This window comes from Ixodes scapularis, unplaced genomic scaffold (assembly GCF_016920785.2).
Source record: "Ixodes scapularis isolate PalLabHiFi unplaced genomic scaffold, ASM1692078v2 PGA_scaffold6__148_contigs__length_123643588, whole genome shotgun sequence".
In the NCBI taxonomy this organism is placed as follows: Eukaryota; Metazoa; Arthropoda; class Arachnida; order Ixodida; family Ixodidae; genus Ixodes; species Ixodes scapularis.
In genome coordinates, this window is record NW_024609881.1 from 68,744,828 (window position 1) to 68,984,823 (window position 239,996).

General features: G+C 44.1%; 2 protein-coding genes and 1 non-coding gene across 6 annotated transcripts; 1 reads left to right on the plus strand and 2 right to left on the minus strand.

Moving 5' to 3' along the window:
• Positions 1-35,532: 35,532 nt before the first annotated feature.
• Positions 35,533-149,174, plus strand: LOC8030321 (voltage-dependent calcium channel gamma-7 subunit). The gene is made up of 4 exons (XM_029977610.4): positions 35,533-35,740; positions 129,271-129,363; positions 141,848-141,988; positions 148,404-149,174. Exons 1-4 carry the CDS (start codon positions 35,533-35,535, stop codon positions 149,075-149,077), a joined length of 1,116 nt encoding a protein of 371 aa, XP_029833470.1. The 3' UTR covers positions 149,078-149,174.
• Trnak-uuu lies at positions 80,611-80,683 on the minus strand. The gene has a single exon. It is a non-coding gene; the product is annotated as a tRNA-Lys (tRNA).
• Positions 149,175-157,679: 8,505 nt separating the features above from the next.
• Positions 157,680-180,646, minus strand: LOC8030324. Of its 4 annotated transcripts, none has more exons than XM_040218509.3 (5): positions 180,543-180,645; positions 179,533-179,873; positions 177,989-178,066; positions 161,261-161,398; positions 157,680-160,239 (listed from the first exon to the last, which is right to left on the minus strand). In XM_040218509.3, the coding sequence occupies exons 2-5, from the start codon at positions 179,870-179,872 to the stop codon at positions 160,001-160,003; spliced, it is 795 nt and encodes a 264-aa protein (XP_040074443.1). In that variant the 5' UTR covers position 179,873; positions 180,543-180,645; the 3' UTR covers positions 157,680-160,000. The 4 variants fall into 4 exon arrangements, with proteins under 4 accessions (XP_040074443.1, XP_040074442.1, XP_040074441.1 ...); XM_040218508.3 differs by having other exon boundaries at positions 179,533-179,894; XM_040218507.3 differs by having other exon boundaries at positions 179,533-179,921.
• Between the last annotated feature and the right edge of the window lie 59,350 nt (positions 180,647-239,996).

The window sequence follows — 239,996 nt, forward strand, 5'->3', positions numbered from 1 at the left end:
ATTACGATTCTACCGTTTTGATGGCAGCGACAGATGCGCGCAAACACAGCAAGGTGTTTTTCTATTTTGTTGTTATTTCCGTTAAAAATAAAAAACGGCGGCCTTATTGACGTACCGTTTCGGTTTCTTATTAGAACTTGACCCAGTGTTGCGGTCAGGCCTGTACCTGCCTTGTCATTAACTTCATTCAGATGAATTAGAACAGGCGCGGCAAGCTTCCAGCAGCCGGTAACCTGAGTTCAAGGAGTGTATGCGACAGCGCAGCTGTGCGCGAAAAGACAATTTAAACAATAATGCATCCTCATCTTTGTCCGAATAACCCTGATTTTGAAAAGCCAGCGAAACCATAAAGAAAAAAAGTATTTATCTCGAGGCGGATGTTACAGTCGACGCTGTCTTGCACTTGCAAGACGCACTTCGCAAACGACAAATATTCCTATGCCTGGATTATTTCCTCCACCCCGGAAACCTGAAACACAGGCAACCTTTCTTTGCGGAGGTTCGGCTCCCTAAAAAATGATCAGTTTTTTAACGGACAGAAAGCTTCAACGTGGTGCCCGCCATTGCAACTGGCAGGGCGATGGGACGAGCGAACGGCTAAGTAGGGCGAATTTGGGCCACGGCGCGGCGCCACTGGTACCGCTCCAGCGCGCCCCCTGGCCCAGCCGAATGGCCCCATTGTCGGGCCTGGTTCGGGCCAATATGAGCGCCCGGTTCGGGCTCGGATCGGGTTCGGTCCTATTTATTTGGTCCTGCGTCGGGCTCGGGTCGTGCCGGGGTTGGGGGTCTCTGGACCCGAACACTGGACCTTGACATATCTTGAAATTCGATGTTAGGAACTGCGGTATGCTACCTCATAACATTTTTGAACATACAGAAAGTAGCGAAGGGTGCAAGTTACAACGTAGAAAATGCCGACACAGTTTGATGTTGGTGGCATGTAAATGCCGCCTGCTTGCTTGTCGCGAGCCGGTTTTTGATTTTCTATTTCGTATAAGTCCTGTTCTGGGTTTCATTTGCGGGAATTACCAAGTTATGTCCATTAAACTCTCCTGCATTTACATATTTCCCTTTTCCTAAAAAATTCACTTATAAGTAAAATAAATTACTCGGTGTCGTTTTACTCACGTGAATAACAAGGGAAGTTTCGGCCCGTCTTTTGCTCTAAAAACGATCATTGCAGATACGACTCCTGAGCGCCAATAAAGCATGGCTTGCCGTTGACATTTTTGTTAAAACGGGGTATTATTCTGGCGCGGAAGGAAATTTGGTTTGCTGTGAAGCGTGGCATATAAAAATAAGTTAAAACTTAATCGAACATTTGTAGACGAATGAACACTACTGATCAAATGAAAGAAAATCGCAAACTACCCAGCAATTGTGTGGCTATGTGAAACGTTGTCGGTTTAGCGCTCGTGGAGCTAAACCACTAGCGCCAAAACCAAGTGTTTAGTGGAGTTAGTGGTTAATCAGTGTTAGAATTAGTTAGAGTTACCTAAAGCTACTTAGAGTTAGAGTTAGTTAGAGTTAAAGCTAGAGTTAATTGGAGTTACAGTTAAAGTTATTTAGAGTTAGGGTTAGTCAGAGTAAGAATTAGAGTTAGTTAAAGATAGTATAGTTAGTGGTGCTAGCTCCACTAACTCGCGGTTACGCTTTTTATGGCTCCACTTGATCAGAAAACCTAGACTAAAAACGTTTTACGTGAATAATCGTTACGAAGCCGTCGAAAGTCAAAACCGTTTTGGCGGCGCCAGGATTCAAACTACGGCTCTCCTAATAAGCGGTCGCGTGTACTAACCACTGGACCACACACACACACACACACACAAAAAAAAGGTTGGTCAATCTTATCCCGCACTATTGTGCCTAAGGTATATGTACTGACGCAGATAATGTCTTGGATCTTCAAACGTCAGCCGAAGACCTTTGGCGCCATCTGGTGGTTCAAATAGGAACTATTGGTATGTCCCTGGCGCTCCATTTCCGCCGGCGAGCCAGTATATATCTGAACATAGATACAGGTTCCTTTTGGAGTGATCGTTTTCCAGGTTTCCGTAAGGAGCCCACCCGTTATAACTGAAATAGAACAATTGATGAGTTTCACTTTCGGGTATGTTTTGAACGAACGTAACCGAAACGAAACTGCATTCCTACCTCTCGCTCTGGAAATCCTTTGGGAATGGAAGAACGATCAGTTCTTTGACCAGCCGGAATTCTTGCACCATTTCGCCGCGCAATATAGGCATCTTTTTTCGAGAACACCCGAGTGCGCGACGTCAAATTTCTGCTCGCCGGCCAAACAGCACTTTCCGCAGTTTTCAAGATGACTCCGAGCAGACAAACGCGCACATCGCCGACCTCGGCGACCGTTGAACCAATTGCCACTCTGCGATACCATTTGGGCCTGAATAAACTTCAATTGCAGCAGCTAAGGCGCTTCTTGAAGGTCACAAAGATCACAGCAAAATGTGATTCCCGGAAGATTAATAAAAAATACAGCACCCTGTTCTGACTTTTTACTCTAACATACCAGCTCGCAGATCTAGTCAAGTATCTTCTAATGTAATTCAATTACTTTTTTAAAGTATCTGTACCCTACTAAAGATAGTTTGTACTAAAATTAGCTTGAATACTACACTAAATACATTTTCAAGTGAGTATTTAGCATCTTATCTTAGATTTGTTGAGTATTTAGCACAACACTGATTCCTTCGCATCATTCGTCACCTCGTTGGCTTCGAATCGCCTTTACCTTGATGCGGTAAGTACTTCACTTGTCTATGTCTTCATCGGGCTCCAGTAGCTGTTGATTCATCCTAAGATTGGCGGAAGTACGGCACGTGTCCAGGATGACCCAGGTTTATTTTTACTGACACTGTTTCCGACACAAGAGAATACAAGGCGATATAGAGACGTGCATTGGTTTCAGAACACTCATATCTTTTTTTGCTTGTGACCCTCTGTCGTTGCAATAAATCAGCAAAAATTTCAAAATGTAATGACGTATACTGTGTCACAAATGTTTTATTACTTGTTTTTGTACAAAACCCAGGTGTACTAACCATACCGGGCGTCATGTTTATTACTAGTAAGGAACGCTTTTCTTAAAAATTAGAAAACAACTGTAAATACTTATGGTCTACAAACAAAAGACATTGTCGAATTAAGTTATCCTGTCCTATTCCTTTATTTATTCATTGACAAGCATTTTTAGAGTCCCCAGGGGCATTACAAAAAGGATTGATGATGAGTGCGAGGCAAAACTTAATGTTATCGGTGATGAATGGCGATGTCATCGGGTAGGCCATTCCAGTCTATTATGGAATCGAGTGGAAGTGAAGGCCGATAGGCTGTTAATCTTCTCTTGGGTCGGGCGATCTTGCGTGAGTGGTCCAGTTTTGAAGGAACATAGGTGAGTGGGCTAAGGAGAGACTGTCTTAGAAATGGAGAGTAATATCTCATTCACACAGTCAGCATAGAGGTAACTTGAACACAACGGTCCCTTAGCTAGAAGGACGGTTATGATTGTGTGAATGGGGTATAATGTGCCCCATTCACACAATCCCCACACACACAATTCACACAATTCCTGTTTATGCAGGAGGCAAACCCTAGACGTTTTACAACATAAGAAAAGATCGAAGAGGAGCTTTCGTTGCAGTAACCCTTGAGAAACGGGAGGAATCGGAAAGGATGAAGCGAGCTGCACGATTTTGGACGGCTTCAATTACGTTACAGATAACAGCTTGGTGAGGGTGCCAGATAGATGAAGCGTACTCCAGTTTAGTTCGAACATGAGTGATGTAAAGAAGCCTTTTGAGGTTGGAAGGTGCCGCTTCGAAATTGCGACGAGTATAAGCGAGAGAACGGTTAGCTGAGGATATTAATTTGTTGATGTGAACATTCAAAGATAGATTATTAGTTAATATATGTACTCGTTAGTGGTATGAAGAGTGTCGCCGTTAAGCATTAAAAACGTTGTTACTGGGAGGGAGGGGGAGCCTGTGAAACATTGGGGCATGCACTTGTCGATATTCAAAGACATCTGCCTGGTACAGCACCAGTGAGCAATTTTGTCAATGCCATAATAGAGGGAGAGGTTGTCACTGGGAGACTTTAATATTTGCTGAACAACACAGTTTTTCGCGAAAAGAGGAACTGGAGGTGAAATATCGAGTAAAAGGTTGTTTATACGGATTTAAAGAAGTAGAGGTTCAAGTACCGTTCCTTGCGGAACAACGAAAGAGACGGAAGCTAGATATGAGACTGCGCCTTTAACAAAAACAAAATTGTGAGCGAAGACTATGAAAATATTAAATCAATTCTAAAACAAGGATGTCTAGTTTTAATGAATAGAGTTTAATGAGTACACGATTGTGTAGCATGCTTGTTGAAAGCCTCGGCGAAATCGAGTCATAAACAGAATCGATAGGAAAGCCAGAGGGTCAAGATGTTGGGACAAGTCGTATGCAAGAAAAAGAAGCTGCAGGCAGTACTGGCTTTAGGGGTGGGCGACCTCCATGGCCGCATAGGGCACTGTCAACAAGGAGGTGCCCCCCCCCCTTTTTTTTAATGCATTTCTTTTTTTTTTTTTAGGTTTTTTGTACACAGCGCTTGACACGACGTTATTTGCTCGATCGCCGTTCCTTTTTGAAATGCGTCTTTCGACGACAAAACACTCATGATGAACCCCTTCTTAGATGTTTATTAACAAGGTGATGCCGTACTCAGAGATGGGCAAAATACATACAAATATGTATCGAAATACAAATACAAAATGCTTCGTCAAAAATGTATTTAATTACAAATCTAGTCACATTTCAAAAAAAGCATTTAAATACAAGACACAAATACAACCAAATGTATTTGGTTTCCTCCAAATACTTTCCAAATCCATTCCTCAAAATTTGCGTCAGCGACTTCAGGGCCCCTGCAACGGGTTTTTGGGTATCTCATTTTTTTGCATCGCACACTCGGGAGTTAGTGTGCGAGGCTCTAGTAACGTAATAGAAATATAATCACAAAAAAAAAAAGTAATATGCTTGGACGTAATAGGTGAAAAAAGTACAGAGCTTCAAGTAGCTTTTTTTTGTCGATTACATTTTGGTATAAAACAACAAAGAACCGAGACGACCAAGACGCGCAGTACTAGCTAGAGAATTTTTTATTGTTGCAACTCGCACCAGTTACGAAAATCTGGACGACCCGCGCATTTAGAATGTTTTAGGCGAAAATATGGATGGAAATAAGGCTGGAAAACATCACAGTTGTCACAGGCACTTATTTAGCCAGTCTGCCTGCGAACGTCGATTTCGTCACTACTCTTACCCTGGACTAGCACCGTACTCACAAAGTCATAAACGCTTCTGCTTGATTGAGAGACACTGCATTCGGTGCAGAACGTAGTTTTCTTCCTGCTCTGGACAGTGCCCTTAAAATAAAGCCGGAGAAGGATAAGAAAAAAAGCCCTATGGCCGAATAAAGGATGGAGACTATATCTTACAACCGCATCCATAAAAACAAGATGTATTTTCGCCCCCAAAATTGTATTTAATTACAATTGTATTTGAAATACCCTCATTTTTGTATTTAAATACACACGTAAAATACATTACCTAATTTGTAATTAAATACAAATGTAGAATACACAATGTATTTGAAATACATATTTCAAATACTTGTATTTGAAATACTGCCCATCCCTGGTCGTACCTATACTCGTTTTCCACCTCAAGAACCGCAGTAAAAAAAGATTCCGGCTCCACGCGGAGCGTTAAACGTTTTCCTCTTTATTTGGTCAATTAAGATATATTTAGGTGCATTTGAGATGATATACTAGATGTAGGATTTCCGTGTTTTCGAAGTTTATTTTTATCCGAAAATTGGAAGTTGACCGGAGTTTATTTTTCTTCGATAACCAATTCTCCGAAACGCGGAGCCGAACTTGGCAGTGTTTTCTTTTTATAAAAAAAGAAAAATAATATCCGGGTGTAAACGTGTGCTAGATTCAAAAGAACGAGCTTGTATCAATTAATATTCCTTCGGCTGGATTTGGCGTTGGCGCCATTGACATTGGCAATACTAATTTGTCACATGACAAAAGCTGCAAACAAGTGTTGCTTTGATAAACGTCGAAACCTCAAAGTCAATAAACTTCTGGATGTAGTCGCTAGGAACCTCGTATTCATCCTATATCATACTTATTACCCTACCCTGCGGCTGCGTTGGGTAGAGTGTTAAAGGGTGTAACATATCTCAACTGCCGCCCCCTCTTCCCCCTTTTATAAAACCTCTATGATTCACGACTTTCACTGTTACAAAAACACAATTCCTCCTTCTTCTAAGAAGCGCATCTAGCGTAGCCCAAACTTTAATGACTTCGGATTTTCTTTTGACGTGCTAATGCTGACCGAGACGTGGTTTATGCAAGAATCAGATGTTTTGAACTTTGATAATTATTCGACATTTTATTTAAATCGCTGCTCAAGGCGCGGTGGCGGAATAGCCATGTATGTAAGAAAAGATACTCAGTGCAGTCTCATGACAGACATTACTTCTATGACTAAAAATTACGAATCCCTATGTGTGAAACTCGGAAACACTCTACTTGCAGTATTGTATAGACCTACAAATGGTGATTCATCTGCTTTTTGGAGATTTCTTGAAAGAGTATTTCAGTTAGTTGGTGAAAACGGTTACAGTTTAATTTTGGGTGGTGATTTTAATATAGATATGAGTTGTGCTACCGCTTGTCAAGTTGAGTTTTCTTCTTTGTTTCAATCTTACGGTTTTTCTAATGTGATCACGCATCCTACTCGAGTGGCGTCACGCAGTGAAACGGTTCTTGACATATTTATTACAAACATACCTCTGACCCGGATTACCGCGGGTGTTGTGTGCTCTGATGTCAGTGATCATTTTCCAATTTATATTTTTTCTGATTTCGAAAACCTAGAAAAACCGTGTCATAATAGTGCATTTTTTTCTCCGGTTGTTAACGCGGAATCGCTAAGTATGTTTAGACACCGTGTGGAATCTCAAAACTGGGACGGGATACTCTCAATGGATTCGGCCGATGAAGCGTATGATTGGTTTATTAATACATTTTGTCTATTATATAAAGAATGTTTTAAACTTCGAAAAATAACGCCACACAAAAAGTCTAGAAAACCGTGGATTACCAGAGATATACTAAAAATGATAACAAATAAAAACAAGCTTTATGAGCGTTTCGTGCGGACGAAAGACCTGGATGTGCTTAAAATGTTTAAAAAGTGTCGGAATGAAGTAACTAGTACGTTAAGAAAAGCAAAAAGTGCATATTACTATAAAATGTTTTATAATGAAAATAGAAGTGACGTTATCTGGAAAAAAGTTAATAATATCCTAAATCGTAACGGTAAAGCAAACGCTATCAAAGAACTTGTAATAAATGGTAAAACGTTCAGTGGAGTAGAGTTAGCAAATAAATTTAATGACTATCTTACGAATCTATTTTCCCCTATTCAGTTAAAAAGTGGTGATGTTTGTTTCACCCAACGCATAGCAGAAACCTGCTTCTTATTTCCTACTGATGAGTGTGAAGTACGTTCGGTGTTTTTAAACCTCAAAAACAGTAAATGTGTTGATTTTAATGGTATACAGGTGCAGCCGGTAAAATATGTGATTGACATCATTACGCCGTACCTCACACATATTTTTAATTTGTCGCTCTCGACTGGCGTTTTTCCAAAGGGTATGCAGATTGCGAAGGTGTCTGTTTTATATAAGTTTGGGGATAGAAATGACATGTCCAATTACAGACCAATTTCAGCCTTACCCGTTTTTTCTAAGGGCTTAGAGAAGATTATACACGCTAGACTTAACAACTTTTGTGAAAAAAATTCGATATTTACTGATTTTCAATATGGCTTTCGGAAAGGTCGCTCTACTGAACTAGCTCTTCTACAGCAAAAAGAAATTATTCTAAATAATATAGAAAACAAACTCTTAACGTTGGGGATATTTATCGATTTTTCAAAAGCTTTTGACCGGATAAATCATAAAATTCTATTTAAAAAATTAAATTTTTATGGCATTCGAGGGCATTCTCTTGTTTTAATTGAAAGTTGCTTCAGCGGTCGGATGCAAACAGTTGAAATTAATGGTTTTTGTTCTATGCTGAAAACAGTCCGAACAGGGGTACCTCAAGGTAGTGTCTTGGGGCCACTGCTTTTTAATTTATTTATAAATGATGTAGTCGCTATTGCAAGTAACGCCTCATTTGTCATGTATGCCGACGATACTAGTATGTTTTTTCCAGGGAACAATATTGATATAATGATAGCCGATGCAAACACATGTCTGCAAAAGCTTAGTTCATGGACTGTCTCAAATTCCCTAAAAATAAATGAAACCAAAACAAAATCCGTTATCTTTAAATCAAAAGGTAGAGTGTGCAATCCTAATGTAAAGTTAATGTTGAATTCTTCGGAAATTGAATTTGCAAGCACTGTTAAAACTTTAGGCATAATTTTTCATGAACATATGTTATGGGACTCCTATATTCAAAATCTTACACTTAAGCTTTCAAATATCGTAGGAATTCTATATAAGCATCGCCATACATTACCATCTAGTATTAAGGCCACGGTCCCACTGAATGTGGCAGTTTATGTACTTTTTGGCAAATCATTACTCATCTCCTTTTAAATACTGTTATGTGGGATTAATGTCATTCGAAAGGCAATGCAATCCTCTTTCATTTGATATTATGTATGTGTTGGTTTTTACTGTTCATGCGTGTTTGTAGCGTTGCGAATATGATGGCGCTGACCCTCACTTGCTCCGCTAGTTCATGTTTTATGAACAATCCATTAAAGATAGCACGGTTCCAATATAGCAGTTTTGTTAAGATGATGTCGGAGCAGAATGTAACGATACACTTTTTTGGTATTTGCAGTACTTTGTTTTTTTCATCCCTCCAAATATTGCCCTAAAATGGACGTTTTTCAGCACAAATATGTTTTCAATGACAAGCGCTAGGGCAATTAAATTAGCTACAGATGTAGTGCCTATAACTGGTAATATGCAGAAAAAAATTTAATGCTGTGTAAAATTTTTTTGTTTAGATATTTTATATCAAACGTAGCACTTTTTGTGCTTCGAGTCATGGTACTTCAAATGCCGCTGAGGAAATAATTAAGCTATGATCAAATCTTTTATAACATTTAGAGCTACAATGGTTGCCCAAGAGGTGGACGATGGCTTTTTTTAATTTTCAAAGTCATAACGCTCCAGGAGCCCTTCAAACTTACCTGTTTTTGATGCATATCTTTTTTGGACATCAAACAGATTTATTGGCATCTAATAGCAGTATTGTTAGGAATATATATACATTGCGATGTATTTAATTTTCACAATGATCTTGCTTTGGTTTCTTAATAGGTGTAGAACTTAGCTAATATTAAAAAAAATAAAAACTGTTTGGGTGTTTTGTTGCGCTACCTGGCGGATGGCAGACAAACTGCTGATTTCTAATGTTCAAAAAATTTCCGAGGGTGGCGTTGGCGTCTGTATCATCATCAATCTCCGTGTCTTTTTACCTTTACATTTAAAAAATATATTGGAAGATTTACTATCGATAAATGAGTGGTTTAAGTACTGGGTCCGATTAATAAATCTAAGACAAATAATTACACACGTGTAGCGTGATATAATGTGTTCATTATTCGATATGATTGAAATCAATAAACAATAAAGACGAAGACGAAAATAATACACCCGAGTTCACTTAATGTCTAGAGTAACTAAATGAGCTTTAAAGTATCGGCATTCCGTTCCCCAAAATTGATTTGGGCGCCGCCATTTTGGGTCTTGTTCAGAGCAAACGCAACTGCCGATCGTCAGGATCCAAAAGTACGACTTCCTCAGCATTAGATACGGTGCTAGGAAGCTGATGCAATATTGAAATGCACTGTCGCGGGTTGTTTAAACATTTGTGGGGTACGGGAAAGCGTTTCCTGTGATTTTAGATAAAGCTTCAGGTAACTGGCAACCATGATTTTAAGCCACAATATGGCCAAGTGTCGTTGCTATGAACCGTAGCTAATTTATACCCCTGTTACACGAGCACCCTTAACCGTGGTTAACTCAGCTTTAACTGCTTTTACGTGGCACCACAGTTATTGCACTATACTCTCGAACTGCTATTTCAGAAGAAGTGGAGAGCGCTCGTGCACTGCTTCGATGTGTGCTCAAGACGCTCAAGCGCACGTTCGCCCATAGCTTTGACGGTATAGCCGGAGTATGTTGTCGGCCAGTATTGTGCGCTAACTGTGGCTTAGCGTAACTGAAGTTAAGTGCGCCCGTGTAACAAGGGTATTACTGGCACAAGTGGGAACAATGAGGAAGAGGCAGGTGTCAAAAGGTATTGGCTTGTGGAATCCACGGGGCTTACGTCATGGCCCCTCCAGGTATTACAAGCCTCTTGAACAAGAGCATGAATAGTGTCATTAAATAAGGTACGCGTCAGAGTAGCGACACTTGGCCATATTGTGGCTTAAAATCATGTTTGCCAGTTATTTGAAGCTTTATCTGAAATCACAAGAAACGCTTTTCCGTCCTCAACTTTAAACAGTGTGCGACAAAGCAAAGCAACATTACATGAGCTTCCTAACACCAAATCTAATGCTGAGGATGTCGCACTTTTAAATCATGACGATCGGCAGTGCCTGCTCTGCACAAGCACCAGAATGGCGGCGTTCGCAACACTGACGGGGAAGAGAGTGCTGCTACTCCAAGCGCAGCTCATTTATTTGCTCTAGTTCCCGCAAAACTCCTTCTCCCTGACTGAAACTGAAAGTAAATATGAATAATACACTATTATTATAGCTTATTTAGTTATAACCAACTACACATAATGATAGGAGGAAGCGGCCGGGTAGGAGAAACGCGGGTTTTATGTGCGACCGTTATAACCGTCTCAAATGAGAGAACGCGCGAGCTTGCGCTGGTTTAAAAAGAGGAATCCAAAGAAAGAGGCGGCACGCTGTGCTCTTTGTTATTATGCGTCTAATTGCAAATTGTTGTGTGTATGTTAATACAGTTAGTCCGCCTTAGTGGGCGTCTGACTCTCAGCTGTAGATGAGCGATTTAGCCAGTGCGGTACAACCGCAAACCTGGGGTCTTTAAGGTGCACCACGCAGTAGCGATACACACGACCGCACGTCGGTACGCTGCTCTTCCAAATCGAAACGGGCAGGGGCGGGGTGGCTTCTGCAGCGCAAGCTTTCGTTCCAAGTGCTTCGAGCTGGTGTGCGCTAGACCATGCACTCGGCCACCGACCCTCCCCCCCCCCCCCCCCCCCCCCCTTGTGCGTCTAATTTATATACGGGTATAAGTATTTGAAGATCGACGATGGACGTCGATCGTCTCAAGGTATTGTAACGTAACAACATTATATAAATAATAAACTTGTTGAAGGACTGAACAACTCAATTTTTCAATTCTTGGATTGTAATATGGCGATAGCCTATTGTATAGTGCTAATCAGACTTGTCTATAACGCGCGAGCGTGCGGCTTTCTCCGGGGAGCGCTAGACTGGTGGTATTCGCGGCAACCAAGCTAGTCATGTGGCGCAACATGGAACGGCCCGCTTGAGGGGTGTCCTGCCCACTCTATCAACTGGCGGCGAACGCAGAAGGCTGCTCGCAGGCTTTTTACAAACACCATTGCTCGAACAATAAACAAACTAAAGCACGAAGACGTATCAACGCTGTCGTCATAAAAAAACAACAATATATCATAAAGCACTTTACTTTTATCGCTTATAAAGCTGACAGAGTGGGCAGGACACCCCTCGAGCGGGCCGTTCCACGTTGCGCCACGTGACTAGCTTAGTTTCTTCGAATGCCACCAGTCTAGCGCTCCCCGGAGAAAGCCGCACGCTCGCGCGTTATAGACAAATGTGATTAGCACTGTACTTCCTGTTGATGAAGAGCAATATGAGGTGACGATGTAATGATTAAATGATGAGGCTCTATAAGGACGACGACATTAGTGGGTGTCGAACCACAACGTACAGTGCCAGGCTTGTTCCAAGTATTGTGTACCTAAAGACTTTCTTCACTCGCACCAGAATATGGTAGAATCAATGAGCATGCTGCTTTACAACTGTACGTGGAACAGGAAAACTGCACTGTGCAGAAGTGCGGCTTATTCGTTAAAAGGAGCGACGGATTTCTAGTAGAATATCCTGATTGACTACTTGGAACAAATGGCCTCGTTGACGTAAAGTGTCCCCGTTCCAAAAGATTCTTGAAGCATACTTAAACCGCAAAGGAGTATGAGGCGAAAAATAAGAAAAAGGAGCCTAGTGCGAAAGGTACAAATCACCACCATAGCTTCTACTATCAAAAACAAGGGCAGCTACACAATACAAAAAGAGAGTTTTGTGATTTAGTTATATTTACACTCAAGGGCATTGATATCCAACGTATTCAGAGAGATGACACCTTCTGGTCAACCAACATAGAGCCTTTTCTACTCAAGTTTTACATGGAAGGCCCGACTTCCGCTGAAATTCCTTACGTAAACGAGTTGTCCGACCGAGTAAACTGCAATTACTCCCCGATCTGGGAATCTTTCGATCTTCGTTCGTAAGCCATGGTATCATGAGATCGAGGGGTGTGGCTCTTCGTCCGCTGAATATTGCTTCGGCGGGTGTTTTTACCGTGTAAGATGAGACCGTCGCGTGCTGCTGGAACAACAACCTGGCGATTCTTCACTGAACTGCTTCTTCCGTAAACTTCAAAAGGGCTTTTTTTTTTTTTTTTGTTTCGCACACCATCTGTTCTGCATGCCCGTTAGTTGCAGGATGGTATGGTGCACTAATGTGATGCCTGATGCCGTTTTTTTTTTTCTTCAAAAACTTGTTTATTTTGTTTGAAGCAAGATTTGGCGCGTTATCAGAGAAAAGTATTTTCGGTAAAGCAAAAGTAGGTAAAAGAGACCGTAGAACGTCAATGACGTGTTTGGACGTCGTGGCAGGCATCGTGTACTTCCAGCCACTTAGAGTACGCAACGTCCATGACTCCGCAGATGCGGATACGTTTCGCCGCCCACCGATTGAATAGTGGATTGTTGTCAGTTACTGTTCATGATGGCGTTGACTCAAGGAAGACTTCGAGTCTTTCCACAAAGTTAGCCCAGGTGCCAGGACTTTTGTCGAAAGCGGTAAGTGTTCGAAACGTCGACAACGTCGGTAGCCACGTGTTGTGCTTGACACTGGACACTTACCATTCGCTGAGAAGAAACTTGCTTGTTCGTCTGCCACGAGTCGTCCGATATCAGGTCATCACCGCAACACCATCTCCCGACAAAAACGCATGTCCATAGTTAGCAATCACGTGAACTTATAAATTCCCGAACGCTCATAACTTGCAGTCGCTAAACGCCGTTCATTCATAGCGTCATCATTGCAAATAAACGTCTTCCTATTTCTTCTGATGGTTTTCATCATATTCCTCCTAAGCTGTACTTACAACATTATGTGTGTCGGTACTTCCGAAAATATTGCAACGGCGTTTGTTTTCCGGGAACTATAATGTAACAACCTTCACAACATCTTCCGGACCCCGTGAAACACAATATTTCGTGACATTATTTTAGTCGTCATTAAAATGGTGAGGTAAGTACCGTAAATCGCGAAGCCGTTTACTTGACGTCCGCTTCCACTGGAGTCTTGGAAGATTGAGTCTACTGAGCGTGCATTCCTGCAGAAGAAATTTTCATTGATAGAATATTAACACGTCAATCAACATTTGATTCCTTCTTGGTAAGATTTGTTGTGAAAGCCCGTTACAACCGCCGAACCGCATCTCCGCATACATCCGTTTGCTGGGCCACGCCACTTGAGCTAGCTGAGCACAGCTGGCAGCGGCGCGAGCAAGGCCACGAGGGGAACGTGATGGTGCTCGAGCCATCCCACTGTGAACAAATGTATCGGCCACCCCACGGGTGAGTGTCGCCATCTATTGGTTGAACTAACGCCTTGTTCAAGATGGCTGCCGTGGGACCGCAGCCTTAAACTCTTAATTTATAATGCATTGTTCAATTCTCGTATATCCTACTGTAACCTGGTGTGGGCAACCACGAGCAGTACAAACCTTAATAAACTTTTTTTATTGCAGAAGAGAGCAATTCGAGTCGGAGCCAATGCGTCGTATTACGCACACACCGATCCACGTTTCTGTAAGCATAAAGTAATAAAAATACAAGAATATTACAAATATAAGCTTGCGACAGTATACGCGGCATCCCTTAAGTATTTTAACCACCCATTACTGCGGTTTTCTAGACTAAGTGTTAAAAATACGGTATACGGAGTACGTAGCGCCGGGTCCCTGAGAGTACCTCGTCCTAGAACAAATTATGGGCTTCAAATGTTACAGCATACATTGCCAACATTACTGAACTTTTTAAGAGACCACCATGTCTGTCTTGATGCACTAAATAAGAAAACAATGCGCACAATATTTCACTTCTAACTTTTAAACTTTTTTCTCCTGCATAGAACTGCCTGTTTTGTTTTTTCGCCTTTAAAATGTTTCTGTTAACGTTTCCTGTCTGCCGATCTGCCGATAGGGGGCAGGGGCTTTGTCAAGCTGCACATTTTGCAGCTTTTGTCCCTGTCTCCGTCACCCATATGTACAAATGGGAGTAAATAAAAAATGAATTGAATTGAAATCGAGACAGTGACGTTTGTCGTGACTCGAAAGACCTGTTGTCCCGACGAACCTTGACCAGATAGCGTTAGGATTCCTTTTCTCAAGAGTCTGAGATTTGAAAGAAACGGTGGCATTTTCTCAAGACCATTGCCCCTGTGTGCTGTTCAAACTTAATCGTAAACTACCGTCTTTTTTGTCTTGCTTTTTTTTATTGGTCGAAATTCGTGGTTTATCGGATGAATACGAATTGATGAAAACATTTTCGCGTTTTTATAAATTTGTATTTATCCGATAAACCTTTTGGGCCTTTTGGTGTTTGATTTTTCAAACGCCAAAAGCATTGCCTCTTCCTTCGACAACAAACCTTGTAGGAACTACTTCTCGCGGCGCATGACCACTTTCTCAAAACTCGCTGCTCTCTTGAGGTGAAAACGAGTAAAGAAGGTATGGGCGTATAAAAAGCGAAAGCGGGAGAGGGGGGGTGGGGGGGGGGGGGGGGGGCGGCCCTCGGACATAGTTTGCCCAGGGCGCTTGATGGCGAAAGGCCAGCCCTGACTGCAGGTCCCACATGAAAGGTCTTTGCGGAAGCCGTGCTGTGCGTTATTGAAGAAGTTGCAGGAGTCCAGGAAATTGATGAGCTGTTTGTAGATGACGTGCTCGAGAATTTTGTAGAAAATGCATATGAGTTTGATTGGCCGGTAGTTAAATGGGGAGGATTTACTGCCAGACTTGTGGACCGGAATGTCCTATTCCAATTTTCTAACTGCTGAAAAAAGTTTGTCATAAAAAGTCTTGATGATAATTCAGTGTTGACTAGAAGGTTGGCGTCAATGTTGTGAATTCCACAGGAAGAGGACATTTTCATAGAGTCAATAGTGAAACGGGTTCCGCTTACCAGCTGTATATCAGCCGGACAAGACGTCCGGTTTCTTTGCTGGCTTGCTTCGAACTGCTTGCCCGAGCGCTCGCATCGCGCGACCTCTGGCCGCGTTCTTCTTTTCATCGCTACATTATCCCCCCTTCCATTTTTTTGTCCTCTCCTTGTAGTGAGAATTAACGAAGTCCTTCGCATGGTGATAGCCGGTCACGGTGACCCACGAGCAGACGTGATCAATCATTGCGACGTATGCGATATACCACGTCGTTGAGCCGTTCGACGATCGTAAAGGGTCCTTGCCAATGGCGCTGAAGCTTCGGAGACAGTCCTCTTTTACGGATGGGGTCGTAAAGCCATACCATATCACCTGCTGAGAACGGGCGTGTTTCGACATGTGCGTCGTACTGAGTTTTCATACGAGCGAGCCCACTTGCCAAACGTTGTCGGGCAAATGCATGCATCCGTTCTAGGTTCGTTCTCAGGTCGCTTACGTGAAACACATGGTCTTTGGCCGATTTTGATGCTCGTGGGATGGCAATTTCACAGGGCACACGAAGATCCCAGCCAAATAGCATCGTGGCGGGCGTATAGCTGGTGACCTCATGAGCAGCTGTACGGTATGCATACAGAAACAGAGGCACGATGTTATCCCAGTCGTCTTGGCGGTCATTTACAAACACCGATAGATGTTGTAAAATGGTGCGGTTCATACTCTCCACCAGGCCGTTCGACTGCGGGTGGAGGGGCGTCGTTCTCGTCTTTGTGATATTGAAGATCTCGCAAACCTCTTGGAAGACTCGCGATTCAAAGCTCCTTCATTGGTCTGAGTGGATGCTCAGTGGTGCTCAGTACTTGGTAATCCAATTCTTTACGAGAGCGTCGGCGATCTCGGAGGCGGTCTGACTTTGAACGGGAATAACTTCGGGCCACTTGGTGAAATAGTCTACAATTACGAGCAGGAACCTGTCTCCAGACTTAGACCGAAGAAACAGCCCCAGTGCGTCGATGCCGATACGCTCAAAGGGTGCCCCCGTCACATTTTCTTGTAGTGGTGACCGTTGTTTTATGTGGGGTCCTTTACGCGATGCACACATGCCGCACTGACGGCACCCCTGCTTTACGTCATTGTGGAATTGCAGCCAGTAGAACCATTGACGAATCTTTTTGATCGTGCGATTCACACCAAAGTGTCCTCCTTCTGGGCTACTGTGCAGTTGTTGAAATACCTGGGAGCAGAGCTTGCGTGGCAACAGCAGCTGCCAGACGACAGAACAGCCAGCAGCTGACTCCCAGCGTTGGTAAAGAAGGTTGTCGTGCAGAAACAGAGAGTCCCATTGAACCAAGTAACTCTTGATGGCAGGAGACAAACCGGACACTTCTTTAGATCGAGGTCTGTCGTTCTTTTTCTCCTATTGGACCAGGGGGCCGATATCTGGATCGTCAAGTTGAGCGTCACGAAGGTTTTCCAATGTCCACGCTTCGTTAGTGCAAGGCAGGTTCTGCAGTGAGTTGATTGACATGAAGCTGCGTTTTGCAACGCTTAAACACTGTTTGCACTTGTCATTGCACGGTCGTCGTGAAAGACTGTCGGCATTTGTGTGAAGCGCGCCAGCACGATGTTGAATCTCGAAGTCGTATTGGTGAAGACGCTCCAGCCATCGGGCGACCTGTCCGTAAGGGGTCTTGAAGCTTAGCATCCAGGTTAAGAATGCGTGGTCGGTACGAATAATGAATTTCCGGCCCAATAAATAATGATGAAATTGAGTTACGGCCTTGATGATAGCCAACAGTTCGCGTCGGGTGGCACAGTAATTTCTCTCAGGCTTGGTGAACACTTTGCTATTAAGCGATGACTCGGTCATGCCCATCCTGTTCTTGCGATGAGACTGCGCCAACTGCCAAAGCATTAGCAGCGGTGTCGAGTATAAACGCTGTGGTGCCTTTTGGGTAGGCAAGCGTTGGTGGAGACGTGAGTGCTGTTTTTAATGTCTCAAATGCGTGCTGACATTCTGGAGACCAGAGAAAGTTGGCTTTTTTTCTGTCAATGCATACAACGGTTTGGCAAGGTGAGCGAAATTACTGACATTTGGTGTCAGAAGTGGAGCTGCGCTTAGGTCAACGCCTTCCCCGGATCATGGAACCTGCTTCTTACCTTCAGCGGGACCACACGACCAATACTACCGCCAAAAATACGGCCCTCTCGGACCCGCAAGCTTCTCAACTCACGAGTTTAATCACGAACCACTTGGAGCGACTCGAGGCCTTCTACGCCGCGCGAGAGAGCAACCTTCTGCAGAGCTCAACGTCAGTGCTTCAGGAAATGACCGCCTCCCTCACCGACCGTCTGGAGCGCTTAGAAGCCCGGCTCCCCGCACTCGAGGAACCTCATACCGGTATCGCTCCAGCCCAGGCCCTCGTCGGACTCCCAAGCATGAGACTAAAACCGTCAACATACGACGGTACCACTCCTTGGGGACCTTACAAAACACAATTCATCCTCATCGCTGATGCGAACAATTGGGCTGAGGCTCAAAAGGCTCAAGCCTTGGCCGCTCATCTTGCCGGACCAGCGTTGAGTATACTGTATCACCTGCCATCTGAAGCTCGCCAATCCTATTAGGTCTTGGTCGCAGCATCGGACGAACGTTTCGGGGACGGGCCGCTATCTCCACCATGCGCAGCTCCGCAACCGCCGGCAGTCAACGGTTGAAACGATCTCTCAACTCGCCGATGACATCGAACGTCTAGCGCGTCTTGCCTTCCCCGGCTGCCCAGAGGACACAACTCAAGCAGTCACCACCATGTCATTCATCGATGCTATCTCGTCTGTCGACGTGCAAGACGCCGTTCGCTCAGCACGCCCCCAGACTCTGCAGGTCGCACACACTTGTGCCCTGGAAGTAGAAGCTGCTCGACAGGCTTCTTGATCCACGTCACTGCGGCCCTTTATGCAACCGCAGACACCGGCTATGAAAATGCAGGCGACTCCAGCTCTCGTGGGCTGGAACTGCTACGAGCCAGGTCACACGCGGGCACAATGTCCTAAGAATGACCTTCATATTGCTAGCCGGACCCCAACAATGCCAACACAAAGGCGAATAACATCAAATCGTGCCTTGGCCTCCATCCGTGGCATCTATCTACCGCCAGGGTGTCGTCGACGGTGTGCCCGTGCGCGCACTTGTCGATACTGGGGCAACAACATCTGTCATCCGCCCCCAAGTTCTCCTGAAGGCGAACCGACTGGTCCCACCAAACCCCGAAAAATACGCTTTGCAAACCGCCACAGGAGAGATGGTAACTGTACTGAACTGCACAACCGTGCCTTTTAGCGTTGGGAGCCTCCAAGTTACGCTGCCTGTTGTCGTCGCGGCTGTCGATGAGCAATGCATCCTCGGCGTCGATTTTCTTAACGCACACAAGTGTGTACTCGACTTCAAGGCTGGGCTACTGCATTTGGGAACTGATTCCTTTCCCTTGGGTGCTGCCACGGTAACGGTGCTCTGTGACAGCGGGATGCCAATAAATCCCACTTCTGACACCAAATGAAACGGGTTCCGCTTGCCAGCTGTTTATTAGCCGGACAAGACGTCCGGTTTCTTTGCTGGCTTGCTTCGAACTGCTTGCCTATTCACTATTCTATTAAAATTTATAGCCGTAAAGTCAACTGAAAGAACAAATGTTGGAACGAGGGGATTAAACGTATGAGTTGGGATACAGTAAAGGAATAAAAAATACATTGTTTAAGACATTGGAACATTTATTTAATATATGGTCCCCAAGACTACTCACAACATTAATGTCTGAAGATGGCTTGTCATTAAAAGCACTCCACAATTGAAGAGAAATCTTTAGTATCATGATTGGTAGAGTGGAATCACGCATCCTGAATTGAAGCACCCTTGGACACGGGGAAACAACGAATAACAGGTTGTTAGATTTCTAAAAAGGTAAAGAGTACTGTTTACAAACCTGTAACAGGTTAAACATTGTTGTATCAGCCTTGACGGTCGTGAGCGTGCTCCCGTATCCACTGCCCCGACATAGGCGGACGCCGTGGTTTTGTACGCAGGAAGAAGGGTCCGGTGACCGTGCGGGATTGTAGACAGCTTGCCCAACTCTCTGATGGCAAAAATGGTGCTTGTAGATGACTTCCAGTGCTCGAGATGCCAATGTAACAGTCCGTGACATTGCGCACTGCACTCGACGGCGAAGCAAATCCGAGGAAGACGCACGCAAGCGGGAGCTGTAAAAGGGTAAACATTGTTGTGCCAATCGTTACAGTCGTGACCGTGCTCCCGCGCCCACCCTTGCCCACTCTCGTATATTACAAACAACCTGCAGTTTTGATGAACATGCACGATGCCTGTGATTACCTTATAAAGAGTGCCTCTGTCATGGATTAAGCGCCCAGTAAATTATTCGGCTATATATACTGCACTGTTCGATTAAACGGTAGGGCAATTGTATACTTTCTAGGGTTATGTTCCCACTCCCCAGTTCCCTGTCTCCGGATGGGCGTGACAGAGGAACGAATACCTCTCGGTAAAAACGTTTATTGCATTCACATTCTGCTTAGAGGTTTCGGGATCGGAAAGGGGTAATAGGGAAGCCTAAAGGGAAGGGAAGGTGGGGAGCGTAGCCACTGCAGCTACCGATTGTCTCAGTGGTGGTAGACCTCACCGCATCATGGGGACGTCGCCGTTGCAGGTCGGGTCTGGGGTGAAGTCCAGACAGTCCCTTGGCGTTTGCGCGACATTGTGGTCGCTACCACCCACACGTCCGTCATCACCGGGTTCACGCGCAAAAGTAATTTCCCAATGTTCCGTCTCCGGTCCCCCCAGTTTTTCCGCATCATTGTTACTGTGGCCACCACGCGCCAGAAGGCGTAGACTCTCTTCTCAACGTGGGCGATCTGCCCCGGAGCTCGCCGTCCGGATCCGCCGCTGCACGTGCAGGCCCTCGGGCGCTGAGGCTATTGGGAAGGGGGGAAGGAACGGGGGTCCAAGATGTCTACCGTCAACGTCACCAATGTCCTCCAGATAAGTCTTGTCGAGGCACTCAGACACCAAAGGCGCCGACAGCTCGCCTTCGTTGTGGAGGCGGGTGACAAGATCACAGGCGCCTGTGTCAGGTCGTCGACCGGACGGTGGCCAACGACACCCCACGAATTCCTCGGCCTTCTTTCAGAGCAATTCTGAATGTTGAAACAGAAAAAAATCGCCCGAATACTGAAACGCTGTCCTTTCAACTTTTATAGCTGAGTTTTATCGGGGCTACACGAACAACCACCCTACCCTTTCCGAACAGCAAACCCGGTGGCAACACGTGAGTAACAAGACAGCAGCGGCAGCAGGACAAGGACAGCAGCATGGCAGCAACAGCAACCAAGATGCAGCCGTCCCACTTTGCCCAAATTTCTTCCGACTGCAATTTGTTCCACGCCCTCCACTCCGTGTTTGCCTTATGCCACGTCACGTCCCGTTCGAGATTGCGCGCCCATCCAATATTTAGGCCTAACGCAACGGCAAAAGGCAACATAGAATCTCGCCGCCTTCCCGGACGCATTCTTCTTCGGCGTCGTGTATCGCGCATCTGAAACCGAAACAACGCTGAGAACCTTCTCTTTTGCATTCAGATTTTGGCCTTTACTTTTTTTTTTGTTTTGTTTTTTGTTTGCATGCTATAAAACGAATGTGCGCCGAAGAATAAAATCCGAAATATTTTGCGAGGCTTTATTCTGTTCTAGGTTTGCTGTTTCGCTCTTTACCGGATCTTGGGATGCCGACGTTTGGCACTCCGGAGTTCATTTGCGGCAGACGCATTCCTCGGGTTCCATTTCGCTACTACCGTCTTCTACAGCTTTTTTTTTTTTTTCTCTTCGCTTGTTCAATTTCCGCCCCCACGACTTTACGATCTCTCTCTTTCTCTCTCTCTCACTCGTTTTCCTAAGAGGACTTATCGATTGTCAAAAAGGCATACCGTGTCGTCACCGTAAGTTCGTAGCTACCGGTGTATATCCCTACGCGACAGGTCTCGACACACAAAGATTGTGCTTACACAGCTAATAAGTCGCTACATACAAAGGCACTTTAAAGCGAGTGGATTACTGAAAAAAAAAAAAGAAAAAAAGCTTAAATTAAATCCGAGAACCGACCTCAATATTGACAGAGATTTATATGTTTTTTTCACTCCACTCTAGGACATATGTCCGAGTTAACCTGTCTATGGTTCTACCATCGACACATACCAATCACTAAAAATGCTTTAGGCCACGGTTACACCGCTAGTACCTCGTACAAAAAACATTCTGCACACACCGCCTGAGGCACGTTTCTTGTATGACGCTCATGTGACGTCAGTCATAGAAAACTGTATTTAAAAACATGTTCGAAGCACAGATATGTACCAAACAATATTGCTGTCGTACATGGTCGATGAGTATTCGCCAATTATTCTGTCGTCCTGTCCGCAGAACGTGTATTTTTGCATGTGACGCGCGAGCAGCTCGACTATGCGTCTTTAGATGTTGGCAGACGTGTTCCCGTTATTAATAAAAAGGCAATTAATTACAATTACGACTACTTACCTAAAATTTAACGGACTACCGCTACGAAGTTACTGGCCGCAAAAAATTAATCGATTAATCACTTTGTTACTTAACTCCATTGCTTTTGCGTTACTCCAAACTCTAAAAAAAAAAAATGCAATGTTTACCGCATGTTTACGGTGCGGAATGTATTGCGTCGTCTGGAATCCAACGCGAATAAAATGCGCTCAATGAAATTTGTCGCATAATTTTAGGTCGATAACTTTAAAAGGTCGAATCTATAAAAAAATAAAAAAAAAACTTAAACTTCTGTTCGAGATTAATGAGTCCCGCGCTGTTCGACTGAGGCAGGGTTGGATCGTATAATGATACGCGACCAAACGCGCGCACCATTCGAAATAATCCTAGTTCAGCATCAGCGAACTGCAGAACACTGTTTCCTCTTGCTCGCACTGGTTGCTGCATGTTGCTAAAGGTCTGCGTTTGCTCATTAAAACGAACTTGTAGCGAAAAAAAACATTATCTGCTTGTGTTCGGATACGTTGAAGACTGCGGCTAGATGATGGCTGGCATCCAACCGAATGAATAACTTGATCTTCTTTCTTAATCACTAAATTGAAATGTTAATTAATCTACAGGTGACTCGAGAATGCCTTAAAAGTCATCAAAAAGTAATCATCATATTAATCAGTAATCAACACGCGTCCTCGTCTCTCAAGCGCTTACAGCCGTTCTCACCTCTCTCAACTCAAATGTTCACGTAAGGCACTGCTTATTCCCAGAAAAGTCGAAGCGTCTTCCCTTCCCCTAGTGTTTTGGTCTAGCGTCTCGTACTCACTGGCTTTAACTACAACTTTCTCGAATATTCTCATTCTTAAGAATGCGGCTTCGAAGTCTGAAGCCACTTCGGCAGCGTTCCCCTGCCAGCTCATGGCCTGCTGTCGAAAGTGACGAGGGGCTTGCGGCCGATCTCCGTTTGAGCTTACAGCAGCAGAATTCATAATACGTTTTTGCTGTTACATTAAGCTGGCAGCGTCACATTGCTCACGCCACAGGGGTTTCCCCAGGAATTCAAATCAGGAGGGGGCGTCTAAATTTTTATGGGGGGGGGGGGGGGGGGGGTCATCGAGAATAGAGGTGTCGTTGCGAATTAAATGGGTACCTTCAGAAAAAAAAGGGGGAAGGGAGTGTACACCGGCCCTAATGGGTGTGTAGGAAATCACTGCTCACGCATCTTCTGCTTACACGAACCCGCTAGTGGAAGTCACGTGGCGCAAAGTGCATAGCTGGTTGGCCCGCTACATTTAGCTTTTCGCAACAGGGGCCAGACCCCACGCTGTCTTTTTGTGTTTTCGCAGATTGGGTGCGCCCATAGGCGGAAACACCAGCAAACAAGCAACAACAAAAACAAAACCCAGATTTCTATTTGGAGCCAAAGGCGGAGGAGGTATGGGGAAGGAATGTATGCACCATGCAGGGTTATCGAGTCCTGGGGCCAACCTATAGCTTTATGAGTTATTATTTTTCTGGCCTTTTAGGAGTCGGCGCTCGAAGTATAGTCTAAGCGCTTCTTCAAATAAACTCAAGGCCTGTTGCTTTCACAAAATGAGTCCAACCCTCCTGCCCTGACTGATCCTACAAGTGAGCTCAGAGAGAGGTACACTGGCGCCCTTTCCTTTCCCTGGCTAGCACACCCTTCGCCGCGGACCCGCGTCTTGTGGGACCGTGTTAAAAGCGACGATATGACGAGTAATTGTGAGTGATTCGTTACTCAGAAAGTAATGGAATTACTTCACTAATTTCCTTTAGAAATGTTCATAAATTAATTATTAAATTGCAAGTAAAAGTAGCTGATTGCCGTTGTTTCAATTACTTGCGCAGGATTATTTCTATGTCTGGACTTTAGACGCTGACGGGCTCCCGATCAGCGATCCATCCTACTACAATAGAGATCAGTGGTTCGACAAGTTCTTGTTTTTTTTTTTTTTGCATTGTTTGCGACGCCGTTGTCTTGTTTGTTCAGGGCTCGTGCTGCTTAATCCGAGCAGTCCTGGCATGGCACCGCAGTGGCGGTCAGCAATGTTTCTGGCAGGTGTGGGAACAAAGCGAAAACAAAACCAAAACCAAAAAATAAAGATACTTTTGGGCGGAACATAAACGTAATCGAAACGTGCTTTAATATTTTGTTGCGGAACAAAACCGAAAAAAAGTTTCACAGCAGCTTTCAGCTCAAGAAGAACGTTCAGATATTTCAGTATCATCTTGGCTCCCAAGGGAACCAGAAAATGCCTTTCAATTGTTCCTCAAGAAAAAAGAAGGTGAGGCTGGCGCGCACCTTCATTTGACAAGTGAGCTAGGCCAACTGCACATAGCTCAAAATGCTGGATAAGGAGCCACGCCTTCGAATAGCCATGAATCTATTGAAATTTTGGGAAGAACCATAGCCTCCTCTATACTGACAAAGCCTGGCAGGTCGCCACGAGAAGCGGCCGCCGAAATGGAAAAGGTAGAGCGGCAGGCGACGGCCGGATGAGATTAGAGCACTGTATAGTTCCTACGGAGCAGAGTAGCGCGATCCTTTGATCCGCGTGTTTCGCCGATAGCATGGCCTAGCAGAGCAGCTCGGCTCGAGTCACGTGGTACTCAGGGTTCCAAGAGGCGGCCCGCCCTATGGAAGAATACATAAATATCGGCGCAACGCGGCTGATTAAAAAATGAACGGCGAGTTCACACTTTTCGAAACTAGTCTGTCGTGAAGTTGGTAAAGCACTAAACACTTTATCAAAGTTCTAATAATATCGGATGCGTGTGAAAAGTTTAAGAGGCAATTTCCAAGGCGATGGCGTTTGAAGCAGACGATTTTTGCACGCAGCGGAGATGGGCTTTTTGGGTTGGCCGGAGTGGGTCACGTGAACACTGTGACGTCGCCGCGTCGTCTGCTGCATGATGCCGCTCATGCAATTTTTTTTTTTAAATTACGTCCTTACTTGGCACACAACTCAGCGCAAATTATTCAAAAATGTTCCTTTATTATGTCAAAAACTATTGTCGTTCCGTGCATCTCCAGAATATTCAAGAAACAACGATTTTCTCACGTTCCCCATGCATTTTTGACCGGAGTTGGAACCTCCGGGTGTTCGCCGCTAGTCGCTGAGAGATGGCGTTCTAGATTGCGCTACTCTGCTCCGAAGGAGCTATATATAGTGCTCTAGATGAAAGGAGAGCCACGTGACTGGCGCCCCGCTGCGGCGAGACGTCTAAACACACTTCTCCCGAGCGAACAAGTGTGTTTCAGGTCCTCACCGCTGCAAAAAGCAGTGCGCTGACGTCCAGATTCTCCGAGAAATGGCTCTTTGATGCTCTGTGCTACCAGATCCTCACACTCCAAATCTGCGACCGGGCACTCTATGGCTCCGTCGTCGAACTGCCAGGCTTTGTGAGCATAGAGGAGGCTATGGAAGAACCAAAGGCACGCCAATAGGATATTTACACTTTAGCGCGGTCAGCGTTGAGCAGTCATATTCTCGGCGCTCAAGTTTATTTTATGGGAAGAGATCTGGTCTCGCATTCAATCGAGTACACTTGAGTATATGTTGCTTCTGAGATCATGCTCAGTGCTTCGGGCCGTTCTTTCTCGCGGTGCCTTTTACCCGATTCTTTCATTTTCTATCGTTTGAAAAACAACGCATCTGTTATAACTTTTTAATAACCCACTTTCTGATAAAAAGATGCGTTTTTTTACATTTTGGTTTAAAGTTTTTTTTTTGTTTACGCGAACACCTTTTTTTGTTACGGAGCGGAGTATGAAGTGACTTTTTTCTATAAACAAAACTAAAACCAGAACAACAAAAAAATTTGTTTTTGTTCTGGCACTGGTTTGTAGTGGTCGTTAAAGGGGTACTCCGCCGATTTTTTCATGGTCCCCGATTTGCTTGAAATTTTGCTAAACTCGCCAAGCAACATCGCCAAAATAGTATCCCAAATATTAGGTCAAAATAATTTTTTTTTCACAAAGTTATTGAATTTACAATTTTGGTCCTCACCGTGTTTTTCAAACTGAAAGTCTCTACTGGCAACAATGAAAACGTGACGTCATTGGAAGGGCAGGGGTTCACTTTTTGGACTGTAGAATTTGTTCCCAGCTGATTCGAAGCAGTTTCATGGTGTCAAATGAATGCTTTGGAAGCTCGCTCCAGTCCCCGCGCTCCAGCACGGAACAAATGATTGGCATATTCTATTTTTTAGACTGCTCGCCCGACTGGCAAGCTAACCTTCCACTGACGTCACGGCCCTGAAAAGGGCGCGTATATTTGAATGTTTGTTTTTGCATCATTTTCATTTGCCGATTTCGCAATAACTCTTATGAATTTCACGATACTAAATAGCATACCAGAAAGGGCAAAGGCCGGGGAGTCAGAAAATATAGTTAGTTGAGGTAGCTCAAACCCCTCGGCGAATGTTTATGTTGTCTGCCAGACGATTAGGGACAGAAGTTTGTGACGTGACACCAGTCAGGTTTAAAGTGACTGGCCTTTTCTGGACAGAGGTAAAGAAGGGGCGAATGTTTATGTTGTCTGCCAGACGATTAGGGACAGAAGTTTGTGACGTGACACCAGTCAGGTTTAAAGTGACTGGCCTTTTCTGGACAGAGGTAAAGAAGGGGCGAATGTTTATGTTGTCTGCCAGACGATTAGGGACAGAAGTTTGTGACGTGACACCAGTCAGGTTTAAAGTGACTGGCCTTTTCTGGACAGAGGTAAAGAAGGGGCGAATGTTTATGTTGTCTGCCAGACGATTAGGGACAGAAGTTTGTGACGTGACACCAGTCAGGTTTAAAGTGACTGGCCTTTTCTGGACAGAGGTAAAGAAGGGGCGAATGTTTATGTTGTCTGCCAGACGATTAGGGACAGAAGTTTGTGACGTGACACCAGTCAGGTTTAAAGTGACTGGCCTTTTCTGGACAGAGGTAAAGAAGGTGAACGTCTACAAAATCCGAAGATCTGCGAAAAAAAGAGTTCGATTCTCTGTATGGACTGGAGTGCTTTACCGGGCGTCAATGAGGCCCTAATCCATAACTTTGTACAAATATTTAGATGTGCACAGTTTGTAACGGCTAATGTCTGCTAAATAAATTCCTTCACCATCTGCAATCTTTCCTATTTGTCTCCGTCTCCCGCTTTATTGTTGGCACCACGAAAAGAAACCTGTCTTCTGTCATACTCGGATAATTTCAAGCGCATGGAGAATTCTCAAGTAAAAATATTTTAGATGTTTATTGAGAATACGTTTTTTTAATATTCACTAAAGAATTGAGAAAAGCTACGTATATGTTTTGTTTATGTTTTGAAAGTGACTTTTGTATATATCGGTTTGACTGCGCATGTTTTTGTGAACACCTGTACGAATACGCATGCTTTCGTAAACGTGTGTATGATAGCTAATGCTTTCACGCGTATGTGTACAAAGGTAAATGTTCGGCAGCTCTCTGCCTGGTCAAGAAGCGACATAAACGGCAATCCAGAACACTAATAATACATTTAACGAACAAAATCCGGACGACTATAGCACCGCCCTGGTCTCGCAGAAGGAATGGAGAAAATATATCTTCGGGAGTCATATGGTTTATCCAACGCGCAAATGGGAAATGAACCTTTCTTCGGGTACATTTCCCAGCAACAATGCGTCGGGGCTGCGTGACGTCACGAAAGCTCCGTACATCTCTGTGTGTATATAAACGAGGCGGGTCCATACAAGGACCCAATTGTGTAAACCGACCTGATTCCGATTCGTTAGTGTTCATGGTTAGAGTTCGTAATTGCCGCAAACGTGTGCACGAAAACACGCAGTGAGTTCCAAAATGCCCCGCAAGTAGCATTACGACTGTTTTGTAAAGCTGGAAAAATCTAACTTGTGTGAGGCGTGGCAGCAACGGTCAACTCATGCACACCGCTTTGCGCGGAAACCGGCAAACGATAAAATAAAGCCTGCACGAAGCGCTTCAGTGTCCAGGAGCTGGAAGAAGTGAGTGGGAAAATTCAGCATTCAAAAGATCCTGCCGGGATGTTGCTGAACTGAAGGAATAATGAGAGCGCAGTCGAATCGCAAACGCAACTAAATTCCCATATCAAGAAAACGCTGTATACACTCATTGAAAGACCCTTACTATAAACACCGCGTGTCAGCGATTTGTTTTAATTATTTGTTTTGTTTTCCTATTGGTAATGCGTTTTAGTTCTGGTTGCGCACGGCTGAATTTATTATTTGTTTACGCACCCTGGTGCCATAGAAGAAAATATGACCACAATCAGCGCTCGAAGTCACTTCTATTGACGCATCAGCAATTTGCTGAGCACTCAGTTGCGGTATCATCTGCTCCGTGGTCGAACGTGGAAATAAAATAAAATTTCGGTGCGTTATCTAATAAAAATTACATGACACAAATAAGGCTGGTTTTGTTTATAAATGATGTGCTTTAACAGTCAAGCCACATCTTCTTTGGCTTTTTGGCTCTCCTTACATCATATATTTTGGCTAATATGAAATAAAATTTGATTATATTTGACCTGGAGGTATGATCTTTGCGGGAAGGAAATACATTCCGTGGAGCTTTGGGGCGCAGGGCAATCTAAACCTCTGCTGGTATTACGACAACATTTCGGTTTCCACGCATCCAGCCCAAACCCACGAAATGTAGAGGGGAACGCACAGCGATCGCCATTGGTGGCGTTCAGATTGCCGATAAGACTTTAATAAACCCAAATGGGTAACAAACCATAACTTGCATGGTCGTTGCTTAACTTATTCTTGCTTCATTGCGCGAGAAAACGCCGGCGGCACGCAATGTATAAAAAGGTAAACAATCAGTGGCGGAAAAATGAACAGGCCTAACCTTGCTTCTGCATCCCTCGAATTTTCTGTCGTTCTTTTTCTGGTTCTTCCTTTCACGATCACAGATGTCAGCGCTTGCGATTTGCCGCGCTCCAGTCCCGGATTTGCATCCCTGATCTACACGAGGTAGAAGCGTTCGAGTCGTCATAATCCCGCGTAAACAACCGGACGTATCCGAACAGATCGAACTCGACGGCCCGGCCGGTCCGGCGACCTCCCCGCGCATGCGCACCGCCGAGTTAAAGGAAATGACGTAGCGTGCTTCTGTCAACTTCCGCCAAGCTCCCTGAAATCCCACGAATCAAGTTCGGCGGGGTTAGAGTCGCGTCTTCGCGGGGCGGGCGCTGCCGCAAATCTACGAGTGGAAGACGACCAACTTGAGCCGGATCTTCCAGCGAAACATGCTCGCTCCAAAAGGGACACTTTTGGAGCGCTCGAAATGCGCGAGCGGAGTTCACCATTAATCAAGTTGGCCTTTCTTGCCTTCCTCTAAGCCACCCTTCCTGCCCTACCCCATAAGTTCGTTCCCCGACCCAGAGGACTCAAGTTGAAATGGCTTGGTGTAACTTTCCGTACTAGACGTGCATCATATTTATTCCTGAAAAAAAGGAATCCACGCAAGGATGTTCCATTTCACTTACGCGTAACACACAAAATACAAAAGAGAGTTCCATTTCTGCTTTCATAGTAGTGGTCCAGGTACCCTCGTTCGCGCCGTCATTACTCGCAAGCAGCGTTGGCTGTAGCGCGTAATTACTTTTGAAAGCATGAATTGCTTTTAACGCCACCCTCCAATTCCAATATTTTTTACGCCCGTCCGTCCGTCCGTGCATTTTCCGCTAAATTTAGCAGGAAAATTGGCGTCACGTCAAGTCGCGTGACGTCCCATGAATTATATATGCGTTGGGAAAATCGACATCCCGTGACCTATATCATCCACAGTAATCCTGAGACGTAGGAACAATAAAAAACGGGTTCTGTCCGTTTTTTATTGTTGCGACGTCTCAGGATAACTCTGGATGTCATTCACCAGCTCGCCTGCGTTTTTTTACCTTTCTACACGTGACCTAGAGACCTTTCCATCTCAGTAGTTACCTGACCGGTGGACAGGACGCTTACACACGCGGAGCCATAAGGTGGCTTCAATTTGGTTGGTTTAGGTTTCAGCGGGCTGGCTTGCTGTGTTGGTGTGTTATGTCGTTTTTGCTTAGTTCTGTGAAATAAATGTATTCCTTGTGTACAGAACCAATCGCACAGCGGAAATGGGCCATCTTGAGAGCTACGACCAACGTTACTAGAACCACTCAGTTGGGTAACTGCCCTTCAGCCTGCTCTGAGAAAGTGGCACCGATCCTTATCCCAGTACCGAGCTAATGGCGATCAAAACGCTGCCATTTCTTCTGCAGCGGCCACTCCGTGAACTGCACGGCTGCACTTACTGGTTCCGTCGAGTCACGGAAGGGCCGGTGGCGCCATCTCGCAGGGCCATCTTGCAGTCGTCATATAAAACAAATTTCATGTTTTAACTCGTCGCTAAAGGGTGGCGCTGTTATCGCATTTAGCTCGGTCTCGGTGGACGCCAGCGGCCTGGGTTTCTAGGGCGAGTTTCCCAACTGAGTGTTTTAGTAACATTGGCCACGACGTAGTTACGAGCCCAAATTGTGGACGTTTCTACGAACACCTTCACCTGATCATTTTCTTTCTTCGGCCAGGTTTGGCGGCGGAACGACTGAAAGGATGCCGGGGGAGGATTACGGATGTCTACGGCTGTACTGAACGTGCCCGCTGATACTAGTTTCCATAAAAATGAACTAATTAAGAGACTAATACATGGAGGCACAGTCAAAAAGCAGGTCGACGACCTGATTAACAATATGCTGAATTTCAGAGAAAAGATGAACTCGCAAGCTTAGTGCTCACTGTTCGGTTTTCCGGGGCACCAATGTTTTTTTAAGAATTAGCGACCGGGAAATCCTCCTGTAATGACGACGGAGTGAAAGAAAGAAGCGATATTGTCTCCCTCTGTTTTTTTTAAAGAAACGAAGTACTTGAGCGATGCTTTAATGATTATTCCTAGGCCCAGTAGGAAATATTTTCGACTGTCAGCCCCGGTAAAGTAAATGCTGATTCATGTGAACTATTCGTTGTACGGACATTTTATTAAAACGGATGGCGAATATCAGATAAGAGACAGACTCGTTAATTGACGTCTGACGTCTCTTTTCCGTATAATTAGCGAAATAAAATTAAATGGCGCAAGAGAATTGACGTCCAGCAGGCTTGGATCGAGTAGACAGATCTTTATTGGTTTGAACAGGCGCGCTTTTTACTTTCAGCGGCGTCGAGAGTAAATCCGCCATCGACAGCGCTGCACTCGAGTGATTTCCCTGCAGACGGCTTCTTTTCGGCGACACATATTGCGTGCCGCAGGCGCTTTTGTCACGCACTCACAAGCTCTCTTTGACACATTTCTCACCAGGGGAGCCCTACCATTTGTGTATGATCTGTAATGGTCTGAAATGAATGACGTGGAAGCTCGCTGTAGCACTCGACAACAGCACGAAAACACCAAATAGCATGCCGGAAAGAGTAACTCCTGTTCATTCATAATCTAGTTTGTTTGGGCAGCTAAAAAACAACAGGGTCTCTTATGTTATCCCCAAGATGACTTGAAGGTGAAAGCCCAAGCTCCGACGCACTAAAGACAGACACATCATTTATGGACGTGACGGTACCGATACTGCGTCGGACTACTGAAGAAATGTCGCTGGTTCGACGCCAGCCGAGGGACAGGAGCGAAACGTAGCGCCATCTCGTGGTCCAGCCCCGAACTGTAGGTTATCGTGCCTTTCGTGTGACCGGTTTTTGTACCTTTCGTGTTGCTGTCGAGTTTTCGCACAAGGACTTTGAAGGTCGACAGAACGATGAGACATATAAGGCTTTCGCCTTATTAATCACGGTAAAACACAATGAAAAAAATACACCTTCGCTAAGGCACGAAGGGGAGAGAGGAGCGACAATTTGAAGCCGCCTTATGGCGGCCGCGTCACGTAATTCTAAGATGGCAGAGCCATCTTGGATATTTGTAATTAATATATTTATAAATAAAAAAATAGACCAATTCAGTTACCCGCTAAATTTAGCGAGAAAATTCACGTCCTGTGACTTGGACACCAATTCATATTTCCCTGCTAAATGTAGTGGCGAAAATCGACGTCACGTGGCTTGACGTCAAATGCAAAAAAGAACCAAACACCTGGAGAAAAAAAACTTCAGCCCTTTTTCCCTCTGCTCTTCTCTCTCTCTCTCTTTCTTGCACGCTTCCACGGGGGAAGCCCGGAGCGCGCTCGTTTCATGAGGCAGTGCGCCGCTGTATGTCGGAACATATGATGTTTTAGCCATGCCGCAGGGAGTAACACGGAGGCATTCGAGGAAGAGGTTTGGCTGGCACTGGTTCCCAATCAGTGAGTAGACGACCGCCGCGTCTGCGTTCGGGTGGCAGTCGGCCTGTCGACTTCCGTCCCTGCCACCTAACCGAATATAGTTAGGTGCCAGCGATATGACACATTATGGGTTTAAAGTAACGCAACAGTAACCTGCGTTACTTTTGATCGGTAAAGGTAGTAAGAACACGTTCCTTTTTGGGGGATTACCGTAGATTGGCAACGCGTTTTTTTTTTTTTGGGGGGGGGGGGGGCGGGGGGGGGGGAAGGAACGACTAACGTATTTCGTTACTTTTTCTTTTTTTGGTAACATTTCCAAGTCACGTTTTTCAAAGTCAAGAAGTGAACGGAGTATCACGTGCGCTTTCCGTCCCACAGCGCACCAATCTGGCTTTCCCGACTCGGACTCTGGTCATCCCTACTCTCTTCGTGTTCCACGCTCCCCGTTGTCCGTGCTGTCCGTACTTTTGCTCTTTGAAATTTCCGTTTTTCCAGGTCGATGCACGAACCCGAACATGAGGTGTTGTCGTCTTCCCGGCGGCGCACCGGTGGGGGCCTCCATACTTCTGAATCACCGTGATCCTCGGTTGTCGCTCCTCACGGTATTCTCCGTCATACTTGTTATTTCTGCTCTCGCTCCTCGGTTCCCAACCTTCAGCTCTTTCAGCTCGATCCGGGAGATCGCAGCACCACGTGATCCCTTCATTTTTCCCTTCCTCCCCCCCCCTCCCACTCGGCGCTCCACCAATGATGCTCTCCCTACTCACGTCCTCCCGCGATTCCCGGTTATCCCTGCTCTGGCTTTTCTCCGTGATACTCCCGTTGTCCGGTGCTCTCTCTCTCTCTACGGAACCTACCATTGAGGTCGATCTGGGGAATTGGAGCACCACGTGACTTCTCTTCATCGTCTCGCCTCCGGTGCACCTCCAATGCCGGTCTCCCTACATCGTCCTCACGCGATCCCCAGTTGTCCCTACTCTCAGTTTGCTAACAGGGATTTAGACTCACATGCACTGGCACCGTGGGAGTTTTCTCCCGAATGCATCGCACTCACGGAGTGCCGCACGGAGAACTGGCCCCGAACGAACTTGCCAAATGCACAGATTGCAGACTGATGCTGTCGCCATCTATGTTGTAGTAAGAGTACTGACCTCAACCGAAACTAGTGCCTTTCTGTTCGACTTGACGAGTGGGAATGCGAGAGTGAAGTCGTTGCCAAAGTTTACCAGCAAGCGTTGGTCACTGTAGCGTGTAGTTTAGATTTGCGATGTCTTCAGGCAATTCGGCTGTCGTAGATATATTTGCAGACGGCGAAAGTTTACACAACCAGGTGACCATACAAAACAGTTGGTTCCGATCTTTAAATATTCGTAATCGTTTACACTGGTGAAAACGGATGATACTGTCAACGAAGAAGCTTGATGTGTTTAAGCATAGTATTATCCGTGAACCACCGAAACGCCGTGGTTTAAAGCTGGTCTGTTGGAATAACCGACAGTTCGTTTCGTGGGACTTTTGATTTAGATCGCCTTATATGGGTGGATCAGATTTTAACCCTTTTGAGGTCGACGAAGACTAGTGCTTTCTCAAACAAAATACGGGGAGAGGGAGGGGGGGGGGGGTAAGTCAGTTGACGTAGGTAAATGTTAGACATGATGATTTTGCCCAAGCCCCGGTAAAGTCATCATGTTCAGCTTTCCCGGATGCTGACTGGACGCGTCACAGGTTTCTGCTGGGGGAACTTTGTCGACAAATGTTAAACTTTTCACCCGCACACCAATGGTGAGAGAGATCTCCCAGCCATTGACATATTTCTCCTGAGCCTTTTTTTACACAGATTTCGGCGCCTGTACGGCAACGGAGCGATTTAAAACTGGCAAATAAAGCACGGGTTGGCGATTGCTTTCTTGGTGAAATAGCTGACTCTCACAATTCTAGCTCGCGTTTGATTCCGTTGCCTGCGTGACGCGATTTCTAACAGCAAATCTACATGTTTTCTTTCGGTTCCGCTGTGCGGATGACACATCATAGCAGACGAACTCTTGTCGTTCGCTCTCGCTTCTCGCCTGAGCGAGGCATGACGGGATTGAATTTTGGCGCACGCTCGATTTTCTCATTGCAGCGTGTGCATGCACGCGTGGAGTGTCGCCACCGAAACGAACTCGGAAAGTGCAGCCACTCATGGAGTCCCGGCCGAAACCAACCCCCACCATGCTGCGAGTGGGCACGCGTGGGCACGAGTGCAGTAAAATGAACTCGCTATAATAAGCCTTGCCCTCGCTGCTCTCGTTTTTCGGAACCAACCCTTCTGGTCGATCCGGGAAAGCGGAGCACCACGTGGTCTCTCCACCCAGGTGTATCCCCTGGAAATTAAATTAGGGGGGGGGGGTCTAAATTTTTAGGGGGAGGGGGTTGGGAGGGGGGCATTGAGAATAGAGGAGTTGTTGTGAATTCAGAAAAACAAGTGGGGTGTACACCCCCCCCCCCCTCCCAACCCTCCACCCTATGGGGTGTCTAGGAAAATCACAGACTCCACGAATCCGGCACCCCCTATTCGCTGCCTCCTTTTATTCCCGGTTGTCCCTACTCTCTCTTTACTCCATGACCCTTGTTGTCACTACTCCTGCTGTTTCGATACTTCAGGCCGATCTGCGACGGCGAGATCCGTGCATCACGTGATCTCTCCACCAATCCCACTCTCCCGACTCCCTACTGCCCGCTCCCGAGGTTGTCCCTACCCTCGCGGCGCCTCTCCGCGCACTCGGGGGCCCCGGGTGCGCTCTCCGCGGAGGCGGCACGGCGCGGCTGGCGGGCCAGTGTGTGGCCTCCGGGGCAGGCTCGCTGGTGCGGTGGATGTGCGGAGGAGCAGCGTCTGCAACGCCGGTGTCCCGGCGTTGTCCGGGCGCGGCCGGTGGCGACGCGGTAGCAGCGGCACGAGCCCCTCGGCGCCCGTGCTGGGCTCTCCCGTGGCCGAGCCCCAGTTCCCGTGGGGTCTCGCCCGGGGGGCCGCCAGGGGCCCCGCCCATGGGCTGGAGCAAGCCCGGACCCCCGGCGCAAGGGCCGCCATGTCGAGGCTCAGCGTGCGCGCGCTGCGGGTGTTGACGCCCGCGTCCGCCGTCGCCTCGCTGGTCGCCAACGCCATCGCCCTGTGTTCCAACAGCTGGCTCCACAGCACCGAGCTCATGCCTAACCCGTACTACAACGGGTCCGGGGACCGGGAGCAGCTCGCCAAGAACACCGTGTCGGGACTCTGGAAGATGTGCTTCAACGAACGTGAGTGGCCGCGTTCTCTCGACATCCCTCCTCCTCTCTCCCCTTTGGGGAGGCGCTCTCGGGCTTCCCGCGTTTCCCTACTCCCCCGCTCTTTGGATTCACCTCGCATCTCGACGACCTGGTCCTGCTCTCGGGGCGGCAGCCACTGATGAGTTGGTGCATCGGGGGCCGCGGGGAACAGCCGAGTGTATGCTTGAATCGTAGAGGCTAAGGCAGACTGCTGCAGGAGGCAGAGAGATACGCAGAAAACGGAAAGGTGTTCCGGTTGACCGTATCTACCGAAAAAAATGTTGCAATCCACGTCTCGAAGGTCAGTCTTCTATGGAAGAGTCTCCCTACAGTTTACCCCTCAGTCCATAGGGGTGATGCCTTGTGCCGAAGAAAACATCCGATTTTAGCGTGTCTAGGCAGCAATTAGCATACCTGCTTCCTTTGTGCTTTTGTGCACTGAATCGACATTTCTCGTTCAAATTCGGCTAAACTAAAGATGCACCTTCGCACTTTTAGCATTTTTCTCGAGATAATTTGGTGTGTTTGTTTTAGACAAGAAATTCCCATGTTAGTCATTAAATCCATTAGCTCTAATGTATTATCAAGCAACCCCAAGATCACCACAGTTTATGGTGAGGCCAGGAAAAAATAGTATGTCGCGGAAACACTATACTTCAGCCGTATTTCAACTTCAACCTGGTAATTCGTTTTGGTCTTTATCGGTTTGCTCGCGTTGATGACAGTTTCTTTTTTTTTTTCAAATTCCCTGTACAATACTGAACTAGGGGAGCAAACAATAAGCGTTCGTGAAAAATATGTGAACCAATGTCGTTTGCAACTTTTGTTCCCGCCCGCAAAGTGGCCACAGAAGGAAGTGCTTTCCTACGTAAAGTACCGCAGAAGGTTGAGCTTTCTTAAAGGTTTTGGTGGGAATGGTTAGCTACCGGTATTCCTAATTAGACTCAGTCATTAAATTTCGCCTGTGACGATCACGAATATTTTTTTGATCTCTTGTCTACGTGTGGGTCATTTTAAGCTCATTATCGTACTAAAAAAAGTAAGAGATAGAACCGTAACTCATAAGCTACTCAAAACGTTTGCATTTCTGATTTCCTTACTCACCGTTTTGAACCGGTTTTCGAAAGCTACATTTCATCTTTCTCTCCGAGTTATTGTAGTGTCGAACTTTAATTGCATACAGTCTTGGACAATGTTAGCCGAAACCGACCAATGCCTGTTTGGAGCCCGTATGCACGCCATATTCATGAGCTTTGCGTAGTCATATGGAACATGTAAGTCTGTTTAGTCAGTGTACATTGTTTTTCAGTAAAGCAAGAACAGTTAGGTTTATGCAGGTATAAGGTGGAAGATCAACAATTACAAGAAAAAATAGTTTTTATTTTGCAACTTCATAACTATAGAACTTAGGACGCCTGATTTTTGTTTTATTTATGTTAACGGAAAAGTATGCTAAAGCCCACCTTGAGATATATTAATAATAAAAATAAACTTGTTTCAGTTATTCAGCACCAGAAAATGTTTTTGTTTCATGACTTATTCTTAAAAGCAGGAGCTACTAGAGATAAGTTTATTTTTTGTTTCTTTGTGAACGTTGTAATTAAACAAATTAAAATTATGCAGAAAAAGAGTACAGTGAGAAGATGTTTGCAAGAGAGAATAATTCAGCGACAAAGCCGTAAACTTGCGGTGTCCAATTATGAAGGTAGCTGACTGTTATTCTCTATAAATTTACTCTTTAAAATCGAAGTGTAATGCTTGCGCTGAGCCGGAATAACCTAGCTTGTAGGTACTATATATATGCTGTATTTATTTTAGTTATAAAACCTCTTCCTCTCCATCGAGATAGATAACTAATTTATATATTTTTTTTCACAGCCGAAGTTCCAGCTAACGATTTCGTTAAGTTCCGCTGCTGCGATGTTTATTACGACGCTTTACGTGACCTTGGGAATATCCTTGGAGGTGGACAGTTAAAAAGGTAAACCAAACGGACTTTGGAGGGTTTACCCCATTTCTCCATGGCGTTATCAGTCGATCTTACACATCCCTCAGTTCATGCACCGCCATATCGCTACAGCTGCGATGATCTACATTAACATCGCTCTTTAACAATGGGATGTTCCCGCGTAGTGATTGGCATTGTTAGTTGTTTTGAGACCGGCACATAGTACCCACGGCGCGCCCTTGGGTCAACTCGACAGTCATGTTCTTGCTTCTGCATGTAATCGTGTTTCAGAGAGGGAAGACGGCACCAATGGGCCTTCTTCGAGTAATGAGTGTTTGCGAACTACAAATGAGGGTCGGCCAAACGTTTCTCAGCTCGTGTGGACACATTGGCATGGTGGCCTTCTATCCGTTTTTATTTATTTTTATGTCCCATGCTACCGATACTGAAAAGGGAATCGACGAAAAAGACCAAACATGCCCGAAGATGTGTGCTGACAATATTAGTCGTGTGGGACGGAGCCCACCGAAAAGGGCTACAGTGGGAAGCAAAGCCGCGAAGACGCTTACTGGGGAAAAGGGTCACTGTACGAAATTTGAGGCTATCCAGTGAGGACCTTCTGCCATTTGGTAGCTATAAACGGCGAAATTTCGTGTCGCCCCGGCGTGGAAAGCAATTCCTCAAGTTATGGTAATCCAAAATGCGTTCTTGGAGACATGAATGCGAATCAGGCATCAAACTTGTCTAGTACCTCATATTATAAATATCACTCACATACGTGAGATCGGGTGTTCTTCGAATAATTGTCGGCCGTGTAGCGAAGTACAGAAGGTCACAAAAAAAAGATACGTTTTTTGTTCGTTTTTTTTTTTTTTTTACTGCAAAAATAAACTAGGCATCGCCGGACGCTCATTCTCCGCCAAAAAGTAGCACTAAAGGTCACAACCAGGTGCCAAAGTTTCAGCCCAATCCGATAGCTCATTCAAAAGTTATAAGCCATTTTCTGAAAAGTTCAATGGGAAAATGGCGGCCGGCGGAGTTTTCGAATGCATGGGGCTCTATGGGCACCAGAAACCGAAAACGGACAAAAATGGGCTCCAGTTTCCCATTGAAAGTTTCAGAAAATCACTTATAACTTTTGAATAAAGTGTGCGTTCGGGCGGAAATTTTGGCATCTGGTTGTGACCTCTAGCGCTACCTTTGGGCGGAGAATAAGCGTAAGGGGATGCGTAGTTTATTTTTGCGGTAAAAAAAAAAAAAAAGAAACCTGAAATTTTTTTTTGTGACACCCTGCATACTATAGTGCTGAACCAGGGGACTGTCTGTGTAATCCCCTCCAGTGCCTTGCAATGGGCGGATCTTGCAACCGCGTAAGATTGGGAATAGACCCGAATGAATGGATGTATTGATCGACGCATGGCGGCTGTTTCCTTTGAATCGAGTGGTGACTTGCGTCACCTACATCTTTGGCAAAGTTTGCGCCATCTAGCGGAGACTTTTCAAGACAATTTCCGGGGTACCTTGTGGCATGCAATGACTTTAATACTCACTAAAGCAAAGCGGACTTATAAAATGTCGTGGTTACTCAGTTTTTTTTTTAATGTGGCATAATTTTTTTTTGTTTTTTATTCCCTACACTACAAAATGGGACAAGAAACGTGTGTTATACATGACCTTTGACTTTTAATTTTTGGCTTTACATAGAGGTGCAAAGTATTCCTATCAAGTTTAGTGATAAAACTTACCAAGTACGTATTTTACGTAGAATTGAATTTGTGGTTAAAACCATGATGGCTTTATAGATTTCTTTTTGTGCGTCACTGAAAACGAGCTCTGAAGTGCGAATTCTGTAGCAACCGGTGTGCGAATGCTGCCGCAACGACACCCTTTCAACTTGCTTGTAAACGCGTGTTCGTAACTTTATGCATGATGTGCTGCAACCCATGACAAGCCCATATATAATGATAGCAGCGCAAGCCTGATTTTGTGGAAAGGAGTGTGGCTTTTCCCTCTTTCCGCGCACCGCCTTGCTTCCAAGAAAAATCCGGTTCTGCGCATGTAAAAAAGAGACTGCCACAAAAACGTGACGAAGGCTCAAATGTCACTATTACAAAACTGACGAAGTTGAGATTCCACGATATAGAAGCCTTATTCAAACACACTACGCCACGCACAGTAATTGATAGTTATCGACGAATTGCCAACCTTTTACAAATTTTCTAAAATATAGATAAAATGAATAAAACTAAAATGTGTCTCTCTACCTACACCACCCAACCGTGCAACAACTTTAAACCAATTAAAAATAAATAATTATAGCCTAATATGACCAGAAAGAAAATATTCATTTATGGCCAATCCGCCAAGAAAAAATAGGGGATACCACGAAGTCACAGGTATTGGAATGGACCTGAAACGAATCAGTGCGGGCGTTCACTTATAAAAAAAGAAAAATATTTGTATGTATCAATACCTAGGTTTGGGGGGGGGGGGGGGGTGAGAGCAAAAGAGGCTTCGTGCTTCCTAGCTGGTGGACGGCGGCGACAGAGGTTTGTGTTCAAGACGTTTATTCTGAAGAGAGGAATATTGCATATAAATTATTATTTAGTGTGTTATGGCTTTCCTATGATATGTAGTGAAGAATTTACTTGTATTCAACTAATATATATATATTTTTTTTTACTTTGGAGTGTCGGGGGAGGAGAATGGGGTATATAATATTAACCGAGATATGTATTGCCAACAGTGAAGAATTGACAAACGTCGCCATTTTGAGCGATCTCGGGTAGCTTTCAGCATGAATTATATAGCTACATAGATGTTTAAGGTCCCTCGTCTTCCGGTCAAATAGTACTCGTGTCATTTGGTCGATCGTGAAGTTATCAGTAACTGCAGCCGAACTCCTGTTGTTTAGCTGTACATCGGCAGCAGCCTCCCTCGCACTCGCTACTGGGACGGCCGCCAAATCAATGGCGGCGCTGTCGTCAATCAGAGTCGCGTCATGTAGTTTTCAATATTGTTAAACGCAACGGCCTACGATGACCAACAGCCATTCTTGCAGATGGCCCATATCCACTGCGTAGTGCGCGTTAAAAATGTTGGATCAGCAGTCGCAATGTATTGGCCGAATTTCTTCATTTTGCACTGAAGACACCAGGCGATATTTTTTGGGAAAACAAGGTACTTGTGACCCCTCCTCTCAGTGAATGGAACTTTTCGACATTTACGTCTGTTTTGTTTACTAATCGTAAATATATCTTCTTCTTTTACGGCACTCACCAAGTCATAGGGCACGGACGTTCAACTTCTGCAATTTTTCGTTTGCGATTTTGTGTTTCCGTTCTTCGTAGCTACTAAAAACCACAAAACCTATTAAAAAAAACTTTCTAATGCTTTATTTTTTGGAAAAGGGGGTTAATACTTAAATAGAAGGAAGGTCATCGGCGTACAGTTTCGTTTAAATATATTAATAATCCACCAAGAACAGAAAACGCTTTTATAAGGCAGCCTAAAATAACAGCCGATATTACTGAAGGACGTCAAATATGTACAGTCGACTCTAATTAATTCAAACTTGGGGATAATTCAAACTAACACGCAGCTCCCATCCCATGCGTCTCTATTTGAGGAAACTCCCGCTAATTCAAACTTTGCTTTATTCAAACAAATTTTCGGTCCCCCTCGAGTCTGAATTAACGAGATTCGACTGTATTTTAGTTATGTGCGCAGCGAAGATACAAGTGACAAAAGTTTATTGAAATGCAGTATATTCCGGGGAATTCAAGTTCTGAGGTCTCCTGCTTCTTTTTCCTAATTAGTGAACGAGCAGATGGCATGTAAACATCTTAAAATATGCGAACAACTATGTCCGGTGACAATTTTCAATTTTGATGAAAAAAATATTTTGCTGGCTTCATGGCCAGGGAAATAAAACCAATCCTTGTTTTGGCTAGAAAAGAAAAAAAAACAAAAAAAAAACAATTTGTCTGCGAAAACAATTTGGAAGCACCCGCCCGTTTTGCGTACCTCGCGATGTTGACATTTCGGGCGGCTTCTTAAAAAAAACTGTTCTGGCTACAGGTCTAGAAATATTCATGGACAAATTAGGCATAGGAAGGATTGATAAAAAAGTATTAATCACCGAGTATTAGGGTCGTTATTTTGAGAAGCGAAATCTCTAATACGGCACATTGTACAATAAAGCTATGGATTAAAGATTTGTTTTCTCCGTGTCTATAAAATCTAAGGTCTTTAAACTTTGCCAGTGTGTTTCCCTGTATATAGTTCATCTTTGCTTAAAATGTTCTACAGGTTAGCGGGAAAAATTTACAAGAATCGCTCACACATGGGCATTTAACTCAATATACATTATTTTGAAAATCATCTAAACAAAAGGCCACCTTTAATACTATTTAAACCCTCCGAAATTAACGTTTATAATATGTACTAACAGAATCTGCAAAAACATAATGCAATATTTATGTGTCTTGCATTATGCAGAACGGGTATCTTCTTGTGGAGAACATAACCGTTCTTTACCATTTCATTATTATTAAAAAGCGCAAAACTGCTACGTGGTGGTCAGGAAAAAAAATTGACAGCACAGAGTTGGGCGGTAGTTTTTAAGGTAAAATTCCTTATGCATTTTCGTACAACCGACGCAAAAATGCCCATGGGGCGGAGCGATCGCGAGGCGCCACCCTGTAACAGGCTTCGCGGTGCCTGTTTCAACAGCCGGCGTGGGATGTAAAGGAATCAACTGGAGCGACTTTGCTAGCACATCAGCGTACAACCTTGGCTGTAACATGATATAGGAGGTAGGACGCGGCAGAACCTGAACCTGCGTCGCCAGTGAGCGCCAATATATCCGCCGCCGTGGAGGGCCGCACAACGCGAAGAAAATAAATATACTTAAAAAAAAAAAGAATTCCGATTGACTGAGATTGTCTGTATTGGGCGTTTTCACATAGGATCGAACGACCATGTCCCGTCGACATTTTTTTTTTTTTTTTTTTTTTACCAAAAGATATGTTTTACCTGAGCAACCACAAAAACATTTGTGAACTTTTTTTGCGGAAAATAAAATTTCTCTTGAGGAACAAAAATCTCAAATCGCTGTCGATATACGTGCACGTTTTTGCGACTTGCGTCAAACCGTCCCTTTGGATATTTATAAAAGAAAAACTGTTGTCGCCTTAGGTTTAATATTTTGTTGTGCAGAGACTGTATATGAAATAAAAGGAGGTAAACATGTATTTTCGATTACTAGGCAATTCAGAGCTTTATGGATTCGGATCTTTAAAGAATGGAATTTTTTTTACATGATTGGGACGCGTTTGTTTAATATTAGCATCAATCGTCATTAAAATTGAAAACTATGACCTTTCTAAAAAAAATGCACTGAAATATAGACAGGTCACCGATTGTGCAATAACTGGAAAATCAGTTTAAAATAAAGGCCATCGTAATTTTTCTTCTACTTTTCACAAATCAAGGCTCATATTTTGTCCTGTCAGGCCCTTCAAACATGCTTTGCAATATTTTTGTATTTTTGAATTTGCAGAGCGCTAAATATAAAGAATTGCCGGAACGGGAGTAGAAAAAATAGGACGTTGACGATTTCAAGCAAGGACAAGGAAGTGATAAAAAATGTAGGAAGTATGTGAAGAGAAATCACTGTGACAGGACTTTGTGAAAAATAAGAATTCATACAGAAGATAACAGGAGAGTTTGAAGCACAAGCCAACAATTTAAATGCAGATTTCCCGGATCAGTGAACTTCGGAGCCTAACCTTCGGAGGGAGGCTGGGTTGCTGACGACCAGGTTTAAATAGTGATAAGGAAGAACACATGTTTAGAGTGGTACAATTGAATCAAGATCCTGTGCGCACATTCGGCGCTTGTCGCGTGCATTTGTTTTTTCTGCCGGACGGTAACCTGAGTCGGTAACGGCACTCTCCTGGCACTCCGAGGAGGAAAATTTTTTTTTTTCCATTTTGCCTGTAGCGATCACTGTCTGTTTCATCTCAGTGGCAAAGCAAGCTCGCGACATTGATGTGCTTTTCGCAGCCACAGGAGACTTTACTTTCAAAGATATATATTTTCTGCGTCTGCTGTTCTTGCTAAAACATGCTGTGGTTGCGAAGTGTGGGAACTCGTACACTACAACAAGTGACATGACTTAATTCCATGCACAACAGAAACAAAGTCCCACTCCTTTGCTTTCATCTCCCTGAACGCTCTGACGTCAGCTTTCGGGAGGTGGATTAGTTTCACGTTCGGCAGTTTAGTGTTCAGTGGGGCAACCATTTCTGACGTCGACTTGATCACCGATGTGGTGGGGCGTCGAAGGTTGTACAACATTGCCCGGTGGTTGACACGACCACCGATTTCATCGCAGGCGCTCTTGCCATGTCAAGTGACGGAAAATATCCACTTCGCTGACGTGTACTTGTTGCTCTGCAGCTCGTGTATTTAGTATTTGTTCTTGAAGAGGCTTGCTGCACTATCACCAACGGAGGTCACATGAGCATATCCGAATTGGATTTCACGATTCTCCAAACCGTTGACATAAATTAAGTGGCAGACAATCTTCTTCAATCGCAAACTTTTTTTCTTTCCAACATTTTTTTTTTTTCGTTGTGCAATTTTCCATGGCGGCGGTTCTATTGGCGCTTACATGCGGCGCAGGTTCAGGTTCTGCCCTATCCTACCTCCTATAACATGTTACGGCCAAGTTTGTAGGCTGATATGTTTGGAAAGTCGCTCCGGTTGCTTCCTTTACGTCGCGCAGACGGAGACGCTACACGCCGGCTGTCGAAACCATAGAGTTATTACAATAAACGCTAGAGGCTCAGCTGGCGCTAGTGTCTACGGGACTTCCGGTTGCAAATTGAAGCAGACAGCATGCAGTCTACTTTTCCAGTCTTCCTGTGTATTCCTATGGGAAAACGCGCGTGAATTTTGTCTCGTCGCCGGAAAATAACATTAATAACTTTTGTTATTTCGGTTGTACCGGATAGTATGTACCTTTATTAATATTCTAAAAGTGTAATTGCTTTAGTTACAGCCTTTTTCCTTTACTACTGAACGATGTTAAACTTCGCTAAATTTCAGGCCCAAACCTCTGTTTCATGGCAGGTATGTAGAAACGAGCGACGATTCCAAGCAAAATAACGATCGAAAGGAATGTAGAGTGTGTTAAAAGTTCGCCAGCATTCCGTTGGTGCTTATATATTGGTAATATGCCTGTCCTAGCTTACTATATGAAAATGTCCCCGTCGTGCATCTTTACGAGTGGTTAAAAAAACGTTCGAAACGTAAAGAATAAAGTACGTGGGCTGCGAAAGGTGTGTTTTCCTATTATTTACTATGTTGGGCAGTTTCTATCGCGCCCCTCTCTGGCTTCCCCCTATTTGCAAAGATTTAGAGCGTGCGGGTGATGATTTGAACACAGAACAAGCATCTTCGCATGTATTCATGAGCAGAAAAAATAAAGCAGTACTTATTTATTGCAAATCGGACTATATTATGTGATTTTCGATATATTTTGATCGTCTGCAAGTACAAGGAGTTACTTATCCAGTGTTATTGCGTAATTCTTACCGTCTCTCTTGATTTTCCACATGTCCTTCGTTCGTTTGGCACATATACCCCCATGCTGGAAAGCGCCGGCGCCGTGTTCGCGCTAACAGTGTCCGACAGTGCACATAAATACATGTACGAAGCGGTTTTAGCACCGTTTTTCATGCCACGATTTTGAAATAAAAACGCCGTAACTGACCAATTATTTCATCTGCGTGTCTGGGAAATGTTCCAATGTGCCTAGTAGGTACGAATTATTCGTGATATTTGCTCTTATAATCGAGCGCAGGGAGAAAATGCACTCGCTTTTTTCCGTAGAAATGCATTACCGGAAGTCAATTTCGGACTGCTTGCTGTCTGCTTCAATTTGCAACAGCACACCAGCGCCAGCTGAGCCTCTAGCGTTTATTGTAATAACTCTATGGTTGAAACAGGCGCCGCGAAGCATGTTACGGAGAGGCGCCTATTGATTGTTCCGGCACATGGGCATTTTTGGGTCGGTTGTACGAAATTGTATTAGGAATTTTCCCTTCAAAACTACCGTTCACCTCTTTACTGTCAGTTTGTATATTCTTTACCATCCCGTAGAATTTTACGCTTTTTAATAATAATGAAATTGTGAAGAATGGGGGCATGTGCACGCACCATATATGGAAACCGCGTTAGCGTCAATTTGGCCATATTTCTCGCTTTATAACTTCAAAGCCACACAAATATCGCTTTATGTTTTTTTTTGGAGATTCTGTGAGTACACATTCTAACTATGAACTCCGGAGAGTTTAAAGAATATTAAAGACGGCCTTTTTGTTTTTAAATGATGTTCAAAATAATGCATATTTAGTTAAATGCCCCCGTGTGAGCAATTCTTGTAAATTTCTCCCGCTAACCAGGACAACAATATTTCACACACAAATGAACTATATACAAAGAAGCACGGTGGAAAAGTGTGAAGGCCTTATTTTTTGATAGATACGGAGAAAAAATTCTTTAATCCAGAGCGCAATTGCGCAATGTGCCATATTTGCGATGTTGTTTCTCAAAATAACGATCCTAATACTCGGTGATTAATACTTTTTGTCGATCCTTCCTATGCGTAATTTGTCAGTGAATATTTCTAGACCCCTTAGTCACACCGTTTTTTTTTTTTTGGGTAGGCCGGGCAAAATGCCAACATTGCGCGGCACGCAAAACGCGCACGTGACTTGTTTGTTTGTTTGTTTATTTTATTTTTGACACAACTGTCAGGGAAATTGGGACAAAAGGCGAAAACGAATCACCTGACTAGGTCCCCAACCCCCGTACAGCACTCAGCAGCAGGGCACAGGAAATGAATCAAAAACAGCATAAATAAAAATAAATCAATATCCGAGAAGATAAAAATATGACACTCAAAAAATGTATAATCTATATTGATGTGAACTATACTAGGAATACACACTAGGCACATTGAAGTATACCGTAAGGTATTTTTTGAAAAGAAACACGGACGCTATTGTCTGGGCTAATTCGAATACACAATAATTTCTGTTAAGAAGATCGGGTATCTGGTAGGATATTTTTTGTGTACCGTAATTAGTTCTTATTTTAGGTTCTGAAAACTGCTGGTGTCTCAAATTGTAATTTGTTTGCTGAAATAAATATGTTTCGTAAAATATTGCGGGATTCGTGTTTATTTGAGTATGAACTGAAATTGCGACCTTTAGGCAAAAAAGATTGTCTAACGTTAATATTCCATGTTTAATAAAGCTAGGGGAAGTCGATTCAGTCCAAGGTAAATTATCGATTGACCTAACTGCGCGTTTTTGCAATGTAAATAATTGCTTAATATTACTTGCTGTAGTCGTCCCCCAGACCAATAAACAGTAATGCAGCCTCGAGTGAATCAGAGATATATACAGTTGTTTTTTTAACCAGGCTGGAAGAAGGTATTTTAGCTTACAAATTAAATCAATTGATCTAGAAATATCCCTTCGGAGTTCGTTCACTCGACAAGTCCAGTATAGATTTTCGTGAAAACGAACACCAAGAAATTTAAAGGATTCCAGGCGTTCAATATACGAGTTTTGAAAAGATATACTAATTTCGCTAGTTATAGGCTTATTTTTTGCTCTAAAAATAATGTACTTAGTCTTTGCCGTATTCAGCTCTAACTGGTTTGAGCCTAACCATAAATGAAGTTGCTCCAGCCAATTATTTGTTTCTCTTTCTATGCTATCCAAACAGCTACCAGTAAAGAATACATTCGTATTATCTGCATATAAAATTATGTTAGGCGTTTGTGGGATGTTTACTATATCATTGATGTAAAGAAGGAAAAGTAATGGCCCGAGAATCGACCCCTGCGGCACACCGTATCGAATTTTTGCTAAAGGAGAGCGCATATCATTGAGGACGGTATATTGAAAACGTGAGGTCATGTAACTGCTTATCAAGTTTAGCGCACTGCCTCTTATTCCATACAGCGGTAACTTTCGGAGTAGGATGTCGTGTTTTATAGAATCGAAAGCCTTCCTAAAATCTAAAAAAAAAACAAAAAAAAAACACTTAGAGTATAGCACTGATTTTCAATATTGTCTATGATTTTGTTTTTGATATTTAGCAGTGCCATTTCAGTTGATTTACCTTTTTGGAAACCATACTGGTTGTTTGTAATAATATTATGTTTATTACAGAAATCACTTAAACGTTTGTAAATAACGCGTTCCACTACTTTAGAAAAGACTGAAAGTACTGATATTGGTCTATAGTTATTCATATTATTCTTGGGACCACCTTTATGGATCACACAGACTTTCGCTATTTTCATTTTTTCTGGAAAGATACCAGTACTTAAAATAAGGTTGCAGATATGCGAGAGCAGAGTATATATGAAAGAGGAAACTGCTTTGATTGGCTTAGAACATAGCCCATCTTCTCCACAGGCACCGCTATTCCCTAAGGATTTAATGATAGTAGTTATTTCTAGTTCAGTGGTAGGTGCCAGAAATACTGAGTTATGTAAAGGGTATCCAACATAAGACTCACATGTAGGCGTTCTCGCTGAGGGCATAGTAGAAGAACCGGATTCTAGAAAGTGGGAATTAAATTTATCTACAAGAGACTGACCCGAGTAAGTAACCCGCTCGATTGTAAGTTCTTTTGGAGCATGTGCACGAGGCCTAGAAGAAAGTTCATTTACGGCTTGCCAGACTTTCCGCGGATTGTTATATATTGCATTAAACTTATTTTTGTGGTATTGAGCTTTAGCTTTCTTGATATCAGCATTGAGTTTGTTCCTCACTTTCCTAAATTCCTGTAATATTGAGATATCTCTTGTCTTGACGAACTTATCATATAATTTATTGCGCTCTTTTATACGCTTATATAACTGACTTGAGATCCAAGGTTTTTTTGGACTTTTTATATTTTTTAAACTCTTGCCATGGAAATGACTCCTCATAACACTTTTGTAGGAGGTCCAAAAATATACCATATGATTTATTTGGTTCCCTTTCAGCTACTACCGACTCCCAGTTTATATTCGATACCTTAGAATGAAACAGCTCAATTGAACTATTATCAATTCTTCTAAATGTCTCAGCCGCATTATTAGAGCTCAATTTTAAATTTACTGGACCGACAATAAAACTAAATATCGGAAAATGGTCACTTAAATCAGGGTGCTTACATTTTTTTTTCCAAAACAAGGATTGGGGTCATTGTTTTCTGCATGGAACCAGCAAACTATTTTTTTTACGTCAAAATTCAAAATGCTTACCGGACAATCGTTGTTCGATCTTATCTGAAAACGCCCAGCAACATTGTTATTAACCCATCTAACAATTTTGTGGCACCTTGTTTTACCAATGTTTCGGACAATTAAAAATAAAAATGTTTACCTTAGGAGAGTGGTGCGTTATTATATTTTTTTTTCTGAAAATGCATTAGATCACGCAGTTTTGTCGCGCGACAACGTCGTGAATGATTGTTTCGTTTTATCAATAGTCGCAATGAACGAACGATGGATGCCATTTTTCAATCTCGAAACCAAACTCCAGTTGAAACAACGGGAGCACTGCGACCCACCGCCACAGAAGTTTCGCTCTGGCGCCAGTGCGGAGGAGATGGTGATGACCATGTGGCAAAGAGCATGACAGTTAGAGTTGCACCATACAGGAAAGCTACATAGAAGAGATTCATTCTCGTTTTGAAGAAAAACGACCAGAAAAGACAGCCTTAAAAGCTTCCAAAGTGTGGAACAAAATCCTTGTCTTTTCTACTGAGCGATTATTTTGATCGCAATATGGATCTGATGCAACTATCAAACGGCAGTATATAGCCGTGTCGTCTGTTTTGTCCTCTTGTGTGTTTCTTTCGTTTTAAGTCCATTTAGATCACTAGCACGCTCCAGTCTTTAATAATCTGACCTTGTTTGCACTTTCAATGCGAATTCCATTTCCGTATCTTTATCAGAGCATGTATAAGAGAAACGTTGCATGAATGCCAGATGCAGGCTTGCTGTTTATGTATTTTCTGAACATGTCACACTTTTGTACTCCAAAAATCGTACTCCGTCGTAGGTATGGAAAAAAAAAAGCTGAATTTCTGCAGCTTTTTTTCCGGCCTCTCTTTCACCATTTCCCCACCTGTATTTGTGGTGAGAATAAAATTAGAAAGTTAGAAAGTTCAACGAGCGACACATCTTCACACTTTCCTTCACGAAAACAACTCTAAACTTGTTCTTCGCGCACCCTATTCCCCTGACCTTGCGCCCAGCCTTTTTTGGTTCTTTCTAACTACGAAGAACACCCTCTGTGATCGGGTGTTTTCGAGACGCTCCGCTGGTGCGTCGGCGACATCCCAGTGGTTTTGACGGACACTCAAAGAAACCTTGGCGTCGGCCATCCAACCGTGGCATCAACGTTGCAAGAAATGTGCAGAACCACACAGGAACTATGCAAAAAAGTGACGAAGTTTCTAATTTCACTCTACGCACGCTTTGTTATAAACAAATTAGGAAAATTGAGAACTTTAATGCCCCTCATCATACTTCACGATAATTTCTAACCACGGTGTCCCAGTCGGTTTGTGCTCCAAGGTATCATCGTGTAAATTGGTTATTCTACGTATACGTCTACATAGCCTTGCCTGTATTCGTAAGAATGGTTTCATATTTTATTTCGTTTTTGCAGAGCACAAGACCGACACGGGCAAACAAAAAGTTTTGTTTAGCGTCTCCGTATTAGCAACTTCTAGCGATGAGGCTCACGACACTGCGACGGTCGCGTTCCCGACCCATGGAAATCCAAGCTATTCAGAAATAGTGCGCCTCCTTTATGACCACCCAGCATGAGTAGAAATAATTGAGTCGTTATGTCCCCCGTAAATGACGTCATAAACAATGGGCATTCCGGCGTCCGCCCGATAAGTGCAGTCATGGCACGAAGTCGTGTATAGCTTACGCAGCTTGTTATTCTTACAATCAGCAGGCCGGCTGCAGAGCGAGGCACTTTGGAAAACAGGCATCCGCCATGTCCACCTTGTCTTGTGTACCACCACCGGAATCGCGGCGATTTCCACTATACCCTGATTCGTGACATCAGGGGGAACTGAAAAGGACGAAATTCAGCAGCATTTTAATAAATGGGAATTACAGGTTGAAGGCACCGTACGCAAATGCAGTAAGCGTTTCATTTGCACCGTTTAGATTCGTTTTGGGCACGGATCGAATCGGTGTCATGGATTCGGTTTTATTTTACCAAGGGACAAGACCCGCGTAATTTTATTACCTGTCCCCGCTCCGCGCACAGGCGATTGAACAACGGTTTATATATATTAAATAATTGCGTAAGCAAACGCTAGAGCGACAGCCAAGTATGCATCCTGCAAATGCGAATGAAAAAAGATCAATGACGAATTCAATAAGACGTCTAGTTTTCTTCTCTTAATCGCTCGAGTCTCTCCGTAATAATCCTCTCAAAATTTGTGACTGACAACGAACAATATGAACGTAAATATCATATCTGCAGCGTGAAAAGAAACATTCAATAAAAATAAATGTTAAGCCCCGAAAACTCTAGCAGTCTTTTTTCATGTTTTTGTCAATTTTTCTAATTTTGGTTTGGTGAGGTGTCCTTTTTTATAGCATATTCGAACCTATTCTGCAACCGCATGTATATTGATGAGTCGATTCAAACGCATATATGCGTGCAAGCTATTTATAGTTTTTGTGAGATAATATCTTAGGGTCCGCTTTAGAAGGCGGCGCCAAAGCTACCTTTTTTTTTTCTTCCGAATTTGCATTAGAATAGCGAGACGTAATAGCTTGTTCTGAGGTTCCGCTCCATCGGCAGAGGCGTTCAATTTCTGATAGACACAGAATAATACCGTGTTTTGTCGCCTATAGACCGACACGTTGTTTACAAACGAGTCGGCGTTTGCAGAAGCTAGATTCGTGAGGGGTGAAGCGTCTACTGCGCATGCGCCGGGCCGACAGCAGCGCCACCGCAACGGTGTGACGTGAGAGCCCCGTGTTAGTCTGCGAGTCGCACCTTTGTGTAAGTTACAACCCACTATAAACGGCCGTTTTCAGAAAAAAAAGTTGGTGTATAAGTCACACCTACGTACTATTTGTAAGATCGGCGCCGCGACACTGCATCGAAAAGCCTGCGTATGTGTATTACGACCGCAAAACATGCGCAAGCTAGAGCAAGTTTTAACGTTGCCGCGAACGAGTAGACTGTGAAACATGATTTTTGTGGGCGAATCTCCGCAGTTGAGATGCACACTGAAAGAAATAAAACGAAATAATCATATTATAATTCTTTTCGTCTTAAGTCCAGACAAAAGCCGACGTGACGAGCTCATGGGATCGATCAAGTAGCGTCAGAAGCGCGATTTATGTTTATGATTGATACAGTAACAATAGAGCACGCACAGAAACATGCGGGACACCATGATGGCGCGATTTTGACGATGTCCGAACGGTGCCATCCGCTCGCAGCGTCGATTGCGTCTGGACTTATAGGGGCGGTGCAACGATATTGGGTGGGGATATTTCTCACTTTACACCAGCTTATTGGCACTAGTGGGACCCGAGAATACTCGAACGCAACGCCACTGATGAAGAAGCGTCTTAGTTTCGTTGCGCGAATACCACACGGACAAGAGGGAGGAACACACAGGACGAGGCGCTGACTATCAACTATCTATTCAGAACACATACATAGAAATTCACGCGAGGACGGCTTCTTCTTTTTTCTCTTCCACCAGTCATTCACCATTAAGCACGCAACATTGTAAATCATATCATTTTAAAACACACCAGTACTTTAAAGCACACCAGCACAGCTATCGAGGGAGGTAGTAGAAGCTTATCATATAGCAAAACGAAAACCCGGGTGCATGAGCCGACCATCCATGAGCCTAGTGGACAGTGAGGTAATTTTTTTGGACATGGGCTGGCCTGAGAATTGAAGATCGAGATTGAAGATCGAAGAAAGAAGAAAGGAGGAGGAAGACGCAATGACTTATATCTGTGCTGGTGTGCTTTCATGTACTGGTGTGTTTTAAAATGATATGATTTACAATGTTGCGTGCTTAGTGGCGAATGACTGGTGGAAGAGGAAAAAGGAGAGGCCGACCTCGCGTGAATTTTTATGTATGTGTTCTGAATAGACAGTTGATAGTCAGCGCCTCGTCCTGTGTGTTCCTCCTTCTTGTCCGTGCGGTATTCGCGCTGTTTTTCAAAATGAATTCATACCAACTCGCCCAACTTTCTATTCCAGTATGTTAAAAACATTAACGGCACCCTATTGAAAATTCCATCAAGCTACGTAATTTGGGACACTGACTGCCAGTCAGTAGCCTTGGTGGAACGCGATGGACCATCAGACGTCATCTGATAGTCCATCAGATGACGTCTGACTGCCACTGCCAAGGGAATTTGATCAACAAGGGCAGCATTTATATAAGAGTAAAGCTATACGCACTCATAAATATCGCCAAATGCCTCGATAAAACAAAATGTCAGAGAAAACAAAAAAAGAAAAAAAAAAAAGCAGGACCACCGCGGATCGAACCCGCGACCACTTCCGTACAAATCGGATACCGTAACCGCTATGCTACGCCGTTTCTTAGAGAACTAGATTTCACCATCCGTTTTGTACGAGATGCTTCGGTTGCAAATGCAGTTAAGCCGTCAGCATGTCATGCAAAGCACTCGTACATCACTCGCCGTACTTCAGTTCTACTCACCTGCCATGTAGAGTACTTTCGCGTCGTAGAACGATCCTTTTGTTCGCGCGTCACCGGCCCAGTAGACCTGGTACACCTCGTCGTCTTCAACTACACCGCTGAAGTCCCTTACATCGTCGGAACTCACAACAGGCTGGGTCTTGTCGAGTAGAAATTCTACTAAAACATAAGACATTGTAGAGCCCGGGCAGGATCGACAGGTTGGAGCAAGCGGGCGAACAAAACGAGTCGAGAGCGATCGTTCATGAAAGCTCGGCGAAGCCTCTATGGGCGAAGCGAAGTGTCGTGTTCGGCCTGTTCGGCGCTTCGGCGGGCTTCTGATCAAGGTTGTCGGTCGGTTGCGTGTCATATCTCTAACGTCAGCGGTTTTATGGGCTCACGCCCCGAAGTCGTTTTCTCGTGCATAGATTACTTTTCGTATTCATAGATTTGACAAAATAGTGGTATCCGAACGAACTTTACGTCCTTTGACCGTACGTCTGTCTGCACGTCAAAGCTTTTTGACGTACAGTCAGAGACAATCGATGTACAGTCAGAATCGCCACCAAGACATCCTGATGGCATTTCGCGGCGGCCGACTGCCACCAGGAAACCATCAGAAAGCCGACAAGTGGAGTCTGACTGGAGTTTGACTGTCGGTCAGAGTAACTTGTTGGCCAATCAGACATGCTTGACGTACAGTCAGGCACAGTCGGCGGTCCACTAGAAAACATTGACTGCCAAACAGGGTTACATTGATGGATTTTTCCTTCGGGCATTTAATCAACTCCAAATCACGAGGCCGCTTGTTAACTGCTAGTTGAAGGCGGAAGCGGTGTTCGTTTTTCTCGGATTTCCTTCTGCGACTGCCAATTCGTGAACAAACAACGACAACAACGCGTGTTTTATAAGCCATAAATTTTAAGAACCATTTCTAAAGAAATTTGTTTAAAAAAAAATCGCGATTTATATACCGGAAATAAAGGCATATGGCAGGAAATCCAAGACCACAGGCTCTGTGGAAACGTGACTTTGGGGATCCAGGAAACCTAATATAAGCCATTCTATGGGCCACATGAAACTAATGTTTATGAACATCTTGTTTGGGATAATTACATGGTATTCTCACTACGCTTGATAAGCCTATCTCAATAGAAAAGATACACAGGGAGTTTCCGAAAAAAAAAGAACTGTCTTTTTCGGCCCGGGTTAAAATACTATGCATCGCCGAAAGCCCGAACTCCGTGACAATGTGACTCTAGCGGTTTGGATAGAACACAAAAGTTCGACAACATGACGTGACCTAGATCAAAAAGTAATTAAAAAAGCAACACAAAATTTTTCTATGGGCCGACGTCCGCCTAAGCCTAATATTGTCAAAACGAGACAGGTCATTCTGGGATTCCAGTGAAAAGCCCGTGTCAACAAGAAAAAAGAAAATATCCTCCTTCTTGCTGACAAGGGTTTTCGACTGATATAAAGACGACAAGCGTCCACAATGTCGAGTTTTGTTTTGACGATATTAGGCTTAGGAGAACGTTGGCTCATACAGAAATTTCATTTTTCTAAATTATCTTTTGATCCAGTTAACGTCATGTTCTCAAATTTTCGCGTTCTAATCTAACAACCGCTAGCGTCACGTTCTCGCGGATTTCAAGCTTTTTACGATGCATAGTTTATTTAACCTGGCCGAAAAACACTGTTCTTGGCTCTAAAAAAATCCCCTGCACTATATTTATATATAAAACAACAATGATATTTTATTATTGCGGCTGTGCCGCTCAGATTGTGAGCACTGAATTGCAAGAAAATCATATTCCTAATATTAAATCTCTAGTATAATACCGTCACTGCTGTACATTTGTTGGACAACAGGGACGACCCTTCTGTACCGCGTCCCAAGCTGTCCTATATTTCTTTCGTGTTCCTGCGGAGACACGAAACAATCAATCAGGGCGATAAACAGAATAATCCAAACCAAGGACAATGTTCGTTCGATGTGCGTAGGAACAATAATACGCGCAATGTTTCAGTTGCTTGTGTTGCGAAGTACTAATTGAGTTATAGTCACTAAACCGTTTCGGAAACGGATTGCGTAACTCATTATACGCTGACGTTTTATCTTTTTTTTTTGTAATTTGTTTTGCGTTTTTATCAGCGAATGAAGCAATCGCGTGGGTCGTGAAACGACAGTATAGAGGCTCAGCATTTGCCACCTTGTGCCTTTCTTAACTCTCTGACGCCACGCAAATGTGGTGGCGCTGTTGTTGGCACTGCGCATGCGCAGATATTTCATCTCAAACGAAACCGGTTCCTGCTTCTGCGCAGCGCCCATACCCGGTGTGGTAAAACGCTGGCTTGAATGTAAAGTTGTAAACAGTGTATTGGTGTAGTTTTTTTAATTGTTTTTCTAACATGCCACATGTCAAATTAAAAAATTTAACATGTGACAAAAATATCGGGTGTCTCAAATAGCGGCCAGGCTCTTTAAATCGACCGCGAAATTAAAATTCTGAACTATATCGCGCTACGATTTTCTGCAGCGTCGACCACAGGTGGTGCATTTTTTTTTCTATAAACTTTGCAAAGAGCGAAATTACCTGAGAAAAAAAGTAAAGAAAGAAAAAGCCTTAACTCCTATGGAAACCCAGCGAAGCCACCGGTGTGCAATCAATAGGACGCCCTATTGTTTGAAGACGGGTGAATTCGCTGCGTTTCCATAGAAGTTAAGACCTTTTCTTTTTTTACTTTTTCCTCGGGGAAGTTTGGGCTTTTAAAATTTTATATAAAAAATGCCCCACCTGCGGGAAACGCTGCAGAAAATTGTAGCGCGATAGGTTAAGAAACCGAATTTTGCGGTCGATTTAAGGAGCCTGGCCGCTACATGAGACACCCGGTACTTACAAGTGAATAACTGTAAGGAATGAAGCGATTTTCGTGATGTTTCACGCGATAACGTTCTGAAAGTTAACGCAGCGCAGCTAATCGAGTATATACTTACGTAAAAACTATGCTACATCGCGTTGTGGTTAACGTGCTGTTAAATCACGAAACGTACTATTGCACGGTAGTATAGTTACATATTTGAGTTAGTTGGTTTCGCGTCTCAAATAAAAACAGCGAGTAAAAAAAGCGAAAGATGAGTCAAAATTGGAACGACAATGCTTGATGTGTCCAGTTTCTTTGCTCCCTCTTTTGATTTTCTTCGCGCTGCTTCTTTTTGATTTAGCAGGTTAGATTGCTATGTTATAAACTATAACATACAGCTTGTTTTAGCATTGATGAGGTATAACGCGTTGCATTGCCGTGGTCTTTTCAAAAAGGGCGTACTGACAGCCTAAACTAAAACTACTTTATTAAAAAAAAAATGAAGCCTAGGAATGTACTTAACTTTTTGGGGTTTTGTAGGCCATAACTTGCGAAGGACTGAGGAATACCTTAGACCGCCTTGGGATCGTTTGTCATGCAACCGAAATCACAGATGCACGACGCCTTTCCGGCAATGAGTTTCCTACAGGTAGCGGGTGCCTCGACCTGGATTCGAACCCTGCACTTGGTGATCAGTAGGCCGGCTCTTCGCAGAGGCGGCTGGGTATGAAATGAGATTCTTTTTTTTCTGACTGCTGACGTTCTGAACTAAATACGTGTAAGGTATAAACGCTGTTTGTGCAAATTGTTTGTAATAACTTGTCGTTGTACGAGGCATCCGCGAACAAAGTGACCTGATCTCCCAAGCCGGAACCGTGTTACGTCACGGGTGACCATCCTAATGAATAGAAAAAAATTATGTGATGGGCTGTATTTTTAGCACCCTCTGTAGAGAAGCTGAACATTTTTTTTCCTGAATATTAAACATTCAACAATTAAATCGATCGATGTACAGTCCGCTATTAGCGTGGCTTTCCGTAATCATTGTGAAATTGATTTTTGCTAAAAAACAAACTTCTAGCATATTAGATGCGTACAAATTGCTTTCTGATGATTTTCTTGGACAATATCGTTGGGCCATGAACGTCTCATTGCAGTAACTGTGACGCGCGCAACGTTAAAAAAATGTGTACAATGTAAATTTCTTATATGCCCGATAATTCTTAACTTCATGGTGTCATGTGACTTTTCGCCTTTTTGAACCTCGGTTTAGAATTTTTTTTTTTTTTTTTGCGCTACAACAGTACACTTACTTAGTCGTCGTAAAACTAAATTCATCAACAAAACATTCACAAAAGAGGAAGTAAAACTCTGGATTTTGGTTGGAACAACGAGTAGCTTTAGAAATCTATATCCGTGCAAAGTGCACATAACCGTCACGATCATTCTGTTATGATTAATCGCAGAAACTTTCAGGGCCTTCTCCAGGGTTGCCTTCTCCGCTAAAATCACCTTCTGCTTTACTTGGATTCTTAACATCCTTTCTGTAAAAAACAAACGGAGAAAAAGTCGCCATGATAAACAATGTGTGAAAGTAATTGGAAAAAATTTGCTCGTAGAAAAAAACAACGAAGAAAGAATGCATCATTACGTAAGCCATCTCGCATAAAACTATAAAATGAATGGCATCATGATTACGCTCTCGATGATGGATGGCGTATGTCGAAATTGTCGAGGAGCGCTCGACTATTGACCGCCAAGCTAAAATGAGACTGTCGAGGAAGCCCCAACGCCTTACAACAGCGGGAACATTTCTTTGTAATTTAGCACATCCGACAGATGACCTCAATGGGTTAAGTAAGCATATTCTTTAGCTAAATTTGCTTAACCTTACAGAGAGATACAAACCTTACAGAAGATACAATATGTGCGTTTCTACGAAACCAGATCTTGCTCGTTTGTTAGGGTTTGAAAACTAGCGTGCTTTGATGTTTCCCTTCTGAGCTGTTTACCTCCCTTTTTGACGCTATGCATTTGGCACCGAAACGCACGTACGAAATGTCTCCAACCAACTGGAGATCATATCGAGAGTTTCATACTTAACATAAAGCCATAATGTAAATAAAATTGCCTTTCAGTGTTCCCGTATGCCTACAGATGAAGCGTACTGAATTCAAACGATAGTTCATTTTACGTCGAAAGGGATCAGAAGCGCCGCTGCCGAGTTTCGACGTTTGATCGATGCTCACGAAGACGAGCAAAGTTGCAAACAGTTTTGCCAAACAACCGAGTCAGTCGGGCTTTCCACCATCGGTGGAAAGCCGGAATACATTCGGGCGCCTCTTTGAAAGAGCCTGCCCTCGTTTCGACGCAAATCAATTCCGACAGCCAGGTTTGTCCCCAGCGACTGCGCTCATTAAAAGTCCCCGTGAACCTGCATCATACTCTCCGCGGAGTTAGAGGAGAAGCCCGAGCAAATTCAGTTACTTGGGTGGGAACTTCGAACGCCGCCAGCTTCATTCATCGGCAGAAAAAAAAGGGGAGGCAGAAAAAAAGGGCTTCTGGAGCCTCGTTTCAAAGGAATGCGCAATACAAAGGAACATATGAAAAATAAATTGTTTGAATAAAAAAGAGAACACCCGTTCAATAAACAACAACTAACAATTCTTTTTTCTCTCTTTACAAATTGTATTGTTCCGTCTCGAGAGCTAATAAGAGACCCCGCTGAAACAGCTTTCCTCTGAGCGAATGTGTATTCACTGGCGGTCATAGCTGTGCGCTTTGCGCTTAAAGCGCTTGCTCGCATAAAGCTTTCGCCGGATTCATTTTGCACCGTAGACTCGCTGTTCGTGGCATGCGATGCGTTGCTTTACTCAGGCTCGTGCTGCTGACAGCATGGGAATTCCTCGTACTGGCGACGTGCGAGACCGGAAGTGTCCTGTGGTCTGCCTTCCGCGATTGGCCATAAGCTCACAATGATGTCATGAGTATGATGAAGTTTACTTTTGTTAACGACAAATAAGAGAATTGTCAACCCGCCAACTTTGACGGGATTGGTTTAGACACGCTATGACTACAAGGTCCCAACGTGCTTTTTTTCTTTTAATCACACAATTAGAATTGTCGCTGGCCTTCGATAATCGTGGTCGCGACGTCGCAGATAGGGGACACAAGAGGAAGTCACCGAGCATCTCGTCACCCAAAGACGTGTTTACTAATAAAAAAAAAACAAAAAACAACGAACAACAAAGTGGAAAAAAGATTGTATTCTGAAAAAAAGAAAAAAAAGACCACTTGGCAACAACCCAGGTAATGGCACTCCGACTTCGTCTTCTCGTGCAATCCCTTCCGCGAAGTGTGCCGCTGCGCCTGTGCGAGCTCACTAATATCAAAATGTTACGTCACAGGGGCCGACGCGTAAAGGCTAGGCTTGGTCGCGATCCTGCGGCAGGTAAAATGATTTAGTTTAGGGTTTTTCGTGTATGTACGTCGCATCTAAAGCTTCAAGATTTTCAGTGTTGGGAAGTACCTTAAGTACATTGTATTTAATGTACTACTTCAAGTGGGTTTTAGGAAACTTGTACTTTACTTGAAGTACGTTATCTGAGTATGTACTTGTACTTTACTTAAAGTATTTTTTGTGGTACTTTCGGAGGAAAGTACATTTACCGACTTCAAAGTACATTCTCTGAGTATGTACTTGTAGTTTACTTAAAGTATTTTTTTTCTGGTACTTTCCGAGGAAAGTACAATTCCCGACTTCAAGGTACATTCCCGAAATTTGGTTTTGTTAAATTTGTATCACGAAATGATGCTTTGTCAACTCCGAAGAAATACTGGGAGGGATATTCTACTTTTGCCAGAAACGTGAGCAGACGCCTCATCGCTCCGATTGTTCTGGTAGCGGCTTTCCCGTAGCTTTTTGAACTCTCGCTACTTCTCGGTCGGTGAGCGCAAGCGAGGAGGTTTAAAATATTAGGAGAGCAAAATTAATCATAATCTAGTACCTGAGACTGTGGTGCGGAAAAATTGAATTTTCAGGTCGAAATAAAAGACAGTAGAGGAGAACGTCACAATGTTTTGAGACATTCTCTTTTGTCCTTTCCTGCTATTTGAAACCTCCTTAATATTTTTGCACCCCAATCTCAGGTGTCGCATTATGATTAATTATCACCAGCGCGCTAGCTCACTCGCTGTTTTTCTTTTTCATTAAGGAGAGGACACTCCTCCATGAGAAGATTGCTTGCGGAAGCTACGGAGCTGACGTCAAGCTCTCTCCTAGTACATTTAGCCTCCTTGAGTGCAACAATTCAGTGCAAGGGGCGCCAATTCAGAAGAGGATTTCTGAATTTGACTCTATTTGTGAAAATAACTAACATGTGGCCACTTGACTTTATCAAATATTCGCCGCTGTTTTTGAAAATAGGTCATGCCCTCCTGATTACCCCTGGGCAATGCATACCAGTTAAAAATCACTGTATAGGGGAATGAAAGGGCATCATGAAAGATTGTGTTAAAATACTCGCACTTTACTTTAGAAGTACATTGTATTTATAGTGCTTTACTTCAAGTATGTTGCACCCAGTGTACTTAATACTTTACTTAAAGTACATCACGTCTCATTTACTTGGTACTTTACTTGAAGTACCTTTTAGATGTACTTAGATGTACCCGACACTGAAGATTTTGAAGATAATTTTTTTCTAGAAGAATGCCTCGTGCAATTGAAAAAGTAAGTTCCGAGCTTTTTGAACCTCATGACAAGTAATTAAACCTAAATAAAAAAGCGCAAGGCAAACAATCTTCATAGTTCGTTTAAGTGACGCGTCAGCTTCTCCACTGACTCGATAAACATTGGAGGACTTGTTGCCCGACATTCTGTTGTGGGAAATTCTCTTGTTAGATTCGGAGTGGTTTTGAAGCGGTTTATTATTTGTATCTTCTTCCGTGCTCGTGCAAGCACGCTCTAGCATTTACCGCCCCGAAGACGCGAACAGGGAACGCTTTGGGATTTCTCCAAGGCCACCGAGGGAAATCCCCATTAGAACGATATTGCCGCGTGCGGTGTAGACTCTGCAGCGCACTGGACTTCCACGCTGCGGCACGGTGTTCAAACCCCGCCGGTGCTGTCCTTCCTTTTGCCAATCGGTGCTCTTCTGGAAAGTTCCAGGTCATTCTCGGCTGTTATCGTGCATTCCGGTTTAGAACCTTCCTAAATGAAGCGCGAGTACACAGACAGAAGTAGCGCGCTACCTTGAGTCGATCGCCATCCCGCCGCTGTCGTGGTGCGTAACGTGTGTCCCTTGTTTACTTGTAGGCAAGGTTGGCCTTATTAAACCTTTATCTTCAGTTATACACACGCTATTTTAATTTCGTTACAATATAATTTCTAAATAAACATTTTAGAAAAATGAAAAAAAAAACCCTAAAGCTATGCCTCATTGTAAACTCTCAGGTAAAACTTTTCCTGTTGTGATTATATAGTGTAATTTTAATACGTGGTATCGCACTCTAGTCTAAGTTGTCCCCTCACGTCCCTTCTCTTTTTTTTCTTCATCTCCATTTTGCCTTGGGGTCCCTATGTGTCCCCCCATTCCCTCTCCCTAGAATTCCCTAAGCCTATTCCCGAAATTGGAAGGCGCCAGAGAACAGGGAAAGAGGGAAGGAAAGGAATGGGACGGCCAACTTCTTTACCCAGTGCCAGGAGGAGGCACGGCACACGGTTGACAGACGCAAGTCAGATCGGATTCATTCAGAGCCGGCCTCTCTCCTGGCTTTGGATTGAGCTTGTCTCCCGGCCTGCTCGCTGGCTGAGTTCACGGAGGAAGGAGAGGAGGTTAGTTTCGGATCGTCCGGAAGAGAAAACTCGGTCGGCGGATCGATACAGAGCGCTACGTTCCTCGGAAGGACTACTTCTTTCTTTTCTTATTCTTCGTTCATCATGATCTTTTTTTTTTTTTTCTTGTGTTCACCTTTATTATTGTATTATGTCGCTTTGAGGGCTGAGTATCTTTTTATGTGTTTCATCGTCGACATTGGCCAATTTTTTGTTTTTTGTTGTCCAACCGTTTATTAGTTGGGCTCGAAGCTACACGTCCGATTCTCAGACGTAGCTTTCTCTGAGTATGTATGGTGCTACCGGAGCGGAGTTTTCCTAACTCTGTTTTTTTTTTTTTTTTTTTTTCATCTATTAAGGATCAAAGCAGTTTCGTTTATCTAGTTGTATTGTCTGAGTTTTGTGTGCAGACTAGGGTTAGGGCTAGATGCTGAGCTGTGATATAGGTACGAATATATTTAAGTTTTCTCCCCCTCTCAGATGGAGGGGGTTTAAAGAAAGCTCTGGAATGAGTGCGTGATTGGTACTTCCGGTGTTCTATTTTACCAAGATGTGAGAGTGGTAGCATTAGTGTTTGGAAATAAGCAGCCAAATATAAACAAACACATCAATACACGGGGGGCCGTGCTCCAAAATTTACTCAATCTTACTCCAGGGTAAGGATTTTGTACCTTGGCGTTCCAAAACCTACCGGTGTCCAGCGTTTTTCAATCTGTGATGTCACGTGACACGATGCGCCGGAGTAACTCGGAACCATTTGGGTAGGATTTGGAAATACAGCCGGGGTTTCGAAATTTATTTCGAAGATGCTTGTTAAAAATAAAAAGAAGGAAAAAGCAGCGAAAGGTACACTCATGCGGTCTGTGCAGGTCTGTTATACAGCCAGGGGCACATAATGTAAGAGGCTACTCCTAACGATACCACGAATAATAAACTAAAATTTGTTACTTTACTTTTCAATGAGTGAAAATCAACGTATGGCTTCCTTGTTGGGAACTTCCGGAGCGTCACCTGGAACTACGAAATCATTCAATTTTAGAGACAGTTCACGCGCATGGGAAGCATGGCGGTACACTACAGCTACAACTCCTGCAACAGGATGAAGGCTGGTGGTGCAATAACAAGGATAGTGATCTTTTTCGTTCGCGTTTCGGCACCTCCAGCCTAACGTCCGTTGCAGGAGTTGTGACTTTCGCCCACCTTCCCCCCCCTCCTTCCCCCCTCCCCCCCCTCCCCCCCTCCCCCCCCCCCCCTTCCGTGTCTGAAAAGTTTTTTGTCTCTAAATTTGACTGATTGAGTAGTTATGGACGACGCTCAGCAGGTGTCTAATTGGAACCATGTGTTTATTTGCACTACGTAACAAGTAATTAAAGCAATTTTGAGTTAGTTATTCGCCTTGTCTTGACGATTAGCCCCTCTTTTATGTTTCTTTGTCGAATAACTTACCTGCCGAGACCGCTGTAATGTACCTTTTTAGGCTTTTTTTAAAGGAGTACACTTGTTTCAATTAAAGTCAAACACCCCGCATTAATGAATTAATGAATAACTACGGATTTATTATTCATCGGTCTATGCATATATGTGCTTGTCTTTGCATCCGCGCCTACTTACGTACGTTTTGATTTGCGTCTGTATGAGAGGGTGTGTGAATGTTTGTGTGTTCGTGTGTGCGCGCGTACGTGCGTGCTGTTTCGGTATATTTTTGTCATGCTTTAAAAGTATCCAGGGTCAAAAAGTACATTATCGGGACAGTAATTATAAAGGGCACAATTTCAAATAGTACGTAGAAATAAAAAAATTAATAAACACGGAGATGATATACCTATCTTATAACCTTTCTAAAAGGATTTTTAAGATATCCGCAAAAGTTGGATTCCTCAACTTATTTTTCTCCGAGTTCTGGCAGTGAATTTCACTCTCAAAGTGCAGGAGAAATAACATCATTCCTATTTATCTACTGCCGAGGAAATAAGTGCCGATTGTCTTATTTATTTGTTATTTTTAACTCGGTGATCTTTTTAACAAAACAAACAATGGCAAGTATTTTTTTTTTCTGGAATATGTTGGGAAGGCGAATTTAGACTATACTATACTTCGTTTCACCATTACGTCCAGAGGCATCCTATGAACTAAAGGAATCAGTCAGACAGCAACATGGTGTTCGTTATGTCTCTGTACGCGTTAGCGGCGGAAAAACGAAAGAAAAACAATGATGTCATCCACGCGCTAGCAGTGCCGTAGACATAGTCTCCTAGTCCTAGTCACAGTATCCTAGCGATCGTAGCCTCGGCTACATCTGGACTTAAGGTGAAATGAAGTATAGTAACCACGGGTCCAGCTAAGCGTTTCTGGAAGCATGAGTTTTTTTTGTTTTTTTCTGGCATCGGCCACGTCATGAGAACAAAAGTTGACATGTCAGGAGTCCTTTGCAAGGGTGGCGAAGGGCAGTGCCGACCATTGGTTCGTGTAGGCGTCTAGTGCCTTCGTCCAGGTTTAAAGCAATCGGTCGAACACGTGCGCGATGGTGAGGAGGCCAGAGCTCTCAAAACCCCGCGCCCGGGCGAAAGAGGGAGATAGTTTTGGCGGTGATCTTGATCTCGTAACGGGTCGGACGAAAAATCCCCTATTTTGTCCATTTCTTGGTTGTCTCAAGAGTTTGTGTAGATATAGTGTCAACAAACAGTTTTGCACCGTACCATCGCGAAGACTCCGTCGCACTTCTTTGAACCCTGATCACCGAAGGAGACCTCATCGACCATCGCGGTCCCGCATCAACAGCCGTGTGGGTCCCGACCATCAACATCGTAGAAACGAACCCATCTTTACAGTTGCATTGGCTTTATGAATATCTTGACATTGTTCTTTCAGCCAAACGAAAAATAAGATGACTTCTTCCGCTGTACGGAGTCAGTTTCGCCAGCTCAGCGCGGCCGCTTACCTGCGGTCTTTGACGTACATCAGCAATAATGATTACACAAAGGCAGGTAGTAAATCTAAATACAGGCACGCAAATAACGTGAAAAAGAAATCTTGCATCAAGGATCAGAGAGTTTATCGGACATGATGTTACGTATCTCTATAACGGTGATTTCGATCTCCCGCTTCTAGAGCGGACCTCATTAAGATGATTCGTCTTAACGAATGATTACACGTAATAATTCGATATAAAAATTTGTTATTTCTTTGGCACTTCCCCAAGGCGTTCTAATTTCCTAGCATCTATCTTCGCGCTTTTCGCTTGACGTCCGCAGTGAGGAAGACACTCAGGGGCACATTCGAGGGTTTTGTGAACGTACAAAGGGTGACGACACGTGACGTGACAATGTGAGGGTACGTTATTATGTGATGTGACGTCACGATGTCACATTACGCTGTGACGTCATTGAGGCTACGTGCCACGGACACAAAACGTCCGAGACTGGCACTATAGACACTATAGGTCTAGTAATATAATGAGGAGGTACAATAAGTTGCGTTCCATTTCGGATGAAAACTAATTTATTTTCGTGCACATGCAACCGGAGATCGGAGTGATGACGTCACCGCATGCTCTCGTCTTTCCCTCTCCTTCAGTTTCTGCCCGCATATATAGTGGCATGTAAGGAAGAGCAGGATTTGAAAAAAAAAATATTCCTCTAGATCTAGAAAAGTAGTGTCTAGGTCTCTAGCATGAAATTGTATGCATCGCCCCATAAGAAAGTCTCAAGATGCGTGCCCCATTTGACAGCTTAAGAACGGCGCTGAGCCTCTCGTGCTGTGATATTTATCCCTGCAAGTTAATAATGCTAATGACCGTTTATTTCGGTACAAAAATGATAAACCCATAAGACATGGCCGGTTCGTCAAAACCGGCAAGGGCTTGTGGGATTGAAATATATATATATATTTTTTATTGGTAACGGGACAAGTCATTGAAGAAAATCAAATATAACACAAAACTCGAGACGACGAAAATATACGTTCAGTTGAGTTTTGACCGTAAGAACAATAAAGCTAAAAAGAATTGACCGCACAAAAAAAAAAAACTAATAATAAGTTAACGTTTCACCATGAACGTGCATTCTTCTCCGCCTCACACAAAAAAAAAAAAATTGTTTTCTGCACGTACGCGAGAACCGCGCGATTCATACCTGTACAAAAATGCTACACAACAGGAGCACACGCAACACCTCCAATAAACCTAATCCAAGATCATTATGCATAAGCCTGAATTTGATAATGGTATTCTGCTGAAATTTATCTAGGCATTTTCATACGGCAGAAAAATGTCGAACGAATCTCGCGAAACAAGAGCGATCCCAAATCGACAACAAAAATTTAATAAATACGTTTATGTGAACGCTTCTAATCTATTGTTCATTCAGTATGTTTCAATAGGTTTAGGGCCGACAGAAATGAAAATTCTTGGCTAAATGGGCCCCTTAGGAACATTTAGTTTTATATATTTACTTGCACCGTAATGTATATGATGGAAATACTAGTTCGATATTTCAAGAGTTACTTTTCTTTAGTCTTTTAGTGTTCTGGAAGCGGATCAAGCTATCTAGTTTGAAATATTCAAAAAGAAATGTAAGAAACGGTGCAATTAGAGCATCTGTTTTTTTTTATATTTGAATGATAAGAAATTATCTAATCGTTTCCTTCTATAGAGCCCGAGACTTAGAGAGAATTGGTATTATCAACTCGGGCTTGTTTAAGTCTTCACTGGCGTGTAATCGGACTGAGAGCATTCCCGCCATCAGCCTAACTAATTAATGAACGTTAAAGACCTCTAGTAACCAGTAGTTTGGTACTAAAAAAATAATTAAAGGCACACTGACTTTCGACAGCATTTAGAATTGCTGCATTCAATGCCAAATTACGTTATTTGAGTGAGCTTTATGCCATAAGTGGTTACTGAAGGTTACGGCGTAGTAACTCATAAAGATACACACATTTAGAGCTTCGCAGTTAGGCCTCTATACGCGCTTAAAGTGTAGCAAAATGTGCGTATTTTGTGAAGGAGAACCTGAGCCAAAACTCTCGGCACGTAATAAATGCCAAGATGGGATGTATCATAGCCTCCCATTTACCTACAAAGCCTGGCAGATCACCACGAGAAGCGGCCGACGAAATGGAAAAGGTGAAGCGGCATACAACGGATGAGAGGAGAGCCGCGTGACTGGCGCCCTGCTGCGGCCAGACGCCGAAACACACTTCTCCCGAGCGAACAAGTGTGTTTCGGGTCCTCGCCGCCGAAAAGCTGTGTGTTGACGTCCAGGTTCCCCCAAAAATGGCTCTTGCATGCTTTGTGCTACCAGATTCTCGCGCTCCAAATCTTCGACCGGGCACTCTATGGCTCCGCCATCGAACTGCCAGGCTTTGTGAGTATAAAGGAGGCTATCGACGTACTAAACAACGCGCTCGGAGGCCGAGCGCGTTAACGCAACGCAGTGCGAAAACCGCGTGGCAAAAGCTCCCGCTGCAGAACCAAGGGAACCCTGGGTTCAAACCCCATTTCTTCCCGTTTCGATCTGGTTGAGCATCGTATCGGCGTGCGGTCGTGTTTCTTTCAACACCGCGTGATGCGCGTTAAAGACCCCAGGCTGGCAGTCATACTGCGCTGGCTAAATGTTCTCGTCTACAGCGTAAACCAGTGCCGCCATACCTTGAAGGTAGAGGACGGTCCCCACGCTGTGTAAATACGAACGTCAAATTTGACAAATTTGATACTTTTGAGGGCAACTTAGAATCCCTGCAGAAAACGCATACTATGAGGCAGCTATGCCTGCATCCCCATTGGTGGAGACAGAGGGTAAAAGCAAAGCGTGCGTGAGAAAAGGTTGGGGGAACAAACGCACGAGGGGCGCGGACGAAATTTCAGGCAGTGTACAAAATACGTATCTTATCAATATGGTCGTAAGGTGGGCTTTTCCGCAGATAGAGTAATATAGCGGTGCTGCACGCTTTACAGGAAACTCCACTGAGTTCAGAGCTTTAGGGCTCGAAATGGACTGAGAGAATTGATATTACGTAATTCATTGCTAAAGAAAGGATTCCCAAGGCTCTTATGACCCGAGAAACATAAAACTGGTAAAGTGTAGTTTTACAGCCAAGCTGTATACCTCTACCCCGTCATGGTTTCTTTCGTGTCGTTGTCTACAAAAAACTTCAAGGCCAAACATCATAGAGCGCAGTATTTGTTTCAATAAAGAAAGAAAACAGAAATCACAAGCAAGCATCAAAACCGCATTATGAATGATAAGGGGCCTGTGAACAATGCACAGCATGAGCATACGTTTCTCGGTACAGATTGCAGTTGCGTCTGCTCTCAAAAGCTGTTTACGTCATTCGAAGCCCCCGTGTGAGTCGTTATGCCAAGTGACTGGATACACCGGAATAGTCTGTCCGAAGCGAGACAACAACTGTGCGTTAGGCGTCGAAATCTACGCAAGGGATAAAGCTTGTTTCCAGCCTTATTAACTCCAATATGACTAAGTCAACTGCGGGGATGTGTGTTCCGTGAAAACTAGCGATGGAATCGTAATTTTCACGGTCTACATCTCACTGATTACACCCAAATCTGACATGAAGTGCTTCATGCGAACGCATCTCTCCTCACTGTCAATGAACCAAGCCACACCAGTAATCATTGTCGGGACTTTATTCTGAACATTTGGAAACTGCAAAACGAGTGGTTCATACAGTTCGTCTTGGAAGTGTTTCAACTCATGTGCTTCACCGATGTAACTCAACCAACTACCATTCATAGATCATGCATTGATCTAACTTTAGCTAAGAGTCTCTCTCCAGTGAGAACGGAAAATCTTAGCGCGTATCACTCTCATCAAGCAATTGTGAATGTCGTTTCAACGTAAATGAATAGTGTGCACCACGTCGCATTGGGTAAATCGTTGTAGGGGTCGTGACAGCTTCGCTTGCGAACCACCTTCACAAAGTGTAATGACTGTACAATTTTCTTTTTGTGCGCTAGCTTCACGCTGCTCTTTTTCTTTTTTCTCCCACAGTCTGAGTTAGTATTTTAATTTCGTTCGTGTTCCACCCCTCTCATGCTAGTCATAGTAGCAATAGGGTACAAATATAATTACTCGGGCACAGAAACATTCGTGAATAGGTTATAAAGTTACAATACTAAAATTTAATAAAAGAAAATGACGTGGGAAATTGGTGTATATTTTTCACGATTAGTACAGCCAGGGTGTAAGTTGGTCAGTTCTTGTGTTGCGTATTTAAGCTCAGAGGACTTCGCACACCCCGGCACAGAAATTCATAATCCAAAATCTACTTGGCATAACGCCAAAAAACTTTTGGGTTGAGTTCTAAAGTAAATATTCCTAAATATCTGTTGTGACAGCCTAAACATGAGATTTAAGTTAGAAAATAACCAGGGAAAAAAAATAATTTCATTTTGTTGCTTTTTTTCTCAAAATATCGAATTTATTTTGTGATAACTCTGATAAAAGTTACGAAACAATATCGCTACAGAAAGAAGGTTTGAACCAGTGTCGCTATTTGTCAACGACCGCCCGAACACTCGTTCTGAACGCAGATAGAATGTTTCATTTATCGATTTTATCATTTTATCAATACGTTTCGCGCCGATCAAATTTCACTACATCAGGCAACTAAAAAAGCCAAAATGAAAGAAAGTGAAACAAAATCTTGAATTTTGTTTATAGTAGGCGGGAACGTACGTGGTAGTCTAGATGGATCTATAGTTCTAGCTTTACGAACTAACTATAACTGGTTTATTTTTTGCCTCAATGAAAAACTGAATTTTTCCCACGTGAAGTATATATGTTGTATAAACGAGGATTTTTATTAAAATACTTTGAATTGCGAGTCGCCAGCCAACAGAACCCCTTAAAGCCACAATAACACGTGTAGAGGGCAGCGCTAGCGTGCAAAAACAAGTAGCGATTAAAAAAAACACACCAGAAATTTTATAATTAAAGAGAATTTATCTATGGGACCTCATAAAGTGACAGTATTTACTAACGTCGTCTGTGTAATTATCGCGGCTTCTGGACGCGCGAAGCACTGGTGCGAATATACCTTCAAAAACGTGACGACGTAGTTATCATTATTATCATGAATACAATAACTATCATTACCATACTTGTAATCTGTAGGCCCTTGATCCTGTGTCTCTACACGTCCAATGACCTAATTGTAAATCAGATAAAAGGGAGGCAGTTACCACGTACGTGTCAAAACGATACCATCAAACAGTCTCATGTCAGGTAAACTTGCCATGGACTTTTTTTTTTAAGTTAGCATAGCCGGTAGTGGAGCGCCTCTGCAAGGTAGATTAGTATATGTATCACATATAAGATTAGCATTATATATAAAGACACATGGAAACTAATCCATGTGCTTATATCTAAACGATGCGGATAAATATGTAAATGTATACACGAGGACACGTCGCACACTGTTCGATGCGTAAAGATTCAGATTAAATATGCGTATTGAATAGTGGCCGCATGCGGGCCTTTATTTGTTGAATCGCATTGTTATGCTGATATTTCGTTACAGTCACAAAAGGCGGTTTCATTTCATTTTCATATATTTATACATCTAAGTGTTGTACATCCTCAAAAAAAAAAAAAGTGTCAAACTACTTTAGCAATTGGCTCTTATGTCTCTCGCGCACCAGTGAACCATTTCACCGTGTCAATTATAACGACTTTTTCAATTATAACGACCACTTTTTGAACGGATTATGCATTCGAATCGACAGGCAGGGAAGATCGTAACTTCCGCACGAGTATTATGACGTCAGAGGCAGACGACGTGCAGGCGCGGAGAGAGAGCCAATGGTGGCGAGGTCTTTTTCGCGGTTCTGCCCGCTTCTTTCCCTTAATGAACCTTTTTAATAGTGGATGGGCGTACTGGCCGGTAATGAGTGGTGCTTTAGTGGCTTCAAGAGATTTGCATGGCAAAACTACCGTTGCGCCGCTCTCGCCCGCCCCCCCTTTCTCTTCCCTCTCCCCCAAAAGCACGTCCTGTCATGTTCCCCCAGTTGCAGCTTTGGCTATGTTTACTCTTATTATTATCACTGTTATTGTTGTTTTTATTGTTTCTGCCGTAGTCGGCGCTGGCGCTGTCGTTTCGGTTAGGTCATTAACCCGCTTCTCGCCATTTATACTACCCTTCCCTTTCCCCTCAACTCCCTCTCCATCTTCACCACTTTGGTTTGGGCCTGATTCAAAGGGATGGCTTAGTTGGTGTTGTTGTTTTAAGCTAGTCATCCTTAAATCCTTTGAGACGAAAACAAAGCCCTTGTTTGCGAGGAACACGAGGGGAGAGGCAGGGGGGGGGGGGGGCAATAACAGTTTGTTTTACGAGTAGCGACACAAAGGATGCCGTGAGGTCTTACTCGAAGTGTTCGCACGCTTGGTCAAGGCTCGACGAATGGCCACGGTGCTTTTTGGGAGCACAATGGTCGTTAGCTCTTGTGAGATTTATGTATTTTTCTTTTAAAAATATGGTTTTTAGACACTGCTGAAAACTTTCTGGGTAGTAGCGGCTTTTCTAATACGCCATTGCCGGATATTTAAATACGTGCTGCTAGATGTAGTCTACTTAACTGAATACCATGACACTATACTCGGCTTTTGATAATAATTTAAAACCATAATTTGTGGTCATATGTTGTTTTATGGGTTTAATGATAGCACCCGGAGCTTATTACCTACAAGAAAAAGGTATTTAGGTGATTGAATTCTGTATTTTCCGTTTCTTGTTGGAAGTAACTAAAGTAATTAGTTTATACTTATCACTTTGACCAACTGACTGGTTTAAGCCCTCAATGTTTTGAAAGATGATCTCGCCAGTTCAGTTATTCATATAAGTATAATATTAAGCAAGTACTTTTCTAACTTGATATGCCTGTTATCAGACTATAAACTATGATGAATGAGTTTGATCTCCAAGTTTGCATATGCTTTCAGCTACTTTGGCGCATTTAAGGTTATTGTGAGTTGCGCAGTATAGGATTTGAATAATTGTTTTACAATTTATAGTATAATATATCTTATTTTTCTGATTTTCGCTTGGTCTTTTTCGGGTACTAGATTTCTGGGAATGTTCCTGACCACATTATATTTATGATAAATATAATATTCGTTACAATAGGGAATTATTCTAGAGAAGGTACTCGACCAGGGACAAAGTAATGCAGAACAGATATTACTGCCGCGTGTATGACCGAGAAGGAAGACTTCTTTGTACTTCTAGAAGATTCGAGTTTCCTCTTACCTGAGTATAAAAGAAAACGAGGCCAACATGACCTTGCCGAATCAGTATCTCCCTAGCTCACTCCCGAACATTATAAGTCGAACATTCGATCGAGATATCGAGTTTAGTAGATAAAGAGCTTGGCGTGGCCTTGTCGACGCACTCTCCCATCGAGGATGCACTCGCTCACTCCCGGGCTCGCCGGCTGTTGCGCCGACGCTTCGACGCACGCTGCTGGTTTCTCGACGCTCATTCTTTTTTGCTTGTTTCTGACCGAAGTTCGCTGATTAAACCTTCATTTTCAGTTTTACGCTCGTCGATCCTTTTCTATCCGCAACAATATGAACAAGGATATATGTTGAACTAATTAGATTTATATGCCAATAGAGCAGAGAATAGGAACAACGTAATTGCCGGAATATGACATTTATCGTTCAAACCATTTGGCGTCTATTAACTGCGGCAGCGTGATTTTGAGAGGACGTACAGAACATTAGTATAGTTTAAGTAAAATATTGGGGTAAAAAGTGTTAGATAAGATTATAATGTGTTGTTTGCTTGCTACTTTTAGTATGTTGCCTGGAACGCGTCTCCAACTGGTGTGTTTACCGGTCCAAAAACGTGGTCCCTTGAATTCCGCCTGACGACGTCATAGAAGTGTCACGCTCTGGCCGATCGCGATCCTGCCGGCGTCCCAACAGCTGTGCTGTATGTAGCAGACGCCTATTTTGCTGCATGTCGCTTTCCACTGCGACAGTCCACGGAAGATACAGCAGCCGGAAGTTGGGACGCCTGGAACGCAGTGACAACAGCGACACTCGCGTTCGCTGGTGCTTTTCGCCAGCATTTCTGCGGCCAACCGTCAGGATCGCGACAGGCAACAGCATGACACTCCGGCTTCTGTGACGTCATTTTTTGCCACTTGGGGACCACTTTTGTTGCATGGACGGGATAGGACGCTAAACACACCAGTCGGAGACGCGATCCAGGCACCGTACTTTTAGTGCGTCAGCATTAGTACCAACATGACAGACAAAGGCTGACGGCGTTCTTCTGTGGACAAAACAATGGGAGGGGTGCGCGCTGCGTAGAGAGAAGCAGAATAGCGAAGGACAAAGGCGAGGGGGAGGCGACGTCACAAGGCGGAAGCCAATGAGTGCGCGGATGCTGGGGCGAGTCTCAACCTGCAAATGTGCGGAGCGCGTATGCCTTGGTCTGTGCTACTAAATGTAGTGTGAACTAAGTACTAGCGCTGGTCCAAGTAGGCGTCGAAAAACATTAAAGGAAGATACACCGGTGGATCCTTAGGGAATTCGTCAGCATTACATTCAAGAAACACCACTCACGCCACCTTTCGGGAAACGCTAACACTGACCCCGTAGCAAAGCCAAAAAGGGGCAGCAGAAAAAAGCGGAAGCAAAAGAAAATCCAAAAAATCCAAAAGAGAAAGCCAAACCCGAAAAGTGAAGGGGTCAGCGTTAGAATTTCCCAAAAGTAAAGGTTGATGCTAACGCATTTCCTAAATATTCACCAATTGATATTCCTTTAATGTTTCTAACTCTTTTGCCTCGTGGACCGGGGATTGTATTTTGAGGCGTAAATGCTCGTCACATTCTTAGTTCGTTCCGGAGAAGTGAGGAAGTTATAGTAAGATGGTCGAGAGTTCCGAAATTCAAGGCAGTTTAAGTGTAAATTGTTTTTTATTTGCCTGGAATTTTTGTTAGGCATAATACTTTTCTCTTATTAGTGTGTGCCAGGTTACCTCAAGCAAAGTCGTGCATTCATATCCGCCTACAGGAAGACCGATGATACAGCTGAGTCCACAAGCAACATTTTCTAAACAATAATGTGGAAGTCAACGACAGCGACACCATTGTCTTTGCACACATGCAGCATTAAAATCTTTTATAGCATTTTGGGTTAGCTCAGCCTTTCCCTAAACCTCTCATCCTCCCTCTTTTTTCTTTATTCGACAGGGAGTTAAAGAGCCCTATTCGGTCGTAAAAAATGCACCTATAATTAGCCAATGAACGCCGTGCAATTAAACTTTGGACAAACTTGATTTTAGGTGGTGCATGTAACATACTAGAATTTTGCGGGTATAGGTTTTTGGGAGAAATTCTAAGGAAATAAAAACAATGCGCGGGGGGAAGAAAGAAGCAAACCAACTGGTTGGCGTTGCCACTCACAGATGGCGCCACACACGCTCGGATCTGCAGTATCTGCTTTACGGTATTAATCTCTAAGAAGCTTTCAATTTTTTCTACCACCTGGTTTAAACTGTGAAGTAGCAGCGTTAGCAGCGAAATCCCGGGGGTTTGCTTTTTTTTCCTCCTACGCATAGGAAAAATAAGGTTGCATTTTTTTTCCCCAATAATTTTATCACAAACTTACGCTCCCACAATTTGAGTATGACGGATTCGTTACTCTTACTTTTATTATCCGCGAAGACTTTAATGATAAGAATAGTAGCCGCATTGTCGTATCGCCCGCCTTCTGTCTACTGCAGGAGTGGAAACATTGCGCACCTTCAAGCTCCAATCGTGATTTAGGTCGTCCTAGAATTGACTAAATTATGCTGAGCGCAAGCTTTGTCTGCTTCCTGAACAGAAGTTGCGATGATGTCAGAACGCCGAGCTCTTATTGGCTGATTGAGGAAACTAGTGGGTAGACTTTAAGTCATCTAGAGTGTAAGTCTACCCACTTTCCTTCCACTCAAAGCCAGACAGAACTCGGCGTCGTTCTGACGTCACCGCAGCTCCTGCGCAAGAAGCTGACATCAATGGGTTTTGATTACGTCCAGAATGTTTCCAATTAAAACCACATCTTTATTTTTTTCCTAATGAAAACTTTATTTACTAAGTATCAGTGCATTTTTTATATAATTAGGATGTTTTTTTTTTTTTGCTTTTTTTCAATCGCGCATTTCCGCCGTGACTGGAGATTTCTTCTCGGAAAGAGTTTTTTTAATCGTTCTTTTTCACCCAGCCTATTGTGTATGAATATTTGAGTCTTCGTTAAAACAACCAGTATAGAGGCCCCGCTATATTCGTTAGAGTCATCGATCTCTCTTTTTTCGACATGCTGAGCTGAGGGCCTAAAGGTTTTTTCACACGTGTGCGACCGACTACGACTGACTCTGACAAAACCAGTTTTTAAGCCTCTTGCGACTGCTTAAAGGCCGACGTACAACCTCGGTTTTCTGGAGGGAAGATAATCCTCTTAGCGCCCCCCTCTCCTAAGCTGCCAGGGGAGTCTAGTTGGGGCAAGGTTAAAAAGTGGAGAGGATATAGGAAAGGAGGAGGCGGGAAAAATTGGAAAGCGCTAAGTGTACGCCGGCCTTTAAGATAGGGCAGCGCAGCAGCGATGACTTTCGTGAGCGGCTTAAAAACTGGTTGTCTCGGAACTGGTAGTAGTCGGTCGCCAAAGTGAGAACCAGCCTTTAAGAAAGGCATTCAAGTTTGAAAGGAATTAATTCTGGTCCTACTTTGAAATATTGAGCGTGTACCCTATTCGTAGCATGTTTGTAGCAGTGTCGTTGCAAATATCCTTGTTATAAACTGATACCGCATTGTTACTTTTCGTTTTGATATTCCTATTGATCTACATGCCGCGTTCTGTAAAGGCGAAAGTATATGAAAGCTCTCTCAGTAACACGATTACACAAAACAAAATGTATAGAATTCTCCAGATTTGTCACAACGTCCTCTTGTTATTCTTCTCCCTTTGTTAGCCTGACGCGCACACCGAGGCCGGTTGTGGAAAATATAACAAAATTGTTCATAGGCGTCTAGACTGATTCTATGTGTGAAAGTCACGAAGTTACATCTGATTTAGGTTGTATGTTGAAGTGTTGAACACCCGGTAAGCCTTCCGTCAAATTCCTTTAAAATGCTGGAATTGTAGGCAGCTTGATGCCTAGAGCATAGTAAGAAATATAATTCGGAATAGTTAGTATCGTTCAAATGTATCTTTGATACCGTAAAGTCTCGAAATATCCTAAATTGTGTATATTGGGTAGTGTAGCTGGTGAGCGGTACAAGTCTTACGCCCAGGTGGCCGCAAGAACTGGCACCCTCCCCGTGACCCATATTTCCCATCGCGGTTGCTTAACCACCGTCTCCTTCTCCCACGCGTCCACCTTTCCTCCTTGCCCAAATTTCTCCCCGACACGCTTTCTACCCCACTTTGCCGTGGAATTCAATCGACCCGAAGCGTTTCCGCTTCGCCCGTCGGCCGCCAGACGCCGTCACGGTCGCCTTTCCCCATTTCCGTTTCGTCACGACTGTGACGTCATTTCCGCACCTGCGCTCTCCGCGTCTGCCGCTAACCTGCGCGAGGAGGCAACCAGAGCGGAGGCTGCGGTGCAGGAGAGGGAGAAAGCGTCGTGTTGCCCGACTTAGCAGATTGTAGCTGCTGCATTTAGCGGAGCGGACCGAGGTCGATCCAAAAGGTAGGAGTAAGGAAAAAAAAAAAAAATAAGAGTGTTGATGCGGCCTGGTTTGTTCGGCGATGTGTGCAAAACAGTTCCGCGCTGGCTTGCTTTGCATGTCGAGAGTACTGCGTTTCGTTAAGGCTAGTTGGCCCTGGAACGACGCCCAATTACCTCTCTTACAAAAAGCCGTGTTCGGATTTCGCTAGGAAGGTTCCTGCTTGGCACGACCGTAAAAGACGGATTGTTCAATTCTTATTGTTGTCGGAGGGTAAATTTTTATAGTCTACTGTACCGCTTCGAAATTTAAGGTTAAGGTGATACTGTATAATTTCGGGTGGCAGTAGGAAAAAACAATCTAGTTTTCTCTTTTTTTAATAGGACGTTTTTTTTTATTATTTTACAAGCCCGAGATGTGCGATCTTTATAACCGTAATAACACTGACATAAAATTGAGGGTAACGCTAACGAAATATTAGGTGTTTTACGATGATATTTCTACAGAGTCCCAGGTAACCTCACGCTATTTTAAATTTTGTATAACAGTTTCCTACGCCACTAATTGAATAAGCTGCTTTCATTTTTGGTAGTAACCCTGCAAATTTTTAATGGGGTCGATAACTCGTTCGTAATATCGTAGTCTGTTTTATTTTTTAGAAGTATTATAGCACTGACAGTCTAATATCTATGAAGTCTAGTTTTTTCTTGCCCGCTCCTAGCTATCTTTTCACCCTTGCTTGTATTATAACGGTTACCATTGTCAGCCCGCACAACGTGATTTTATTTCAATGCCTATTTTTGAAAATGCGCTTGTTGGCAATCAACGTGAAGATGGACTCACTCTTTGTCACACGAAGTTCTTTTTATATTCGTTCATCCCGCGTGCATCAAACGTCTGGTACAAGCTCCTCGCAGATACCGTACCTGTATTATTTTCTTTTCAGTAATCATGGTTCATGTTCGACATGCATTTTTTTCTTTCATTTTACTTTCTTTCCAACACGTAATAATCATACAGCATTTTTTTTTTATTTACTTATTTGTTTAAAAAATGCCGTGAACGTAACACTGATGTGGTCTGTGCAGGTTTGTTATGCGACCAGGAGGACATAATGTTGGGGGATAATCGACGCGATAAGTCGGATAATTTATCAAGTTGTGAAAACTAACTTTATCATTACCACATTCACGAAATAAATTGCGACTGCTCATGCACAACGTTATAATGCGAAGATAAAGTAAAGATCTAGGAGTGCACATTGCCAGCTATCTTAAATGTATAATTAGTACCATGGTAGGTCTTTAAAAAGAAAATAGTAAAAGCAGACATTCATCACATTGAGGATCTTATTCCACGTTCAGTACTTAGAGTTGGGTATGACTCATTAAAAAGATCAGCGCTACAATACGGTGTAATATTTTATGGACTGTTGCCAAAACGTCTTCTACGAATAGAATCTCTTCAGAAAAGGATGATAAGAATTATTGGCTAGAAGACTAGAAGTGTGGACAGACTGGTATTGCAAAATACACACAAAAAAACTTGGAATGCGTCTGTTTAGAGACTAAAGAAAATATAGCGTAATCGAAGGACATGAAAAAAACTAACATAAATCTTAAATTATCCAGGAAAACGTATTTGGACCAAATAGAAGCTACTTTGAACCCTTTATAAATACAAAATACGGGGAGGCGACAAAAACATTACGGGCTAAAATATTCAATAAGTTTCTCGAAGAGATCCGTCAAATATCAATATTTTCAAAAACCCTAAAAATATTGACGAAAAACTAACAAAAAGAAGGAGTAAAAAAACGTACTAAGAAAAAAAAAGTTACCTCAAGGAAACTTTACTAAATTATATTTCTTAGCGGATCAATTCAGCATTGATACAAACCGATATGCTTCCACAATTTTTTTAGTATGCTCAAGTATTGGTATCATCACTCGTTCCCTTGCTTTAGTCGCTGCGAAAACTGGCAGCCATATTAAATATTAATAATAAGCACTGTTTGTTTCGTTTATATCGTTGAGCATCCAAAATGTGTTCTCGACATATTACTTTTCCCCCCTCTACCGCTTCGGCCGCCTCCTACGCACAAGCCTTCTTTCTGGGCTTGAAATTAAGCTGAAAAAACGTGACACAAAGACATCTTAAATTCTGTTTTGTTTTACCGTAAAACTTAGTAAAAATAAACATGTGGTGGCAAGTAGAAACCTGGTGAGCGTCATCGTATACCACTATATAAGTAAATCTGTACAAACAAAATTGGAGCTCGGTGGTGCGCTAAAGTTACGACCTGTGCTACTGGTACCAGGCTGGTGGTGCAAAAATCCGGGTGATATTCTTATCCTTCGCGTTTTCGAACGGCTAGCCCTGAGCCTGCTGCACGACTGGTTACTTTAGCCCACCGCCACGCTTCCCACGGGCTTCAAATCGTTTTCTAAAGTTTACTGATTTGGAAGTTTCCGATGACGTTCGGCAAGTCTCTAATTGTAACCATATGTTTACTGCTTCGTAAATAAAGCTTTCATAAAGAAAGAGATTTAGCCTATTCTTCGACTGGTCATGACACTTAGCACCCTAAATTATGTCCCCATGGCTGTATAACTAGCTTGCACAGACCGCATTAATGTAGATTTACGTTTTTTTTTTAATCTTTAAACTCTAGAAAAAAGCAGATTGTTTGACTAAATGTACAGCTTGTGCATGCACTTTTAGCAGTTATGCACAAACAACGACAAAGGTAACCGGAAGTATAGATGATGCGAGTATGTTCGAGGCACTTCGTCTTGGGTAAGTGTTGGCAGAATTGGCGTTTGTTTGAGTCGGGTCTGACGAGCGGGCGTGCGTAGCCGAGATGTTTTTTGGCTGTCCAGTCAGAACTATAGTCGTCAAACAAATTTGCTGCTGTATTGCAAACAAAAAAAAAAAAGGATCAGAGGGAGAGAATGTTCACCGCTTTAGATGTTTCGGAGTAGACGCTAACTGCAACGAAAAGCTTTGAGATTGCTACCAGGCAAAGAAACGTGTGATCACAAGCGGTTTTTTTTTTTTTTTTTTTTTTTTTTTCGATGTTAATTTTTTGTTACTTTTGCGGTAAAGAACTTCCATTCAAGTTTCTCGGGCATCTTGTTTGTCACGATCGAACTTTGGCCGGGAGTAGACCTATCCCGCTGAAGCGAACATGTTAAATCGAAACAACGTCGGACAAGCGCCAATTGTGCCGATACTTACCTGAAGCGAAGTGCCTAGAACCCACTTGATTTGTCGAGACCTTCGTCGAAGGTTTCACTGTTGATGTGATCGCGAGCGAGTCATTCGCGTTCCCTAGTCACGAAGCGCGACCGGTCATTTTCGCACTCGCCCATTCGAAACCTCAAAATATGCAAAAAAAACAAACAAAAACAAAACAAAAAGGAGTTCTAGATTAAGGTTTAATCAAGAGCTTTCGCCGCGTTTGAAGAAAGCCTTGATCTAGAGTCTCAAATCGAAATCAAGGCTTTTGTTTCTCTCGTGTTTCTCTGCTGACTAATCTAATCAAGCGCTACGAAAGCGTCACGGCTTCCCTTAGTTTGTGTGTTTTTATTTGTGCTAAAATCGTTATGGGCTCTTCCTGACTTGGGATGAAACTGAGGGTAAAAAAAAAGTTGATTTTGCTGTTGAAATTTCTCTTGTCGTTTAAATAGATGTTCCTCTATGAAAAATATTTATACGTTCGAGAGTTAAAAAAAGCAGCCCGAACAGGGACTCGAACCCTGGACCGTTAGGTTAAAAGCCTAACGCTCTACCGACTGAGCTATCCGGGCTTCTTGCAATGTATACTGCTTACTGCGAAGTAAACCGAACCGCTTAATTAGGTGTTTGAGCGTTAAATCCACGAATAGAATACTGTACGCTAGAGTGGGGGTCTCAAAATTAATCTACCTTCCAGGGATATTTTAGTGTCGATGAAAACCACAGTAGCACTGCGCCGTCTCCGAATGTTTTTTTTTTTTTTTGTAATAAAAAAAGGTTTATTTTTACTTTTAAAATGAGGTTACTGTTTCATGAATATTTAAAGAACATTTAATGACATTATTGTTGATACACTATGAAAGCAGGTATTTACTATAAACAAGAGCAAATGCAAAGCGTAAAAAAACGTAAAATGTGCAGCGAGGAAAATAACGCTAAATAAGTGAAGACAAACATTAATGCACATAAATATACACCGCATCATTCCAACGAAATACATGCATCCGTTTAATTTCGCTGTGACCGCAACATAATCAGTAGCAGTAAGAGTAGCAATAACACGGCAATTTGCGTTACTGTAATTTTAATGATGCGCGAAGATTTGAATTGCTGACGTCGAATCTATCAAAGAGATGAACTGCTGCCGCGAATATATCAAGTTTTTCAAAAAGATCATTGTGTCTTAGTTGCATGTGGATGACAGGATTTACCACATTTGCCGTGGGTGGCTAAAATGCGCTACTAGATACAGTGCTGTAGCGAGGCACAAGCAACGAGATGAGGGTGAAACGCATCACGAGAATTAATCCCGCTATGGAAACATTTGTAGAGAAACTAAATGTCATCAGAGACCCCGCTACGACGGAGATTATGTGCTGTAGTAGATAGATATGCTGAAAAAACTGCATGGCTCGTTATATAAGTATTGAAAGCTATGTATATAGACAATTTTTTTAACGCTCTCAAATAAAGCTCTATTAGATCTCACCAACCCGTTCCAAACCACAGATGTATATTCCAAGTCGGATTGACACAGACTTTTATGGAGTGTAACAAATACAAAAGGCTGTAAGAATTCACTCGTTATACGGCTGACCACTCCTGGTGTTTTCATAGCAGCAACGAATATTGTTGTTTCTACATGCCAATGAAAGCTTAGATTTTAATCGTAATGAACACCCAAATATTGAATTATTCCAGCCCGCGCGATTTTCTAGCTTATTTTACTACTGCTACTACTACTACTAATAATAATAATAACAATAACTATTATTATTATTACCAAACAAATCGCGAGGTTATGTTTGGACATGTCTTAGAAATATCCGTAGAAATATTAGACACATACAAGAAACACGTTTAATTATGTCCGACACAATAATGGAGTCAGGTTCCGTACCCATCAAATTTAAAACTGCCATATTTGAACCTCTCTTGAAGGGAAGTCAACTTGGTCAGATAGAAAACTATCCACCATTATCTGTTTTACCATGCCTTGCTAAAATATTAGAATAATTTATTTACATCTTTGTCTTATTTCGTAGGCAAATATAACAAACTATCATCACCCCCAATACGATATCGTGCCGGAACGTGGGACACAACCCCTTCTTGAAGCACTGCTAGAAATTAGGTTTGGAACATAACCTGTTTATTTGTGCCCGCTTTCTTTACGTCAAAAAAGCGTCCGACACTGTGAGTCATTCCATTTTGTTACGAAATTAACATCTTGGAAAGGAACAAACTTCCCAAGATGTTCATTTCGTAACATTTCAGTTAATCAACCTTGGATGGACATACAGACAGAGTGACAAGAGAAATAATCGAGGCTTTTTTACTTTATCTCCGAACTTGGCGGGAGATGCGTCAACAAGCCGCCAGTTGCTTCATCTGAAAAAAAAAAAAAATATCGGGTGGCTTTGATCAACTATGAAAGGCATTACGTAGCCACTCATATAACCTCTCTTGACAAAAAGAAATGCTGCTTGGTAGGCACGTGTGTGGTGTCTACTTTTTCTGATTAAGATGCTTCTTGTTTTCTTCCTTCCCTTTTTGTGTATTACAAAAACAGCTTTTAGTTCAGCGCCGTCCTGTTGTGTTTGTTTCTCTTCCATAGTCCAAGTTTCTTGCCGCTGTTCCCTTTCAAGATGTTCACTTCAAACCAACTAGCTGAATACGTCACATTACTGTTACAAAATTTTCCTGTTGTTGGTTTCCGCTTTTTTTTCTCTTAACTTTGCTAACTAATCTTCTTCAAGATCGGTCACAACTGCTTTCAATCAACGAGATGCATAGCACCAAAGTTTCTTTAAAAGCTGGTGTGCCCCAGGGCTAGGTTCTTTAACCCTCATTATATATATATATATATATATAAATATATATATATATATATATATATCAATGACCTGTCTACTTTAGTTTCAAAGTGCGCCCTTTATCAATACGCAGCTGTATGATGACACCCTTGTGATAAGGAGTTATTCCTCGTATTCATGGGCAATCGGAATTGTCAAGGAAAGTTCCCTAAAATTAATAAACTGGTTCACTAACAATCTTGTCGATATCAATATTAAAAAAGCAAGTTCGAATGTTTTCAAATTTCCCTTAAAGTTGTGGACATAAATATTAATATTTACCTTCACATGTCACATTGTGTCGCCTGCCATCAGGCACGTAGCCAGGATTTTGGTTCGGGGGGGGGGGGGGGGGGGGGGGAAGCCCGCCCATGACAAAATGCTGTATGAGGGGGGTGGGGAGAGGAGGTCCCAGCAAAATGAAAGATTTCGGGGGGGGGGGGGGGGCAGGCCCCATGGGCCTCCCCCCTGGCTACGTGCCTGCTTGCCATTGAACTCTAATCTTTTTCTCAGACACAGTGAAGTATCTAGGTATTATTTTCGATTCTGAACTTTCCTGGAGCTCACACCTTACAATACTGTGCCCTAAGTTAAGGAGCGTTTCTTGTTTAAAAAATATCAAGACATTTGTGCCCTTAAACCTGTGAAAACTTATAGTTCACTCATATGCATATACGGTACTCCCCGCTATGGCATAATTAAAAAAAATACTCTGAATTATGCAGGTCAGAAGTGAACACCACCTTTATAGGAATGCTGCACAATGTTTATCACAATTCTGCTACTTCTTATCAGATATGTTTACATATTATCTGTGCCATTTCCCATCTATGTCTGTTGAAACGGTAGTTTTTGGCAATTACTGAAAAGCCACCATTAAAACACTTTGTCCGAACATGCAAATACTACGACCGGTTTCATGATTCTGTGTCCCTGCATGTTACACCGGTTGTGGCAAGAATCGGCGGTCATTCTACGTTCCTAAAATTTTTAATTCCTTACCTTATCATTTTCTTGATTTCACTTCCAAACAAAAAACTTAAGAAAGCGCTTCGCCATCTCTTATCCACCGATGTATTCCTCTAAAGTCAGGAAAACTTTTTTTGCTTTGCGTGGTCAGTGTTGACACTACATGTATGCCTTAAAACATGTGTTTTTTTTTGGTGACATTATCCGAAGGTGATAGTGTCAAATGCCGCGTTCTATTTCTCCTGCAAGTGTGATTTTTAAATTTCTTTTAACATTGAGAATCTTAGACTGCACCTGGAAATTCCTTACGACGTGTAACTTTTGAAGAAACATTTCAGTGGTGTTAAATGTCATAATTTTTTTGCTATTTATCTAATTTAGTGCTGATTTTTGTTTTCATGGAACATTAAGGTTTTTTTTAGAACTGCTGTAAAGACTGTTCAAGTTTAGAATTTTTTAATCGAACTTCTTTCTTCTTTTTAGATACTTATATCGTCATATAACTTCAAGTTTAGTTTAGTCACATAAACCCTTGAAAGCTTTGACGAACCTGCGTTTTGCCGTGGAAACGCTGCTACTTCACAGATTATTGTTACTATTATTATTGTTATTATTATCAGGATGTCAAACCGGAACCGAACCGAACCAAAAATCGGAATCGAACCGGCATTTTTCCGGAACCGAACCCGAACCCGAACCGTTATATTGTTAGCGCGATGAACCCGAACCGGAACTGAACCGGAAAAAAAATAACGGTTACCGGCTCATGTCAGAACGGTTCGGCCACGCGCTTTTGACAATGAATGTGCTATCAATGCCATTTGTTTTTTAAGTGCTGTCAACTGACACACACCTCGCTTACATATTTTTCTTCTCCACTCAGTCTTAGGAATATAAACGCTGCATCCATAAATCTTGACAAACGCTGCATCCTTGAATCTTGACATAGGAACGAGTATTGCGCTGGTCGCGGCTTGCACGGAAAAAAGAGAAATGAAAGGCTGTGCAAAAAAAAAAAAAAAATCGCGTCACGGGATTTCATTTTTCTACAATCTCGTTAATCCTAAATGCTGCTGTGTGCTCATTTCATAACACGTTTCTAGAACGCGCGAGTTCTTGAAGCTTGCTTCCATCGGAATGAGAAAAGAAAAGGCTGTGGAGTTTGATAATAATGCATCCGGTTTCGTATAGGCACTTAGAAGCTAACATATTTGTGAGACAGCGAACTCTTCTATTTTAATATTTATCCTATTACGTCCTTCTGGCGTTGCGTTCGGTGAAGTGATTTTCATATTCCGTATCTTGTTTAATGAAAACTTCTTTAAGGGTCTAATTTGAGTTACCGAAGGCTAGTTCAAATAAAGAAAGCTGTATTTTCTCCCCAGTGTTCCTTCAATTGCTTACACGCCGAGGTGGCGGGATAGTTAGCGAGTTCTACTTGTAAGTGGGTTTGTAAGGAGGTCGCGGATTTTACAGCTACTGCGTCGGACCCAATTAGATGAAGTCCGAATACGTAAACGTCGGTGAGGTAACCTTTGAGTGCACATAAAGAAACCATTCCTGGTTGAAATCCCTGAGCCTTACACTACGATGTATCCCGTTTCGTATGTGCTGATTTCAAATGTTTTATTTGTAATTTATTTTGATGTTGCAATTTGTCATTTATAATTTCCGAACCGGTTCGCGAACCGGTTCGCGGATCGAATTAATCGAACCGGAACTGAACCGGAACAAAATAAATTTACCTGAACCTAAACCGTAACCGAACCCGTATTTTTTTCGGTTCGACACACTGATTATTATTATTGTTATTATTAATTTGATGCCTTGTTGGCCTTAAAACCCACCGTTGAGTTGCTGCGGACAACCGTCCAAGAGGTCCAGGATTCCGTTGTCTTCCTGAGTGCTCAGTACGACTCGGTTCTCACTGAAATCACTGAGCAAAAAAAAGTAACCAAAGACCTTGGGGCGGAAGTCCAGTCACTCCAAAACACAGTAAAGGAGCAGGCAAATGCTATTCACCTGCTGCAAGCAGAACTGAATGACGCCGAGCAACAACATCGCCTGCCTAACATGGAAATTCAGGGCATGCCTTCCACGCCAAAAGAAAACTTGAACATGGTTCTCTGTGACTTAGCCTCTAACATCGGCCTGTCACAGTTTACGCCATCGGATGTTCTGTCCGTCCACCGTCTACCTCCGACGATGGCAGACAAACCAAACACTGCTCCATTAGTACTGGTCAGGTTTGCGTCCGTTTCCCTCAAGGAGCAATGGATCAGATGCCGTGGACGACTAAGAGAGCTCAGCAACGTTGGCAGTCAGCCCAAGCTATTCTTTAATGACAATCTCACTCGTTCCAACCGTGAGCTTTTCTGGATGGCGAGGAACAAGGGAAAAGAAAGTCATTACAAGTATATCTGGGTAAAACATGCAAACATCTATGCAAGAAAGAGTGAAGGCTCGCCTCTCCTACGGATCAACTCCGTAGGAGATATTGCAAAAATCGTTTAAGCTATGAGAGCCACCTTTTCCCAATATAATAATTTTTCGTCTTTTCAAACCTTGCTAGATAAACCAAAAGGTGCGACTTTTACATGTTTGCATGTTAATATCCGGAGCCTTCGAAAATATTGGGATCATTTTCTTATAATGGTACAAAATATTATGTTTCATGTCGATGCATTTATACTTACGGAAATTAATGTCTCGGACTCTATGCTTTATCAATCCACTCTCAAAGACTACAACAACTTTTGTTTCACGCGTTCAAACCGTAGTGGCGGAGGCATAGCGGTTTTTGTACATCAAATGTGGCAAGTTTCTCCCCTCAATCTAGATTTTTATCACGTCGAAAATGTATCTATCAAACTTGACAACTCCACCTTCTCACTTGCTCTGTTATGTTTCTACAGGCCTCCTTCAGAAAATGTTCGAATGTTTTTGAATGAGCTGCAGGCAACTCTCTCCACATTATCTTCTATACAGCAACTTTGTTTGGTGGGCGACTTTAATATAGACACAATGAACGCAGCCAATTCCGTCGTATGCGACTATCTTAACATTTTGTCGAACTTTGGCTTAGAATGCGTTGTTGATGCTCCAACCCGAGAAGAAATTTTAGGGACAAAGTTAGTCACTTCCTGCATTGACCATATTTTAATACGAGCACCAGGTGTCTCTGTGGAATCTGCTGTAATTCAGGAAAAACTAGCAGATCACTACTTCGTGGGGTGTCAACTAACACACACAATGGAGTCAAACTCTAAATGCGAAAGCTAAAGACAAGGCCAAATTATTGACAATGTTTTTTTCGACAAGTCAGTTGCCTCTCATGACTGGCAGGCCTTTTTAGGTACAGTTAATAACGATGACTTATACTCAAGTTTTGTTCAAGTTTTTCGTTCGCTTACTGCCGCTGCCAGTAGAACTGTTACTTTGAAAAAGCGGCTTCCTCATCATCAATGGCTAGACAGTAATATACTTAAGATTATTAAAGAGAAAGAGGTCCTCTGGAGTCGGTGTCGCCGATCTCCAAACAACAAAGATTTACAAAATGAATTCAAGCAGTTAAGAAATAAAGTAAACGCTGTCATTCGTTCTGCAAAGAGACAGTTTTTTAAATCACAATTCGAAAAATTCAGATTTAGTTCAGCCAAAACATGGTCACTGATTAATCAATTCCGAAGAACTGGTTCTGGAAATTGTATTGACCAAACCGGCGAACGAAATTTCGGGTCACTTACCTCAGAATTAGCAGACGACTTTAACGACTTCTTTGCTAAATACTCTGGCGTGCAAAGAACGCCTCCTGTGAACTCATGCACACTAAAGAATGAATTTTTGGCGTCAGCTTTCCTTCCTTGCTTGGACGAGAAGGATCTGCGCTCCCTTTTATTTAGTTTTAAAGCCAGCAAATCTCCCGGTATTGATGGTATTCGAGCTTATGATCTTCGAAGAAATTTCACATATATTAAGAGCGTTCTGATCACTATGCTGAACGGCTTCATTACGTCTGGCAGCATACCTGATGAGCTCAAGGCTGCTATTGTGCGGCCACTTTTCAAAGGAGGAGAACGATCCAATGTTGCGAATTATCGCCCCATTTCGATTCTACCTATTTTAGGACAAATTCTGCAGAAACACCTCTTTCTGACGATGAACAGTTTTTTAGATAAGAACGAAATATTTTGATCTACTCAGTACGGATTCACTACTGGGAAAGGCACGATACCGGCCCTTGATGATTTTTCTGATTACACATATTCAACATTCGAAAGTAATATGTTTGCATGTGCTCTTTTTCTTGATGTGTCCAAGGCTTTCGATACTGTCCGCCATCAGTTGCTCCTAGCAAAATTATATCGCCTTGGTTTTCGTGGCCCGTTTTATTCTTTACTGGAAAACTTTCTATCTAAAAGGTCCCAGTTTGTCCTAATTGGAAACTTTAAGAGTTCTCCGCTTTCATTACTGACGGGAGTGCCTCAGGGTTCTGTTCTTTCTCCTCTACTTTTCAATATTTTTGTGAACGACATGGCCCAGGTTATCAACGGGTGTAAAATTTACCAATATGCCGATGACACTCTCCTTGTGTTACGTCATATTAATTTCTCTGACTCACTCCGCACACTCGAAATAAACGCCTCTCATATAATGAATTGGTTCGGCGATAATCTCCTAGACATAAACCGTTCTAAAACAAAGCTGGTGTGTTTTCACAACCCTCTTAAAAGACGCCAGGCTCAAGTAAAGTTTTTGCTTCACCCTTCCAGTTGTGCTCAATGCAATTGTGTTTCAATCCAGTCTGTCGATCACGTAAAATACTTGGGTGTACATTCCGATTTTGATATGTCTTGGAACACACATATGTCATATATTTGTAGCAAATTACGGATTGTGTCTTGTATGCTTTATAATACTAAATTCTTTATGCCAGTCGGTATCAGAATAATAATCGTCCATGCTCTTGCTTACAGTATCCTTCGATACGGTGTTACGGTGTTTGGCAACTGTTCGGGTCGTTGGCAGTCCAAAGTTAATTCTTTATTGAAAGCATTCCTGACAAGCGTTGCATACAATTCGAATTTTTCCAGCAACAGTGATATTTCTCGAAGTCTTCAATTGCCTAATTTGCGTTCTCTTTTTATACAAACGGTAGTGCTCCGTAGCTTTTGGAGAAATGAGTTTAAAACACCATTTCAGTCTCCCCGAATACTTCGTCGCGTTCCTCGTTTTGTAGTGCCAGTTTGTTCGACCAGGTACGGTAAATGCACTCGGGATTACTACGTTCCGTGTTTGTTCAACGCCCTCCCTGACACTTTCATTGACATTACATCACTGAAACAACTGAAGAAAGAACTCAAGTGCACCAACTTTGATTTCATCTAGTATCTCTTTGCTGTGTCTGCAAGCTTCGAGCTTGAACTGTAATTAGCTCAGTTAATTTTAACTTAGTTTCGCCTTTTGTTTATTTTTTCCCCCTTTACTTTGTTTTCGCTTAACACTTTTCGTGTTTTTTTTTCTAAGTGCTTTTTTCTTCTTCTTCCGTGCTTTCTTTTTTTTTTTTAACGCTTTTCGCTTTTTTTTTCTTCTTCTTCTTCATGCTTTTTTTTGTTATTTATAGTTCGACTTTCTGTCTTACATTGTGGAATCATGATAATCGTATTTTGAATTTTTTTATGGGCGTCATCATACAAGCCCTCTGCAGGCTTTGATATGCCCGTATCTAGTACATGAATTCCAATTTGTGTGAAATAAATATATTATTATTATTATTATTATTATTATAAGTATTAGTATTATGATTGATACTATTACTATTATTATTAGTACGCGATGTCAACAAAAAGAAAAGCATTTTTCATGCTGTTATTTACGTAACACTTTTCTTTTAAATTAGCTTTAATTAACTTTTTATACAGAGTGGGGAAAGTTATACAATTAAAAGAACACACGTGTATTACATTTTTCAATCTGAAGCTCGTTTTTCAACGGTCACATATGAGCCTTTTCAGAACTGAAGTGTTCTGAAATATACAAAGCTTAGCATCATTAACACGAACTCTGTACACTACACAATCGTTTGCATATAAACTAATGTAAGGCTGAACGCTGTGACAGATATTGTTAATAAACATAAAACGTAAGAAAAATATCAAATAAAAGTCAATTCATTCTTGCACATAATAAAGGATCCAGCACACTTCCTCGTGATACCGCTGACGCCCGAAACACTGAAGATCTCTGACAATTCAGTAAGGAACATTGTCTGCGACCGAAAGATATTCAACAATCCAATCAATAATTTTATCATTAATGCCCAGAGATGAACATTCCTTCAACAACAAACGATCTAGCAGGGTATTACAATTTCTAGGGGGAAACATACATAATCCACACGTTGTTTGTAGCGTGTAGCATTTGAAACGAAATTGGTAAATTCAGGCAGCAGTGATTTACATCAGTAACTTCACTGAGAGGAAAAAATAAAAATTACTAATTGGCTAAAACTAAATATTGAGCTACGTTAAAGGGACGCTGGAGCACTTTTCAAGAAATTTGAATTAGCGTATTCTATAGATCGTTGTCCCGTGAATTCAGTTATCGCACTTATATCTTGGGCAGAAGCAAACGTAAACTACATTTATGCGGCGATGCTCTCTGCCGCCTGCTATATGTCCGGAGTATCGTGACGTCATCGACGGCATTTCAGAGCCAGTTTAGTGGCGAGTAAGGGTCTTCTGACTCCGCTGGGGACCTCACTTTTGCTAGTTTTTCTGTCCTCTCTCGCGCTTACCTACCTCGGGGTCTACGCCGAAATTTTAATTGGCTATTACTCTAGTAAAAAAGCCATTTTTATGAGAAATGTCTTGTCTCCAATAAACAGATATGAATAATACAAGATATATAAGAACATATAAGAACCCTAAAAGAATCTTATAAAAAAACTTCTAACAGGTTTCTTATATGTTTTAATATGTTCTTACTTATTATATATCTTATATAGTTCTTCTGTAGTTCTTATATGGTCTTATATGTTCCTATATATTTTGTATGGTTCATGTGTTTATTGGACACAAATATTTCTGTTATAAATGTGATTTTTCAATAGGGTACGAGATTGAAAGAAAACTGAAGACGCATATTTATTAAGATGTTTAGATTACTACTTTTAATGTTTGTTCGAAATTAAAGACCTCTTCAGCTTCCCTTTAATATTTCTTGCAAGTGATTAATGTACTTGACACTGGGCGGCAGTTTTAAACTAGTGTTTTGAATGCACGTGCAAACGTGCAAATAGAGTTTATATTTGCTTTTTTTTTCACCCGAAATTATGGTAACTAAGTTAATGCGGCATATGCACCGTTCTAACAACCTAATAAATTTGTTATAAAATTGTTTCTGCTAAGTTCAACTTTTCTAAACTTTTACAATCCCATATTTGTACTAACGCAGCCGTACTTAGAAATTAAGTTATCATCGCACCTTCTAAACAAAAGGAATGAGTGCAGGGTTGTTATAAATCCTCCAGCTAACTTCATAAACATGCTTGCTCTCACAAGACATCGTGAGCTCTAAAAAAAATATATACTTCTCTCTCTTGTGACAACCAGATGTGCCACTTATGTGTTATCTCTTTGGTGCCGCTGGTTATTACTTTGGGCATTTTAGTCGTATTAAATATCTGCTTATCCCGTTATCGAGAAGCATACGAGATATATGCATAATTTAAAAAAAAAATACAAAAGCATTGGCTAACTCTATGATGACATTTATATTTTTACGTGACCAATAACAAAGGCTCAAATCGCTTCACAAGCACGTGCTCCATTTGTGTCTCAATGCACCTTGAGCATGACATGCTGAATTTCTATTTTCCATAAGAAAGTTTTTGTTTACTGTGTTTCTTGGAGTCTTCGAACAAAAAACTCATGCTAAAGCTATCCGATATATAAGCAAGCTAGGATGCTTACCGTTTGTTTAGTGTTTGGTCAGAAATCTGACACGTGAATTGATACGGCCAGTTCCGTGTTTGCTATAAATTGTTCAAAAGTCTTACTGCTTAAATTCAGGTTTTTTTTTTTCAATTTTAAAGCACTGGCCGTCTGGTGACAAGTTTAGAATGCAGCATATGTCAGTTCCTCTGCTGCGTATTGGCGTGGACGGCCACGTTCCACTACTGCCGAGGTAGCGGCCGACAACCAAGCTCGCTCTCGGAAAGTGGCCGCGCCGCACTTTGTTCGGCTGTGCAGCCTCTCCGGAGTTTGCCCGTGCGGGCTCTGCGGCCAGGCCAGCACCTCTTACCGGCGGTCGGGCCACTGCGTGCGCTGCGCCGCCATGCAGAGGGCTTCCCTGGTGGCGTTCCTCGGAACTACGCCGCGCGAGAGCCAATGGCAGGAGCCTCATTCCTTGAAACTATGACGCGCGCCAGCCAATGGGGGCCTATCCATCAGATCGCTGCTACAGATGACAGGCTTCACTCCACTGACACAGAGGAAGATGTCGTTTGGCGCGGCTTCAATAGCTGATGACGTCGGTTGGCTCCATGGTACAGTTAGTGCTTTCGCATTAAAAAGCAGCCGTGAAACACTAAGCTTTTTATTTAATTAAGAGCGTTAATTACAAAAATTTAGGGCCAGATACATGTGATGCACTTTGAATGTACAGTTAAATTATTTTTTTAGCAAACTACGAATAGGTTAAATATGCGTAGTTTCGTGAATGTGATAAATAAATATTCTAACCCGAAAGCCAATTTTTGCTTCGCCTTCGGTACAGTAGAAGTAAATGTCCCACATGCTTGAATTTACAAATATTTCCAGCTTTCTGATTCAGACTAGGTGATAATATTATGTGTTAGCAGTTTTATATGATCAAGTAACGCTCCGAAGAAAATAAAAAGTATTGTATCTGTTGTTGTTTTTTTATTTTTTTTTTCTTGACAAACGAAATCATGCAAACCTTTGGCCTAATAAGTACAAATATCAAGGAATCAAGTAAATTTTTTTTTTATTTCATTCACGTAAACAAATAGTATGACAGTTCAGAAAGCATATTTCTAAAATCCAGCGCAATTGATTCATAGTTTATGGAAGCTTAGAATGATTAGAAAAGAAATCTCCTCCTTTTGAAACATTTATTTTTTGTTTTATATTCATTTTGAACTTCGTAGCGTTACAATAACCCTGAAACAGTCATCCTCTTCCAACTTTATTGTTTTACGGTGGCAGTACGCCAATTTGTTGAAAGACTATCATAAATTGCTAGTTTCAGATAAAATAATTTGATAAAAATATTTTACGAATCCAAAACAGAACACTCTGAATACATAACGCTCTTTTTCTCCCACAACTTTACAAGAAACCAACCGTAAGCCATTAGGTCATAGCAAATTTACCGATACATTCAAGATACAAACAAGAAGTTGCCTTTAACTCAATCCAAAATTCACCTGAAACTATGAAGCAAGGCGACAAACATAACACACAAATAGAAAACATTATTTTGTCTAAGGACCTTTACAACACAATCTACATTTCGACAAGTGAACTTTGGGACAATAAAATATTTTAAGTATAAGTATATTGCGAAATAATAAACGAAAGGGATACGTCTTGCGTTCGATTTATATATAATGTTTATTTGTGCATTTTGTTAACTCATTTCTGTGCTTCCTTTTTATTACCTTATTCCTTGCCTCTCTAGCAGAAGGTTTTTAATTAACTTTAGAACAAAAGTTGGGTTATTTCTTCCTATCGGCGAAAATAGGACGATATTTTATCTTCGTAGCTAGTAGAATGACCTATCCATAAAGGTCAACTAAGAATTACAATTAAAATTATCGAAAGAACGTGTTATACCTGATTGGTTGAACATTAACTTGCTTCGGAACAGCAGAAAAAATATTATTTTTATTATGACATATAAAACAATAACTACCATAATTCACGATTTGGATTATATAAAGTCCAAGATAATTCGGTAGAAATAAAACGGTGCGATTTTATACTTCTTAGTTCCTCTCTGATTTTTGTGTTAGTTAAGCAAGATGAGATTCATGGCGATTTCACGCCTTGCTTCGCAGTGTTTTGTCTTAATGATAGAGTATGTCAATATAAAGCGGCAGCAGAGTTAAAATAATAGAAAGCCCCAGTATTAATGCGATTTTGTAAACAATTAACGAGACATCATGTCGCACGTGTACAATCTCTGACAGACAGATCTGAGTTTTAAAAAATAATTGAGACGTATTGACAATAACTTACGGTTATTAGAGATGAAGAGGCCATAATCAGATTCTATATATGGAATGTTTGGTTGTTGAGAACAACAGTGGGGCTGTTCTGAGTACGAGGATGCCATTCTCTTCAAGTGCGCGCTCATCAACGAGAGTTTTAGTTTACATGAATTGTTGTGGCGTCAGTTAAAACCGAGGACGACAGTCAAACATAACCTTAAATATACCGAAAATCTCTATCATTAGACCATGTATACACGAGGTGACAATTCTGTCTGTGTACTACCCTTTTACTACTTGTATGGCCTTTGCGATGACTATAATAATTATTTAGAACTTAAACGCTCCCTGTGACAAGGTGGCTGGATTAAATTGTCAACTTTCATATGCTTTAAGACCGCGCTAGTTAGTCCCAGAAAATATTGCCCCTCGGTCTCGTAGACGAAACTGAAGCTCATAAAAAGTACTTAACATTAAGTGGGCAAAAAAGCGTGCTTGTGAAAGTGAGATTATTATAAATAACAAACTGTGTTGCCATTGCAAATAAAATAAGCACGTTACGTGCGTGCAGGCGTCAACTTCCCGTATCGGAACAACTGCCTCTTTCCCCTTCGTCCTGCAACATTAATTTCGTCAAGTCCCGCGTAAGTCACCTCAGCTGCAACTTTCCGCTCGCACCCTTCCCCCCCCCCCCTCTTTCATGCCACCTTCTTTCCCATAACACTCTCTCCACCCGAAAACTCACAAACACCCCAGAGCAGCGCACCCCACACCACGAACAAACAAACGAAACGATACAACCCGACCGATTCCAAGCGGTGAGGGGGGGAAGGCGAGCGGAGTTTGGAAGGCCATAATTCGGCGACGGGGAGCGAGAATCTACAGGATAGGTAATAACCTGCCTAGTCTTGGTCGGGGCATCCAATTTCATATCGACTGGCGGAGGCGCTGCAGGCGACCGCCCAAGCAAACTCCTCCACCGCCCTCCCTCCCCTCTAATGACTCTCCGAGCGGGCGACGAGAAAGAGAGATCGAGGGAGAGAAGGAAAAAGGAGCCAAGCGGAGTCAGCCAGCCAGCCAGCCAACCAGACTTCCTCACTCTCGAACTCCCCCCCCCCCCCCCGCCCCCCCCCCCTCCCCCTCCCAGTTTCGTATTTACGATCGGCGGGGATCCCACCGCCTACGACGAGTATGGACCGCACGAGTTTCAGGATGTTGGTGCGGAGAAAACCGGGACTGGTGTTTCTAGAATGGGGTTCACGTCCCATGCTCCTGGGGTGGGCCGTCAGTGCTGTTACGTTTATGGAGAGGAGGAAAGAAGCCACGGCTGGATGTAGTTAGGTGCACGCGAACTCTTTTTCTTTTTCTAACCCGGACTGCTACTGCCAGATCCGTGCGTGCCTGGAGCTTGGGTTGTGCGAAGGGAAAAGAGGGAAGTAGGGAAGATAGCTACTTTGGGGGGAAGGGGGTATGTCGTGTGTTTGTTGCTTGCGTTGCTGTTGTTGTTGGTCAAGGCGTGTCGGTGGTTGGTTGCCGGTTTTTGCGGGGTTATTAAAGGTCGGGCGGGTTGATGGGAGACAGTTGCGTGCGGGAGACAGGTCCCCAAGCCTGGGGCACAGCAACCATAGTAGTTCCGAGCAAGGAAAACAAAAAGGAAAAAAAAAAAAAAAAAAACGAAGAAGGCGGTGATCACATTCGAAGTGTCTTGCTCTCGCTGCTCATGACTTGAGGGTACACTTATTATTTAAACGCCACGTAGAATAATTCTACGGAGAACATGGCGTGAGTGACAGCTATTAGTGTCAAGATCTCACCACCCAGTTCTTGCTTCGTCTGTCATCACGTTCCCACTCCCCATTTCCCTCACTTTCCACTTCGACATTCCTTACGACTCCACCGAACGGCACCAATGTTTTAGACATTTTGGTCTTCCTATTGATGATCTCTTTTATTTTCTGTCTGGGTGTTTTTGGTGTGTTTTTACGATTTTTGTGCAGACATAAAAGGCTTCACTTGATCCTGAATTTTAATAGTCAAATGGAAGGTTGCATCAATCAATCAATCGTTTACTTGGAGTGACCAGAATTAAGCTTAACAACTTAAATAATTTTTTATTACTTATTTATGATTAGGAAATATCGAAAAACACAAATATTTTTGCAATAAATAAGATGTGGAGTGCACGCTTCGTTTCGTAGTTGCTTTGAAAATAAAATTTGGAAGCTCCTCGAGCGCTTTCGTTTCGTACCATTCCCATCTCCTTGGCGCAGATCTCACGTTTTTGCTGCGACGTAGATGCAGAAAATGTATTGAATGATGGCACTTGACGATTGATGACTTGATATGCGTCGAGGACTATCAGGTTACTTAAGAAGTTACGTTTTTAGAGGTTAATGACACTAAAATGTTACACGAGTACCGGTAAAAGCAAAGCGTGACTTTACTAAAAATATAATGGCAAGAATCACTTTGTACAGTAGATACTCTTCGAAACTTATAAAAACTTTGCCACCAAGCAACCGAATTACGCGAGGCAATACCGGAAGCGTTGTCACTTTCAACATATTACACATAGTAATAATAATGGCCAGTAGCCCTGAATATCTGCTGTAGATGGATAGCAGTCTAGTCGTTCGGCTCGACCAGAGACGCATATACAGAGTTTGGCCATAAATTGGGAAGTATAGGAGTCAAATGAGGAGACGCCATTGACCGAGAGCGTGCTGGGCGTGTTCCAACCTCCAGGGCGTTTTCACAAATTCGAATGCGGCCAACCAGAAGCCGGAAGTAATACCCTGGTGGTGGTCGCGAGAAACGAAATTAATAAGTGCGTCGGAGTAACCCTCGGTGACTAAAAATATGGTGCACGAGATGTTTCAATCACGGTCGTCAAATATCATGTTGGAAGAGCGCGACTAGAGGAACGATCGACATAATCCGTACGCCAGGAGCCGAGGGCCGGGAATCGGCCGTCCGAGTGGTCCACACTCTGTTGGTGCAAAACAAAGTTCGAGCGGCACGTTCGTTTCTTGCAGCTTTTTGACTGTCGAAACATCACGTGTACCCTATTTTCAACCATGAAGGGTTACTACATTTAACCCTTACGCGCCTATTAAAACCACATAATCTTTGATTAACACTCTTTCTCGCTACCACCGCTATGGGATTCTTTTCGGTTTCTGGTTGGCCAGGAGAGCATGTCAAGCCCTCTTTCTGTGGCTGGTGCACGCCCTGGCTCTGTCCACTCCTTCCATTGACCAAGCTCTCTCTATCCACTGCTCCGGGCTCGACGTAGGAGGGGGGGGGGGGGGGGAGGGGGGGGAGCGAGAGCGGGAACAGGAGCGAAGAGAAAATGCCTTCAAAATGTTCAAATCTGACTACAACTTAAAAATGACTTTCCGAACCTATGACCGCGTGGTAATCGCACTCCGGCCCTTCCGACTCCCGTCGTTGGAGACGCGGTTGAACGCCCGTAGTCTTTGACGGTATGGAAAAAAAACTAGTAGAAAGTTAAGTTGTCGCACCTCCAGCGCGAGTTTCGTATGCGGAGCTAAAGTTTGTCTGCTTCTTGCACAGGGGTTCCGATAGTGTCAGAACGCCGAGCTCTTATTGGCTGATTGAAAAAAAAAAAGTGAAAGCCGTTTACAACTCCCTGTAACGCCGAATTGGAGCGCAGCTCTTGAGGAGAAGGAGGGAAGGGTACTGAGGGGAGGGTAGACCCCTCCTCCTACTCCTCCCCTCATTCTTTAATATGCTCCGGGGGGGTCACCTAACCTCGGGGGGAGGGGGCGAGGGGGGGTCACGTGACGTCGGGGAGGGGGGCCACGTGACCTGGGGGCAATGTGATCTCGGGGGTCACGTGACCTCAGGGGGTCACGTGACCTTGGGGTGACCTTGGTTACGCCGACGGCGACGCCGACGCCGCTCAAGCCGGAAACGGGCCCCTAAGAGCTGCGCTCTAAAAAAAATAGTGGGTAAACCTCAAGGCATCTAGCATTGAGTTCTACCCACTACTCTTTCAATCAAAGCCAATCAGAGCTCGACGTCGTTCTGACGTCATCGCAACTCCTGCGCAAAAAGCAGACGACGTACTCTCCGCATGCTTCCACAATGCTTTGACCTCTCGTGCACCTCAAAAAAAAAACAAAATAAAAAACGCGCGCACAGCCAAAACATGGCGGAAGACGGGGAGCGCAAGTTGGAGGCCGGGGATTCGAAAGACAGGCCGTTCGTTTTCTTTCTGTCAGCGAGTATAGTGGAATTGATCGGTTTTAAACTCTCGGAGCACATTACTCTAGACGAATGCGATTGAAAAAAAAAAATCATGAGCCATTCCACCCTGAGAAGGAGGATGACCATCGAAGCTGTTTAGCACATGTCCCAGACGTAACACAGAATTTTGAACAAATGTACGAACTATCGCTGCCTCGAGGAACCGGAGGAAACTAGACACGCGCGACGGGACCGGCACCCGCGGCGGAAAGTAGACACTCTAACGCCCCTCATCGAAAAAGGTAGCGCCATCTTCTCTCTCCTCTTCTGACGCGCACACCTTTTATTTTATGTTTTGCTTTTTTACACCCGCGCATCGACTGCCGCCTGGATCAAGGCAAGATAGCAGACGGCCTTCCCATACTTGAGTCAGAGCGCAGTCAGAGGCTGAAAGACACGCGCAGATACATGCACACAGGCTAAAAGCGCACCGTCACGGTCTACCAGCCTGGAAGGATGGGCTCGAAGAAAGACGATGAAAGCCGTGACGTTGCACAGTCGGCGTTATTTGATTGGCAGCATGAGCTCATAGCATGCACTGCACTCCGACAGCACAGGCATTCCCTCTTCCTCTGGCGCGCACACCTTTTATCTTCATGTTTTGTTTTTTTACACTCGCGCATCGACTGTAGTGCCGCCTGGATCGGGCCAAGATAGCAGGCGGCATTCTTCAAAGGATGGCGCTACTTTTCCGTATAAAGGGGCTTTAAAGGGAAGCTGAAGCGGTTTTAAATACGAGAAAAAACAGCTGAGCCTAGTTAATGAAACCTCAGCCATCACGAATATCGTATTCGTTTGGTCATTTTCTGCGCGGATTAACCGGAACAGCGCTTTCAAAGTAGCGCCGAAGCCACGCCTCTCCGAAGCAGAGCGAAAGGGGAGAGAGGAGGAAGCCCGTCAGCCGGCGTCACAAAAGGACCGGCTGGGGGACCCCGCCGCGGCTGGCCGCGCTTTCCACGTAGGCTGTAGTGTCTTTTCGAGCCGTCGTTGTTCTGCCGCTGCATAGCGCTTGCTTTTATCCGTTGACCGGTCATGCTATGGACTCGATCGCTTTACGTGCTAATTGTTCTCTTGTTTGTTCACGTATTCGCAGAATTTTCGTGGCACCGAACCAACTGGCTACACGAGCACGGCACGGTGCCGTACTCGTGTAGCCGCCAGCTTTCATGAACAACGCTCGTCGCAGTTGTTCTACCCGCTTACCGTCTTTTCCACTTCGTCAGCGAGATTTTAAGGGGGTAGGTTGGTTTGAGCAAGCACACCGTTTTTTGTTCGAAACGGGTTTCGGACGGCGCATATGAAAACTATGTACGTATGGGTTTGGGTCGGAAGAAGGTTCGCTTGAACCCGACGCTCTGCCAACCATTTTTGAAAGTAAGAAGTAAAAGTCACAAGCAAAGTGGAAACGTAACTGGGTAGAAATTGTAGGTCGACTGTTCTAGAAAAAAGCTGTTACGTTATTAGAATTGTGCAGTGTGCTAGAAAAGCCGCGATCATTTAGCCGAACAGCGGGTTTCTACTGGCTCTCTTGTGTTAACCGCCTTATTAGTGTGTTAGTGTTGGTTTCTTATATTGTTGAAGTGACCATATTTTCCGGATCGACTCCGGTCGGGGAAGTCTGGGAAACAAAAAAAAAACAAAAAAAACAATTTTGGGTAGCCCAAGATTATTTTCTTTTGCTTTTATTCTACTCGGCTACCCAGTCACTTGGGAGAGGAGGGCTTGCTCTAATAAGTAGTCATGCAATTCATAATGCGACTTTCACGGTGCAACTTGTTTTAACATCAACTTTTTTTTTTACTGTTGCTGACATTATTTGAGGCCACATATTTTTTAAACGTAAACATAAATTTGGTTAAATTTTCCTTCCAAAAGTTCATATACTTTTCAGGAGAGCTTTGTGGAAATACAAAGCATGTGACCTTCTGTTCTGAATTGAGTTCTTTTTTTACAAGTTACGCAGTGTTTTCCGTATAAAGTTTGTGTAATGCAACAATTCTTTGTGCCGTAGAAATGCGATCGGACGATGATAATGCCTGGTGGCGGTGTGATGCAGTAAAAAAAAGCTTGGTAGAAGTATGCGAATGTAGAGACCCAGGAAGCTTTCATGAATTCGACATCAAATTAAGGGGTGCCGGGCACACATCTCCGCTTTTTCTAAAGCTACAATGGCGCAATAGTTTGTGGCAAACAAACTAAACGCAGCAGAGGGTACCGCTGTCACAAGGATGCAACTTCTGCGCAGTTATTCGCATAGTGCGCAAGGACATGGAGGTGGCAGAACGGCGACCCTATCTTATCACCCGTCTCATCTCAGGGGAAGCTCTCCCGTCGCCCTTCAAACAACTTCAGCCTTGATAAACAATGCAGCCTGCACGCTCACGCGTCCAGCAGCTGGCAAGGACGAAGGCCGATGTGTGCAGAATTCTTGTCCTCTGACGACCGTTTTGGGGAGGGTCACGCTAATCCGGCTTTAGGTGTCCCGTCAATAGCACTCCGTTTATTGTCAACATTTTAGGTTACAATAAGTAGCAGTAAGTACGTTCCTGAAGGTACAAAGCCAGCCATCTCGCGTCCGCGCAAGCGGCTCGTCGTCTGTGTTTATTACTGCGGGGGTCATTTTCCTACCTTGCCAACGGCTGAAACGCGTACTCTGTCACGTCGAGGGTCGTCTGGACACATTCCTCTTTCGGATCCACCGAAAGATTTCGAAAAATCAGAAGCCGAACCCGATTTACAAGAGCAGAAGACCCGGCGCCCGGCTACTTCCGCAAGCGACGGAGCAAGCGAGAATCGAGATGGTCCTTTTATGACGTAGCGGCGCGTCACGCGTGGCTAGCCAATGGCGTGCCGCTGCGGCGATCGCTTCTGATTTCTTCGCTTTTTTTCGCGTTCAGGGATTATTTTGGGTCAAATGGTTGTGATATTTGGACTCAGCAGGCACAAACACGTCAGAATCAACCATTAACTCTTTTTTTTCGAAAAGCTCTTCAGCTTCCCTTTAAGACACGCGCGGCGGGACCGCCACCCTGGGAGAGCGGAAGGAAACTAGGCACGAAAGCGCTTGGAACGACGACAAAGAGAGGGCGCTCGAGTTTTGGTGGACGCACGGCTCTGGGTGGACGCGTATGAAAAATCCGCGGAACCTCAGACATAAATAACGTCGGTGTAAAAAAAAAAAAAAAATGGTTTTCAGGTTGCATTTGGTTACTGCTCGCAGCAGTAAATATCAATTCAAACTTGGACCATTAAGTCTACTTCAACCCTTGTACAATAGACCGATCTCACTAAGCGTTCCACGCAAGCGTGACGCCGCCATAACTGTAGTTCATAGGATGCAGACGCCAGTTCACGAGACAGCTCATGCCGCCTCGTGCTCTGCTCGTGCAGACCTCCGGCGGGGGTTGTCGCACGTGCAGAAAGACTACAGCTCCCACGATGCATGGCGGCAGCGATGGCGTACTCGAACTAGCTGGTGAGATCGGTCTATTGTACAGTGAAAGCGGATACTTTTAGGTACGACACGTCGATGAGCCTACATCGCACGTGCTCGTACCCTGAAAAACTCGCGGTTCGGTATGCTTGGCTCAAAGTGAACCGATTCGAGAGTTTGGCCACTATCACCTTGGTCTGAAGTATATGGGCTCGAAAGAATGCGGATTCGTTTTGTCTTTTTTCCGCTGTCCAAGAAGAGCAATGAAAAAACAACTTTGTCTGACCAAAGGTCACACAAAGCAGCTTTCTCCCCTGCTCTTCTTGCAGCTTTCTGCAAGCAGCTTTCTTCAAAATATAAACTCAGGGTGCAGTTGAGGTGCCTCTTGACAGATGGCGCTCTTAATGCCCAGCAATTTCCGACCAAAAGTGTGAAAAATGGTCGTTCCTATTCAAATATGGAAGGAATAACTGTTAGCTTATCTCGGTCACACCAACTCACAAAGAGCAAATGTTTCCCCCCAAAAGAAAATCGCCCATTCTACCTGTTTCTTTTATTAAACAGTATAATACTTAGTGAAGCAGTATACTCCGTTCGCCCATGAGCTGGCAGTGAGGGCGGAGCTACAAGCTCGCCGGACCAATCAACCGCCTCCCTTTGATCACCTGACCTATGTCCCATGGCGTGGGCGGAAGAGTTATCACATGGCATTATACGCATGACTGATCCAACGAGCACGTTGCTTCCACCGCAGTGTCAGTTTAAGTGTGAACTGAATCGCAATTGATGGCACGACGAAATTCTCTACATACAGAGCTAACAGAGTGATACCTGTGCACCTTTCGGCTAGTACCCAACATCTAATATTTCTTAAGGGGCGGTAAGTCTCATCCTACGATGGACCAAAGCCACGAGCCGCCAGGTCCAGTCACGTTCCACGCTGAACTACGACATGCTTAACATTGATTAGGGGTGGGCGAATAATGTTCGGAATCCAAAAAAGCTGCATCATTTCTATAGCTTCGACACGGCAAAAACCTGTGTGTCGTAGCTTTCTTTGTATGCAGAGTTGTTGAGTCACTCAGTACTATTCGATTCCAACCACTGTCCGCCTATCCCCATCCGTGATTCGAAACACGGGCACCGATACGTGCATCGAAGCGAAATACCACACAATTTTTAAGTGGCCGGTGATTGTATCTGACGGTCCGTAGCTTTTGCCTTTAGTCCATCGTGGGGTGAGACGAAGTATAGCATGTTGAAGATAGATAAGGGAAGCGGAGAGAATAAGTAAAGAAATTGGCAGAAGGCAACCGTTGTAATTATATAAAGCAGAACGAATTGAAAAAAAAAAAAATCTCTTAGGACTTGAAGAAATGAAACCCTGTTTTGTCAAAACGTGTCTCAGGTACTGGATTTCGCTGGGTTTTTGTTAACGCGCCTTTAGAAATATCAAATGCCCGCTGCTGGTTGAAAATGCACACACGTTGTCCTGTTCTTTCGTCTGTTAAGTTCTCATCATACCCCAACTGCTCCACACTCTCTTCGTGTGAGTTATTACAATTGAAAATATTTGTACCATTTTCTAAGAAGTGCGATACTGAAATCCTACTGTTGAGGTTCCTGTAGCAGTATACACAATTATAAGTTAAAAAGTCATACACGTGATACAAGCAGAATGGTGTCGTATATTGCGCAACTTGACTCAGCGTCTTGCAAGTTTAAAACGTGTCAACAGACAAGTTTTCTACTTTTTCCTGTTAATGTTAAAGACGAATCAACTATTCTAAATGTGTAACTCAAGTTTAATAAGGCACTCGTCAAATATATATTTTGCATTCTTGGTCAATTTCTGGGTTTCAACTTTATTTATCAACGCCAGAGCAAAGTAAACTTCTCCAAAGTACTGGTATCTTAATATATATATATATATATATATATATATATATATATATATATATATATATATATATATTGTGTCTGTTAGTGCTGTGACGGGATGTTGATTCAGACTCCTTGAATAAAACGAAATTCCCACCCTGAGCTCAAGTTTGTTAGATTAATGTATATTAGTGACCAATCCTTGTCTTTTTAAGTATCAAATATTAGTCAGATAGCTGGTCATTATTTTATAATTAAGCGGACGTCGTTTGAATTGCACCACGTACTGATTTCCGCAAACGTCCTTTTCCCCGGAACAAAGCCGAGCCAACAAAGTGATAAAGAATGTAATCGGAAAGTTAAAAATATAAGAAACAAACAAAACAAACACCAGAGAAGAGATGTAACGGCAGCGAGCGTCTTGCTTCTGATTGGAATCGATTGCTGAGGAAACAATTTACGCGAAGAATCGAAACAAGGGATTGTACAAAACGACGGCCACCGCAGCATCAGCACCAGTCCACAACTGTATTTTTTAGATTTCTTTTGACTAGACTTCCAAATTGATTAGAGATAAGCGGTTGGAAAGAATCTTAGTGTCCATTACTTTATTTCGTTTTCTTTTTTTTTATAAGGATTTTATGTGAATAGAAAAACGTTCATTTCGTACAAAAGCTATTTCCTTCTTTTATTTTTTGTTTCCTCTTGTACGAAGTTTTATGTGGGTTCGTTGGACCATCTTTGATGTGAGTACACGAAATTATTGCGCGGTGGGATCCGAACTGCAGTCGTTTGAAACTAGATAAAACGGACGGCAGATATTTACGAGAATTTTAATGAGCCACCTTCGGGGAGACCCAAGTTTGCACTGCCCAAATCGTGCAATGCAAATTTCACGAGCGAATTATTAGGTTGACATTGGCACAGCTTAGTCGTAAGAGATATGCTGTAAGCCGGCCAAGCATATTTTATGTAAAGCAGCAAGGTTTATATGTGGGTAGAGGCAAACGTTCAGTTTCGTTATATAGTTTTTAAGCTAGTCGCCGAAGCTGCATCAACTTACAGATGTACAAATATGTGCGAGTTCGTGTTACTATAAACGAGTGGTGAAAAGCACATACCCCGCAGGTTTTCTACCTCAACTTCTCTCAGACATGCTCTTGAAAGTTCACGTCATTCTAAACTGCATGATAGTAGCCGAAGTGGAATTTATATTAAAATTGCGAGCAATTTCTATTATATGATATATAATAACTCCATGGTGGTTGTATGTTTTTTCGTGTATAATTCTAAATTATGACGTGAATGTTCTGAGCGGGAGCGAGCACGCGATTATTACTTTATTATGAGGTTATCAGTTTCTGAGTTTTTTTTAATCAATTTTGGCATAATTATTACTTGAAAATATGCCTGTCCTAACGGCCAAACATAGTTCGCTATAAATTGATTTTACTTTGATCTTTATTGCTACTGTGAATTGCTAATTTTTTTACAGCTTATCTAATAAGGGGTAGATGATGTAGCTGAATATTTTATACTATATTATTATATGCTATGAGTTCTCGTACATATTGATATCTGGTGCAAATTTTAATATATGGTATGAGCCTTCAGAAATACAGGGGTATTTCTGAAGGTTCTGTGCTTTTATTTTTAGATAAAAGCGCTTCAACGCTTGGTCATATTCACAATAATGTTAGTGTCGAATGGCCAATAATAATCACTCCCTCAATAACAAAATTTGGTGGTAATCGTTACAAAAATTACTAACTGGCAAGTTAACAATGCGGTTGAAAAAAGTTTATGTTCCCTGCGTGCCTAAGGTGCGCGGTTAAAAAAAATACTGGAAATCTGTTCTTAAAGTGAAAATAAAGACGATTTTGAACCTTTTTTTTTTAGAAGAGGGTGTTTTTAACTTTCTAGGGACCGGGAAATATGCGCCTTCTTTTTATACAGCTTTATTGAACTTAATATTTCGAGCGAAATAAATCAACGAAACCGAAACTTACGTTCAGCATTCCCGCGATACAACCTTTCTTTAAAACGGAGATGACGTCAACAGTGAACGGTAGCTTTCCGTAGAATTTATTAGAGAGTTTTAGGGAACCGTTTTTGCACATCCAAGGAGGCTCGGCGTTAAAGCAACGGAGTTTTGGGCTCGCGCAGGGGCGCTGGACGATGTCCTCGTTCCAGCATATTCGCGCGCAACACTTCAGTACGCCACGGCGCAAAGGATTTCGTTGGATGAAAGACTGGATGGGTGAGTATCGCAAAGATCGCGGTGTGCTATAGACGAGGTCTGTCAGACGCGTTTTGACATGGACCCGGAGGAGTACAGGAACCCGCCGCGCGTCAGCCTGGAATCGTTTCTGCAGCTCCCTTCGCGCGAGTAAACGAAAGCCCCTCGACGTGTTTGCGTTGAGTGTAACCAAGAATCGCCCAACGAAACGAACAAATCACGATAATGCACCATTTCTATCGCTCTCGTGAAAAAAAAAAGAAATCTCTTGTTGTTGACACACTAAAGGCTTTTCATTTTCGTCCGCAACCAATATTCACGAGTGAAAAGCACCCGGCTATTTGAATCCACCCGTCAGCGGTCTAAAATAGTTTTCGTTGTTGTTGCATTAAAAAAAATCGAAGGTTTTTAACAACTCGAAAACGAAGACGAGTGGAATCGGTTCACTTTTGTCAATTGTCGCCTCACGAGCTTCAATTGATGTTAAGGTCCACGTGACTTGAAACCTGAATTTTTCTCGCATTCTCGGGCGTCGCTGTCATCGGTCCCGGCGTGACTATTGCTATATCTGTTGTATTGATTTGTTGGGCGCGCAAGCGCAATTTCGAGGTAAACCTTCGCCAACAGTAAACACCTAACATCTACTTGCATCGTTGAACTGGACTTCCCAATCGTGTTCATTGTCCCTTTCAGCAAAACAGATAGTGAAATTGTATGTTCCGTTAGAACACTGGATGTAATATTTGCTAATAATGTGTCATGGGACCATTACATACAGTACGTCGACTCTAGGTTACCTTGCATCGTCAGGTTGGTACAAACGTACCATTTATGTTCCGCTTATTTCTTTGAAATTACTCATCTACATTTTTCTTTTTTACTTATACAGAAGTTACTGCCACGTTGTCTGGGGCACGGCCACGTACGCAAATCATGAATGAGATGCTGATGCTTAAAATAATTACCTGCAATGTTTTTTGACTTCCACAGAGCAGGTTTCTTCAAACCAATTTCAATTATAAACACATAAAATGTATGTAACCAAAGCGTGAGAGCTAGCTCAAAATCGAGAAAAAGGTAACTTCTGTGTTTTTGGCTGGTATTGCATTGTTTCAGTCTTGTGCCTATCTAAATACTCTACTCAAGATACAGTATCTTAAATACTTTCTGAAGTATCTTGGTATCTTGCAAAATACCTTTGATCAAGAGTATTTGATACTCTATTTTAATTACGATTCCGAGTATCTTGTATTCATTATCTTAAATATATTTTTGACATTCCGCCATTTTCCAAGTTTTTCGGTATGAAGTGGCATGGGCGTGGCACGATCAAACGTGAACATTCTTTTGAGCAACTAAATCCTGTTGCTAGCTCCGATTAGCTACGGTGACTTTGAATGAGCTCGTGAAAACATCGCTTTTTTGCCAATTCTGACTTATATTTCCGCCCAAAGTTCGTACAACGAAGGTTCTCCCCCTCGCTTTCCCGAAGGCACTTTTTGTTTCTATAGAGTTTCCCCCCAAAAAAAATCCTCAAACAAAAGGTGTGGTTTTATGGAAGTAAAGATGCCACCCTAAAGCGCAACGCAGACCGAGAAACGACCGTCGACAACAATGCAGACTTGAGTGTCAAGAAAATAACAAATAGAAGAAAATGAGAAGTGGACACACACAAAAAAGTAGACATTTTTGTTTTGATTTTTGTACGTTTGACCCCGCCAAGGCAAAACGTCGAAGTTTTTTTGTTTTTTTTTGCACTTATTGCTTTTACGATTGCTGTCTCTAAGAGAACATTGATAAGCAGAGAACAGTACAGGAAACGAACTGCGAGCTGGACGACCTCTCAAAATTCCAACAAATTGTCCCCCAACGCTAAGTGCCTTTCTGAACGCAACCTACTTGAAGAAGGTGCGACCACTGCCGTGGCTATTATGTGGGTTCTCTTTGTTATCCATTCACTCATATCCGTGTCCCAAGTTCGCTTACAGTGAACTCCCCATATGAATTGTAGTTAAACGATGCGTCTAAAGTGCGCCGCAGGACGTGATATTCAGCGATGTCACTATCGGCGAAGCGCTCTGACCCGTTTGTCACCCCACACCTCGGTGTTTACCCAACACAAGGGCTGCGCACATGCCCACAGGCCTTGTGGGAACGCTCATGTCATCGCTTTTAATAGAGCGCGAGGGACAGTGTAATGAAAAAATACCAAGAATTAGTGAAGTGACGTTTAGTGCCGGATCTCTCTTGAAAGTAGTCGTCAGAGGATGCGAGCTTGACCCACTTAAGCTTTTGTTATGAGCTGGGCAGGGTGCATGCTGCATTGTTCATGCAAGCCGGAGTGGTAAAAAAAGAATTCCTCCGCCCCCTCACCAGAGAACACGAACTCCAGCCGAACGCTGACGCCGCGTTCGGTTATGTCGGCCGAGCGCTGAACCATTGTATTTGTTGTCCCCATCCATCTAGTTCTAAAGTTAACCGCTTGGCCGCCACGGTTTGATCTCCTCCCCACAAAGCGACCTTTTTCTTTGTTGTAAAAAAAATGTTTTGTAACATCTAGCAGTGGTATTTCCACGCGCGTTGCCGAGCGAGCGCGTGGCCGAATGATTGCCACGCTTGGCTCTCGCGCGGAGGCTCTGGGTTCGATACCAGGGAGCGGACTCCTCTTTTATTTATTCTTTCAACTTGACATTCTCGTAAGTTTGAGAACCTTGTCGTCTGATCGAGTTACAAATGTTCTACGCCGAATGCTCCAGATACACACGCGGGTACAAAAGGTGCTCCGAGTGGCGGCCCGGAGTCAGTCTTGACCCAGCGGTCGTTCCTGCTGTTTCGCCGACATCGGCGCCAGCCTTTGTCTATTTTGTTTTGGGCACAAGTTTGCTCCATTGAACTTTTAGTTTGTTCAGTTATTCGCCGCCTCATCATTTTTCATTCGTGACAATATTTTGCTCCTTATAGTCGGACTGCATAAAATAGCCCTACGATACTTTTTTTTCCGTTTTGTGTTGTTGCGTGCTAATCAGCCATTCTAGTAACCCAGATTTGCGCAGCTGTATAATTGTCGTTGTCACTGACGTGGATACAAATTAAGCGATGCGGAAGTATCTTCAAAACTAATTGAATTACATCTCTAAGTATTTGTACTCTACTCAAGATATTTTACAGTGAAAGTAACTTGAGTAGTATTTTAAATACTTTAAGAAGCAGGTATTTAGTAACTTATATACTTTTATCGAGTATTTTGTCCAACACTGCATGATTGTTTACGACAAAACGTTGAAGCCTACCCAACTCGTCATGTTGAAAAATCGGAGATGGTCTTTCATATAACAAATTACGGCAAGTAAATGTTAAAATGGGTCCTGTCACCTGTGTTTATTTAACAATTTTACAGTTCAAAATTTTAGCGTAGAATCTGTGACCTTTGTTAGTGGTGGGTCCCCCCAGTTTGAACTTACAGAAACAAACTTACATAACAGCTCTTTTGTCTTGTCCCGTCCTTTCTACTTCAGGATGTGCCAGCTAGCTCAACTAAAGCCTGTAACTAATCTCCCACCTACTGCCAAACCAACTACAATGGTTATATGCAGATTGTTGTTGATACTTGTTTATGAATAAATGTATAAAACACGAAAAGTATTTTAATGTGTTTTTCAATCTGCTGTTTGTTTGTCATTGTACCGATCCTAGGACCCGCCAGCTGTTAAGCACTTTCTTTTAGCAAGTTTCCTTTCCCCTTGAGTAATTTGTTAAGAAAATAAGAGTCAATAGTTTTGTCGCATTACATTGTTGGTGAACAAAACTATATATATATATCACAAATACAGTCGCCAATTAAAGTTTTTTTCTTTAATCTATTTCGTTGGTTTTATGTGCATAAGGTTCCGCGTCCTCGAATGGAATTTTACTATTGTTGTCTAGCCAGTATTACAATTAAAATATAAGACTATATTTTAAGCATTTTAAGGAAAGGATCAAGTGAGTGTTGAACTAAAAAAAAACATTAAAATGAAATAATAGGTTTATATTGATCACCATCATGACGAATTTCTTTTTCTACGATGCATTCCTGGATATTTCGCTTCATTAGTAGTAAGTTTAAAAATTTGTAGCATTAAAAAGTTTTCATAATTCTGGTTTGCTAAGAATTGCGAATTTAGCGGAGACGAGCTTCTATAAACGTTGAATTTGTGTTACAAAACAAACTAAATTACAAGGAACACTCATTGAATTTAACCAAGATATGCTCCAAAAACACTACGGTCACTGTTGCTCTTTTATGTCAACCAAACAAAAGAAAGCACATTGTCCATGTCCGTGCGGTCACTTGCTATTATTCACCGCTGTTTTCCTTTTGAGGTTAGATTTAGAGCAAATCCTTGTGCTGGGAGTTGGAATCACGCAAAATAGACGCCAATAGGAAGCCAAGAAATACCTTGTATGCCCACATCAATCATAACAATTATCACGTGGATTTACATCAAATAAACTTACTGGAGTTGCATTCACGCAAAATAAACAACTAGAAACATTGAAAGCACCAAAAAATGAAAGGCGTTTACAACTCCCTGTAACGCCGAATTAGAGCGCAGCTCTTGAGGAGGAGGAGGGAAGGGTACTCAGGGTCACGTGACCCCCGGGTCACGTGACGCCCCCGAGAAGTTTTTCCACTAGATTTAGCGTGGAAATTTTCCCGCTAGATTTAGCGGGGAAATTTTTCCGTAATTTTAGCGGGGTAATTTACCCATAATGCACCGTGCGGTTACGCCGACGGCGACGGCGACGCCGACGGCGACGCCGCTCAAGCCGGAAACGGGCGCCTAAGAGCTGCGCTCTAAAAAAACATAAGCCTGTTTGATACACACAAAATGCAATAAAAACCATATTGGCTAAACATTTATAATGCATTAATAAGGACTGAATCGCGTTTTAATGCCCGTGATATTATTAGTCAATATGGTCGTTTTAGCTATCCTGTGTGCATGTCTTGTTACAAGATCACAGATTATCCTAATGTTCCATAAACATACCTGTTAGTGTCGTAGATGAGTTGTTCTCTTATACCCACTTTTTCTCTTAATATTTTGTTACACTAACTGTACATGCTCTTTTCTGTTTTACATTCATGTCTCAATGCTTGTACCTGCCAATAGGTGCAACCTACTGTAGGCACACATGCTATATAGGAGCACCGTGAAAATTATTTAAATAAATAAACATGTCCACATTAATCATACTAATCAGCCAAAGATTTAAACCAAATCTACGCGCTGGAGTACTTTCACTCGAAATAGACACCGATAAACACCCGAAGCCCCCCAGAAACCGCTTATATCCCCGCATCAATCATATCTGGAATACTTTTTCTTCCCGCGCTCAGGTGACGCGGCGTGGGAAGGGTAATTTGGTCGGCAGGACAGCAAGGGCCGCGATACCCTTGCTTTTGCTCCTGCTTCCCTTCACGTTTTCCCGCTGGTTTTAACTTAGTCCCCTATCGAGAAGGACGTGGGGACCACGCCGCCACAGCCAACTTTACCCAACAACAAGACGTCCGAAACATAAGCGAAAGCCGGCAACTTTTTTTCCTTCCTATCTCCCGTTTTCTTCTCCCTTGCCCAAAAGATGGCGCACCCACCTTCACCCTCGGTACCCAGATGTCCGACTCACTTCAACCTTCTCTTGGGCTGCTCTCGGTCGATTGGGGAAGGACTGGGGAGCTCCTGCGAGGGCAGGGATAACCTGCGAGAAAGGGAGAAAGCAAAAAAAAAGGAGGACACCAACGAAAGAAACAGGAAAAAAGGGAGAGAGAGACACTAGGTGAAAAGGGAACAGGAAGAAGCAAGGTTAGAGACACGTGACCGCCGTCGCGGCGTTTTCATTGGACGGGGGAACCGGGAGAAAGGGGAAAGAGGGGTAAGCTAAGTCTGAAAAAAGCCTTAGCGACAACCGGGTCTGCTTGGCATTGATTTTCGGCAGTCTGCGTGGGGAAAGGGGAAAAACGCAACTCCCCGCTCCTTCTGCTCGCTGTTCTCTTCTTTCTCCGCTCTTGGCGGGAAACGCGTCGGAGCGTCACTTTACTTACTTGGGGGTCTAATCGTTATTACCGTCTTTATTATGCTGATTAGGAAGAGTGTTGGCGGCTGAGGTGTGGTGGAGAGGCGGCGTGGTCGGTCTCCAGTGGGGAGTTAGGGAGATTGCGGGAGAGGATGAAAGGTTCTACCTAAACGCCTTCTAGGGATACAGAGAATGTTTCCGAGGATATTTAGGAGTGGAAATCGACCTTGACCTCGGCTGAAATTATTATTTACTATTCTTGGTTCATTTACACCAGTTGCAGTGTAAACGATTCCAATTATTAATTGTCGGGAAAAGGCCGCAACTGTCTCCTATCTTGTCAGTGCGAGGGTTATGGAATAATCACGACGATCTAGGAATCAGACCGGTCAACAACGAACTTGCCATTATGGTAGAAAGTTTATTTTGCGTTCTCACTGCCCCCAAAAGATGTCATATTTATGCTCCTGTGTCAAGTCATTAAAGTTGAATGTCCCATCGGGTATCAGACCGGTGCTTTGTGAGCATTGCAACATCTGGACGGTTTTGCACAACATAAAAATCAAAGCAGAGGGTCACAGGTCAGCGCGACCTGCGATTGCGTTGGTGCTCTGGACAGAATAGCAAAACTCCTAGACGGCGGAACGTCCAGAATGCACAGGACAGAAATGGTTTTAACCTGAGCTTCGACATTAATTGTCCACCATCCTGTTTTCAATGAACACTGGTCGACCTCAAGGTTAGATCGGCCCACCCGACTCTCAGCCGACATCCCAAGTTCGACCCCTGAATAGACTCCGTACAATCGGCACGGAATGAAACCCGAACGCCGGAACGCGTGGCCGTTGATACAGGCTGCTCCACCTAGAGGTCCCCTGAGAACTAGTGAAAATGCAACGGGGTGCGAGGGTGCGGGTCCTACGAAGGTGAGCTCGACCCTCGCGCAACGCGTCTGGGAGTTCCGCGTTTCGCCGGTGGCGCGCTGTAAGCGCCGTCACATCCGATACAAAAAGCACTGTCACTCGCTTTGTGTATTGAATTCCCAGCGATATCTCTTCAGAGCTGCCACTCATTATCGCTTTGTGTATCGCAAAGCGAAATGAAAGGTGAAACATTTCGTGCACGGAAGACCCGTAGTGCTTGATGACGTGTTACCGGAACATCGTGCCACGCGCGGTTTCTGAGAAATTGTGAAACGTCATAAACGCGAAATAAAATTCGTTTGTTCGCATGACCATACTCTTTATGAAAAAAAAAATACTACAACAGACTGACGCGGATGTTTCGGTTTTTATGAGCAATGCGCATGTTTTCGTGCGAGGTTATCAGTCGATTCTTAAAAAGCGAGGAATTGCTTGTTGACACTCTCTTCGGTAACCACCGATATGCCGGGCATATCCATTCCGGAGCGGAATAAATTCACCACCCTGTCTGGGCAGGACCTATCGCAAAGAGCTATAGCCAGGTTAAGCGGCCGCCCAGTGTCGAACGGGCGACATGGGGCGACAGTGCGGCGACACGAAAACACTCTGAGTGACGGCGCTCACAGCGCGCCACCGGCGAAACGCGGAAGTCCCAGAAGCGAAGCGCGAATGTCGAGCACATTTTAGCAGGACCCGCTCCCTCGAACCCCGGGCGCATTTTCATTAGTTCTCAGGGGCCCACCAGTTGGAGCAGCCTGTCTCAATGGCCACGCGTTCCGGCGTTCGGGTTTCATTCGTGCCGATTGTACACATACAGATCCATTCATTCAACCAACCAGTGGATTTCGCACTACCTGGTCCCCATGTCCCGTAATTGCGACCACAGGCTCAACGTGAACCCTTACCTAAATACCACGCACACATCAAACAATCTCACAGAGCTTTCATGCTGCGGGAAGCTCGATGAAAATCGTAAACTTTCACAAAGCTTACCAGCTGTTCTTTTTGTTTCCCCTTATACTCCACGAATACCATTCCTATGTCTCCACACCCCTTCGAATTTACTCAAGATTTGTAACTAATTTTTGACGTCTCAACAGATGTTTCCGGCGTGGCAGGTTAAAGGCCGACGTACAACCTTGGTTTTCTGCAGGGAAGATAATCCTTTTAGCGCTCCCCTCTCCTAAGCTGCGCGGGGGAGTCAGGTTGGGGCAAGGTACAACGTGGAGAGGATATAGAAAAGGAGGTGGCGCAAAGTGTACGTCGGCCTTTAACATGATACAGCCTGGAAAGGGTAAAAATTATTCCGTCGAGTGTTTGACATATTTTCATAAAGAATGATGGTACCTAAACTTTGTGCAATCCAACTATTTGCACATTTTACTGAGAACTATGGGTCAGGTATTTCTTGCTTTTTGCAATTCAACCATTGATTCGCAGGAACACTATAAGAAGTACTTCCCAAATCGTATGTTTATGCAGTCTTGCCTGACATGGGATGTAGAAATGAATCTTTCATAAGAAAATGTATCCGTCCTTGCGGGCATCAGGAAATACAAGTGTCATTAACATAAATGAATGAAACATTTCGTCTTATCTGCCACATTTCAGTAGCAGTTAAATAGTCATTCGTCAAAACACTTCCCGTCTCTTGGGAATATCCCAAAGACGCTCAGAACGCAAATGATATTTAGATTACCTTTGACGCCATGGTGTGACATGACCTTACGTTACGTGCTTACGTGACGCCATAACGTTAGAGTCACATGACCTTGCGTCACGTGACGTCACCTTGTTACGTGACGTCCTGGCTTCACATGCCCACGTGATATAACCTGACGTAAGTTCATGTGACCAGGTTTCTTTCTGATTGCCAAGAATATAACTCTGTATATGACTTTCATGCTGCCAAACTCTTCAAAACCTTCATTTGTGTTTTCTTTCTTTGTACCTATCATGCCATTGCTTTTTATGTTTAGCTGGTGCACAACTCGAATGATGGATGGTGACCGTTTTCGGTCGTTGAAGTTGTTTAATTGTAAATACGAGGGTGATTCAATAAATAAGGTGAATTTTTTTTTGTATAAGGACTTCTAATACAGAGAGAAGCTTACTTTTTAGTTATTTTTATTGTTTTACTACTTTTCCACGTGGATTTAATTTCTTATGCAGATTACAAACAACACTGTGAGAATTTAACCGAGTAACAAAGATGGCTGACCAAGAAGCATGCTCCAGGATTGAACAGCGGTCAGTTATCAAGTTTTTGGTTGCTGAAGGGTGCAAACCCGTTGAAATTCATAGGAGAATTTCAACTGTGCATGGTGCCACATGTTTCAGCCAGAAAAATGTCTACAAGTGGGCTAAATTGTTTAAAGAAGGACGGAGCAGTGTCGAGGATGAAGACAGGCCTGGGAGGCCTACGGAAGTGAGATCTCCTGAGGTGATCGAATCAGTCAATGACCTCATTCAGTCTGACAGAAGGGTGACAGTGGATGGCATTGCAAGGACTTTGAGCTTATCTGTGGGGACAGCACACAAAATTGTCCATGATGACCTTGGCTACTCGAAGGTCAGCAGCAGGTGGGTGCCAAAGATGCTTACTGCGGAGCACAAACAGAGGAGGGTCGAGTTGTCCCAGCAGTGTTTTTCCCGCTATGAGAAAAATGGTGATGAGTTTCTGCAGAAGGTGGTCACATCTGACGAGACATGGGTTTGGCACTATGAGCCTGAGTCTAAACGACAGTCCATGGAGTGGAAGCACGCAGGCTCTCCAGTGAAGAAGTTCAAGTCCCAGCGGTCCACTAGGAAGGTGATGCTCACCGTTTTTTGGGATATGCAAGGCCCAATCACCATTTCATTCCTTGAAAAAGGAAGCATTGTGAACAGTGCCAACTACTGTGAACTGCTGAGGCAGGTCAAGAAAGACATGAAGAACAAACGCAGAGGTCATCAGTCAAAAGGAGTCATCTTGCATCATGACAACGCAAGGCCTCACACAGCAGCCTTAACGGTGCAGACCATCAACGAGCTCGGCTGGGAACTGCTCCCTCATCCCCCTTATAGCCCAGACTTTGCCCCTTCGGACTTTCACCTGTTTGGTCCCTTGAAAGCGTTCACGAGAGGCACGAAGTTTGAAAGTGACGATGAAGTCAAAAGTGTTGTGAGCGACTGACTGAGACATCAGTCTAAAGATTTTTACGCTGAGGGAATAAGGAAGCTTGTGCACAGATGGGAAAAGTGTGTGACAGTGCTGGGAGACTACGTAGAAAAATAAAAAAGTAAGCTTCTATCTGTATTAGAAGTCCTTATACAAAAATATTCACCTTATTTATTGAATCATTCTCGTATTAGGAACTTTATATTTTCGCACAAATTAATTGACCAGGCCGAGCCATGTATGCTATTGTCCCGTGTTTCGTCTATATGATTCATTATCATAGTTTGCTAACTTAAAGGGACAGCGTTATATTTAACATTCTTGGAAGGATGGAATTTTTGTTTTTACATTTTTCGCCAAAAGGGCACATATTGGGTGCCCCCTCCCTTCCCAAATCCCATAAAAGAATTAAATGTTTTTTTTTTCATTACAAAAAATAAATTACACATTTCCCAACGCTCCTTCTGCAACCAAATGAAGAGCTGTTGGCCCGAACCAGATACTGAAACTCTAGAACTAACCGTTCCCTTATTAAAACGATACGTTATTTTCTGAAGTTTTCAATGGGAAAATGGTGGTCGTCCAAGTTTTCGAATACATGGTGCTGAAAGGCGTCATTTAGTAAGATACGACCTCATTATCCCACTGAGATGTTTAAAAAAAAATCGCTCATAACTTTCGATTAAGATAACTGTTCGGACTGCTAGTTCTGCATTTGTGCGCAACATAAGCGTTTAACACTGTGTAAGGTTGTTTTCTTTTTGTTGTTGTTGTTGTAGAGGAATATGTGAAGTGGGACACCCTGCTGAATATAGTTTATTAGGATCGGACTACATATATGGCGACGTTAAAGCATTTCCGTGAGCCTTTTATTTACCACAATAAACAACGCTTATTATTGCAACATAACTCATGGCACGCGTTTTTTTTAATCTATATTGAGATAGTCTTAGTGGGATTTCAATTACCGACGGATTCAACGCATTAGATATATATAATAATAAGCTTAATTCTCGTCAAAGACTACAGCAACGCTTTTCATTTTGAGCTAGTGAACCGTGGAACAGAAAGCCGACCGGGAAAATAGAAGGCGCGATGGACGAAGAGTGCTTACCTTTGATTTTCCACGAAGTTTGTATTGACCATTTTTCTTAATTTTAAAGGAGCTTCCTTACGAAACCTCTCTGCGTGAAGACAGAATTACCGAACGAACGCAGGTCTGGGAAGGAGTTTCGCAACGGGACAAATCACGTGACCGCACTAAGTCTCCCCCCCCCCCCCCCCTTTTTTTTTTTCTCCTTCTTCCCGTGGCTCCCCACGTGTACTAAATAATTCCGCTTGAAACGAAGCGCACTTGTAAAAAGAAGTGTTACACGTTTATTCTTCGTAAGAAAAAAAAAATAAGTATAAACGGTGTTTAAGATCCGCGACCACGGAATGATGATTCCGGGGAATAATTAAAGAGGACCAATTAATTCTGGGTTTGTTGTTGCGAAAGAAAACAAGCCGAGACAGTCCTTCTGCGGCGCTCGCAATTGAATTCCTTCTTCCCCACTCTTTCTCTCTTTCTTTCTTTCTTCTCTTTCCATTTCTTTCTCAGCAACAGCAGCACAAACACGATGGCCTCCGGACGAGTTGTTTCTGCCGCATTACGAACCGGTACTGTGGGAAAGCACTCCCTCCTTTCCCCCGCCTCGGGCAATCCGATTCCACTTTCTCGAGTATCATTTTTTCCGATTTCGAAATCGTTGACCTCTCTGCTTTTTTATATTTTTTTTTTATTTCTAGTTAATATTTTTGTATCGTCTTTTGATAAGAGCGCCTGTCTTCGTCGCAATTTTACGTGGTCAGCAATTAAAACATGCGCTGTTTATCGCGCCGCGATGCCGCTGTTATCGTCTTCGCGTGGACGCGGAGATGCACTAATTGAGGGGCCTACGCGAGGGGCTGCGCGACGTGTAGTGGGATACGTGTTTCTCCGCGTTCCCTTATTTACATTCTTGTGCGCGCGAGCCAGCGCGTGTGTGTTTGTGCGTGTGTGTTTGTGCGAGCCTGCGTGCGTGCATGTGAAGGTGTGTCCGTGTGCGTCTGTGTGAAAGTCTGTGTGTGCGTGCGTGTGTAAGTGTGCGCTCGCGTTCGTGTATGTGATGGTGTGTGCGTGCGCGTGAAGGCGTGTGCATGTCTGTGAACATGCGTGCGTGTGTATGTATGTGAAGGTGTGTATGTGCGCGCGAGTGTATGTGCATGCGCACGTGTGTGTGTGTGTGTGTGGGCGAGTGTATATGTTTAAAAATACTGCCTGCAATGAAGAATTAAACCGATCTTAGCACTCAATATATTAGTTTGTCGGCGGTAATAACGGCCGTGATGGATAAGACGAAACAACTTTGACGAGAAAACATTGGACTAAGTGAGGGTTTGCGAGAGTGAAATGTGTACTAATTAAGGCCCTTGATTCGCGAGCTCCGTTGTCTGCCTCCTGAGAGCACAGATTGGACAGGAATGCTGCGTCCGGTTGGGATTACCGTGATAGCCCACCTAAGATCTATACCAAATTGGATGAAAAAGAGAAATAAGGGGCGGGATAACTTTCGGTGTGCCATCAAAGAAGAAGCTAAGAAAATGCTAGTTCTATATTTTCTAATCCTCGAAACTTGTCACCGCAGGAAGGCGCGGCGAACCAAGATGACGGTCCTTCCCAGTCGACAATGTTCGCTGATCTGCCGCCGTGGTTAAGTAACACCGTTTTTGTTGAAGTCACCATTGGCCAGGGCCCTGCAATTATCGGAAGTGGGATATCTTTTGGTGTTTCTAAAAAAAATAGTTAATCATGCAAAATATAGAGGTGGGCTATCTTTCGGGGGGGGGGGGGATATTACGGTCTCGGGATATTACGGTAATGTCCTCAGTGATTATACATCACAGCCCAGATGCAGAACTTGTATTACAATATGTTAACCGCGCTGGCAGATATTGGGCGGCACATATCGGTAGAAAATTCAGAACTGAGGCCACGTTATATAGCACGTGTCGCAAAGGTTCGGCCGGCCACTCTGCTTTTAAGGCTCGCCAAAACTGGTACTGGCGTTAATAAAGACATTTAAGAACCGTTACCGTGTTCCGCGTGCCCCACTGCCGGAGCTTTTGAAGCATGCTTTTAAGCGCGCGCTTAAACGTAGTGATGGGACGAACTTTTTTTTTTGAACCGAGATTCTGACCCGAGTCTGGAGATTCGGAAAAGTTCGAATAATTGACCTTCGGAAAGGTTCGAATCTCCAGATTCGAACCTTTCGAATCTGGAGATTCGGAAAGGTTCAAATAATTGACCGTATCTTCTAGCGATTCCGGCGGTTCGGATAGATTCGGAACGTTGCCAGACCACACCTCACCCTTCGAAAGAAGAGATGAATCTTTTGCTTACTCAAAGATATTTATTACACGTGTATCATAGACGACAGACTAGGCTTCGATATTACGTTCGAAATTTGTATCAAACGAAAGGTTGAAGTGAATGAAATAAGTACTCACTGAATCCTAATTTCTAAGAAGAATGTCGGGGCGTTAGATAAGCCTTACTCGTATGTGTCCCCGAAGCACGAAGTCCCCAAGAATAGCGCTCGACGCCAACAGCGGAGATTAAAGCTTGTAGGTACGCACCATAGGCATGAACCAAAACGACGGGTTATCAGTTTCTCTTCAGTAATGCCGTAAATAAACCAAAACGAATTTATGTTTGCGAAGAATGCAAGATCGACGACGAGTGACGACCGAACCTCCGAATCATCCGAATATTCGTCCTGAAAAGTTCGGAAACTTTCGAATCAGCTCGAATCCGAATCTCCAGTGATTCGCCACACCAGTACATAAAAGCACGCTGCGTAGACTGCTGTAGCGCCGTACGTGGAAACGGTTTGCTAAAAGTTCATAATAACAAAAATGCTCGCATTTAAACCTCTACGAAACTATCAGAAGAGATTCACCAGTATGGTTCTAGTACTCTTCCTGTATACAGAAGGTGGGCTGGATATAACACGCTATATATCTGATGGCGCTAGATGGGTGAATACAAGAGCATTTAATCTTAGAATTTTAAGCGTTACTTTTAACGTGCCAACCTTTTACCCGAACGGGTGTATGTACGGAAAATCATTCAAAATAAATATGTCTCACCAAGGGCGGACCCACATGACGCACTTCCGGCTCAAAATTTCGAACCCCAACTGAACGAGCCACCCGTGGATTGCGGTGACATACTATTGCACTCGCAGCGTTACTCGTTAATGTAAGCGTCTTCGTCTATGTACACTCAATATACTACTCAAAAGCCCTCACGAGCAACTACCTAAAAATTATTATAATTCTCATTTTTTTTTCATTTTTTTCTTTTCGTCGTGGAACGTCTTTCGTCTTAGTTATGAACGATATAACCGATTCCGGAGACAGTGCAATACCCGTCGGTCGGCGCCAGGGAAGTTAAGACGGAAGCAGAACGCGGCAAATCCTGAGCTCTAACATCGGTGGTCTCGATAGAAAGAACGAGAAAAGGCAAGACGGAAGACCGAAAAAAGAAAACAGACGAAACCTTAGGCTTGTTCGTTTTGCCGCGACGGGTTGAATTCGCTCGAGCACTTGTCAACTTTATTTATTTTCATACAGTACACGATTGTGGTGTTTTCCTGCAATGTAAGCTACAAAAAAAAAATAGTTACAGACCTTACCGGTGACGTTTTGCTGCTTCTTTCTGCATATTAACGGGCCTCAGGGAAACGCCCGCTGTCCGCCATTGGCCCCCCGAAAAGTGCGACCCACGTATAGACCTTCGCAAAAGTAGCTCTATGGCCGCCGCCGTTTTGCGACTCGGGCGACCACTATGAGCCACGAAATTCTCCCATCCGCATGGGCTGTTAAAACCCGGTCAGGGCGACTCCCAACCTGCTTTGTGCATTCGGAGTTCGCCGGCTTTTCCTTAAATGTTTTACTTTATTTGCCTGTTTAGGATGCTTACCTTTTCTGTGTTATCTTACACTCTGAGAACCAGGGAATACCAGGCCTCGTAGCCAGCTCGGCCTTCGCAGGAAACAAACGAAGAGAGCGAACGTCAAGCATCATGCGACGCGGGCCGTTCGACGTCTTCGAGGATTATTTCCGTCGAGGTAATCTCCGAAAATTTTGCCCGGCTACGTTCCCGGTCTTCGATAAAAATTGCTAACAGGGTTGGAGCATGGGGATGGAATGGACGCGTTCGTTTATTTGCTTTGATGTAGTGCAAAAAAAAAAAAAAAAAGCAGCTCTCTTCAAAATGTGCCCCATAAACAAGCCGGATTCTGTCCGATCGTTGTGAAGTGATTCGTCGACACTGAATATGAAATATACTGTGTAATTTGATATTCTTCTCAAATAAATCCGGTTTGGATAACGCTGCACAGTGGGGTACGTACAATATGTTGTTTGATTGATGAGACTCGATGAATTTCATGTCGTGAGCGGGAAATACCCATGCATTTCGGCTATCCTATGCGGTAAAATATTTTCGACAGTTAAGATCGCTGTAGATTATCGGGCTGAGCGTATGGCGTAGTAAAAAATCAACATAAAATAAAACAAACATTCTAATTGCATTTGTTCGTCGCGCACAGACTCGGAAAAAATAGCTTTCTTTTCTTTCTTTTTTGTTTCCAAAAATAGCGCAATGCTTTCTTAAAAACTGCGATAAATTCTGCTCGCCATAGAACACAAGAGAAACAATGAAATCTGGCAGTGTAGACACCACTAGCGTCCGGAGTTGCGCCTACGCAGGCTGCCAGAGCCCACTGGCAAGAAAACCCACAGCCAAGCACAGTCGGGCAACAATGACGTACACTCTCAAAACCAGGGACGCGCGCTGTAAATCGCTTCGTTCGAGACTGCCGCTGGAAAGGTCCATACGCCAACTCATGTTTGGACGGATGAATGTGACTGAACCCTTTGAATTGGGCGCCGGCGTGCACCACCTAGCCAGTGTTTTTTTTTTTTTTTAACATTTACAAGCAAACAGGACCGCCCAAAGTGGTACGCCACCGCTGCCGCGCATGCGCGATGGGGTGCGGGCAAGAAGTGCTGCACCCCGCGTCAAGAAACCATTGACTGTGATGTTTTCAGCGTCGGTGTGAGTTCCCGTGCTCTTTTTCGCGTCGCAATTATTGATTGTACGTCTTGCTAGGAATGCCTTACTGCTTTAGTGGCTTGAGCGAAATTAACGAAGCTTGTTACGCCGCAAAACGTCGTGTAAAAAATGTGACGTACCACGATTCATTCCGCGTGAACGCTACAGAATCGGTGCTAACCCTGATTCAAAGAGATTCTGCTCGCTATTTTCAGTCGCGACCTCGCTCGGGCTGCAAAAGCGTGAACGAATGGTCGACGTCGATACTGAAAATCGCAAGCAGAATCGAACCAGGTAAATCAGGCATAACAAGTCGGTGATGGCCGCTGGTACCAATGATCAGCATCTCCTTGTATCTACTACTTACAATGAGCCTACTCACCCCAAAAACCCTTCGAGCTAAAACGTATTTTGAGGTCTGCACTTACTTCTTATCGCAACGTTTCGTCTACTGGCCACTGTCGCTTGAAAGAGGAGACGATAGTTTGAACAAGTTTGAAAGAGTAGACAAGAGTTTGAACGATTAGACGGCCGTTTGAACTTGAAGACGCGAAAGTGGACGATTTTTCTGCTCCCCTTCCTCCGTCTCCCGAACACTTCCGACGCCCCTGGTTCCATTCTTTAAAAGCGGCGATGTGGTTTGAACTGACACTTAAGTGCTTAAGGGAAGGAAGTTGCCCTCACGATCTTGTTTCCATGGGGTGCTGGTTTGTTAAGAGTCGATGGGATTCTTGATTGGTATCCAAGCTTGCTAAGGCACAGAGAGGCAGCACTTCAGCGTGCCAAAGCATATCTTTTGTCCTCGCCGCCTGACCGCGAGATTTGCCTTCGACGAGTTGTGGCTTTTTCCTGCGGCGCTGCGCTTCCGGGAAACCTTCCACGGGTTCTCAAAGGCGGCTACGACCCTTTACACAAGGGTTTAGATATATTTTCTTACGAATTACGGCGAACGAGCGGAAAACATGTCTTTCAGCACTCAGCAGCCGAGCCCCTGCAACGCTTCACCCGGTAGATTCACCCAGGCCCAAGATTGCCCATTCTAAACTTCCGGTTTCCGCACTTCCGCTGCAGCGACCAAACAGGATAGCCCGATACAGCAAATTGTCACAGATAACAGTCTTCACACCAGTTCCCACCATAAACAAATCAAGAAAGAATTATGAGGCGAATTTGCATGTGCCATTGACGTGCCAAATTAACAGTGCCCGATGAAATACAGGTTCGTGATTGCCATTAGTCTTTCCATAGTTAAACTGCTTTTTGTGGCATCCAGATGGCACTGCATTATGAAGAGGGTCTATAGCGCAACAAGTCGGGACTAGTGAAAAAAGTCAACCAAAGTAGTTGCGTGCGCGAAAAAACAAACAAAAAAAAACGTCTCTGTGGTTGGTTTTGGACGATAACTCGCGCGCAACTTTATGTGGCTATACATTCAAAGAGATAAAAATAACTTAAAGAATATAAGGTATATATAAATGCAAACCAAACGAGATCAACTATAAAAGAGACGAAGAAAAAAGAAAGAGCAAAATCGTTCTACCACAGACTAAAGAAACTTTTTTTTTTTTTTTTTATTTCTTAAAACGGTCTTTGCTAGTTAGCGCTTGTTCCGCCCACTTCTGGTGGTCAATGGCGCGATTTGAATTTCGCTAGGTCTACTTTACTAGCCCCGCAATTTACTTTCGGAAATTAATAATACTTGGAATTTGTCGCACTCAGCTGGTATCAACATATAACTGAACGAAGTAAGCACCATCTTGGTCCCTGGAGGATGCTCCTAGAATGCATTCGCAAAGAAACTGCAGGGACTCCAGATTGCCGTTGCAAAAGTTGACTTGTCGTTTATAATTCCGTATAAAAAACAAACACACTCGGAGCAGACACGTTTTCACCGAGGCTGTGCATTAGACAGAACGGCAGCGTAAACTAAACTAAGTCATTTTTACGTGGTATTTTTATTGATTCGCCAAAACTTCAAGAGCAGATCTCGATCAGGGCCCGGACGTAATCGAACACCTTCATTTTGCTTTTCCCCCCTTCTGCTTTCATATTTTTTTTCTTCTCGCTGGAGAATCCACGCGAGTGAACGGCTCTACAAAAGAAACAAATAAAAAAAAAAGACGAGTGTCGCATTTCAGTCATCTCTTTTTTTTAACCGGCTTTCTCAGCCTAGCTGTCTGAAGAAAGGAAATCTAAAAGTGCTAAAGAACATAACATAGCAGCACCGAGCTTCCAAACTTCTCATCGGAAACGAGCGCGCGATGCTGGCGCCCCCTTGGGATCGGCTCGGCTCTACTGACTCCCCCTGAGTTGCTCGATGTCCTAGAGCACCGGCGACACTGCACTCGCTAACACCAGTAGCGCCCGCAGCGCCGCCTCGTCAAGCAGCGGTAGTCCCGAACGTAATTCCCATGGGGAAAACGGGAGGGACGGTTCCGCTCTCGTTCCGCTAGTTCTTCTCGCCTCCGCGTCGCCGTCCTCGAATATCGGAGGAAGACGGCCGGTGGCGGCCAGCGTTCCCTGCGCATGCGCCCCACGACCGGGTCATTTGGTGGGCGCTGAGAGGTGAGCGAGAGGAGGGCTAACGGTGAGGAGAGAGGAGAAAAGCGGTTGCTGCACCTGATCGTGAAGTTTCATTAATAAGAGCGGCACTCTCGCGCCTGCTGCCAGACGACGAGAGCAAGGAGCCGACGCATTTCGAAAGGTATTGCTGCGGTGCCCGGCATAGGCGGACGTGTCCCCTAGTGCAAGGGGAAGGGTGTTCCTGTGACGTCACGTGACGGCCATGTTGGTGATCTGCTGACAGTTGGTGCCTGCGAGCTATGTTCGCGTCACAGTAATGTTCACACCATGATTAATCTAAAAAGGGGTGGCCGAAGTGTTCCTCATCGGTATTTCGCGTAGAACGTCTTGACCAGGTTTAATATTTACAATATGAATTAGCAATACCTTGTCATTTTGTGTTTTGCCCGGACCAATGCCAGTGTCTGACGTACCGCGGCAGTGGTGGTGCATGCTCAGGTGGTTGGCTTCTTGTAAAGGTGTATCCTGCAGGCGCGCCTTCCGCGCATCTTTAATCTTATTAGACGATCGTAAAAGACAGAATCAAAATAGTCTTCATTTCCTTGCGGTTCATGTTTCCTCGCTCTCCGTTTTATTTAGAAGGCAGTTATCACTTCAATCCCAGAAAAACGTCATGCTTCTCTTGTATGGACGGAAATGAAACTGCGAGGAAACCAGCGTATTGGTGTCACACATTCCGCGAAGGATTGCAGACAGGCTAGTGCGAACTATACGAAGCCCTTTTTTAATGCATGAAGAAACCAAACAGTAATACCCAGACATGAACAGGGTAGATTGTTTTACAAAAGAAATTGCGAACTTGAAACCACAAATGTCCCGTATGGCCGTTGCGTTTTCTACTTGAGTTTTATCGATCTTACGATCTCTGCGAGGCAGTGTTTCAACTTGACCCAGTAGCAAATTCGTTAAGCGATTACTGTTCAAGTTTATAATTAAGCAAACGTTGCGTCGGCGTTTTTCACGTATCCCGCTACATTATTGAAGGTTCTACTGCATTTTTCCTTGCCTTTTCTATTGAAGATAACATCATTTCAGCTTGTGTTATTTTGTGGGACCCTTTCAGCTCTTCAAACCCTTCGGCCCTTCAAACCCTTTCAGCCGTTCGAATCTCTTCCGCCCTTTGACCCTTCAGCCTTTCAGACCCCCTCAGCCCTTCAACCTTTTAGACGCCCGAATGACTCTGAACAATAAGCGAAAATGCAGTTTAAAACATTATTGGAAATGTATTTCGGACATTGCAATTTGCATGCATGTTGTAACTGAAAAGGCTAGAAGACCTAACTTTTACTCAACCCCGGACGCAAGCAGCTGTATACAAAAGCCATCAGACTAAATAGAGTCAACCGAGTTTTTTGTCGCAAAAATATCTTTCGAGGTACTCACAATGCCGCTGGGTAAATACATGAGATGTACGATAGTTTAACTAATAAGACCGCGTAGATGCTTCGCATGCACAGATACGCAGGTTTAGCGAAAACCACGATACCGCAATCAACATCCTCCGCCGTTGATAAATCCTGAGCACAGTTTCAGTGTCGTCCCTGGGGCCGTAGTGGTGGCGTTTGCAACGTCTTTTTCGCTCGCCGGATGCATCTGAAGTCGAACGGACGAAAAGGCGCATGAAACAGGGCATTGAGATACCTTCTTGATCCGACCACCCAGCTGCTCTAGAGGATAGGTCCCACGCATGGGACGGGAAGCCGACACTGATCGTTCGCTCATTGTTGCGCATTCAGTTTGCGCTCGTTGACGAAAAAAGAAATAGAAAACAGGGCGACCAAGTTCTGACAAAGGCTGTATTTCGACTGGCTAAAACAGGTTATCTTCACACAAACAGCAAAAAGTTCTCCCATTTCCCACGTTCCCTCTCTCCCTCGTGAGTGAAGACTTGACGTCCTTGGGCGTCCCAGGTCCAGCCCGTGAAACGCATACAAAAACACGCGGACACAGCAATGGTAACGCGTTAACCATGGACACGACGGGATAGGGACGGGGGAACTCCTAATCAATTTCCGATACTCGTTGCGGCCGCCCGCTACAAAATGTTCAAGCAACTTCCCCAACGCATCGTTTCTGAAGGGTCTCGGGATCTCTCCCACAGACCCGTTAAAACAATTTTGATGAGTACTGTAGTTTCACAGAAAGGTTTGGGACAGACTCCACAGGCCTCTAAAAAAACTAGGACGGGTCGCTTACACCCTTTAGACATTTTTGAAAGGTACGCAGGCCCCTCAGAAAACTTCGACTAACATCTTAAACCCCTCAAACATTTCTGTAGGGTACGTCAAACATTTAAGAAATCCTAGTGGGCGCCATAAACGGGTTTTCAATAGGGTTGCATGCTCTCATTTCGTTTCAAATCCCTTTTAATAGGTAATTTGTACCACAAAGCTTTTAATTTTTTTAAATCACTTTAACCCGCATATTTCGCGTCTACTTTTTTATTATAATAGCGAGTACGCGACGTAAGATTATCACGATCTTCACACTGATATTGGAAAAGAAAAATTAGCAGGACGTGGCAATTATATTCTTACCCTAAAACTTTAATAGATTGCCATAAAATCCCCAAGGAAGCACCAAGGCCGATGAAACGAACCACTCCGGCAACTTCGGCTGCGACGCGATTGAGACTCCAAGCAGGCGAAGACGCCTTGCAAAACGAATGAAGAATGCCAACTTTGGCTGCAATGCAAACGGAACGTCAGGTGGATGATGTCTGGCGAAACGAAAAGAGGCAACTTCGGCTACAACACAAACGGGACGCAATGCAGGCGAGACAAGCACCGGCAACAAAACGGCACAACAAGCGAATACAAACGCACGTGTTAGCCGAGGAGTAGCCTAAAAATAGTTTTCTCAACGATTCGTTCGCCCTGGAGGGCAGCTTGTGGCGACCGCCTGTGTTTCCAGCCGAATGTAGCCGCTGTGAAAGACCGCTACGCGGACCTGCTTTCAGCGATGTTTCCCGAGAAGTCGGCAGACAGGTTTGTGCAGTAGCGAATCCAAGGGGGGGGGGGGGGGGGGCGACGGGGGCGGCCACCACCCCCCGCCCCCCCAAACCAAGTCGACCCCCCCGTCCCCCCTTCTCGGAGGGCAATTTGACATGGGTGGACTCCCCACTGCACACGAAATAATGGGAGAATAGCGTCCTTACAAATTTTCTGCGCCCCCCCCCCCCTCCCCCAGAACGGAGTTCTGGATCCGCCCCTGGGTTTGTGGTGTGCGCGAAGTGCGAGGCGCGTCTCAACGTCGTCCTGTCCCGCAGCAACGCGGTACAAGACCGCGGAAAATGTTAACGCATTTCAACGACAATCTACGCAACAATTTCGGCAACAGAAAAAAAAAATCGAACCTGGCGTGAACAGAGCATGGCAGTATTAAAATGCATCGCAGTATAAATCATTTTAGTTATTTTATTTATACAAAAATGCCTTTTTTATTTTAGCGCACTTTACCAGATACCACTAGCGCGTTACACAACTGTCCATTTAATTATGCAAAAAAAAATATATGTAAGCGAGTTTTTAGTCCCGTCACCTTGATTTTCTTCTGATACCGGGCGATATGTCAGATTCGGTAATCTGGAAACCGTTTTTCTTTTTTAATAGTGTAACCTCTCACATTCCCGGTTCATGACATTGCCCTACGAGTGAAGCGTAGGGCGCCCATTCCTGGTGACTTACTTGTTCTACTTGCTAAGTACCTAATACCCTCTAAGTTAACTTGTGTTTATAAACGCACCGGTATCTCGATCAAGCCTGCTTTTATAAAGAGACTGTTTCCCAATGGCCAAATTCCATGCAGGAGCAAAAAACCAGTAGGAGGCGCACTTCAGAATAAGGTTTTATTAGACTTTTAGCTAGAGGCACGCGCCAGGTCACGTCAAAAAGTGTGCTGACTTTACTGAAATGTAGATAAATGTCCGAGGCTACAACCAAATTTGTCATTACCGAGGTCCCCCCTCGCTTTTATCAAGAAAAGTATTGCTCAAATGCATATATTTAGCAACTACTGTAACCGAACTTAAAGGCAGTACATGAGTGGCTTTGAACGTACGGGTCATTGTTACACAATCAGCCCCCACGTCCTCTATTAATTCCGCCTGTAACTTTCAAGTTTGACAATTGTAATAATTGGTGGTAGCTCATACATGCTTTCGGTGATTATGCCGTACAATTTACCATGACTGATGTAGTGTAGTTGTTTGTTTTTGTTTTTTTTTTCTACATAAACGTCTACCACAAAACCGTCAGGTCATTTTAACCTAACGAATAAAATGCCCATATTTTAGTTTCGATGTTACTTCCTTTAATATCATAAGAAATAGCTGCCCGTCGTAAATGTTTTACCATTCGGCCAAATTTTTTTTTTTTTTTTAATTCTCGTGTCGCTTTTCTTCTTTCAGCTGGCAAAACGGATATGCACTGCGTCTTGATCGACTACTTTCCCAAGGAAGAGTACAGTCCCGATCCAAACGACTCAACAATGGCAATACCATGTGAGTATAGAAAAAGCCTAGCGCCGTTCTAGTTTCCAAAATCAGCGTGTCATGCTACACCCGTAAACGCACGAAGCGCCATACCGGTTGCGCCAGCAAGCGGTCATAGTATATATTTTTTTCCCGGTTTCTTTCTTGAAAAGCTGTCTTTAAAACTATAGGAAGCTTTCATTTGGGGCACTAAACTAACGGTAAATGAAAGAAAAAAAAAACGTTATCATTGTGTTCGCGTTAACCGTCTCGCGCAGTGTACCTAAATGCAAAACCGCGTTTCCGAAAAAAAAAAAAAGAAAAAAAAAGAGCGCCTCTCATTTGTGGCGTGCTTTTTTTTAAAGAATAATTGTGATGTTCTTGAACACAAGGGTCGAAGATGTATAAATACTAATGTATTTATAGGACCCTAAAAAGTGTAAACCGCACGCTGAATTACTCGAAACTTAGTCAAGGCTATATAATCATAATAATAATATTAATAATAATAATAATAAAAATAATAATATTAAATGATTTATTTACGCAGCATGTATTCAGGACGGCACTAGGCAGGTTCGTCGAAGCCAGCTGGGGCTTGTAGGAGTGAACTTAAGTAGCAGTGGTATATAAGAGAGTTTCGGAAAATAATAAAACAAAGCAGAAAAGCACCCAATGGTTTCTCCACTTGTGAAAACTACACGACAATGCCAGTCAGAAAGTTATTGTCAAAGTCAAGGAAAAAATATACTATACAAATATAAGCTATTTTTCTAGTAGAAGAGAAAAAAGAGGTATGGCAAAGTTCTAGTCATATAGTCGTATAGTATAATAATAATAATATTAATAATAATAATTTCATTGACAGTCTTGACATACTTGACGTTAACGGGCCCGTCAAAGCCTGTAATGGCGTGTGAAACGTGACTCGGCCACGGCGTACAAGCAAACAACATTGGAAATCGGAATATAAACATACATCACAACAACAAAAAAGAACTACAACACGTCGAATGCACAAAAAAAAAATGCAAACATTTATACTATTTACAACACAGCAGAATAGAGCCAACACAATAAAATGAGGAAACAGAGTAACGATATTGAAAACTTTGTGCTCAGAAATATTTTTAATTGTCGTTTTGAGTTTATTTTAAGAAGGGGTACTGTCAATTTGTTAAATATATCGAGAACATAAAATGAGCGCTTTCTTTTTTTTTTTTTCATATTTTGTGTACACTCCAGGGAGCGCAAAATCTTCGCTGTCCCTCAGTGAACGCTGTGTTGTACGTGGAATTTTAAAAGGACTATTCCAGTAATGCTTTTCTATGACACATCTTTCGAAGAGTGTTGCAAAACGAGGGAGATGTAAAAAAGGGAAGAGATTAACAGATGAGATGTTGGTACCGTATGCTTTCAAAATTCCTTTAAGAATACTGTCAATTTTATTTTGCCAACCCAATGAACAGTTAGCATGCAGAGTAATACCGTAACGCAGCACACCATAAGCAAGAGCCTTTGCTGTCATTTTTCGGACTATGAATGGCAGAAACATTTTTGTTGAATAAAGCAAACAAGAAACACTATAGTTTTTTTTAGCAATATGACAAAGATGGGAATTCCAGGAGAGATCACTATCAAACGGTATGCCCAAATACTTGGTTGTACTAACTTGGTTAATAGGTATCCGCCTACAATCAACACAGTTCGATGAGTGTAGAAGAAAAGGAGTATCAAGAACCTTGCGTCTAAGTGGACTTCAGAAACACACAAGTTTTCTTTTATGTAATATACTAATTATTATATTAGATAATTATTATAATTATTATATAATATAATAATATATCAATCAATATAATATATAATAATTTTATAATAATAATAATAATATTAATAATAATGATATTTATTTTTCGGGTGCCCTAAAACGGCTAAGCGCCCTTCTCTTTGGTATACCAACTCCTAAATAGAAAACTCTCAAAAAGTAATCGAACTCTTAAAAAGTAATCGACCTCATTAAAATATAAATATCCGTATACACTGACGCGCTAGAAGGCGAAAAAAATTTCGTCCAATTGACAGCGATGTGTAGACAGGTGTGGTGATGTCAACTTGAGGTGGCACAATGCTGTTGTTTAATGTCTGTAAACGACAAAGAGGTGACACGCGGCATGGTGAACAAATATCGTAACAGGTGAACTGTCTCGTAGCGCAGAAAGGAACATGAAAATTTATTTTACCAATAAGCCACGAAGAATTAATGGCACCAATAATAATCTTATGCAGGAATACCAAATCACGGACAGTTAGCTCTTCTGTGGGATAAAAGCTTAAGCGAAAATCTAGTTATCAAGCATTCATAGTCGCAATACACGCGTCGTCCAATCCCTCTGACGGAAACATGTCGAACAAATCTTTTTTTGTTCGAAATGTAATTATATACACACAGACACAAACATATATATATATATATATATAAGGAAATGTGTTACCCGATCGTACCTTTTTATAAAGTTAACGAAGATGAAGTTGCTTTACTTCACTTTTTTTCGTTACGATCCAGACTGGCACAAATGTTTAGTACGTAATTGGAACGGAAAGACTTGGTAAATCAATATGTTATCTTTGCCTGAGTAAAACTATACTATATCTATATACATACGTTCATTGAAAGGCTATAAATAAACTTACCATACTTTAACTCATTCGTGCTTTTTATGTATAACAGCGAATAAATGCTTTGAAGGGCAGCACAATTGACAATCGAAGATGTCTAAGAAACGATCCACTCAAACCACACAGATCAGCATGCAAAAAAATCCTCGTCAATTTTTTTTGCTTCATAAACACCCTCACACAACGTCTTCAGGGAAAACATTGTCAACAAAAATAGTGTTGATAAACACATAATCAATACGTTATTCAGATGGTCCTTCTGTCTTCAAAATTAGCAAGAAGTTTAAGTTATAAGTTTTTGCATCGAAACAGGCTTGTGACGATGCTATGAATCACGTTATTCAGATTGTGCCTTCTTTGTTCAAAATTAGAGAGAAGTTTAAGTTATAAGTTTTTGCATCGAAATAGGCTTGTGACGATGCTATGAATCACGTTATTCAGATTGTGCCTTCTTTGTTCAAAATTAGCAAGAAGTTTAAGTTATAAGTTTTTGCATCGAAACAGGCTTGTGACGATGCTATGAATCACGTTATTCAGATTGTGCCTTCTTTGTTCAAAATTAGCAAGAAGTTTAAGTAATAAGTTTTTGCATCGAAACAGGCTTGTGACGATGCTATGAATCACGTTATTCAGATTGTGCCTTCTTTGTTCAAAATTAGAGAGAAGTTTAAGTTATAAGTTTTGCATCGAAACAGGCTTGTGACGATGCTATGAATCATCTTCGCACGTTATGGGAAAACATGCTGGTTGGTACGATGTTTCGAGGCGTAAGAACGCCCTTACAGCACATTGAGTGATTTTATTCAACTTCAGTAGAAATATGCAGTGATAGTTTATTGTCTTTCTTAAACTGATTTATGTTTAACTACCTACCTCTTGTAACAAAGATGGCATTTTCAAAAGCAGAGATGTAGTTAGCTTTTAAGAAATACTACTCTTACGGACATATTGCGGGACGGAATAGTTCAACCAGTAGGAATACTTACGACGACAGAAGCGCTGTCAATTTGAAGAATTGGGTCAGGATTCAATTTTAAAAGAATCTACGTACGATAATGTAACATATAGTTTGAAAATAAATCTATTAAAATTCGTCTCGAGTATTGTAAAAATACAAAAATGTCCTTTCTTATCCTAAAGATGGGGTTGAAATATCACCTTATAAATTGCAAATACTTAAAGCCCATAATATATTGGTACTCGTGTCTTAGTATCCTAAGATTATTTTACTATAATTTGATCTGTATTCATAACACTCACAGTAGATATCGTTTCATTTATATATACTGAAAGGCGAAATAAAGCTTTCCCGGTCTTCAAATATCCGAATTTTCGGCACTTCTTGCAATATCATATATTAATAGCAAAAAAAATAAAATAAAATTCAGAAAACTAAAACGTAAGCTTGGCTGTCTAGGTTCATACGTATAAAACAAGTTAAAAAGTACGAAATGTTCTAAGTACGCTTCAAATCCCCTTTAAAAACCATCTCTTCGGAGAAGCCTCAGTTCTGCGATTTTCAAGGCATTTGAATGACATGAGGTTGGAAAAAACATGTCCGTGTGGAACGTCCAGCCTACTAGAGTTCTTCTCTTTTAAAATCTACTTACCTAAACTTTGTTTAGGAAGCGGGACGTCCAAAATTCTCATCACGTATTAAAAAAAAAAAACAGAGGTTAAACACTGAGGTAGCAAAACCGATAAAAAGGGATCATAAGTGCATTCAACCATAATAACTTCAATGTTTTTTTATGATTGCCATCACGTCAAAGTGTGGATTTTCCGTAATATATCATTGAATATAGTTCACTATGAAGGTGTTTCAGCCGCACTAAAGATTGAACTGGTGCGATAGGTAACTGTGTGCTGAAGCTATCATTTGTGTGTATTAGAACTTTAGCGATTTTAATATGCATTCTTCGCCGCATATATGTTGCTGCTCGAGTGTAGTGGAGTATTAAACGAAATTGTGATGATGTATGTTTGTTTTGTATTTATATATATATATATATATCAATTTATTGGCCTCAAAGGCATCCTTTTATATAATTCATTACATAGAGGGGAGATTAAAAAACACATACGGTAAAGAGGGGCAAAATGAGACATGAGGGAACGTTTGAGTTTAGCGTCCTCTGTATTCGAGTCTTGCAATACGACTGCATATTCTGCCGACACGTGCCGGCTCTTGTTCGCTTTACTACATAAACATTTGCTATAATTGGTGTAAACACGTCGGTGAAAAACAAATTGCGCAGTTATTAGAGCGGTGCTGTTAAGGGCTGGGTTCCCCAGGATCGTGTCTGTGTATGTCGACACAAACCTACCTGGACAGCTACCGCCATCTATAAGCGACGGCTGCAAGCACACAACCAGTATGGTTTCCGCCGTCGCTCGTAGATGGCGGCAACCTTTCCAGCTATAATAGAAGAATGGATAGTTGGGCGCGCTGGTGGGAATTCATCGTAGGAAACAGTGCGAAAAATAGACGACGACGAAGAAGAAGCACACTGTGTATCGAGTACAGTTCGGCTGGTCTTCCTTCTTCACGAGAGTGGAAAAGCCGAGCGTTTTGTTCATGGGCTGACGAACCGCTAAAGTATGGTGCAATTCTGTACTCGCATTCTCCTAACAACGTGCAGCTAAGTTTTAAAAAAAAGAAAAAAAAACTACTGTGCTTAGGTAATTTCTTATTTCATTTGTCTGCTTTATTAGCTAACCGTGGATGAAAGGTTATAATTCTAGGCGCTTATTGTTATAGCTATAAAATTGTCTAAATTAGAGCATACGCAAGGGACAAAACCTGACAGTTCCGCCATCAATAGGCGTGAAATGATTTTTGGCGGGTTCAGTGCTTGTTTTCGAGATTAGCTTTTTTGTCTTATCGTTTAGAATGGCCCAGACGTACAAGAGCAAGCAGATAGCGCTTTATGGTACGAAAATGACACGAAAAAAACATTTTAAAGTATGCATAAACAACGTCAGTCAATTCTCGCTGCAGGCAAAGCCTTCGGGGCACCAAAGGATGCACCCTAAAAGCGTGCAAAGATTTTTTTTTTAAAAATGCAAAAAAACAAGTGTTTAAAAAAAAATCTGATCCGAGCGACAAATTTTGTTTGACCAGGAGAAAAACATATACCTCTTTGCGCATAATTTGTGTATGGAGAAGACTCTTTTTGGGCTCAGGGATACAAGGATGAGCAAAAGATAGTTTACACCTACTGTGAAACAAATAAAGCCTAGAGGGAAGGTTATACAGGGTGACGAAGATATTCTGGAGACTCTCCGTTCACTCAATAATCTATTAAAGCGGAGGCGTTCTGTAAAGCACGCGACGAGCGCCAATGTTGCTGGCAGTGTCAGGTGTGCATAGAGGTGTGGAGCAAAAGAGTACCTTGTTTTGTGTGGATCTTCTTCAATAGTTCTGAGTGAGAGACCTGGACTGTATTTTTTTAGAGGGCGTCTCGTTTTACCCCAGTAGCTGTATCGTTTTCCCCCGGGCGTCAAGGTAAAATGAGGCATTTGTGACTTTTTTACTATCAATCTTACTCGAGTCTAGTCATTTTCACTGCCCGCAATGCCAATGTGGCAAAATTTTTTTTAAAGCCTTTGCTTTTTTTTTATTCGCAATAAAAAGAAAAAAAATACAACATCAATTTTCAAATGTTCGGTTTATTTAGGCCCGCCTTATCATAACACATATCTTATCATTCAAGAGTAAAAAAAAAAAATCACCGACACAGAAAAGTGAAACTGGCTGTCAGTGGGTTAAGATACTGTTAGTAAAGCGGTAAAAAAAGTGACGAAAGTATTAACTAAACTCACAAAGGAAAAAAAATTAACTCTTTAGTTATCTCGCGTTACAATGATGCAGTGAACTACAAGTAATAGTCAGCAGTTATACAATTGTTCACATGTGGTCTTTAAATGAAGTGGCATTATGATTGATTACGAAGGTATATTCGTTGTTGTGGTAGTCTTCCTACTCTGCGTTCGGACCCTGTGTTCCGTTCTTTCTTTGTTGTGTATATCGTATCTTTGTGTCAGCATGCGTTAAATGTATCATATCTTTTACTCAATGTTTTGAGTTTTTTTATGTTTTTTTCCTACTTTTCTGTAGTGTGTAAGTTTCGGTGTGCCAGCACCAAGACCGCATGGTCGTTCCTGGACACCTAATAAAAATTATTCTTGATTCTTGATTCTTGATATAACCAGGAACATTGTTCTGGTATTGGTGCAGAATACTAAAGGGGACCAGAGGAAAGTGTTAGTGCGGCATTGAAATGGGTCTATTTCGCATGAGTGATCTAACCTGGGCGATGTGAAATGGATAGGGCGGCCATAAATACACTTAAAATGGAAATATGTGTTATAGACTTCGTGGGGAAAAAAACACAATCTAACTATTACATAAGCTTCGGGTGGGTAGTTATTGCATGTGAAGCGAGCTGCTCTGTACGGGCTCCACTCTCGAGAGTATGTAATATTGATGTGGGTTGCAAATGGTGGTTGCGTACTCAAATTTGAAGAGGATTGGTGTTCTGTATGCGGGCAGTTTTGTTTCGATCGAAGCAAGATATACGGTTTGTCTTAGGTAACCATGGGTTTTTAGTGCTGTATTGGTTCTTGTTCGATGTGCTCGTTTCCTGATAGTGGAACGAGCGCATCAACAGTTTGCCCGCGTGACGTTCCGCATATGCAAAGACGGCAGCCATTATATTATGCTACAAAAATGGCAGTAATAAAAAAAAAACTGGTCCTTTCTCACATGACGAATTGCGCAATCAATACATTAAAGGAAAAGGTAACTTTACGATGCCATTTTTTTTACTTTAGAAAAGAGTAATATCACTGACCTTCGTTTATTACTTTTGATCCTAGAGGCTAGATGAATGAGATACTGGTACCGCACAGACATTGCCAACATCTCAAAAACAGAAATATCATTCTAAAATACTTAATTTTTCAGTGTACTTTTACACTATAGCTCCACTATGGTTATACACCGTTTATGAATTCGAATGATCACGTGGCTAATATCCTCTAAATAAACTTCGTAAGGAAAGCGAAAATTTAAGTTTCACGGGTTTCGCAGCTGCTTTTTTTAATGTAGAAAATAATGAAAAAAAAATATTTAAAAGTATCCCAATGTTTTAGTTTTTCGAGTAATCGCTATGTAATAAAAACAACTGCTAGATTGCAATAGTTTGCATAACTTGTTTATTTATTTTGTTGACAACACGATTAGGTAGGGACTTCCATGCAGATTGTTATGACGAAACGAAAGTAAATTTTGTCTCTCTACAAAAATTGGTCAATAAATGGATCAAGGTCAGCTTTAAACTAAAATCTCCCAGCTTTCAGAGCAATAAAAATCAACAGAATTAGGTTTTGTCTTCAAAAAGCAGACACCATTCCGACGGTCTGCTCTGTTGCAGGGAAAACGCGCACGGGGAGCACACCACGCACGCGACGGAACTCTGGCACCCTCTCTCGGCCATCATGCAGACTAGGGTCATCCCGCCTGCGGAATTTTTGTTCCCATTGGTCCCCGCGCATTTCGGTTGCTCTTCGTTTTGTAGCGTGAGCTCGCTCACCTTTTGACATTTCTCAAGAAAGTAATAATGAGAGTATCTGACATTTTAATAAACACAGTATATGACTTATTATGTTAACCTTATTTCTTCCTGATTTCTTTTTCGGCTTTCTTGGACCTCAATGGTCGCGGTGCAATAATAAGATGTTCATGACTTGCCACGTTCGGCGTTTATTAATCTGTCAAACTGTAGACACGTTGCTGCGGGATAGTGCTTGATGAAGAAGGAAGACTTCCATCGATATATATCCAAGACTTCGATTAGATTTAGAATATGAACATGAAAACTTCTAACTTTAGTTGTCTTTAATTCCTTTATTACGGATGGATTTGTGCCTTCTGTGGTAGTGCTTGTGAAAAACATTATTTCGCAAACTGCGTAGATTTTTTTAGCTGTTCACCGGTAAGTGATCAGACTAAGTGCGTGAGAAGCTCTCGCGTTATGATAGAAGCATCCCCATTGCTGTCCTGACAATCAGTTAAATGGAGTACTTCGACGGCTCATTCCTTTCACATTTATTCATTCTAGGAAAACTATTTGTTTATTTATGTTGCAAAGCTAACATTTGGTATACTTCTAGTGTTTTCCTACCTTTCACGTGGCTGAGCACGAATCGGTTAACACCCTGGATGCAAACAAGCAATTCTAGCCTAGTATTGTATCTAAAAAAAAATGTAGGGCTTTACGTGCCAAACCAACGATGGGCATTTGGCACGCCCCAGCGGGGGACTGAGGATTAACTTCGACCACCTGGTGATCTTTTGACGTGCAACCGAAAGCTCGGTTACACGGCGCCTGCTCCGCAATAAGCCTCCGTCAGATTGCGGGCACCTCGGCCGGGATTCGAACCCGCCACATGGGGATCCGTAGGCCGGCGCTCTCGCCTCAAACCCACCGAGGTGGCTAGTATTGTATCTAAATCAACGTAAACATTTAGAATAAAATCGATTAGTGCTGATAACGTCATTAATCGGGTTAGTTTAAATTGTTTACACATTTGAAAAGATTTTGGAACGTGTCTAATTGGAGTCATTATAACAAAGCTGTCATTTTTATTAGGACTTTTTTTTATTCACTCCCCAACAAAACAAAGCCACCGGCCTATGCATCGTTGGGTCTTTATTCCGGGCCCAGATTACCGAGCAGGGCCTTCGTTTAGTTTCGATTCCAAGTGCGATATGGTTAGTACATTAACCCCAACAAGAAAGGGCTTGAGCGTCTCCAGTCGGTGGTTTCAAACTGCGCGAGGAATTAGCATCAGCCCACATGGCAGCGAAAAGTGCCTTATCCACAATTTAATTTGACTTGAAGGTATGCAAATATTTGCTAGAGAAATATCAGCGAAGAAATGTTTGTTCACCGCCCTTTAGTTGCTTCGGACATATTTTATGCTTTGTTAGGTTAGGCAAATCTTTTAGAAACACCTTAACTTTTGTGTAATGTTTGGTATGAGAGTTTACTTGCAAAACGACGCGATCGAGACCTTGCGCGTCTGCTTGTAAACAGGCGTGTGCTGTATGATATTACTAAAATTGACTCCCAAACTTGTACAAAAGGTTCGTTGTCGCTCCACATTCAGTGTTTTCTACACCATTCCGGTCACGATCCTGAGTCGTGGGATAAGAAGAGTTAAAAGTACCTAGTGGATTTCTTGACTCGCTGAATCTCCTGACTCGTTGAACCTCTTTGACTCGCCACTTGGATCCCTTGACTCGTTGGACCTCTTGACGCATACCGTGTCTCTTCATCCCTATTGGATCTCTTGACGCGTTGGATCTTTTGATTTGATCCCTTCAATCTACTTGGAATTTTTGACTCGGTGGATAGTTTCACTTGGTTGTTACGTGACTGGCTGATCTCTTGACGTGTTGAATCTCTTGACTCGTTGCATCTCTTGATCAGTAGCGTTCGGGCATGCGCAAGGCTGTCTTCGTGCAAATCCGTTTTATATTTCTTTATTAAAAAGCTCGAAATCGCTGAATGTTGACAATGTGGTTTCAGATCTTATATAAAATAAACGACGACTCCACCTTTTAAAGCCTGCTTTTGAACCCTACTCCCAGTCCCAAAATTGTGTCCGTCAATTCGTCCATCCGTCCGTCCGTCCGCCCGTGCGTTTTCCGCTAAATTTAGCGGGAAAAGTGGCTTCAGGTGACGTCACGTGACCTATACACCTTGCGAAAATTGACGGCACGTGTCCTATACATCAACTCCGTTTCCCCGCTAAATTTAGCGGGAAAAGTGACGTGACGTGACCTCAGCGCCAATCCAGTTTCCTCGCTAAATTTAGCGGGAAATTGCCGTCTCATTAACTATACACCAATTCAGTTACCCGCTAAATTTAGCGGGAAGATTCAGACTTGTGACCTAGATACCAATCCAGCTTCCCCGCAAAATTTGGCGGGGGAAATTTACGTCGCGTGCCCCGACGTCACGTGACCTGTACAACCATTCAGTTTCCCCGCTAAATTTAGCGGGAAAATATACGTCACGAAACACGTTAATTCCCACAGCCCATACCTCTCTTCCCTTCCCCCTCATTTTCTCTCCTCATCCCTTTCCTCCCTTCTTCCTCTTTTTCTCCCCCTCTTTTTATCCCCCCTCATTTCCCCCCTCCTAGCAACACCTCAATGATAACCCTAGGCGAGGTTGCTATCAGGATGTCATCCCCATGCATCTCCCCGGTTCCTCCCCACCTACCTCCAATCCTATAATACTATAATGTCCTATATGCCCATAATGCATTCTAGTCTTCTGAAGTCCCATAATGCATTGCGTGCACTGTAGGACTTTATCATTTGTGCGAGCAGCTTTACAACCTCCCTTAGAAATGAGGGTTCCGTTACAACATGTATTGCAGCCAATGACGCGATGAGAATGCCTTCCGACGCTCTTTGTCTGCGCGTACACGGTCAAAAGCAGGGCTGCCGACACGGAAAGTCCGAATTTCCCTAGCGAACTCCTGACATTTCCCTATTTCTGCCAAACTTTCCCTTGCTTACCCAAATAATTACACAATACTACATTAAAAATTCGTTATTTTGTTTGCATCACTTCCATTTTTACGATAAGAGCAGGGCTGCCAACACGGAAAGTCAGAATTTCCCTAGGGAACGCCTGAAATTTCCCTATTTTTGCCAAAATTTCCCTCGCTTACCCAAATAATTACATAATACTAAATATTCGTTGTTTTGTTTGCATCACTGCCATTTTTATGATGATGAGCATATCATGTAGCCCTTAGGCGTCGCGTGTACGTTTCACAAAAATGAGTTCATCAGGACAAAACCGCGGCCAAAGCAAATCTGGCGAGGAGAAGTGTTACCGTGAGATTCTAACTGACGAATGAAACCCTATCTTCACCTTGTATGTAATGCACGCCATCAGCACATGGCACTGCTTAATAACTTTAACAGCGATTTTTAATAGTCAGTTCAAAACAAAAAGTGTAACACACGCGAGAGTTTTCGAACTCGACCACAGGAAACACGACACACAGTAACTACCATTTCGTGCACGGCGCTTCACGAAATATTATTAGTCATGGTAAGTCTTTTTTTCGAGACATTGCAGTATTTATTCCTGTACTCGTGCTTTCTTTTTCAAAAATGCACAGCGGGGCTCTTAGTAGCTTCCACTTGGCTGATCCCTTCCTCCATACCTTTCACGGTGACGATGAAAACGGATGAAAATTGATTTTGCCGAAGAACGTTGTTCGAGTGCTCCTCAGTTTTTTCAGATGGTCGCACAACAAACCGTCAAACGGTTGGGAAGAATAGCCTAAACGTAGTCAAAGCCGCTAAAGTTTGATATTTTGTTCTCGAAATAAAATCATTATTGACCTATAAAATTCCAGATATATACGATGCCCAAAATTTCCCTCCAACTGGCAGGATCTCGCTTATTGCCAAAAATAGACCTGAATAATCCCTTAACCTGGGAAATTTCCCTCGGGTTGGCAGCCCTGGTCAAAAGTCACGTGACGCCCAAGTGTTATCGAAGGCAGGAAGCTCGTGCTTGAGGACAGACAGTTGAACCTATACTGCCTGTCTGTGTTCCTTCCTCTTTTGTCCTTGTCTCTTTGTGGGCGATTTTTCATCGTGCGAAACTACTCCCTGTAGTTTTCATCCCCTCAGTGGCTCAAGAATACACTCTTATTCTCAACAAATTAGGAGTGCGAAAGTGTGACTATTCGATGACCATGTCCCCACCTTTCTCACTTTGCTTTTTTTTCCTCTCAGACGCGGTGAAGCGGGCGTCGGCCTTCATCCTGATCAGCGCCCTGGTGCTGCTCGTCGGAGAACTGCTCTGCTTCTTGGGACACCTCTTTCGCAGGGGTCGAGTGCTCACATTCGCCGGGGGAATCGCCTTCATCCTCTCCGGTATGCCGGAGGACAGATTCACCACACCCTACAAAGAGATGCACGCCCCCTTGTTCGTACCGAGAAAAGGAAATATATTACAGAATGTGTTTGGGCGTTAGTATTGATGTATACTAGACAATGTATTCACCGACACATTAAATGGGGAACTAAGCCACTTTCCGCGATAGTTATGTTCCTAACTCGATCTATGGGCTCTAAAAATCAATAAAACCAAACATATTACATGCACGCGTGGCTGATTTGTATATTAAAATGAGTATCAAAGATCGATTACCTCGAAACTCTCGAAGACACCAGACGGCGCCGTTGACCGAGGATAAGTCTATCTCCTCGTCCGACGGCGCCTTCCAGTGTCTGCGATAGTTTCGTAGTCGAGGAGTGATGGAGGAGAAATTTCGGGAACGGGTATATGTGGAAGATAGGAGAGCCGAAGGAAGCAGCAGTCCAGCTTGTGACATCGCGGATTTTGGTCAAAGAGAATGGGAAAAGGCGGAACGAAGAGTCCCTAGTGGTACGTTTACTGGGACAGATGGTATCCCAATCAAGCTGGTGAGGAATTTGGGTCCTAAATCTAAGGCAAAACTAAGGGAGGTAGTGAGCACTATGATAACACAAGGAAATATTCCAGATGAATGGAGGCTTAGGAGGATGAGTATGATATATAAGGGAAAGGGAGATGTCTGATATTAGGAATTATCGTCCCGTAACTATGACACCAGTTATTTACAGGTTGGTAATGCAGATTATAAAGAACAGACTGGAGGAATAAGTAGATTGCGAGGGCATACTGGGCGAGTTACAGAACGGGTTTCGGAAACAAAGAAGGTTGGAAGACAATATATTTTCTCTAACACAGTGTATAGAAACAGCGCAAAAAGAAAACAGACAGCTCTGGCTGGCATTTCTGGATATCAAAGGTGCCTATGACAATCTGAACCAAAGGAACCTGTGGGACATAGTGGGGAGCTTGAACCTAGATGAAGTACTAACAGCAATATTAAGGAACATTTACAAATATAATAACGTGATTATAACATGGGAAGGAAAGGCAACGGGGAAAATATATATGACGAGGCCTTAGGCAGGGGTGCCCGTTATCGCCTTTGCTGTTTATGTTGTATCTGAGAGGATTGGAGGATAGACTAGAGAAGAATGGGCTTGGATTCCACTTTTCATACAGTAAGCTAGGTCAAAAAATTCAGCAATCCTTTCCGGGATTGATGTATGCGGATGATATCGTACTAATGGCTAACAACACGACAGAGTTGCAGGAATTAATGAGCATCTGTGGTAGGGAAGGAGAGGAATTATGTTTAGAATTCAGTAGTGAAAAATCAGCAGTCATGATTTTTAACGATGATGAAGTTGAGAGGCTGAAGATACAGAATATTACAGTTGAGAGAGCTAGTAAATGCAAGTATCTAGGAGTATGGATATGTGATGCTGCAGAATATCTCAGTGAGCATGAATAGTATATAATAGGTAAGGGCAACAGAAATGCAGCTGTAATGAAAAATAGAGCACTTTGGAATTACAACAGGTATGAGGTGGTGAGAGAGATTTGGAAAGGGGTCATGGTTCCTGGCTTGATTTTTGGAAACGCAGTGCTATGCATGAAATCCGAAGTGGATGCAAGATTAGAAATAAAACCGCGCGGAGTAGGTAGGATGGCTTTGGGGGCACATTGCAAAACGCCAAACCAGGGAGTACAAGGCGACATGGGATGGGCGTCGTTTGAGAGCAGGGAAGCTGTGAGCAGGATAGAATTTGAGGATCGGTTGAGGCAAATGGATGGAGCGCAATGGGCACGAAAGGTTTTCAGCTATTTATACATGAGAAGTAAAGACACAAAGTGGAGCCAGCGCACTAGGAAATTAAGAGGAAAGTTTTTAGGCTATAGTGGAGTTACGGAAGAGCAGGTCTCAGTTAAGAAGAAAGTTAGGGCCACAAAAAGAGATCGGTGGCTAGAGAGGATGCAGACAAAGACGGCTCTGAAAAGCTATAAATTAAACAAAACGGTTATTGCCAAAGAAAGCATTTATGATAATTCTAGGTGAAGCTCATTGTTGTTTGAGGCGAGGACGGGTGTTCTGCGAACCAGAACATACAGAGCGAAGTGCCAGGAAATGGATACAGTGTGCACTGCTTGTGGAGAGGAGGACGAGACGGTTGAGCACTTGATACTCCTGTAAAAGGCTTCACCCTATGCCTACCGAAGACAACATAGATTTAATAAAGTCATTGGGTTTTAGATACAGCGAAGGAAGAGTGGATTTCAAGACAGTAGAGATTACCAAGCAAAGATTAAGTGAATGGTGGCAGAAAGCGAGAGAAAACTAGGTATTTTCTTATTTAATGATGGCAAGGGGCTTTTATAGCCTCACTTTCTTTGCAGTGCGGAGTGAATATAGTTTTCACATTTAAATATTCTAAGCTTATTAAATGGTCAAACAAAATGGCTAGGTGGCGTAAGCTACCGCCCGATCTAAAGGGCTCAACCGGATTCATCCATCCATCCATCCGTCTTTCTTCTCGTCCGACGCCGCCCTCCAATGTCTGCGATAGTTCCAATGTAATCAACCTTTCATGTTTATTTTTCTATTAAAATCGGTATCAAAGATCGCATGCTTCGAAATTATCGCAGACACAAGAGGGCGCCGTCGGACTTAGAGATGCCCTTTTCCTTGTCTGACAGCGCCATCTGGTGTCTGCGATAGTTTCGATGTAATCGATCTTTGAAACTGATTTCTCTATCAAAATTTGTATTAAAGATCGATTACCTCGTAACTATCGCAGTCACCAGAAAGCGCTGTCGGACGAGGAGGAGCCCTTTTTCTCGTCCCACCGCGCCCCCTGGTGTCTGCGATAGTACGGAGGTAATCGATTTTTTATGCCGATTTTAATAGAAAATTCGGCCACGCGTGAAACGGTTGATAATTGGGCTGGTTGGTATTTAAACATATAAACGGTATTAGCGGACACGTAGAGAGAAGAGAGAAGCGCTCTTTCCTGTATCTTCTGTCTTCTCTCTACGTGTGCGCTAATACCGTTTAGAGGCCACGCGTGAATGTAATGTTTGGTTTTTTTTAGAATGCTCTGGGCCCATAGATTTAGTTATGGCTATAAATAGATTGACGTTGTTAGTCGCGAACATGCTATTACCCCTCCGTGGTAGATTAAGGCATTAGTCGATCAGTAGGCCGAAAAGCGAACCTCGCGAAGCGAAAGCGCGTGAACTTATTAAGACATTCCCCCGCGTTGCTTAAAGGGACACTGACACCCAAGAGCTCGTACTTTTTTTTTTTAATTTTGTCAAAAATTATGCAAGTTGTAATCATCAACACGCAAAAAAAAAAAAAAGAAAACCAGAACACGAAAAACAAAATTTATCGCACGCGGCACGCGCGCCTTTTTTTTGCGTTCTTCTTTCTGCTCGCCACCTTCTCGCCTCTTTTTATTTGTGATGTAATTGATTATGAAATTTAGAACATTTGTAAGCGACATATTTAATGACGGCATTCGTGAAACATTTTTTTTTAACGGAATTGCGAACGCACTACGGCCCTTCATTTTAAAATACCGAAAATCGGAGTCCGGAGTGGTGTTGCCTCCAGGCTTTTTATCCTCCCTCAAAAAACATGGTGGCACTCGACGCATGTAGCACTGAAGATGATCGGTTAGTCGGGGAATCAGGCGAAGTTCTCTTAATTAGGTGTCCGACGACCTCTCAGACTTCCAAAAAGGAAATCGTCAAACGGTCAAAACAACTGGGATTGGTGTCTGTGTGCCGTAGTCTCTGTTGTGACTCCGCCGGGGTAGCCTTTCACGGTAAACCGGCGCGACGTGCCCCTCACGTCGCTCACAAAAGTTCATAGCGCGTTCTCTTCTATCTCACACCGTTTCAAAGAATTTGAGATCGCTGAAAGCGCCTCAAAGGAATTTCAAACTCGAAAGTGAAGCGTCGTCTGCTCACAGCGTCAGGCGGCACGCACGGACCGGTTGATCGCGGGACGTGGGCGAACACGGCACATAGGCGTGACAGAAACCCGAGTTGCAGGACGACTCAATCTTTGACGTCACTACACTGCGCGGATTGCGCGGGAACTTCATATTCGGCTTTTGGAAATTGTTTTCTTACTTCACAAATACTGAGTTTCTAAGTTTCGAAGTTTTAGGGAAATGTCCATGGCATCGTTTTCAATCGTTACGGATAATAAAAAAAAACACATAATTTTGGCCTGTCAGTGCCTTTTTAAGCTCGCAGGGACTTATGAAACATAATATTTTTTTCGAATTCGGTGATGTTTTTGTTTTTTTTATATTTACTTTATTTTCACAAAGTCGGTGGTTTTTACTGTATCAAATAATTTTTCTAATCTCGCAAAAAAAAAAAAAAAAATTGGTGTTTATCGGCGTTCATGTCGAAGAAAACAAGGCACGGCCGTGGGATTTCCCCAACCTCCGAAGAGCATAGGCCACGACTGGTACACATCAACACGATGTTGACAAACAAGTTCACTTTTCCGCGTGCGCAGAAACCAGATACGCGTGGGACAGGAAGCATCTGCGCGTGCGCGGTACCGACAGCAGCGCCACCACTGCGTCGTGACGTCAGAGAGTAAAGTTCGTGTGTGGTCAAAAAACGTCCCCCCGTATCAGAAAAAAAAAAGACATGAGATAAGACGAGTGGTTCTCCAAGAAACAAGAAGCCTCATGGACAGTTCAGCCAAAATTCTAAGCCTAATGAACGCAAAAAAAAAAAAAAAAAAGCCCCAAGTAATAATTTTTTTTTCCGGTAAAGCTTTGGTTTTTCTCGTACGGGGACAGCTCTTAATTCGGTGTTTTTCGGTTTCCCCGCTTTTTTTGATACAACATGCTCGCGGGTTATCTTTCGGGGTTTATCGGTATTTACCGAGAACACGGAACCCTACGAGTTATGTGTAATGAGCGATATTTCGCTTTCTCATTGTCCCGGCGCAGACTGCGTTTTCGAATAAAAAAAATCAAACGTTTCCTTGCGCCCCGTCATTTCTCGAAGGCACTCAGTTTATCGCAGTGACTGGCCCACAGCGTGCAACGAATGACAGTAAACGCGCAGAAATGTTTAAAAGTGCGCACTTCACACGAACGAGATCCTCAAGGACGACGTTCAACTAAGGGACTTGGATCTTTTTAGGGCTAAAAAACTGTTCGCACAGAAAAAAAAAAACACTAAACCCTGAAGGACGACTTTGTCAGAAGGGTATGGCTTTTCACACGTTTCTGACAGTTTGCAAGCGTTTTCGATGGCGTGTCAGCCACGCCATTCGTTTCTTTAACTGTTAATGAAGGTAGCATTTTGTAATGGCCGCGTATGGGCCTCTGGAAAGTGCCAGCGACGTAACCAGCAGAATCTTCACCGCTCGATGGACACTTCAAAATGTTTGGTAATGTCCACAAGCGCTTGAAGCTTCACATTTCCGGTCGCCAAACTTTTCGTTCGTTTTGCGTATCACGGTTTCGCGTCTTTGTGAAAAGACTCGCGGTGTTAAACACACAGTTTAAAGAAAAGTTCTTGAGGGCAACACAACAACAAAAAAATAACCAACGTCAATTTTTTTTTAAATTTTACGTGATAGAGTGACATAAAGCGAACGAAAAGATTAAATTGAATATATATTATCATCACCAAACAGAACGTATCTGACTACGTGGTATTTTTATGTATCTAAATTACAGGCAAAATTAGTTGAGTATGCTTTGCATCGCAAATAGACTAGTTTATAAACGGCCGATGCAGAAACTGAAGAGTGTTCCCATCCGTAGAAAATAGTTTTTTTTTGTTCATATAAAAGTATATGATAAATATCTTGCAAAAACAAAAATCACCGATAGACTTTATTTTATGATGTAGCTAGAGTTTTGTCGCTTTCTGTGGAAAGTTGTATTGTGAACACGCACGAACCGGAAGTTAGTGACTAACGTTTTGCATCTTTCTCTTCTCTTTCCTTTGCCCACCTCAACCCAATTCTTTCCTACCCTCATTCGGGTCCTGTCCCGTTCCGCTGCATATCTGTTATATAAATTTCTTCATTATCTTTCCGTTTTGTTTTTCTTTTTTCTTTTACATCGTACGTTTCTTTCCATGTCTCAATCATTGTCTTCCATAATCACACTTCTACAACCGGCTCATATTGGTTCATGTCTCCCTAACCTTATTATATGTTTTGTTACGTTTATTTACACTCCCAATGTTATGACATTTCCACCCGTTTTTTTAATGGAAACAAATACACGTTTGCTAATAACTCATGACCATCATCACGCTCTCACTTAACCCTTTTCTGGCCCTCAAACCATTTGTTGTCCCGCTCTTGTCCCATCTCTGCCTACGTCCCTCTTTCTCGTAAACCCCTACCGCAAACGTCTACAGGACTGATGATCCTGGTCGGCATGGTCATCTACATCTCCACCTTCAAGGCCGAGGTGGGCTCAAAGCTACGCCCCAAGTCATCCTTCCAGGAGCCCCTCTTCACCTACAGCTACGGCTACTCCTTCCTCCTGGCTGTCACGGGCCTCATGTCCTGTGAGCTGGCGGGAACCTTCTCCATATTCCTCTGCATCCACCGCTACCAACAGCAGCTCAAGAAGAAGCTGGAGAGGCACAAGCCCGTGGACCATCTACCGGGCTGCCGACGCTACAACCAGCCGCTGTCCTCGTCTTCGTCGTCGACGAGGCACCACCACCACCGCACTGGCAGCGGTCACCAGCACCACACGTCTTCCTCGTCGCCGTCGTGCTCAATGTCGCGAAGCGCCGGCCCCAGTCGCCGGGGTCGCGGGGTCGGAACGGGCTCGGAGCCTGGTTTGGTGTTCGAGCCGTCGGCGTCGCCGCCTCCGCCGCCGAGGCACGTGCTCGGGAGGAGGGCATCGCCACCGCCGCACCTGCCCATGTCCGAGTCGATGAGGGACCTATCGTACTACAACTTCCCGCCGTTCTCTAGGGACACGACGTGCAACACTGTGTCCACCACGGCGGACAACCTCACCCGCGAGTACTCCAGGGAGTTCTCGTTCGAAACGCTGCGCAGAACGACGCCCGTTTGAGGGTACACTCGCATTTTTTAAAGATAAATCTAGGCCTATGCGGTTAGGCCTAAGGAAAGTAGGTCCTTAACGTTTTGCCCCGACAGAGCTAGGCCTAACGGCGAAAACGGCACACCTGATCCTGCGGCAAGGCTGGAAGAGATGGCGTGAGACATCCGACTCTCCTAGAGTTCTTGGTTCTTTTGTTCCAAGGCTGTTCTTCAATAACCTTTAGCTGTTCGACGGTATCACAGAGCCCGCCACTTATTTGACGAACACTAAAAAAAAAGTAATTTTGTTATAGGCTAATGTTGTCTGTTAACCCTAATGATAATGCATTCAACGTCTGTTTAAACTTTGAAAAATGGTGATTTAACAATATGCACACTCTGGCAAATTTTATACCAGCCGCAACCGTCTGGTTTTTGCGTTATCACAGATACGATCTATATACTTTGTGTTTACCACGGCCTTTTTTTTTTGTTTTTTGCTTTTTTTTTGTTGCTTTTTTGCGTCTTGAAATTGCATGATGTCAGAAGTGAATTAGCGCACTATATGATTTAAGCGTATGTTCTATTTGGGATTGATTATTTCGGCACAAACACTCATGCGTTGTTTTATTCTCATTTTACTCTGACACTATCGTTATTTGTATAGACTTAAGCTCAGCATTATTTCTAAGCTGTCTAGCATTGCCGATGTAAAAGGCGGGACATTAATTTCGTGTTCAATGTCGTGACTCAATGCGAATGTAGCTAACCCTACCACAAATCCTAAGCTCCGTTAGCGGAGGTTTGAAACCCGGAAATCTCATGCCCTTCCAAATCCCGAGAAAGCACATATTTTCTCATAACCACCACAGTTAGTTTACCAAGTCGGGCTGTTACCGTTATCTCATGAGGTGTTACATGCGTAGGCGTGTGTGTTGTGCGCGTATGCACATACGTGTGCAAGTGTGTGTTTGTGCGCGTGGTGGTAGGTTTGCCAACTATGGTTCTTCATCCAAGGCCGCCAACTGCTGCAGCAGACTGTTGCGACAGCAGCGACACAGGTGGACACCGGGGGTGAAGCGTTTCTTCTTTTTCTAACAGTGAGAGACAGCTATTCCACGGACACCATCGAATTGCAGAAGTAACTTTTTAAACAAACAAAAGATTTCTTCGTAATAACGTTTTATTCTTGCTTTTGAGGTTCGTCGATATTTTTCGACTTATGGTGCATCCTCCCGTTGGTGGCTACGCAGCCTCGCCACTCATGGTGGAGTGGCGCTAGAGTCGGGGTTCGTGACGTCAAGAGTCTGCTATTCTGGCATATCACCGACCGTTTTTTTTTTCCTTTTGAGAAGGCAAGGCGTGCGACCACTTCTTTTTAGTGTAGTTCGTTTCTCCACTTCCGTTTCGAATGTGAGCACGTGATCTGTGGTGAAGTGAGTTACAGATTACTGAGTGACGTGTGAGTGATGTACGAAAGGTGACCTTTTGTGCGTGTTCTTTTGCAACGGGTCTTCACGTATCCCGGACTAATCTCTCGTTTTGTGCGTCGGAAGCGGTGCAAAGGCGAAGACGCGGACGAACTGGAAACGCCGCCATTGGTGCACGCCCGTCGACCAATCAGAGGGAGCGAGGCGGTGTCGGTATGACGTCATCGGTGATGCGATCGTCTCAACCTTACCCGACATGGTGGCTCAAAAAATAACCAGGGTGACTCGGTATCTTGAAAACAAGGACGCAGACGAAAAAAAAAACAACGTTCGCTTACCTTAATCAGTCACTGTTATGCTAGTTCAGAGTTTGTTTAGTTAATAGTCAAACTAGAGTTCTTCTTTTTCTACGTGCTGTATAACGGTATGATGAGTTAACCTTGTTCACGTAAGCAGTTCCGATCGTCTAAAACAGCAAGACAGAATATTGGCATTTCGAAATCCCGTTTGATCGTGGTGCACATTCCTGAATAATGTCGCTACAAAATCACGCAGGCTACACCTCACGCTCATGGCGACTGCTAGCGTTAACAAGGCTTAACTAGTGTCATCTAATTTCAACACCTTTCTTGATTAATCATAACAAGTACTACCCACCAGTATATTTATTACCGGCACTTTGTACAAAAATAAAAAAAAAGTATTCACACCTACGCGCACACACACACAAAGCAATCGCAGAAAACGGTTTTCTTCAAAAATATTAATTGATGTAGTGCTTTTTTTATTCGGATGCTCACCAGGTGCTACGTAAGGTTGGTAAATTTTTTTATTAGAGTGAAAACTAATTCGATCTTGCCAGAAACCACGTTTCTTATCGCAGTTTTAAAATCTGCTGCATAAAGACCGGTCACATGAAAAAAAAAAGAGTAATCACAATTTTTCTCAGGGAGCCAAACGGCGTGAAGTCTTACGAGGAGTGCTCACGGTGAACCAATAAATATAAATGATAATCTAAAGGTCGATATATGTCACCACTATGATATAGCAGTGCAGGCCCAACCATAAACATTTTGTTGGTTGATAAGGAACGCTGAACACACACTCAACGAAAAAACCTAAAAACCGTTGTTTGCAGGTTAAAAGTATTTAGATTATACATATTCATGTGCCATAAAATATTGACATGATGTCAACCAGTTTCTTTTGTAAGATGATCGCCACTCAACAAGGAAAGCGATCATATTAACGTTCGTGGTACAGCTTCTATTTCTCATATGACGTTTGTTGATTCAATTTCGGAACTGCTTGGCGGCTGTACTGGCTCTCGACAAATTTACGCAAGCTAACGTGTATATCTATAAAAAAAAAAAAGCATAAGTTGATATAAGAGAGGCATCTGATTCTCGAGCAACAGGCATTTGTATCTACTGTTACGGATAACATTCTAGTATGATGCACGCGTATAAAGTAATTCGTAACACTGGGGTGTGGTGAAATCGAAGGCATCTGGCAGAATCCCGGCCTCCATCTCCAGAATTTTCTCGCAATATTTAGAGCCATGACAGGAAGGTAGTTTCCTTTCCTTCATTCTATAAAGCACAGAATGCTCTTATGATTACCTTTAAATAAGCTATGAAAAAGCCCTGGAAATTAAAAATATGCCTGCGATGATAATAATGACGTTTGCCTCCCAATCACTGCCACAACCGAATTAGGAAATATTAGTCCTAGTGTGGGACTGTGTATTTCACCCCCGTCTTAGCTGGTGGGCTTAATCCCAAGTTTACACAAATAGCTTTTTTTTTTCTTGATTTTTCCAAAGTGAGATTTTATGCATATTGGCTGTCACGTGATAGTTCGTTAGCACCATACAGTTTTCTTGTGCCAATACAACGTGCCAGACAAATAGAAAGATGGATTCATTACCATTTCTACATCATCTGTTAATGCTCTTTGTCAGATATATACCTATAACATAAACTCCCTACACTTTATACTCGTGTAAAATGCCCCATTAATCTTTTCGCCCTCGTCATGATTGCAAGTTTGATGTCTTCCGGATAATGACTTCTACTTAGCTCCAACATTACATTGAAATATTTTTATCGCGACTGTTTTTATTTTTAAGTTAGCTCCCGAAAAGATGAGTGATTTACACCAAAGAAAGAATAAGGTCGTGGGTGAGACAATCGATTGAAGGGATAAAAAGTGTTTAATACTTATCTAAGTAGTACTATTACTCCTCTACATATAATTTGTATTTACAATGTTGAGACGACGAATTCTAAAATTATTATGACATCGTTTTTTTTTTAAGTTTTACATTGAAATGCATCTAACTCCAAAAACCTCAAAAAGAGAATTACGTTGCCTACTTCTCGCGGCGTAAAACACAGATTACAGGATAAGTCCGTGACCTTAGAATGCATAAGGTCTAAATCTTCAAACGCATTCAAACCTTACAAAGCATCACAGCTGCTTTCAGGTATAATAATTAGAGAGCTAGAGCTGTACTAATTGCGCTGTAAACAGAAACTTGGCCGTGTACCGGCTGGTCATTCACGTCGGCAAGTTGAGCCATGTTGGGCATAGTTTCGATTCATTATGCGTGTGTGTGTGTGTGCGTGCGTTTGCGTGGCATACTTTGTTATTTTTCACTTTAGACAACCCACGTACACCCGTCAGCAACTGGTCGGACAACGTTGGCAGAGACGGGCACATCAGCACAGAAGTCTTAGCGTTTCAAAGAACGTTGGTTGTTGTTTCCCGTTTGTTGGCATGTCGCTCGCGCGGACAACAGTTCTGAACGAAGTCAACGTGAATACACAAGTGACGCAAGGAACAATGAGTAAACTTGTTTGGTTTTTCCCAATACCCGAGTTCCACTTTCAATGATCTCGTCAGTAGTGATTTAATGACACTGGGCGGTCAATTAAAGCTAGTCTCTAACAAAGGTCCTGAACTACAGTTGCACTTAAAGCATGTACACACTGTAACCTTTCCAGCGCTTATCACCCAGGCGACAAATGCCTAGTCACTTGGTTGTGCTCGTCTAATTTTCCGCAGAAGGGAGCCACTGCGCACACTCGGAACGCGTCCTGCAACCCAGTAGACAAACATGGCGGCGTGCAGAAGGGGATCATTAAAATGGTCCACACGAGTAATGAGTATTTGAGATTTTTCTCAATACAGCTCGAGTGATGTAGTGTTCGCAGTCAAGGGCACTACATTTTTTATTTGCTGCTGTTTGATATAAGGGCTCCTAAACTAGTAACGTACTAAAGTCTGGTCATTGCTCTTAATATAAAACGAGCGTCGCACGCCTTTTAATCATGAACTGCAGACGTTTCGTGACATCCCCAAAAAAACATCATGATATCATGATGTTACACGACATTGTGACGCATTGACGCACGAAGACCCATTTAAAATAGGCGACACCATTTCTGGCACTGCTTTCATTGGGTTGCTATAAGCGTGCACCTTTAATTGCTATTGAATTTGGAAACAATTATATAAAAGGACTGACTATATTGTTGCTCAAGGCTGCTTGTCATAGGCATTTACAGTTACAGATCTAGCTGTATAATCAGATCCACTAATGGACATTACCTTTGTTAAACATCTGCTTTTGATTCACAATCTCTTTCTGTTGTTTAGATTTTACAAACCTTTGTCTGTGAAGAGAAACTTAATCAATCATATCCAATGCCACTGCGGGTAACTTCGGGTTTTTTTTCCCGATAATGCGTGGATAGTTCTCATACCCTGATAATATTAGGAATCGCAGGGTGCCTTATTTAGTGTTCCGTTACTGAAGGTAGGGTGAAGGACATTCTAATGTTGGATGTATCGCGGTATGCCAGCGGACCACTAAGATAACTAACCAGAACAGCTATGAAACCCTGCGCCACCTGCCACTTGTCTTAAACAAATCAGTCTGTAATCTCTATGCATTTCTCGCGGTCCTTGCTGTCCCGATCCAAAACCGATGATGTAGCAATTTAAATACTTCAAAAAGTTATTTTAAATATTTAAATTTATATAGTATTGCGCCCAATACATTAATTTTAGTTGAAAAAAATTTGCTCATACTATTCGAGCTTTTCTTGATCTGTAAACCTAGAAATACTCCCTGCCCAATTTGGTTTGTCATAGAAGAAACAGCACCCTATAATTGAAACCCTTGATTTTGTCTAGCTTAGACGGAGCCTTTTGTTTTAAATATTTTGGGATATAATGACAACATTTCGAGGCCAATCCAAAGAAAGTGAGATCATCTTTGTCGCAAGCAGCCAGTAGTTCAACTGGATGTAAATACCACGTGTATTTACAACTGCGTCAGATATTTCAACGGCATAGGCTTCTTTGTGAACCTATCGCTCACCAGCCAACCCGCTATATTAAAAATTGCATTTAAGAGTCGAATTAGCGCCTCTCCTTATTGTAACATACAAAAATAATGTCGAAGGTAAGACGAAGACATTGACGACATACATGTAAAAATGCATCGACAGGTGAAAGTTTTAAGAAGTGTTTTATAGGTTTGATGTCAGGACGCGTAAGAGGTAGAGAATAGTTGATAGCTTATTGTTTTTATTAATATTTTATTGCGAACAGTTCACTTCGCAATTATTGCACAACGTAGGGCTGCAGCATTCGCCGCCAGTCTCACGGTAAGTTGGAGTTTTTGTTTACTGTCTGATTATATGGCAGCATGTTGGTTTTTCATTGTTGTAAATTAGCTGCATGCTCAAAATATCGTGAGAGTCGAATTTGTCTGGTTTCGGTCCAGTATTCGGCAGAGGGTCAGAGAAAAGTCTAGATCAGAGCTGTAATTTTTTCATACGGTCTTCATTCGCTCCAGAGAGATGTTCAATGTCTTCAGCCGTTTTAACCATTGCTCTGTCTCTAATTTTTTCTCCATGCCCCCAGACGCCCCCAAAAGACTCTTGCCTCTTCATCCTCTACCGCTGCCTTTTCGCAACAATCCCACATTATCAAATTTTAGGAGGTTTTATCGGTGTGGCCAGCAGAGCGCGAAAACATCGGCCCATTTTTAGCCTTCCTCACGAACGGTAGTGACAGCAACCAAAATTTCATTTTTATTAGTAATCGTCATAAGCCGATCAACCATACCAATGAATTTGAATACAGAATTTCAGATTTGAGGAAAAAAGAAAACCTGTCGATGGCTTATTCGCGCTAACAGTGTCACGCCCAGTATATTCAACTGGGAGCGTTCGGTTTCTGAAGATATCTCTCGGCTGGCGCGGGCAAGAGTTATTTGCTGCAAACGCCATCCTTGGTGAATGACATTTGGTTGTAGGTCATGTCTGTAGCTCGGCTGTGTAATGTTGAAGCTGCTTTTGCGCTTTAAACTGCGCGTTGCTATTACATAGGATCGCATAAAACAAGAGCTTAAACTCACTTGACATACAAAATGCAGTACCTAGCTCCAAAGATTCTTTAGCTCTCTATGTGGCACACTTCCCATGCCACACAGAGGTACACTCTCGTGCAGTTATAACGGCTTTCTACCGGTGGCCTAACAGCGGGACACAATTGTTAAGCCATAAACGACAGGGAGTTAGCTGAACATGATGCGCTTTTAATGTGAGTCAGAGGTCCTCGGGTAGGACTTCATTAATGTATTTCTTGGCTGGTAAATCAATATCGATAAAGCCTGTGTCACGGGACGCAGATTACACGGTGCCTCTTTCCTGGCATCTGACGTTGGCGCTGTCTATTCAACCAGTCACGAATACTATTCACTAGCAGAGCCCGTCGTTGGTGGACCCTCAGCAAGCAGGTTCGCCAGTCAGTCCCCTCATGATCAGGTAGTGAGGATGTTGGTCGGAAAGTTGGGGTTGACGTATTCTTCAATCGTTCCACTCTCTAGTTTCAAGAGGAAAAGAAACAAAACATACGATTTTACTTTCCGCGACTCATGCTGTGGGGGGAAAGGGGGGGGGGGGGGGGTAGCAAACTCACGAAATGGTAGAAGTATCACGTCGATATGTAGGAAGGTTTGTTCTATTTCGCTCCTCGTCTAAATAGTTCTTATCAGAGCAGGCTGATTTCTCGTGCACCTTAATGTTCCGAGAATTAAACCTTCAGAGTCATTCGCTGTGCATCAGCATTTCAGTACCGTATCACTCATTTTGTAATCTACAATCGAGTATTCCTAGGGTATTTGAGGCTTTCCGAAGCTTACAAAGACAGACTGGTAATCACACTGTGCAATTTATGATCCTGGAACACGCGACTTTTTCCGAAGAGCACAGGACTGGTTGCATTCGCGGCCACTAGTATAGTCACGTGGGACAAAAAGGAACGGTGTGCTCTAGGCGTGCCCAGCCTCCTCCATTCGCTGCAGTTAATCGCATAAATTTATGTCTTATTCACGTATCGCAATGTAGGAAACTCTACGCCGCCTTGATAATTATTTTAAAGGAAAACGCAAGTAATTTTAAGAGGAAATCGTTTTTGCCTAGGTGTTGGAAATTTCGTGAAGCCCAGATAAAAGCGTGACCGCGAGGCTCGACAGTGATTGGTTGGCGGGTGGGAGAGGTAGTACTCGACGATTATTGGTTAGCGGGGAGGTCGTGTGACCAGAGGTGTGGATGAGGAGGAGTGAGGTAGGCGAGGAGGAGCTCGACCACCTGTGCGCACTGAAGGAGAGGAGCTCGCGATTATGGAAGGCTTTGGAAGAGCTCCAGGTTTATGAGCCTGATTAGCGGTAGTATCGCTTCATTCTAGGAACAACCAATAAGTGTACACATGGTACGCGTTAAACTGTCTGATGAAGACCGCCGTGAACGTGGGCGTCTTGAAATTCAGGGTACCACTTAGCGTTTGTGATGCTAGGACTTTTCACGGATGCAACACGATTGCCTAGCAATTTGCCATTATTTTTTTGCTTATGACATTTTAGGTTTGCCCTCGAGCTATATTTCTGTTTTATACTGCTAGAGTCTTCTTATGTTTGCGAATATTGTGCAAGCAATTTCCCGCGTTCATCGGCGGCCCACAGTGCCGGCAAGACGACTGTCGAGCAGAAAGTTAGTTGTATGTTGGGGGGCCTCACGTGACAAAATTAGTCGCCGCAAACGCCACCAGTCTACTGCTGGCCAGGAAACGCCTGGTACTCCCGCGTTATAATAAGATTTGATTACCACTGTAAATGAAACGCAACACTACGACCCAGACGAGAAATCTTTATTTGTGATGGATTGCAGTTCAACAAATCGACACCGTTCGAGAAGTCTTTGAAAAGCGAACAAAACTATGTGTCATTTTGTCCTTAGCGCTTGTCAAACAACAGCTTTTCTTCTTCTTCTTCGTCTTCTTCTTTTTTTCTTTTTTGTAGTGCAGCACAGTTTCGTGGGCTACACAAAACAGCAGATATACTGAAGGTGCTATTGTCTCCCTGGCTCGAGAACAAAGGGGAACATTACGCTGTGATATCGACCGTTTCAGTCCCGCTGTAAATTTTAGATATAACAGAAAAACACGCACTTCGATCGATGGTTTGGCAGCTTTGTTTCGTTCGCGAAAATTCCAGTTTTCTTATAAACACCGAACACATGCAGAATATCCTGTTTCATCCGAACTTATACTCCTTGGCTGAACAGCATTGTAGAAATAAATAAAGAACAAAAGTTAGTCAATAATCAATTACTTCTCATAATCCCCAAAAGGCTAGTAAATATTTTTAACGCAAGTGTTTTTGCGTCAATAAGTTTAAATCAAACTGATCAATCACGATTCCGTAATTGACACCGTCACGCATGTCCATTTGATGCCCTTTCGCTTGCAGAAAACTAGCACGGAGTTGGTCCATAAAACTTTAGCTATCGTTGGAGGTCCGTTATCGACGGTCTAAACTCTAATGAGTCCATGTCAGCTGACATGCTGCGCGTAAAAGCTTAAACAAACGTACTTGTATTCAGGCTGAGATGTTAACCTTACCCTATAAGATATTGCAGATGCCTTTATATTATTCTCATTCCAAGGCTGCTTTCGGTGGACGTCGCATTTTTCTAAACTGCCGAGTCTATTCTGGGTAGGCAATGGACATCCTGGGTAGGCGATGGACATTGTGTGTGTTTTTGTACACTTTCTTCTCAGTGCTCCAGATAATTATCCTTCTTGCAGTGTTTGAACTATGCCTGCTTCGTGAGCATCGAAATAGAAGATCGCGCATTTTTCGAACGGAAGAGCTGTCTGCTCGTGTAGTATGCTTAAGTGCAATCAGAATCACATCGTCGGTAGATCTTATGGCTAAGAATCTGCAATCTTCCGTAATGGTTGGTACCGTGAATGTGAGAATATTATCAGAAACTCACCTGAGCCTGCCCCAGACAATTCAACCAAGGCATCTGAGAACACAAGGCATCATGGCTGTAGTCCATGACGTCACTCCGTAGGCTGCTGTTGGGCGGCATCGCCGCCATAACGCGGAGTTCTCTACTTCGTATTTTGCACGACTTGCCTACATCAGAAAGTTGATCAGGGAGATCCTTAAGTCACAAAGTTTATCAGAGAGAGCCTTAGGTGAACTTCCTAATCTACCGGCTTTAAAACAAAAATGAAGAAGCTCAGAGTTTTGGAACCAATTTTTCGAATCTATATAGTAAATAGTTTGGTCCAGTTTAGTGTGGTGCCTGGAACCCGTCTCTGAGCTGTGAGTGTACCGCGTCTACAAAAGTGGTCCCTTGATTTCCGTTTGATGACGTCATACAAGCATCACGCTGTCGTCGGCCGCGATCCTGGCGGTGTGACAGCAGCGGTAGTGGATGTGGCAGGCGCCTGTTTTGCTGCTGGCTGCTTTCCAGCCTGACGACAGTCCACGAAATCTTCGACAGCGAGGAGTTGGGACGCCGTGACGACATTGACACTCACGTTTACTCGCGCTTTTTGACGCAACTTCAACGACCAACCACCAGGGTCGTGACATCCGAAAGCATGACACTCAGACTTTTCTGACGTCATTTGTTGCCACTTCGGGACCACTTATGATGGACGCTCGGAAGAGGATGCCAAACGCACCGGTCGGAAACGTACGTACTTCAGGCATCGTAACTGTAAGTATTTTAAGTTGTTCTAAGCGGAAGTAGCGCTCCGTTATTTCAAGACTAGAAATATTTAAAGTCTACAGCAGCCAGGGATCAAGCAGGTGTCTGGCGGAAGCCACGTCACTCTGCAAAACGTGGAAGCTAGGAAGGTCTCAAGCCCTGTCTTCGTCGACGTTGCTCCGGAGGTTTAGTCGCCACAGGCGCACCGGAAGTACGGAGAGTCACATAATTGTCATCACTCCGGGTTTTCACTTGGCACACCGTTCGAGAGCCTGCGTACTCTCTGTTCTGTCCAAGTGGCAGATCAGTTCATGTAGCGTTCGGGACGCCAATCTTCCGAGTGAAGCCAACATTAACGCCTTGCCCGGCGTCTCCCCGACACAACGCGAAGGTAGCTATAAGAGAACAAATTCAGCCAACCCGTTCATTGGTGAGGCCTCATCATATTCGGCCAATCATCTGAGGATCGTCGTCATGAATATCGTCAACGGTCTTGCGCTTGCGCGAGCAGACGATAAAGGTGAGCCCGGCGGCGATGTACAGGCAGAAGGTGATCCAGGAGAAGTAGTAGGAGAAGCCGAAGCTCCAGCGACAACCCTTGGGGTGCCTCGACGACAGGTACTTCTCCTCGTAGTTGATCGAATTGGTCTCTACCTCCATGATCACCACCATCACCCCCGCTGGATTGGAAAAACCAAAGAGCGCAGTCACAACTCACAGTCATCTATACTCCCACGCTCCATTTCGCTTCTGAGAAAGTGCTGCAAGCACGATTAAATTCGAGTCACTGGTAACCGAGCGATCTAAATAGCAAGCCAGCTGGCGACTTCCTGCGTATTTTCTGTGCGAAAATGTTCAAGTGAGGTAACTTCCCAAAAATGTTTAAATCTCTTTTTTCAGAACTGAAAATAAAACAATGAGAATCTGCTTTTTTTACAGCTTATAGGTCTGCCTTTGGTTTTCTATAGCAAACTAGCAGCTTAAGAAATGCAAGGCGTGACAATTAAGTCCAGAGTACTTTCTTATTGCTCTGCAGCACTGGATATGGCGCTAATAGTAGACAAGAAAACGCACGACGAGTCACGACGTACAAAGAGCAAACATAATACGCCATTCTTCAAAATAAAGTTCAATTTAAAAATGTAATACTTATGATTCTTGTCCAACACTTGCCTTGGTCATCCACGTTTAAATCAAACGAAATTCAAACGAACGAAACGCCATTTCAAAAGCTGTGCAGCGAGAAGGAAAATTTCTTATATAATGGATACTTTTAATACACGGTAGTCCGGTGTTCTTACTAAAATTTAAGCTGGTTCAATGTTAACCACATATGAAGTTCTTAAAGCCACCAATGGCCTTGAAATGGGAAGTTTTATAACAAAGTTCTTCTACATGTTTTTTAAACTGTAATTTGTGACAAATATAATTGTTGCAGCTCATCCTTTTTGCATTCTCTCGTTGTTGTTTTTTCTCGCAGCGGGGGTCAGCTTCCGATAAGTTGATTTAGTCAATAACAGCTAGCATAAAAAACGCAGGGTGTGGCGAGTGCCGAGCAATTGTATCATCGATTCCCAGCCAATCAGATTGCGGCATTGTCCGATAGCAACGCCGAAGAGCCAATCAGGAAGCAAGAAGCGGGAACACTGCAGGCCGCACCCTCCGTTTCTTAAGCTATCGAGAGACCCTAGACGCACGTACCGCTGAGGAAGTGCACTCCTCCGGCGAGCCTCTTGAACATATAGCGGGGCTCCTTGAAGGTGTACACGGAGAACCCGAGCCCCATGAAGAGCAGCGCCATGCTGATGGTGCAGAAGGCCACCTCGGAACGGGTGTACTCTGCGGGGCGACAATTGGACACATCACTCGAGTCGCAAAATAATAAAACGTGAGCCACAGATATGTATATACGAGTGTCGTTCAAACGTTATCCGCACATCCGGTCGTTTTAAAACGTATGTTGCCCCAGCACCACCTAAAAAAGACATGGCCTGTGAATTTGCCTCCCAGACGTCATCACTGGTGGATCGACGCAGCGCCGCCTAGCGTCCGTCAGTATGGCCGCCAGCGCGTCCTGCAGCGTCTCTCATAGAGCACGACGCTAGCACGCGGAGACGCCAAGCTAAACGCGTCGACCGTTTTGCGGCAACTCTTGTTGCTTGGGGGCGGGTCGGTGATCCACCGACGATGGCGTCATGCGCAAGCCTTCTTTTCTACGTAGTATCCGGCGCGCAAATTCGTCTGCTTCTTTTGCTGGAGTTCTAATGACGTCAGAACGCCAAGCTCTGATTGGTTCTGATCAAAGGATAGTGGGAGACCTCAAGGCAGCTTGCTTTGAGGTCTACCAACTATCCTTCAATCAGAGTCACTTGAAGCTCAGCGTTCTGGAGTCACCAATGCCCTTGAAAAAAGAAGCAAACGAACTTGCGCTGCGCATTGGCTGGCCACGCTGTTTTATCAGCGCTTTTCGTACAAGGTCGTTGTCTCACCAGTAACTGCTGTGCAAGTATGAACTTGTTGCATCAGTTCACTTGTGTTAACAGATCGAACTGATTATAGGCCCAAGCTATAATCAGTTCGATTTGTCATACTACCAGGCCGCAAATCCCAGTGTTCTACTTTTGTTTGTACAGTGCGTGTTGACAAATCATGGGTGTCGATGTTTGTGTTTATCGAGAAAGAATAGGATGTTTCCTCCCTTCTAGCACCCGCAAATGTGTAAAGTTGAAACGTTTTTTATTCTGTCCGCGAGTTCTTGCTGTTGTTCCGTCGATCAGAGTCGTGTTTGCACTCGCGTTGGTATGCTCACTCCTCATTTTGTCCGGAGACGTAGAAATGAACCCCGGCCCCAAGAATGCTCCCGACCAGCCAACTCTCGCTACGTTGCAAGAGAAGCTGGAAGCTCTCCTCCTAAAGACTGAGTTAAACCACCAAGAAAGTCTGTCAAAGCTTAGCGCGATCACAATAGGGGTCGGTGAATTAAGCGAAAGGGTCACGAGTCTTGAAAGAAAGGTTGAGGAATTGTCGGGAACTAATGAAGAAGTTACTAGAGTCTCTCAAGACCTCCGCTTGCTGGAAGAAAAAGTCGAATCAATATCGTTAAACACTGAAACTACACTAAACCTTGCGAGCGACCTCAACGCTCTTGATAACCGTATCCGCCGGAATAATCTTGTATTCAAAGGCATTCCAGAGGAACCCAGGGAAACCTGGGCCAGATCTGAAGAAATAATAACTTGCTTTGTCAAAGAACACTTAGATATAGAGGCAGGTGTAATTGAAAGAGCCCATCGGGCAGGTAGAAAGAACGCAAACTTCCCCCGCCCCATCATTGTAAGATTTCTTAGCTTCAAAAGTAAGCAATCGATTCTAGAAAACGCACACAAGTTGAAAAACCTAGAATCTCCTAAGGTATGGATTGAGGAAGACCACTCGCCATTGATCCGTGAAGCACGCAGAAAGCTTTGGGATTACGCAAAAACGCATCGTAGTCCCCAATCACGCGTGCGTCTAGTGTTTGATAAACTTTTTATGAATGACAAGGTGTTTTTGTACGATACCCAAACAGACACCGTTGTTGAGTCGCAACGGTCTATTCCAAGCCGAATTACAAACTGACTAAAAAAGAAAAAGAGTACGTCTCATGATTTGTCCTTTTTTCTTGCCAACTTTCGGAGCATACTATCTAAACAAGATGCTCTCGCTGATACAATTGCAATGTGCAACCCCGACGTCGTGTTAGGAACGGAGACTTGGCTTTCTGATAATATACTGAATAATGAGTTAGTACTCAACCATGACTTTGCGATTTTTAGAAAAGATAGGATACAGTCACGTGGCGGTGGAGTCCTTATTGCTGTCAAAAGAAATTTGCCCGCTGTTCCCATTCTAATGGATGACAACATTGAAATAATCTGGGTGCGTGTAAAGGTTGCTTCCTCTTTCATTTTAGTAGGTGCATGCTATCGACCGCCGAACTCTTTGTCTGATTTCGTTGATCACCTGTATACCTCTATTGGAAATGTTACCTCTCGTTATCCAAGCTTGCCTGTTTTTCTTGGAGGTGACTTTAACTTTCCCGGGATTGAATGGACCACTGTTAATGTGTCAGACGAATGTCGCAACAATTCGCTTACATCCGCCTTTCTAAACATCTCGCAATCATTTTGCCTGACCCAAGTAGTACTTAAACCCACTCGGGACGATGCAATTTTAGATTTATTGTTCACTTCTGTGCCAGAATATTTAAAAAAGGTCACGTGTCTTGACAAGATCAGTGACCACGTGGCTGTCTTGATTAACTTCAGTATATCTATAAGAAATGCTCCCTTACAGTCCAAGGAAATTCACGACTTCTCTAAGGCAAACATTGATGGCATAAACAGTGTTTTAGAAACTTTTATTGGCGAATTTAACTGCGATTTCTTTTCTAGGTCAGTAGAAGAGAATTGGCAAAGGATAAAAAATAAGCTTAAAGACATACTTGCTACATTTGTTCCAAAAATTACTATACCTGATGCATCGGAAAAGCCGTGGTTCACGAAATCCCTGAAAAAAATGCTGAACACCAAAAGACGTCTCTTCAAAAAGGCACAATCTCGGGATACTGACGAATTATGGTCTCAGTACGATACTCAGGCTAAGCTGTGCAAACGTGAAACCAAGGTCGCAAAATCCAACTTTTACGGCAATGGTCTAAAAAACTTGATGCAAAAAAATCCCAAGAAATTTTGGAAAATAATTAGCCCACCTAAAGACACAATTCCTAATTGTTTCTTAGACCAGCATGGAAATGTAATGTCACCAACGGAGTGTGCAAACAAATTTAATGAGTACTTCGGAGATGTTTTTACCGAAGAGTCTTACCCGCTGCCCCAGTTTGATTTGGCACACAACCATTCTTTATTATCGAAGATTAAAATTGACCCGGATGGTATTAACAATATAATACAAAACCTGCCCCTCCAGTCTTCTCCTGGTGCCGACGGCATCAGTTCCAAGCTACTAAAACTTACACAGCCATATGCCGGGCTTCTTCTTGCACAGCTTTATCAACAATCCTTAGACCAGAGCATTATACCGCATGACTGGAAACATGCAATCGTCACTCCAGTTTACAAATCTGGTAGTAAATCGTTGTTTTGTAATTATCGACCGATATCTCTCACCAGTGTCCCATGCAAGATTCTTGAGCATGTTCTGTACACTCATATAATGAACTTTCTTGTAGACAATGGTTTCATTTTCATAAATCAGCATGGCTTTCAGAAGAACCGGTCTTGCGAAACCCAACTTTTTGAATTATTAACAGATCTACACACAAACATACATTCGCGCTTTCAAACTGACACTATTTTTATTGATTTTTCTAAGGCGTTCGACCGCGTGCCACATAAACGCCTACTTAAAAAACTCGAGTGTCTTAATATTGATAGTTCTTTAATTAACTGGATTCGGGAATTTTTGACCAACAGAACACAGGCAGTTTCTTTTCATTGTAATGTTTCTTCTAGTATTAATGTGAAGTCTGGAGTTCCTCAGGGATCGGTTTTGGGCCCCTTGTTATTCCTTATCTATATTAATGATATTGCCACTAGCATTTCCTCTACAGTCAGACTCTTTGCAGACGACTGCGTTATTTATAGAACTGTAAAAAACCAGACCGACTGTCTCTCACTACAGCATGACTTAGACGCCCTCTCTTTATGGTGCGACCGCTGGCAAATGAACATCAATACCTCAAAATCTAAATTTATGAGCTTCTCCACAAAAAAATCCACTGTAAGTTTCAACTACTCAATAGGACATTTATCAATTGAGAAAGTAAATAAGTACAAATATCTAGGAGTTATTTTGAGCGAGAACCTACACTGGCAGGACCATGTAAATTATGTGGCTAGCAAGGCTAGTAGGTCATTAGGTTTTCTAAGACGAAATTTATATCTGGCACCTCCGGACGTTCGTTTACTCGCTTACAAGTCATATGTTCGGTCTCAATTAGAGTATGCCTCTATCATATGGAATCCTTGTCAAGACTACCTTATTCAACAAATAGAGTCAATTCAGAATAGGGCAAGCAGATTTATTTACAAAGATTACTCTAGACACTCCAGCGTATCTCAACTGAAAGAAAAAGCCGACTTGCCACTCCTCTCTATCAGAAGAAAACTTTCTAGGCTAACCTTCGTCCATAACATCTATTATAATAACCCACTCCTCAAGCTTAAACTATTAAAGCCGCCACACCGTATTTTTCCTCGATTTGACCATCAGCATAAGGTATTACTACAAACATCACATACTAAACTTTTCCAGACGTCACCTCTACAGTTGGCAATTTCCGACTGGAACAAACTTCCAGCCAACATTGTAACTTTAGCAAATGTCGACGAATTTAAAAATGCGTGTGCTCAATACTGCGTAAATTGAAATGTATGTTTTCCACGTGTTTTCATTATATTGTTATTTTTGCATGATGTGTGTTCATATTTTCACTGTTCTGTTTTCCTTGTATACTGTTGAATTTCCCCCCTCATGTATGCCCTCTTGGGGCGCTTGTGAGGTACAAATAAATAAATAAATGAATGAAATGAAATATGTTACTGACTTGTTAGTTGCACCATTAACGTTCATATTCAATATTTTGATGTATTTTGGGTGAATCTTCTAAACTTGACCCATGCAGATTGCTAGGGTCGTTTTGATTTTTAAGTGTGGCGATATTAACTTGTTAGGAAACTATAGGCGAATATCAATAATATCTGATTTTTCTAAAGGCTTCGAGAAAATCCCTCATAATAAACTGTTGGCATATTTGGAGCGTTTTTCTTTAATAACGGACTGCCAGCATGGTTTCAGAAAATGAAAATCTACTGAATCCGCTCTACTGACCTAGGATTAAGTAATTATTAATATATCCAAAACAAACTGTTGACATTAGCAATATACATAAATTTTTCTAAGTCGTTTGACCTAGCAAAACACAGTATTCTTTTAAATAATCTACAATGCTACGGTATACGGGGTCATGCATTATATTTATTTAAATCGTACCTGTCTGAACGTAGACAATTTGTTCAAATCAATGGTTTTGACATTAATCACGTTTTGAATATTGTTCAGACTCTGCAAACAGGCCAAAACGATATCCTTCAGGAAGTTCGTGATTTAAGAGCCAAACATCGCGCCACCGAGGAATCAGTGAATACTCTGATAACACGCGTTAATCATTTAGAGAACGAACATTTAATTTTGAAAACGGACGTCGTCACCAAAAGCGTGGTATCGGATCCACAGATAGCATCCGCTGTTACTGAGACATCGGAGCTCTGAGCCTGCTGTGACGACGCGGAGGGCAGAGCGCGCAGGTCTGATCTCCTCTTTTTTTGGCTTTCTCGGTGCCAAGAAGGAAACTTGAGCGCGATCGGAAAAAGCTGTCGCAGATGTCTGTCTTGAGAGATCAGGAATTTGACTTTCAGAGTCATCCATAGAAAGGGTACACCGCCTTGGCAAGTACAAGCAGCGAAATAATCGCCCTAATATATTGAAATTGTTTTCATTTAGAGACAATGAGTCAGTTCTTTTGAAAACCTACAAGTTCAAGGGAACGCATTTTTCTGTTAGCGAAGACTTTATTCCATTGGTGCGCCTTGCTCGGCAGAAACTGCTAAATTTGCGCACCCTCAAGGCGTACCCTTCAAGCTGCGCTTTGATAAACTACTTATTAGAGAAAAATGTTACACATAATCGCATAACACAGACTCGGTTAGCGAAAAACTTTCATGGGCCAGTGCCAAGCCCACTAGATTTTAACGCAGGAAGCTCAAACCACGTACCAGCTGTTCAGCTTAATAGTTCAAGTAATAATTACGCCGCAATTTCCAATCAAGCTTCAAGTCCGTCATGACTTTCTGAGAAGAGTGTTAGGGCCGATGCTGTATCATGCCTGAACTTGATCATTTCACATCAACATCGCGTCTGAACTTGAGCTAATATGGGTTGGTCTTCACTTAAAAAAAAAAAAAAAAAAAAAAGTATTTTAAGGGAGTGTTACCGTCCTCCCGCTGCAAGTGCCACTTTTATTTCAAAGATTCACCATGCGATCAACGCTGTCATTGTTCGTTTACCAAGTGCACCAATAATTTTGTTAGGTTATTTCAACTATCCTTCTATAGATTAGTTTGATGTGCGCACTTCCGTTAGTCATTTCTCTTCAGAATGCAGTGAATTTGTTAATATGTGTTTCGATTTCAATTTGTCCTAAACGGTAAAACAACCTACATGCATTACTACATTTACCGCTTTCCTGCTAGAACCATCTTGAATTAACCTGAGACTGCGGTAGTAAAGAAACATCAAACGTAGAAGGGACAGAAAATAGACAGGACGACGTCTCAAACTCAGCTAACTCGTTTATTTAGTCCACCTCCTTATATACTCTCCATCTCAAGGTCATCACCACCAACACAAAAGGACAAAGTCTATACAGTTCAAGCGCCACAGCCTCCATCACACAATGCAAGACGTTGACGGCCTTTACAGGTCGACGCGATAAGGCAACGTCCATCCACCTTCAAGCTTGAACAAAAGGATCTCTTCCCCTACTATGCTAAACACAGTTCATACTTCTGAATCTTAACACTACCTCTCCACATGAAAAAACCCACTGAAACGGTAGTTGGGCCAATATACCAAGAAAACCAAACAAAGCAAAAGTGTTCTGCAGGTTTTTAGAGCATCACAAGCAGGTCGCACTTCAAACAACCTAAATCGCAAATTAAAAAAAAAAAAAAAAACATTTTAGAAAGATTTTTGAATTACTTCCAAACTGTAGTGAAGCCTGACTTATGCAGTTGCCTAGAGACTTTATCAGCACGGTCTCCCTTGCTACTCTGTTTACATCGTTCCTCTCTTTGTGTATTATTTCTGTCTCCGACCAGAGCGCCGTGCAGTTGTTACATTCATGATTATGTTTTGCTATTTCCGAGTTGTGTGCATTGTTCTTTACATTTATTTATGTTCGTTTAATCTGTCATTCATGCAGCCGTGCCGTCTGTCCTACATACTTAAATCCACACTCCAATGGTATCTCATGCACAATACCAGTCTGGCAACATACCGAGATTTTTTTTTTTATGTGGAGAGGGCGTGTTAAGATTTAGAAGTATGAACTGTGTTTAGAATAGTAGGGGAAGAGATCCTTTTGTTCATGTTTGAAGGTGGATGGATGTTGCCTTATTGCGTCGACCTGTGAAGGTTGTCAACGTTCTTGCATCCAGTGATGGAGACTGTGGCGCTTGAACTGTATAGACTTCGGCCTTTTGGGTTGGTGGAGATGACCTTGAGATTGAGACTGTATAAGAGGTGGACTAAATAAACAAGTTACCTGAGTTTGAGACATCCTCCTGTCTATTTTCTGTCCTTTCTACGTTTTGATGTTTCTTCTCTACCCAGTCTCAGGGTAATTCAACATGGTTAATATTTGCCAGCCCGCCTGCACCCTTACGATTTTTTCTCCCTGTTAGACCTGGTATTAACAACATCGCCCGAACTTTTCTCTTCATCAATGCACATGCCTGGTCTTAGTGACCTTCCTCTATCACATTTTTTTGTTAAATATTCCTAAATGTTATAAAATTAAGTATTATCGAAGGCCTTACTTTAATGCTATAAATAACGAACTGAACCTCTTTGAGGAGCGTTCAGTGGAATGTAACTGGTGCATATTTAAAAAAAAAAAAAGTAGCGTCACTTATGAGTGCTTATGTGCCCATCCGCTTCGTATCATCATCACCTGAGTTCTTATGGTATAGCGTGACATTGAAGAGATTTACAAATAAAAAGAAAAGAATATTTCGTGCTGCTATGCTCTCGAACGACGAGCAGCGCTGGGCAGCGTATCATATTGCTGCTGAGGCGTATAAAAAAGCAGTTGATACGAAAGACACGTTTTGCAATATCACGTTGCCATAGATGCTAATAAATAATCCCCGGCAATTTTGGAAAAATTATTAATCACACTTCCAGTTACGATGTAACGCTCAAGGACAACGACGAAGCAAATGTACCCCCCCCCCCCCCAAAAAAAAAAAAAAAAAAGAAAATGGCTGCTTGTATGTTTAGACAGGCTTAATGTTGTTACGCCTCCACGGGTGATCGGCCTCTAAGCTGTGAGAAATTTAGCCAGAGCAGTACAACCGCTAACCTACGGTCTTTAACGTGAACCTTGCAGTAGTGATTTCACGGACGCATGCCGGTACGAAAGTCATGCAGATCGAAACGGGCGGGGGGCAGGGATCGAACCCAGGAGGTTCTGCAGTGCGAACTTTCGCTCCGTAGTAGATGTACCAAGTAATAGGTGCCCTTTTGTACTCGATGATGTGTTCATTAGATCGTTTTCAATACCTGTTACATCTTCATGTCCAATACTTCCAGTCTGTGAATTTCTTCAAATGCATCGTTATTGCGGACAGGGAAAGTATAGTCAACATTATCGAAAACATAAAAACATCATCTACAAAATCGATAGATAACGTTGTCTTTAAAACGCAGCAAAAGCTAGAAAAGTTGACGCTTTTTTCAGGGGCGGCTTTGGGGTGCACGAAGAAACACAGGGATCCCGCGGTGCCTTGTCAGGAAGAGGTCGTGTATAATATTTCTCTTTGGTGCGGTTTTTTTATACGTAGGAGACTGGTCGTTTCTTGAACGATCATATTTGGGACCATAAAAGGGCGGTTAAAAATAATGCACCGAACTCGGAAATTGCAAAACATGTAGACGAATGCAACAACTGTGAAGCCGAGTGGGAGGGCACTGAAGTCTTACATAGAAAGAAAGCCATAGGAGAGTGTTCAGAGAATCTATGCTTATTTTAAGCTTCTGGAGTTGTATCAAGTAAACCTTCCTTATCCCTTGATAAGGGAACGAAAATGTTACTAGGTTTGTAGTGGTGTCGGGTTTACCGTCTAACCTTGCCATGTGCAAGAATACTCGCAGTCCTCTTTTTTTGTTCTTCTGTCCTTTTGTGTTTGGGTACGTGTTCTTTTGCGCTTCGGGCTTGTATGCTTTTGTGATTCGGTTTTGTGTGCGTTTGTCAGTATAGGGTGAAAGTTAAAGTACACTGTGTAGTGGGCGAGGAGGTCGTTTGAATTGTGAAAGAGGTCTTGGACAGGTATATAAGACGATGGTTGTTCAATAAATTTCAAGCAGTGTTAAAAACATCGTTGTTCCGTCCGTTTTTTTTTTTTTTTATTGTTCCTACGTCTTAGGGTTACTATGGATAGATCATATCAGTGCCAAGCTTTTGAAAAATACTAAAGTGTATTCCTGCGTTATATTACGTAAAATATTCACCCAGTCACTTGAACAAAAGGCACCACCAAGAGACCGGAAGGTGGGGAAGGTGATTCCTCTGGAGAAAGGTGGCGATGAACATAATCCTTTAAATTTTCGTCCCATTTCTTTAACGAGCATTTCATGAAAAATGCTTGAGCACGTAATTTATTATAACCTTGTACCCATTTTGGACTCGAATTCTTGTTTTTTTTTTTTAATTCAGCCCAGCGTGGCTTCCGAAGGTTCTGTTTTTGCGAAACACAACTTCTACCATTTACTCTTGCCCCCCCCCCCCCCCCCCCCCCCCCCCCCGGTCACTCTCGACCACGGTTTCAAGACTGATTGCATATTCCTTGACTTCTCAAAAGCTTTTGACAAGCTTACTTCTTTTTCAAAAACTTCATAACCTAAACACAGATATCAATGTACTCGCTTGGATAGAATCGTTTTTAACAAACCGCTGTCAATTCGTTTACGTCAACGGAACCAGTTATCCAGCCTCTCGTTTAACTCCGGTGTCCCACAAGGCTCCGTAATCGGTCCACTATTGTTTACTGTATCTATTAACGATCTACCTATGCGTATCTCTTTATCTATTAGCTTGCGAGCTGACGACGGTGTTATTTATAAAAAGATTAATAACGATTTAAAGATCTCTGGCCTTCAAACTGATATTAATAACGTAACCCAGTAGTGCACAGAATGGCTCATGGAACTTAACATTTCTAAATGTAGGTCAATGAGAGAGTTTTCAAAATAACGCTTGTCCCCCTTACTTCATTAACCATTCCACCCCTCCTTTCTGTTTCCTCCTATAAATACCTCGCTGTTCCTATTGTAAATGACCTTTCCTGGAATGTCCATGTTGAATTCGTCACTATATAACAACGCTAATCGCTTACTAAGTTATCTTATAAAGGAATGTTCGATCGCTCCTTTTTCTTTAAAGCTAATTTTGTATAAAACCCTAATCCGTACTAAACTTGAATATGCATTCTCCATCTGGAACCCTAGACTCACCCTTACATCCGCTCTTGAGTAAGTTCAAAATCGTTCTACTCGTGTTATTCTTTCAAACTTTCAGCGCACAGCCAATGTCACCTCTATAAAAGCATCTCTCTCATTGACTAGCCTCCCTTGTCGCAGAAAACTGTATCGCTTGTGTTTATTTCACAAGATTCATCACTATAACCCGGCACTTTGTAGGACGTTCTTTTTAGAACTATCTTATATATCATCGCAAACTATATCATAGATCACAAACTAAAAATAGCTATCCCCCATTGTAACGCTTCTATTTTCAATTCTTCTTTTCTTCCCTAGACATACATTGATTGGAATCGCCTTCCGCATTAGTGATCTCAATTACTGACGGCGCTGATTTTAAAAATGCAATTGCAATTTTTTTCAGCAATGTTCCTTAGCGATGTTCGTACTGCTTTAAGTACTGACGCAGTTTTTGCCTTGTTCACTGATATTAATGTATTTTTGCCTTGTTAGCGTTGTATTCTTGTATTTTTGAATAACTAACCCACTCCAGTCTGTAATGCGTTCGGGCCCTGCGAGTAAAGAAATTAAATGAATCGAAATGATTCAGTATCATTCATAAAAACAGTGATTACAGGCGTACCTCAGTGAAGTGTCTTATTACGTCCCTTATTCTTTCTTCTATTTACTAAGAATACTGAGCATTGTATTCCCGATTGAACAGTTATAGCCTCTGCTGATGACATTACAGTGTATTTCAAAGGCAGCACATCTGACGAGATTGAAAAGATGGCGAATCATATGCTCTCTTAACTATACCTATGGAAGGAGATAAATAGATCACCAATTAACGCAAACAAAACAAAGTGCATGCTATTCCGGACTAAAACATTGCAATTGAAACTCACCGAAATAACATTTTAGGTGGGGATGTAACTGAGGTAGTGAAGTCCTTCAAGATATCAGGTGTTATTTTTACAGACAATTTATCATGGATGATCACGTCGACTATTTTCGTAAAGAAGCGAGAAGCTAGGTTCTAGGTACATTGTCCAGATACTGCGGAATTTTCACTGCGTCTGTTAACATAACATTTTCAATGGTCTTGTGCAGTCATACTTTCTGTATTATCACCTCAAATAAGGTACCACTACCTTGCAAAATAAAAACAAGATTCTTACCCTCCCGAAAAAAGAAAAACACTAAAACTGGTTACAAATGTGTCACACGTATATCACACACATGCTCTTTTTACTCAATTAAAGGTTGTTAGAGCTCCGCATCTGCATTATTACCGGCTCCTATTATCGTATTAAGCAGCACTAAAAATCAAAGTAGCTGTATCTTACCAATATCAAACTTAACTAAAAATATAATCACCAATCACACACGGCTACGTGAATAGTGGCATGTACCCACCCCCTGTACAAACCATGGTATCGCATTCATCAGATTCATTCTACCATCTTTATTAAACACTGTGAATCATTGAAACTCCAGGCATAAGTGTCCGTTTGGTGACTTCATGTTGATAATATCTACCCTATAATTATTTGTTATAAATAGAAACGTATTGTGTTAACTAACGCAAAGCGAAAGGCACTTCTGCACATAAGATTAAGTAGGGATGTTATTGTAACACTGTGTTAGATAAGTGCTGTACGCGAACTGCCATCTTGGGGCTTGTCAATTTGCATTTGTTGCAGCTACCATCTTTCTCTGAGAAAACAAATAAAATTAATTGAATGATTTATTTATTCATTCATTTATTAAAAATATGAGACAGACGTCCGCCCACGTCCACGACTGGTGACTAGGTTTTCAGCGTGCACGTGAACGGATTCTGTGTGATCGCATGGGATTATCCTTCGCTTATTGTCAAGTCATCTTGAGACAGCGTGTATACGGTCCGTTAATCCCCAAGCTGACAGTGCGAAGGAAGGTACACGCTATAGCCGGACCAATAAACCGCATCTCTTTCATCATCTAACCGCACTCTCTGCGCGCGAGAATGCTAGAGAGCGTTATCACGCGGCAAAAGATAGAGGTATGACTGGTATAATAAGCATGCAACTCCCTGCACACCGTCAATTCAGGGGTGAACGAAGAAATAGGAAGTATTCACATGTCGTGATCAACACGAGCTTTGGATAAAGCAACTCATCGTCTGCCATGAACAACAGTTTCGATGATGCGAAAGAAATCTGGCCAACGCTTGCTGTCAGCACGACCCTAATAAAGGAGTACACATCTATGGCGGCCCGTTAATATATCCTATACGGTGAAAATTGAGGGAGAAAAGTAGATGAGAGCGCGTGGAAACGTTTGAGCGCCTAGTTGTGATTAGAATGATAAGGGGAATTTGATTCTACTCACGGTTCGAACACGCTTGAACAGCGAGTGGAACCTTTACGTCTACCCTTTAGTCATTCCAGTCAAAGCTCGGCACACCGACGTTCCCAAGTACTCTCATATCTTCCCCTCCCTCGGTGTCTTGCCGCATGGAAAGCTTGAGGCTTTGAATACATAAAACGAGATCTGCCTTCTGCTCGGAACAGGGCGGAGCAAGAGAAAGAGAGCGAGAGAGGCGAACTCTGTGTTCACAAACCCGGAGGACAGTCTGGAAGACGTGTCCGACCTTCTCCAACCTGACATGGGTCGATGTCCCGCGTCTGTCCTGGCGCGCGAGACAAAAGTCGTCGACCTTGCTGCTCGCACCGTCAACAGCGCGCCACGAGTCGGCGGCGGAGAGCGCGGGGCTTTTCGAGAGCCGTCCATTATTGTCGGGGATTCTGGAGAAGTGCCCACTACATGTCAGTTTCCCCGTCGTTGAACCGAACGGCGACTTCAGTTCCCGAAATTGGAGTTTCTTCTTCGTCGCCATTCCTCTCTAGCTCCGGAGCCCCTCTCAGCAATTGGCAGGCAGGCGGCAGTCGTGTCGTCTGCTCGGCGTGACTCAAGTGCAAATCAAGTCAGATATTAGTTTCTCTCTGCCTCCGCGGTTGAGGTCTGAAAGCTTTGCCTTGTCGGGTCGAGAACGCGCCGGAAATATTTCGGGAGCAGCGGGTGAAAGGAAGGAAAAGGGCAAACATAAGCCGATTGCCAACAGACAAACGGACATGAGCTAATAGACGACTCTTTTTAACCTGACGCCCAGTAATTTAGTTGCACTGATCGGTGTCTTCAATGAACTGACTGAGATTTTATTCGAAGTTGCAGTGTCATAGTGCAAGGTAGGCGCACGGAAAGGCGGTGGGTACTACAGGCCAGCAGAAAAAAATCAGCCGCTAGTAACCGGCCATAAAAACAGCTCTTCGTTATTCCTTGGCAAAGCATAAGCAATAAAATATTTCTATCGGGCCGTAGTTGGCGTCTACACTGCGCAACGACGTTAGCGTGAACAAGCCATCGTCATTTTTTTTTTATTTGTATCAAAGAGCTTTATCAACAATTATTAAAATAGTGCAAAGTACTGGTTTGGAGCCCTAACCTAAGTGGCAAAAGTTAATGTCCGCAGTAACCTTTCGAAGTAAAAATCGAAAAAGTACCGACGTTGTGTTTGCACTAACAGTGTCACACCTTCTACACGAGTAGTGTTCGTTCCTGGTTGACGCGGTGGGGTAAGACCCAAACACTATGGTAAATGGACACGAAAAAAAAATTAATTGCATACGCGATCCAACCGAACAAAAAGTCTGACATCTTAAATATAATGCCCAAGGGCCCCCTTGCAGGTTCCAGAGAAAAATAAAGGATGATGGTGATTTGCTTTTCATTTACGTTTACTGTTAACAAAAGCAAACTTGTTTTTAACAAATTGTGTTTTTAGTGTCAATAGCAAGCAGTGCCGATCACGGAACACCTATTGCCGCTAGGATTGTTTTCTCAGGCGTTTCCGCTACGTAGTTCCAGCGTTAACGACCTAACTGATGGAGAATATATATATTTTTTTTATATGTAATACATGTAAATATACAGATATGCTTGTCAGTCAGTATAATTAAAGATCATGAGTCTGACTTTTAATGCGCGTCAAACTAATCTACTAAATTCGTGCAGGGTCCGTATTATTACCTACTACGAGTGAGTTTGCAATGAATGTAAAACTACCTACAAAATTGTTTCTCGGTGACTATATGTTTCCTCTTTTATTATTTCGTTATGTAGGAACACAGTATTGTGGCGGTGAAAAATATCAAGAAAAGATAACCAGACATAAATAAACAACGACCTCGCAGTTTAAAACTAAACGAAAAGGGGGCCTATTTTTAATTCATATATTCAACGTGTCATAGAGTGGTACATAAGCACGTTTTCTACTGGTCAATGATCCCCATAAAGTGATGGCGCCCATCTATTAAGTAAAAATGTCTTATAAAAAAACTGTCTTGGCTTTCTCTTTTGCTTTTTCTTTTTTTTGCTGCCTTTTCTTTTTCTTTTTTTTTGCCTCGTTACGGAGTTAGTGTTAGCGTTTCCCAAAGGGGGACGCGTGTGGCGCTTCCCAAGGGTCATGCTAACAGATTCCCTGAGAATCCACCGATGAATCTTTCGGTAATTGTTTTCACCCTTTTTTTGTACTTTGCCTGTATATACGGTCATATATACGGACACCCTTGTATATACGGTCATATATGCGGACATAAATACGGACACCCTTGTATCTACGGTCATCCATATCACTCGTAGAAAGAACCACATTTGTATACCACTCGTGAAAGGAACTGCATCCATTTCCCTCGTGGGGGAAACCGCATCCATCGTTTTAACTACACGCACACATCACAGCCCACGCACCGCTACTACGGAAACCCAGAGCGAAGAACAACCGGCGACGGCAGAGCGGCAACTGAGCACACCAGCATTCCATCGCGCAGCGGCGCCTACCCCTCCCTGGCTCCGCGCCAGCTGTGCGACGCTGTTTTGACGAAAGCAAAAACGCTTGCTTTGACGAAAACCCGGCGGTGTTTGTCAGTTTGTCAGCGCCGGGGAGAGGGGGATAGAGAGGGAGAGGTTGACGCGTGCTGACGTCAGAGCTTCGGACCAATCGGAGCGTCGCACGCGTCAACCTCTCCCACTTCTTCTCCCTCCCTCCCCGGCGCTGACAAATGAAAGACTTTGCCGGGTTTTCGTCAAAACGAGCGTTCTAAAGCAGCTAAAGCATAGAAAAAAAAAACAGTTTCGTTTCGTTGACCCCCAACTGCTGCAGGGTCCCTGCTGACAACTTAAGAAACACAGAACACGGCCTATCATGATCTTGTTTCGTGATTCGTTATTCGGCTTTTCGATTGGCTGATTGGTTGATGCTAATTAACTGATTGGCGTTCCGATTGGCTAATGCTGATTTGGTGATTGGCAGTCTGATAGGCTGCGAAACGATCATAAAAACCTCAAAACTCTCCATGCCCTCTCGTGTTATAATATTCAAGCAAAATGTGGTTTCTGCCGGTCAGAAATTGTATTTATACTATTAGAAAGCAATCTAGTTTATTGAATAGTTTTGTTACTATTATTAATTAAGTTAGGGCAAGTATTTAACGCGCAAACATTTCTCTGTATGCGCCTTGCTGCTAAAAGTAGTTATTGAAGCATGTTATTTAACTTTATTGAACCCAGTTATTTTATTTAATAATAAAAGACCTAATTAATTTCACTATATTTTTCTTGAAAATAGAGACCCATCTGTTCAATATTAAAATAGAACTCCGTGAGGCAGCTGCAGTTGTGGGTTCTTTATATTCTGCTTAATGATCCATGTATAGTCAGAAGACATTGCTACAACGCGCTAACAAAATCTTTATAAAACATAAAGCTAATATTGTAATCTAGAGAATAAAAAAACTAAATATCATGGGGGCATTAGAGCGGTAGACGACATTTCCCTAAAAGAATTAGCTTTTTAATGCCGCAAATTATATTTTGTTTAGGAAATATGCAACATTAATATATAAACATTAGAAGAGCACGAAATCTTTTAAATCATTTATGAAGCTGTCCGAGATGGCTGGCCCATAAATATTTTATACTTTTTTTTAAAAAAGAAAAAACGAAGTCCCTCGTGTTGAAAATCTGGCTACCACGGGAAAGCGGCCTTAGCCCGGCCCTTCTCACCTAAAATTGTCCTGTCAATCTCGATGTCGTTCCGGATCTGCTCCTCGCTCGGGAACACACTGAAGAAGGAACATGACACTGCAAAACAAGACAAAAAATTTTTTGATTAATCCCACATTCTTCTCTGTAGGCAATTAACGTTGACCAAAGGAATATTTCATAAGCGCGCTATAAGAAACGTCGCTATTTGTAACACTATACTTTGAATCAAACTGACAAAATCGTTCGATGCAGCATTTATGTATTTTTGTAGAGATAGGCTGACAATAGATATAGGTCCCTTTCTCGGGCAAGCGTGTTTTCTAAATAACGCCACGCCGCGATACTCTCAACTTTCTTCCTGAAGCGGTTACCTGGCGGAAAAAGTAGCGAAATCATGGTGGTACTTTTCTCGCCATTAATATAAGCGACAATAGCGACAGTATTGCCGTTTGGTAAGCCGAAAATGCAAAGGAAAATTTCCCTCAAAGTAGTTCACACCGTTTCCTTAAACAATAACTTTCCTTGTTTTTTTTAATACTCTAACAACCTCACGAACGACCTTTTTTGTGTGTGTGGTTTGCAGTTTGCAGTAAGGCTGTTATCGACGCCGACTTCTCGCAGTTACTTTTTTTGCTGTTCACCTACACAAGTTTATATCTCAAAGCCGTGAAGGCACGTGATTTCGTTCACGGTAGGTTTTGGGCGGCGACGTGAGTTAGAATACAGCTGCCTAAAGGCCGGTTCAAACCAAACCAGATTCCGGATGGCGGTTTCCGAAAACCGCAGTCTTTGCGACTTTCGCGAAATAATTATAATAAATATACGTGCCAAATTTCAACTAACTTATAAAATACGCAACCTGAGCCTCTCAAAGTATTCGGATTACTAATATCTATAAATGACCCGCCGTTTTAACTGGTTTGTTATTTATAGTTTTTGTTCTCTGTTACATCTAATGATCTTTTGAGGTTATTTTATATAATATTAAAATATTTTAATTCGAACGCTAGATTACTAGCATTTAAAACATTATTCGGCCGGTGTTGGAATATGCTAACGTTATATGGAAACATTTTTGCGAACTCACCTGGCGAATTTATGCAATGTTTAATATAAAGCCGTCAAGTTCACGTTTTGACAAAAATAAAAGGAGATACGAGTAACTGATTTGGTCCAAAGCGCTGGCATTTCAATTTGGACAAAACAAAAATTTGGTGTGCAGACTAAACGTTTTATAGTTAATTCATGAAAACTGCTGAACTAACCTCAGTGAATACTTAACACACTTAGTAAAGACATAGCCTATTCATAGCCCAATTTATGCCTCATAATGTTGGTTTTAAATATTTGTTTCTCCAACAAACTGTGGATAAGGATGAGTGCCTTCTCGAGAGACAGTTGAATCTGTGTTCTTGTTTAAAACATGACTTCGCGTTTGTAAAAGTGTTATGTTTTACTTTGTATACCCCTTGGCGGAATCTCCTCGTAAGGTTAACAGTACAGCAAAATAAGTAAACGGTATAACTTTAAAAGGCAACAGGAGGCCCAGTTGCTTGACCCACCGTCTTCGGGTCCCAGAGTTCCGTTGGCAGTGGCTGGCGCTGTGGTCCTACAAATGCGGAACAGTCCCATGTTGCTCCTCACGAAAAAGGTCTTGGTCCGGTTCACGTAGATGCCCGGCTCGGGAGCCGTCACGCGGACCCACTGCTCCGACCCTATGCAGATGGTCCACATGAAGATGCCCAGAAGGACACCCAAGGTTGCCCACAGTAGGGCTCGCCGTTCGCACTGGATGACTGCCGCCACGTCCTGCCTGGGTCCCACCGCGGACTCGTGGAAGTGACGCGCCCTTTTGGACCTCCGGCTGCTGCCTCGGTATGCCCTCTTCTTCTTGGATGCCATGCTGGGTGATCAGCTATGGTTGCTGGAAGCGATGCTGAAGCGAGTGACGCTGAACCGGATTTAGAACTGCTTAGGAGCAGCACTCTAGTTAACTGGATTTGTGACCGAGTGCTCTTATATGGCGCAGTATAATGTTCTAGATTTTGAGACGCTCAACCGGTGTCAAGGAAATCTAAAGGAGTGTCCAGGAGTGTTCTGAGTGACAGCTGAAAAAGTTCAGGCCTGGTGCTTCACAGTTCCAAGCCGCAGTGCTGAACAACGCCTGAGAATGAAACTACTGAATTCAGCACTGAAGTGCTGCCGAACCAAAGTGTGACCGATGGGCCTTGCATCGAATTGGTGGCAACAAAAAAGAAACGGGAAATTAGGACAAGATTGAAGAAATTAGGGGAAGAATATATGGTGCTAATGCTAGACAAATGACAAGCTCTTTCTAGGCCGAGAATTTATATAGTTCAAGAAACCACATGACCTTTATGTTTCAGGAGCATGACTAATTACTATATTTCTTAGAGCTTTACCGTCTACTTTATGCGATGACTGCGCCATGCAACCTCGGGGCCTTGAGGCATGACAAACTAGGATTATGAAGAGTTTACAAATGTAATTGTAAATTAGCGAAGGTGGATGACTCTGGACCTGACTAGATATTCCAGTTTCGAGCCCGTACCGAGACTTCACATTTTTTCACGAAGCACAAACTGTTGAGGCCAGGTGACTGGGCATCGCCTTCGGTGCTGTTGTCACCATGCAAGATGCAGCAGGTTCTTGACCTGAAACAAGGAAGGATTATACACATCATTAACCCATGTTCAGTAGGTGTAGTCGGCGTTATGAATTTATGTATTCTACACGATACATAAAACGAGTGTACATTATCGGAGACCTTTTATACGATGAACGTGTTAATTTATATATTCTTATATTGCAACGAGTAAATTCTGTACTTAGCAGACGTCACTATTGCTACTTTCGCGAGACACCGTATTTTTGTATCGGTCTGAAGATATTTGAGCTTCATTAATTTAAATATTCCACAAAATGAATTCCTCATGCCAGAGTTTCATTCTCGCTTGTTTGCGTTTACGTGCTTTCTTTTTTTCTTTCTTTTTTCGACTTCTGTTTAGTTAACCCATGCGTCCTTTTTCCATTCTGAACACTTTTGAGGAATGCTTGTAGTGTAACATCATGCCGATTACAATTACGTCTTAAAATGCGATGCCCAACGAAAAGAAATCAACGAATAATAAATACTAGAAATGCAAAGAAAATCAGCGCTCGGAATGCTTCTACCAGAAGCCAGACTGTGCCTTACAAGCAGCTGTCGGAACACGGGGGCTGAAACAGAATCGCGACAGACGCCGAGGGTCCTCCTCTTCCTCCTCCTCCTCTCGATCTCCTCGCCCTCGTTCGCTCTAAAATAGCGGCAGTGTTCCCCCAGCGGTGTATGACCCTCCGATTCGGAGGAGACAGGAGCAGATTGGAGCTTGGTCCCGAAGTCCACAGGCTTTGCAGAGCGCGACTCTTGGCAGCCCTGTCCCCTTGAGAACAATGTAAAAGAAGAATTACGGGAGGTTTGCATGCCGTTTGCTTGGCACCCATTCGGATCTTCGGGGAGGTTGTGAGCTAGAGTTGGGTCGCGTTTCTAGAAGCTTCGGCGGGTTTGCTGCTTGGGGCGGGTCGGGCTCTATCAGCGATGATATGCGTAGGCCTTGTCTTCTTGGTGGAGTTTATTGCACAAGGGGTTTCAAAATCATTGTGGTGTGGTGGCCATCATAGCCCACCCCTGAAAAACAAAAGTCGAGGACCAACCGAAAAGGGAGTGAAAGGGGCAGTATTTTGATATCTCGACAAAAAATAACAAAAGAAGTAGCGAGGCTGTTTTATGCTGGAAAGCAGCCGGCTGTCCTAACGACACCTGGGGGATTTTCGAGAGAAGGCACCTCGTGCTTTCTGCGTTTTGTCAGCTCACCGCTTTGCCAGTGACATATCTTGATTTGATTTTTATGTACGTCTACTTTGGGGCCACAACTGATGTGATGAGATTTCAAACGCCAACGTGCTGGCAGTTTTCAATAGAACAAAAACAATGACATTGCCGCTGCCCTGTCGCACGACCCACTAGGTTCATCGTGTCATGGAAACAAATATCTCCTCATACTGCGGTTTTTATTTTCCTGGCAATCTTTAAAGCAGTGTTATAAGAAAATACTTGTATATTATATGTATTTTCCAACGGCCAGAAGCCCGAGCACATAGCTTTATCTTCGGCAGCTGCTCCTACTGAGTGAAAGTTCATGCTGCCGAAGTGCCTTTTTGTGCAAAGCTCGCGCTTGTAGACTAGTATAGTGGTGGTGTCGTTCCGGTTGATTTACATAAAAAGAGGCTGAGAAGCGAATATTAATAAAAACAGCAACACTCAGACCAAAAATGGAAAAAATAAAAACAATATATTGCTTAATACGTGGACACAGTGTTTGAGAATAGTTTTTTTTTTTTTTTCGAGCGGAAATAATCGAGGATATGAGACTAATATTTATGACGCATGTAGCACTGAAGACATGGGAACTGGGGCTCGCAGCTCGCAGCCTCGAGATGCTTGAAGGCCGCGTCCCAGTGAGTCGCGAGCCGCGTGTTCGAGACCCCTGGATTGAACCAACACCTTCTGGAAAGCAAGGCTAGATTCTCTACGTCACCCATCGCAAACAATGGCGATCATAGATCGGAAAGAAGGGCGGCGTCAACGTTTGGCTGGGATCTGTGTCACCTACACTTCTTTTTCTCGCGGAGAATGTGATTTTAACATCATTACGAGTTTCGAATGACGCTTTCAGTGACGCCAAGTTTTATTGTCCCCAAAGCTGGGTTTTCCCATTGTTTTCTATGTTTATTTTGCTGCTTTAGAGGCTCACTGCCAGCGCGTTCTCTGTCCCAGTTCCAGAAAAACACAGATGAAGAGGAGTGCCTATGTTAGCGCTACATGATGGCCAGGTTTACATCTTTCATTACACTTTCGATTTCAGCGATTATTGTAAGTGACGGATGGAGACACTGAATGTTCTCAGACCACTGCAACATTCGAGCCCTATTTCAGAACCGCGCCACGGTACCCCTATCAAGTGTCAAGTAAAGCGCTGTATAAGTTTTATAAACAAGTATACCATAAAGTACCGCCAAGCTGGTTCATGGTGGGACGCACTTGAGCCAAAAATGGCGGCATCTACAATAGACCCTTTCCGAAATTCAGTCTGGCCACTTTGATCACTATCATCATCTGTGGAACGGCATCTGTGCCATACGAATGGCGGCCTTCTAGTGACTGATAAAGGAAGACGTTGAAGATGCTCCTAAGCGGATATTGCGAGGCCTGTACGTTCGGGGGTCAGTACGAAGCGAAGTAGGGCTGGAACACAAGAGCTACGTAAGCGTTTATTTCTAATTGCTCAGATTCAGTCAATCTGTCGTGGCGCACAATCGGCTTTAAAGCACTTTGGTGTATAGAATTTTCTCGAGGCATCTCAGTGGGTTGGAGCTTTGTTCTGAATGCGCGTTCTTGGTCACCATAGACCTGAAAGTGATCGAGAAAGAACTCACACTGAACAATTCCTCGCGTGCCGTCGACTTGCGAAAGTGACGGTGCCGATACAAGTTCATTTCCGCCATTGATAGGGCAAAACCTAAACTGCTTTACGAACCACCAGATGGCACTGAATTTCTGAAAGGGTCTATTGACCAATAGGAGTGTGCTTCCAAACGGCGGTGCGTCGTGGAGTGCCAAAACAATGACGTTGCGTTTGGGCACTGCTTGATCGGTCTGACAGACTCATATCATCGGCTACGTTCTCAAATATAAGAGAACGAAGTAGAGAAATCGCTGTTCGCGCGTAGGCGAACAAACCGGCATTTTCTATTCGCGGGCTCTATTACGGGCACTCACTTTAAATGGTAAACCATAGAAGAAAAAAAAGTAAACAGGCTGTCGTTCTTACGGTTAATTTTAAAATCTCATTTATGGCAGAGCAATAAGAAGATGCTCGGAATAATGAAATAAGAGATACTGCACAGGCGAACTGCTCTACAATCATAGCGAAAACAAAAAAAAAAAAAAACATTGAGACTAGGGACACAAATTGGGACAACACAACACTCAAATTGTGAGAGGTGTTGTGTTGTTCAAATTTGTCCACTTGACAACACAATCTTTTTAGACGGTGTTGTGTGGTCCCAAGGTTTGTCCCCAGCCTCAAGTTCTTTTTTTGTTCACTATGCTTGGAATTTTTTACGACCTGCATTTCTTAGCCCGCCAGTCACAATAGAGAAAATTAACACGCATAACATCCTCCGCCCAGTCTTAATCTATCGCCTGTTTAGAGCTTCTGAACCTTACGCGTACCCTGTACATTGTATTTTGTTGTTCATTTTTTTCTCTTCTACCTGCGTCAATATGGTCTACTTCCGCTACATCAGCCACCGACATCCACCAAGCAGAAAACTCGATTAGGTCGATAGTTCCGGTCAACCGACCGTTAGGAAATGCGATACCCTGGGAACATTGAGTGGCTCTGTGACAGCAAAGACTATAGTCAGAGCCGAACAGCCAGAGATCTGCCAAAGAAAGTGATCGTAAAAAGACGAAACGAAATTGTCGTAAGCAGGGTTCCTTGTTTTTGGTAAATACCGATAAACCCCGAAACCTAATCACTCATTTGAAAGGTTAAAACCGCGAACAGAAGCACAGATGAAATAAGAAACACGTACGACCAGGACACGCGCCACATGCAGCGGATTTTATTAAACGTTCACCCAGTCAGACAGTCATTCACCATACCGATAACAGGCCATACACCGATAACATATCGGCAATCTTATACGAAGTAATCTAAAAAAAGACATTTCCTTATTCGGCAGAAAATATCTTATTCACGTGCGCTTCTAAACTTTTAAAAGATACGAAACAGCTAGACCCAGCCAAAGTTTTATTTAACCACCCAGCGGTTTCATCGAAATCAAAGAAAAACAAAACCAATTGGATTAAAATTATCTGGTGGGCTATTTGACTATACGTCTTGGTAAAATTAGCGCAAATTCCTCCCTTGCCTTTGCGCTAATTTTACCTGAATTGGAGCCTTCCTTGAATGGTAATAAAGCTCAGCTTCACGAGAAGAAAAACCTTTGTCTATGGCTTTATTTCGTATTAACTCGGAACACAGCCACAAATGAAACGTCTACGAGACTGCTTTTTGCTTCGGAATCGTTTGCTTTTCCTATCGGTACGGGGACATCTTCCAAGTATTTTGGTCACGCGCATATGTTCCCTTGAGGTTGCAGAACCCCATTTCCTTGCCTTATATTCTTTGACACAATCCCCGATAAACGCCGAGTTTTTGTGTCCGACACTGAAAGCAGACGTCGAAAAACACCGAAAACTGGTAAAACGGACACCTCAACAAAGAAACACCCCGATGTTGAAGAAACATTAACCACGAAAACACGGAACCCTAGTTATAAGGGAGCATATGTACCGGTTATGAGGGAGCATACGACGGTACGAGAGCGTCCTTCACTGTAAAGAGATTTTTACTGTGGAACTAAACGTGCATCTTGAGTTTACGAAAATGTTATTGTCGTTAAAAAGAAGAAGAAAAGAAACACGTTTGGAAAGTCTTATATAAAAACAAACATTGACCCAATGTTACATTTCTTGATGACCTTGGGAAACCTTTGTAACAGATAGCAAATCAGAATGTGACCGTTTTCAGTCAGATGTTATTTCGCTTTGTTTGCAGTTCACGGCATAGAGCAAGCTTATTCGACTCCTGTTTGCGCGTGTCTCCCGTATTCAATGCAAAACATCCGCTCTGGTTGTGCACTGTCGCATGTGTGTCGTTGCCCATCTATTCTTGAGTAGTCGGCACTCCGGAGACCAATACGGTGAGTAGGTACAAAAGGAAGTATTATAATTAAACAAACACGGCTTATTACTCAAACCACTAAATATTTTGTGACATGCTTTTAAAAACAATATACACGAGAAAATGTGTTGTGTTTCACCGACAGATGTTCCCCGAACGACTGAAATAAATTAAAAAAGGTACTTTTTATAAATTAATTAATTAAGACATGATTCCTTCGGAAGAGCAGACGAAGCGAAGAAATTTTACTGTTAGACGTCAACGTCTCCCGTGACGTAGACTGACACTCTGACACCACGTGGCACAAGACGTTTTGAGACATCAAAGTGCCACTTTAGGTCATGGTGAAGTTACATCTCGCGACGCTATGACGACTCTCGACATCGTGATATCGCAGTCACGTCATGACACTACGATTTCAGGTGACACTGCAACGTCGCGTGACGTCATTAAGTCACGTGGCGCGGTCATGTGACGTGACGTCACGGGATATCATGACGTCGTGTGACATTTTCACGTCACGTACCTGACGTTGTCCCGTGACGTCACGTTGCGTGACACGTGCCACGAGAGCCCTACTTGAAACGCCCTTGGATCCGCTGCGAAAAAACCTTAAGCCTTTCCACTCTGGTGAAGAAGGAAGACCAGCGGAGGAAGGAAGACCAGCCATGGAAAGTAATGGCCGGCCGCAAGTCGGCAAGCCAGAGTGGAACGGCTGCCGCCATCTATGAGCGACGGCGGCAACAAGATACGTGGCTTTCCGCCGTCACTCATAGATGTCGGTAGGTTTCCAGAGTTCGGTGTCTTCATTTCTCTGCGGGGGACACGATCCTGTGGAAACTAGCCCTTAACAGCTCCGCCGTGAAATTGAGCAGCCCCGTGTTAATCCACACAAAAGTACAGTCAGAGCAGAGCTGTGGCTCTGGGTCAGAGTGAGAGCTGCGACAACGTCACGGCAAATTCGTTGGGCGTCGGCGTGATGCGTGAACAAAAGCGTTTGAAACAAAAGTAGACATCTGACCATTTTGTTCGGAAAGATTTTGCTTTTTTTTTTTCGACTAAGACAGCGTGCGTGAGGTGGCCCGTGTTGCGTCTTCGTTTTGTAAGAATACGGGGAGTGTTATGAACTGGGGGAAATGCGCCGGTTTCTAGCACGGAAACTGGGACTCCCAAGCTGGAGGTCTTTTTAAACGCTCAGTGAACAGCCTTGCCCGCTAAATATCTTGGTGTGCCACTCGAGCACTAGCGGGACCCCACGCAGCTATGGGGTAAAGAGACGGAAAAGGAGAAAGCCAAAGCGAAGGGTTGGAAGGGCAGGGACTTGTCTATGTTTGCGCGCGCTGCAGTTTGTAATTCTGTTTTGATCGTGAAAATTCGGTACATATTGCAAGGCCAGTCAATGTCGCGCCTTAACGCGCAGAGGCTACACAGTTTTTATTTGGAGCTCGTGCTGAGAGCGTTCTACTCGCATAAATTTGTTCCGATCTGTTCTCAATGGCGGTCTGGTGTTGCCCCGTTTGTTTATGCGACAAATAGCGTTTCGTTTTTTGTTTTTCCGTGACAGGCAGGACTTTTTTTTTGTGCGCACAGTCATGCAGGTGAGACTGCAAAATGCGCTACCTGAATTCGTACTGTCGACCGGTGACGGCTACTGAGCCAGTGTTTAAGGGTTTTTTTCCGCGAAGTGGTACTTTCTGTTCGTTTTAGCAGACGGTTATGTTGACCATACCTCTTCACATGGACATTCAGGCCATAAGCGCTTCACAGGTCATCATACTGGTGGTTCCCAGGGCAGGATGTGCTAATAAGGGTAAAGAGAATGCCAATCACACCATCGAGGAAAACTTTTTTTTTAACTGCCCTGCAGCGTGTTTCCGGTTTAACCGTGACTCGAAACGAAAGGTAGTTTTCTGCTCTGGTTCGTCAATTGTTTTTTTTTTTTTTCTGTAATGGTTCCCGATTCGATAGAACATGTGTTCATTGCTTGAGACATGGTGTTCCAGTGAGACGTTCTTCATCGCACGCTGAAAAAAGACCTGCCGTTTACTGCTCATAGGATTGTTTTCTTTTTTTCTTTTTTTTTTTTACCGCTAGAGAACGAAGGTGGCTTCTCGTACGATATCTTGATGCAGCTCGACCTCCACAGCCCGCGGAGGACGAGGACGAGTGTACATAACGTGGATGTGAATGTGCACTCTTCGAGAGAATATTTTATCGAAAACGTTGCCTAGAATAGCAATGTATTCCGCGCGCTGCCTGAATTGCCTGACTGTTTGCGAATACCGTCGAGGTTGGTTCTAACGAAGTCAACGGGATTCGGAAAATAACTTCGCTATATCCGCTATTTCGTTATAACCGACTTCGGTTATAACGAAGTGCAAAGGAAGTGGGAAATCGTGAACACTTCACTATATCCACTATTTCGTCATAACCGACATCGTTATATCCGATATCGGCAGTTCTTAATGATTTAGTCTCTTTTGTACACTTTTAAAGGAGCTGTGCAACCGTTTCAGTGCTTTGCTTAAGTAATTTGGGAGTTGGTGTCTCGACCGTTCTGAAGTAGAAAACAAACAAAAAAAAAAAAACGCTTTTGCCTGCATGTTTTAGTTTTTATTTGAAAAATGGACAAAGATTGAGGTTTTCGGCACCTCTCAACTCCTTCATCATCTTCCGAGTCACGTGCGCTGTGACGTCAATGGGGTTTGCGCGGGGTTCCGGTCAAGCTCTCTCTCTAGAGCCATCAGTGAGCAGCGAGAACTCATCCGCTCGCGACCGCCTGAAGATGCGCTGGCGGGCGCAGCACGAACAATATGGTGAAAGGAGGAAGGTATCATCCGGGTCCGGCCATACCCGTCCGGCCCTGTCTCCCTTCCCCTCCGGCTTCTGGCGGCTGTTCCGCTGCTCGCGGTAGCAGATAGAGCTGACGGTTTTGTAGACCTAGGATAGATGGCGCCACTAAAACTCCGTATAATAAAAGTTTTGTTGATGACCAGGTTTTCGGCGCATTCATATTTATGTTGGAACGACAAGATTTATAGAAAAGTTACCTTTTATCGAGCAGGTATTCGCACAACTTGCTATCTTTCTACACGACCCCCATTGACGTCATGCGGCGTGTTTTTGATGGCCGCCGCTCGCGACTGCAGGTCGAGAAATATTCTAATTTTTGCCTCGCGATTACGCGGCGGAATCGCAACATTTCGAAGGAAAGGTATGTGTTTTCTGTCCTTTGTGACAAGGTGAACAATGTCAAAAGTAGAAGATGCCAATTTTCGCAACGTTAAAATCGTTGTACAGCTACTTCAATGTACTCGCGGCAGCTGTGCATGTTTGACGCGTTTTAACATTTTGTAAATGTGCGTATGTGGTTGCGTCCCTTGTGTTGCTTGTGTCAAAACAAGCAAGAAAAAAAAAATCTGGGGCGTAGCTTTGTGGTAACGCTTTGCACGAAGCGGACACAGGCCCGGTTCCTGCGGGCGGCGGCGGATCTTTCAAGGATTTGGCATTATCGAGGACGGACGCCCTACAACGTCAACCACAACATCGACAGAAACTGCACCAACTACTGCACTAAAAACTACAACATCAACAGCGGACGTCATTTCGAGGGGTGGGAAAAGCCAATTATGTGCAATCGCTATAAAAAAAAATTAAAAAATCTTTCCGCCAGGCATTGACATAAGAAGCGAGAGCCGAGTGATTTTGATGCATGTGCGAAGGTCGGCACCCCACCCACCGCAAAACCGGAACCTGACGTCCGGTCACGAGAAGGACGCCGTCACGCCAGTGTCATCATCATGCCGATGGGATGGCGTGACCGTTGACGGGATTTCTTCCCTTTCGTCGGTCACCTCAGGCCGTCGACACACCCTGTTCTTTCCCTCTCGTCGTTGTAACCTTCACCTGTTTTTTTTTTAAAGATTTGTTCGTTTTCTCATTTCATTGTCAACGTATACGGATATAGGCCTAACTATACGTTGTGGTGCGTGGGTGGAGTCTACCGTAGTCGATTTAGACATGCGGTAAGAATTCACTTGGGGCGGAACCCTACGGCCACGTCTAGCAATCTAGCCACGAAGAAAACACAAGGGACCAAGAATATACAGAGATAAAGAGAATACAAGGGACAAAAGGCATACAAGGGGTAAACGCAATAAAAGCGATAAAAAAAATACAAGACGATGGAGGCGAACACAGGGAATACTGGATACAGGGGTACAGGGCATACACACTGGGAATACACGTAGAAAATAATAACTCTCTAGCCATGTAGTCCCTTCCAAAAAATTTCGTATCGCGCGGCCATCTTTCTTTTCTTGGTTGTGGAACGCGTCCTCTTCAGTCCTTTTCAGACGCTGCGCATGCGTGCGTCTCCCCGTGACTCGGCATTTTTCGCCTGAGTGATATGCGCTAAGAACGTGCATAGTGAACGCAAAAAAAAAAAAAAATTTAGCACTGCTTTGTTAATGCAAAATACAGTCACAGCGATAGCCGCGACACGTCACGGTCAAGTCGTTGGGCATCGATGTAGCGTTCGGGAATCCCGGAGAAAAGCTCACCAGGGAAAATGCGCACCGCAAAAAAGCTCACCCCAAAACCAACAGATCCGCAAAAAGCTCACCAAGTCTTTTTTTTTTTTTTTTCCTTTTTAAGATAGCGAGGCTTTCAAATTACGTGTTACAAATATCGATTTATTACAATTAAAAAAATGGTCAGTTTTGTAAGAAAATAAAATGTTTTTCTGTAATATTTGTGAAGCTTATTGGGTACTGCGGGCAAGGGTTTAGTTTGTTGGCAACGAAAGTCGAAATGAAAACTGTATGAACTTGGAAATCAGGAAAAAGTTCGAAAACCTAATAATATCGGCCTATATACTAAGAAGAAAAACTGTAAATGGCAAAAATTCGGAAGTGCATGCGCAACAACGCGGTGTCTGAAATTCTCTTTGAAGCTTTTGTTAACCTTTGAAAATAGGGTAGAACGGTCAGTAGGATATCAATTTTTTTTCCTCCGTGGACGTGCGCGTCTTCTAGTCATTCGTGCGGGCGTTTCCCCACGTTGCCTTTGCGTGATAATGCCCCTCTACTGCGAACCACCAATTACCTTCAGAGCTGCACACAGCCACCGTTCTTACTTGTGGTTGCGGCCTATATAAGAATTCTATTCTGAAAGGTAGCGAATTGGGCGAGTTGGTAAACGTTATACAAGATTAAGACAGCTCAAACAACGAACACGGAGTAAAGACAACAAACACGACAGGACGAAGCTGTTCTCGCAACTAAAGTTTTATACGTGAAAAAAAAAAAAAAAAACAGAACGAAAACAGCCAGTCGAAACGGATCACTTTAACAAACACCTACTCATCCATCAGGCACGGCGCAATCATCGGCGCTGAAACGGTTTACACAACGCTATTCATATTAGCTTCCGTGAAACAAACCTCGTTATCTAAAGGCTGGTTTACACAGACTCGTTTTCTCACGTTACGTTACGAAAAGTCACCGGGAAATCTGTGCTTCGTACTGAGCGTGGCTACCAATTCAAGGAGGTAACCTGGCACGCGACATTCTAAACACGAATGTTTCGGTGACGACGAGCTAGGAGAGTGAGTTACCGTGGCAACCAAGGACACAAGGCTCGTCGTAATTAGTCGCAACGTAACGTAAGGAATTGACCTCGGTTCAACTTTTCACACAGCACCGTTTTCTTCCTTTACGTCAAAGTCACCGAAACATTCGTGTCTCGAATGTCACGTGCCAGGCTATCTCCTTGAATTGGTAGCCACGCTTAATGCGAAGCACAGCTTTCCCGGTGACTTTTTGTAACGTAACGTAAGAAAACGGGTCTGTCTGAATGAGCCTTAACAGAGCTACCGACGGCGCACCGTCAAGATGTTAATAGGGAGTTTTAGTAGATCGTTTCCAAAGGCCCGCTACCGCTACAGGCGCGCGCTTCGGAGCATGCACCGAAGGGACAGCGCGAGCTCCCGCTACAAATAGCGTGGCCCGAAAACACGATCTACTAAAACTCTCTAATAAATTGTTGTCCTCCTTACGGGTGTTTCATGTTCTGATTTTATACTTGCGGCACGATTAGAGAGTTTTAGTAGATCGTTCCGATACCTCCGATAGCCCCGATAACGATACTATGCATGCGCAAGGGAGGCGGTGGCGGAGTATCGGGTATCGTTATCGGAGTCATGGGAACGATCTACTAAAACTCTCTATTAACAAAAAAATGGGTGATTACCTCTAATTTCTGAGGAATATGTTCAATAAACTTTAAGAATATAGCAGAAAAAAGGAAACAATTTTTTTTTTTTTAATGAAATGACGAATTACGGCGAGCAAGTGTTCCAAAATGTTTCTTTCGCGCATCGGTGCACAAGGAGGAGCATGCAAATCAGAGGGCAGCATAGAGAACGAGTAGGAAACGCGCGATGACATGGCAGCCAAGCGCGCGACGTCGTTGGTCGGGGTCACGGTGGTCGGGGTCGGGGGTAAACAAAACAAGTGGAGCGTCTGGGAGGTAAACAAACGCACGAGATGCGCAAAGAGCAGGCGAACTTGCAGGCCGTATTGTGGCTAATTGCCACGTGCAATGTACAGTCCGCTGAGCTATTAGAGAGTTTGAGAATAGGGGGCCCCAACGCTTTGGGGAACCCAACGCTTTGGGGTACCCAACGCAACGACACCTCACGCAGCGTGCTTGTAGAATAGGGTTTGTGACGACGCAACGCGGCACGCTCGCCTTTTTCGCGTGCAGCGCCATTGTGGACAACGAACTAACTTCTTGACAGTGAAAAATTATGAAAACGTAAAACATTTGCGCTGAAACGACACTTGATTGTGGCTTGCGGTTCAAATAATAGGGACGGTAACACCAGTTGGACCGGCACAGCAAGACCCATCTGCCGACCGTCTCTGAATCAGAAGATTTACTTCTCTGGTCACAAGAAAGTGCACGCCCTGAAATATCAGGCTATCATGTGAGCCAATGGAATTATCTGCGAACTCGACGGGGCCATTCCCCGGTCGCAGGCACGACGCTGGTAGGTGTAGCTTGCTTTTAGCCCATCCTGTAGCTGAAGCAGCACGACAGTTATAGAGAGTTTTATAATAGGGGGTCCCAAAGCTTTGGGGCCCCAAAGAAATAGGGGCTCAGCACTGCGCATGCGTAGAACCCAAACTTCGTTTGGGGTTTTGGGTTGGCTCGCGCCCCGTGAAATTCGAGAAATAGCGTGGGGCCCCCAATTGCTTGGGGCCGGGTTGTATCGGCAAACATGGCGGCGCCCTTTCCGCTCGCTTCGGTGCGAATTCGTCGTAGTCGCTGCAGTATTAGCCAATTTCATTGCCAATGAATAGTGCAACCGGCTTTCGCTTTGCTTAATCTCGCTCAAGTCACAAAGAATGAGCGGTGGGCTCGCTCCATTTTAAAGATCGTACCTGATTCTGGCCGTTCTTAAGCCTAAACATACCTCGTAACTGTTGACATGGCGACGTATTGCTACTCCGTAGCTAAAAGCTCATTCACACAGACCTTTTTCGTTTTTTTTCGTTTTTTTTACGTTACGTTACGAAAAGTCATCGGGAAATCTGTGCTTCGTATTGAACTGTGCCAGCAGCAGGTCGACCCGGTCGAGGATGGCCCGCGTTGAGAATTCTCTTCCGATTGTTTCGGAGACCCTTTCGGCAATTGAAGTCCATCTCCTGGAATCCTGGAATGGGTTAGTGGCGTACACTTCGCGTAGCACATAAATGTCATCGTCGATCGAGAAGCGAACGCGCGCGGGAGCCTTCTCTTCCGCCATTTTCTTCTGACCTTGGATCGGCCTAAACTCGTTCGGCCACCCCGCTTTGGGTGTAGCCGAAACAATCCAATCCGAAGCGCTCGAATTGGGCGCTTGTTCTCGTAGTAACATAGAGAGCTGAGCTAGTTGGTACTTAGGAGACATACCTAAAACAGCGCACAAGCACAGGAGGAAGATAACAAAACACAGGTAGGGGCGCTGACTCCCAACTTATGTATTGTGAAAAAAAGAGAAAGAAAGCTTCAGATATGAAGTCCACGTCACCCACGTTGTTGTTTTTCTTGCCTCTTTTTTCTCATCTTTTTTTCGTCGTGACCTTATAATGTCAGCGTTCTCCTTTTCTACTGCAACTTAGTAACGTACCTGTTCTTATTCTTTCTTCTTTTCACCGTGTGGGTGTGCGTGGGCTTCACGTCTGAAGCTTCCTCTTTCTCTTTCTTCCACAATACATAAGTTGGGAGTCAGCGCTCTTTTCCTGTGTTCTATTTTCTTCCTCCTGTGCTTGCGCGCTGATTTAGGTATGGCTCGTTCTCGAACTTTTTGGGCGTTCGTGTACGCTTTGACGATCTGCAGCCGAAGATTTAGGCCTTGAACTATGCCGAGACTGAGACGAACACGAGCGCGCATACTCTGCGAGCAGCTGCACTATTTAGATCTGAGTTGTATTTGTTGTCGTCGTTAATGTTGTACTTGGCGATGTAGAGAGCCCGTCGTCAATGTTGCCAAATTTCTGAAAAAGATTGCCCACCGTATGCGGGAATCAATGCTAAATCCGCTGCGCCCGAAGCAGAAGCGTTACCACCGTTCACAAAAAGCTTTAAACTTGGGGTATATTATGCACCTTTCAGTAAAAGCGTTTGAGGGCGCGTTTATTGCTGTGTTTGTGCGTTATGCACGCGCACTTTGAAACAAAGATGACTGTGAACAAAATGGCGTTGTAGAACTACAGTGTAGTAGAACCGTCGATGCCAAGAGCTCGTGCAGAAAGGCGCGCTTTCATGTGCTCCGGAACAAAAAATAAAAAATAAAAGCGTTCGGAACAGAGCAGACAGGAGCGATTCCGTATAGGGAGTATCAGTGATGTGATTGGCCTAAGCTATTTTGGAGCACCGTTTGGAGCAGCCAAAACAGTGTTTTGGAACAGCAAGTGTGGCTTTTGGCGCAGCCAAAACAGTATTTTAGAACAGCAAGTGGGGCTTTTGGAGCAGCCGAAACAGTCTTTCGGTGCAGAAAAAGTGGCTTTTGAAGCGGATATTCTTAGGAAAATAAATATTTGTTTTAAGTGCTGGACAAACGAAGGGCAGTTTGTGTTGTGTTGTGACGTGTTGTGACTTAACTCGCTGCTTGTGTTTTTACTGTGAGACATCCCGCAAGTATACAGTGCTGTAAGCGTTACCGAGCAATTCCGAAAAAAAACATTTACCACCGTTTTACTGGCTCCCGACGTGCCAGATTTTTATAAAAAGTAAGCAAACGTAAAACAATGGATTGCAAACATCCCGGATGGTGCCTCTGTCGTGCAATCATGTTCACATGCATGTGAGGGCACCTTTGGCAGGCTTGCGGTTGCACGTGCTTCGCCACGCGCCCGGAGACAACGGCTGCTCAAAGGGGCCATGAAACAAATTTTGGGCTGGGATAAATGATTTTAAATTGGGACTTTACTAATCGCACATCGGTTAGTTGGCCAAAAGAAAAAGGGTAGAAAGTCAAAAGCCAGCCTTTCGGTACGAACATTTGAAAATATAACGAACTATTTTGTACCTTCTTTCCTTCGAAAGCTCTCTGCCTTTTCACGATGACACATCCGCGGTTCCGAAAGCGCGTCAGCGGTGCCAACCTGACGTCAGCTGAGCCCAGCTCACGCATTAGACACGAGAACTGCGTCACTCGGATGTATGCGCTCGTCAACAATCAATCCGTCAACGAATATTAGGATTCGCGTTCGTGGCCAATGAGTGCCCTGACGGAACTTATCGTCACTGGTGAATGACAAGTTCTATGCTGTGCATAAAAAGTACGGTGGAAGCTAGGAGTCATCGCACCGGTGGCGAAGAATGTCACGACGACGTGATTTCATAATTCGCATTTGAGTTAAGGATTAAAGCTAAGGAGAAAGAAGTAGGAAATCGTTTCATGAACCCCTTTAATCGAAACCAAAGCCATGTCACTCCGCTCCATCGCCAACTGGTTCTTAAAATAGTATGTAAGATGTAACTGTGCAGCACATGGCTATAAACAGTCCAGCAGTGCGCGCTTGCCAGACCGGCAGGCGAGGTACAGGCTAAACACACAGAAAAAAAGAATCTGGGCGCATCGGTGTATGACATCGCGAGCCAGGGTCAAAAAGATCTTGGAACGCGTTGTGCAACGACTGAACTTGGAACAAATAAGCGCGCTGTGCAGGTTCAGCGTGCAGACATTGTCTTCTTTGCTTCACCTCGCTTCACCAACTTTCTGTCACGTCAGATTCTTACCGTACCGGGGTCCCTTTCGAAAGAAAACCAACGAGAGAAACCTAAATAATCAATACTGAGCCAAGCAGTCTTTGAGTTCAATAGGGATGTTTATAGGAGCATATGATTTAAACGACAGGAATGTCGATGCGTTTCAGTTTAAAAAGCGCCATATCTGCAGCCATGTGGGACGGCAACACATGACGTCTCGCCACCAAGGCGACTGTGGTCGCGCGAGCGCTTCAGCTCACAAAGTAACGCTCACCGCGCAAAAACGTGGTTTTGTTTCACAGCATGACGGCACGTCCGGCACCCGGCACACTAACGTCGGAGCGTCCGCACACGCCCACGTCTATCGTTGAAGTTTTTTTAAAAAGACGCGAGACGAGATTCCTGAGACGACGAGAGTGCGAAACGCGAGAGGGCGAAAAACGCCATGCAAGACCGGATAGACGATTGATGCAGTCTACGTTGTGTCGGGCGGCCGCTTGCGCTATCTAGCTCACGCATGCTCAATTACGGTTCTCAGCTTAGTTTCAGTTTTGAAAGGCGACCAAAATGGCCCTTCGGCGCAAGCTTGACGCAGATTACCTATATTTTGGCAAAATGTAGCAGGATGTAGCAGGGTTAGCTCCTTGGCGCAGTTTGGCGCAATTGGCGCAGCAGTCACATCACTGGAGTATTCATTGGCGGACATAGCTGTGTGCGCGAATACTGAGCGCGTGCTGATGGCGAGCTTCCACAGTTACTTTGCAACGCGCATGGCGGGGATCGGTGGCCGAGTGGGCTGAAGCGCACACCCAGCTCGACGCGCGTGGAGCGAAAGCTTGCGCTGCAGAACCCAGGGATCCTGGGTTCGAGCCCCACCCCTGCCCGTTTCGATCTGGATGAGCATCGTACCGGCGTGCGGTCGTGTATCACTACTGCGTGGTGCACGTTAAAGACCCCAGGCTAGCGGTTGTACTGCACTGGATAAATTGCTCATCTACAGCGCGTGACTCGTCGCAACTTTAATGGCAGACCAACTACATGCTGTATAAATATCCCCACAACCCCAATTTGCAACGCGCATTCCGCACCATCGAGAGTGCCGGTCTTAGCAGCCTATTGATGTGAGCTCGTTCTGAGCATGCGCTCCAAACAGCACCCACAAATATGGCGTCCAGTAAATACTCCCTATACACCAACTCATGTTTACAAACAAACCGGAGCGCCCCTAGCGGACGCCACCGGCGCCGCGATGCGCGATGGGGGTGTGGGCAAGAAGCCCGCCGTCGCCCATAAACAAACCATTGAAATGCGATGTTGTCGGCGTCGGTGTGAGTCCCCCTGCTTTTTTTTCGCGTTCGAATTGTTGATTCTACGTCTTCATGGCGATGTCTGACTACTTGAGCGGCGTCAGCGAAATTACCGAGGCTCGTTACACCGCGAAACTTCGCGTGAATAATGTGACATGTGGCGATTCATTCCGCGTGGACGCTGCAGTATGTACGCTAAAACCTGATTCGCATGATGAGATTTCACTCGCAATTTTCAGTCGCGACGCCGCTCGGGCTGCAAAAGCATGAACCGTAGCTGAGATAGTCGACGTCGGTACTGAAAATCGCAAGCAGAATCGGACCAAGTCAATTAGGCATAGCAAGTCAGTGATGGTCACTCGTAACAATGATCAACATCTGCTTGTATTTACTCTTTACATCGAGCCTGGTTACCAACCTTCAAACTTAAGTCTTTTGAGACCTGTGCTTACTTCGTATAGCAAGTACCGGGCCAATGTTTAATCTACGGGCCGGCGTCGTCTAAGAGAGCAGACGACAAGCAGAAACGTTTGAAAGAGCAGACGACAGTTCGAACGATCAGGCGGCCGTTTGAACTTGAAGACGCACTGAACGTAGTCCGCAGGTGGTCCGCACAACTTGATGGTTTTCTGGCGTTCATGTTGGAATAAAACAAATAAATCTGATGACCACAATATCCGTGAATTTAACTCAAAGTGCTTCCCGCCCAAGCAATCGTTGTCCGACGGCGTCTGCTTTTCCCTTTTCACGGCACATATCCAGATTTTCGGTCGAACCGAGCACGTGAAAACTGACCTTCAATCGTTTCTCGTCTCTTTTTGTACGGCCCCAGTCCCGGCGTTTTGACGAGAAGGCAGGTTTTTGGCTAGTTCACTTCAAAACAACGCAGAAATACACGTCTGGCATGGGGACTTCTGCCCACAGCCCCAGACCGGAAGTGCGACCGACGCGCCACCACCGCGCCGTGACGTCACAGAGATGAGTTGGTGTATAGGCCTGTTCACACATACAGCGGAGCGCTAAGTTAGCGCTACGTGAGCGCTCCAAAGACCGCTCATGTGGCGCTTCCTAGCGCGTGATGTAGCGCTCGGTTAGCGCTTCCGTAGCGCTCTGTTAACGCTTCAGAAGCGTTTTGTTAGCGCGACAGAAGCGCTTTGTTAGCGCTCTCACGCTCCTTGTGTCGTGCTTGCTGCTGCAGAACAGCGCGTGCACGGCGATTCCTTTGTTGTTGTTTTTCCTTTGGTATTGAAAGAAGAAGTAAAACAGCCGCTCTCCAATCAAGGGGTCGGGCAGGCGATCCAGAGTCATGGGCTCTGAGCGACTAAGTGATTGGGTGCGACCTCATCGCTTTCTATTCAATATGCGTGCCCCTGGTTTCAAAGACACGCAGTTAAAAACAATCGCCTTCGAAAGAGCGATGTGTCTCGGTCCCTCAGCATAGGAACAAGGCTCGCCGGGTACCCGTCGGTATCTCGGTGGCGAAAGATTTCGCGCACCCAGAAGGCTCTTCTGGGCGTTAATCCACACACATATGCACAATTCGCGTATCTAAACGTCGCATTTTTATTTCAGCATCCCACATGTCCGCCATGGTGCTGCTGATGCACACCCAACCACAGGAACCGGAACCGCAGTGCACGCGCTAATCCGCAGCACCGCGGTACAAGAAAGGCTACTGAAGCGCTAACACGGCGCTACTGAAGCGCTAATCGCGCGCTATGTTAGAACTAAGTAACGCGCTAGGAAGCGCCACATGAGCGCTCCGTGGTGCGCTCACCTAGCGCTAACTTAGCGCTCCGCAGTAGGTGTGAACAGGCCTTATCTGAAGAGGTCGGAGTCGTCGATCGGCACGAGCGGAGAGCGCGTGCCGAACGCCGGACAGCGCGTTTGTCTCCGTCGCCCGCTACTGTCAGCGCGTTTTCTTCAGTCGTCCGCCCCACGGTGCGTGAACGCGACGCCGAGAACCAACGACTTCGCCGTGACTTGTAGCAGCTGTCGCTGTGACTGTACTGAAGATTAGCGCAGGACTGCTGAATTCTTCGTTCCGAAGCGCGTGAAAGGCAAGTTCCCCAACACGAGTTCTTGGCATGGACAATAATACAAAAGCATTTTGTTAATTTTTATTCCTTTTTTTTTTCAGAAAACACGAGCAGTGGTCGTTGGGTAGTACGAAAACCCTAAGTATCGAGCGCGTTATTAAGGAGTTTTCGTAGATCGTTTTAGCCATCCCGCAGCGCTCTCCGCCAACCGGCTACGGTACCCTGAACTCTACAGTCAAGGTCATCGGCGCGCAGGCGCGCTAGCGGCCTCTTCGTTGCGGAGGGTTTAGCGGAGGGGGAAACGCGGTAACGTCTCTGCTTCACACTTAGCGGACATAGATTCGAGTCCCGCGGGCGGCGGGTGAGCTTTTTCGAGGATTTTACGACATCGACGACGGGCGCCCTACATCGACAATTGCGACATTCACAACTACCGCAAAAACGTCTTTCCCAGAGGTGGGAAGAGCCCATATTAGCCATCGTTGTAGAACTACACGAGCTCGTTTATTGCAACCAATAAGACTAGTTTCCAAGTAAAATACTAACTTTTTTAGTTTCTACAACCATAAGACCAGCTCTGGGGCACCTACTGGCGCGCGACGGGGCGGATTTTAAAACAACAATGCACGGCCTAGCACCACATAGAGCCGGAATATACACCACCTTATTCGAAGATTGTGCTTCGTCATGCGTGTTGGCCGTCGCTACTTGTAAAATGCGGGATGCAAAGGAAATATACTATGTTCAAAAAGCCCGGAGTCCACAACCCTGTCCCAAACTTTCGTGCCTTTTAATCTTCTTATCGCTTTCTCTCCCTGCCTGGGAGATGCTAGTCAACACCTAGCTATTGCCGCACAGCCGCATAATTGACCGAATGTTTCCCCTTTCTTCAACGGCATCTCTCTCTCTCTTTCTCTCTGATAACAAGGCCGTACTGCTGTTTTCTGCGTCATCCACCGGTGGCCAGCGCGAAGCATAGATTGAACACGAGTGCTGCGTCAGCGCTCGGCTTGGGCTTGTGTGCTACCTGATTGGATACGAGTCCAAGCCGAACGCGGAGACAACCCTCGTGCCCAATCCCTGCCCCGCGCAGGTATTCTGTAGGTGACGTAGTAAACCTAGCGCTGCGGCCTTTTTATCTGGGAGACCTTGCGCATCTGCAGAAGCTAATGCGCACGGACAGGAACACCTCTTTCATCTTCTCGGTGAGTTTCCTCCTCTCCTGCCGTAGGGTCGGTGATTAGGTGGCCTTTTTATTATACACCGGATCGCCTCATCATCGTTTCTTCCCACTTTATTTCTCTACACTCGTTTTTATTTCGTTACAATAGCCCATGGAACTACAGTCGTCTCCAATTAGCCACCCAGCCAGCACGACAGACGCACGCCGCCGCAGCAACAACGAGCAACTTGGTTAATTACAGGGGCTTTCAAAGGTCGACTCTATAGTACCACGACCTAAATACCTCCGCCTATCACGCTGTACTTTATATCCTTAATTGGCCTGCTGCCTTTCTTTTTCACGATGTGACGATGCTGCAATAAATAGACAATTAAGAAAATTCGGTGGCTTTCAGGGCGTGTTGTTTTATGTTGTTTTGGTTCGCATTTTCGGCTGACATCGAAAAGCACCTCTCCCTTTACAAGAAATTAGTATTTAACGTCAGCAGTTTTCGTGTGTGTGTGTGTGTGTGTGTTTTTTTTTCAGTTTGAAATATTGCATGCGAAATTCGTTTCTCGAGACTTCATGGATCGGGAAAGGTTGTGTACTCCGTGCCTTGTGTAGAGGAGGGACAGTCACAGCAAAACCATTTATTGGCACCATTAATAATAGGTCTATGCAATTTTTCAAACGCGGATCGCTGGTGCGTGTGACCGGGGCAGTACAAGTTAGACTTCTGAAGACAAAATTCTGCGCATCGTATAACATATGCAGCTCATGAAGTCTATGCTTAAACAATCCTAACGCGCATCAAAAACTTGGAGGACGCTTAAGCTTCACCTTTAAGAGTGGAACGCGATAGTGTTATAGGTGACATTCACTTGACGTCACTCGCTAGGTTCGCCGGTATCGCCCACCACGGTCGCCATCTTCGAGGTCTCTTGCTATCGCGAATGCCATCTGGCCGGACCTTTTGAGCGTGGTTTAGCAGTATTTTACAACTTTAAAGGGTCTTTTTGATCGAAACTAGGGGTTATTCTTATACTTTGGTGCTTTTGAAGCGCCGTGGGAGTATTTTTTGTGTGTTTCAGTTCGTTTTCGTCGCTATCGCACTCGTTTACCGCGGCCGCGTTGCTCCCTCGGCTCCATGAAGCGCTCCGTGTCGCCCGACGTGCCGACGGCGGTAGCTCTTGCAAGAGATAATTTTTCTAATTTGGTGCTTTTGCAGCACGGTGTGATTACTCTTTGTTTTGTTTTGCTAGTTTCTTTATTGTTTTTCTCTAGCGGATTTTCTGTACTACGGCCGTGTAACCGTGTTGCTCCATCGCCGTTGTGTCGTACATACGTCGTGCCTTCGGTGTTCGTTCCTGTGCAGAAACATACCGTGCGGCTCACAGAGTGCGCAGCTTATGAAAAATGCGGCGCATTTTTCATTAGCCCAAGCGATTTAAAAACCGCATGTAAGCGATTTGGCGAGCGGGAAGACAAGCGACGGCGACCCGCTTCGCTGCCGCTCGGTCACTCGCGCGACGAGGCAAACCGCATGAAAGCGACGGGAGCAGACGACCAAGGCGATGAGCGCTAAGTTTTCTAGAAATCCCAAAACCGAGCTACGCGACGAGTGACAGTGAAGGGTGAACCGCATGTAAGCGATTTAGCGAGCGATGGCGACAGTGACGGGAGTCGGCAACGAGCGACGGAGATTTCTCGCGGTCGGTCGTCGCGTCGCTTGGTTTTTGGATTTCTAGAAAGGGTCGCTTATCGCCTTGGTCGCTTGCTCCCGTCGCTTTCATGCGGTTTGCCACGTTGCGCGAGTGACCGAGTGACAGCGAAGCGTGTCGTCGTCGCTTGCCTCGTCGCTGTCGCTCGTCTCGTCCCGTCGCTCGCCAAATTGCTTACATGCGGCTCAGCCTTTACACACAGTACTCGGCGGCAACAAGGAAAACGGCCCGCCCCTGAGATCAACTTTTCTTCTCTCTTCTGTTCAACGAAGCTTCAACGATATGAAATTAGCACACACTAGCAGCGGACGACCGCGTAGCGTACCCTTGAGCGTACCCAAGCCAGTCAAACCGCGACCTCGAAGATGGCGGATCGACGGTGGCGCTCCCTGGCAAAATGGAACCTGCAGGCTCAGTGAATACCACCTATTGGGCCCCGTTCGCATCTCCTTCTCATACACTTCTCATGCTCTTGTCCATGACATGTCTTAGTTGTTATGTTCTGGGACGTCCTAAAACGCACTATAAAAATGGAAGCTGTTTACTACTTATACTCCCTGTAACGCCGAATTAGAGCGCAGCTCTTGAGGAGGAGGAGGGAAGGGTACTGAGGGTCGCGTGTTCTCGGGCGTTGGGGGGTTCACGTGTCCTGGGGGAGGGGTCACGTGACCTCGGGGCGGGGGGGTCACATGACCTCGGGGGGGGGGGGGGGGGGGAAGGTCACGCGACCTTACGGTTACGCCGACGCCGCTCAAGCCGGAAACGGGCGCCTAAGAGCTGCGCTCTAAAAGACATAAAACAACACACATTGGCGAAAATAATCCCTGGAGAAGGAGAACAAGAGGGACAAAGGACCAACACAAATTCCAAACACAGCTAGGTGAGCGGTGCGCGACCGAAAAAATCCGCCTAATCCTGGTATTGAAAAAGGGCGCCTCTCGATCCATTTTGGAAATGGAGAGGTCCCTGGTTCGATACTAGGACCAGGCGGATTTTAATCACTTTCATTCCCCGCGTGACGTAACGTTTCACGTGTGCGTCGTGGGTTATGTGAAATTCCCGTGCGAGGTCATGAGGCTGAGGCGTAATGACCCTATCGACCAATGAGGATTTTTCCGTCGCGACACCGCCGACGCCGACTCTTCCGCGACACGAGCTTCCTAACGCTATCGCGTTAAAAATTCGAAGCATGCACAGATTCCTTTGGAAAGGCTCTGTTGACAGCTGCACAATCTCTGCACGACAGCGGACTCGAAAAGCAAAGTCACGGAATATAATTTGCGGGTTGCGTGTATCCGATTGCGTAAACCCCCAACGGGGCGAGGAAAAAAAAGAGGGGGAGAGGGAATTTATTATGGTTGTCAGAAGACTACCTAATTAATATTTCGCTAAAGTGTCACGTACATATTAAAGTGCTAAAGTACGTATCAAAAACTACAGAAAACAAACACTGAGGTTTTCCAGTAGGGCTAAGAAAACCCCTATTCCTTTGTTTGCAGTCAGTCACCCTTACTTCAGCTATTTTAATTAGTTGCACATCTCGGTTGTCAAGCCGCTTGTGAAAGTTGGTAGCGTCGGTTTAACGTCAGTGCGCTGCACGTCCAACTGAAGTTTTGGGTTGTCGTATATGAGAGAGGGGTGTAAAGGCTACACCCCTTTTTTGTGGTGTCATGTACAAATAAAAACCTTGGCGAGCATAAATACCCTGACAGTGTCCCTTTAAAGGAAACCTGGAGCGTTTCTTTTTTTAATTTGAGGAAACACATTTAAGTTGTCTTCATTTGACCTCCAAGATGTCGAATATCGAAATATTTATTTTCATTTTTATTTGGTGCATGAAAACTGAAGAAAATCATTTTCAAAGTGCCGCCAAAGGCTCTCCTTCTCGGAGCGTGACGTCACAAAAGTAGTTTTCGGAATATCCGTTCTTATGCATTTTCAACTTGTATAAGTCAACGTCTACCAAAGTTATGCTTGCGCACTTTTGATATTTTTTTTTTTTTTTAAGGCAGATAACGACGTCACGACCGCTGCCAGTGCAGGGGAATATACCTGGCAAGCTCACGAGTGAACGCACGGCCCTGGAGCGACACACGCTTGGCCGCCGAAAAATCCTCTTATGACGTTTGTACTGGTCGGAGGTTCTTCGTGTTTTCTCGCGTTTAGTTACGTCTTCGGGGAAAACAAACGTGATATTCAGATTCGCGGGACACAACTACGCCAGAATCAACCTCTATCGTTTTTTTGTTATTTTTTTAAAGAAGCGTTTCAGCTTCCCTTTAAAGTGAAAGTAAGGTGAATTACAAAGCTGTCCAACGCGTCGAAGCGGGTTCAAAAGCACGCGTGCAGCAAATCAACATTTTGAAACGCTGTAAAGGCGCAGACGCGAACCTATATATATATTTTTTTTTTTTTTTTTATGTTTCTTCACTGCTGCCGTTCCAAGGTAGAAGACGTGGTTCAGTATGCAAATTACACAACGAATGTGTTGGCCGTGTAACCGAGGAAGAACGAAAGAGAATCAACAAGAAAAATAAAAAAAAAAGAGAAGAGAATCGTTTAATAAAACTACGTCGACCCGTCTGACAAAAATGGTTCAACTACAAAGAACACGCCGGTTTCGAACTCTAATTGAAATTCACACTGCCGCACTTTCATCGTTTAGACCACGGGTTCCCCTATATGCTGCGCGAATTTACCTATATTCACTTATTTTCGAGTCGAGGTCGTCAGAAGCTTCAAACAGTTCGCGAGAACAAACGAAACGATAAACCCCATACAAAATGCAATCAAACAAGATCACAGCCGAAGATATTTTCGAACGCCCAGTCAATACCTCAGGTGTATTGCGAATTGCGAAAAAGGTAGGGTGCTCCTTTCTCCGTGGATAATATTATTTCAGAGTCCGCTTACATCTAAAGAGGGCAAAATGTCAGAAAAGAAAAAAGAAAGATTATATTCTCTTTGAAGCGTTTTCCCGCGGCACGTGGTTTGAAGACGACAGCAGCTCATCCAGCCTCCAGAAAGGGATAAAACAAGACGTGCTTGAAGGTATAATCGGGGTTCACCAAGGACCTCCTTGCGCATGCTCGTGACGTACGTGCTCTGGGTCAGTTTTAAGAAATCCCTGGGCCACTGACGAATACGCGCACCCCTTTCCAGCCTTCAAAGAAGCGAAGAAGCAACATGAAAAAAAAAATGAAAAAAACTCCTCAAGCGATGCAAATGCAATCTTTTTGGTGCTTAACAATTTGCGAAAAGTTATCAAATGCAGCTTTACCGAAAGAGAACAAAAATATTTTAAGCTGATAACTGGGCTACGAGTTAAATAGTGTTCGATTTACGCGTGACTTCGAGTAAAGAGGTTCGGAACAAAATGATACATTGACTGAATAAAGATGCATACCGTAGGCTTGGGAAATTTTATTTTTATAAGTCGTCCAACTTACCCGAATGTAATTTGTTTTAAACGTATGAATGTGCTCTGTGCCATTGCGGATATTAAACCACACGGGAAACAGCAACGAAACATAATTGTTTTTGGGTTAGCCACACTCCTTGTTTACTCCTAATTATTTTGCTCCGTAATTGGCCGTTATATCATCCGGTTAATCCGACGTTGTGTTTATGTTTTTGTTTTATGAGGACGCAACATCACCGACGGAAACAGCCCGTTCGTGTACCCTTAAAAAGCACTGTCGTACTTCCGGACACGTGAAGTGATTACAGTATCGAGTGAATAAATAAAGCGGGTCAAAAGTACAAATAATAATGTATTCCTCGCGACATGAGTATAAGAGGCAATCAAGTACCCACACAAACTGAATAACAGCGGCGGCACAGGCCAGCTCCGTCGCGGCGTCTTCGTGCGCGTGGGTACAAAAGTGACTTAAGGTGGCGCGATTATAGACGAAGATCGCTTTAAATCACGAATCTGTTCTGGCAGTCAAAACAAAGAAAATGAAATTGACGAAAGGAACAGCCGATTTCGGGAGTCAAGGCGGCACAAAGTGAAAAGAAACGAAAAATAGAGGGTCAATTTCACTCTCGGCCCTTACATATGTCTTTTTGATTTCGGTTTCGAATTTGGCAACCTTCGAAAATTGCTTTCCATGCGCTCGATCCTGGACGATACCCTCGAAGCAGGAAAGAAGAAAACAATAAGTAGAAGGCATACAAAAGAAGACGTTGGACGAGTCTGAGAAAACGAAAGCGAAGGAAATGTCGTCGAGTAGTTTAAGTTCGTGCTGCGATACGTGTGAGGTCCGTGAAGTCGCAAGCTGACACTGGATGCCACTACTATTTTCTGTGTTTTCTTTTTTATATATATATTTTTTTCTTTACACACGTATATATGTAGTATATCCGTGTGCACTTGCTTCTGTTCGTAGAACGTGAGTTCTTGAGAAAGTGAGGCATCTACTCCAATAATCTACGTCCTTTTTTTTTTTATTTGTACATTTTTGCGGTCGAGGACACAAAATCGCAGAACTAAACCAATAAAAGCCACACTGAAAATCACAGACAAAAGATCCCCCTCCCTTCTTGCTCACAATCGATTCTCATAGGCAAACAAAAAAAGGCTTGTCTTCTACTCTATTACCAGTGCCATCTTTGATCTCGCTTTGAGATCTGGTTTCGAAGGCTCCTCCGGCAAAGAGACAAAAGAACAAAACAAGCGGTCTCAAACGAAGAAAAATGCAAATAATAACATAAAAAACAGCAAAGGTAACCGAAAAGATACAAGCAGATTGACTGATATTCAACTGTCATTCCAAATTTTTTTTTCGTTTAGCTTCAAAGAAAATTTATGTTCCCGCTTTTTCAAGTCTAGCCGCCTTACTCCTAACCTACAAAGGGTAGGGTAAAAATAAATCTAGCCACCCATACTATGCAGAAGCGAACACGCTCCCTGTATAGCCAAACGCCCCAGGGTAAGGAATTGAATATTGCTTCTCTGTCTATTCTGCTACGAATGATACGTCTATATGCATAGCCTCTGTCAAGTTTACATTCAATTGCACAGAGATGCTATACTCCCGCTCAAGCAACCGAAACTTCAAATCTTTTTTCTTGACATCGTGGAACGGGAAACCATTCTATTGGCACGCCTTAACTAGACCTGCAGGATGTATACGGAGGAGTCGCAAGATGGCGCCGCCCAGGGGCCGTCCTTGGAAACACGTACACATTCGAATAGACCCATCATGAAAAATGTGCCAGGTAACCTTGACCGCAGGCGTCAGGAAAAACAAAAGCGGGAGCTGTGGGAACAAGAACTGATTTACGGCCTTTATGGGAGGGCCGCGAGAGAGCGGTTATTTTTGGACCAAACCCCCATCTGTGTTCTGTGTCAAAAGGCCGTTATGCGGGACGCGAGGTTTCCGCTGTTATAGACCTGCAATTTCTGCAATACCGTAAGGTCATTGCTCCCTGCAAGTATGCTGTGTGATATCTTACACGTCGCAGGGAAGTATACACTCAGGAGCATCTGAGAAGGTATGTCGAAGTGAACTTACCTTTTGCGTTGCGCAAATTTCCTCGCGGTATACGGCGACATTACATGTCGGTTCCATCCGTCCCATAGTCTACGACGCAGTGTTCCCAGATGATGAAATTCATTACCAGGTTTTGGAAATTTTGTGAAATATTTAAATTATTCGTGTCCTGGTTAGTAAGCCACGACACCAGACAAAACCTGGTAAAACTTTGGGATTGATGGCTCGAGACCTCAAGTAACTGAAAACGCTACCGGTGCGGCATTAAATTAGTCAGCGCTTGATGGCGCAAGCCGTTGCTCGATTGAAGGAGCAACATAGAGATTCACATATTGAAGAGACCGGATCAAGAAAACTATTTTAAATAAAAGCAATCCGTCAGGAAGCATATAAACATGGTGGTACTTCTTTTTATCAAAACGTATTTGCTTAAAGAGCAGGAAATATGTTTTCTTTGTTTGTTTTACAACAAAATCTGGTAAGAAAGCTTTTCTGCGCAGTGCCTAAACTATGCGACAAACTTGTTTTTTCTTTCTCTGTCTCTCTCTACCTTGAGGTGACACTGGTGACACTGGCGCCAACATGGTGACATTCGCAATCCGCTGTTTCGTTTCGTTTCATATTAGCTTCGCCTCGTTAAACACGTTTAGGAATGAATACCTGTGCCAGAAGCTGATTAGGGTAATTTACGTTCTTCCTCAAAATTTGTGTTCTGAATTCAAGCGCCTTATCTTGTTTAGAGGATCTTTATGTCAATTTTATGGTCTATGGATTCTGGTGAAATTTCTATAAGAGTTTGGTGCTGCGACCGTTTTCCAATCTGGCAACGCTGCTGCGATGTCCTCCGTAAACCTTAACGTTACTGAAACACTCAGTTGGGAAACTCCCCCTTCAAGCCTGTGCCGCTGGCGTCCACCAAGACCGAGCTTAATAGGATAACAGCGCCACCCTTTAGCGATCAGTTGAAACACGAAAGTTGCCTTAAATGGCTACTGCTAGTCGCTGAGTGTTCCCAGAGTACGGAAACTCCCAAGCTCAAAGTGCCAAAAGTGGCGGCTCAACTTTTTTTTTTTTTTACTTTGGTTACCATGAGGTTTTAGAAAGCATGGTTTTGCGTAAAAACAACAAGAAAAAACTCTTTTTGAACGAATTTTTATTGGAGATTAGTACAAAATAACAGGAGCGTGATGTTTTCTAAAATCTCTTTTTTACAAGGTTTGGTGGCACAATTAATATTGTTTTTATACAACCATGTTTCACCGGTGATTTCAGGTAGCGCGTCCCGACCTGGGCGCGTCGAAAATTTGGTAGTAATTCGTGGCACGTCCGCTTGGGAGACGGGGGTTGGCATCTCTGAAACCCTTTACACCGTATATATTTCGGCGCCGATTAAAGCCAAAATCGAACAGTCACAGCGGACGCTATAGGATGCGATACTCCCGAACCAATACAAGCAGCCGTGCAGTTCACCGAGTGGCCGCTGCGAGAGAAGTGGCGGCGTTGCGATCTCCAGTAACTGGGTTCTTGAGTACGGATCGGTGCCACTTTTACAGAGCAGACTCTATGGCACTTTCCCAGCTGAGTTCTTTTAGTAACGTTGGTAAGCCTGAAGTCATTTTTACACATATAGTGGGACATTATGCTGCGAGCTTTCCCTAGCCACTGATATCGTTTCTCTCGCTCCTCCCTAACCGTCCACTTACAAAAAGAAAAGCGCAGCAAGTTGTGAATCTTGCTCTCTTAACATCTCCCCTCTGATACTTCCTGTCGTGCGGCGTCATCCCAGCAACCGAGGGAGAGCAGTAGCGTACCTTCCAGACAAGGCAACTGCTAATCTTTTCTTTTTCCAAACATTAGTGTTGCGGGCGCGGTCTATATCGGGGGTGGCGAACGCGGGGGCTCGCAAAAGACACAACTCAAGCCGAGTGCCGCCGACCACCGACCTGGCAGCGGGCAGAGCTCGCGTTCAAGTCACGAAACGCCCGCCCTAGGGTTCTCCTCGCGGAACTCGTCGTTGGCAAGCATCCAGCAGGCTTTCGCCTCGAGTCACGGATAACGCTAGAAGACCACGTTTGCTCCAGAGTCGCAGCAGACGTCGTTGTCCCTGTCCCCTGGTTCCGCTTGGTCCCGCCGTGTAGCATTGGGCCCCTGGTGGTGCTTTCGCGGTCTCGGAAGTGTGAGGTACATGTGTAGCGTCTCCGGCAGGTGCGCTTACCGCGTCCTTAACTGGCCTATTGAAAATTCCATCAAGATACGTAATTTGGGACACTGACTGCCAGTCAGCAGCCTTGGTGGAACGTGATGAACCATCAGACGTCATCTGATGTTCCATCAGATGACGTCTGACTGCCACTGCCAAGGGAATTTCATCAACAAGGGCAGCATTTATATAAGAGTAAAGCTATACGCACTCATAAATATCGCCAAATGCCTCGATCAAACAAAATGTTCGAGAAAAAAAAGAAAAAAAAAGCAGGACCACAGCGGATCGAACCCGCGACCACTTGCGTACAGATCGGACACCTTAACCCCTATGCTATGCCATCTTAACAAAACCAGACAGCCGACACGCCGGCTGTTTTTGCGTTAGACTATGAGCAGCCTGAACGTTGTATCATTATACGCTAACACTTCACATACACCATTTTTGGATACGTGCTTCGATTAAGTCCCACTGCTCCTTGTCCTCTGGAAATCTTTTTGCCGCAACACTGAGAGTCCACCTCAACTTGGCCGCAAAATACCACCATGTTCGCTTGGCACGGATGTCGCACTCGAGATACGCAGTTCGGGATCGCCAAATCGCGTGCAGACCGAGGACCACTAAAACACGCAGCACATTTGGAGAATGCTCGTCGCTCTCAAGACACAACCATTTGAACACGTTCCAGACAATTTCAAACTCTACAGTAAAAAGGCACTTCAGTTCCGTCCAAAAAAGGTAAGCGTTGCTACACTCCACAAACACGTGATGTAAAGTTTCAGTCGCCCCGCACAAAGCGCAGTTTAGCGACCACGGAACAAAGAGTCCTTTCTTATCAAGCCACACTTTCACAGGGAGCACTTTAACATGAAAACGAACAAAGAAATCTTTGCTGCTTGTAGGCACAGGCAGCTTTCTCAGCTGGTTAAAGACATCAGATGAGTTGGGAGTGTTGACGCACTGACGGTACAACGGCACTGGCAAAACTGCTGAGACAGTGTCCCAGTAAAGTGTCTTCCGTTTCAGCGTCAAAAGATACTCCCAAGAGAAGTGAAGAACCTGATTGAGTCAGCAACTTCCTTGTAAAATCTGAGATGCCTCAACGTGGTCACCCGACTCGTGGTGCTCACCATCCATTGTTACAGGTTTCCATATCCTAAGCAGTGGAATACGGTCGTAAAAATTGGATCTCTTTGATCTCTAAAGAATAGAAAGCGCTGCACATAAAGTTTGAGGGTCACATTCACGAGCCCGAATCCACCACTTTCCACTCCAAAACAGGTTGCTCCTTCGCATCTTTTCCATTCGCGATTGCCAAATGAACGTGGCCCAATGTATGTGGATGGCGTTCACCGTGCCTGCGCCGCAACAAACCACTTGCGCCGCATACAGGATCGCAGGATATGTCACCGCGTTGCAGACAAGCTTCTGGAGAACATTGACAATCGTCTTGCTGTCCCAGAAGAAAGTTTTACTGGTGTGGTCGCCAGTTTCTGCTTCCACTGTTGTGACGTAGGTACTGACAGATCCATGGACACGCCGAGGTACTTTTCCACACCTGTAGATCATTTGACACCCATGAACTCCAATGGCTTTGTGGCCCGCTCTCCAAGCCAGCTCCCTTTCGACTTGTTCCTATTGGTTCTTGCTCCAAACACCGACCGTAGCTTTCTAGTTCATCCAAAACTCTTTCGATTTCTCGCTTTGAAGAGCATACAAAAGAAACATCGTCTGCGTACGCCAGGAGTTTCAGAGACGCTTCCTCCAGGTTGAGACCGGAGATTGACTTGTTGTGCTGCACCTTGACACACAGTGGCTCCAGCTGTAGAGCGAACAAGATTGGTGACATGGGGCATCCTTGCCGGACAGAACGCTGAACCGAAACTGGCTTTCCTTTCTTCCCATTTATTAAAAGCCGCGTGGTGATGCTTTTGTAGCACAGCGCTATCGAATCTCTCATCACTTCGCCCACCCCAGATCGTTGCAAAACCTTCATGAGAAACTCGTGGGACACTCGATCAAACGCTTGACTGAGATCCGTCTGCAACACCGCTAATGGTTGATGACCTTCGGCTGTCGCTTCACAGACAAAACGCATGACGTGAAGGTTGCGATAAATGGACCGTCCTTTCAAGCCATAGGTTTGGTGCTCTCCGATGACGTTTTTCAGTTCAATGTCCAGACGCCGTGCCAATAATTTCGCCATTATCTTGTAGTCTGTGCTTAACAAACTTATAGGACGGAAGTTTGTTACTGAGGGGATTTTTCCGCAGGTTTGTACTTTTGGAATCAAAACAGTGAAGCTCTCTTTCATCGATGGGGGAAGTAGCTGTCTTTCTTGTATGTCTTGAAACACTGTCAGCAGAATAGGGCGTAGGAGGATTATAAACATCTTATAAAACTCGGAGCCTATTCCGTCCGGGCCCGGGGCCTTGTTTGCTGGCAAATTCTTGATTGCCCAGTTGACTTCTGCTGTACCGATCGGTTGATCCATGCGGTCCTTATGCTCCTCTGACACTTGCTGCAGATCGTAGAGAAAACTATCGGTGATGTCATTCTCGATATCTTCTCTTCGAAATAACTCACTGTAGACGGCTGCAAACATTTCTTCGACTTCTGTTTGTCCTTCCGCCATCACATCACCGTTTCTTACTTTCAGAATTGTATTTTTTCCCTCTTGTTCTTTCCAGCATTGGGAAACTTTTTGTCGGCACCTCTTCTTCGTTTAACATTCGAGTGCGGCTCCAGACTGCAGCACCATTTAGCTTTTCTTCCAGTAACTTGAGAAGTTGTGCTTTACATTCTTTTATACCATCCTGAAAAACTCCAGGGCTTTGTTCTTCTTCGACAATTAGGGTCCTGAGGGACTGGACCAACGCCCTTCTCTCTCGCGTGCTCTCGAGCTGTCGCTTCTGCGAAAAGTCAGTTGCGAGTTCCTTCAACTCCAATTTGAAGTTCTCCCACACGCAGGCATCTAGCGGAGTTTCATTGCCAAGTACCTCAATCTTTCTTTCACCATCGAAGCAAATTCTTCGTCTTGTAAAATGCACATGTTCATTTTCCAGCTTCCATTACGTGCCTTGCTGCGACTTTTTGCTCCAGACTTAAGAGAAAAGGAAACCAGCGCATGATCAGAGAACGAGACCGCGTCAGCCCCGTACCCCTCCACCTGATTTAGCATCTCGCTTGACAGGTAAAGTCGGTCAAGGTGGGCGTGAGATGCTCCCTGCCAATGCGTAAAGCGAGGAGAAAAATCTTTCAGCGGGCTTGTGAAGTCAACCAGGTCAAACTGCTCTAACACGCTCTTCAGCTTAGTTGCACTCGAGTCGCTTATTGCAGCGTGGTTAGAGCGGTCACGGTCAGATAACACACAGTTAAAGTCTCCGCCTAGAATGACTTTTCCAGGCGTATCCAAGATTCGTATCAAAGACTTGAAGAAAAGACAGCGTTCAGCAGCATCATTCGGTGCATAAACCGACACTAGACGAACTAGTTCATTTTTAACGAGGCAGTCAACTCTGCTTACGCGACCGTCCGCGCCAAGCTCACAATTAACAACGGAAAAACACTTTTTCTTTTTGACAAGCACCGCCGTTCCTCCAGACGGATTGCCAAGAGTCAATGTGTGAAAACACCAAAACACGTGTCCAAAGTACTGCACGAAGTCTTTTGCCTGCTCATACGTGGAGATTCTTGTTTCCTGAATGAAAGCAATATCTACGCGTTTTTCTAGCAGCAGACTGAGTAGCCATTCCTTACGTTTCCTTGCAACAGTACTAACAGCGTTAAAGGTTGCAATATTCAAAGGATTCGAGTTTTTAGTCATTCAATAAAGTGTTGGAGTTGGGACGGCTTACACGTTTGGCAGAACGCTGTCAATCTTCGAAGGCTGTTTCTTCAAGTGCTGAAGCACCCCGCTCTGTCAACCATGGTTGGCCTTGAGGTTCAGTGCCTTTCTTCCAACGCTTGCGGGTCACAAAAGTAAATCGTTGGTCACCCGCAGTCGCACGCGCTGCAGTTTTTTTTTTCCGTTGATCGTTCTCCCTTCCTTTTAATTGGCGCTTCCACTCCGGTGATTTCTTGATCCGGGTTGCCATCTGCCCCGCTGGCCTTTCTGTTTTCCTCGTCCTTCACCTCAACCAATGCTGGTGTGACTTGTCCTGCTTGCGAGTTCTCTCTCGTCTTCGGCGACGGCGTCTCTGTCATCTTGACTTCTGCGACGCTGCCTGCTGGTGGTGCTGAGCAGAGGTCGGCATTTTAGGTCGCCCTCACTCACCCTCACCCTCACAGCCGCACTCACCTAAGCCCCTCACTCACCCTCACAGCTACACTCACCTTCAGCCCCTCACTCACCCTCACCCTCACAGTCACGCTCACCTTCAGCCCTTCACTCACCATCACTGAACCTCACGGCCCTCACGCACTCACCGCCCTCACGCACTTACCGCCCTCACGGCCCTCACGGCCCTCACGCCCCTCACCGCCCTCACAGCCCTCACGCCCCTCACTCACTAATGGCCCTTACGCCACTCACCGCCCTCACGCCACTCACCGCCCTCACGGCCCTCACGGCCCTCACCGCCCTCACTGCCCTCACGGCCCTCACGGCCCTCACCACCCTCACGGCCCTCACGCACTCATAGCCCTCACGCCACTCACCGCCCTCACCGCCCTCACCGCACTCACCGCCCTCACGGCCCTCACGGCCCTCACCGCCCTCACGCCACTCACCGCCCTCACGCCACTCACCGCCCTCACGCCACTCACCGCCCTCACGCCACTCACCGCCCTCACTCCCCTCACCGCCCTTGCGGCCCTCACACCCCTCACACCCCTCACGCACTCATGGCCCTCACGCCACTCAGACCAGCTTCAGAAGGGGCAATTTCGCCCAGAAACTTTACGTCGCAACACCAGCAACACCAGCCCGCGATCACACGCAGCAACCAATTGCTGCAATTTGCCATCGTCATCATAAAATTTTATTTTTATTGTACTATTTAGACACAATTACGCGTTATAAACGTGTTTTTATGCATTTAAATCTCGTTAAGAATACTAATGCACCTTTCTGAAACAGTTTATTTCTGAAAAAACGATCGATTTCAAACCAGAACCAAGTCTTTCGGTGTCATCATCTCCGGCACGAGGTATCACGTGAAAATTTTGCGTCCCTGATTGGATGCGGCCGCTTCAAACGTATTCGAATTGCTCCGAGTTGCTTGCTTATTTCGAGCCGGAGCCGATCTCAGCAATTCGTGTCGATCTAGGAAAAGCTAGAGAACCACACGCCATTAACACCCAAATCGCTGAGAAAGATGCTCGATCTGAAGGGGGCCTCACGCACTCACCGCCCTCTAGGCCCTCACGGACCTCACGCCTCTCATGCCACTCACTGCCCTCAAGCACTCATGGCCCTCACACCCCTCACGCACTCATTGCCCTCACACCACTCACGCACTCATGGCCCTCACGCCACTCACCGCCCTCACGCCCCTCACGCACTCTGGCCCTCATACCCCTTACCGCCCTCACCGCCCTCATGGCCCTCACGGCCCTCACCGCCCTCACAGCCCTCACGGCCCTCACCGCCCTCACAGCCCTCACGGCCCTCAACGCCCTCACAGCCTTCACGGCCCTCACTCACCCTCACACTCATGAATTTTCCTGGTTCAGAAACTCACTCACCCTCACTTCACCTGTGAAGATGAGGGTGAGTGAGGGTGAGTGAGGGCCCTCATGAGTGAGGTTTGCCGAGGTATGATTGAAAGTGATGCCAAACTGGCGAAAAGCTGCGTCTCAGGAGCCAGTGTGTCAGGCTGTCGGTTCTCGCCATCCTTGAGTTTGTTCGTAGAAATACTGGCGAAAAAGTCGAGCAGACGGGAGGGTCACTGTTGTCGCGGCGTCCCAACTCGTGTCTGCTTTGGTTTCGATCAACTGATTGACTGCAGATAATTCTAGAGAAAAACAGGCGTCTGCCGCAGACTGCCCGGCTGCGGTGCATCCGCCAGGATGGCGTCTGGCCACAGCAGGACACTTTTATGATGATGATTTTATGATCAAGAGAAACTTCGAGGAACCACACCAGAAGGAAAAATCCATCAATGTAACCCGTTTCGGCAGTCAATGTGTTCTAGTGGACCGCTGACTGTGCCTGACTGTACGTCAAGCATGTCTGATTGGCCAACAAGTTACTCTGACCGACAGTCAAACTCCAGTCAGACTCCACTTGTCGGCTTTCTGATGGTTTCCTGGTGGCAGTCGGCCGCCACGAAATGCATTTTATTTTAGACAGATTATAAACCAACGGTGTGCACTCTCCTAGAGATATGCCAGTTGTTGCAAACCATAGTTTGTGCGAACTTTGCTTTTACGTAGTGACTGTAATTTTACTCGAGTTTTAGATTACACAAAACTAGAGTTTTAGATTACATGCTTAAAAAATCGAATGATTCTATCGTCTATTTTCTCAACCCAAGCAAGGTGATCCCGGCCAAAGCGAATCCTGCACAACTGCCCGAAACTGCATCGTCGAATCGGTCATCCGTAATGCTGGAGACTGTATACCTTTCGGAGCCACAGTCTCGTACTTCTGGTTTCCGCCGCCCTGTCTGACGTGCCCGACAGGGCGTGCCCTCATTGCCTGTCCCGCGGTAACGAGGCTATTAGGGCAGGCACGACAGGCCAACGAGATCGCTGCATCGCCGGATATGACAACAATCGGAAACCAGTCTCGGAACGAAAGGTGGCCAGAAAGGCCACCGTCGTTCAGGGCACTCTGACGTTCGTCAGAGTCCCAAGAGAACGTCGGACATGGCACTCTGACGTTCGAGCTCGAGACTGTGACCAACGGTTGCGGTCGTAGCACTTGTCGGAGTTGAGAAAATTCCGGATATGCATAGGACAATCGGGCCAATGTATAAATAAAGAAGTCAGAGACCATGTTTTGTCAGAAAAAAATCATCGCCTTCATGAAATCTGGCAGTACACTGTAGTAGATGCGATTGTGTCCCAAAGCATGACAACACCATTATCTTGACTCTGAAAAACAACAAACCGTCAGGTTTGTTGTTTTTCGTTTTAGTGTTTTACAGGAAAATGTTACTAGTACATCAAGTGTCTCCGCAACATTCTTGGTGGGGAGGAGTTAGGTACAGGCATATTATTCCTTCATTCTTTTTTTTTTTTCGGTTTGTGTCGAAGCGCAGCTGTGTCGTCGGGAAGATCGCCGAGGCGGCGGGGGAGACGGCGGGCTGACCGCGGGGATGGGGGAGATGTCGCACTCAGGGCGCCTCGAGCGGGTGTCTGCCTAATTGGGGAGCCGGGACAATGGGACGCACTCCCACGGGTGCCTGCCGAATGGGGCTTCTGGGGTAGTAAACCGTGCCGAACATGTCGGCTTTGCTTTCATTGTATGAGCGGGCCGGGCTCGTGGGTGCGCCCATCTTCACGGCGCCTTCTTGTAATGCCTGTCGAAGAAAACGTGGGGTCTTTTGTGCTTTATTTTGGGTTATCCGTTTGAGACAGCATGTTGTTGTTCTGCTTGTGTGCTTTTAGGACCGACCGTCTACCAGAAAGAAAATAGCGTGGGAATCTGAGCGATTGGTTCGGACGATTGGGAGAGGGAACCTGACTCCGACTCTCAAAGGGGCTTTTTGAGACGAATCGAGCTGGGCTGCGGTTGGGTTCCTTGTTGGGGTTTTGGAGGACGGAAAGCGCCGAGCGGCGACGTCTCGTCGCGCCAACCACTGTGAACGTACTATGTTAAGTAAATCTATCTAAAGGTCTATTCACCCGAAAACAGATTCAGAAACAGAAACAGACATGAAATAGATTCCCCGCCTGAACGGGTCCGAAAAAGTGGCGCGCCTCCGAAAAAAGTGGCGCGTGTTCCTCGCTTCTGGAGCAATTTTTCGCTGAAACCTCACCGACGCCTGTCAATCACCCGAAGGAGAAACGCGGACGCTGCCAATGGCCGCTCGACTTCGCTATGACGTCTGACCTTCGAGGAGGAGCGAGCTTTTGGAGGAGTCAGATTTTTGGCCGATCCGGTATCCGAGCCAAAGCCGAAAAAAGAAAAGCAAACATGGCGAGCGACCATCGGAGAAGCGTGCGTACGGGCGTTGAGTCTTGGTCCGGTTGCAGGCGTGTGAACGGCGCTTCATGCAGTACGTGTTGGTGGCGCGGTGCAGATTCATCAGCAGTCGCGACGAGTGCAAGCACAGCATATAAACGTGATGGCTGGGAATAACTTTCTTTTAGCGATGCAAAAATGTCCAAAATGCTTCAAGATCATCCGCCTGTTCTTTGAAGTTAGCGGTTTTTCCCGGGTTTGGCAGGACTAGTAAACCCAGTGAGGCGAATCTGACTAAGTTAATTGAGTGGCATTAATAAAACAGACTGTCTCTTCACACTGTGGGTACTTCTTATCATTTTGATACGAAACGTTTGATATTCCCGGTGCAGATGACAAAGTTTGGCGAAATTCTCGTGAGTCAACACGTCACAGGTTTTGCGCGTCAAACTCCACGTGTGAACAGGCCGATTTCGCGAAATCTCGGTTTCGCTAAACTATGGCTCGTTGAAAAGATGCATCGTGTGAATAAGCCTTTAGTTAAAGTCTAATACCACCTGACTGAACTTCACTTCGCTACGTGTTCGCCATCAGGCCTCTTGTTACAAGTGGCCGAACATCATCTACATCGACGACGACCCTTTTTGTAACTCCTGGGGATTCATAAACCGGGGCTCTGCCTCGGAGCCACCAAGGCGGCAAGGTGGGTCGAATATTGTTTCTTCATCGGGTTACATTTTGCTGTCTACACGAAAATAACAAATTGCATCTATTATATTCGTAAGAAAGACTGCACTTGTGCCTGTATTCCTGCGGCATCCCTTGCCTCGAACGCCGCTTCTCGCAGAATCTCTTAGCCAGATCTCGCAGGCTAAGATGCGTAGTGGTGGCTGCATCAGTACCGTCGGGCCACGATCACAATCTGATTGTAACCATCTCGCAACGCTGCAAAGCCAGCTGTCATGGCCGACGTTCTGACGGATGATGTGCGCTCCTCCTGACGAATTGCGGAATCGGAGACGGACGGGCGCTCGACATACCGCCCCCGCAAATTACCGCGACATGTTCCGGCCCGCCGCTCGCCCTCTCGCGGACGAACGAAGAACCAGAGGAGCGGGGACGGTGCCAGGGACTCTCGTCCAATTGGTGCTGCTCTCACCGCATAGTTCTCGTCGGCGTGTTCGTGGGTGAAGTACTTTTAACCGAAGAAGTGGCAGTATTAAAGCAAGAATCCTTGTGTTCCGCTTCGAAACAGCGTTGCGCGAAGGGAAAGGGGATGTCTAGTTTCATTGGAGACTTCGTATATATCTCATTTGCTGCGGATTTCTAGTCTCGTGGTTGCCAGCTCAATCTGTGTTCAACGTGACCGCAAACGCTCCTGCTAGTAGTGTAGAGTCTCAGCGTGCGGTCTTCAAAAATTTTGTTATTTGCCCTAAGTAAAAGAAAATTGGTCGCGCAATGGTATGTCGAGCAATAGACATCGGGAATGGGTTTGCGTGTTAAGGTCGTTACAAGGAACATGACCATTTGCTCCAAGCACTTTCAAAAGACAGAATACGCGTACTTCGTTCCAGGTAATTACAAAAACAAACAAAGAAATGCTCGAAGCATTTTAAACGCGTCTGTGTTAGCCGGTGGAACGTGACGAGAGCTTAGAACGGTCAGATGTGGCGAGGAGGGTCGCAACGTCAAATAACACGGTACCGAAATCTAAGGCACAATAAAAGTAGTTATTTTTGATAGAGAAATAAATATAACCGATAAACACGTCAATGAAGTTAATGGGCAGATTTAGCATAATGTTTCCGCAGGGTATACCGTGAGTGCGGCAATGCTCCTGGCGCGCGCTGAAAATTGCGCTTCAAAAGTACATCGCGAGCTTCCGGTTGCACTGCTGCACCGTACGGCAGCCTGCGGCCACCATATCGTGAAACTTTCTATCAATAACCACGGCGCAGTTTGATCACGTGTTGCAACGCTCTAAAACGGCGACGGTGAGCAGCGAGTTGCGAGCCTGAGACGCGAAGACATAAAATACTGTGAACGCTGCTCTTCTGGAGCTTGACGGTCACCGTGTCCGCGTTCATGTTTTAGAGAACTAATGGCATGCAAAGCGCAATCACCACAATATCCTTAACGTTTTTCTTTTTTTTTTTCACGAACACGGTGCCGAGAACGCGCTCGTCCTCCACAAGGCTTGGCAAGTTGAGGTTTTCGGAACTTCTAAATTTCAACGTGTTCGTTTTCCTAACGCACATCAACATCTCGGTCACCCGGAAATATGATCCTGTCCCGACCGCTTCGCATTTTTCGACAAATTAATAATTTTTTAGCGCACTGACCAAGCGTCAGCGAGCAGGCGCGCGGGAAATCCTGGTGAATCCAACCCCGTCTCTTCCGCCATCTTGGAACAACCGCCCCGCCATCTATAGGGCATTGGAGTAGCGAATACTCCGTTCACCCCCAAGCTGATAGTGCGTTAAAAGCTACGCGCTGACCGGAGCAATCAACTACCTCCTTTGATCACCTAATCACGCTCTCTGCGGTTGGGTGTGGTAGGGTCACGCGACAAAAGATAGACGAATACGACTGGTCCAACGAGTGCATCTAGCTTCCACCACACTGTCGGCTAATGGTTGAACAGAGTATATACTCGCGCGCCCGCGTGACGAAAGCCCTTCGGCGGTAGCGTCGAAGCGACGAAGGTTTGGGAGATACTGCAAATAACAAAAATTAAATGAAACAAAGACCGAAAGGAAAAAGTGTCGTTTCTGGCACAGACCCCACTCAGGACTTGCCCCCCCCCCCCCCCCCCCCCCCCCCGCCTGTCTCCTCGAATAAGATTTTTTTTCTTTTTTTTTTTTTTTTTTTTTGGGGGGGGGGGGGGTGGGGCGGGCGAGAGAATGGTAACACCTCGCTGACGTTGAGTAATGCGGCTTTTGCGCGAGCCCGGCTCAACCCTGTGACGATTAGGAAACACTCAGCCGCCGTATGTTGACAGAGCCCCGGAATCCCCCAGGTTCGTTACAAAACCGCGTCGCGGCGCTGCAAACGATACCTTCAAGATGGCGGTCCCGTTCGTTCGAGTCGAATCGTGGAAGGTAGAGCGGGCAGCGCACGCTTGCAACAAATAACTTGGTAAAAAATATCTATATATACATATATATATATATATATAAATGTGTCCAATGAACGTATGATTAAGTGTAAAATCATATGGAAACATATATACCCGTTGTATAATGTATATAAGCTTTGAGGTGCTTACTGGACAAAGCATTTAAGTTGGGTAAAAGTTTGAAAGTGGAACAAATAAAGCGAGTTCTATATTTTTCAATTTAATACGACTGTTACGAATGCCTTGTAGGTAAAAAAATATACCTAAATAAAAACTAAATATGACTTTAGTCTTTATAGTTTGTTTTTGTATGTCTATATTTTTTTATTAACTATGCAGTCTACTTCAATCAAACGTTTTGCACGGCTGTGTTGAGCCTTGAGCTTGAGTAGAGCTGGTCAATTTTTTTTATCTTGTTTTGTGATTTTGTTAATAAATAGAAAGTGTTAGAAGGTGGTTCACTAATTTTACCAAACAAAAATAGAAAAACATTTCTGATTATTCATTTTTTTTCTGGAAAGCTCTTAGTTTTAGTAGAGTGCCTTCGTGTGTTGGCGTTCGCTCGGCCGCTCCAAGGTACTCAATGTTTTAGTACCAGGATAGGCAAAAATACGAGCTCTCTACCTACCAAATTGTATTGCATTCAACGAGTAGTGTTCTTCTACTTATTAGGTACAAAGAAAAAAAAAGAAACAATATGCTTTGTAACGTATCTACCATTTATTGATAGCAATTCTATTAAACTTCATGAGCCTTACTTCAGTTATGAAAATGTCAGAATTCATTTTATTCGTTTATCTTTCAAACTATCGCCAAGTCTTACAAAATGTTGCTTTTTTTAGATAAGAAATTGGGCTTGCACTTCCCTTTCGCAGAACATGCAACTTCCCAGCGCTCATTACTAGGGTTTCGTGATTTCCGTAAATACCGATAAACCCAGAAAACTAACCCCCGTGCCGGTTTTATCAAAATCGGGGAAAACAAAAAAAGTCCGAATTAGAGCTGTTCCGCAAGGAGAAAAACCCGATATTTCTGGGGAGAAAATATCTCCAAGTAACAATTTCATTCGGTAAGTATATTATATCTTGAACACAGCCGCACTAAACGGTCCGCGAAGCAACTTCTTTGTTTGAAACCACCCATCCTTATCTCGCTTCTTTATTTTATCCGTGCCACTCGCACGTTGCTTGCATGTTGTGGAGGAACCCCGTATACCCGTGTCCCAATTTTTTTTTCAATATAAACACCGATGTGTCGTCTGACGCCGAAAATATACGCCGAAAAACACGCCCAATCTGTAAGAAATAATGAACCCGCAAAACATCCCTCAATTCGAAGAGAAATGAATCCCGAAAACACAGAAACCCTACTGATCACGCAGGAGGGGAAAAAAGCCGACTCACTACATGGGCTGTGGTCGCATGAGCGACGTAAAAAAGTTCCGCAGAAGCGAGCCATTGCGCATGCCCGGAACTTCGTCTTTGTGCGTTCTCTGTCACCGGCTCAACTAATCACGCGCATGCAGGGAGTGCGTCGTGATCCTGCGCCTTTGTATTTATGTGCGTGATTGGTTCAGTCACTTCAGTGGTGGTTATAAAATGCACAAAAGCGACCAGCGTCGTGACGATGCATTTTTGGAGCTCCATGGTTGGCTCCATTGGGTCGTATAGCGTCGGCTACACATAAAGTTTTCTGTTTTCGGTTGGATTTTTTTAGAATTTGGGGGTATTTTTTTTTCGGAATTCATTTTTTTTTTTTACAGGTTTGGTGTTTTCTTGTATAAATTAGCTTGTCTTATAGCCAATTTACACCAAAACAAAACACCGAACCTGTGGGAATAAATACATCCTCCAAATAAAGCACCTCCAAATTAAGAAGAAAGAAAAAAGAAAAGAAATAAACACCAAAAGCTGGAAATCCTAATTTTACCTAGAGGCCTCTCCCGTTCTTGGACTTCATGTATCGTGAAATTCGGAGGGTATTTTTCGGAGTTTATCTTTCGCTAAAAAATTTGCGGTTCATCGGAGTTTACTTTTTGTCAAATTCACAATTCTCTGAAATTCAAAGTTTATCTTTATATTTCTCCTAATTAAAAAAAAATAAAACAAAATAAATGAACTTCGGGTACCATAACCCGTTGTCCCGAAAAAGCCTTAACGACTAAAATGCAAAAAAAAAAAAAAAAAAAAAAACTTTTGTTGGTATTTTAAAACAAAAAAAAAATACAAAAAAAAAAACTGAAGAATTGTTTTTTCTCGGGACCCCACTGACCTCGTGGTCTCGCAAAGTTTATTTTTAAAACACAGTCCTTTTTGTTTGTCGTTGCGACCTCGATATTCTGTTGTTGTTTTTTCTAAAAATATACGGACGAGTTTTTTCTTTTTGTGTGTGTGTGTATTTTACAAATTTCTTTACAAACACGGAACCGTAATTGTACGAAAGACACGCTGACATAATTATCCATGGGCGTGCCTTAAGCCTTTTCACAACACGTCATATACGTATGCTATCTTTGAACACGCCTGTATACGGTTTTCTGTCACACAGCTGTGACAGTCATACGAGGAAGAAACGCGTCCCCGACAGCGTTTGCAGACTGACCTTTTTGTAAGAAGTATTACCAGAGTGCGACCGCGGCTTTGAAGTGAAACGGAGTATCGGGGGTACTCACTGGGGACGCCATATTTGAGGGCGCAGTTTAGAGCGCATGCTCACAACGAGCCCACATTATTGCGGAGGGCAAAGTCCGTCTGCTTCTTATGCCGGAGTTGCAGTGACGTCAGAACGACGCCAAGCTCTGATTGGCCTCGATTGAAAGGATAGTGGATATACACGTCATTGCTATAGACCTTTTTCGTTTATTCTCGTACCCAGCCACCTGGTAGGCATAGCCGGTATGGGCGACAAAAAAAAATATTAAAGCATTTCGACTTGCAAATGGTAAAACAAAATAGCGGGGAGTCAAAACAAGAATCGGTGACGGCTACGCATCTATCCTGAATAAATAGTCTATTGGCGTGGCGACGACAAAGCAATATGTTCGCCCACACTGGAAGTGAGGATTTTTCAAGATGGCGGCGCCCTTGTGAAAGGGTTTATAACATGAGTCAAGGTCTACCCACTATTTTTTTTTTTGTTCAATCACTCAATAAGACGCGCTTCGCATATATGCTGCTAAGACCGGCAATCTTGATGGTGCGGAATGCACGTTGCGAAATATAACTGCGGAAGCTCGTCATCAGCGCTAGCTCATGCATTCGCGCACGCAGCTATAGGGAGTATTCTCTGGCTGCCATATTTGTGGGTGCTGTTTAGAGCGCATGCTCAGAACGAGCTCACATCAATAGGCTGCTAAGACCGGCACTCGTTATGGTGCGGAATGCACGTTGCGAAAGAGCTGTGGAAGCTCGCCATCAGCGCGCGCTCAGCATTCGCGCACACAGCTATGGCCGCCAGTGAATACTCCCTATAGCCGCCAGTGAATACTTCCCTATAAAGAGTATTCACTGGGCGCCACATTTGTGGGTGCTGTTTAGAGCGCATGCCCAGAACGAGCCCACATGAATAGGCTGCTAAGACCGGCAATCTTGAAGGTGCGAAATGCACGTTGTAAAAGAAGTGCGAAACCTCGCCATCAGCACGCGCACAGCATTAGCGCACGCAGCTATGGCCGCCAGTGAATACTTCCTATTGGCGACTCCGGTGAAATCGACCGCACACTTCGTGCGGGAACTATAGGGGGCGCTTTGAAAAACGCGCGCAGCGCCGCTAGCGGAGGAGCCGGCGTTCGACTGTGAGGCGTGTTCAGCAGCCTGCGGCGCCTTTTCGCATGCCAAGCTGTGGCGGCGGAAGCGCGCACAGACGAAACTTTTGCTCTTTGAGCCGATAAATTGAGGGTGACGTTGCATGAGTGCTGGGGCAGAAGGGCATTTTGCCGTTCTCCACTTCTTATATATTGAGTTTGAGTCGTTATTAGGGGTAATTTCTCTAGTTGCGGCCGAAGAAGGAGTGGGAGCAATTTTCCGAAAAACAAGACGGCCGCCACTTTAATTGCTCTGAGTGGGAAATTTATTTCGCTCGTCGCTGTAAACATACGACTGCTGGGACGATGATATTTGGAGGCGAGTGAGGTGTTCACTAAGTGGGCCAAGTTTTTTTAAGACAGCAGGTGTGAAAGCTAGGTTTCTAACGAATAAAAAAATAAAGCTGTACGGATATCCAATATTGGACCCAAAATGTTGTGTTATATCGGGCTGTGCAAAGTGCAGATTTGGGCACACAGGTGCTTGGACTTTACAGCAACATGACACAGCACTTATTATACAAAAAAAAAAAAAAAGGTGGCATAGAGAAACCAGGTGAAAATTCGGTTTGGGCGGCGTAACTCAATGGGAACCGGTTTTGACCATGCAAAGGCTGTCAAGATAATACCACTGGTCGGGGGAGGTGGAGACTTTATAGGTAGGAAGGTACTAGTTGGGGGGACTGTACTTCCAATTGAAACAACTTTACGAAAGGTGGTTCCAAAGCCGAGGAAACAAAGTTGTCGGTCAAAACACGGTTTGGCCGCCAATGGCTTTTGCGGTCAGCTGTTGCGTAATAACCTGTTGTGCGAGGTGCTGACTTTCGGCGCACAGGTACTTTGACATGACCGTCACTTGGCACAACACTTATTATAACAAAAAGAGTTGTCATAGCGAAACCAGGTGGAAATTTAGTTTGGGCGCCATAACTAAATGGGAACCAGTTTTGACCGTCAAAGGCTGTCAAGATAATACCACTCATCATGGGAGGTGCATACTTTACAGGTATGAAGGGACCTGTCGACAGCACTTCCAGTTCGAACCACTTTGCGATAGGTGGCTCTAAAGCCGAGAAAAAAAAATTGTTGTCTACAGAACTCGGGGTGTCAGCGTTTCCACATCCAAAAGGAGGCTGATCAAGAAAGAAAGCACACCACATAAACTTCCATACTCAAACGTGGATTCTCCAGTGCTTCCGAGTTTCATTGTTGTTTTCTTTAGATTTATATTTGTCACTTTTTTTAGCGTTCGAATCTTAAAGTGCGGATTGCGTGCCATACTTGTCCGGAAATATCATCGACACGTACGATGGGGACGAAACTTCTTTGGAGGGCATTCCTCCAACGAAATTGGCACTGCATACCCGCGAGTGTGGGACGGTATTTCAGTTCGTCGCTGACACATGTAGGCGTTACTGGTACGAAAACAAACGCAGAGCGCAAAGCAGCAGTGTAGAATATGTCAGCCGTGCCGGACACAGTGGACGACATGATCGGGAGACCAAATTTATCGCGTCGTACGGCACGGCTCCATCGTTGTCGCTGTCCCACAAAACATCGGCGAGGTAAAAAATTGTGAAGCTTTGTCTCCACGAGATACGAAGCATAACTATTGAAGCACTTAATGACGCAGCACAGGCAGCACTTCATGCTGTGAACCCAGCGCAACCGCACCGATCCGACTTCAATGCGTACCAACGTACGTGCCGTGGTTTCGGTTTCGTTTTCTCTGGGGTTATCACTGCCTACCCTCGGTACCGGCCGCGCGGCGGCGCGCCAGTCGCGTCGCACGCAGTGTAGCGGCTATAGAACCGAAAGCTAGGACGGTCGGTTCGCTCGCCAGCCTCCTCGAGCGAATGAGATATTCACGGCCCATGGTGGTCTGAAGAGAAAGCCGCGGAAGTAGGTTCAAAAGCACCCAATGTCCCCAAAAACACAACGACACAATGCATCCACACAAAACTTCTAAAACCCCCAAAAAAGGCTCATACTCAACCTTAAAATCAGGGTGTCGAACCGGAACCGAACCGAACCGAAAACCGGAACCGAACCGGTATTTTTTCCGGAACTGAACCCGAACCCGAACCGTTATATTGTTATCGCGATGAACCCGAACCGGAACTGAACCGGAAAAAAAATAACTGTTACCGGCTCATGTCAAAACGGTTCGGCCACGCGCTGTTGACAATGAATGTGCTATCAATGCCATTTGTTTTTTAAGTGCCGTCAACTGACACACACCTCGCTTCCATATTTTTCTTCTCCACTCAGTCTTAGGAATATAAACGCTGCATCCATGAATCTTGACAAACGCTGCATCCATGAATCTTGACATAGGAACCAGTATTGCGCTGGTCGCGGCTTGCACAAAAAAAAGCTGTGCAAAAAAAAAAAAAAAAAAAATCGCGTCACGGGATTTTATTTTTTTTACAATCTCGTAAATCCTAAATGCTGCTGTGTGCTCATTTCATAACACCTTTCTAGAACGCGCAAGAAAAGGCTGTGGAGTTTGATAATAATACATCCGGTTTCGTATAGGCACTTAGAAGCTAACATATTTGTGAGACAGCGAACTCTTCTATTTTAATATTTATCCTATTACGTCCTTCTGGCGTTGCGTTCGGTGAAGTGTTTTTCATATTCCGTATCTTGTTTAATGAAAACTTCTTTAAGGGTCTAATTTGAGTTACCGAAGGCTAGTTCAAATAAAGAAAGCTGTATTTTCTCCCCATTGTTCCTTCAATTGCTTACACGCCGAGGTGGCGGGATAGTTAGCGAGTTCTACTTGTAAGTGGGTTTTTAAGGAAATCGCGAATTTTACAGCTACTGCGTCGGACCCAATTAGATGAAGTCCGAATGCGTAAACGTCAGTGAGGTAACCTTTGAGTGCACATAAAGAAACCATTCCTGGTAGAAATCCCTGAGCCTTACACTACGATGTATCCCGTTTCGTATGTGCTGATTTCAGATGTTTTATTTGTAATTTATTTTGATGTTGCAATTTATCATTTATATTTTCCGAACCGGTTCGTGAACCGGTTCAGCGTTCCGAACCGGTTCGCGAACCGGTTCGCGGATCGAATTAATTGAACCGGAACTGAACCGGAACAAAATAAATTTACCTGAACCTGAACCGTAACCGAACCCGTATTTTTTTCGGTTCGACACACTGCTTAAAATCAACACATGTCGCTTCCGTACTCCCAAGCGAAAAAAAAATAATAATAAAGAGGCATTAGTCGTTTCGAAACACCGCCGAAACCCCCTCCTGTCGAGAGAAGCGTTCCTCGAAGAGACACGCGCGCTGATCCACCTTTTGTTTTAACGAGCTCTTAAGATTTAAAGGCGTTCTACGACCAAAGAACCAAAACCAGCGTCACCTCCAACATTGGGCCCTAGCCACGGCACTTGCAAGTGCAACCGAAAAACGGCACGTCGTCCGGCTCTCGAGTTTCTTCGGGTCGTCTGCGACTTAAACGAGAGCTAGCTGGGGTCTGTCGAACATATTTCGTTCATTTGGCCTTTAGAATAGCAGATATCACAATTAAATTTCAATGCGACGCGTCGGATAGCCATACGAGCAATTTCAAAATGGGGCTGAAGCCCCGCCTACTAGCAATGGGCGGCCAAAAGATCCGCCGATGATGTCACGTACAGCGACTGTCTCACGCGTTTTCTCGCGTTTAACAATACCTGCGTAGCAAATGGTTTGGGTATTCGGGTTCACAGGGTAAAAATACATCAAAATTCACTTCTAACTCTTTTTTTTTTTTTTTCAAGAAGCTCCATAGCTACCCTTTAACTTTAGAAAGAAAAAAACAATTACACCCAACCTCCGGGTATGCTGTCCTTCTGCTTCTGGGAAAATACGGTACATTAAGGCTGTACCCAGTTTCCACTTTTATGAAGATAAGGTGTACTTTGAAAGTATGCTTAAATTAACTATGGTTGCATTTGCTTGGATGCGACGCTGGCATCGACTTTAGAGAGAACCAATCATACGTGCCCAGTCCCTTTGCTGCTTTCTTTTCTTACCCAATCACAATCGTCCTATCTCTATTCGATGCCCTATGGTCGCATTTATGTATCCGCGGCTAATAGTGTAATTAAAAATAATATTTAATACTATAAACCTACAGTATGATTTTAGTCCTCTAGTAGCATATTTAAAATAATGTCTTTTAAGTGTGTTCACCTTAGCGGCCAGGGCAGCAGCAGGGTTCATTCTGATACGCGCACAGGGCACCACTTCAACAACGAAAGACGATTAAGAGTATATCGAAAGTATATTGAGGAACACTCAAGATACACTTGAAGTGTGTTTTCCTGTTTCACAAGTTGAAAAGGAGTATACCTAAGTGTGATGATTTTGTCAACGGTGTCTATGCTCTCACGGCTATACACCTTTTCCGCAAGGGCGCAGCCATCTTGAATGTCGTCACCTCTGGTACGCGTGGAAACATCGTTTTGATTCCTGCATGCCGCCGGAAGGTGTTCACGAAAAATGCATGATTGTCGCACATTCTTGTTTTGCCTCACCTATATTTTCTCACATATGCCAAGTTAAATTTTTTTTTTTTTTTTGTGTCTTACATAGCAGATACGGAACCCACGTGACCGAGAACGAAAGAAAACGAAAAGCGTCTATACCTGTCCGAGTCCTTTCAGCGCTCTTTGTTCGTAAGGGACAGGTCCCACCAAATTGATATTGCCGCGCGGGCAGCTGGCCAAGTAGGCAGCGCGCGCGTGGCCTAACGATTATCGCGCTTGCCTCCCACGCGAAAAGCTAGGGTTCGAATCCTGGGAGTGACGTGTCTTTTGTTTATTCCTGCAATTTAGTGTTCTGGAGAATTCGAGAATCATGTTGCTTGTTCCAGGCCCGAATGTTCTACGCGTCGAAGTTTCTACGCCGATTATTCCAGAAGACCACTCATGTAAGTACATAAGGGGCTCCACGTGGCGAGCCACGGTCAGTCTCGCCCCAGCGTTCGACTCTGCTGCCACGCCCGCGACGCTCTATTATTATCCTTTTGTACTCTTTTATTTTTGGCACAAGTTCGCCACATTAAACGTTTATTTCTTCCTTTTTATTTCCTGTTTTTTTGGTCACCACCCGTGACAATATATAAAATATAGGTTTGCATGCAATCGTTCACCAACAAAATATAGTCAACTCCGTTGGCGATCTTCGGCAGTACTTTACCTGAGACGCGTCTTCGACCGCCTATGCGGAGCGCATGCTTCGTCTGCTCCTTGAGCAGGGGTCGTGGTGACGTCAGAACGCCGAGCTGTGATTGGCTCTAGCTGAAGGATAGCGAGTATAGACCTCAAAGCAAGCAGCCTCAAGGTCTACCGACTATCCTTCAATCAGAGCCAATCAGAGCTCGGTGTTCTGACGTCACCCCAACCCCTGCTCAAGGAGCAGACGAAGCATGCGCTCATCATTGTTATACAGCCTCGGAAGCTGCCCCGAATTGGCAACACAATGCGGTGCAGAAGCCGCCGTTTAATGCTATCTGACGTCGCGATCCTGACGGTTGGTTCTAGAAGTTCTGGCACAAGAACGACGAAAGAACGCAATTTTCGTTGTTGTCGCAGTGGCTGCTGAAGTTTTCCGTGGGCTGTCAAGCCGCGACCCCTGCAGAACAGGCGACTGCCGTAGTCACCTCCGCCGCTGTACCGCCGCCAGGATCGCGGCGGGCAGCAGTACGACACAAAAAGTGACGTCATCATGCGGGATTCGAGAGACCACGAATCGGGACGCTGAAGACACCCCGGTCGGAAATGCCTTCCATGGACTCTATAGTATCGCTTGTCCACCAGAGGTGGCAAAAGTAATTAATTTAAAGTAATAAACAAATAAATAAATAATTAATTAATTAATTTCCATTACTAATTACATTTTAAAAGTAATGAAATCATTTCAGCATTACTTCTCGATCCCTTCGGGTAGTAATTCGCGCACGTTTTATTTTCAGTAGTACTCAGATCTTCCCATTCGCACTGCAAAGGCCACATGCGCCTCAATGTGAGACCTACCGAACAGCCGCTTCGCTGAAGCGTGCGGCGGAAGTGATGAGGATAAATAGCTGCTTCGTTAGAGGTGGCTCAAAGACAGTCGACTCATCGGTTTCACAGTTCGTTCAACGGTGAAGGTACTCAGTTAAAGGGATACCGCAATGAACAAATAACTTTTTTTTTTTCTAAAAACGGGACAGATTTTTTTTTTTTTTTTTTTAAGTTACCAGGAAAAACAATATTTTTAGTAATATGTACGCCGTTAGTCCCATACAGGTCGAGAGGATGGCGGCTGCAACCCGCTAATCCCCGCCCCGAGCTTACACCGTTCTTCCATCTCACATCGCCTGGAGAGATTCTTGACTCGTGAAACGTTGCTTGTAAAATTGTAACTCCGTGCCCTAATAGTATTTTAATCAGCATACATTTTTTTTTAATATTTGAGAAAATATTAATCTAGATAGAGTAATTGTTGTTTTCAAAAGTATCCCAAGATGGCCTTTTCTGCATTGGTGTGAAACGATGACAAACATGACTGCCGGCGCCTGCTGAGTACGTGCTCAACGAATGCAGCTCGTCGAGCTCGTCTATTTTCACGGCTGCGAGTCGTTTTGCGTCGAGCGAAGTGTTTAGAAGGAGATCTCTTCAACCGACGTAGTTTACAGCAAACAACTGTCGCAAGTACGCGCCTTCGCAAGCGCTGTGCGGGTGCTTGTTTTCGTAGGGGGACTGGCTTATGCCTATAGCGTCTCATGTCAACTATGTTGTTCGATTTGGCTTGATTTGTTCGTTTGCGCGTCTTGATGCTGAATAAAGATGTTGGTCCCCGTAAAAGCGGCCCCGCTTCTCTTTGAATTGTGCAACCGTCGTATTTGCAGCCATGGTTTCAATACCGAGAAGATACTTACACAGGTAAGAATTACCGAGCCATTCGGCTGGAGTCAATCGGGCAATCGGCTCGCATCAAGTTAGTCCAGGTATGTTCACGTCATTTCGCTTCGAAAGGCAAGTACCTCTCAAGTTTTGCAGTGCACCTGGCCCACCAAAGCGAATATATTTAGGTCACGTATTAATTGTGCGTCATGACGCTCACTCCCCTTGCTCGCGGATGCCAAGCGAAAAGAAATAACAAAAACATAAAAGCTGGAATGACTGCATTCTTTTTTTAAGTCCTTTCGGCTGCTTTTTATTGCACATCGAACGACGCTGGCAGGCGTTTGTATAGACGATTGCAAACAGGGCACCTGGCGTTCGCCATGCTCCTCCTCAAGTGAGCATGCACGTGCAATTCCAGGCCTGCCAATGCTATCTTCACGAGCATGCTGCTCGTGCTTGGGTGCCTGGGGCACCAGTCGGGACACCATGCTTGCAAACGTCTATTACCGTCGCTCGCGCACGATGGAACACTAGAACGCCGCTTTCATGGCTGAAGCCTAGTTCACATGCAGCGGTTCTGGCCCTAGAGCGGCGCGATTTCTGCCGTCGCGGCGCTCTGGCCAGCACCAGCAATTCTGCGGCACGAGCGCCGCGACGGCAGAAATCGCGCCGCTTTAGGGCGAAAATCGCTGCATGTGAAACCCGCTTAAGTCTTGCGAGCGTTGTAGGATTTTTTTAGAAGGGGCCGGAATAGCAGAGGGACGAAGGCGATCACGGACACCGACGCGCAGCTTTCATGTCCGAGTCTTACTGGCATTGTAGACGACGATAGACGGTGGTGAAATAGCAGACGATGCCAATGACTGCCGCGTGTCTGCTCGCACGACTCACAGGTGGTGTCAGAAACCCAAACCAGACGCATCGGATATTCGAGAAAGGGAGACACTAAACGTGCGAGCATATTCGGCCGAGCAGTCAAGCAGTAGTAATGGGCGGGGCCACTGATCTGTGGGCAGGGCTTAGAGCGGGCCGTGACATTCACCTAAATTGCGTCAAGCAGCGTAACTACTAAGTGATTAAGTGATTTTTTTTCCTGAAAAAAATATACGTGTCCCAAACAGCATTAAAACTGTCCTTGTTTTTTTGTTTTTGTTTTCATTTTGTGTTTTTTAAAGGGTGGTGTCGGTCTGTCTTTCTGATTTTGAACGAGCCGTAGTCCGTGTCAGAAACTTAAGTCGGGTCATGGCAGCTCGTTCTCACAAGAAGTCATGTGAAACGTTTCCTTTCTGACTCGGACACAGTCTAATCCTTTTCTCCCAAACGCGCTAGTCAACGCATTCTGCAGCTTTTTTTTTCTGTTTTTAATGATTATTGCTCTCAAACACCAAAACAGCCCAAGTTATCGCACGCTGTTACAAAATGATATCGGATGTTTTCTAGGCAAAAACGCCCTCAGGGAAGGAGCGGGGTGGCGGGAGCCAGCGGGAGCTTACCTACTCTGGTTTAATACCTCTTCCTCTTCGTGTACTTTGATTATCTGCGTCTTCTTCTTCTTCATTCTAAGAACTAAAATATCATTTAGTTTGAAGTAACCCGCATTTCAGCAGGATGTAAAACACCCCAAATATTGTTTTATTTTTGTGTATAGCTTGGTGGATGGCATGCGCTGACGCGTGTTGCTTCGTTTTCTTCGATGGTCATAGTTTCAAGCATCTCTATTGCCTACGGGCTTTTGTTTCTTGCAAAGATGATGATGCTGCACAACGCTGCACTGCATTTAGAGATGCCGCATCTGTAAATGCAGTGCCGTATCGCCGCGAATGTGACCTTGGCGCGTTGGCAGCGTCTGCAACGAGCGCAATGTCTGAGTCGCGTCGACTCCAAATGGACACGGACGTCTAGCTCCTCGAGCTTCAACTGGCTTGTCGCGTAGTCGGGTCGGGAATCAATTAACGATGACGTAACGCACAGGCTATTCCTCCCAGTAGAGTGTTGCTCAAACTCACCCCAGGATTAGAACTTCAAAGGTCGACGGCCTGCGCAGGCCAGGAGGAGACAAGTGAGAGTCATTCCCGGCAAAAGCGAAAATAGCGATAGTGCATGGGGCTTCGCGTTGCAAAGCGGTCGGTGTAATGAAGAACATGCCAGAGATTTCGATGGCTGCAGTCGCACAACAATGACAAGATTCGAAATGGAGCCGCCCCGTAAACGCGCTGGCATGTTTCGGTAGCACAAGAGAGGACGCTGTCTGTTGCAGGCCGTCGCCATACTCACTCGGGAAGGAATCGAGTTCTACACGTCTCAAGAAACAAAATCTCTTGATACGCCAGTTTACGCTTTGCTGACAGCACCTTAAGCATCTCGAGGTTATGCAGCGGCAAAAGAATAAGGAAGGAAAAAGGGGGGGGGGGGGGGGGGGGGGGGGGTCGCAAAATATCTGAACACAAGAAACCACCGGAAATGAGCAATCATTGACCTGGAACCACTTTAGCGAAAAGTCATGTTCAAGAAATGTTCCACGTTGACCACACAAACTTTATATCACCATCGGGTCGCATTCCAAACTATTTAAACCATCTGGACTCATCTGGTATAGACATTTTTAATACAGATTTGTGCGGACTTAAAAAGTGCTTGCGCCATGTACGTGGTTAATCTAAATACGTAGTCGCTGGTGACTATGTTGTTCTATTTTGTTTGCATTTCTTACCTTTCTAATTCTTTATTTATTTGTACTTTTGTTTTGCTGCTAACGAGTACACCAATGCTGAGGCCTCGGCTGTTACTGGGCACAATAAATAAAATTATTATTATTATTATTATTATTATTATTATTATTGTTATCACGGGAATGGTTGCTCGCACCTGCAGGGCGCTTGAGAGTCATCTCCTGACGAGCCGCGTGTTTAAGACCTCTGGCCCTAATTATAACGAACACATTAAGCCGGCTCTTTATAAATTTGTTCCGCTTATGTCAGATGTTACGAAACACTCGTTTTTCGCGAACTGTAACAATAATCGCAGATAAAATTCTGTTCCGGACATTGAGCCTAAAATACAGAATATGTGACACTAAAACTTAAGGGTGTCGAATATTCGAGTTTCGAATTCGAATCGAATATTGAGAGTCCGAATAGTTTGATTCAACTTTCAGATTTTTACTATTCGAGTTCTCGAATAATTTGATATATCAAATACCATTACAGCTGGCAAAAAAAAAAAAAAACTGAGCGATTAAGGAGCACTACTTACTCCAAGGGGGAAATAGTCATCACGACGGGACCAAAACTATAGGATGGATAGTCGAACGCTCAGTCTACTAGAGCTTGATCGAGGACAGATGGCAAATTTTCAGGACTAACCTTATAAATTATTTTGTGAAATTCACCTTGGGAAAATTGGGTTCGTTCCGGGTAGCGGAAGCCATTCATCCCCATGTTATCGTGGACTTCATTGGCCATTGAAAATTTCCAAAAATCGCTTAGAAGTTTTGAACAAAATAACGGCAAGCTCTGAAAATTTAGCATCTGGTTTGGACAGCTAGATCTACATTAGGGGGGAGACATGAGCGGTCGGCGAGGCGTAGTTCATTTTGAGGTACCAAAATAAAATACAAACACTGCACTTTCTTTAGAGAACACCTTGTTTTTGTTCGTTTTTTGTTTGTTTGTTTTGTTTTTAAAGTAGTCATGCTTTGAGATTGGATGCGCTCTACGAAAACTCGTAAACCATGCGCCGCACGTCGCCGTTTTAAAATCAAAGATATTGCGCCTGCTTCAGCCATGCTCCGTGACGTCACGGCGCGGTGGTGGCACGTCAGTCGCACTTCCGGTCTAGGGCTGTGGACAGAAGTCCCCGAGCTAGACGTGTATTCCTGCGTTGTTTTGATAGGAACCAGACAAAAACCTGCCTTCTCGTCAAAGCGCCGTGTCTGGGGTCGTACCAAAAGTGTCGAGAAAGGTTTGAAGGTCAGTTCTCACGTGCTCGATTCGTCCGAGAATCTGGATATGTGCCGTGAAAAGGGAAAAGCAGACGCCGTCGAACAACGATTGCTTGGGCGGGAAGCACTTTGGGTTGAATTCACGGATACTTGTGGTCATCAGATTTATTTGTTTTGTTCCAACATGAACGCCAGAAAACCGTCAAGTTCTGCGGACCACCTGCGGACTACGTTCAGTGCGTCTTCAAGTTCAAACGGCCGCCTGATTGTTCGAACTGTCGTCTGCTCTTTCAAACGTTTCTGCTTGTCGTCTGCCCTCTTAGACGACGCCGGCCCGTAGACCAAATATTGGCCCGGTACTTGCGATAAGAAGTAAGTGCAGGCCTAGTTAAGTATTTAGGAGTCATGCTTATTAATTAAGGTGTTTTCTTTTGATTAGGAAAGTTTATCTTTCCAGAGTTGCGTCGGCATTGTGTTTTTTTAGCTTTCTACGTTTGGGTCGGCGGGGCCAGAGTGGCCGCGGTGCGGGAACGGTCCCCCCCTGCGGTCGTTAAGAAGTGTCTCGGGTTTCGGGAGTCTGCTCGGACCGGGACCGAAAGAGCCCGCGCTGGAAGATGCTTGTGCCTTGTAATCGAATGTGCGTGTATGCAGAGGGTTTTGCCGCTTAGTGTAAAATTGTCCTTTTTGCCCGATGCAATAATTTAGCGGTTGGCGCCAGTCAGGCTGGGAAAATAGCAGAGAACAACTCTACAAGGAGTTTGGGTTTGGCGGTTAGGACGCCAAAATGACAGCTCGCCGACCATTGGAGAACAGTGTACCACGTGTGAGTGGCGGAATTTCAAGAGATTGGTCGGTTCCTGAGGGGAAAGGAGGCCCCTACGGGCCTATAAAAGGAGCGCGGAGAGGATTTTGAGGGATTCGGACTTGGGATTTGATGGAGAGAAATTGGGGACGAGGGTCGAGACTTTAGACGAGGCAGGATGATTTCCCGAGTTGGGACTTGTAACTAAAGTGTAAATAAATGCGCATAGTTCTCTACAAGCAGTGAGTCGACCCGTCACTCAGCGACGTTCGTGCCACCCCGCTCCTGACCATCGAAGCGGAACCTGCCTCCCACACCACCGGGAGGAACAACAACTTTAACTGGCGCAGTCGACAGGATGGTGGCGCGATTTCCGGTGAGACGACGTGGCGGCGACCTGCGGGCAAGTACGTGAGCTCGGCTCAACGGCGGACGAGGCAGCATCCCTGTGAGAAGCCTCGTGGGCTCCGGCCCGAAGTGACCAGGACGACATCCCCGTGAGAGGTCTTGGGGGTTTCGACCCGACGTCAACGGTGGACGAGGCAACATCCACGTGAGAAGCCTCGTGGGCTCCGGCCCGAAGTGACCAGGACGACATCCCCGTGAGAGGTCTTGGCGGGTTTTGACCCGAAGTGGACGAGGCGACATCCCTGTAAGAGGCCTCGTGGGTTTCGACCCGAAGAGAACAAGGCGACATCCTCGTGAGAGGCCTTGTGGGTTTCGACCCGAAGGGGACGAGGGGACATCCCTGTGAGAGGCCTCGTGGGTTTCGACCCGAAGAAAAGGAGCGGACGGAGCAACATCTACGCGAGAAGCTTCGTGTGCGGCGGTCCAAAGTGCAGCGACGACGCAGCATCGTCTACGTGAGAGGTTGCGTGGTGTTGCGACCCGAAGAACGGACCAGCCGGTACCCGACCCCAAGACCAACTCCGGCGGGTGACGTCCAGCGACGCCGAGAGTCATCGCCTCAGGAGCAGCGCACTGACACAGGTAGGACTCACTTCTGTTTCCTCCGGGTTTCGCATGTCAGTGGTGACTCGGTCGATGACCAAGGGCGCTCAGGAAGCGATGAGTGAGAGCGGCGATAAGAGCCCGGCCATGCTGGACGACATGTCGGAGGGGGGAGGGAATAAGAGCGAGAACGAGCTTAAGCTAAAAATTGAAGCTCTAAAACTGCAACTCCAGCTCACACAAATTAACGCGAAGCAGGCAGGGGAGAAGGCGTGTTGCGGTGGAAAAGACGCGGGTGAAAGAAGCAAGATGTCGGCATACGCAAAGGAGCTGCGCGCGGTGTTGGCTCAGATGCCAGATGCCGAGTCCATGGTCCCAGGGTGGTTCAAAAACGTAGACACGCTTTTCGCGTCGATGAGCATACCAGCGGAAGCACAGGGGGCCATCATTCTTCCGTTTCTAACGGAAAGAATGAGGGCTTTCAGCGCGAATCAGTCAGACGGACGGTTAATGCCGTACCCAGAATTGAAAGAAAAAATTCTCTGGGAGCTTAAGATGACCGCCAACGAATACCGGAGGTTATTCCTCACATCTCGAAAAACAGACGGCGAGTCGTGGGCACAATTTTCCACGAAACTAGATACGTTTTTTTTATACTATCTGAACAGTCGCGAGATTCAGACTCTGGATCAGCTGAAGCACCTGATGGTGTCAGATAGGTTGAAGCAAGTCATGCCAGACGAAGTGAGAACCTACGTTCTCCGAGATGAGACGAATGGGTGGCTTAGGCCAAAGGAGGTAGTTGAGTTGGCGGAGAACTTTGACGAAAGCCGTCGTGGGAGAAAGCCTCGAGGCAGGGAGGAAGCGTGAGGCGGCGCACCCGTTCGAGGGCGAGATGGGCAGCCGAAGGAGACTGCGCTGACGACGAATGACGGCGAGGGACGCGGCGCGGACCGAATGAGGGTAATTCGTTGCTTTGGTTGTGGCCGAACGGGACATATCCAGATAAACTGTCAGCAATCACGAAGGCAAGCAGACGAAGGTCAGGGGAACCAAAACAAACATGACCCACGAAAATTGGTAGCCCAGGTGGCGTCTATGCCCGCGGAAAAAGCTAAGGAATGCGTCGAAAGGGCCGGTATGAGTCTCAGGTGGGTGGATCTCCTAGTGGCAGACAGACCTCTTAAGGCCTGCCTAGATTCCGGGGCAGAGATTACGGTCTTGAGATTGGAAACGGTTCCTGCGGCGTGCTTAGAACAGAGTAAAGGAACAATCAAGTTGAAGGGAGCGTTCGGACAGGTGGTAACCGCCGACTTGGCCTACGTGCCACTGAGTCTAGTAGTGGAGGGAGAAAGCGCGGGCCAGCAAGTCCTCACACTGTGTGCGATCACCGACGAGTTGTCGGACAGTTTGGGAGCGTTGCTTACGCCAGAGGTGTACAAAGAACTACTGCAAGTTCGATCAGTCCTCGAGAGGGAAGCGATAGAAATTCAAGTGATGGAGAATGAGATGGACCAGGACTTCCGACGCACACCTAAGGACACACTAGAGGATAAGGTGTTCGAGTGCGAAACCACAGAGAACGAAGATGCGACGGACGTAGATGCAGTAGAGGTAGATTTGGACCAACCCGAGATTGGGCCACGTGACGAATGTTTCGCTCGCGAACAGAGGGACGACCCAACACTAAGTGACGCGTGGGAACAGGCTAGGGATGGGACCCACGGAATGCTGGTTGAGGACGGGCTGTTGTTCCACCGAGACGAGTTTGAGGGAAAGTCCTGTAAGCAGCTTGTACTTCCGAGCACGCGGAGGCGTTCCGTGCTGGGACTGGCCCATGACACTCTGTGTGGGGGTCACTTCTCGCAGCGGAAAACAAAACAGAGAATCAGGAGTGCGTTCTTTTGGCCTACGATGGCAGCCGATGTCAGAAGACATTGTCAGACATGTCACACGTGTCAGACGTTTTCGCGAAAACAGGTGACCGATCGCGTGCCAATCACACCGCTCACGAGGCCGGAGCAGCCGTTCCAGGTATAGTCTACATGAACTGCATCGGTCCCCTGGAACCTCCCTCCGCACGCGGGTACCGCTATGCGCTGAGCGTGGTGGACTTGTGCACGCGTTGGGCGGAGGTGATCCCGTTGAGAGCTTTAACGGCGAAGGCAACGTGCCAGGCGCTTTTAGAGGTGTTTTCGCGGTATGGGACACCCGAAACGATTTGCTCGGATCAGGGCACACATTTTGTTTAGAAGCTCACAGCCGAACTAGCTGAGAGACTGGGAGTGGGAGTGCGATTTTCCACCCCGGAACACCCCCAGAGTAACGGAATTGTAGAGCGGTGGAACGGGACGTTTAAGTCAATGTTGCGACATGTCGTGGAGGCTCACGACCGGGACTGGGATAAGTACATCCCATGCATTTTGTGGGCATATCGCGAG

Excerpts from the sequence above, each read along its gene's own strand:
- LOC8030321 (XM_029977610.4), top strand. The coding sequence starts at position 35,533 with ATGTCGAGGCTCAGCGTGCGCGCGCTGCGGGTGTTGACGCCCGCGTCC. Across the intron at positions 129,364-141,847 it reads CTCAACAATGGCAATACCAT|ACGCGGTGAAGCGGGCGTCG; the intron begins GTGAGTATAGAA and ends TTTTCCTCTCAG. Across the intron at positions 141,989-148,403 it reads AATCGCCTTCATCCTCTCCG|GACTGATGATCCTGGTCGGC; the intron begins GTATGCCGGAGG and ends AAACGTCTACAG.
- LOC8030324 (XM_002399933.5), bottom strand. The coding sequence starts at position 179,872 with ATGGCATCCAAGAAGAAGAGGGCATACCGAGGCAGCAGCCGGAGGTCC. Across the intron at positions 178,067-179,532 it reads AACTCTGGGACCCGAAGACG|TGTCATGTTCCTTCTTCAGT; the intron begins GTGGGTCAAGCA and ends CTTGTTTTGCAG. Across the intron at positions 161,399-177,988 it reads GATTGACAGGACAATTTTAG|AGTACACCCGTTCCGAGGTG; the intron begins GTGAGAAGGGCC and ends GTCGCCCCGCAG.